This window comes from Anomaloglossus baeobatrachus, chromosome 6 (assembly GCF_048569485.1).
Source record: "Anomaloglossus baeobatrachus isolate aAnoBae1 chromosome 6, aAnoBae1.hap1, whole genome shotgun sequence".
NCBI classification, from domain to species: Eukaryota; Metazoa; Chordata; class Amphibia; order Anura; family Aromobatidae; genus Anomaloglossus; species Anomaloglossus baeobatrachus.
In genome coordinates this window covers 104,173,545-104,461,902 of record NC_134358.1, presented here as the reverse complement: position 1 = coordinate 104,461,902, position 288,358 = coordinate 104,173,545, and the positions used below count along the sequence as shown (strand labels likewise).

Sequence of the window (288,358 nt, the reverse complement as noted above, 5' to 3'; positions counted from 1 at the left end):
ATTCACAGAGTGACTTACACTATTACAGCAGAAACCAAGCTATGATTTAGCTGTTTTTTGGCTGCTAGAACCGTTCTCGAACGTTTCTAGAACTACCGAGCTTTTGCAAAAAGCTCGAGTTCTAGTTCGATCTAGAACATGCCCCAAAATCACTCGAGCCGCGAACTGGAGAACCACGAACCACGAACCGCGCTCAACTCTAGTGGCAGCAATTGGCACAGACTACATCAATGGCCCCCCCTCCCACTTCCCATAGTGTGTTTGCACAGCTGGGAGGTATGGTCCATGCAACATACAGGATGTGGGCTGGCATTTCTATTTTTAAAATCAAGAGGTGCATGAGTGACAGGATTACAAGATTCGTCTTGTTGCTCCCACACACCTGCCAGTACAGACAATACACAATTTGAAGACCCATCTTGGAGTCTTGACATTTAAAAATATTTCAAGCAGACAGCAGGACAGTGACATCAATTGACCCCCACCCCCATTTCCCCATAGTGTCTTTACACAGCAGTCCAGTAAATGCAAAAGACAATTTAAAGACTCTATTTGGAGTCTCCAGATTTTCAAAAATTAAGGTAAGAAGTGGCAACAATTGGCACAGACTACAAATACTCAAATACTGCAACATGCATGTGTGAGACCGGCCCTATAACAAGGCCTGAACCAGCATTTATACCCTCACCAGAGACAGCAAGGTGACAGACAGGCTTAGGACTGGTGCTCCCATACCCCTGGCACTACACGATTGCCTAGTCTGCAAAGTCTATGACTGTCATGGCACAGTCATTGGACATCCATGACTTGTTCATCTTGATGTACAGTATGTTTTGCAATCTCCACTTTCAGGGGCTAGCTGGATGCACTGTTCCATCAGTACACCACCAGTAGTGGTGGAGACACGTGCTGATGGAACGCTGGCTGACGAACATGTCAAAACTTCCAAGGCATGGCTGGCGAGCTCAGGCCACACTTCCATTTTTGAAGACCAAAATGTAAAAGGGTCCAAACCCCCTTATTGTGTGCCTCACTGCTGTCTTGTGTAAAACTGCTAACATGATCTACAAGCTTGTTTTGATACTTCAGCATCCATGTGTCCCTTTTCAGAAGGGAAAGCATCTTCCTCAATATACACTTGTTATTGATACAGGTAAAATATATCTTTGTACCGTGTTAGCCAGTAGAGATAAAAAGTTTGTTTAAAAGAACTGAGAGTCCTCAGTGGGTGATACCTTTTAATGGCTAACTGAAAAGATGGTAATAATAGCAAGCTTTCGAGACTACGCAGGTCTCTTCATCAGGATTAGTAGTACGCCTGATGAAGAGACCTGCGTAGTCTCGAAAGCCTGCTATTATTACCATCTTTTCAGTTAGCCATTAAAAGGTATCAACCACTGAGGACTCTCACTTGTTATTGTGGCTCTAACAGAGTGGCAACCCAGTAGTTAGCACTATTTCTAATCCTAACAATGTGGACATCATGTTGCAACAAGAAGGCGCTCATGTGTCGGACGCTTCCATGTAATCCAAGTCCATGTTGTGTTGGTGGCAGGATAAAGGCCACTTTACACACAGAGATAAATCTGCGGCAGATTTGTGATTGCAGTGAAATTGTGGACAATCAGTGCCAGGTTTGTGGCTGGGTACAAATGAAACAATATGTCCATGATTTCACTGCAACCACAGATCTGCCAAAGATTTATCTCTGTGTGTAAAGTGGCCTTAACTCTCAAGCTTGCTTCCTCCACCCCCTCCACCAATCATGGACAACAGAGATGGGATCAATAGCTTCTTCATCTCCTGAGTTTTCTGCATCCATAACCTCCTTCTCCTCCATTTGTTCCTTGGCCACTGCACCTTCACAAACAGTTTGTCTATTACTATGTCCCCACCTCGATTGATGGATTCTACCCTCCTGTGGCACTCGCCTGTGCAAAAACTGTCCAGACCTTACAGAAAATGTTATCCCTTCCTCCCTTGTTCATACTCCTCTGTTTACTTCTCTTCCTCTGGGACCACCACCCCTTTCACTGACTATTCAAAGAGAGCTCCAACATGTAGATGACTGGATGCTGTGGAGCCATCGTCAGCACCAACCATTATTGTAGCCATTTTGAAACTGTGCAGAAGGGTGCAGAGGTCCTTCATCTGTGACCACTCTGCAATCATTATTTGCCCCACAATCAGACTGTCGTGCCCCAGGCTATGTATCAAGTCAGAGTGCACCAAGGTCGTTGCTGCTAACCACGGTCACTGCAACATGTGCAGGGTGGAATTCCACCATGTCAGCATATCACATATCAACTGACGACGCAAGTTAATTAATCGTGGTGTCCAAATGGTGGAAGTTAGCACACTGCGACTGTGCCTTCTGTAGCAGCGCATCCAGGCTGGGATACTGGCCTAGAAACTGCTGTCCAACCAGGTTGAGGATGAAGCCATGCAAGGCACATGTGTGATGTCGCCTAAGCATAAGGCTGCCACCAGGTTCGCACTATTATCGCACACAACCTTTTTTGGCTCCAGGTTCAGTGGAAACAGCCATTGATCAAACTTGGCCTGGATAGCAGTCCAAAACTCTGCAGCTCTGTGACTACGTTCTCCAATGCATATTAATTTCAGCACTGCCTGTTTGCATTGAGCCATGGCTGCATGGTACAGTTCTCTATGCACTGTTGGAACACGTGCTACATTAAGAGGGAGGTTGAGGGCGCAAGGTGGAGGCCCTAAAGGAGGTGGAGCAACCAGTATATCTAGAGTGTTGTCCCGCAAGCTTTGGGGATTTTAAGACTTGGAAAGCACCCCCTTCCACACCTGCCCCTACAGCCACCAGTGTAAACCAGTGCTCAGTCAGCAAGATATAATGCCCCTGGCCATGCTTGCTCATTCAGGTGGCAGTAGTGAAATGCACCCTGGAAGACAGAGTTTATCAACGAAAAAGTAATGTTGTCTGCGACATGATGGTGTTGCGCAGGTACAGCTTTATTAGAGAAGTAATGGCAACCGAGTAACTGGTACTGGGTGACTACATCTACTATCAGATTGGTCAAAATGCACAGACATGTCCACTTCTGTAACAACTGATGGGCTCTCACTCCCCCCTGACTGTAGTGGGAAACAAGCGCGGTGTCTGCGACTGATGACCTGGGTGCAAACAGTTTTGAGGGTGACGGAACAGGAAGAAGCTTCATATGTGGTTAAGACTAAAGGGGGCTTTACACGGTAGCAATATCGCTAGCAATTTCTAGCGATATCGAGCGTGTAAGTACCCGCCCTCGTCGCGCATGCGATTGTTTGTGATCGCTGCCGTAGCGAACATTATCGCTACGGCAGCGTCACACGTACTTACCTGGTCGGCGCCGTCGCTGTGACTGCCGAACAATCCCTCCTTCAAGGCAGAGGGACGTTCGGCATCACAGCGACGTCACCGCAACGTCACTAAGCGGCCAGCCAATCAAAGCGGAGGGGCGGAGATGAGCAGAATGTAACATCCCGCCCACCTCCTTCCCTCCGCATTGGGGCCGGCGGCAGGTAAGGAGACAGTCCTTGCTCCTGCGGTGTCACACATAGCGATGTGTGCTGCCGCATGAGCGATGAACAACATGGATAAACAACCCTTACCGATTTTTGAGTTTGGGACGACCTCTCCATGGTGAACGATTATCACCATTTTTGAGGTCGTTTAAGGTCGCTGGTCAGTGTCACATGCTGCAATATCGTTAATGACGCCGGATGTGCGTCACTAACAACGTGACCCCGACGATAAAACATTAACGATATTGTAGCGTGTAAAGCCCCCTTAACTCATGTTGTTGGTCATGTCACGGTTCATGGATCTAGTAAATAAATCATTTGAATTTCTGCCTCTACTGAGATGTTTTTTTTACAAAGTTTGCAAAGAACATGAGTTGGACCATCCATTCTGATCGCAAAAGAGGCCCAGGCTAGCCAACCCTTGCTGTTCATTCGAAATATAAACCTGCCAAATCTGCTGGAGACAGCCAGAGTTGTGACTGAGGATACAGTGGTTGTCCTGGTTGCAGCCCTCCATGTCTGTGTGGGAAGCACCTCGTCTTCCTCTTCCATCTCATCTGTTGAGCTACCTAGCTGCGTGCCTCTGGGTTCCCACCAAGTGGGATCTACAATTTCATCGTCATTCTCTCTGTTCTCTCACTCCTCGCTCTGACAGTCACCTTCCTTCTGTTCTTGACCTGACATCACAGTAGAGTATGTGTTTACCTAAGGTATCTGAGTGTCATCATCATCACTTCCCCCCCTAGAAGTGTCTGTTGATGAGGGTCTGAATCCTACTTGACCCTACTTCATCGTATCTAACTGACAAAGATTTTGGGCATCAATGTAGATGCTTTCCTCCTCCTTGAGTCCGTGAATCTTTGGAGCAGACCTCTGATGCCCATGATATAGAATGTGTGAACAACTCTGCAGACTTCCAAATGTGTGGTTGCCCACAGTTAGTTGGGCAATTGTAGAGTTGTGACATGGGGAAAACAAGTGCAATTAGGGTGGCACCTCTGAAAAATGAGCCATGTGTGATGTTGAGGTGCAGGAAGAGGAGGAAAGGCCACTTGATGCAGCACTTGCCATCCACTCTAGCATATACTGTTTCTGTCCCTCATTTCCAAGTTGAAGCAATGTGTGGGTGCCAAAGAAATGGAGTGGAGTAGCCCTTTCAGTAACGGAATTATTCTCAGTTCTCTTGGTATAGGACGAGCCTGTGTTTGCTGTGTAGAGCTTTGACTATCATTACAACCCACGAACACCTCAAATACCCCACCTATTCCACCTATTCCTCCTTCCACCATGACCTCATGATTTACCACTTATGTCTGATGTGTCCTTCCCCTTGGAAACAAATGTTTCACAACCCTAGGCCCACACTTGTCAGACACCTGACACAAAAGTAAAATTCTGTATTTCTTGACTGAGATGGAAATATTTGGATGGCCCACAGAAGTACCAATACCTAGTTAGCTTGGTTCACTGGCAAATTTTTAGCAGGCACTAAAAATACCAATGCCTATTTAGATGGTTCACGTGCAAATTTTTAGCAAGCACAAAAAAGTACAAATACCTATTTGATGGTTCACTGGCAACTTTTTAGCAGGTATTAAAGAATACCAATACCTTGTTAGATGGGTCACTGGCACCTTATTAGCAGGCACTCACAAGTAGCAATCCCTATTTATATCATTAAAATATATCTTTGTACCGTGTTAGCCAAAAGAGATACTTTTTTATTTATATCATGAAATTCCCTACACTGCACGTCCCTATTCTGCACTATCACTCTCCTCTTTATCTCAACTACCTATAATTAAACCCCTAGCTAAGCTAAATGCCTAGTAACAGTAGCGGTAGCACCTTCCCTAAGTGTTAGCAATCACAAAATGGCGCCGAAGCCGCATGTCCATATTTTCTATGCAAAGAGATGTGATTTAGGCAGCCAATGATACAAGCCATTGTGTTTGAACGTTGTGGATGTTTTCTGTACTGGGATTGGCTGCAGGAACATCCACAAATAAAATTAAGAAAAAAAAGTGCATCTCTCACCACCCCTCCCCCTCATTAAACGTATCCCCCTTTTCATTATACAGCACCACAATTCTGTCCAAAAGCATAATATATTATATTATATAAAATATAGAAAAGTATTTTGAAAACCGCAAACAGTTAACGAACTTAGCCAATCATTACCGATTTTTCACAAACATGCTAGGGTACCCAAACTCAAACTGAACAGGGAAATGCTCCTACTCAATTTGAAATTGGTGAATGCAACCGAACAAGTTCACTCATCTTTAATTACCATAACAATTCTGTAAGACTCCATTTTCGTTTTTTCGATTTATTATTATAGCACCATTTATGTAATGGTGCTCTACGTGTGTAAAGGAGTATACATAATACAAAAAATACAAAACATAGACTCGTACAGGAGAAGAGATGACCCTGTCCAGAAGGGCTCAGTCTATACGAGATGGGTAAGGATACAGTAGGTGTAACAGTATATGTAACACTTCAGTAATTGTGACATATACAGATCTCAAATTATGGCAGCAAGACTTAACCAACAGCAACGGTAACATTTTCTTTTAATTTCAGTTATCACAGAAACAATTGGCAAATGGTCGAGTGGCACAGCAAAACCAGAGCCAGTGCAGTTTACATATTTGCATGAAAAATAAAAAGTTATGGTTGTTAACCAGTTTGAGGAGAAAACAGCTTTAAATGGCCATGGTGGCTCACATGTCTGCTGATCTGATCAGCTGCCAAATGCTGACAGTGTGATTTAACGTGCTCTGGCAGGGACCACGCTGTTCCCCACTGCCATCACAGGGCACCAATATGTTGGCATGACAGTGCGGGGTCAGATGATGACTCCTTTCGTTGTGTTGACTCACTTCCTGTGAATGCTGGCAGAGCGCCAGTACTCACAGGAATGCAGCATTTCTGCTCATCAGAGTAATCCGAAGTATCCCTCTGATCAGCAGACGTGATCGCAGTGTACAGTCATAAAATCCCTTAAAGGGATTAGTAAAATCAGTAAAAAAAAGTTTTAAAAAATAAAAAAAACTTAAAAGTTTAAATCACACCCCTTTTGACTTATTGAGAATAAAACATCAAAAAAACACATATTTGGGTGCGCCGCATTCAGAAATTCCCAATCTATCAAAATATAAAATCATTTATTCTGATTGGTACACGGTATTGTGAGATAAACATTCCAAACTCGAAAGTTAGGTTTTTTGGTCGCTGCAACATTGCGTTAAAATGCAATAACAGGCAATCAACATATCATATCTATGCAAAAAGGGTATAATTAAAAACAATAGCTCAAGATGCAAAAAAAATAAGCTATTACTAAGCCACAAATCCCAAAAAATACAGTAATAATTCTACAGGTTACAGAAAATGGCGACAAAAATGCAATTATTTTTTGGGACAAATTTCTGAATTTCTCTTCACCATTTAAATAAAAATAAAACTATACATGTTTGGTATCTACAAACCCGTACTGACCTGGAAAATCATAATGTCAGGTCAATTTTACAATATAGTCCACATGGTAAATAAAATAAACTCAAAGGAACTTTTATTTTGCAATTTCACCGCATTTGGATTTTTTTTTTACGTTTTCCAGTACAATATGGGGCGGAATAAATGATGTCGTTCAAAAGTATAATTTGTCCTGCAAAAAACAAGCCCTCATATGGCAATATTGATGGAGAAATAAAAACGTGATGGCTCTTGGAAGGAGTGGAGGAAAAAATGAAAACGAAAAACGGAAAATCGCTGGGGGTGAAGGGGTTAAAGGGGTTGGCCACTTACTCTTGTCGATGCAGCATTTCTGCTGATGGAAGAGCATGTGACGGGACGCTCCATCAGTTGCCTCTAAACATCTCACAGGGTACAACTGCTTTTCTATTGACATAGGCTGATGACCGTCTGGTCCCATGCTCCTCCATCCGTAGTCGTGTTAAGGACAGAAGTGGTGGATGGATGGTTTCTGAGGAAAGCTGTACTAATAAGAAAATGTGACAAACTCTTTACAGCCTAAAACAAATACTTTAATAATGGGGAAAAATAGGGTTGGTAAAATCCTTGAGGGTTTCTTGAGAGATGCTATATTGGAGTATCTCAAGAAAAATAACCTTATGACAGAGTATCAACATGGGTTTATGAGGGATCGATCCTGTCAAACTAATTTGATCAGCTTCTATGAAGAGGTAAGTTCAAGTCTGGACCAGGGAAATGCAGTGGATGTTGTGTATATGGACTTTTCAAAAGCTTTTGATACGGTGCCACACAAAAGGTTGGTACATAAAATGAGAATAATGGGGATAGGGGAAAATATGTGTAACTGGGTTAAAAACTGGCTAAGTGATAGGAAACAAAGGGTGGTTATTAATGGTACGTACTCGGACTGGGTCTCAGTTCATAGTGGGGTACCACAGGGGTCAGTATTGGGCCCACTTCTTTTCAACATATTTATAAATGACCTTGTTGGGGGCATGCGGAGTAGAATTTCAATATTTGCAGATGATACTAAACTCTGCAGGGTAATCAATACAGAGGAGGATAATTTTATATTACAGGGAGATTTATGTAAATTGGAGGATTGGGCTGAGAAGTGGCAATTGAAGTTTAATGTAGATAAATGTAAGGTCATGCACTTGGGTAGAGGAAATAACATTTATGATTATGTACTTAATCGTAGAACACTGGGTAAAACAGACACAGAAAAAGACTTGGGTGTATTGGTGGATGGTAAACTTCACTTTAGTGGACAGTGTCAGGCAGCTGCTGCCAGGGCTAATAAAATAATGGGATGTATTAAAAGAGGTATAAGTGTTCATGAAAAAAATATAGTTCTACCTCTGTACAAGTCACTAGTGCGACCACACTTAGAATACTGTGTACAATTCTGGTCACCGATATATAAGAAGGACATAGCTGAACTGGAGAGGGTGCAGAGAAGAGCCACCAAGATTATTAGAGGAATGGGTGGGCTGCAATACCAAGACAGGTTATTAAACTTGGGGTTATTTAGTTTGGAAAAACGAAGGCTTAGGGGGGATCTAATCACAATGTATAAATATATGAGGGGACAGTACAGAGACCTTTCCAAAGATCTTTTTACACCAAGGCCTGCGACTGGAACACGGGGGCATCCACTACGTCTTGAGGAAAGAAGGTTTAATCATAATCACAGACGAGGATTCTTTACTGTACGAGCAGTGAGACTATGGAACTCTCTGCCACATGATGTTGTAATGAGTGATTCACTACTAACATTTAAGCAGAGCCTGGACGCCTTTCTTGAAAAATGTAATATTACCAGTTATGTATATTAGATTTTATGACAGGGTATTGATCCAGGGAACTAGTCTGATTGCCGGATGTGGAGTCAGGAAGGAAATTTTTTCCCCATTGGAACTTGTTTGCCACATTGGGGTTTTTTTGCCTTCCTCTGGATCAACATGTTAGGCTACAGGTTGAACTAGATGGACTTAGAGTCTCCCTTCAACCTTAAAAACTATGATACTATGATACTATGATTTGTAGTTACAAAAATGTTCAGATGGCACTTAAAGCACTCTGTGAAATGACGGTAAAAATGGTTGTTGTCAATTCTAGATGTTTTTTTTATCCATACGTATCTGTTTAAGATGTGTTGTAAGCTTGAACTACTATTTTTGAAAAATATTTTTTCTGACTTGATATATTTCTACCACCTGACCATCGTGAGGATGTGAAACCTACTCTCGAAACAACTCCTTTGTTAAACCTTGACAAAATCCTTCCAGTACTTAACAGTTGATATTGTATCCACATCTACTCCTTTTCTTACTGGTTCTACAAAGTACATATGTTTTACTGGGCTTTCAAGAATGAAGAATTGTTAACAAGAGCTCTGACTTAATACGATATTCAACTCAACCATCCAAGAAGAACATATATGTATTCTAGTTGGCTACTTCTCTCCTTACAATGTCTGTTAACAAGCTGAAGTGGAATACCAACCTGGAGATCTTTATAGCATATTGGAGAATTTTGTGGATTTACTTGGTCTTACCTTAGTATACAATTTAGGAAAAGACAACTATGGCAACGAGTTCATAACAAATTATAAATAAATATATATATATATATATATATATATATATATATATATATATATATATATATATACTTAAATTATCAGCCGCTATATTTTTCATCGAATAACAAAAATTCTTTGAACATACTTCAAGGGTTTTCCTGAAAAAAATTATGACATATTGATCAAAAGATGTGGAGAAAGTGACTGTCTAAGGATTGAGCTCCTTACATATGTTTCACCTATCAATTGGAATCCACATGAATTGCTAAATAATGCAGATATGAGAATATACTGATGAGCAAAAGGGTAACACCTTTAGGTAAGGTTTTGAACTTTTGACTTTCAGGCTCCATATTTCACCATCCACTACAGCTTTGAGCGTGAGACTACCTTCATTTTAGAGACAATAATGGTGGCTATCTCATACACAAATTTGACTTACAACTATTTAGCATATGATTAGTTATGTAGATTCTTCTCATGTCAGTGCATTGTTACTTTTTTGCTCCAAAAAAAAATCTAAGTTTAAATTTGTACTATTTTGTTTCATATTTTGTAAATCCACCTTTGGCTTTCAACACTGCCTGAGGCCTTTTGGGCATGCTCTCAATCAAATTCAAGCATGTCTCAACTGAAATCTGAGACCAGGTCTTTTCTATACGTTCTCAATGTTGGTGCATACTGGTCGACTCACTTGGGTATGTATACAGCTTTTTCTTCAACTCTACCCACAAGTGTTTTATTTCACTGAGGCCTGGGTGCTGTGGGGGCCAATCCAGCACCTCTACTTTATTATCACAGAGCCATTTCTTTGCTAATCTCAATGTGTGCTTCGAGTCATCATCCTGCTGGAGTTGAAAAGTATGAAACTATGAAAAGTTGTCCTTTTCATACCCATAGTATTTGAGTGTATGAAGTAACTTGTCTTGTAGAATACCCATATATAGGTCAGAATTGAAGTATTCAATGCCTTTGCTAGTGAAATAACCTCATATAATCAGGCTTCATCTACCAAACTTGACAGTTCCTTCAATTTCTCTATCTGTTATCCCCTTTTTCCTGATTTTCCAGACCCATTTGCACCCATAAGAGACTAGTCAATTGACTTTTGTCTCATTGCTCCAAATCACCCATTTCCAATATTCTACTGTCCACTTTTTGTACGTTTTTTGCAAACTCGAGCTGACAGTTCTTATGACTAGAGATGAGCGAACTGGCCCCGGTTCGGCTCGAGGCCGGTTCGCCGAACGGGGGTCCCGTTCGAGTTCGGTTCGTCGAACGTTCGACGAACCGAACTCGAACGTATAGGCTAGAATGGGAGGCAATCACAAACACATAAAAATGCATTATAAATGTACACAAAGAGTTAATAAACATTGCCATAACACTTACCGGTCCTCGCGATCCCTTCTGCACTCTGTCTCCTGCCGCTATTCCATCCGATGATCGCTGAATCCTCCCGGTGACCTGCACTGCCAGCAGAGATGCAGGACCTATCGTGACGTCAAAATAGCCATGTGACCAGTCACGTGGCTATTATCTCATTGGCTACAGACTGGTCACATGACTATGACACGTCATGTAGGACCTGCGAGTGCATCTCTCCGGTACACGGTGCACATATGTGTATCGCCGTGTACCGGCGACATGCTCTAGCACACGGTCGACTCCCCGTTCCGTTAGGGACCGGCTGACACAGCCGGTCATTAACGGAGATCACCGTTGCCATAGCAACGCAGTTAGCGGTGACGTCACCGCTAACCGCGGCTCCGAGAGCACCGTTGCTATGGTAACGCGTCTGTCAGCGTTACCGCTAGCAGCCAGCACTGATCACTCACGGAGTGAAGGCTGCACGCTGCTTCCCGATTGTAGTGATGATTGTAGTGAGGATGGAGGTTCCCCAGCCCCAAGTGATGAGCTGGTGAATCTCATCCTCACTACAATCGTCACTACTACTACACTAGTGATGATTGTAGTGAGGATGGAGGTTCCCCAGCCCCAAGTGATGAGCTGGTGAATCTCATCCTTCCTCACTACAATCGTCACTACTACTACACTAGTGATGATTGTAGTGAGGATGGAGTTCCCCAGCCCCAAGTGATGAGCTGGTGAATCTCATCCTCACTACAATCGTCACTGCTACTACACTAGAAAGAAAGAAGACAGAAGAGCAGGATCGTGGAGGGCTGACAGGGGGTAATAAAGATGGAGTCTCTAATGTGTCTGTGTATTTATTTCTATTAAAGTATTTTTTCTCTGTGTGGTGTCTTTTTTTTAACCCTTTATTGGAGATTCTTAATGGCCGGGTCAAACGTGCCTGACATTAAGAATCTCTGGCTTAATACTGGCTGGTAAAACAAAGCCAGTATTAACTCATGATTACCCAACAAGCCACCCGGCTCCAGGGCTGTTGGAAGAGTTGGATACAGCGCCAGATGATGGCGCTTCTATGAGAGCGCCATTTTCTGGGACGGCTGCGGACTGAAATCCGCAGCAGAGGCGCCCACAAACCTCGGGCTAACCTGTGCTGCGGATTCCAATCCCCAGCTGCCTAGTTGTACCCGGCTGGACACAAAAATAGGGCGAAGCCCACGTCATTTGTTTTTTAATTATTTCATGAAATAAGTGAAATAATTAAAAAAAACGGGCTCCCTATATTTTTGGTTCCCAGCCGGGTACAAATAGGCAACTGGGGGTTGGAGGCAGCCCGTGGCTGCCAGCTGTACCTGGCTAGCATACAAAAATATGGCGAAGCCCACGTCATTTTTTTGGTGGGCACAAAAATTCTGCATACAGTCCTGGATGGAGTATGCTGAGCCTTGTAGTTCTGCAGCTACTATCTGCTCTTCTCCATACAGACAGACAGCAGCTGCAGAACTACAAGGCTCAGCATACTCCATCCAGGACTGTATGCAGAAGTTTTTTGCCCCCTGAAAAAATTATGTGGGCTTCGCCATATTTTTGTATGCTAGCCAGGTACAGCAGGCAGGTACGGCTGCCCCCAACCCCCAGTTGCCTATTTGTACCCGGCTGGGAACCAAAAATAAAGGGAAGCCCTTTTTTTATTATTTCATGAATTTCATGAAATAATTAGAAAACAAATGACGTAGGCTTCGCCCCATTTTTGTGTCCAGCCAGGTACAACTAGGCAGCTGGGGATTGGAATCCGCAGCACAGGTTGGCCTGAGCTTTCTGGGCCCCACTGCTGCGAATTGCAGTCTGCAGCCGCCTCAGAAAATGGCATTTTCATAGAAGCGCCATATTCTGGCACTGTATCCAACTCTTCCAGCACCTGCCTGCTATACCTGGCTAGCATACAAAAATATGGCGAAGCTCACGTCCTTTTTTTGTAGTTTTTTGGCAAAAAAAATAAAAAATGCTTCCCTGGATTTTCCACTGTCAGTGAAGGTAACACCAAGCAGCGGGGGTTAGCAGCCAGTAGCTGCTTGGATTACCCTTAGCTAGCAATACAAAAAATGCAGCGGGAGCCCATATTTATTTTTTTTAATTATTTATATAAATAACTAAAAATAAAATGGGCTTCCCTGTATTTTGATTGCTGGACATCACAGTGCTGTAAAAATAAATCTTTAAAAAAATGACGTAGCGCTCCGCGGTATTTTTGATTCTCAGCGCAGATAAAGCAGACAGCTATGGGTTGCCACCCCCATCTGCCTGCCGTTACCTTGGTTGGCAATCAAAATACAGGGAAGCCCATTAATTTTTTCTATTTAAAAATAGTTAAAAAAAAAAATGACGTTGGGTCCCCCCATTTTTGATAGCCAGCTAGGGTAAAGCAGACGGCTGTAGCCTGAAAACCACAGCTGGCAGCTTTACCGTGGTTGGGGATCCAATGTGGAGGTCCCCTCAGGCTCTTTTTTATAATTATTTTATAAATATTAATAATTACACAAAAAAAGTAGGGTCCCCTCCAAATTGGATCACCAGCCAAGGTAAAGCGGACAGCTGTGGTCTGGTATTCTCAGGGTGGGAAGGTCCATAGTTATTGGGCCTTCACAGCCTAAAAATAGCAGGCCGCAGGCACCCCAGACGTGGCGCATCCACTAGATGCGCCAATCCTGGCGCTTCACCCCAGCTCATCCCGTGCCCTGGTGCAGTGGCAAACGGGGTAATAAATCGGGTTGATACTAGCTGTAAAGTCACCTGAGATCAAGCCCAGCAGTTTGTGATGTCATGGCGTCTATTAGATACCCAACATCATAAACTGTCAGTACTAACAAAAACAAAAAATCGACAAAAGAAATTTATTTGAAAAAACAGTCCCCAAAACATTTCCTCTTTCACCAATTTATTGTAAGAAAAAAAAATAAAGGGGTCCCACGACGACTCTGGACCGTCTAGAATATGGGGGGGAGACACTCAGGGAACGTATCCCCCATTTTCTAGGAGTGCGGACCCTTCATGTAAGGAGTGTGGGTGCAATGAATCTGCACTCACTCTCCCCGGGTCCACAGCAGCAGAGTCCATGTCGTAATGGTTGCTACCAAAGCTGCAATGCCCTGCTCATGAGGTAAGGGCATGCCTAATCAGGAGAACTACTGTAGAGGAAGCTCTGCTCACTGGTATATAGGTGCTCAGAGGTAATAATAGATAAAATTAGTGAGTAACCTCGGCACTCTAAATCTCCCAGACTAAGTCAGTAAGTCCCAATGGATAGTAATGCAAAATCACTCTTTATTGGTCCGTATTAAGAACATTTTTTTTTTCATAAGCATATATGTTTTTGTCCAAAACAAGTTACAATTGACGTTTCGGCCTGAGCCTTCGTCAGATTGGACTTATCTGCATGTAATCATGAAAAATGACAATAATCAGTATCACATAAGAGTGAGAGAACAATAACATAAACTCGAACAATGTAGAGGTACAATTGGCATGCAGCAAAAAAATTGCAACACAGCAAGAAATGAAACACATGATACAAATGTCATAATACAGTACAAGGACAATATAGTAATGACAAATATGGGGTCAGAGTAGACTTAGACAGCTCTGGTACGAAAGAGATGTCAATCATAAAGTAACATGTGCAGTAGGTGTAGAGCTACAGTATGCATGGCAGAGCTAATGGGTAGACCGACCATAGAAAAAGAACAGAGAAAAAGTGGAGAAAAAGTGGAGAATAAGTGGAGAAAAAGTGGAGAAAAAGTGGAGAAAAAGTGGAGAAAAAGTGGAGAAAAAAATGGAGAAAAAGTGGAGAAAAAGTGGAGAAAAAGTGGAGAAAAAGTGGAGAAAAAGTGGAGAAAAAAATGGAGAAAAAGTGGAGAAAAAGTGGAGAAAAAAATGGAGAAAAAGTGGAGAATAAGTGGAGAAAAAGTGGAGAAAAAGTGGAGAAAAAGTGGAGAAAAAGTGGAGAAAAAAATGGAGAAAAAGTGGAGAAAAAGTGGAGAAAAAAATGGAGAAAAAGTGAAGAAAAAGTGGAGAAAAAAATGGAGAAAAAGTGGAGAAAAAGTGGAGAATAAGTGGAGAAAAAGTGGAGAAAAAGTGGAGAAAAAGTGGAGAAAAAGTGGAGAAAAAGTGGAGAATAAATGGAGAAAAAGTGGAGAAAAAGTGGAGAAAAAAATGGAGAAAAAGTGGAGAATAAATGGAGAAAAAGTGGAGAAAAAGTGGATTAAAAAATGGAGAAAAAGTGGAGAAAAAGTGGAGAATAAGTGGAGAATAAATGGAGAAAAAGTGGAGAAAAAGTGGAGAAAAAGTGGAGAAAAAGTGGAGAAAAAATGGAGAAAAAGTGGAGAAAAAGTGGAGAATAAGTGGAGAAAAAGTGGAGAAAAAATGGAGAAAAAGTGGAGAAAAAGTGGAGAATAAGTGGAGAAAAAGTGGAGAAAAAATGGAGAAAAAGTGGAGAAAAAGTGGAGAATAAATGGAGAAAAAGTGGAGAAAAAAATGGAGAAAAAGTGGAGAAAAAGTGGAGAATAAGTGGAGAAAAAGTGGAGAAAAAGTGGAGAAAAAGTGGAGAATAAGTGGAGAATAAATGGAGAAAAAATGGAGAAAGAGTGGAGAATAAGTGGAGAAAAAGTGGAGAAAAAGTGGAGAAAAAAATGGAGAAAAAGTGGAGAATAAATGGAGAAAAAGTGGAGAAAAAGTGGAGAATAAGTGGAGAAAAAAATGGAGAAAAAGTGGAGAAAAAGTGGAGAATAAATGGAGAAAAAGTGGAGAAAAAGTGGAGAATAAGTGGAGAAAAAGTGGTGAAAAAGTGGAGAAAAAAATGGAGAAAAAGTGGAGAAAAAGTGGAGAATAAATGGAGAAAAAGTGGAGAAAAAAATGGAGAAAAAGTGGAGAATAAGTGGAGATAAAGTGGAGAATAAATGGAGAAAAAGTGGAGAAAAAGTGGAGAAAAAGTGGAGAAAAAGTGGAGAAAAAATGGAGAAAAAGTGGAGAATAAATGGAGAAAAAGTGGAGAAAAAAATGGAGAAAAAGTGGAGAAAAAGTGGAGAATAAGAGGAGAAAAAGTGGAGAAAAAGTGGAGAAAAAAATGGAGAAAAAGTGGAGAAAAAGTGGAGAATAAATGGAGAAAAAGTGGAGAATAAGTGGAGAATAAGTGCAGAAAAAGTGGAGAATAAGTGGAGAAAAAGTGGAGAAAAAGTGGAGAAAAAAATGGAGAAAAAGTGGAGAAAAAATGGAGAAAAAGTGGAGAAAAAGTGGAGAATAAGTGGAGAATAAGTGGAGAAAAAGTGGAGAATAAGTGGAGAAAAAGTGGAGAAAAAGTGGAGAAAAAGTGGAGAAAAAAATGGAGAACAAGTGGAGAAAAAGTGGAGAAAAAATGGAGAAAAAGTGGAGAAAAAGTGGAGAATAAATGGAGAAAAAGTGGAGAAAAAGTGGAGAAAAAAATAGAGAAAAAGTGGAGAAAAAGTGGAGAATAAGTGGAGAAAAAGTGGAGAAAAAGTGGAGAAAAAGTGGAGAAAAAGTGGAGAAAAAGTGGAGAATAAAATGGAGAAAAAGTGGAGAAAAAGTGGAGAATAAATGGAGAAAAAGTGGAGAAAAAGTGGAGAAAAAGTGGAGAAAAAGTGGAGAAAAAGTGGAGAAAAAATGGAGAAAAAATGGAGAAAAAGTGGAGCACCCTTTGGTGCCTTTCATGTGGCACTAAGGGGTGCTTAGCTTTGTATTTAGCCAAAAAAATGAAAAAAAAAATGACGTAGGGTTCCCCCTAGTTTTGTAGCCAGCTAGGGTAAAGCAGACGGCTGCAGCCTGCAGACCACAGCTGGCAACCTCACCTTGGCTGGTAATCCAAAACTGAGGGCACCCCACGCTGTTATTTTAAATTAAATAAATAATTTAAAAAAAAAAAAACACGTAGGGGTCCCCCAAAATTGGATCACCAGCCAAGGTAAAGCAGACAGCTGGGGCCTGATATTCTCAGACTAGGGAGGTCCATGGTTATTGGACTCTCCCAAGCCTAAAAATAGCAGGCCGCAGCCGCCCCAGAAGTGGCGCATCCATTAGATGCGCCAATCCTGGTGCTTCGCCCCAGCTCATCCCGCGCCCTGGTGCGGTGGCAAACGGGGTAATATATGGGGTTAATACCAGATGTGTAATGTCACCTGGCATCAAGCCCTGGGGTTGGTGAGGTCAGGCGTCTATCAGATACCCGACATCACCAACCCAGTCAGTAATAAAAAAAAATAGACGACAAACACATTTTTATTTGAAAAAACACTCCCCAAAACATTCCCTCTTTAACCAATTTATTAGAATGAAAAACAAATCCAGGTCTGGTGTAATCCAAGGGGTTGCCATGACGATCCACACTGTCCCAGTCAATGAAGAGCAGGATGTTCCCCATTGGCTGGGAGAGCAGTGCAGTGACCTGAGCTAACATCAATGGATCAGCCCAGGTCACTGCAGGGGTGTGACAAGTGCTGCTGTAAGCGAGGTACATTACCTGCGCTGATCTCCAGCACACTGACAGCCCCTGTCACTGAGGTCAATGACCGGCGCCTTCACATCAAGTATCGCGAGAGGTCCGTGACGTCACCGCCAGTGTCAGTCTCGGGTCGGAAGCGATAGGTGATGTGACAAGCGGCGGCCATGGAGTACAGTGACAGCGCTGAGGTCGGGATGGCGGGACTTCATCACCGCAGGTAAGCCGAGCGGGGGGGGGGTGTGAGAGTGTGTGTGCGTGTGTGTGTGTGTGCGTGTGTGTATATGTATGTGTACATGCCGCGGGCAGGAGGGGGCGGAGCGAGCTGAGCGGGAAGTGTGGGCTTCCTGCACGTAACTAAGATAAACATCGGGTTACTAACCAAAGCGCTTTGCTTGGATACCCGATGTTTATCTTGGTTACCAGCTTGTGGCAGGCTGCCAGCGATGGCTCCTGCACACTGTAGCTGGGAGGGGGGGTGTGTGCGTGAGTGAGAGTGTGTGTGTGTGTGTGTATATGTATGTATACATGCCGCGGGCAGGAGGGGGCGGAGTGAGCTGAGCGGGAAGTGTGGGCTTCCTGCACGTAACTAAGATAAACATCGGGTTACTAACCAAAGCGCTTTGCTTGGATACCCGATGTTTATCTTGGTTACCAGCTTCTGGCAGGCTGCCAGCGATGGCTCCTGCACACTGTAGCTGTAAAAAGCCCTGCTTTTTGCTGCTAGAACCGTTCTCGAACGTATCTAGAACTATCGAGCTTTTGCAAGAAGCTCGAGTTCTAGTTCGATCTCGAACAGCCCCAAAAATCACTCGAGCCCCGAACTGGAGAACCTCGAACCGCGAACCGCGCTCAACTCTACTTATGACGCTATTGAAGTCGAGGCTTCTTCATATTTTTTTGGGCCACCATTCCAGACATGTGTAACGTGTGATACGTGAGGCTTGCATGAATGTCTTTGATCTCAATATTATGAAGCATATGAGCCACCTCCACTGCCATATTTGTCGCGTCACAACTGATAGACCTTGTGATGAGCAGACTTGTTGACTCTGATATTTTGCTTGGACGTCCACCTATTGGCTTTTAAAAAGATGGATGCAATTCATTTCATATTCTTCTAACTGTCATGGCTCTTACATGATGCAGTTTGGCAATTTTCTTGGCCAAGAGACCAATATCGATATGCTGAATGATGCTGTTTCTCTTCTTGGGAAATCTTCCTCATGTCTGCTTCTCAATTCAAACCAGTGACCTTTTGCTTGGGCATGAACCTAAAAACACACTGAAAGTGAGAAAGGGAAAGTGAGAACAGGTCATAATTTATAGTATACAGGAAGAAAAAGATTTTTCCACCACCTGGAACAAAACAGTAACCATAGTGTAACATCACAAGAATCTGCTTAACTTATCATATCCTAAATAGCTGCAAGTCAAATTTATGTATGAGATAGCCAAGTTGATTGTTTATAAAATGAAGATTGTCTCACTTTCGAAGCTGTAGTGGATGGTGTGATATGGAGCCTGAAAGTCAAAAGTTCAGAGTTGTTACCCTTTTTGTCATCAGTGAAAATATATTTCAATGGACTTGAGGTTGTACAGTCAACTCTATGCAAAACTTCCTTAAATTACTTGTTTGAAATCAGCTTCACATTCTCCTTCACTGTGGCTCTTTTAACATAGAATATAAAAAAAGGTTATAAAACTCCTAAAGCTGTTTTATTTTTGAAAATACAAATTGAAATAAAAAAAAAGACAAATATCTTCATAGATTTCAAAAAATGAATTGACAAAAACATTTATTGCTAATTTTATTCTATTAAATTTATGGGTTTCAGGATTTAACGGGACTAGTCATCCTTTAAATTTCCTATAATTTATATTTGTCTTGGCTTTTTTAGACAAACTTTGACAGTGGTCAGCAGAGATTAAACTTACAGGATATATAGTACTGGAAGGAGAATAAATTGGGTAACATATTATAGTGACAATTTTTTATTGGTATTAAATCCCTAACCAGAGAATATAGCTGACAGAAATATGAGCAATAAAGAATCACTAAATCAAGAAAAGAAAGAATAATGAAGAAAAATAGGACCACCAGCTAACTCCCTTATCTAAGGTTCTGTAAAAGGTTATAGGAAGACAAAGACAGGAGTTGTGAATTCTAAAGAAATATTTACAATTCTAAAGAATATCATGCAACTTTTTGTTTTTCATTATATTCCTACAAGATTCAATACCTATATATCATACTTTGCTGTACAACCACACGTTTATGTCTGCACAATACATTTACATGTAATGCAGGTTCTGAATGCTGATACACTGAACCAAAATTTTCATATCTTGAATTATAGAGGATACCAACAACTTACCGTATTTTTCATTTTATAAGACACCCTGGATTATTAGATGTACCGGATTATAAAATGCACCCCAAATTTGAAGGAGGAAAATAGGAAAAAAATAAATAGTTTTTACTGTTAAAATGAGGGTCTGTCTTATAATCATAGTGCCTCTTATTTTAGCTCACCAGGGGGAACGGCAGGGGTGGAGATGCTCAGGAAGGTCACAGGAGTCAGGGTAGGCAATGATGCAAGCACAGAGGTGGTCATGTCGAGGCACACGAAGGTTGGCGATGCTGCGGGCTCGGAGGAGGGGATGTCGCGGCTTAAGGGGGTCAGTAGGCGGTAGCGGAGGGTCGGCGATATTGAGGGCTCGTGGGGTGTTGCGGCGGCGAGCACGATTGATCTGGCAGACTGCAGGCTCCATTGAATCGCCGTCCGTTGACGCGATGGACTTCAAGAAAATGGCCGCGGAGGTGGCGCATGTGTCACGGGCGGAGGGGACGCGCTCGCCACGCTCGGGTCCGGGGCTTCTGCTGCTGCTGCTTGGTGGCTCGAGCGGTGGACCGGACCCGGGGACTTGAGCAGCGCTCCTCACCCGTGAGTGAAATGGGGATGGTATGTTTAGGGAGATTGTTCGTGACGCCACCCACGGGTCGTGGTGATAATGGCACCACCGCTGTTGGTAACGGGGATCCCGGGAGAGATGGTAGGGTGCAGCTGAGATGTTGTCCCCTCCGTGGGTAGGGGGGGTTGGTGATCCCAGGGCCCGATGGTGTAACGAGGAGGCCGGATGGCTGGGGTGCAGGGACTGCGTGGCGCGGTGCCGGATGGCACTGGTGTACTCACTCAGACAATCACTGACAGAGTCGTAGGTAAGCCAAAACGGCCGGATGGACGGGTCCCGCAGCCGGCTGCAGTGTTGTTGTTGTGCTCTCCCCGGACGGCTGATGGTGGCTGTCTTTCCCTGCACCTTTGAGAATGTTCTTGACTCCTGTGGTTGCCCATCGGTAGTCCGCTCCCCGGCGTATAGGTGCCGTAGGAGCCCGTTGTGCCCGCAGGCACTGGCCCTTGGATCTCTAGCCTGTGGCGGTGGCTGTATATCCTCTCTGGGTGGACGGTTGCCTTCAATCGGGACTTCGTAGTTGGAAAACCCCTGGGGTTCCTGTCACATTCGGATTTGACTATTGACGGCGGCTCCAAGCCTGGTCGGGGTCCGATGGCCCTGCCTGTGTGCTTAGCTTCACTCCGTTCCCCGACACCCGACCCCGGTCCTTACGGCTCTGCGGAGTTCCACCAACTCCTGCAGACAGCCACCATCATCTGCCAACCTTGCTGTCAGTGTCCGGGCTCCAACCCAGACACTTGCAGTTCGTGACCTCTCACTTTCACCTCCAAACTCTATCTGATTGCTTTTCCCGCCTCCAGGCCTGTGAACTCCTCGGTGGGTGGGGCCAAGCGCCTGGCTCCGCCCCACCTGGTGTGGACATCAGACCCTGGAGAGAGGCAACAAGGATTTTTGATTGGCTGTTGTAACTGCCTAGGGTGGGTGTGTGTGTTGGTATGTATGTGACTACCTGGCTAGTCCAGGGCGTCACACTTGCACAGATTGGCCTTTGTGGCCATTTTTCCAAGTCCATCACGTCAAGCGCCGATGATTCAAAGCAGCCTCCAGATCAATGGTACCTGCCGCCGTGACACCCCACGAGCCCACAGTATCACTGACCCTCTGCTACCATACACTGACCCTCCTGAGCTGCTCCACTGCAGTGACACCCGCTCCGAGTCCTCTGTATCGCTGACCCTGCACCACCACTGCCACCCTGGTAAGTCATATGCAGTTTGAAAGACACATCCCCATTTTTCTCCTAGTTTTGGGTGAAAAACAGTGCGTCTTACAAACTAGAAAATGCGACATATGTTTATATATTGTCTTTCACGTTTTGCCCCATGATATAGAAGGGTTAATAGTTTCTCTTTTTCTTTATTAAAGATTTATTGTTATTAGTAAGTATATCTGATGGTAGTTCATAGTCATTATGGAGCCTACGGAATAAGAGACAGACTCAAGGATTATTATGGTTTCTAAATGTTCTTCTTATCTCATATGCATGACTCTACATTTTTGTTTTGCTAAAACTTAAAGGTCATATGAACAATTAGTAAAGTTCAGCTCGAAGTTTTTTTCTTTTTCTTTTGCAATATCACATTGATCTGTAAATGGTATAAATAAACTGTACTTTGATGAAATAAACAGAAGAAATTGATCATGCCCACATGGATGCTGGTCTTTTCTCTCCGAGCGCTCGATCTTGATTAGGTCTGAAGAGGCCTAACTCAAGAGAACCTCACTGGTGATCCCATAAGCTGACTTGTGACAAAACAGAACAGCTACAACAGTTTGGCGCCCAACGTGGGGCTCCAGCAGGATCCAAAACAGCCAAACAGATAGTGCAAGAAAGAGAAGGCAAAGAAGCAGTGAAAAATGTCAGACCGATACTCAAAAAGGCAGACATGCCAGAGTACGGATGTTTGGATGTTGAGAAATGGCACAGATTCAGGGAAGAAAAGAGAGGTTGGATAAAAGACAAGAGGGTAGAGCAACAAGTAAATAAATGGTGTCGTGTGGCTGAAGAGGTGCAGCATTGTGGATATAAAGAGACCACAGCGGGAGATAAGGTGTATTATGAATGTTTTAATGCACCAAAAGCAGGAATTGTGACTGCTACCGCCCCCCCTTCTCATAAGCAGAAACCCAGACCAGATGAATGGACTTGTAAACATTGTAGTCAGAAAAACCCAGACTGGAGAGGTACTTGTGCTACATGTAATGTTACTCGCCCTAAGCGGATTGCACTAAATCCTGTTCGAACCAGGTCACATGTGATGACAGAGGACGCTGACACTGAGACAGAGGTAGTGAAGGAATTGAGTTTTGCGGAGGAAGCTGACGGTGAGGAAAGGAAAGAACTCCCTGGGACCAGTACAAAAAAATCAGATACATCCCGACCGAGGAAGGTCACAAGAATCAGACAGACACAGGAATATTACCCCTGGAGCCCCTCTGACCAGCTAGCTATGTTGAAACAGTTACCTGACCCTGAAAACCAACCTTTCCCATTTTACAGGCAAATACAGACAATACAGGTGACTTATAAATGCACTTGGGCAGACCTCGAGAGTTTGGTGACTGCAAAAGCAGGTGACGTGCTGGGACACATAATTAAGACGCATACTGATATGATGAAGGAGCAATCATGGGTCATGGACGTTGAGTCTGAGAGGTCTGGAATGACGTACTGTGAGGCATTGAAAGGATGGGCTACAAAGAAACAAACAGAGCAGTCTGTACTGATGACTGACGTGACACAGCAAAAAGGGGAGAGTATAGAGACGTACTTTGGGAAGTTACAGCTGAAGTGGACAGACATGGGGTACAGTGCAAGAAACGACCTTGATATCAAAATATTGGTGAATGCATTCATTGACGGTATGAATAAGTTTTTACGAGAAGCAGTACAGACAGCCAGACCTGAGTGGAGAAACATGGACCCAACAGACCTTCTGCAAGTAGCTAAGGGGGTTGAACTGACAAAATGCAAGCGACCAGTTATGTATGCTAGAGCACAAGGAAAACAGTGGAAGCAGAGAGGGGGGGCACCAGGTGACCGAGCGACCGTACAGTGCTGGAATTGTGGACAGAATGGACATTATGCCAGACAGTGCAAAAACTCCAAAAAGGAGAGTGAGCAGACTGATTTCCCTCCTCCCTTGCCTCTGACCTAGGAAACTGGCAACCCAGTGACAAATGTGTACCCTGTTTTCGTTCCCTCAGGACCTGGTCCCACCTTACTTACGACCATAACCATGCCAGGGGGGAAAGAGGCAGAATTTTTAATTGACACTGGGGCAGCCGGCACTGTGGTACATAAAGACCTGATAAAGCCAGATATGATCACTGACGAGACTGTGGAGTGTGTTGGGGTGGAGGGATTGGTGTCTGAAACTCCCTTGACAAAACAGATGAAGCTGAGATTACAAGATAGCCAGGAAATTCTCACAAAGCTTATTGTTAGTGAAAACACTCCTATGAATTTGCTGGGGGCTGATGTGTTAAGTGCTATCCAGGCTACCATACAATACACCCCAGAAGGTATTACAGTCACAAGTCCCCTCTCTGACAAACACTTGTGCAAGATTGCAGCAATGGTGTACATGTCCAAATCTGCGAGAGTGTCCGATACCAGAACTAGTGAAGACATAGCAATGCAACAAGTTCCAGACATTGTATGGGCAAAGGGAAAAACTGATGTTGGTCGGCTTCCTATTCCCCCAGTCATGATAAAATTAAAAGAGGGCTCCACTCCTCCTTGTTTAAAACAGTATCCCTTAAGTCCAGCCAAATCAATGGCCCTGACCAGAGATATAAGAGAATATGTGGAAGCAGGGGCTCTAGTACAAAGGTCCTCCCCCTGTAACACTCCCTTGTATCCAATCAAGAAAAAAGGGCCCAAAGGTTCCCCTGACACGTACAGAATGGTGCATGATTTGAGAGCTGTCAATGCTGTCACTGAGAGTGTAACACCAATTGTTCCAAACCCACATACATTACTGTCACAAATCCCAGGGACCGCCAAATGTTTTACAGTAATTGATTTGGCAAATGCCTTTTTCTCAGTGCCTCTACACCCTGACTGTCAGTATCTTTTTGCCTTCACACATGAGGGGAAACAGTACATGTGGACAGTCCTCCCGCAAGGAGGAATGAATTCACCTACCATTTATTCTACAGCTATGGCAGGAATTCTGGAGCAGTGGCAACCGCCTCATCCACAGGTTACGCTATTGCAGTACGTGGATGACCTTTTGCTCTGCTGTCCAGACCAGACGTCCTGCAAGGAAGCCACAATTTCTTTGTTGTGTTTTCTGGCAGAGAATGGTTGCAAAGTTTCACGTGAAAAATTACAGTACTGTAAGCAAAAGGTAACATTTTTGGGTCACTGTATCTCTGAAGGTACGAGACACCTGACTGAGGAGAGAAAACAAGCAGTCCAAAATCTCTCCTTACCCAGGTCCCACCGGCAACTGCGCACCTTTTTGGGCTTAGTGTCATACTGCAGGCCTTGGATAAGGTCTGCCTCGCAAATGATGCAACCCCTCTATGATTGTCTGTCATCTGACCCCTTTGACCTCACTCAGGAAGCTATTGATTCCTTTCATTCCCTTAAACTACTCATTGTATCGGCCCCGGCCCTGGGTATTCCAAATTACGATCAACCATTTTTCTTGTTTTGCACAGAACAGGGAGGGCATGCGACAGCCGTCCTCACACAGCAACATGGTGACAAACAAAGACCAATAGCTTACTACTCAGCGCGATTGGACCCAGTTGTCAGAGGGTCACCCACGTGTGTCCGTGCTGTAGCGGCTGCTGCAGTACTGCTAGGGAAAGCTTGCGAGATCACATTGACATTTCCCTTAACAATTTACTCCCCGCATGACATTCATGCTATACTTGTGCAAGTCCAACCAAAACACCTGTCTATGGCCAGACAGCTCAGACTTGAATGTGCCCTTCTGATTCCTGAGTATGTCACCCTCAAGAGGTGTAATGTTCTGAATCCAGCCACCCTTTTGCCAGTAGATTCAGAAAAGGGGGAATTGGTGACAATGGTAGCAAGTGAGGATGAATACTTTGACATGACGCACGAGCATGACTGCATAGAGCTGATGAGTCAGGAGACAGCAGGTTTTCCACATGTCTATGATACACCTATTACTAATGCAGATTTTGAGTTTTTTGTAGATGGCTCCAGATACCACCTGGATGGGAGATTCTACACTGGATATGCAGTAGTATCCTCGCATGAGGTAATCCGAGCTGAACCACTCCCGCCGCACATGTCCGCGCAGGAGGCGGAGCTAACAGCGCTCATTGAGGCGTGTAGAGCGGGGTCAGGTAGGAAAATTAATGTTTATTCAGACTCAAAGTATGGATTTGGGATCTGTCATGATTTTGGCCCTATCTGGAGAAGTAGAGCTTTTCTTACGTCAGCTGGTAAGCCTATTAAAAATGCAGAATTGGTAAAACAGTTAATGGAGGCACTAATGTTACCAGTCCAGGTTGGCATCATTAAGGTGAAAGCACACACAAAAGGTGACTCACTGGAGGTAGCGGGCAATAGAAGGGCGGATGCGGCTGCGAAAGCAGCGGCAAAGAGGCCTAGGGATCAGAGGATAGTGGCAGGGAGCCAGCAAGTCCCAGCCACAGTGAGTCTGGATGTCCTGAAATCCCTCCAGCATCAGGCTGCCCAAACAGAGAAGGAACACTGGGGGAAAATGGGAGCTGGGCTGAACTCGAATGGAGTATGGGAAAGTAAGGACAGGTTGTGTTTACCAAGGTCCCTGTTCCCTATGATGGCACAAGCAACACATGGCCCCACTCACGCCTCAAAAAGTCACATGTGTAACCAGGTGAATGCCTTCTGGATCGCTCCTGGCTTCAGTTACGTAGCCTCCAAACACGTACAATCCTGCATTATCTGCGCACAACACAACCCAGGTAAAACAGTAAAAGTCCCTAAGAAAGCAACACCCAAACCGCTCTATCCGTTTCAACGACTGCAAATAGACTACATACAACTACCCAAGGTAGGAGTGTATGAATACGTCCTGGTATGTGTAGATCTCTTCTCAGGATGGGTTGAGGCCTATCCAGTAAAATGTGCAAATGCTAAAACAACTGCAGAAAAACTGATGAAGGAACTAGTCTGTCGGTATGGCATCCCAGAAGCCATAGAAAGTGACAGGGGTACACACTTCACTGGAGAAATAATGAGGGACATTATGCAGGCCCTGGGAATAGAGCAGGCATTCCATACCCCTTATCATCCACAGAGCAGTGGAAAAGTAGAGAGATTAAACGGGACACTTAAACTAAAAATTCAAAAGGCCATGGCAGAGACAGGAAAGAATTGGGTAGAGTGCTTATCCCTGGCACTCTTTTCAGTCAGACACACTCCAAATAGGAAGACAGGCTTGTCTCCTTTTGAAGTCCTTTTTGGTAGTGCCCCAAAAACAGGTCTCTACTTTCCACAAGTGTTACAGATGCAACACGGCACTATGACAGCCTACGTCCAGGCCTTACAGGAAAGACTTAATGTGGTGCATAAACATGTCTTTTCATCCATTCCAGATCCCAATGCAAGTGCAGATGTGCATCAGCTGAATCCAGGTGATTGGGTGGTCGTGCGCAGACACGTCAGAAGGAGCCTAGATCCACGCTTTGATGGCCCATTCCAAGTCCAGCTGACCACATCCACCTCAGTGAAACTTGAGGGAAAACCCACCTGGATCCACGCCAGTCACTGTAAAAAGGTCACTTCACCGGCAGAATGACAGTCTTGCTAATTATCCTGCTAGGTGTAGCAGGGTTGCTGCAACAAACAAAGACACTGAGCGAACTTTTTAATACGGACTGGGATAATAAACTCATTCGCCACCATATTTCTCTTACTGAGGACATGGAGGGAGAAAAGCCAAAAGACTGTTGGATCTGCACACACAGTCCTATTTCTTCAAAGACTATGCCTTATTTAGCCTTACCTCTGGAACCACAGGAGGTATTGGTACCAGACTGTATACACAATGAAACCTGGACTCAATCTAGATTTTTGGGAGAAGATGTACCTCGTGATGTATCTGCTACATTGACTATAGTTGGATGGGTCACTAAACCCTGGTTCCAGCTAAATATCACTCGACCCGATGGATACTCGTGGTGGATGGAATACGATTCAGACATGGGCATAATTGCCAAAATAAAGACTAAGATTCCTCATTCGGGCCCCATTCCCCATGATGGATTATGGTTCAGTCTTCAATACAATGGTGTTGGAAATTGTGGAGAAGACAATAACTGTTTCTATATACATACACATGACTCAACCAAGGACAATGAGACAGTATATCAGAAGGGTATTGAGGGCTGTACATCATCATTTATTAGACGGACTTTTAGGAGGGAGCGGGGTAGCTGTATCTCGGGTATGACCGGAAAACAAATGAACAATACGTGGTGTGCTCATAAAGTCATGAAGGGGCTTCTGAATCTGCTTTATTGTGTACAAAGTCAAACTCACTTTTGTATTTTCCCAGAGGGAGTGTTTTTGGTTTGTGGGAATCGTGCTCACAAGTGGGTGAGCCCTGACATGAGAGGGGTTTGCACACTTGCCAGACTTACACCAGCCACTTTCATAGTTCCTCATAGTGAAGTAGATGTAGCAGCTGTCCCAATTCATACCTTGTATAAACGAGCAGCAGATAATAAACCCCGGCCAAATGGTAGGCCTCATGTAGTAGAATTGGGAAAAGCAAATAAGGTATTTAGTGCTATTTTCATACACCCTTTCTTAATGCAAATGTGGGACAAGCTAGTAGAGTCCACTGACTACCTGGATGATCAAATTTTTCGGGTTCTTGAGATTCTAAATGCTACCAATGCTATACAAAAACAATTAATTGTAGTCACTAACCAGCATACTATAGTGCTAGACTTTGTGACAGCAAAAGACGGCGGAATGTGTCAAATAATTGGTCCTGCCTGTTGCCATTACATTGACCCTGCAGGCAACCTCCAGGTTAGAGCAGATATACAGAAAACAAGTGAACTTAGGGATAAATGGTTAAAAGAGCACGATGCCAACAAGGACTCCTGGTGGGGAAATACATTTTCTTTTATGAATCCAGCCAATTGGTTTAAAGGCATAGCAGGTTGGGTTTCTGGCATTATACAAACCTGTATGCAAATATTGTTGTTCTGTCTACTGCTTTATATAGCTGTAAAAACATTGATATATGCATTACCTAAACTATTGAATAATGTATGTTCTAAGAGTCCCAGCATTGAACCCTCTGTAGTTTACTACGGACCCCAAATGGCCTCTGCTGACCGGGAGTAGGTGTCCACACTGAGGGTGGATGGGTGAAGTGGTAGGAAGACCCCTCATGGGTACTAGGCCCATGAGCCAGCAGCTCCTGTTTGGACGCCTACTGACCCTGTAGTGAAGGTTAAACCATTTACAAAAGGGGGAAATTGATATAGAAGGGTTAATAGTTTCTCTTTTTCTTTATTAAAGATTTATTGTTATTAGTAAGTATATCTGATGGTAGTTCATAGTCATTATGGAGCCTACGGAATAAGAGACAGACTCAAGGATTATTATGGTTTCTAAATGTTCTTCTTATCTCATATGCATGACTCTACATTTTTGTTTTGCTAAAACTTAAAGGTCATATGAACAATTAGTAAAGTTCAGCTCGAAGTTTTTTTCTTTTTCTTTTGCAATATCACATTGATCTGTAAATGGTATAAATAAACTGTACTTTGATGAAATAAACAGAAGAAATTGATCATGCCCACATGGATGCTGGTCTTTTCTCTCCGAGCGCTCGATCTTGATTAGGTCTGAAGAGGCCTAACTCAAGAGAACCTCACTGGTGATCCCATAAGCTGACTTGTGACAAAACAGAACAGCTACAACAGCCCGGATAGCTCAATTCCTTCACTACCTCTGTCTCAGTGTCAGCGTCCTCTGTCATCACATGTGACCTGGTTCGAACAGGATTTAGTGCAATCCGCTTAGGGCGAGTAACATTACATGTAGCACAAGTACCTCTCCAGTCTGGGTTTTTCTGACTACAATGTTTACAAGTCCATTCATCTGGTCTGGGTTTCTGCTTATGAGAAGGGGGGGCGGTAGCAGTCACAATTCCTGCTTTTGGTGCATTAAAACATTCATAATACACCTTATCTCCCGCTGTGGTCTCTTTATATCCACAATGCTGATTGAGCCTTCTTGCTACCACTTGAGAGCCCATTCTGACTTGCCAGGAGACGTGTGGCCTGTTAACAAGGTTCAGGGACACTGAGAGGGCATTTGCAGAAAGGTGGGCTGTGTGGGAATAAGTTGAAGCCATGGGCAACTTGTTCAGTGTGCAGCGTGGGGCTCCAGCAGGATCCAAAACAGCCAAACAGATAGTGCAAGAAAGAGAAGGCAAAGAAGCAGTGAAAAATGTCAGACCGATACTCAAAAAGGCAGACATGCCAGAGTACGGATGTTTGGATGTTGAGAAATGGCACAGATTCAGGGAAGAAAAGAGAGGTTGGATAAAAGACAAGAGGGTAGAGCAACAAGTAAATAAATGGTGTCGTGTGGCTGAAGAGGTGCAGCATTGTGGATATAAAGAGACCACAGCGGGAGATAAGGTGTATTATGAATGTTTTAATGCACCAAAAGCAGGAATTGTGACTGCTACCGCCCCCCCTTCTCATAAGCAGAAACCCAGACCAGATGAATGGACTTGTAAACATTGTAGTCAGAAAAACCCAGACTGGAGAGGTACTTGTGCTACATGTAATGTTACTCGCCCTAAGCGGATTGCACTAAATCCTGTTCGAACCAGGTCACATGTGATGACAGAGGACGCTGACACTGAGACAGAGGTAGTGAAGGAATTGAGTTTTGCGGAGGAAGCTGACGGTGAGGAAAGGAAAGAACTCCCTGGGACCAGTACAAAAAAATCAGATACATCCCGACCGAGGAAGGTCACAAGAATCAGACAGACACAGGAATATTACCCCTGGAGCCCCTCTGACCAGCTAGCTATGTTGAAACAGTTACCTGACCCTGAAAACCAACCTTTCCCATTTTACAGGCAAATACAGACAATACAGGTGACTTATAAATGCACTTGGGCAGACCTCGAGAGTTTGGTGACTGCAAAAGCAGGTGACGTGCTGGGACACATAATTAAGACGCATACTGATATGATGAAGGAGCAATCATGGGTCATGGACGTTGAGTCTGAGAGGTCTGGAATGACGTACTGTGAGGCATTGAAAGGATGGGCTACAAAGAAACAAACAGAGCAGTCTGTACTGATGACTGACGTGACACAGCAAAAAGGGGAGAGTATAGAGACGTACTTTGGGAAGTTACAGCTGAAGTGGACAGACATGGGGTACAGTGCAAGAAACGACCTTGATATCAAAATATTGGTGAATGCATTCATTGACGGTATGAATAAGTTTTTACGAGAAGCAGTACAGACAGCCAGACCTGAGTGGAGAAACATGGACCCAACAGACCTTCTGCAAGTAGCTAAGGGGGTTGAACTGACAAAATGCAAGCGACCAGTTATGTATGCTAGAGCACAAGGAAAACAGTGGAAGCAGAGAGGGGGGGCACCAGGTGACCGAGCGACCGTACAGTGCTGGAATTGTGGACAGAATGGACATTATGCCAGACAGTGCAAAAACTCCAAAAAGGAGAGTGAGCAGACTGATTTCCCTCCTCCCTTGCCTCTGACCTAGGAAACTGGCAACCCAGTGACAAATGTGTACCCTGTTTTCGTTCCCTCAGGACCTGGTCCCACCTTACTTACGACCATAACCATGCCAGGGGGGAAAGAGGCAGAATTTTTAATTGACACTGGGGCAGCCGGCACTGTGGTACATAAAGACCTGATAAAGCCAGATATGATCACTGACGAGACTGTGGAGTGTGTTGGGGTGGAGGGATTGGTGTCTGAAACTCCCTTGACAAAACAGATGAAGCTGAGATTACAAGATAGCCAGGAAATTCTCACAAAGCTTATTGTTAGTGAAAACACTCCTATGAATTTGCTGGGGGCTGATGTGTTAAGTGCTATCCAGGCTACCATACAATACACCCCAGAAGGTATTACAGTCACAAGTCCCCTCTCTGACAAACACTTGTGCAAGATTGCAGCAATGGTGTACATGTCCAAATCTGCGAGAGTGTCCGATACCAGAACTAGTGAAGACATAGCAATGCAACAAGTTCCAGACATTGTATGGGCAAAGGGAAAAACTGATGTTGGTCGGCTTCCTATTCCCCCAGTCATGATAAAATTAAAAGAGGGCTCCACTCCTCCTTGTTTAAAACAGTATCCCTTAAGTCCAGCCAAATCAATGGCCCTGACCAGAGATATAAGAGAATATGTGGAAGCAGGGGCTCTAGTACAAAGGTCCTCCCCCTGTAACACTCCCTTGTATCCAATCAAGAAAAAAGGGCCCAAAGGTTCCCCTGACACGTACAGAATGGTGCATGATTTGAGAGCTGTCAATGCTGTCACTGAGAGTGTAACACCAATTGTTCCAAACCCACATACATTACTGTCACAAATCCCAGGGACCTCCAAATGTTTTACAGTAATTGATTTGGCAAATGCCTTTTTCTCAGTGCCTCTACACCCTGACTGTCAGTATCTTTTTGCCTTCACACATGAGGGGAAAGAGTACATGTGGACAGTCCTCCCGCAAGGAGGAATGAATTCACCTACCATTTATTCTACAGCTATGGCAGGAATTCTGGAGCAGTGGCAACCGCCTCATCCACAGGTTACGCTATTGCAGTACGTGGATGACCTTTTGCTCTGCTGTCCAGACCAGACGTCCTGCAAGGAAGCCACAATTTCTTTGTTGTGTTTTCTGGCAGAGAATGGTTGCAAAGTTTCACGTGAAAAATTACAGTACTGTAAGCAAAAGGTAACATTTTTGGGTCACTGTATCTCTGAAGGTACGAGACACCTGACTGAGGAGAGAAAACAAGCAGTCCAAAATCTCTCCTTACCCAGGTCCCACCGGCAACTGCGCACCTTTTTGGGCTTAGTGTCATACTGCAGGCCTTGGATAAGGTCTGCCTCGCAAATGATGCAACCCCTCTATGATTGTCTGTCATCTGACCCCTTTGACCTCACTCAGGAAGCTATTGATTCCTTTCATTCCCTTAAACTACTCATTGTATCGGCCCCGGCCCTGGGTATTCCAAATTACGATCAACCATTTTTCTTGTTTTGCACAGAACAGGGAGGGCATGCGACAGCCGTCCTCACACAGCAACATGGTGACAAACAAAGACCAATAGCTTACTACTCAGCGCGATTGGACCCAGTTGTCAGAGGGTCACCCACGTGTGTCCGTGCTGTAGCGGCTGCTGCAGTACTGCTAGGGAAAGCTTGCGAGATCACATTGACATTTCCCTTAACAATTTACTCCCCGCATGACATTCATGCTATACTTGTGCAAGTCCAACCAAAACACCTGTCTATGGCCAGACAGCTCAGACTTGAATGTGCCCTTCTGATTCCTGAGTATGTCACCCTCAAGAGGTGTAATGTTCTGAATCCAGCCACCCTTTTGCCAGTAGATTCAGAAAAGGGGGAATTGGTGACAATGGTAGCAAGTGAGGATGAATACTTTGACATGACGCACGAGCATGACTGCATAGAGCTGATGAGTCAGGAGACAGCAGGTTTTCCACATGTCTATGATACACCTATTACTAATGCAGATTTTGAGTTTTTTGTAGATGGCTCCAGATACCACCTGGATGGGAGATTCTACACTGGATATGCAGTAGTATCCTCGCATGAGGTAATCCGAGCTGAACCACTCCCGCCGCACATGTCCGCGCAGGAGGCGGAGCTAACAGCGCTCATTGAGGCGTGTAGAGCGGGGTCAGGTAGGAAAATTAATGTTTATTCAGACTCAAAGTATGGATTTGGGATCTGTCATGATTTTGGCCCTATCTGGAGAAGTAGAGCTTTTCTTACGTCAGCTGGTAAGCCTATTAAAAATGCAGAATTGGTAAAACAGTTAATGGAGGCACTAATGTTACCAGTCCAGGTTGGCATCATTAAGGTGAAAGCACACACAAAAGGTGACTCACTGGAGGTAGCGGGCAATAGAAGGGCGGATGCGGCTGCGAAAGCAGCGGCAAAGAGGCCTAGGGATCAGAGGATAGTGGCAGGGAGCCAGCAAGTCCCAGCCACAGTGAGTCTGGATGTCCTGAAATCCCTCCAGCATCAGGCTGCCCAAACAGAGAAGGAACACTGGGGGAAAATGGGAGCTGGGCTGAACTCGAATGGAGTATGGGAAAGTAAGGACAGGTTGTGTTTACCAAGGTCCCTGTTCCCTATGATGGCACAAGCAACACATGGCCCCACTCACGCCTCAAAAAGTCACATGTGTAACCAGGTGAATGCCTTCTGGATCGCTCCTGGCTTCAGTTACGTAGCCTCCAAACACGTACAATCCTGCATTATCTGCGCACAACACAACCCAGGTAAAACAGTAAAAGTCCCTAAGAAAGCAACACCCAAACCGCTCTATCCGTTTCAACGACTGCAAATAGACTACATACAACTACCCAAGGTAGGAGTGTATGAATACGTCCTGGTATGTGTAGATCTCTTCTCAGGATGGGTTGAGGCCTATCCAGTAAAATGTGCAAATGCTAAAACAACTGCAGAAAAACTGATGAAGGAACTAGTCTGTCGGTATGGCATCCCAGAAGCCATAGAAAGTGACAGGGGTACACACTTCACTGGAGAAATAATGAGGGACATTATGCAGGCCCTGGGAATAGAGCAGGCATTCCATACCCCTTATCATCCACAGAGCAGTGGAAAAGTAGAGAGATTAAACGGGACACTTAAACTAAAAATTCAAAAGGCCATGGCAGAGACAGGAAAGAATTGGGTAGAGTGCTTATCCCTGGCACTCTTTTCAGTCAGACACACTCCAAATAGGAAGACAGGCTTGTCTCCTTTTGAAGTCCTTTTTGGTAGTGCCCCAAAAACAGGTCTCTACTTTCCACAAGTGTTACAGATGCAACACGGCACTATGACAGCCTACGTCCAGGCCTTACAGGAAAGACTTAATGTGGTGCATAAACATGTCTTTTCATCCATTCCAGATCCCAATGCAAGTGCAGATGTGCATCAGCTGAATCCAGGTGATTGGGTGGTCGTGCGCAGACACGTGAGAAGGAGCCTAGATCCACGCTTTGATGGCCCATTCCAAGTCCAGCTGACCACATCCACCTCAGTGAAACTTGAGGGAAAACCCACCTGGATCCACGCCAGTCACTGTAAAAAGGTCACTTCACCGGCAGAATGACAGTCTTGCTAATTATCCTGCTAGGTGTAGCAGGGTTGCTGCAACAAACAAAGACACTGAGCGAACTTTTTAATACGGACTGGGATAATAAACTCATTCGCCACCATATTTCTCTTACTGAGGACATGGAGGGAGAAAAGCCAAAAGACTGTTGGATCTGCACACACAGTCCTATTTCTTCAAAGACTATGCCTTATTTAGCCTTACCTCTGGAACCACAGGAGGTATTGGTACCAGACTGTATACACAATGAAACCTGGACTCAATCTAGATTTTTGGGAGAAGATGTACCTCGTGATGTATCTGCTACATTGACTATAGTTGGATGGGTCACTAAACCCTGGTTCCAGCTAAATATCACTCGACCCGATGGATACTCGTGGTGGATGGAATACGATTCAGACATGGGCATAATTGCCAAAATAAAGACTAAGATTCCTCATTCGGGCCCCATTCCCCATGATGGATTATGGTTCAGTCTTCAATACAATGGTGTTGGAAATTGTGGAGAAGACAATAACTGTTTCTATATACATACACATGACTCAACCAAGGACAATGAGACAGTATATCAGAAGGGTATTGAGGGCTGTACATCATCATTTATTAGACGGACTTTTAGGAGGGAGCGGGGTAGCTGTATCTCGGGTATGACCGGAAAACAAATGAACAATACGTGGTGTGCTCATAAAGTCATGAAGGGGCTTCTGAATCTGCTTTATTGTGTACAAAGTCAAACTCACTTTTGTATTTTCCCAGAGGGAGTGTTTTTGGTTTGTGGGAATCGTGCTCACAAGTGGGTGAGCCCTGACATGAGAGGGGTTTGCACACTTGCCAGACTTACACCAGCCACTTTCATAGTTCCTCATAGTGAAGTAGATGTAGCAGCTGTCCCAATTCATACCTTGTATAAACGAGCAGCAGATAATAAACCCCGGCCAAATGGTAGGCCTCATGTAGTAGAATTGGGAAAAGCAAATAAGGTATTTAGTGCTATTTTCATACACCCTTTCTTAATGCAAATGTGGGACAAGCTAGTAGAGTCCACTGACTACCTGGATGATCAAATTTTTCGGGTTCTTGAGATTCTAAATGCTACCAATGCTATACAAAAACAATTAATTGTAGTCACTAACCAGCATACTATAGTGCTAGACTTTGTGACAGCAAAAGACGGCGGAATGTGTCAAATAATTGGTCCGGTCCTTACGGCTCTGCGGAGTTCCACCAACTCCTGCAGACAGCCACCATCATCTGCCAACCTTGCTGTCAGTGTCCGGGCTCCAACCCAGACACTTGCAGTTCGTGACCTCTCACTTTCACCTCCAAACTCTATCTGATTGCTTTTCCCGCCTCCAGGCCTGTGAACTCCTCGGTGGGTGGGGCCAAGCGCCTGGCTCCGCCCCACCTGGTGTGGACATCAGACCCTGGAGAGAGGCAACAAGGATTTTTGATTGGCTGTTGTAACTGCCTAGGGTGGGTGTGTGTGTTGGTATGTATGTGACTACCTGGCTAGTCCAGGGCGTCACACTTGCACAGATTGGCCTTTGTGGCCATTTTTCCAAGTCCATCACGTCAAGCGCCGATGATTCAAAGCAGCCTCCAGATCAATGGTACCTGCCGCCGTGACACCCCACGAGCCCACAGTATCACTGACCCTCTGCTACCATACACTGACCCTCCTGAGCTGCTCCACTGCAGTGACACCCGCTCCGAGTCCTCTGTATCGCTGACCCTGCACCACCACTGCCACCCTGGTAAGTCATATGCAGTTTGAAAGACACATCCCCATTTTTCTCCTAGTTTTGGGTGAAAAACAGTGCGTCTTACAAACTAGAAAATGCGACATATGTTTATATATTGTCTTTCACGTTTTGCCCCATGTCCTATTTGCCCTATGTGCTCATGATGAGAATTACTTGCATGTTTGACGCTATGTATTTTCATTGCATCAATAATGTAGTGTTTTACAGTACAAGAAAAGTGTATGGGATTAATTAAAATCGCGTGTCCACTTTGCTTCTTTTTTACGCTGTGTACACTCAACTGTGTTGTGTGTTTTTCCAAGTCACATCATGTCAATTTTTCTTGCATGTATGCAGAGTTCTTTGCACGGAATTTCCCCATAGAGTTGCATTAGATGCAGAAATTCCACAAGTAATAAACACACGCTTTTTTGATGAGTTTATGTGGCGGAAACGCATCAAAAACGCATGATGTCAATAGCAGAACGTTTCCAAAACAAAACAGCTTTATTTAATGTATGACACACTAATTAAAGACAAAAAGTGCAGCATAAAAAACGCAATAATAAATGCAGTATCTAAAACACACACAAAAATGCAAATAAAACAAAACACCAGTAAACTAAGGTACGGACATGGTGCAGAAATTAGGCAGTATCAAAAACTCAACGGACACTACGTGGGAATGTAGCCTCACACAAGGGATGGAAGACTTCAGAATGAAGTGAACATTTATTAAAGGAACAATGAGATATGTCTGAAGGAAAATTCCATTAAAACTCTACCTACTGGTCAATAAATCCACATTGTCATCAGTAGCAAATAAAAAAGACGGAAACTGGCCAATTTTTCAGAATTCTGAAGGTACCAAAGTGGAACTTTAGTATGTAGGAAGGAAAGAAACATGTGGACTGAGATGAGCAGATGACGCAAAATTTGAAGTTGCCTGGTGCACGGAGTTTCCGAAGAAATTTGATGCACAGAGAAGTTGTCTATCTCTTCAGACCTCAGAGAATAATAAATGTGAGATGTTAAAAATGAAGGAATGCTTATACTAACGCTGATGCTCACCTCTGTTGTCTCTTGCTACTTGTAACCTGTCTGGTCCTCGGCGCATTTTCTTATCAAAACTTGATTCTAGGCCAAAATTTCCAGTTCTGATGAGGTCCAGGATGGTTGTCACTAAATGCACCTAAGATCATGACATCACAAAATGAGCCATAACCTTGTGTGTTGACAACTTCAGCCTCATCAGAGTCAGAAACCTGAGGCTAGCGTAAAGGGGCCCGAGGATTCAGTGCCTGTGACATAGATAACAAGATCTGACAAAGACCGAATGGATATTGGTGAGAAGCAGAGAGGCTAAAGAGGTGAATACGTTTTTTATTTATTTTTTTAACCTTTTGATGACCCTCTACAGTTTAGCAAAATGGCAGCTTCCAATCACTAAAGAGGCCAATTACAAAAAAAAAATTGCATTTTTGGGAATGCGGATATACTGTATGTAATATTCAAGTAGGATTCAATTCCACTCTAATATATTTGCTCATATCTTGTGTGGATATATGTAAAGAAAGAAGAGCTTGATTAAACTGCATCAATATAATAAGTGGGGGTCAAATATATCTAAAAGGTGTGGTCTGTTCAGGAAAATTTGGTGTTCGGGATTTTCAAAAATCTTGACGGTTTGTAAAGAAAACCCCCTGCAAACAAATAACTTAGAGCAATTCCTGTGAAACAACAAAATAAGAATAATTTACCTGTAGAAACCCCTTGGACTTGAGTGCTGCCTTTTATTTGCTGCTTTATTTGAGCGGTCTTTGATTTCAAGAATGCAGTAGTACCCTGTCTTCAACAACAACTATCAGAAAACTGACCAGCACCTTCAAACGGAATAAGATAATAGTGAATAGGTGCAAGCCATCATGACTAGCGATGTGTGGACTTGTGGATGTATGGGTTTGCCGGGTTCGTCTTTAGTCCAAAGTTCGGTCCAGGTAGTTAAACTTTACCCAAACTCAAACCCGGACGTAAACCCCATATGAGTCAGTAGGAACCTGAACTCAAGTGCTGTACAATGAACTTAGTAAGTTCTAGGACGCTGCAAAAGGAAGTAAATCAGGTAAAAACAGGTCAATTATACATACCGTGTTTCCCAAAAGATAAGACAACAATCAGACTGCTGTATTCCTGCAATCCTTACACTGACTGTTTTAATAAGCAGAGTGGAATTTCACCCCTTTTTGAAAACCACCCAAAGGTATATCAAACAGATTGGGGGCTGATATCAATCTGGGAAGGGGCCAATATCCATGACCCTTCCCTGCCTGATAATATCATCCCCACATGGATATTTGGCCCTTTTCAGCCTATATATAACAACCCACAGCCACCCCAGAAATGGCACATCTGTTAGATGCACCAATTTTGGCACTTTTGCTGGCTCTTCCTGATTGCCCTGGTATAGTGGCAATTTGAGTAATTCTTTTGGGGTTGATGTCAGTAACCTTAAATAACCTCACTGTTCTCATCGAGTTTTGCAAAGGGAATGACCCACAGAGCTTCATTTACTTGAACCAGGCTCCAGAGAATTTACAGATATTATAGGATCGGTATCCACTATGGATTACGTCGGAACTGCAGGGGCTTTCTGGGGGAGATAATAAAGTGGTGAACTAGGGACTGTGTCTTGTTTTTATTTACCCTCTCTCTTTTATGTCTTTCAGATTCCCATTACTGGACTACATTTGATTCTGTAGATCATGTCTCATTTTTATGATTTGGGTTTATTTAAAAAAAAAATTGGTAAATAAGGAAGTTGGGGAGTGTTTTTTTAAAATAAAATATTTTTCCTGTGTCTGTGTTTTTACAGTTACGAGGTTAGTAGTGTGTCTGATAGACTTCTATCCATTACTAACCCCTGGGATTGATGTCAGCTGTCAATTCACAGCTGACATCAACCCCAAAAGAATTACTCTGATTGCCACCGCATCATGGCAATTAGCACTAGCTAGATGAAGCACCAGAATTTGTGCATCTAACAGATGCAGCACTATTGGAACAGCTACGAGCGGATATACTTAGGCTAGGAAGGGCCAAATAACCATGGCCCTTCCCAGCTTCATAATTCCAGCCCCCCCGCTGTCTTCTTTATCTTAGCTGGTTATAAAAATATAGGGGGACCCCACACTGCTTTTTCCAATTATTTATTTATTTATTTATTTATGTAATTATTTGTTTAAGACGTTGGATCTCATCTTTTTTTGCTAAACAGCCAAGGTAAAGCAGACAGCTGGGTATGATATTATCAGACAGGAAAGGCTCATGGATATTGGCCTCTTACGAGACTGATATCAGCCTGTCTTGCCAGGATGATATCAGCCCCCCGCTGTTTGCTTTACCTTTGGCTGGTTAACAACATGAGGGGACCCCGCATAATTTTAAAAAAATGTAAACAAAGGTCTTAAGAGGGCAGGGAAATGGTAGGAAACAGTTCTCAAACAAATGTAAACAGTAAAGAGCAACTATTCATATTTTCCAAGTATTGACTACAGCTCACAGCAGAGCAGTAGCAACTCGAGCCACGGCTCTGATGACAGTTGTAATCAATACCTGGCAAATGTACATTTTAGCGCTGTTTTTTTACCATTTCACTGATTTCCCTGCTCTCCCAGGCCCTTAATTATAATAAACAAAAAACTCTTTGGGCTCCAAATGCGAAAGTTGAACAAGGACTTCCCTGAGAAGCTTGTGTTTGAGTTCATGACACGGATACTAGATGTCCAGTACGCACTCTTGGTGTCCGGTACGAAGGCCAAACTTTACCGTTCTAGTTCACTCATGACTAATAACTACTATTCCATAAAACAAAAAAAGTACAGCTGCTAACAATATAAACATTGAATATTTGAATTTGGAACTGCACTACTGCTGTACAAAATATGTGAAGCGCAGAAATTGACTAATTCAGGTAAACAGATAGTCAGTCAACTGTGGAAAGGCAGCTCTGGAGTAGCAGCGCCTGTGCCTTATCCTGGTAAATAGTGCTCATTTTATTATTTTATAACACTACCTGTTTTTGCCCCAACATTGTCCAGTGTGAGACCACCCCATTATTATGTTATTTTATTTCATGTTATGACATATGACACTACTCATTTATTTACATCCCAATACTTTTTTTTTATGTTTGGTGAATATTGGTTAAAAACATCATCAGTTATTGTACATAAACTTATGTAAGACACCAGTATCCAGAAAAGATGTGATGTCACAAAATAATTAGGAAAAATTAGGAAACAGATCAAATCCGAGAGAATTCTTGTTAGCGTAGGGAGATAGAGTTTCACTATTGAATAGTCCTTGATTTAGTATTACATTAGAGGTGATTGATTTTATAAGTTATGTTCAATATAGTGTTATTTATTCAAACCTAAGCGCAAGATGTGACTAAGCTACAGCTCAGCCATTATTCCATTATACCTAATGTTACAAAGAGGACATCGCAAATCAAAACAAACTCCTCCGTTTTTTTTTATTTGCCAATTATCTGCCCATTTTACTTCTGCCTTTAGTCATCCAGTCCACATCATGATACATCATGAGGCAGATAAAAGAACATTGTGATTGGTCTGCACATGGTGTCATCTAATTCATGCCTAATTATTTTTTAATGTGAATCGTTGAAGAAAACTATATATATATATATATATATATATATACACAATAACAGCTAGGGACAAACTGTCTTTTTCAGTATGATACACTGACATTTACTTAATATGTCAAACACCTTTTGAGTTTTGACCATGGATCAAAAAGTTTTTGACATATTAAATAAATGTCAGTGTATCATACTGAAAAAGACAGTTTGTCCCTAGCAGTTACTGTATATATAGTTTTCTTCAATCATCGGCTTTCAGTAGTTGGAGGGGTATTCTCAGACTGACTTTCATCAATCTCCATATAGTATCCTTACTTCAGGATTCCCAGATGAGGAACTATTTAAGTGACAATTCTAGTGAGTAGCCTCATTCTGCTACTATACATTAACGGTCTATCAGTGTTTGTTCTGAGGCCACACTGTTATCACTATATTTACATATAAAAATAACAAGGACTTTGAACAAGTACACAGCTCAGGAAAGTGAGAGCCATGATTAGGAGAACTGATCTGGAAACTGATGAAGATGGGAGCTGGGGGAGGCTCTGTCTGGGGCTGAGAGGGAGGGGCAGAGGTGATCAGAAAAGAATGGGCTGGGCTAGAGAGAGCAGACTAGGATGTTGGGAGTTAACTTTTCTCCTGGAATTTTACTCGCCCAGGGTATAAAACGACAGTTGTGGCCAAGCTCCATGAAAATACGCTTTACACTATGTGTTATGCTATGTGTAGTGCTATACACTAGCAGATAGAAAAAGCACGTCATATGCAACCTGGCATATTTTCATGTTCACTAACTAAACCAATCTAATAGTATAAGAATACTCTTTTAAGAAGTGTCTTGTATTAAAGGGGTCATCTGGTCTAAAGCCATAAGTCTGACATAAATAAGGAAGTGTAGACATATGAATCCTAAGATCACATGCACTGTGCGCTGTGACGCAGGTTTCAGAGTTGGGAATGGTGCTCACTTGCCTTCAAAAATGTGATATTCCTTCTCCTGCCCAGAATCCGCATAGAGGGGTGCAGCCTCTTTCAATACACTTGCATTGAGTGAGGCCGCACCCACTAGTCAGATTCTGGATGGGAGTATGCATATCACATACTAGCAGCCATATGACCACCATTCCCTGGTCTGTAACTGCCGAATCCTCACAGTGAGTAAAGTACATATTCTGACTACACAACTATGGATTAAGATTAGACAACCACTTTATGTCATATATTATATAGTCGTGGTGAAAATATCACATTTTTCATAATCTATGATTTACCCAATCATTAGCAGCATAAGTAAGGTGAGAATAAATAAGGCGAGAATTATTTAGAGGTTTTTCGGCTTCTGCAATGTAACCCCTTTTCATGACCGGGCTATTTCCATTTTTTTTTGTTTACAAATTTTCATCTCCTTCTTCCAAGAGCCATAGCTTTTTATTTTTCTATCCACATAAATATGTGGGTTTGTGTAATTTTGAATGACACTGTTCATTTTATCATGTCATACACTGGAAAGCAGGAAAAAACATTGTATTAATACTGCAAAAAAAGTGCAATTTCACAATAATTTTTGGACTTTTTATTTACCCTGTTCACTAAACTGATCTGGCAATATGATTCTCCAGGGTCGTATGATTTTGCAGATAACAAACATGTTTAGTTTTTTTATTTAAGTGCGGAAAAAAAAAAAATCTAATTTGTAAAAAAAAGAAAAAATTAGTATTTTTATCATGATTTTCTGAGAGTCATAGATAACATTTACAATTTTTGGAATCCTTTCAGTGAAGGCTACAATGTTTTGATTGCCTCTTATTGCATTTTATTTTTTTCTCATTGTGCTGTTTACCAATCAGATTCATTTATTTTATATTTTGAAAGATTGGACTTTTACAAATGTAGTAATACCGAATATGTGTATTTTTATGTTTTTTAATTACTTTATTTTTAATGGGGTACATTTTTGAGGTATTTTGATCTTTATTTTTTTCATACTTTTAAAAACATATTTTTTCACTTTTTACTGTTTTTGTCAATTCCTTTATGTATAGCAAAAATCAGTCTCCTTTGACAAGTACGGGGGTCTTCAGCAGGCCCACGACTGTCATGACAACTATTGACGTACCACGATCACATCATGGGCATGCGCCGATATTCGCTTAGAATGGCATGCCTCTGCCAGTTTGTGTTATATGCCGCTGTGAGACATTGCTGCTGTTAGAGGCAGATGATGGCTGAATAAATCAGCCATCATCTGTTGGGAAAGATGCAGGCTTTGTGAGTGAGCCAGCATCAAAGACAGGGACACGAGATGTGACATAACTGTACAGTACATCATATGTTATGGAGTGGTTAAAGTGTGTCTGTAACGAGGTGATCTGACTGATATGTTCCCCTGAAGACAATGATTGCATTATTGTATAAAGGCCCCGTTACACGCAACGACATATCTAATGATATATTGCCGGGGTCACGGATTCCGTGACGCACATCCGGTATCGTTAGCAACGTCATTGCGTGTGACAGCAAGGATAGACCGTTAACGATGGGAAATACTCACCTTATCATCCATCGTTGACACGTCATTCCTTTTCAAAAAATCGTTGATTGTAGAGGACGCAGGTTGTTCGTCGTTCCCAAGGCAGCACAGATCGCTACGTGTGACACCTTGGGAATGACGAACTGCAGCTAACCTGCAGCCGCCGGCAATGCGGAAGGAAGGGGATGGGCGGGATGTTACATTTCGCTCATCTCCGCCTCTCCGCTTCTATTGGGCGGCCGCTTAGTGACGCCGTTGTGACGCCACACGATCCGCCCCCTTAGAAAGGAGGTGGTTCACTGGACACAGCAACATCGCTAGGCAGGTAAGTCCCGTGTGACGGCTCCTAATGATATTGTGCGCCACGGGCAGCGATTTGCCTGTGACGCACAAACGACGGGGGCGGGTGCTTTCACCAGCGATATCGCTAGCGATATTGCTGCGTATAACACTCCCTTTATAGAATTCTTTGTAACTGCTATGTGGCCTGTAGTGCTTATCGCCTACCTCAAGAGGTCACTTTTCCCCCCGTTTCATATGCTGTAATTCTGCTGTGGGCTGTAGGACCTAGTGTTCAGGGAAGAGAGGGTTAATACTAAGCCAGACAGGGGGAGAGTGTGAAAGAGTAGGGGAAATGCAGTTCCTGGTTCTGGAAGAGAAGTGGTGAGGACACCGGTGAAGGAAGAACCACTTCTGGTGAAGTTGGTGTCTTATGTATTGTTGGGAGCACAAAAGCAGCTAGAACCATAAAAGAAGTTGGGTGAGACCTGTGGGGAGGAAGAAAGCAATAACCTAGCAAGTCCATTGTTGGCCTGTGGGGGATTCAGTGAAGTGAGGGTGCTGCCCAGCTGTAAATGTGACGCCATGGCTTATCAGGTCGTCACTGGCTATTGTGCAATCTGTCCTTCTGCGCAGTATCCACATCCTCCTTTGTTACAGGTCCCTGACCTTTGATGTTGCTAAGAACCAGTCAATCAAAAATCCTAGGAACACTCTGCACCAAACCCACCAGACACACCATTGGGTAGCCTGTAGGGAATAGGGCCGCCTATTTGGGGGGGTTGGTTTGGGAGGGTCAGGAGTGTCAGGAGCAGTCAGTTAAGTGGTGACTCTCATGAGAAGAGGTCACAAGTTGGTTGGAGGAGGTTAGGAGCTGGGCTTCTTGAAAATACTAGGTGGCAGACGTTGGTCTGGGACGGGTAGGAGCTGGAACCCTGGTCGCAGGAGATCGTGACAAGGGGCACGGAACTGCCGAGGAGGGCAGCCGGCGGCCTTGTGCCATCTCCGGGCAGGGGCCAGGGCACGACGGGGTACGTGGACCCTAAGCCGGGAAGTAGCTTCAAGCATCCTGATAATTCGCCCGAGGAGGATGGAGCCTTCAAGATTCGTTCTCCACCCACTCCAAAATCGGGGTACTAGCGCAACGAGGGGGATAGGACTTTCCCAATACACAGTCCAGAAAATCCCAAGTGTGAACCCTGAGAGCAAGCTTACTCCGTTAGCCATACGGGTGAGCGGGACCCGACTAGTTCTACACTACAGGGACTAGTCAGTAGAAAGGTGACAAGGTCACAGGCTAACAAGCAACACCAATGGGTACGGGATCCAGGCGTGCTCCCTCCCTGCTGCAGCGGTGCTCAGAACTTTGGTTTACAAGTTGTCGGTGTCAGCGTTATTGGACTGAGTACGCAGTGCCCCTTACCTCCCCAACGGTATCCCTTCGCCACCATCACCGAGTCCAGGGGCATTCCCCCTACCCACGGAGGGGTTAAACACCTGGCTGCCATCCCATTGCTCCCAACGGCAGCGGTGGTACTCCACCTTACCACACACCGTGGGTGGTGTCACGAACTTTACATATACCACTCCCCTGTAAATACCCCCTTTATTGTTTTGAGTGGCCGCACGACCCCCGGGTCCGGAGATCCCTCGAGCCACCGCGGATCCGGATCCGAGCAGCAGTCCCGGCTGCTGACACGGGGGCGGTACATAAACATGACAAGGGCTCTAAGAGAGGCCCTCGTAAGGGATCACTGACTGTGGTTGAGGTGCAGGGGACTCAGTGAAACATATTGATTCATGAGTCCCTGTGCAGAAGAGAAGGTCTAACTAACTTGCCAAGAATAGAGTGCTTTGTTTTTATAAATGTGTCTGTCGTCCTAATCTGTAAGTCTCATGGACCTGATGGGGAGCATAACGGGACCAGCCTTAAAGTACTTCAAGTAACACCACCAGCATCTATTAATATCACCAGTACTTCAAGTAACACCACCACCACACCCAGAACTCTCAGTTTACTGTTGCGTGGTGGGCAGAAAGCGCAAGGCACACCCGCGGCTATCGCCCCAAGCACTGCTATATGTCCATCACATGACAGCACAGATTTATATCTATCAGGAGGAAAGCAAACCATAAAAAGATGCATACCACGCGATAGTAATAGTTTTTCATAAAATACCCTTTAGTTTTCAACCTTGAAAGCATTTGCTCTATGTTTCTAAAGAAATATAATTTAATTGTGTTCCTATATATGAAATCTATAACTGAAATAATAATAAAAGGGGTTGTCTGACTTTCAGTAGTTGTTAGAGACTAAACAAATGATGACCTATCCGTAGGTAAGATTATCAATCGATGGGATCCCACACCCAGCAGTGGTCACTAAACAATTTATATCGCTGCTATGTTCCATCCCATACATTTTTATTATGTCCAGCAACTGACGGAGCAGATTTTAGCTGTTTGGTGGGAGTCCGGGCGTCAGACTCCTACCGATCTCATATTGATGACTTTTCCTATGAAGAGGTCAGAAGAACACAAAATACACTGAGATCTGTAGCATGAGATTATAAGAAATAAATAAAAGTATACATCTGACTTATGCCTCAATGCAGGCTATACATTGGTCATTAGTCACCGATTTTGAAATAGGATGTACTATTTTTACTGGATGCTGTAAGAATGTATTGACTTAGTATAATGAGAAATTGCACAACTACAGTACATCCAGTTCAAGACCAGCTAAGGATGGACACATCTGTAAATATAATAATCTCCTTTTTCAAAATGAAATGTACATCTTTGAGCTTTTGTGTTTTGGATACTCTGATCTTATATACAGATGACACTCGTACGTCAAACTAGTAAGGATTTGGAAAATCAGTCTGGATTTAAGAAATCCAAGTTCAACGGACCCAGGATTTGTCTATCACTAGTTTGGAAAATTAATTTGGTCAGACTCAGAATGATGTATCCTTGCTGCTTTTGAAAGCTCATTTAGTGAGAGTTCTTATCAGTATTGTCTTCAGACAAAATCCTACAAATATAAATAATCCCTCTCACTGAATATTTTTTTTATTATGGAAGGAAGCCCAAGTATTTTGTTTCTATCTTATTGCATTATATGTTATAACATCATGTTAATATAAACATTTATAAGAAAAAAAACAATTATCCCCTTACCTCTTGTAGTTAGCTGGAGGCACAGTTTACACATTACAGGGAGAATGGAGGTTAATGTGCATGCAGGGTTGGTGTCAGCACCTGACACACGCGGCTAATACCGGGGCCCTAGACCGCCGGGGGGGGGGCACTCGCTGTCAGCAGGGGCGGTGATGTATCCTACGGCCCCCGGACTGAGTTCTGGGGACCGCTGTGCTTGGGTGGTAGCCACACTTTTCTGCACGCAGCATGTCACTGCTAAGCGTTGTGTGCAGGAACATTGAAGTTCATCTGTGGGTGGAGCTAGCGCGCCCTGTGCTGAACTCCTCTCCACAGATGAAGAGAAGCTACCTGGAAGGAGCCCATACACTCTAGAATCTACCATGAAGAGAGGAGTCGCAGCACCAACATCCTATCGAGCAGTATGTCCCCCCAGAACTGTCTGTCACCTGACCCCAGTGCTGTATACCACTAGAACTGTCTGCCCCCTACCCCAGTGCTGTATATTCCCAGAACTGTCCCCTGACCCCAGTGCTGTATACCCTCCAAAACTGTCCCCTGACACCACCACAGTGCTGTATATCCTCCAGACATGTGTGTCCCCTGATTCCAGTACTGTGTACCCACCCAGAGCTGACTGTCCCCTGACTCCAGTGCTGTATACCCCCAAGAACTATCTGTCTCGTCACCCCAGTACTGTATACCCCACCAGAACTGTCTGCCTCCATCGCCACTGCTGTATACCCCACCAGATTTGTCTGTCCCCTGACCCCAGTGCTGTATACCCCCAGAACTGTCTGCCCCACAATAGTGCTGTATACCCCCAAAACTGTCTGCCCTACCACAGTGCTATATACTCCCAAGAACTGAACTGTCCATCCCCTGACCCCAGTACTGTATACCCCACAGAACTGTCTGTCCCCTGACCCCAGTTCTGTATACCTCCCAAGACTGTCTGTCCCCTGACCCTATTACTGTATACCCCCAGAACTGTCTGCCCCCACCATAGTGCTGTATACTCCCAGAACTGTCTTGCCTCTACCACAGTGCTGTATACCCCCAGAACTGTCTGTCTTCTGACCCATTACTGTATACCACACCAGAACTGTCTGCCTCTCACCCCATTGCTGTATACCCCCAGAACTGTCTGCCCAATGCAATGCCGTATACCCCCCAGAGCTGTGTCCCCCCCACCCTAGTGCTGTATACCCCCAGAGCTGTTTGTCCTCTCACTCCAGTGCTTTATATCCCCCTCTAAAGCTATATGTTCCCCCAACTCAGTGCTGTATACCTCCCTCTAGAGCTATATGGCCCCCTACCCCAGTGTTGTATACCCCAAGAGCTGTATGTCCTCCCACCCCAGTGTTGTATACCCTCGAGAGCTGTATGTGCCCTCACCCTAGTGCTCTATACATCCCTCTATTGCTATATGTCCCCCCACCCCAGTGCTGTATATCCCCCTCTAGAGCTATATGTCCCCCACCCCAGTGCTGTATACCCCCCGAGCTGTATGTCCTCCCATCCCAGTGCTGTATACCCCCCAGAGCTGTATGTTCCCCTCACCCCAGTGCTCTATTCCCCCTCTAGGGTTATATGTCCCCTCACCCCAATGCTGCATGCCCCCCAGAGCTATATCTCTCCCCACTCCAGTGTGGTATACCCCTCAGAGCTGTATGCCCCCCCACCCCAGAGCGGTATACCTCCCAGAGCTGTATGTCCACCCACCCCAATGCTCTATACCCCCAGAGCTGTATGTCCCCCACCCCAGTGCTCTATACCCCAGAACTATATGTCCCCCACCCCAGTGCTGTATACCACACCAGAGCTGCGTGTCCCCTCCACCCCAGTGCTCTATACCCCTCAGAGCTGAATGCCCCCCTCTAAAGCTTTATGTCCCCCTATTGCTGTATACCCCAGTGCCTCCTGTAATGTATATACAGCAGTGTCAGTGGGCACCGTGAGTGGCTCTGTTAGTCATGGCCACCAATAAGCGTGGCACAGCCACATGCCTGGGAGGAACTGGATGGGAGACAAGGAGGGGAGGTGAGTGAGGCTGTTGCCGGGTTCCCCATATTAATTATTTCTCTAATGTGTCTGTGTACATGTATGATGTGTGTATGTATGTCAGTCTATATATTTATGTCTATTTAGATGTATTTTTGTGAATTTCTCTTTAAATATGTATATGTACATATTCCTGTATGTGTAGGCATCTGTGTATGTGTGTGTCTGCGTGTAGATGGGGCCCACTGAGACTCTTTCACCCGGGGCCCACAAAAACCTAGAGCCGGCTTTGTGTGTATCCATCTACAGTGAGGAAAATAACTATTTGATACACTGACGATTTTGCTAGTTTTCCACTTTCAAAGAATGGAGAGGTCTGTAAGTTTTATCGTAGGTACACTTCAACTGTGACAGACAGAATCCCCCCCAAAAATCCAGAAAAGCCCATTGTATGATTTTTTAAATAATTAATTTGCATTTTACTGCATAAAATAAGTGTTTGATATATTAGAAAAACAGAACAATATTTGGTATTTGTTTGCAATTACAGAAATCAGATGTTTCCTATAGTTCTTGACCATGTTTGCACACACTGCAGCCGGGATTTTGTCCCACTCTTCCATACAGATCTTCTCCAGATCGTTCAGGCTTTGGGGCTGTCACTGAGCAACATTGAGGTCCCTCCAAACAAAATTCTATTGAGTTGAGGTCTGGAGACTGGCTAAGCCACTCCAGGACCTTGAAATACTTCTTACGGAACCACTCCTTAGTTGCCCTGGCTGTGTGTTTTGTGTCATTGTCATGCTGGAAGACCCAGCCATGACCCATCTTTAATACTCTTACTGAGGGAAGGAGGTGGTTTTGTTAAATTCTCGCGATACATGACTCCATTCATCCTCCCCTCATTACGGTGCAGTTGCCCTGTCCCCTTTTCAGAATAGCACCCCCAAAGTATGATTCCCCCCCCCATGCTTCACAGTTGGGTTGGTGTTCTTGAGGTTGTACTCATCCCTCTTCTTCCTCCAAACAAAGCTAGTGGAGTTGATATGAAAAAGTTCTATTTTGGTCTCATTTGACCATATATCTCCTCTGGATCATCCAGATTGTCACTGGCAAACTTCAAAAAGGCCTGGACACGTGCTGGCATGAGGAGGAGTCCCTTGTGCACCCTGTAGGATTTTTATCCATGACGGTGTTGTGTGTTACTTACTGTAATCTTTGAGATCATGGTCCCAGCTATCTTTAGGTCATTGACCAGTTCCTCCCTTGTAGTTCTGAGCTGATTCATGACCTTTCTCAGGATCATCTTTACCCCACAAGACGAGATCACGCATGGAACTCAAGACTGAATAAGATTGACAGTCAAAATGTGTTTCTTCCATTTTCTAATAATTGTGAAAATAGTTGTTGCCTTCTCAGTGATCTATTTCAAGTGTTTGTTTCTGTTAATGTGAATGATTATGGCTTACAGCCAATGAAAGCCCAAAAGTCATTATCTCAAAATAATTAACACAAAACACCTGCAAAGGCTTTCTAAATAAGGTCTGGTTCAGTAGACTACACAATCATGGGGAAGACTGCTGGCTTGACAGATGTCCAGAAGTCAGTCATTGACACACTCCACATTGAGGGTAAGCCACAAAAGAATTGCTCAAGAAGCTTGCTGTTCAGAGAATGCTTGAAATAGATTACTCTGTTTGTAATGACTCTATATAATATACAGTGGTACCTTGCTTAACGAGTAACCCACTTAACGAGAATTTTGCTTAACAAGCAAAGCTTTCTGTAAATTTGTAACCCGCTTTACGAGAAAGCTTTGCTGTACTAACGAAATTCTCACCGCACACACTTCCGGTTTCGTCCATCCACCGCACTCTGACCCGCACTTGCAGTCCACACAAACACACACATGTACGCACAAACACACACAAACACACACACACGCACGCACATACAGTATTATGCTCACCTTACCTTCCGTTCCACCGCCGGGCTCATGGTTCATTGTAGTTCCCGGGTACATCGCGACATCCTCGCGGCGAAGTACAAGACCCAGGAGGCCGGCGATGGAACGGAAGGTAAGGTGAGCATATAATATAACATAATATGTGTACCTTACGTTTCATCGCCGGCCTCCTGGGTCCTGTAGTTCACCGCTGCGTTCCACTCCACGCTGTGTATCTGCATCCATAGCGACGAGGGAGGAACTTCCTGTCACCACTAATGAAAGGCAGCGCGCTGGCCAATCAGAGGCAAGCGGCTCTGCCTTTGACGTCAGTGCTCTGACCGGGAAGTTCCTGCATCATCGTTATGGTAACGTGATACACTGCACGGCCCCGTACCAGAGTACAGCAAGTCCCAGCAGACCAGCGATGGAATGGAACGGAAGGTGAGCATATAATATGTGCGTGTGCATGCGTGCATGTGAGTTTGTGTGTGTTTTTACATGTTTGTGTGTGTTTGCACCCGTGTGGAATGACAGAATAGGGGACCAGGATGGGACTTTTAACACGTTGTGGAACAAATCGTCTGCATTGCAATGATTTCGTATGGGAAATCTTGCTTTGCTGAACGAGTAACTTGGTTAACAAGCAAAGTCCCAGAACGGATTGTTCTCGTTAAGCAAGGTTCCACTGTATGTGTTTATATTGAATAACTGAAATAAATTAACTTTTTGATGATATTCTAATTTATTGAGAAGCACTTGTATATGCACCCAACCTACCCAGTGATGTATATGTCCCCAGTTCTCCCCAGTGCTGTATTTGACCCCAGCCCTCCAGAGTGAAGTATATGCCCCCAGCCTGCCCAGTGAAGTGTATACCCTCAGCCCTCCCCAGTGATGTATGTGCCCCCAGCTTCCACATATTTGTTTGTCTTGTGTATGGGTTGTTTTTAATTCATGATAACCAATAAAATGTATGTACCTTTTATTGTGTCCACAGTGAGTGCTACGTTATATGCTGAGCACTTTTTTTTGTAGTGTTGTATACATACTGTAGCTTAGCATTTGAGCACCCTCTATTACTATTTTGTCGTTACCTAGGACTGTGCAATCTTCACCTTCTTTTTGTACATTGCTGGAATTAGGGTCTCTGTCTCTTTATTATGCTGCTCTCAGATGGGGGAGCAAAAACCTGGTGACAGATTCTCTTTAAGATAAAACTCCCTGTTCATACTGCTAATAAATGATAGGGGAGTCAGAGAGGCGGCATTCTGTGTCTACATTATTTGAAAACTGGCCACCACATTACCAGAAAAGATAACTTTTCATCAAATTTTTAATTTTGAACCTGGCATGGTATATATTAGTGCCTGTAGAGTGGAAAAAAACATTTTTTTTTTATTTTGCTTATCAGTTTCAGAGATATTAGCAATCAAAATATTTGGCACCTGAAGAGTCAACTTTCGTTAAGTTCAAGTGGGTGTTATCAGATAGATTTTACTGGAGGTGTGTACGTCTGCCTGTATGATGCTGAGGGAGACATACACGCCCCCAGTGAAAACTATCTGATAACACCCACTTAGATGTAAGAGTTAACTGATTAGGTGCCAAATACTTGAATACTCAGCAACACAAAGAAGCAAAATTGAAAAAAAATGTTTTGTTCCACAATGCATGCACAATTATATTGTGTGTTCAGTTCAACATGAGATATTTGGTGAAAAATTCTCTTTAAATCAGCATAATCTGATTATTTATAACCCAGTGAATTCTTGCTTTAAAGGGGTGATTCACCCATATTTTTTATTGTCTAGTTCGATATTATATTGAGAAACAATGTTTCTCTCAAATACCTTGTGTTGGCAATAGTGCCTGTGAGAGGCGCTATTGCAGACCACTGTTCCCCGCTCCGGTGACGTCATGTCAAGTGCCGAACACGTCACATCCCTGCGGCCGGCTGCAGTCTTCCTGACTCACTGAGCTGTGGGTGGTGTTTCACCACTCGTCACAGCCCATCTGCTCCCTCCTCCCTCCTCCCTCACAGCAGAGCGCTGCAAGCAGGAGACACGCTGTGCTGTAACAGCGGTGAAACACCGCCCACAGCCCAGTGAGTCAGGAAGATTGCAGCTGGCTGCACGGATGTGACGTGTGCGCCACTTGATGTGACGTCACCGGAGCGGGGAACAGCGGTCTGCAATAGCGCCTCTCACAGGCACTATTGCCAGCACAAGATATTTGAGAGAAACATTGTTTCTCAGTATGATATCGAACTAGACAATAAAAAGTATAGGTGAACCACTCTTTTAATTTGTTACCTGTAAATAGAGTTTTGAAAGCCTCATTCATTTTTAAAAAACTTAATTTTTTAAATTTTTGTGCAGAATTTCTCCACAAAATACATTACATCTGAACATGGCCTTACTGTCAGTGCGTGAGCATGTAGTGCACACAGTTATATTCAGTTCTGTCTTGCACAAAGTACTCATGTCATTGCCATAAAGGTGTACCTCTGCATGCCACCAATTTCATAGGAGGCATGCTGAGCGTTTTCTGTTGGAGTGTATACAAATCGGATTGGGAAAAAAAATCATGTCTCTTTATGTGCAAAGGTATTCTCCCCTAAAATCCTCTGTGTGAGAATATCTCAATATATTCGGAGTCCGGCAGAGTCCGTACAAGCGGTGTACAGGAGACACGGTGCTCTACCATGTGTATGAAGCCAGAATTTTATATCTACATATATATATATATATATATATATATATATATATATATATATATAGTGTTTTTGTGTTTAATGATATTGAAAAAAACAGTATATTTATCCCACTGGAAACATCTATTTATATTAGTCCTTTTTTTTCCCAAAATATATTACTGTATGTTACAAAGTACAGGATTTTTTATGATGTGTTTCAGGGTTTTTTTTACCATTTTTAATCATTGCATTGTGCCATACACTGAGAGGATTATAATAATAGTGAGTGCTTTATGGAGCTAAATACAGTCAGGCTTAGTAGAAGTGAATGCAGGCAGTGGATAACAGAAAACATTGTGTATTCTTGTTGTGGACATTGTGAAGGGATTTTAATCTCTGTATGTGTGCTGTTAATATATGCTGACTACTGTATTAACATTCATGATCAACTTTGATTAGCGTCTCCCAAATATAAAATCTCTTATAGCAATTGCAAGGTAAAGTGAAGGTTTAAGTGTCCTCTGAAAAGATTGTACCTTTCACCTCGGCATAATGCAGGCTAGGCTTGTAACATACATTCAGGAAAGACAATCAGGAGCGAGAATTTGCCTTTCTGATACATTTACATCCATCTGAAAATTCATATATTACAGTTTAATATGGCATTCAGGCTTCAACAAAGAAAGCAGGATTTTCCGCAGAATATAGTATGTGGTATTATGCTACTGGTGTTTGCAGTAATGAATGATTACACCTGTCTTCTAGCACCCCCATATGTGCTACCTAGATATTGCGGCACTAGAATTGTAATATATATATATATATATATATATATATATATATATATATATATATATATATATATATATATATATATATACACATAGACACACACACACACACAGTGTATATATATATATATTTTTTTTTCTATATATATATATATAATATATATGCACAGATAATTATATATAAATATATTATATATTTACATGTATGTGTGTTTATATGCATACATATAGACATATATATATATATATGTATATATATATATATACACAGTTAGGTCCAGAAATATTTGGACAGTGACACAATTTTCGCGAGTTGGGCTCTGCATGCCACCACATTGGATTTGAAATGAAACCTCTACAACAGAATTCAAGTGCAGATTGTAACGTTTAATTTGAAGGTTTGAACAAAAATATCTGATAGAAATTGTAGGAATTGTACACATTTCTTTACAAACACTCCACATTTTAGGAGGTCAAAAGTAATTGGACAAATAAACCAAACCCAAAAAAAAAAATTTTATTTTCAATATTTTGTTGCGAATCCTTTGGAAGCAATCACTGCCTTAAGTCTGGAACCCATGGACATCACCAAACGCTGGGTTTCCTCCTTCTTAATGCTTTGCCAGGCCTTTACAGCCGCAGCCTTCAGGTCTTGCTTGTTTGTGGGTCTTTCCGTCTTAAGTCTGGATTTGAGCAAGTGAAATGCATGCTCAATTGGGTTAAGATCTGGTGATTGACTTGGCCATTGCAGAATGTTCCACTTTTTTGCACTCATGAACTCCTGGGTAGCTTTGGCTGTATGCTTGAGGTCATTGTCCATCTATACTATGAAGCGCCGTCCGATCAACTTTGCGGCATTTGGCTGAATCTGGGCTGAAAGTATATCCCGGTACACTTCAGAATTCATCCGGCTACTCTTGTCTGCTGTTATGTCATCAATAAACACAAGTGACCCAGTGCCATTGAAAGCCATGCATGCCCATGCCATCACGTTGCCTCCACCATGTTTTACAGAGGATGTGGTGTGCCTTGGATCATGTGCCGTTCCCTTTCTTCTCCAAACTTTTTTCTTACCATCATTCTGGTACAGGTTGATCTTGGTCTCATCTGTCCATAGAATACTTTTCCAGAACTGAGCTGGCTTCATGAGGTGTTTTTCAGCAAATTTAACTCTGGCCTGTCTATTTTTGGAATTGATGAATGGTTTGCATCTAGATGTGAACCCTTTGTATTTACTTTCATGGAGTCTTCTCTTTACTGTTGACTTAGAGACAGATACACCTACTTCACTGAGAGTGTTCTGGACTTCAGTTGATGTTGTGAACGGGTTCTTCTTCACCAAAGAAAGTATGCGGCGATCATCCACCACTGTTGTCATCCGTGGACGCCCAGGCCTTTTTGAGTTCCCAAGCTCACCAGTCAATTTCTTTTTTCTCAGAATGTACCCGACTGTTGATTTTGCTACTCCAAGCATGTCTGCTATCTCTCTGATGGATTTTCTCTTTTTTTTCAGCCTCAGGATGTTCTGCTTCACCTCAATTGAGAGTTCCTTAGACCGCATGTTGTCTGGTCACAGCAACAGCTTCCAAATGCAAAACCACACACCTGTAATCAACCCCAGACCTTTTAACTACTTCATTGATTACAGGTTAACGAGGGAGACGCCTTCAGAGTTAATTGCAGCCCTTAGAGTCCCTTGTCCAATTACTTTTGGTCCCTCGAAAAAGAGGAGGCTATGCATTACAGAGCTATGATTCCTAAACCCTTTCTCCGATTTGGATGTGAAAACTCTCATATTGTAGCTGGGAGTGTGCACTTTCAGCCCATATTATATATATAATTGTATTTCTGAACATGTTTTTGTAAACAGCTAAAATAACAAAACTTGTGTCACTGTCCAAATATTTCTGGACCTAACTGTATATATATATATGAGAGATAGTATATATAGTCTATGTGTGCATATATACTGCTCAAAACAATAAAGGGAACAATATAATACCATTTTGTCGTTTAAGCGTTCACTTTTTTTTTCTTGAGCAGTATATATAGGTCCATCTAGTTCAACCTTCCTCCACCAATTCTACATTTTGTCCCTAAGTCATTTATAACCAACAATGTTTTGTGTACTGAGGAAATCCTCCAGCCCTTTTTCAAAAACTGTTATAGTACCTGCCATTACTTCCTCTTGTGGTAGTGTATTCCACAGTCTGACTGCTCAAACTGTAAAGAACCCTTTCCTATTTAGCTGTCGGAATCGCTTTTCTTCCACTCGCAGTGTATGCCCCCTGGTCCTTAGTATTGTCTTTGGAAGAAATAAGTCATGTACCAGTCCTTTATATTGACCACACATGTATTTATACATATAGATGAAATCTCCTCTGAGACTTCTTTTTTCTAAGCTAAACATATCTAACTTTTTCAACCTCTCATCATACGGGAGGCCTCCATTCCTTGTAGTAGTCTAGTTACCTGCCTTTGAACTGACTCTAAAGGGTGTGTGACACCTATAGGCGACCTTAAACGATCGCAAAAGAGTTAAAAATCATTGGTCTGTGATACGTCGTTCATTTACCAAAAATCGTTGTCTGGACAGTAGCGATGTTGTTCGTCGTTCCTGCGGCAGCACATATCGCTATGTGTGACACCGCAGGAACGACGAACATCTCCTTACCTGCGTCCACCGCCAATGAGGAAGGAAGGAGGTGGGCGGCATGTTCCGGCCGCTCATCTCCTCCCCTCCTCTGCTATTTGGCGGCCGGTTAGTGACGCCACTGTGACGTCGCTGTGATGGCGAACGCACCTCCCCCTTGAAGGAGGGATTTTTTTGTGTCTCCAGTGACGTCGCTGAACAGGTATGTGTGTGTGACGCTGCCATAGCGATAATGTTCGCTACGGCAGCGATCACCACATATTGCACCAGCGACAGGGGCGGGTGCTAACGCTTGCGACATCGCTAGCAATCGCTAGCGATGTCGCAGCGTGTAAAGCACCCTTAACTTCTGAATGTCTTTCTTAAAATGTGGAGCCCAAAACTGGATCCCATATTCCTGATGTGGCCTTACAAGTGATTTATAGAGGGGTAACAATACGTTGGGATCACGGGATCTAATGTCTCTTTTTATACACCCTAAAATCTTGTTTGCTTTAGCAGCTGCTGCTTGACATTGAGTGCTGCTGCTCAGCTATTTGTAATGAGAATACCCAATCCTTCTCCTGTTCTGTAGTCCCGAGCTTACTTCCATTTAATGTACATATATGCAGCTATAGGATTTTTTATATATATATATATATATATATATGTATATATATATATATATATATATGTGTATATATATATATATATATATATATATATATATATATATATATATTAAATATATATAAAAGTGTGTTTATGAATTTATATTCTTTGTCTTTTCCCCAAACACTAAGAAGCTATAAACAACAAATATCTTCTTAACAGATTAGATATTATAAATTGAAGATATTATTATACATTTTGTGAATAAAAGTCTCAGATTTGATCTAGTGCAAAAATGTTATTAAAAGGGAAAGGATCTATAAAAAGGAGATAAAGTATAACTATTCTATCACCCATAAATTGAAATATCAATTGACTTGATCTATTTATTTAGCGATCTAATATTTAGAAATTAATTGTTATTCTGTTGCATCACAATATTATAACTAATGGATTATATGTATTGGTTATATCTTCTGTGCTGCAAAGAAGATAGTGTTAAAAATGCTAGAATTATTAGTGTCTATATAATAAAACTGGTGTAATTGTACAAATAGTCCCCTTGGGCCCCCAATACCTCCCACCTATCAATTGCTATTTTTAATAATAGTGTCTTTTAGAAGGAAATAGTGGTCTTTTGGCCCTCCGGGTCTCTAGGGCCTGATTGCAGCTGCTACCTATGAATCTCTTGTACAGTTACTATGTCCTTGATTACAGCTTTGTTCTGTTCTTCTTTGATATAAAACAGTACAAGTATTTCAGTCTACATTGTCCTCTAAAAGTATAGAGGACATAACTCAGGACAACAGCCAACATACATATGTGCAACCTGTGCAGTTGCAAAGGGACCTATAAGAAAGAGTGCTCACTGCCACCTAGTTTTATATTGTCCATTCCATTGAACATAAAGGACAGAACTAATGCATTTCATGGAGCACAATTATTGCCGTATTGTGAAAGATACATTATATCGGCGGGTTATTCAAGAGCAAGGAGTCGATAATCTGTTCTTGCATCATCTCTGTTTTCTGTCTGTTCTGATTATACCTAAAACACAATATCCATAGGTTATGACATTCAAATGTTCTAAAATCAATTATTGTGAAAATATATTAGTTATATTAATGCACTACAATGAATACTTACCTGTCACATGGCATTTGGCTTAAAACTGTCCAAGTTTCATGGTGGAATCTGGCGATGTTCACACCACATTCTCTGACACTCCACACTGGTTTCTCTGGGGCTTCTGAGTTGCCCAGGTCGGCTTGGGTATTGACCAGCTGTGTGCTTTTTAGTGATCGGGCTGGCATGGGTTAATCTCTCCTACCCTGCTGATTACCTCTAGGATCACATTATGAGAAACCTATCACAGCTTCTACCCTCCTTTTTATGATGGTGGAAACTGACTTGCTGTGCCGATTATAGCTTTAAACGATACCAGTCCATGTGCTATTGTGATCCAGTTGCTTGTGAACTTCTAAGTGGTTTGGTGTGTTGTGGGAATTCTCTTGTCGCTTGTTTATTCCCACTTTACTCTTTATTTCCTCCTGATCACATATTGTCTAATTCCTCTGTGTGTGATTGCTGTGAGTTAAGTTTTGGATTTCCTGTTTGTCTGTTTGTGTGGGTTTAACCACTCTTGTCCCAGTCCTCCCCTGGAGCAGGGCAGTTCAGGAGCAGGGCTAGGTTGGCGGTCCAGACCTTTTCACCATTAGAAGTACCTCTGGCCTCTGGCATAAGGGACAGTTAGGGTCCCCTAGCCTGAGGGCCAGACTAGGAGCCCTGGTCCCCGGTTATCCCCTCATACTGCATGACAACATAATTACTTTTTACTTTAATCACCCTACAGAAATAAATGTAGAACAGAATTTGGTACTAAGTGATCTTTGTGTTTGCAAGTGAGCTCATACAACTTCATCTTTAGGGCAGCACGGTGACTCAGTGGATCGCACTGTTGCTTTCCAGCACTGGGATCCTGAGTTTACATCCCACCAAGGACAACATCTGCGAGGAGTTTGTATGTTCTCCTAGTGTTTGTGTGAGTTTTCTACAACTTCCTCCAACACTCGAAAGACATACTGATAGGGAATTTAGATTGTGAGCCCAATGGGGACAGTGATGATCCCATCTGTAAAAGCACTATAAAATCAAAGCAAAATAATAATTTTCTCCCTGCTAGTTCAAACCATGATAGAATTGCACACATAAACAATATAGAAAGGAAGCTGAAGACGATGAATAAAGAAGTGGTATGCATGTGTGGCCACTGCTCCATTCCTATGGGCAATTCCCAAGATCTGTGGGGACCCAACAGTAAGACTGGAAATTGTAATTTACCTTATGGATTGGTGATATATTTTAGTTATGGGAATAACTCTTTAATCTGTGTACAAATCCTGCAGCCTTTTGCTGTCACAAGTGTTTCATGTCTGCATGCTACCTTTGAGGGATTTGGGTTCAGGCAGTCTCAATACTTAATTGAGGTCTTCTGTGGAGCCCATTTAACTGCTATCGTGTATTGCAGTGAATTTACTTTCATTTGATGCTGATGGCGTTAAGGACCGTTTTCCTTCTGGCTGAGATTACTCATAGCCTTAATCACAGCTACAGCATCTTATTATCACTCCCATCTGCTATATTTACCCACTCCTGGCTTCATTCCATGCCGGTGATAGATTTTCTATACTGACCATTTTGAAGAAGCTTGTCTCTGGAGAAGCTGAGGTGTTTGTTTCTGTTGCACCTGACAAGTTTCCTGCTGGAGAAGCCAAGGAATGCTATTTGTTGTGTTTTTACCCACACATTTGTCTTACTTTCCTGATGTTGTTTTATTGCAGTAGGGATACTAGTGTCTCACTGGTCTTAACACTAGTCAGGGTGCATTCAGAGCCAGCGAAGGCCTAGGCACATGATGGTGCATGCTGGAAAGGACTGGTCTAGGGACATTAGGAAGGGCAGGCATCAGACTTAGATGAGTTCTAGGAGGTGACCCCGCTTCCCTCTCCCTATCGCCAGGACCTTCCGTTGTACTTCTTCCCTGGTTTTCCCTTTCTGTTGGGGCGTGACATTTGCATTTCGCCAGTGTATGTAGGTGTAATTATTTTTTGCATGATTAGAAATAAAAGTGACTCTATTTGGTCCTATTTTCAGATAGGCCCTCTAATAACGCATAGTTTAGAGCAAGTGTGACCAAAGTCTTTGTATCATTATTATAAACATATATTTTTCACTTTTTAAATAAATATAGAAATTATTCTGGTGAAATTCTTTCAACACATTTTTGGATAAATAGGACAATTCTGACCTTGAATTGTAAATCTCTGAGCCCTGAGCACATGAAGCCAGGATATGTATAATCCTAGAATCATGCACATGTGATTAAGCCTTCCTTGCTGTCTTCCCACTTTTATGTCACAATTGATTTTAAATTGTGTTTATCTACATTTTGTTAATTTAAGCCTTGAAATTATCACTTAAAGTGAACCCTTTTGTTCTACAGTAATACTTGAAGATGAGATGTTATTTTACGGTATTGTCAGATTTTTTCTAAATCAAACCCTCCCTGTCACATATAAATAGATTGCTAAAGATACATGCAATAACCTGTCAGTGTCATGCATTCTTCCCTATAATCTGAATGACACTGTACGTAATAAAATGCTCACTTCAATACATGTCTGCTGTAGTGTTCTTAACGCCGGGTCTAGTTTAAAATGCATTAGAAATATTGTCTCTGCTATGTACATACATATATATCTTCAGATGCATGTTCAACGGGCTTATTAAGAAAGAGATGCTTGGATAACTAAGTAAATGCATGATAAATATTTGATCACCATTCTGGGAATTTTCACCCGATGACAATATGTCAATATTGTTCATTCGCTGTAATACTTAGCATCATAACGGAAAAAGGATGCTTGTCTGAACCTGACTTTAGTCTGGGCCATAGATGCCTTTTTTTTTTCTTTTCGTTGCAAACCCTCCATGTCTAATTACAAGATGGAAAAATTCAAGAATGAACTGCATAATTTTCACGGGTATGAAATGACTGACCAGTTTTCCCTTATCCCAGAGGTAGGCTTGATGGTAGCGATGTCTGATCTCCCATTGTGATCCTGAGTCCTGTCCGAGCCCTGTTCTTACTCCCCCTCTCTCCCACCTTTGGGGCGAGTCGGAAAACACAGAAACAAAACCCCAAGAAAATGACACGAACAAGGGAGAACCAAAACCTGTACATACACACACACACACACACACACTCAAACACGAAGGAGAAACTGTAAGTGTGCAGAGGGAATAAAGAAAAAAGGAAGAAAGTATACGCACAATAGGGGAACTTCCACATCACTCAAAATAGCAACTACAAGTCACCAAGAACTGGATGACCTCAAAGACTGGAATCGCTGGAGTTATGCTGCAGCTATTATCGGCTCAAAGAAACAGACTCACATCCCTTAAATAGGAAGGATATGGCTGTGGGTGGTAATCAGTAACCTGAGCTCCTTGGAGCTGCACTATAGTCCACAAGAATTAACTTCCTCAGAACTAGGGAGAAATTGAAATAAATCCCCATGCTCCCCTGCAACCCCTGCAACCCCTGCAACCAAGCATTGAATGCCGCCTGAGGTGAGTGTAAATTATGGTCAACAGGAGACATCAGTGGATTTAATGTAGGGCAAATTTGGAAGCAAAATTCTTTACTCATAACACTCAAGGACTTGTAGGCTTTATAATTGGAAATTTGTATGTTTTTGCCCCTTAAATTAGCAACAATTGGCACACTAGGGGTGGGAAATTAGCGAGAAAGAAGGCAGAGTTTTAGAGCTTAGATTCTCTTGTTGATGGACAGCTGGCAGGACCTGTGGCTGATATTGTAGTACAGTAATTAGGATTAGGGATGCGCGAATGTGCTTGGCACTGCTCGTTACTCAATTGAGCATTAGCATGCTCGGACACTAGCGGAGTTCACCCCAGTATTGAGGGTGCTTGGATATTTTGTCTGTGAAACAATGACCACAAAGCAGAGGCTTGCTTCCTTTCATGTTGTGTGCATGATGTGTGCAGGCACCCCAGGGACAGCCATTCACAGTCTCCGAATTACTCTCCTGGTGGATAAAACAACGTTCTCGGATACAGTGTGACAAAAAGAACCTGCTCTCCCTCTTGTCGGAAATGCTCTGGTTATGGCTGGTTGTGTGTAGGCATAGTCCTGATCAGGCCAATCATTGACTTTCCATAATGCTCGTTTCTCTCATCTAGCTCGTCCGAGAGTCTGACAAGCTAAATTCTAGTAACGAGCATTTGAGCATTTTAGTGCTCACCCATCACCAGCACTAGTTGTGATGACTCTTTTCATTCAAACCACAGAAAATTATATAGTATGTATTTAGACTGTGACTTCCTAAAGCCAAGATGCATTTCACAAGTATTTGACACAAATACTAAAATTGCAAGACCATGGAAGTCAGGTACTGCATAGTCTACATTTAGCTAGCTTAGGTATATAAAAAAACAGGTATTGAAGAATAGCTGCAGTATGTACAGTGAAGGAAATAAGTAGTTGATCCCTTGCTGATTTTGTACGTTTGCCCACTGACAGAGACATGAACAGTCTATAATTTTAAGGGTAGGTTAAATTTAACAGTGAGAGATAGAAAATCCAAATTAAAATCCAGAAAATCACAATGTATAAATTATATAAATTTATTTGCATTTTGTAGAGAGAAATAAGTATTTGATCCCTCTACCAACCATTAAGAGTTCTGGCTCCTAAAGACCACTTGGATGCTCCTAATCAACTCATTACCTGCATTAAACACAGCTGTCTTAAATTGTCACCTGTATAAAAGACTCCTGTCTACGCAATCAATGAAATAGTCAGACTCTAATCTCTACAACATGGGCAAGACCAAAAATGTTTCTAAGGATGTCAGGGACAAGATCATAGACCTGCACAAGACTGGAATGGGCTACAAAACCATAGGTAAGACGCTGGGTGAGAAGGAGATAAGTGTTGCTGCAATAGTAAGAAAATGGAAGAAATACAAAAAAACCATCAGTAGACATCAATCTTGGGCACTTTGCAAAATCTCACCTCGTGGGGTATCCAACATCATGAAGAAAGTGAGAGATCAGCCTAAAACTACAAGTGGGGAACTTGTTAATGATCTCAAGGCAGCTGTGACCAATGTCACCAAGAAAACCATAGGTAACACATTAGGCTGTAATGGCTTTAAATCCTGTAGTGCCCGCAAAGTCCCACTGCTCAAGAAGGCACATCTGCAGGCCCGTCTGAAGTTTGCCAATGAACACCTGGATGATTCTGAGAGTGTTTCAGAGAAGGTGCTGTGGTCCATTGAGACAAAAATTGAGCTCTGTGGCCTCATCTCAATTCGCCGTGTTTAGGGGAACAGAAATGCGACGTATGACCCAAAGAACACCATCCCACTGTCAAGAATGGAGGTGGAAACATTATGTTTTGGGGGTGTTGCTCTGCTAAGGGAACTGGACTACTTCACTGCATCAATGGGACAATGGATGGAGCCATGTACCGTAAAATTATGAGTAAGAACCTCCTTCCCTCTGCCAGGACATTAAAATTGGGTCGTGGCTTCCAGCCTAACAATGACCCAAAACATACAGCCAAGGCAACAAAGGAGTGGCTTAAAAAGAAGCACATTAAGGTCATGGAGTGGTCTAGCCAGTCTCCAGACCTTAACCCATAGAAAAGTTGTGGAGGGAGCTGAAGCTCCGAGTTGTGAAGTGACAGCCTTAAAATCTTAATTATTTAGAGATGATCTGCAAAGAGGACTGGACCAAAATTCCTCCTGACATGTGTGCAAACCTCATCATCAACTACAAAAAACGCCTGACTGCTGTGCTTGCCAACAAGGGTTTTGCCACCAAGTATTAAGTCTTGTTTGTCAGAGGGATCAAATACTTATTTCTCTCTGCAAAATACAACTACATTTATATAAATTACAAAATGTGCTTTTCTGGATTTTATTTTTGATATTCTCTCAGTGAAAAAATTAACCTACCTCTAAAATTATAGACTGTTCATGTCTTTGTTAGTGGGCAAATTTACAAAATCAGCAAGGGATCAAATAATTATTTCCTTCAATGTAAGATTTAAAAGGGCATTTGAACAAGGGAATGCTGTTTGCTTCAAAAGAACAGTATACAAGCTGTAATGGAATTATTAGGCTATGTTCACCTGTTGCATTTTTGCAGCTTTCTTTTTCAACTTTTTTTTTATGAAAATTAAAATCTTCTTTTCACAGGAACAGTAAAAGCTATGAGATTTCAGAAATATTATACATACTGTTTTTTTTTCCTGATTTGGAAAACGGCTGTTTTTTAAAATCCTTTTTACAGTGGTTTTTCAGTCGTAGAAAGCAATGAGTAAGTGCAAAAATGCAGCCAAATTGCTGATCTCATTTTTTGCAGTGTTTTTGTTGAAAAAAATGCAGGTTCAGCAGGATGAGAAATCTAGGCGTAGAAGTTTTTTGGGTGTGCTGAGATTAGTTATTAATAATTTTTGCAATTTTTCCAAGTATAAAGCTCTCCTCCAGCATTTATTTTTAAGTGCTGGAGTTAGTAGCCCAATGCCCCCTGTGATATATTCACCTTTCAGCAGCTGCACCTTTTACTGATGCAGCTCTGGTCTCTTGGCGCCATCTTGTGCCGTTAACTTCTGACTGGCCGTCAATCAGAAATGACGTCATAAGCTTCCAATACATCTCTATGAGAGCTGTAACTTGAGTTGTGACCTTAGGCACGCTCCATGAAATATTTGAACTACCAGCAGATCACAAATTGCTGGAAAGAGACCAGAGTGATGGCAGTAGAAAAAGAAGCTGCTAGAAGGTAAGTATATGACAGGGGTTAGGGGATTTAGATATAAATCGTCACTCCAGTAGTGCAATACAAAAAAACAAAAAACGCAGGAGTGGTGCTTTAATCAAAAACTACTTTTTACAGGTGTAAGGATTGTAATTTTGCAAGACTAATAGGAGGTCAGGAGGTGACAGAGGAGGGGGAGGGGGAAGGTGAGCAGTTCATTGCTTTTTAGAAATTAAAAGGCTGGAGAAAGGTGTCTAGGATCTCATAAGTTAACTCCTCAGCCTGAAATGTGATTACGGTGCACACTTCTAAGGCTCTGGTACAACCTTTCCTTCCAAACAAGCTGTAAATAATGTAAGATAAAAGGTCTCACATCAGGAGATCCCTAGCAGATAGAAAAAAGGAAGTAAATTGCAAATTTGCTGATTTTCATGGTGCATAATTTACTATACCAATTTCATACCATAAGTATACACCTTTATAGAGTCTGTTATTAACATTTTGATGCCAGACACAACAAGACACCTTCAAAATGCTTGTGGTATGTCTCAGTAAGTCAAAGTGGTTTTTAGTGGCAAGTGCATGTACAGCATTTTTGCTATACATCATGACATATATACAGGGCGAGCCATGAGTATGGCTACACCCTGGGTGAGCCATAAGTATGTATACACCCTGATAAAAAATTGTAAAGTTGAATTCAAAATGGCAGATTTGCAGATGCCGCCATGGGCTCAAATGTTTTGCCCCTCCCATGCATTTTATTAGGGTATATCCATACTTATGGCCCACCCAGGGTGTATCCATACTTATGACCCACTTTGTATATCAGACATGCTTCACATAAAGCATTTTTATTGAAGGTTTTGCCATATTATTGCCATTTTATACTAGAGTTTCATTAGGCCTCTTTCACATGTCAGTGAAAAACACAAATTTTTCACTGACATGTTAAAGGTACGTATGTCCCTCTATGCGCCATGATTTTGCACATGTGTGATCTCCGTGTGCTATCCATGATAATACACAGAGCTCAGGCACTTATACTGACGTGTCCACGCCACTGCTGTCCGTGGTGCTGAAGTCTCCTATGATGCTGTCTCCGGCTGCCGCTGCCTTCCCTCTGCAGCTGCTTTCAGGTCGGCAGTGCAGTGAATATGCATGAGCATAATTAGCCGTCCTGGAAGCAGAAACAGCAGCAGCTGAAGACAGCATCACTGGAGGCGGGTGAGTTTAAAAAAACTTTTTATTTTAAATGTACGTGATTTTTCTGGTACGTGTTTCACAGGTCACACCACTGTGTGGTCTGTGGGACATCAGTGACGCCAGAAAAAAACTTTGCGGAACACACGGACACGCATGTACGCCATATGGAAGCACTGTCAATGAGAAATCACTGATGTGTGCGCAGACCCATTGATTTTAATGGGTCTGTGTATGTCAGTGATTCTGGTACATATAAAAACTGCAACATACGTACCATAATCACTGACGTGTAAAGGGGGCCTTATACAAAAGTCATTATGTTTGTTGCAAAGCCCCCTAGTCCTCTTCCTCCCTTTAATACATAGAAAAAGTTCTAAGATAAAATTCTGTTTACCAGTAACCACCTCAGGTAAGGATAAGAAGAAAAATGTCCAGCACTCCATCCTGCAGTTTTAACCCCTTAAAGACCAGGCCAATGTTTTTTTTTAAAATCTGATGGGTCTCTTTTACGTGGCAATAACTGCAATGTTTCAAAATATCCCAGTGATTTTGAGATTTTTTTTGTGACACCATATATTTTATGACATTGGGAAATTTAGGTTAATATGTTTTGCGTTTATTTATAAAAACATTAGAAAATTGACAAATATTTCAAAAAATTTGCAATGTTCAACTCTTTTTTCACATACGGTAGTCCCACCAGACAAAATTGTTAATAAATAACATTTACGCCATGTCTGCTTTACATCAGCACCATCTGTAGTTTTTTTAATAATATCGTAAGATGTTAGAAATGTAAAATTTTGTAGCAGTAATTATTCATTTTTTTCAAGGAGATTTTCAAAACGTATTTTTTTAGCGACTTATTCAATTTTAAAGTTACTTCAGGGGCCCTAAACATGGCGAAAAAAACCCCTAAAAGTGGTATTTTAAAAACGGCACCCCTCAACATATTTAAACTGTTGTCAGGTAGTTTATTAACTCTTCATCTGCTTTTCAGGAGTTAATGCAAAGTGGCTGAACAGTAAAAAAAATGTTATTTTTATAGCCTAAATGTTGCCAACTTCTGAACAGGTCAATATAGCTGACAGACTCTAAGGACATTATTTGGCCGTCTTTTGCTATTGCGTCCTTCAAGACGACACAGTCATGACCTTTGGATACCGATGGGGTCAAAGATGGAGCTTCAACACACTGTTAACCATCTAGATGCTGTAGTCACTATTGAAAGCAGCATCTAAGGGGTTAAACGGCCATAGTCAGTGCCAACACTGATCATGACTGATGAAGCAGTGTCAGCTATAGTGTACAGGAGACAGATGCTGAAATTACACTTGCCAAGGGATGCTATTCACTTATATATCAAGTTAGTTTTAAGCTGTATTGGTGGTCACAAACGGGTTAAAGCTGCTTCACTTTATAATTAAAATATCAATAGAGGATAACTATACCCATGATTTACCCAAAGTTACATAGCTACAAAGTTTCATAGGTTGAAAAAAGACCTAGGTCCATGTAGTTCGACCTTCTTCCACCAATTATACATTTTGTCATTAAGTCTCTTATAACCCACAATGTTATGTGTACTGAGGAAATCATCCAGCCCTCTTATAAAAGCTGTTATAGTATCTGCCATTACTACCTCTTGTGGTCGGCATTCCACAGTCTGACTGCTCTAACTGTAAAGAACCCTTTCCTATTTAGCTATTAGAATTGCCTTTCTTTCACTCGCAGTGAGTGCCCCCTGGTCCTTAGTACTGTCTTTGGAAGGAATAAGTCATGTGCCAGTCCTTTATATTGACCACACATGTATTTATACATATAAATGAGATCTCCTCTGAGATGTCTTTTTTCTAACTAAAAAAATCTAACTTTTTCAACCTGTCATCATATGGGAGGCCTTCCATTCCTTGTAATAGTCTGGTTGCCCACCTTTGAGCTGACTCTATCTGCTGAATATCCTTTTAAAAATGTGAGGCCCAAAACTGGATCCTATATTCTACAGTCATGGCCAAAAGTTTTGAGAATGACACCAAAATTATATTTTCACATGATCTGTTGCCCTCTGGTTTTTAATTGTGTTTGTCTGATGTTTACATCACATACAGAAATATAATTGCAATCATATTATGAGTACCAAAAGGTTCTATTGACAGTTAGAATGAGTTAATGCAGCAAGTCAATATTTGCAGTGTTGACTAGAGTTGAGCGCGGTTCGCGGTTCGAGGTTCTCCAGTTCTAAGCTCGAGTGATTTTTGGGGCTGTTCGAGATCGAACTAGAACTCGAGCTTTTTGCAAAAGCTCGATAGTTCTAGATACGTTCGAGAACGGTTCTAGCAGCAAAAAGCAGGGCTTTTTACAGCTACAGTGTGCAGGAGCCATCGCTGGCAGCCTGCCAGAAGCTGGTAAGCAAGATAAACATCGGGTATCCAAGCAAAGCGCTTTGGTTAGTAACCCGATGTTTATCTTAGTTACGTGCAGGAAGCCCACACTTCCCCGCTCAGCTCGCTCCGCCCCCTCCTGCCCGCGGCATGTACACATACATACACACTCACACACACACACACACACACACACCCCCCGCTCAGCTTACCTGCGGTGATGAAGTCCCGCCATCCAGACCTCAGCGCTGTCACTGTCCTCCATGGCCGCCGCTTGTCACATCACCTCTCGCTTCCGACCCGAGACTGACTAGCGGTGACGTCACGGACCTCTCGCGATACTTGAGGGGAAGGCGCCGGTCATTGAACTCAGTGACAGGGGCTGTCAGTGTGCTGGAGATCAGCGCAGGTAATGTACCTCGCTTACAGCAGCACTTGTCACCCCCCTGCAGTGACCTGGGCTGATCCATTGATGTTAGCTCAGGTCACTGCACTGCTCTCCCAGCCAATGGGGAACATCCTGCTCTTCATTGACTGGGACAGTGTGGATCGTCATGGCAACCCCTTGGATTACACCAGACCTGGATTTGTTTTTCATTCTAATAAATTGGTTAAAGAGGGAATGTTTTGGGGAGTGTTTTTTCAAATAAAAATGTGTTTGTCGTCTATTTTTTTTTATTACTGACTGGGTTGGTGATGTCGGGTATCTGATAGACGCCTGACCTCACCAACCCCAGGGCTTGATGCCAGGTGACATTACACATCTGGTATTAACCCCATATATTACCCCGTTTGCCACCGCACCAGGGCGCGGGATGAGCTGGGGCGAAGCACCAGGATTGGCGCATCTAATGGATGCGCCACTTCTGGGGCGGCTGCGGCCTGCTATTTTTAGGCTGGGGAGAGTCCAATAACCATGGACCTCCCTAGTCTGAGAATATCAGGCCCCAGCTGTCTGCTTTACCTTGGCTGGTGATCCAATTTTGGGGGACCCCTACGTGTTTTTTTTTAAATTATTTATTTAATTTAAAATAACAGCGTGGGGTGCCCTCAGTTTTGGATTACCAGCCAAGGTGAGGTTGCCAGCTGTGGTCTGCAGGCTGCAGCCGTCTGCTTTACCCTAGCTGGCTACAAAACTAGGGGGAACCCTACGTCATTTTTTTTTCATTTTTTTGGCTAAATACAAAGCTAAGCACCCCTTAGTGCCAGATGAAAGGCACCAAAGGGTGCTCCACTTTTTCTCCATTTTTTCTCCACTTTTTCTACATTTTTTCTCCACTTTTTCTACATTTTTTTCTCCACTTTTTCTCCACTTATTCTCCACTTTTTTTCCATAAGTGGAGAAAAAGTGGAGAATAAGTGGAGAAAAAGTGGAGAAAAAAATGGAGAAAAAGTGGAGAAAAAGTGGAGAAAAAGTGGAGAAAAAAGTGGAGAAAAAAGTGGAGAAAAAGTGGAGAAAAAGTGGAGAAAAAAGTGGAGAAAAAGTGGAGAAAAAGTGGAGAAAAAAAGGAAAAAAAGTGGAGAATTTTTTTCTCCACTTTTTCTCCACTTATTCTCCACTTTTTCTCCACTTATTCTCCACTTTTTTTTCCATAAGTGGAGAAAAAGTGGAGAAAAAGTGGAGAATAAGTGGAGAATAAGTGGAGAATAAGTGGAGAAAAAGTGGAGAAAAATATGGAGAAAAAGTGGAGAAAAAGTGGAGAAAAAGTGGAGAAGTCTAAGTCTACTCTGACCCCATATTTGTCATTACTATATTGTCCTTGTACTGTATTATGACATTTGTATCATGTGTTTCATTTCTTGCTGTGTTGCAATTTTTTTGCTGCATCCCAATTGTACCTCTACATTGTTCGAGTTTATGTTATTGTTCTCTCACTCTTATGTGAAACTGATTATTGTCATTTTTCATGATTACATGCAGATAAGTCCAATCTGACGAAGGCTCAGGCCGAAACGTCATTTGTAACTTGTTTTGGACAAAAACATATATGCTTATGAAAAATTTTTTTTTCTTAATACGGACCAATAAAGAGTGATTTTGCATTACTATCCGTTGTGACTTACTGACTTAGTCTGGGAGATTTAGAGTGCTGAGGTTACTCACTAATTTTATCTATTATTACCTCTGAGCACCTATATACCAGTGAGCAGAGCTTCCTCTACAGTAGTTCTCCTGATTAGGCATGCCCTTACCTCATGAGCAGGGCATTGCAGCTTTGGTAGCAACCATTACGACATGGACTCTGCTGCTGTGGACCCGAGAAGAGTGAGTGCAGATTCATTGCACCCACACTCCTCACATGAAGGGTCCGCACTCCTAGAAAATGGGGGATACGTTCCCTGAGTGTCTCCCCCCCATATTCTAGACGGTCCAGAGTCTTTTCTTACAATAAATTGGTGAAAGAGGAAATGTTTTGGGGACTGTTTTTTCAAATAAATTTCTTTTGTCGATTTTTTTTTTTTTTGCTAGTACTGACAGTTTATGATGTTGAGTATCTAATAGATGCCATGACATCACAAACTGCTGGGCTTGATCTCAGGTTACTTTACAGCTAGTATCAACCCGATTTATTACCCCGTTTGCCACTGCACCAGGGCACGGGATGAGCTGGGGTGAAGCGCCAGGATTGGCGCATCTAGTGGATGCGCCACGTCTGGGGTGCCTGCGGCCTGCTATTTTTAGGCTGTGAAGGCCCAATAACTATGGACCTTCCCACCCTGAGAATACCAGACCACAGCTGTCCGCTTTACCTTGGCTGGTGATCCAATTTGGGGGGGACCCTACTTTTATTGTGTAATTATTAATATTTATACAATAATTATAAAAAAGAGCCTGAGGGGACCTCCACATTGGATCCCCAACCACGGTAAAGCTGCCAGCTGTGGTTTTCAGCCGTCTGCTTTACCCTAGCTGGCTATCAAAAATGGGGGGAACCCTACGTCATTTTTTTTTCATTTTTTTGGCTAAATACAAAGCTAAGCACCCCTTAGTGCCACATGAAAGGCACCAAAGGGTGCTCCACTTTTTCTCCATTTTTTCTCCACTTTTTCTACATTTTTTCTCCACTTTTTCTACATTTTTTTTCTCCACTTTTTCTCCACTTATTCTCCACTTTTTCTCCACTTATTCTCCACTTTTTTTACTATCAAGATCCATTTTTAATATCCTACATACATTGGTGTCGTCAGCAAAGACTGACACTTTTTTAATAAGAAGAGGAAAAAGAATTGGTTCCATCACAGATCCATGCGGTACCCCAATGCTGACTATAGCCCAATTAGAGAATGTACCATTTATGACTACTTTGTTTCAATATTTTAGCTAATTCCTTACCCATCTGCTTATATTTTCCCATAGTCCTTGCTTCTGGAGCTGTTATAAGACTGTTAAATGGTACATAATCAAATGGCTTTGCAAAGTCCAAGCAAATCACATCAGCTGCATTACCATTTTCCAGATTTGTACTTACCTCCTTAAAATGCCCTCAAAAACCTTACATAACACTGATGTCAGACTTCCCAGACAGTAGTTGCCTGGATCTACCCTCTTACTTTTCTTAAATATCGGTACCACATCTTCCATTCTCCAATCCTGAGGCACCAACCCTGTTACAAGAGAGTCTAAAAAGATAAGAAAGAGCGGTCTGTCAATTACTGAGTTCAATTCCCTCCATACAGTATTTGTGGATGAATGCCATCTGGCCCAGGGGATTTTTTTAATGTTTAATATACTCAGACGCAAGTGTACTTGTACTTGTGTTAAATTAGTTATATTAGGGGGGGACTTTGATTTTTGCCTTGTTGAATGATCCCTAGAACAGTCAGTTCCTAGGTGAACAGATGAAAAATGCCTGTTTAATATCATAGTCTTTTCTTTGTCCTATATAATTATTCTGTTATAATGTTTTATGGGACCGATACCATCCTTTTTTTTCCGTTTGGCATTGATATATTTATAAAAAAATGAGGTTTATTTTAATGTCTTTGGCGATTTTTGTTTCAGTAACTAGTTTTGCTTGCTTGATTTCTTTTTTACATTTCCTAGTGAGAAATTTATACTCCAGAAATGCTATTTCTGTATTCTCAGCTTTCAAGATTTTGAATGCCCTTTGTTTTGTGTTATTACACTATGTACTGTGTTATTTGTCCATAGTGGTTTCTTTTTATTAATGGACAGTTTATTACCAGAGGGTATAAGTTTTTTACAGGACTCTAGTAGTATATCCTTAAACTTTCCCCATTTATGTTCAGTATCCCCAGTTACCATGACATTGTCCCAATCTACACAATTAAGCTCATCCCTTAATTTGTTGAAATCAGCATTCCTAAAATTCCAGGTTGTTGCATTTCTCCTTTCAAATATTGAATATTACACTGAATCTTACCATTTTGTAGTCACTGATTGCCCAACTGCTCCCAAACTTGTATATCTGAAATTATATCTGTCTATTTGACAGTACCAATACCAGCAAATTATCTCTCCTAGACGGTTCATCTACCAACTGAGAGATGTAATTGTCTTGAATTGTAGATAAGAATTTGCAGCTTTTAGCACAACCCAAAATTCTATGTACCATTTAGTGTCTGGATAGTTTAAATCCCCCATAACAACAACCTGATTATTAATATTATTTTTTACTGCCTTTTAAATTTGTTGCAGCATTTCATCCTCAACCCGTTCAGCTATATTAAGAGGCTCATAGCAAACTCCAATTAGCAGCTTCCCATTATTGCCCTCCCTGTATACATTTACCCATATTGAATCTACATTGTTGCAGATCCCACCAAAGTCATCATTGAGCATGTCTTAAATTAACTTTGATCAATATGCACATCTCATCAACTTTTTTGTCTTTCCTGTCTTTTCTGAATGTAGTATAACCCTCTACGTTTGTCACACAGTCATAGCTCTCATCCAGCCAGGTTTCCGTATTTCTCACCACATTATAATCTGTGATTTACTTAAGACTCTCCAAGTCATTAATTTTGTTTACAAGACTTCTTGCATTTGCCAGTAGACATTTAATACTATTAACCCCTTCAGCCCCCGGGTACTTTCCGTTTTTGCGTTTTAGTTTTTTGCTCCCCTTTTTCCGAGAGCCGTAACTTTTTTATTTTTCAGTCAATCTTGCCATATGAGGGCTTGATTTTTGCAAGACGAGTTGTACTTTTAAATGAAACCATAAGTTTTACCATATGGTGTACTGGAAAACAGCAAAAAAATTCCAAGTGTGGAAAAACTGCAAAAAAAAAGTGTGATGGCACAATAGTTTTTGGGATGTTTTATTCACCGTGTTCACTATATGGTAAAACTGATGTGTGGTTGTGATGCCTGAGGTTGGTGCGAGTTTGTAGACACCAAACATGTATAGGTTTACTTGTATCTAAGGGGTTAAAAAAAAATTCACAAGCTTGTCCAATAAAAGTGGCGTACGTTTTGTGCCATTTTCCGAAACCCGTAGCGTTCTCATTTTTGGGATCTATGGCTCAGTGACAGCTTATTTTTTGCGTCTCAAGCTGACGTTTCTAACGGTACCATTTTCGGGCAGATGCTACGTTTTGATCGCCTGTTATTTATTGCATTTTTCGTAAAACTTGCGGCGTCCAAAAACGTAATTTTGGCGTTTGGAATTTTTTTGCCACTACACCGTTTACTGATCAGATTAATTGATTTTATATTTTTATAGACCGGGCATTTCTGAACACGGCGATACCAAATATGTGAATATTTTTTTTTTAACCTTTTCATTTTCAGTGGGGTGAAAGGGGAGTGATTTGAACTTTTAGTTTTTTGGGGTTTTTTTTAAAACTTTTTTTTTACTTTTTTTATTTTACTAGTACCCCTAGGGGGCTATAGCGATCAGCAATCCGATCGCTCTGCACTATCTGCTGATCACAGCTATACAGCTGTAAACAGCAGATACGGTCACTTCCTACTTCACCGGCCTCCGGGCTGAGTGAAAACAAAAGTGACTCGTCATAGCTGCAGGCGTCATCACATGACCCTGTGCTACCATGGCAACCACCGAAAGTCACATGATCACTCACGTGACTTCCGATGGGGGCGGCGTAAGTAAAAATCATGACCGCGCGTATATACATCTTGCTGCCAGACTTTGGCAGCGAGATGTAAGGAGTTAATGTTATGGGTGAAATGCGATTCCACTCGTAACATGCAGGCACACATGTCAGCTGTTAAAAACAGCTGATATGTGCATGGATCGCCGCATCCTGCCCGCGGCAGGGGGTGGGGACTAACGTGACACGCTCCATGATGGAAAGATCCGTCAAAGGTCGAGAAGGGGTTAACACATTTCTTACTTTTAGCCTCCCTAATTTTCTTGCATGTCCATGCTGTGCTTAAACCTGACTTGAACCCTACTGTCTCACTCTCTCTGTCAACTCTATCTATTCCCTTTTTGCACAACTACACCAGATCCTAGTTTAAAAGCTCCTCCATCTGTCTGACCATTTTTTACTCCAGCACAGCTGCACCCTCCCCATTGAGGTGCAGCCCATCACTGCTCTAGAGCCTGTAACCGACAGAGAAGTTGGTCCAGTTCTCCATGAACCCAAACCCCTCCTAACTGCACCAATTGCTATGCCATTTATTTATCTCACTAAGCTACCGCTGTCTTTCTAGTGACGCTCGTGGCAATTGTAGTATTTCTGAAAACATCACCTTAAGCGTCCTAGACTTCAGCCTCTTTCCTAGTTGCCTGAAATCTTTTTTTATGGACCTTCCACCTCCCTCTAACTTTGTCATTAGTACCAATGTGCACCATGACCACTGGGTTTTCCACAGCTCCCCAGCAATCTGCCTATCCAATCCACAATATGCCGAACCCAAGCACCAGGCAGACAACATAGCATTCGGCATTCACGATCTTGGTGACAGATGACACTGTCTTTCCATCTAATTATAGAGTCCCCTACCACAAACATCTGTCCAGCCTTTGCTGCACTCCTATTGCCTTCCTTTCTAAAGCAGTCATTTTCCTGGATGCTAGGAGCAATGTTCTGCTGCAGTGATCCTAGTCCTGGGCCTGCATTCCTAATATCAGCGAAACATACATATTTAGTAGGTTATGCCAAATCAGGACTTTAATGATTATTAAAAATAGGGGAGCTCAAAGGCTTTTTAAAAAAAATAAAAATATTTAGTTAAATAATAAAAAAAAACAATGCATTGGATCCCCTCTATTTTTGATAACAAGGCAAGGTAAAGGTAACAGCTGAGGATTGGAGCCTGCAGCTGTCTGCTTTATCTGCTCTAGTTATCAAGAATAGGCGGGAGGCCAAATAATTTTTTTCTCTATTGTTCACAGCAGTATACAGGCATCCTTTCAACAAGCTTTATTAGTAGAGATGAGCGAGCAGTAAAATGCTTGGGTGCTCAATGTTGGTGGGGAGCATTTTGAAATGTTAGCCTATGGGATACCCGAGCTTTTTTCTGGCGGCACCCCTGGCCATCTGGAAAAAGCTCAAAAATGGCACAAATGTAGAACAACAGTGCTCAAATGACATGGGAGCAGCATGGAGAACACGCCTGTAAGCATTTCTGACTCCCATGTCACTGTTGTGAGCAATGTTGTCTAAATATTGGGGGGAGGAAGAATCCTGTGTTCCTCCTCCCTTGTGACATGTGTGATATGCACTTTCACTTAGTAGCATGTGTGCTGCAGCTTCTCTCTGCCTGTACATTCGCTGCTAAGCGAAACCAAAAGTGAACAGTAGAAAAAAAAAATAATATCATACTCACCTCTCTGCAGACTCTCGGGGCACGTCCGATCGCTCCAGGACCTGCCGGTGATCAGCTGATGCGGTCACCTGACGGCATCAGCTGATCGTATGTCCAACAGTGAAAAGCCGGCTTTTTACCGCCCGACTGGTTTAAACGATCAGATGATGCTGTCAGGTGACCATATCAGCTGATTACCAGCGGGTACTGGAGCGATCGGACGGGAGTCTGCACAGAGGAGAATAGTTTTTTTTTCTACTGATGCATCAGCTGATTGTATAAAAGCCATTTATACAATCAGCTAATGTGTCATGTGATTAAGGTCCTTGAACCTGATACATCTGATTGCTTTACCTTCCGGTAAACCGATCAGATGATATTGGGTTTGGATTGGACATTGCGGGACCCTCTACCCAGGACTACGTCGGAGGGGGGGTTCTTTTGTTCACTAAAGATAGAGTCACTAATTATGTTGATTTTTTTTACATAGTTACTTAGGTTGAAAAAAGACCTAGGTCCATCTAGTTCAACCTTCCTCCACCAGTTCTACATTTCGTCACTAAGTTATATATAACCAACAATGTTGTGTGTACTGAGGAAATCATCCAGCCCTTTTATAAAAGCTGTTATAGTATCTGCCATTACTACCTCTTGTGGTAGCGCATTCCACAGGCTGACTGCTCTAACTGTAAAGAACCCTTTCATATTTAGCTACCGGAATCGCTTTTCTTCCACTCGCAGTATATGCCCCTGGTCCTTAGTATTGTCTTTGGAAGAAATAAGTCATGTGCCAGTCCTTTATATTGACCACACAGTCCTTTATATTGACCATACAAATAAATGAGATGTCTGAGACGATTTTTTTCTAAGCTAAACATATCTAACTTTTTCAACCTGTCATCATATGGGAGACCTTCTTTTCCTTATAGTAGTCTAGTTAGCCGCCTTTGAACTGACTCTAACTTCTGAATGTCCTTTATAAAATGTGGAGCCCAAAACTGGATCCCATATTCCAGATGTGGCCTTACAAGTGATTTATAGAGGGGTAACAATACGTTGGGATTACGGAATCTAATCTCTCTTTTTATACACCCTAAAATCTTGTTTGCTTTAGCAAAATATTTTTCTCTGTGTTGTGTTTTGTTTTTAATCTTTACCAGAAATTCATGGTGGCCATGCCTAATATTGGCATGACACCATTAATTTCGGGCTTAGGGCCAGCTGATAATACACAGCTGGCCCAAACCCCATTATTACCCAGCGAGCCACCAGGCACCGGGGTCACTGAAATAATTGGATACAGTGCCTGAAGATGGTGCTTCTATGAACGTGCCATTTTCAGAGTGGCTTTGGACTGCAATTTGCAGCGGAGGGGGGGCAGAAAGGTTGGGCTAACCTGCACTGCGGATTCCAATCCCCAGCTGCCTAGTTGTACCTGGCTGGACACAAAAATTGGGCGAAGCTCACATCGTTTTTTTTTTTATTAGTTCATGAAATTCATGATATAATTAAAAAAAAAAGGGCTTCCCTATATTTTTGGTTCCAAGCTGGGTACAAATAGACAGCTGTGGGTTGGGGGCAGATGCTATTGTAACCCGCTCGGTAGGCTACTATAGCAACGTTGGCAGCGGTGACGTTACGTCTCCTAGTACCTACACTACTTAAGACACACATTAAAGTCTGTCCCTGGCTGAGCAGCACCTCCCCCTACACTAGCTGACTGTGGATCACATTTCCGAGCACAGCGCCGTCAGATGTCATATAGAGCTGATGACGCTGTGCAGCCAGCCAATCACTGTAATGCCACAGCCATGTTGGTTGTAGCATTACAGTGTGTGACAACCAATCCCTGTATTTTGGCTGACTCTGTAAATACCACCCACATGCAGAGAGGGGGAGCCAAGCATCTGCTCGAGCATCTCGCTGGTACTTGGAGCTTGCCGAGTATAACGAGCACTTAGATACTCGGGCGAGCACTGAGTAGCGGCGAGCATGCTCGCTCATGCCTATTTATTAACATATGAACAGCACCCAAACTCTAATTTCGACACTGAGTAATTTTTAAAGTCTGTGTTTGAGTTTCAGCGCTGGTAACACGGTGTCTGGTACGAACCCCGAACTTTAACTTTGGGTTCACTCATCCCTAGCAAGGACATGTTAATAATTTATTACTTTTTTTTACATTTCTTTACACAATACATAAAATGTTTGATTTCCCAAAAAGATAGTTGGCTGGGTAGACCGATACATTAAAATTGCAGCAAAAGGTATAACCATTGTGATATATCTAAAGATTTAATAACTGATTATCACAGCCAGATTTTGGTATAGATAGAACAGAGAAGGCACCGTATAAAAAGGCCAACGTTGAAAGCATTAAAAGATGATTGTAATGTAAATGAACCAAAATGATGTGAAAGAATACACCTTGATGAAAAGAATATGTAATAAAAAACATTATAAAGAGTACAAGCGACTTAAAGGGGAAATTTGCCTTTACAAAGATCACAGTAGTTAACAGGAACACTAAAATTCAGATCTTCAGAGTCTTTGCTTACACCCCAATCCATAGTCTCTATTCCCCATGAGCATCAAACCTTTTGCAAATGTAAGATGGGATTTGGCCCAGAGACTTAATTTATCTTAGAAAATATAAATGAATCAGAATCAAAGTTGCTAATTAATTGGTCTAATGTTATGCAGATCTATTCTTTTAGAGGTTCCTTGACATGATGTGATCTTGTCATTTGAAAAGAATGCATACAGATTAAAGTGTGCCTGTCACTATGAATAATCCCTGGATCAGTAAATTGCAAATGATTAGTAACTCATAAAGCTATTTCAGATAATTTGATTACTTTGTATATTAATTTTTTTGTTCAAGGTGAGAAATTAATACCTAAACCACTAACGGTAATAAACGTGTGATTTCATCATGTAAAAGAATACCCAATATGGCCAGATATAATGTGGATTGATGATTCAGAAGATTCCAACTTCACCTAAGGATTTTTCTATATTAATTTATTGTAAAAACCCTGTTAAAAATAAATAAAGCAAAATTAATACAGAGTAAAGTTCGGGCTTCGTACCTGTCACGAGTGCCTTCCGTTCTGGTCACATTTCTAACGATTCTGATCTCCTCATTAACTTGTGAGGCTCTATATATGAAATGTATTTTCTATTTGTATAGCAAGAGTTAATGTCATTTTCTCTGCTACTAGCTCCTGGTTTATTAACCCCACGTGCAGCTGGTTGGTTACCACTCCCATCCCCTTTAAATAGTTACATGATCCATTACCTGATGCCAGAAATAGAAGTTGCATTCTGTTACGTCCAGGGAGGTCGGAGGGAGGAAACCTTTAGGAACTGCTGGAACTTTGCTGAATTTTAATCTGTGTTGCCTGCAGCCTTGGTGTCTGGCTGCAGATTTTTCAGTTTGGTTATATCCTTTTGTCTACTTCCCCTCTCTGTCAATCTACCATTGTGTTTTATTATTACAGTTGTGACAGTTACAGTAGTGCTCTCGCTGGCCTTCTCACTACACAGGGTGAGTTTAGGGCAAGAGAGGTATGTGATCCATGACGGGGTGAAATAACCTGTATAAGGACTTTAAGGAATGTAGGGTACATCCTCAGGTTACCCCACTCCTGTCTCCCTAGCACTACGGCCCAACATTTTGTCATGTCCACGGTGTATCCTTGTTTGTTATGGTGCTCACTGGGGGTTCCTGTATCCCTGATGGAACCGCAATAGTACCAAACATAGACGTTTAAAAAAACTCAAGAGTCCGATTTCAGAGTTCGGGTGCTGTACATATGCTTGGGTGCATGGGTATGCTTGGTTCTTGGTCTAGTGCAAGCAACTTGCAGTATCTAAATGGAGGTAGAGCAATTCCCCCAGAGTCCCCTATTTTGGATAGCTATTTCTATCTTCATTCCACAACTGCACTTTAGTCCCAGGTCACAGATCCCAATACCTCCTGCCTAGTGTGTATTGATCACACATCACACGCACATTGTGTGTAATTGTTTTGAGTGTTCAAATATGATGTTTTAATTAATTAATTATGGAATAAAAGTTAATTTCTTCGGCGCTCCATTGGGAGACCCAGACGATTGGGTGTATAGCACTGCCTCCGGAGGCCACACAAAGCATTACACTAAAAAGTGTAAGGCCCCTCCCCTTCTGGCTATACACCCCCAGTGGGATCACTGGCTCACCAGTTTTCTGCTTTGTGCGAAGGAGGTCAGACATCCACGCATAGCTCCACTGTTTAGTCAGCAGTAGCTGCTGACTATGTCGGATGGAAGAAAAGAGGGCCCATACTAGGGCCCCCAGCATGCTCCCTTCTCACCCCACTTGCGGTTTGTAAGGTTGAGGTACCCATTGCGGGTACGGAGGCGGGAGCCCACATGCTGTTTTCCTTCCCCATCCCCCTGTGGGGCTCTGAGGAAGTGGGATCTTACCGGCCTCCAAGCCCTGAGGCCGGGCTCCGTCCACAGACCCATTGAACCTGCTGGATAAGGAGGCGGGGTACCGTTCAGGGACAAGGCCCTGCAACATTCAGGTACTCTGTGTCCCCCTATGGACTGGCCGCGCACACTCCAGACTTGCTGGGTGTGCTAGTGCGCCGGGGACAGTAGCGCTGCGCGCTGGGGTTTGAGTCACTGCAGCTTGGCTGAGTGACTTTATGTGTTGGGAACTACCGCGCCGACCGCTCTGGGAGCGGCGGCGCGGCTGGGACTTGTAGTGCGCCGGGGACTTAGCGCCGACCGTGCTTTTACGACGGCGGCGCTTATAAATCTAGTCCCCGGCTTTTGCGGCCTAGCTCCGCTTCGTTCCCGCCCCCTCCCTGTCAATCAGGGAAGGGGACAGGCGTTGTGCAATCGTCAGCGCCGAGGGCTGGAGCCTTATTTACATGCTCCAGCCCTCTCACTGAGCACAGTGGGACGCAGGTTTCCCGCTTTTTGTCTGAGCACACCCAGGGCCCGCCCCCCCTCCACAGAGACGCCGGCAGCCATTCCTGCATGCAGTCTGGCTGGGGAACGGACACAGGCTCTGGGAGACCCAGACAAGGGATTTCTGGCGACCACACACCCGCGTTAAGCGGGCGGTAAGCAGCACATTCGTGCTGGCCCCACTAGTGCCACAGTGTTATTTGGTGTACTTTTTCCTGTACCAGATATATCTATATATATTGCACTGTAAGGTCGCTTCTTGGCTGTATACCCCTATTGCTCTGAGGAGACGACAACATGTCATCTGCAAAACGCAAGGGTGCCAAGACACAGGCTGTGAACGCTGCTTGTGCCGCTTGTGGGGCTAATCTACCGGCAGGTTACAATGACCCCCATTGTGTGCAATGTTCGGTCCCTGTGCCACTTCGTCAGCCGGAGCCTATGGTGGTAGTGGCCCAGGCAGAGTCGCCGGTGAACCCTGTCCCGGTGACGGGGACAGAGTTTGCTGTTTTTGCTGACAGGATGTCTGTCACTATGACAAAAATCCTAGAGACCTTGCAGGCCAGGCCAGTTACTCAGTCCATGGACACTGCTGCGGCAATGTTCCCCGGTCCCCCTCAGTTGGAGTTAATCAGTGCTTCAAGGGGGTCCCAGGCATCTCAGCCTGACGGCTATGATTCCGATGACAGTCCCAGGCAGCCTAAGCGTGCTCGCTGGGAGAGACCCCCCACGTCATCACGCGGATCAGGGTCTCAGCGAGAAGAGTCTCTACATGATGAGACAGAGGAGGGTGATCAGGAGTCTAATCCTGAAACCGCTCTCAATCTGGATACTCCTGATGGTGACGCCATGGTAAATGACCTTATAGCGGCCATCAATAGACTGTTGGATATTTCTCCCCCAGCCCCTTCTGCAGAGGAGGCAGCTGCACAGCAGGAGAAGTTCCATTTCAGGTATCCCAAGCCTAAACTGAGTACTTTTCTGGACCACGCTGACTTCAGAGAATCAGTCCAGAAACACCATGCATACCCAGATAAGCGTTTCTCCAAACGTCTTAAGGATACACGTTATCCCTTTCCCCCTGACGTGGTCAAACGCTGGACCCAGTGTCCAAAGGTGGACCCCCCAATCTCCAGACTTGCGGCTAGATCCATAGTTGCAGTGGAAGATGGGGCTTCACTTAAAGATGCCAATGACAGACAGATGGACCTTTGGTTAAAGTCTGTCTATGAAGCTATTGGCGCGTCGTTTGCTCCAGCATTCGCGGCCGTGTGGGCACTCCAAGCTATTTCAGCTGGCCTGGCACAGGTGGACTCTATCATATGTTCAGCAGTGCCGCGAGTAGCGTCCCTAACCTCGCAAATGTCTGCGTTTGCGACTTACGCTATCAACGCTGTCCTGGACTCTACAAGCCGTACCTCAATTGCGTCTGCCAACTCTGTTGTCTTGCGCAGAGCCTTGTGGTTAAAGGAATGGAAAGCGGATTCTGCTTCCAAAAAATGTTTAACCAGCTTGCCGCTATCTGTAGATAGACTGTTTGGTGAACAATTGGCTGAAATTATTAAGCAATCCAAGGGTAAGGACTCCTCCTTACCCCAGCCCAGATCAAGCAAACCTCAACAGAGGAAGTGGCAGTCGAGGTTTCGGTCCTTTCGAGGCTCCAGCAAGACCCATTTCTCCTCGTCCAAAGGGACTCAGAAGGAGCAAAGGAGCTCAGATTCCTGGCGGGCTCAGTCACGCCCCAAGAAAGCAACCGGAGGAACCGCTTCCAAGGCGGCTGCCTCATGACTTTCGGCCTCAGCCCTCCGCATCCTCGGTCGGTGGCAGGCTCTCCCGCTTTTGCGACATTTGGCTGCCACAGGTCAAAGACCGGTGGGTAGCAGACATTTTGTCTCACGGGTACAGGATAGAATTCAGTTCTCGTCCTCCGCCTCGGTTCTTCAGAACCTCCCCACATCCCGACCGAGCAGATGCCCTTCTGCAGGCGGTGTGCTCACTAAAAGCAGAAGGAGTGGTGATCCCTGTTCCTCTGCAGGAACAAGGGCAAGGCTTTTACTCCAATCTCTTCGTGGTTCCAAAAAAGGACGGCTCGTTCCGTCCTGTTCTGGACCTAAAGCTGCTCAACAAGCATGTGAACGCCAGGCGGTTCCGGATGGAATCCCTCCGCTCTGTCATTACCTCAATGTCTCAAGGAGATTTCCTTGCATCAATAGACATCAAAGATGCTTATCTCCATGTGCCGATTGCTACAGAGCACCAACGTTTCCTACGTTTCGTGATAGGAGACGACCATCTCCAGTTCGTAGCTCTGCCATTTGGTCTGGCGACAGCCCCACGGGTTTTCACCTAGGTCATGGCGGCAGTGGTAGCAGTCTTGCATTCTCAGGGTCATTCGGTGATCCCTTACTTAGACGATCTACTTGTCAAAGCACCCTCTCAAGAGGCATGCCAACACAGCCTGAATGTTGCGCTGGAGACTCTCCAGACTTTCGGGTGGATCATCAACGTTTCAAAGTCAAACCTGGCACCGACTCAATCACTAACGTATCTTGGCATGGAGTTTCATACTCTCTCAGCGATAGTGAAGCTTCCGCTGGACAAGCAGCGGTCTCTACGGACAGGGGTGCAGTCTCTCCTTCAGGGTCAGTCGCACCCCTTAAGGCGCCTCATGCACTTCCTAGGGAAGATGGTGGCAGCAATGGAGGCAGTCCCGTTCGCGCAGTTTCATCTGCGTCCACTTCAATGGGACATTCTCCGCCAGTGGGACGGGAAGACAACTTCCCTAGACAGGAAAGTCTCCCTTTCTCAGACGGCCAAGGATTCTCTGCTATGGTGGCTCCTTCCCACCTCATTAACGCAGGGAAGATCATTCCTGCCCCCATCCTGGGCAGTGGTCACGACAGACGCGAGTCTGTCAGGGTGGGGAGCAGTTTTTCTCCACCACAGGGCTCAAGGGACGTGGACTCAGCAGGAGTCCACCCTTCAGATCAATGTTCTGGAAATCAGGGCAGTGTATCTTGCCCTATTAGCCTTCCAGCAGTGGCTGGAAGGAAAGCAGATCCGAATTCAGTCGGACAACTCCACAGCGGTGGCATACATCAACCACCAAGGAGGGACACGCAGTCGGCAAGCCTTCCAGGAAGTCAGGCGGATTCTGATGTGGGTGGAGGAAAGAGCATCCACCATATCAGCGGTTCACATCCCGGGCGTAGAAAACTGGGAAGCAGACTTCCTCAGTCGCCAGGGCATGGACGCAGGGGAATGGTCCCTTCACCCGGACGTGTTTCAGGAAATCTGCCGCCGCTGGGGGGTGCCGGACGTCGACCTAATGGCGTCTCGGCACAACAACAAGGTCCCGACCTTCATAGCGCGGTCTCGCGATCAAAGAGCTCTGGCGGCAGACGCCTTGGTGCAAGATTGGTCGCAGTTCCGGCTCCCTTATGTGTTTCCACCTCTGGCACTCTTGCCCAGAGTGTTACGCAAGATCAGATCCGATTGCGGCCGCGTCATACTCGTCGCCCCAGACTGGCCGAGGAGGTCGTGGTACCCGGATCTGTGGCATCTCACGGTCGGCCAACCGTGGGCACTACCAGACCGTCCAGCCTTACTGTCTCAAGGGCCGTTTTTCCATCGGAATTCTGCGGCCCTGAACCTGACTGTGTGGCCATTGAATCCTGGATCCTAGCGTCTTCAGGATTATCCCAAGGGGTCGTTGCCACCATGAGACAGGCTAGGAAGTCCACGTCTGCTAAGATCTACCACAGAACGTGGAAGATTTTCTTATCCTGGTGCTCTGCACAAGGAGTATCTCCCTGGCCATTCGCGTTACCTGTCTTTCTTTCCTTCCTGCAAGCTGGGTTGGAAAAGGGCTTGTCGCTCGGCTCCCTTAAAGGGCAAGTCTCGGCACTATCCGTATTTTTTCAGAAGCGTCTAGCACGACTTTCTCAGGTGCGCACGTTCCTGCAGGGGGTTTGTCATATCGTACCTCCGTACAGGCGGCCTTTAGATCCGTGGGATCTAAACAAGGTCCTTGTTACTCTCCAGAAGCCGCCCTTCGAGCCTCTGAGGGATGTGTCACTTTCTCGACTCTCACAGAAAGTGGCCTTTCTGGTAGCGGTCACGTCTCTTCGGAGAGTGTCTGAACTAGCAGCGCTGTCATCCAAAGCTCCTTTCCTGGTGTTCCACCAGGACAAGGTAGTGCTGCGCCCCATTCAGGAGTTTCTCCCTAAGGTGGTATCCTCTTTTCATCTTAATCAGGATATCTCCTTGCCTTCCTTTTATCCGCATGCAGTTCATCGGTATGAAAAGGATTTACATTTGTTGGATCTGGTGAGAGCACTCAGAATCTACATTTCCCGCACGGCGCCCCTGCGCCGCTCGGATGCACTCTTTGTCCTTGTCGCTGGTAAGCGCAAAGGGTCGCAGGCTTCCAAAGCCACCCTGGCTCGGTGGATCAAAGAACCAATTCTTGAAGCCTACCGTTCTGCTGGGCTTCCGGTTCCATCAGGGCTGAAGGCCCATTCTACCAGAGCCGTGGGTGCGTCCTGGGCATTACGACACCAGGCTACGGCTCAACAGGTGTGCCAGGCAGCTACCTGGTCGAGTCTGCACACTTTCACCAAACATTATCAGGTGCATACCTATGCTTCGGCGGACGCCAGCCTAGGTAGAAGAGTCCTGCAGGCGGCAGTTGCCTCCCCGTAGGGGAGGGCTGTCTTTGCAGCTCTAACATGAGGTATTTCTTTACCCACCCAGGGACAGCTTTTGGACGTCCCAATCGTCTGGGTCTCCCAATGGAGCGCCGAAGAAGAAGGGAATTTTGTTACTTACCGTAAATTCCTTTTCTTCTAGCTCCTATTGGGAGACCCAGCACCCGCCCTGTTGTCCTTCGGGATTTTTGGTTGTTTTTCGGGTACACATGTTGTTCATGTTGAATGGTTTTCAGTTCTCCGATGTTACTTCGGAGTGAATTTGTTTAATCCAGTTCTTGGCTTTCCTCCTTCTTGCTTTTGCACTAAAACTGGTGAGCCAGTGATCCCACTGGGGGTGTATAGCCAGAAGGGGAGGGGCCTTACACTTTTTAGTGTAATGCTTTGTGTGGCCTCCGGAGGCAGTGCTATACACCCAATCGTCTGGGTCTCCCAATAGGAGCTAGAAGAAAAGGAATTTACGGTAAGTAACAAAATTCCCTTCTTTTATGGATGTATATAGTTTGGTCTACCAGTATCTAAATGGCTCTCACAGGGGGTAAAAATAAAGTTTTCAAATTATGTGCCTAACAAAAAAAATCACATCTTCCCTCCAGCAGAAATGCTCTGCTTATGGCTGGCTGTATGTGGGAAAACTGCCCAATAATTCACATGCAATGGGGTTCAGGCTTCAAGATCAAGTTCAGGTCAAGTCCGTGTCCCAGACTGAACTTTATCCAAAGTCTGGCTGAACCCAATGAATCCAAACTTCTACTGATCTGCTCTCATCTAATAAAGAATAGTGATTAGGGAACCCTAATTGTAAAGTTTGAGGTCCATACAGGACACCTAGTCCGGTGCTGAATTCTCACGGAAGTCTGTTGTATAGTTCAGCTTTGGATGCCAAATAAAATTTGTTGAAAGGATGCAGTGCAACCAATCAAAAAGCTTTCAGCTGTGGGCACTGTTGAAGCCATCACAATACTTGGCATGGCTGTGATTGGCCGGTGCACCACATGACCCAGCCTGTATAAAGCAGGATCATGAGTGGCACTGCCATTCAGTTCTAAGCCTCGTGCAGAGTTACCTTACAAAGCTTTTGCAGAGTGCCCTAACAGAGCCTGTTACAGAGTGCCCTAACAGAGCCTGGTACAGAGTGCCCTAATAGAGCCTGGTACAGAGTGCCCTCCCTAACAGAGCCTGGTACAGAGTGCCCTAACAGAGCCTGGTACAGAGTGCTCTAATAGAGCCTGGTACAGAGTGCCCTCCCTAACAGAGCCTGGTACAGAGTGCCCTCCCTAACAGAGCCTGGTACACAGTGCCCTCCCTAACAGAGCCTGGTACACAGTGCCCTCCCTAACAGAGCCTGGTACAGAGTGCCCTCCCTAACAGAGCCTGGTACAGAGTGCCCTCCCTAACAAAGCCTGGTACAGAATGCCCTCCCTAACAGAGCCTGGTACAGAGTGCCCTCCCTAACAGAGCCTGGTACAGAGTGCCCTCCCTAACAGCCTGGTACAGAGTGCCCTCCCTAACAGAGCCTGGTACAGAGTGCCCTCCCTAACAGAGCCGGGTACAGAGTGCCCTCCCTAACAGAGCCAGGTACAGAGTGCCCTCCCTAACAGAGCCGGGTACAGAGGGCCCTCTCTAACAGAGCCTGGTACAGAGTGCCCTAACAGAGCCTGGTACAGAGTGCCCTAATAGAGCCTGGTACAGAGTGCCCTCCCTAACAGAGCTTGGTACAGAGTGCCCTCCCTAACAGAGCCTGGTACACAGTGCCCTCCCTAACAGAGCCTGGTACAGAGTGCCCTCCCTAACAGAGCCTGGTACAGAGTGCCCTCCCTAACAGAGCCTGGTACAGAGTGCCCTCCCTAACAGCCTGGTACAGAGTGCCCCCCCTAACAGAGCCTGGTACAGAGTGCCCTCCCTAACAGAGCCGGGTACAGAGTGCCCTACCTAACAGAGCCAGGTACAGAGTGCCCTCCCTAACAGAGCCGGGTACAGAGTGCCCTACCTAACAGAGCCAGGTACAGAGTGCCCTCCCTAACAGAGCCGGGTACAGAGGGCCCTCACTAACAGAGCCTGGTACAGAGTGCCCTCCCTAACAGAGCCTGGTACAGAGTGCCCTCCCTAACAGAGCCTGGTACACAGTGCCCTCCCTAACAGAGCCTGGTACAGAGTGCCCTCTCTAACAGAGCCTGGTACAGAGTGCCCTCCCTAACAGAGCCTGGTACAGGGTGCCTGCCCTAATAGAGCCTGGGACAGAGTGCCCTGAGAAGGGTAAGCGTTCAGAGTCCCGTCATGGATACTAGATACGGATGTCGAACTTTACAGTTAGCGGTCACCCATCACTACTTATGAAGGATTTCTGCCATTTTGGTGTGTCTAGGACTCTGCAAATGTAACATGGTCATTACAAATTTTTTCAACCAAATTTGCACTCCAAAAAAATCAAATAGTGTTTTTTCCTTTCTGAGCCCTGACGTCAGTGAGCTTAGTAATTAGTTTTGACTGTGTATGGGGTATGACAGTATGGAAAGCTTGCATAATAAATTAAGTGGGTTCATTGAATTATTAGTCCTTGAGAAAATGACAGGTTTGTGGCTGAATTAATATTTTAGTGCTAAAATGTAATTTATTAGTTTTTATATCCCAATTTGCACTTTTTCCTATTAAACACCTGAAGAATTCAAATATTTCTTGACAGCAGTTTTGAATCCTTTTAGGGGTGCAGTTTTTATAATAGTATGCTTTTGGGTTTTTTTTTGTTTTTTTGCAACATATAGGCCCCATAACGTCACTTCAAACTGAATAAGTCCAAAAAAAAAAAAAGATTTCTAAACTTTCTTGAAAAAGTGAAAAATTGCTGCCATATTTTAAGTCTTCTAACAAAATGGAAGTACAATTTAAAAATTATGTTATTATAAAGTAAATATGTCAGGAATGTTATATAATTATCTAGTTTGTATGGTCGGCTTATGCTGTTCAAGGGTGTAAACATTCAAAGTTTGAAAATAGCTAATTTTTTAAAATATCTGTCTAATTTGAGATTTTTTTTCATAGAAAAATGCAAAACATATTGACTTAAAGGGAACTTGTCGGGCGCAATATGAACCCAGAACCACAAACCGTTCTGGGTGCATATTGCTAATCCCTGTCTACCCGTCCCTGTATACACTAGCATAATTAAAGAGATCTTTAGAAAAAGTATTTCTAAAGATTTTTTTATCATATGCTAATGAGCATGGGGACTAGTCGCAAGGGCGTTACTTCCCTCGACTAGTCTGTCATTTTAGCTTGGTAGTATGCCCCCAGGGGCGTGCTTCCATGTTATTCAATACAGCATCACCAGTGGTGACAGTGGGGACATGTGTCCGCTGTCTCCTCTGTTCAGAAGCTTCCAGAACATCTGGTCATCCGCAGTATGAAGTTGGGTGTACGCATCCCAGCTTCAGCGAGGTCTAGTGTGCATGACCGGAAGTGTCGGGACTTCTGAACAGCGGATACAGGTACGCACGTCACCGCTGGTGATGCTGCTTTGAGTAGCATGTTATTACCTTGTTACATGTTGCTACCATGCTAAGAGGGTCGACTAGTCGGGGAAGTAACAACCTTGCAACTAGTCCCTGGCCTCATTAGCATATCATAAAAGATCTTTAGAAATACTTTTTTCTAAAGATCTCTTTATCTATGCTACTATGCTACTTCTGCCAGAAGAAGGTTCAAGTGAAAACCGAAACGTCATTATGCACCTATGTGACCAATAAAGGTCAAGTAATTTAAAAATTGTGGAGTGCTGCCTTTGTCTCTTTCATGGATTGCTATCAGGAGAAACCGCAAGGTGGTAATAATATTGCACCCTTAAAAGTTTTTTGTTTTTGTGCTGCTCCAATTTTTTGTCTTATCTATGCTACTAGATACAGGGCCGGTTAGGCAGGGATTAGCAATATACACCCAGAACTGCTCGTGGTTCTGGGTGCATATTTCACCTGACCGGTTCAATTTAAATTTAACAGTAACATAAAGCGTATTGTGTCATGAAAAAAAACCCTAAATCACTGCTATCTATAAAAGCATACAAGAGTTATAAATTCACATGTCAGATTTGGAATATGGGGCTTGGTCATAGAGGTCCAAATTGACTTTGTCCAAAACGTTAAATTGTGTTCAACCAGTGCGGTGATTGACACATGGTAGAGGCACCGATATAGTTGTTAAAAAAAAAAAATTCTAATAATTCTAATAATTTTCTTAGACTTCAAGTAAATTAACATTAACCATATGAGATGTAGCAGAATTTAGCTATGTTTTTACCTAACCGTGTATTGATTTTTCCATATTTGACTGTGAGAAAAAAGGTCCTCCATATTGTTAATGTAATAAACAGCTTTCACTAGTAAGTGCTGTACATAATACATTGAATGAACCTCTGCCTTATACAAATTATACAAATTGGATGTCAAATCCACTTAGGTTTTGTTTAATCTTGTAGAAGTACAGTTGTGTCAGTCAGTACGGTGCGTGATATGCCATTAAGAAACAGGTTTGAAAACAATATGGTAGCTGATTACCTATTCAACATGATTATATCGCTGCAGAACACAAAGAACAGTCATGCAAATCTTGATTTCTCTAACAAGCTGGAAAGCAACATGGAGGAACTGATATAATAACTCTTCACTTCCCAAATAGAATCAGTAATGAATATTGAAACAATATCATGGAGCTACTCACCTATCCTACAAAGGTTACTCAGTGGAACTGATATCAGTCTAACATTTGTATACTCCAACAATCACACACAACAGTCCAAACACAAAAGGCTTCAAAGTCAGATAAATCATTTGTCAAGTCTTCTCCTAACAATGTTGACATGCTTGAAGAGATTTTGACACTAATGACATGGCCATAATGAGGATAATGTGCTACTTTTGGTTTATTGCGTTAATAGTGAGCATATTTTTATGCATACATATTTAAAATGTGTTGCCCTGAAAATAATGAGGTAATTATTTGTGTATGAGTATACATATTTTATTTTAATAGGAAAATATGTTTTGGAAGAGCAAGAACCCTGGAGCATCTTCTGAACAACAAGGGGAAGTTTGGTATGTCAAATGCAGTCAAGTGAGACAACCCAATGGAGATTAGGACACGGTTAAGATTCTCTACCAAGTCAGGTTGAACATTCACTTTCTTAATGTTTAAGAAAGTTGCACAAATTGAAGAAAGGGATATCTTATGCTAAAACTAATTACATTGTGGATTTCTATGAATAAATAGTAAAAAAAAGTGTACATGATGAGCAAAAGGGTAACAATGTTTTGAACTTTTGACTTTCAGGCTCCATATCTCACCATCCACTACAGCTTCAAACATGAGATTACCATAATTTTATAGATAATTATCTTAGCTATCTCATATACAAATTTGACTAGCAACTAATTAGCATATGGTAAGTTATGCAAATTCTTGTCATGTCACTGCATTATTATGCTGGAAACATCTTTTTCTTTTTGTATACTACAAATTACAACTTGTTCTCACATTCCCTAAAAATGTAACATAGAGGCCAGAAATGCAACATGAAGTAAGGACAATTCAGTGATGACTACAATAGATTTTTCTTATGTGGGAACAGAGAGATAATAGAGGGGTGGGTAAGCGTAAGGCATTACAGGAGTTCAAAGCAAACAAATCAAATAGCAGTTGTCACGTTTCACAGTTTCACTCAACTGATAAGGTACCTGCAATCACTGAGGGTTATTATAAACAAATTGTCTTAACAATAACCCAATAATCCATCGGTGTTGCCCTACTTCTGGTCACTTTATGTAATTAAAGAAGAAAACTTAGATTTTCCATAAATCGATATTGGTGGTTCACTAAATGTGGCACAGTTGTGTTGCAATACACTACACTAACAGTGAACTTTAGTAGTTAGCTATTCTCTCTCTTAGTACCATACATCAAGGCAGGAAGTAACTGTCCGACTCACTTGGATGCTGCTTGGGAACAAAAGTTTATTTCTCAGTCCCTGGTCATCAATTCACAATCTTTGCCATTTGAGCGCATAAATTGACCTTCCTCTGGCTATAATATTCGGTCTTCAGATTCCTTTGGTGATGGTATTTGGTCTTTGGGTTCTTCTGGTAATGAAATTCGGTCTTCATGTTCCTCTGGCAAAGGTATACAGTCTTTCAAGTTCCTGTTGTGGCGATATTCGGTCTTTGGTTTCCTCTAGCAATGGTATCAATTTTCAGGCACATCTCGCAACGGTATTCGATCTTAAGGTTCCTCTGACAAAGGTATACAGTCATATTATCTCAAATGAAACAACAACCCTTGCATTCAGGCCAACCATTAAATATTCCATCCTTAGAACATCAGAAATTCTATTTAGCAGATCCTAAAAAGAGGGGAACCAATCTTCTTCACATGGAGAGCAATCAAGTATTTAGCTGCTGTTAACATATGGAGTAGCAATTTAGAAGAGTCTTACCTATCCCCCGGGAGAGATATTGAGAATATAAATCAAAGAATCTAGAGAAACTTCAGTGTATAGCAACTTGTGAATTAGGAATTAACTGAAAGCCAGAATCCGCAAATTCTAATACAGAACCAGAAAATGGGACTTATTGGGAATCAAGGGTTGAAAAATGAATTATATCATTGACGAGTTTGGTGACCTTAACTCAATCTTGCTAAATATCTCTAGTGAACTGATTGGGGTTTAATAAAGGTGATGAAAGCTTAATGTGACAACTATGCCACAAAAGTGAATTTGGATGGTTGGGGGACAACAACAACTTCTCATTATCCAACCACTTGTTAAAGGCCCATAGTGATTCCCAGGATGGGATCCTTCTTAGATTTGTTGCCTAGTAATATTTAAGGATGTCTGGAACCAAGAGGCATGCTTGTAATTTGCGGGTTGTAAAAATTTGTTTAGAAATCCTATGGCATTTATCATTCTATATGAATTTTATTATACTTGCTTGGAGTGATTTAAGTTCTTTTAAGGAACCTTTACAGGGGGCGTCTCAAAGAAGTTAGTCAACCAGGGGTGGAGACACATTTTCACAGCTGCTATTAGACCCAATAATGAGAATGAACGAGTCTTCCATTTGGCTAACATATTACATATAACATATAACATTTTAGCTCTCTAAAAAAAAAAAAGTGGAAAATGACCCATATACAAGGTACTATAAGAAGGGGTTAATATAACACCCAAATATTTAATTGCATCTGGCTTCCATTGGAACTTAGTATATTTTGAGATAATCCAATACATCTGATGAAATATTCAACAGGTGCGCCCCCGTTCTTGAAGCGTTAATCTTATACCCTGACAAAATCCCATATTCGCTGTCACTTCTTATAAATTGGGCAATGTAACATGAAGTTTAGCGAGGGTTAACAGGACTTCATCTACAAATAGGAAAATTGTAAACATTGTTTTCTTTATTTCTAATTTCTTCTTAATTCTTCATGCATTGGAAAGCAGCAAGCAAACACAATATTTTTCAAAGAAGAAAAATATGTGAACTCAGTTTAAATCAGAGAAATTGTGCTTTTCTCTCACTGAGAGCGACTGTACTGAGCTTTTGCATTTCTTCTTCAGTCCTGTTTGTTACAGGAGTAATAATTGTGTTTCAAAGATACATTAGAAATTATTGAAAAACATACATTTACCTGTGACTGTCTACTTCTCAAAGTGGTATGTATGCTACTAACTATTTTTTGTTTTGCACCTCTTTTTACTAGTTAAGTTTCACATCAGACCATGCCACAGCAATACAGAATCTTGTTGCAGTTGCTATCTCTTTGGGAGTGTACCAGCCTATCTTGTATTTCCTGTTATGTCCTTTTAGGAAATGATGGGAATAATTGTTTTTTAAGAGAAAAAATCAGTAAAAAGACAAAAATCCTTACTATTAACATTGTCAACCTATTTTTTCATATGTGTTATACTGGGTTCACATAGTGTATGTCCCAATGTTCAGTGGCTCCATCGGGGCTTACTTCCAAACTTGCATAAAATGTGATTTGGGTCGTATGTGTTGATGTGGCCATCAACTATAATGATGCAAATGGATGGAGCCACACTGTATTCTGCCATCTATGAAATTTGGCCGTATATGCCTATTGGAGGTGAGCAACAAAACATAAATATATATGGCCAAAAATAAAATTTTGAGCTGGCATGAGAGTGCACTTCTAGTGCATATTGTAAAGATAGAAGGTGGCAGAAAAAGCAGAGATCAGTACCACTCCAAAAGAGACATCACTTTTCGGGTGCGGGATGGGTCTCTGTTCTCCCTTCTCACCAGCATCTCTACTTACAATGCGCATTGAATTGACAGCGCTCTCTTGCTGGATCATCCCTTTTTACTAAAGCTCTTAAGGGAGTGCACTGTCACTGTGCATTGATAAGAATGTCACTCACTGGCAAACGAGCTTGCACTGATCAGATGTCAGAATTGACAACCAATGCATGCTCAACAGAGCAAGGACTAACCCAGCATCCTAAAACTATTTGGTCCTTTATCTGCTCTCCCTGGTTTTAACACAGCTATTCGACCTTCCTCTGCCATCTTGTTCTAAGTAGCTGCTCTGTGGCCGCAACCCAGGGATCTCTGTTGTAAGCCCAGATCCCAGAGTAGGGGGGTTAAAGAATAAAAATCAAGGATCCTTTGGGTTCTGCTTTGTCGAGTAGCATGTCTAAAGTCTTTCCATGGAAGCCATCTACATACAGTCATGCTTCCAGTTATATGTCTCTGCTACAAAGGTACCAATAGCATATATTTGTACTGAACAAAACACTTCATTTACAGTAAGCACACATAATTGCTGATATAGTGATTGTCTAGTGCAGAGCCCTTGGTCAGGCTGCTGAAGATGCCCAGAAAATGATGTATTTAGTTAAAGAGGTGGCAGATAGCAATTGTTCATCAATTAATGGTTCTACTTTCCAATAAACTTTAGGTTCAGAGTAATAATACTGAAATGGAAAGGCAATATAAAATAATGCACTATACCACAGTAATGTCAATTAATTCTGAGTTAAATTATGGGGTGCACGCTCATAAAAGTGGCCTCACCCCATAAAATAGCTGTTTCTTCTATGATCCTGAAAGAGGGCATTGATTAAAATACAGCAGGCCTGGTAAAGTATATAAAAGTAATGTAAAGATATTCCTTAAATATGCAACAATAATATTTCCCACCACTTAATTAAATGTAAAAACCATTTCAGTTAGAGAGAAGTGAACTATTCACCGGCACCTTCTTACAAGTAATAAAATAATAACTGGTAGCGACATGTCTTTATAAAACTGTTTTTTTTTTTTTTAGTTTACAGGCACAAAGGGACAATTACAGACTTTTAAAGTTCTCATTATGAGACAGGGACTATTCTGGAGCGCTCAGTAGATTGCAGATAAAACTAGATGCTTCAGTGGTAGCCAATTATACTGCATTAAGGTGTACATTTTTGCTAAGAAATATATGTAAAATGTTTTAAGGTTATTTAGAATTGATAGAACGGAGTTAGTCTCCCAGGATAATATGATGTATTAATAGTCTGAATGTACCTGTGTGGGTTTCGAGTTGAATACCGGTAAGGACTAATTCTTCAGATATCTCCATATCCAAGCGGTGCAAACAGCATCCAACAAAGCCAAATATTAGACGCTGATGAAACATATCTAAGGAATTTGTTTTAAATAAATTGCCATCAATGTCTAAATAGAGATACATGTGGCATGTGAATAGCGTGGAGAATACGCTTCTTTGTTTACTTGGAGCTCAGATCACACACTGTAACATCAAGCGGAGATACACTTAAGGGAATAACTAGGAAAATAAGGCATATCTGCAAAGTAGTTTATGAATAGCCCTTTAATGATGTGGTATTAGAGAAAATAATGGTTATAAGTGTAAAAGCTTTCTGTATGTGTGAGCTTGAAAGCAGGGATAAGTACAGCATTGGTTGTTTTCGAAGTCATTCAAATGAGTGAACTTTCTCATTACTGGAAGTAAAGTCTGTTTTCTCCATATTCAGGTTCTGGGTTTGTAATCGAGAGGGGTCATTGGTCTACTCCATACTATGCATTATAGGCACCAGTTTTGTCCTGTACTCGCTCATAGTGAGCCTACTGCAAAGATTTCAGCTTCAATGATATTCTTATAATAAGTATATTATCAGAACAATGGAATGGGTTAATGGGACAGGAAATAACCTAGCTTTTATTATATAAAAACATATTTATTTTATTATTTTTATATGAAATAAACTAAAATGTAAAAATTCTGAAATCTGTTCTGACAGCAAATAATATTTGCTAATTTACTTCCATATTCTTCCCAATATATAATAAATTATAATCATTTAGGGATCATTCATGGAATAGAAAAAAAATGAAAGTAACAGTATGTCAATATGATTAAATTCTTAAATATCTTTAATTATCAAATCACATTAGTTTTGTCTGGGGAAGTAATCACTATTATCAAAAATTGACTGATGTCTTGTTACATAGACAGAAACTTGTCCTAGCATGTGAATATGACAGGAACCTGTGAGCAAGTGCAGTAGGGATGTCACAGTTGTGACCTGCCAGGCCACATACTGTAAAACTATCTTAAAGCCACATCAGTATCTTGTTCAATCAGGGTATACAGCAGTATTTGCAACCTCTTCTTACTTTAGATGGCCTGCTAACTCCCTTATTAGATCAGATAGAGAGGGTGGGCAGCAGTGTGAGCAGCCTCTTCTTACCCCAGCACCTCTGGCATCTGCAGTATTATTTGAGATACACAGGGTGGACAGCAGTGTGAGCAGCCTCTCTTACCTCAGCACCTCTGGCATCTACAGTATTATATGAGATAAAGAAGGTGGGCAGCAGTGTGAGCAGCCTCTTCTTACATTGGCACTCCTGTCATGTGCAATTCTATATGAGATAGACAGATTGGATAGAAGTGTGAGAAGCCTCTTCTTACCTTGGCACTCCTGGTATCACCAGTATTACATGAGATAGATTGTGTGGACAGCAGTGTGGTCAGCCTCTCCTTACCTCAGTCCCCTTGGTAACTACAGTATTAGATCACATAAACAGAGTGGACAGCAGAGTGAGCAGCCCCTTCTTACTGCGACACTCGTTAAAGTAACAAAATGTCATTATGATTAAATTCTTAAATATCTTTAATTATCAAATCACATTAGTTTTGTCTGGGGAAGTAATCACTATTATCAAGAATTGACTGATGTCTTGTTACACAGACAGAAACTTGTCCAAGCATGTGAATATAGCAGGAACCTGTGAGCAAGTGCAGTAGGAGCTATACAGTTCTGACCTGTCGGGCGACATACTGCCAAGCTATCTTGTTCAATCAGTGTGTACAGCAGTATGTGCAACCTCTTCTTACTTTAACTGGTCTGCTAATTCCATTGTTAGATTAGATAGAGAGGATGGGCAGCAGTGTGAGCAGCCTCTTCTTACCTCAGTACCTCTGGGCATCTGAAGTTTTATATGAGATAGACTGGGGGAACAGTAGTGTAAGCAGCCTCTTCTTACCTCAGCATTCCTGTCATCTGCAGTTTTATGTGAGATAGACAGAGTGCACAGAAGTGTGAGCAGCTCCTTCTTATCTTGGCCCTCCTGGTATCTCCAGTATTAGATGAGATATATTGGGTGGACAGCAGTGTGAGCAACTTTTCCTTACCTCAGCCCCCCTGGTAACTCAAATATTAGCCGACAAGCCAAGGGAACTAACACCTTTGTGACTAGTCCCTGGCCTCATTAGCATATCATATGGGATCTTTAGAAATACTTTCTCTAAAGATCCCTTTATCTTTGCTACTATAGGCTGGGACTGTTAGGCAGGGATTAGAAATATGCAAACAGAACAGCTTGTGGTTCTGGGTGCATACAGGACCTGACAGGTTCCCTTTAAATGTAGCTTAAAAGGGTAGTTTCATCAGTAAAAGTGAAAAAGGGTTTTCCCCACTAACAAAGTGTGCTTTAATCAAAAGATCTTGGAATAATAATATTTTCCACAATTGGCTGTGTTAAAAATATGTTCCTGTGCTGAGATAATCTTATATATGTCCCTGATATGTACTGTGAAATGGCATAGCCCTCAACCGTCCTGGATTCAGGAGGACTGTCCCGATTTGAGTAGTTTGTGCTCTTTCCATATATACATGTATACCTTACAAAGGAAATTCTAATGGAATATTTCAAATTATGTTTCTCCTAAACTAAATCAATCACAACTTTGAATCATAAAACCTGCTCGATTACATCTACACAACAGATCTGTCCTGAACCGGTACACCATACCTCAGTGGGATGGCTTGTATGCTTTTTTATTTATCAAAATAGTATTTACCAAGCACCCTATATTATTTCATTGTACTATTACTATTTATTCATTTACTTACTACAGAGCATTTGATCATTTTTATATTATCTTAGGTTCTGTCTGTTAAATGGCCACAGTGTGAATGCACACCTATGCATTATCTAGACCATAAATAATTAAATACCCATAAAAGATATACATTTATTTGTATCAATTAAAAAACTTTCAAAACAAACAAAGAATCAAAACATACAAAGTGCATGTAATGTGTAGGTACACATGAGGTGGAAAGGTATAGGAAATAATATGGAGGTGTCTAAGGTAGGTATATAGGATAGATTGATGTTATATGGACCAACGGGGATATATCTGTCCCTAATCTGTGTCCTACCTACCAATGGGGCTTTAAGCACCCTAAGAATGTGGTGCCCCCATTCCTTGGTGGCTCACCCTCACTGTTCCTAACTACCTGATTATATATCCACCACCAAGATGAAAAAGTGCAAGGTGGAAATAAAATCAGCACAAGATTAACAGACACTGCACCATTTATACTCAAAAAGATGGTTAAGAGACTGTTAAGGCACTATATAGACTATACCAGCTAGTTTAGCTATATCCCAGACTGGGGACAAAACCAATATTCCGGGGTCAATGCCTTGGATACCCCCCCTATTATGTACATAGTATCAATACAAAAGGTACACATCTCTCATAAAGTGACCATTAGTTCAATATTAGTCATAGACAAAATAAATAAGTGCTGAAAATACCACTTATTACTGCAGTCATATGAAAAAGTTTGGGCACCCCTATTAATCTTAACCTTTTTTCTTTATAACAATTTGGGTTTTTGCAACAGCTATTTCAGTTTCATATATCTAATAACTGATGGACTGAGTAATATTTCTGGATTGAAATGAGGTTTATTGTACTAACAGAAAATGTGCAATCCGCATTTAAACAAAATTTGACCGGTGCAAAAGTATGGGCACCCTTATCAATTTCTTGATTTGAACACTCCTAACTACTTTTTACTGACTTACTAAAGCACTAAATTGGTTTTGTAACCTCATTGAGCTTTGAACTTCATAGACAGGTGTATCCAATCATGAGAAAAGTTATTTAAGGTGGCCACTTGCAAGTTGTTCTCCTATTTGAATCTCCTATGAAAAGTGGCATCATGGGCTCCTCAAAACAACTCTCAAATGATCTGAAAACAAAGATTATTCAACATAGTTGTTCAGGGGAAGGTACAAAAAGTTGTCTCAGAGATTCAAACTGTCAGTTTCCACTGTGAGGAACATAGTAAGGAAATGGAAGAACACAGGTACAGTTCTTGTTAGGCCCAGAAGTGGCAGGCCAAGAAAAATATCAGAAAGGCAGAGAAGAAGAATGGTGAGAACAGTCAAGGACAATCCACAGACCACCTCCCAAGACCTGCAGCTTCAGCTGCAGATGGTGTTAATGTGCATCGGTCAACAATACAGCGCACGTTGTACAAGGAGAAGCTGTATGGGAGAGTGATGCGAAAGAAGCCGTTTCTGCAAGCACGCCACAAACAGAGTCGTCTGAGGTATGCAAAAGCACATTTGGACAAGCCAGTTACATTTTGAAAGAAGGTCCTGTGGACTGATGAAACAAAGATTGAGTTGTTTGGTCATACAAAAAGGCGTTATGCATGGAGGCAAAAAAACACAGCATTCCAAGAAACGCACTTGCTACCCACAGTAAGATTTGGTGGAGGTTCCATCATGCTTTGGGGCTGTGTGGCCAATGCCGGCACTGGGAATCTTGTTAAAGTTGAGGGTCGCATGGATTCAACTCAGTATCAGCAGATTCTTGACAATAATGTGCAAGAATCAGTGACGAAGTTGAAGTTACGCAGAGGATGGATATTTCAGCAAGACAATGATCCAAAACACCGCTCCAAATCTACTCAGGCATTCATGCAGAGGAACAATTACAATGTTCTGGAATGGCCATCCCAGTCCCCAGACCTGAATATCATTGAAAATCTGTGGGATGATTTGAAGCGTGCTGTCCATGCTCGGCGACCATCAAACTTAACTGAACTGGAATTGTTTTGTAAACAGGAATGGTCAAAAATACCTTCATCCAGGATCCAGGAACTCATTAAAAGCTACAGGAAGCGACTAGAGGCTGTTATTTTTTGCAAAAGGAGGATCTACAAAATATTAATGTCACTTTTATGTTGAGGTGCCCATACTTTTGCAGCGCTCAAATTTAGTTTAAATGCGGATTGCACATTTTCTGTTAGTACAATAAACCTCATTTCAATCCAGAAATATTACTGAGTCCATCAGTTATTAGATATATGAAACTGAAATAGCTGTTGCAAAAACCCAAATTGTTATAAAGAAAAAAGGTTATCATTAATAGGGGTGCCCAAACTTTTTCATATGACTGTAGATGTTTTTTAGGAAATGATATGAAGTATATAATAAACCTTCCCCAGTACACCTACGCATTGCACTTATACCAACATATGCTCCAGCTCATTATTTTTCCGTCTTGCCTTAGTTTTTTGTGCTTTGAACAAACAGGGGCATGGCTCTCCTTTTTGACCTGTTCATTTTGTTTATATAGCTCTCTATGGGAAGATGTCTGAACCCTATGTTATTTCTGTGTACTATTACTATTTATTCATTTACTTTCCACATTTTTTGCTCACTTTGTTTCTATCTTAGGTTCTGTCTTCTTTCTTAGGAATCTTGAAGAGTTGATAAGTGTGACTAGAAGACATCCTGTATATCCCATATGGACCTATGCATTTATCTATCACTATGGTGTCTAATAATATGTTATACTCAGGTAATGTGACAATCTATGAAGAAGCAGGTGTCATCCTGAGCCCATCATCATATTCTTACATATGGCATCCCTATTAATGCTATTTTTATACATAGACTTAATAATTAATGGTGTGTGACTACAAAACCATTACTTATTCAAAGTTTCATATCTAAGACTTGTCTTCTCTGCTGCGCACATTATATACCATTGCGGAACAGACCATTTATCCTTATATTTACGTTATACAGAAATATCCCAGCATTCAAGAAAATCACATTTTTCCAATAATTTGCCATTTTGTGCAGTTACTTAAGTCGTTGCCTTAAGGTTTCTTTAGGCGAATTTCCATTGATGTGAAGAGTCTTCTAATCCGAGTTTTGTTCCACATTATTTTTATGCCTATGCATTTGACGTTTACATTTTCGCTATTATTATATTGCGTGAAGCCTCTCGCTAGCTCTTCTGTTGTAAGGTTAATTTCTCACTCTTTATTTTTAGTGGACATTGTGTTATTATCTGTGACAGTATTATTCGTTTGCTAAGGCTGGTCTCTTTAGAGGCATTAACTGTATTCCAGTTCGGAACTTGTAAGTATTTGGATGGATGTGATTGTGGAAAACCTCCTTTCCCAAAAGAGCTTAACATTTATTTATGATGACAATTCTGCAGACTAACAGAAAGAGCCAGAAAATATCATTGTACATAGTGTAATGCATTGTATTTTCGGGTAATATAGCAGCAATCCCTGTGCTGCCGGCTGAAATACAATACTAGATTGCACACATTGCCATAGTGGTCTGGTGTTTGACCAGACCACTATGGCAATGCTCTTTATTCTAAACATTGTATAAGATGGTGATCTGAACTGCTTGTAGCTGAACATCTTAAGCAGGCTTTACACGATACGATATATCTAACGAGATGTCAGCGGGGTCACGTCGTAAGTGACGCATATCCGGCCTCGTTAGTGATATCGTAGCGTGTAACAGCTACGTGCAACGGTGAATGAGCTGAAATACTCAACTTCTCGGTCATCGCTGACATGTCGCTCATTTTCTAAAAATCGAACGTCTGGTTGTTCATTGTTCCCGACGCAGCACACATCGCTCCGTGTGACACCCCAGGAATGATGAACACAGCTTACCTGCATCCCGCCGGCAATGCGGAAGGAAAGAGGTGGGCGGGATGTTTACGTCCCGCTCATCTCCGCCCCTCCGCTTCTATTGGGCGGCCGCTGTGTGACGTCGCTGTGACGCCGAACATCCCTCCCCCTTCAGGAAGAGGATGTTCGCCACCCACAGCGAGGTCATTTGGAAGGTAAGTACGTGTGACGGGGGGGGGTTACAGCATTGTGCAACACGGGCAACAAATTGCACGTGCCGCACAAACGATGGGGGCGGGTGTGATTGCAAATGCGATCGCACGAGAAATTATTATTATTATTATTATTTATTATTATAGCGCCATTTATTCCATGGCGCTTTACAAGTGAAAGAGGGTATACGTACAACAATCATTAACAGTACAAGACAGACTGGTATAGGAGGAGAGAGGACCCTGCCCGCGAGGGCTCACAGTCTACAGGGAATGGGTGATGGTACAATAGGTGAGGACAGAGCTGGTTGCGCAGTGGTCTACTGGGCTGAGGGCTATTGTAGGTTGTAGGCTTGTTGGAAGAGGTGGGTCTTGAGGTTTCTCTTGAAGCTTTCCACAGTAGGGGAGAGTCTGATGTGCTGAGGTAGAGCGTTCCAGAGTATGGGGGATGCACGGGAGAAATCTTGTACACGATTGTGGGAAGAGGAGATAAGAGAGGAGCAGAGAAGGAGATCTTGTGAGGATCTAAGGTTGCGTGCAGGTAGGTACTGGGAGACTAGGTCACAGATGTAGGGAGGAGACAGGTTGTGCATGGCTTTGTATGTCATGGTTAATGTTTTGAACTGGAGTCGTTGGGCGATGGGAAGCCAGTGAAGGGATTGGCAGAGTGGCGAGGCTGGGGAGTAGCGAGGGGAGAGGTGGATTAAGCGGGCTGCAGAGTTTAGGATAGATTGGAGGGGTGCAAGAGTGTTGGAAGGGAGGCCAGAGAGCAGGAGGTTGCAGTAGTCGAGGCGGGAGATGATGAGGGCATGCACTAATGTTTTTGCAGATTCTTGGTTAAGAAAAGCACGAATCCGGGAGATATTTTTGAGTTGTAATCGGCATGAGGTGAAGAGGGCTTGGATGTGTGGCTTGAAGGATAGAGCAGAGTCGAGGGTCACTCCAAGGCAACGAGCTTGTGAGACTGGGGTGAGTGAGCAACCATCAAGTTTGATGGAAAGGCTTGTTGGAGGAGATGAGTGAGGAAGAGGAAAGACAATGAACTCTGTTTTGTCCATGTTAAGTTTTAGGAATCGTGCAGAGAAGAAGGATGAAATAGCAGACAAACATTGTGGTATTTTGGTTAGTAGAGAGGTAATGTCAGGTCCAGAGAGGTAGATCTGTGTGTCATCGGCATAGAGATGATACTGGAAGCCGTGGGACTCTATGAGCTGTCCCAAGCCGAAGGTGTAGATGGAGAACAGCAGGGGTCCAAGAACTGAGCCTTGAGGGACACCGACAGATAGGGGGCGAGATGAGGAAGTGGTGTGAGAATGGGAGACGCTGAAAGTTCGGTCGGTTAAGTATGAGGAGATCCAAGATAGGGCCAAGTCTGTGATGCCCAGAGATGAGAGAATCTGTAGTAGGAGGGAATGGTCTACTGTGTCGAAGGCAGAAGACAGGTCCAGGAGGAGGAGGATAGAGTAGTGTCGCTTGGCTTTGGCAGTTAGTAGATCATTGGTGACTTTGGTTAGGGCAGTTTCGGTAGAATGATGCGGTCGGAAGCCAGATTGAAGCCGGTCAAAGAGGGAGCAGGAGGAGAGGTATGAGGACAATTCAAGATGGACATGCTGTTCCAGTAGTTTTGAGGCGTAGGGGAGAAGGGATATGGGGCGATAGTTTGACACAGAGGATGGGTCAAGGGAGGGCTTTTTGAGGATGGGTGTAATAGAGGCATGTTTAAAGCATGAAGGGAATACACCACTTGCTAGTGATAGGTTGAAGAGATGGGTTAGGGCTGGGATGAGGACTGCGGTGATGTTGGGGATGAGGTGCGATGGGAGCGGGTCCAGTGCACAGGTGGTTAGATGTGATCTTGAGAGTAGAGTGGAGAGATTGTTTTCTGTCATGGTGGAGAAGCTGGATTTGGATTGTAACATGTAAAGCAGGATTTAGCTAGCTTAGACAGCTGACTGAAGCACTATCTTGCTATAAAGCCACCAGAGCAATGGTACTGGCTGAAAGTTTTCCAAAGTCAAAAAAGTTATTCCTTTACCCAGTGCAAAAATTCAGTACAGCTCTATATCAAAATACCCTGGTCAAGGTAAAAATTACTTGACAGTGCCTCTTTACATTTAAAACTGCATACAGGGCTGTAACAATGTCAATCAATTTCACCTGAATGTGTGTACTCGGACATTCAACTGAATTGTATTGTGGAGCAGAGATCCGCCGACTCCTGCACCAAACTACACACTGCCAGCCAATGAGAGGCTGGCAGCTGATGAAGGTGTTCCCGTCAAGGGCAGTGCATGGCAGTGACGTTACGCACTGCCCATGGCAGATATATGCATGTTAACTACCTCTTCAGAGTTGAAAAATGGAGGACAGAATGGGGTCCAGGATAGAGGATATTGGTTTAGGATGGAGCTCAGGATGAGTGACTTTATTAAAGGATGGGACTCAGGATGGGAAATATTGTCAAATAAAGAAGCCTGGATTGAGGACATTATTAAAGTCCAGGATGGGTGACATTATTAAATAAAGGGGCCAGGATTTAGGACATCACTATAGGAATAGCCCAGGAATGGGGACATTATTACAGGAAGAGGCCCAGGAAGGGAGACATTATACCCGGACCTAATATATGGGAAATGATTACAGGATGGGGCCAGGATGGAGTTAATTACTATAGAATTGGGGTTGATATAGGAGACATTATTTTAGGAAGGGACCAATATGAAGGATATTATTAAAAAATGGGGAACATTATTAAAGGAAGGGGCCTAGGATGGGGATATTATGTTAGAGAAAGGCCAATATGGGGGCAATTTTACAGAAGGGGGAGCAGCAAGGATGGCATTATTACAGAAAGGGAACATTATTACAGGAAACAGACTGGATATGGGGCATTACTTCAGAAAAGGTCAGGATAGAAGCATTATTACAGAACGGGACCCAGTATGAAGAACATTATTACAAGAATGGGCCAGGATGGAGTACATTATTTCGGAATGGGAGACTTTATGACAAGAAAAGGGCCAGGACGGGGGACATTAATAGAGGAAGAGATCAATATGGGGGAAATTTTCAGAGTAAGGGTCCAGGATGGGTGACATAATTTCAGGAATAGGCCGGGATGGTAGCATTATTACAGGAAGGGGCCAGGATGGGGGAAATTAGTAGAAGAACGGGCCCAGAATGGGGACATATATACTAAGAAGGGGCCCAGAATGGGGGACATTTTTACAGAAAGGAGCCAGGATGGAGGGTATTATTACAGGATGGGGGACATTATTACATGGGCACGAACATGTCTGTCTTTTTAGGATCTAGAATCCTGCAAAAACCCATATATTAGCCCAATATACAAGTCCAGGGCCAAATTGTGCACTGGGGCCTATCAGACACTAGTTACATCACTGACTACACATTCAGTACAGTACTCAATGACATTGGTGATTTGGCATTTAGAAGTTTGCTTGATGATCTGTTAGAAAATATAGATTCCTACATTTATCATCATCTCGACACACATACATAAATGCAAAATATAATTTATGTGACGGCAAGTGATAATAACAGTATCAGAATATAAAATAATAATACAAAGTATCATAATAGCATCAGAGGCAATCTCCATCTCTAAAGTCACCAGATACGTCTTGCTCTCTTGTAGAGTGTAAGCTCTTATGATCAGCGGGGTCCTCTCTTTTTTTGTTTTCTGTAAAGTGTAAGGTCTTATGGTCAATGGATTTCTCTCTCTACTTTTAATTAAAAAAAAGGTATGCGTCTACTACTACTTGTATGAAAATAATGGGAATGTATGATGAGTCTTACTTGAAAAGCTCTCTTAATTAATATTTATGAGTGTAAATCCAAAGCATTTTATGCAGAAGTCAATAGAATTAAAGAGGTTGTCTCCGTTCATAGTAAAAAAGTGTCTCTGCCACTGCCCCCAGTGTGTATTATTATTTGCAGTTCTGACATTGCGCAGATAGTGCTGCAGACAATAACTGAGCTCCGTGGTTCGGCCGATGTAGCTGCACGAGCTGCTTGGAGTTGCTGTGCTCAGTGATTGGCGTCTATGCTGTCAACATGATGTCAGCATTACAGACTACACAAAACACTGGAGTAGGGGACAAAACTCAGCACTGGACCTGGGCAGGGGAACTAAAGCACAGTTAGTTTGTTTTGTACTATGAACAGCACTTATAAGAAAAGCTTTTCTGAAAGGGAACAACCAATTGGAAGTTTTGTCAATATTGGTACAGATGTAGCAGCCGCCAAATTGACGATTGGGGTGGACTATGGCAATAACATAACAAGCCAAAACTACTTGTGCAAAGCGCCGGTCATTCAAAGTGAATAACAATGGTTAGGCTATACAAATAGCTACATCTATAAGTCCTACAAGATATTTACATCCACATGTATACGGCCTAAATAGGTTATCCGTATGGAATCATAGAATGAAAGAGTTGGAAAGGACCTCAAGGGCCATCGGGTCCAACCTCAAACGTGTGCAGGTTTTCCTAAATCCTCCCATCTATATGTTTATCCAGCTTCCGCTTGAAGATTCCCATTGATGGAGAGCTCACTATCTCCAGTGGCAGCCTGTTCCACTCTCTGATGGCCCTCATTTGGTTGTGAATCTGGCATCTGGAATATGGGATCCAGTTTTGGCCTCCACATTTTAAATGGGACATTAAGAAATTAGAGTCAATTCAAAAGCAGCAACCATATTATATATGATGAGAGGTTGGAAAAGTTAGATTTGTTCAGCTTAGAAAAAAGACGTCTCAGAGGCGATCTCATTTTTATGTCTAAATACACGTGTGGTCAATATAAAGGACTGGCACATGACTTATTTCTTCCAAAGACAATACTAAGGATCAGGGGGCACTCACTGCGAGTGGAAGAAAAGCGATTCTGACAGCTAAATAGGAAAGGGTTCTTTACAGTTAGAGCAGTCAGACTGTGGAATACCCTACCACAAGAGGTAGTAATGGCAGATACTATAACAGCTTTTAAAAAAGGGCTGGATGATTTCCTCACTACACACAACATTGTCAGTTCTAAGTGATTTAGTGACAAAATATATAATAGGTGGAGGAAGGTTGAACTTGATTAACCTAGCTTTATTTAACCTATATAACTATATAAAACCAACATCAGAGATGTTTGAATCTAGATGCAAATCTCCAGTTAGAACTAACAGAAGTCGATAAGTTCTTTAATAGATTTCTTTAAGTTACATAGTTTGCATGAAGCCAAAATAAACCTATAGGCTTTAGGTGTAAGCTAAAACCAATCCAAAATAGTAAAACAATACACAAACCAATAAGGATCAGTAAATGGATTATGTATGAATATTCAAGTAATCAACAAACAATACAACTCTATCTAATAAACAAATAGCTAACACACATAGGTCAACTAAATAAAGCTATGATACAAGTGCATCTCAATAAATTAGAAAATCATCAAAAAGTTAATTTATTTCAGTAATTTAATACAAAAAGGAAACACAATATATAGAGTCATTACACACAGAGTGATCTATTTCTAGTGTTTATTTCTGTTAATGTTTGTTATTATGGCTTACAGCCAATGAAAGATGAAAATATATTGAGATGCACTTGTGTATCATTTGCAATATGCATTTGTAGAAATATAATCAGGAATAGATATATATATATAGTGTATATATCCCAGTGACCAATAATGGGTTAAATGGAAGAACTGCAGTATAGTTATTGGGAGGGACAAAAAAAAAAAAAAGAGGTGGTTGCGAAATAAAAGTGTACAAGAAGAAATCCTTCTGCCGTCCTGTTCCTTATTATCAACTTTGTCATTCCCATCAGACGTGTAAAAATCTCAGCATTTCATATAAGCACGCTCACATTAGAAAAAAATACATTAAAATGCCCTGTAGATATTTCCCCCGGGAGCAGCGGACTTGATATTTCTCCATCCAATATTACAATCAGCTGAATTTGAAATGCATTATACGCCGGTATTATCTCAGCCCTAATTCTGATACGAGACACACTATGCCTGAATGGGCACCCTTAAACTAAAGGCACTGGATTGTTTTATTAAATACACATGTAGCATATAATACCTTAAACAATAGCGGGCCTAGAGGAGATTTGCATCGCTTCTGATCTGCCGGGTACATGATTAACCTGGATGTCGCTGTCTAGAAGAGGACAATAGTGCAGCAAACAATTCCGCCTGCCTTTCTACAGCCGTCATTTGAGCAGGGACAAGGAATATTTTACTGGGCTCAGATTATGAAGGCTGCTGCATTCCTCCAGCTTTAAATTGTAGTAGAAAATGAAAAAACCTAATAGCATTTTGATATATTCCAGTTAGGTTTCCCATTAGGAAAAAAAGGTGATATGTTCCAACCATTTGTCAAGAATAAAAAAAAAAAATGGAGGAAATGTTGACAATTTCATTACATTGTGGTTACGGCGCTGATCTGAAGTTACCGATTATGAGACAGAAAAATATATATTCCTAGTAATTATTAGTTGGGAGCATTTCAGCCTTACCCCCTTTAACTTTTGAAATGACTGTAAAGCTGTTATGAATCAATGAGCTGCAAATTTTTAGATTAAGAAATGAGTATGTATAGACATGTCTTTTATAGTGACAGGCCCACACACCGCCGAGATAAAGGAAAACTCCTACAGACGAGCATTTGCTGCCACTGACGTGTGAATAGATTTTAGCACTGAGAAGACACTTGGTATTCAGACGTGGTTTAAGAACTGTATGGAAAGTTGTCTTCCATTGTAAAGAGGAATTGTGTTTTTTATGTGATTATTATGAATAGAACTATTGCCTAAACTTCTAATATATTGTATCAAAACTCAGTCTCTTAAAGGAGCATTCCCATATTACATATTTACAACATATCATGGCAATATGACATACTGGGAATTATCTTATGGGTCAAGGTTTGAGACCTTTGAGACCATTACTTTTGGAAGAACCAATTACTGCAGACCAGGTGGCCCAGAGTAGCCCAATCCACACTTAATGCCAAAGTAAAAAATGTAGTCTCACGGGGCACATATAATGTCAATTTTTCCTTATTCTAAAAAATGTAGTCCAATCATAGCCTGGGGTATATTTTTTTTTATAAGATATGCTCTTTTTGGGGTGTAAATTACGATTTATTTGACTGCAGTGTTCAGCCACCTTCTCACTGCTAAGCTCTAACCACCAGTGATGAGTGAGCAGTACCATGTTAAGGTGCTCGGTATTCATAACGAGCTGTTGGACACTCAGACGGGCGCGACTTGTGTAACAAGTATAGTAGAAATCAGTTGGGAACGCAAGCATTTCCCCATTGACTTCTATTATTGTCACACTAGGTATGGGGAAGTACCAAGCAAATGGCGAAAGGGAAGGGAAAGGGACCCCTGTGTCTATGGAAACGGAAGATGCTGACCCCTAACCAAACCTACTGCTGGTCCTTCACTCTAGATAGGTTCTACACCTATGTGCCGAGCCGGATACCTGGCCTTAGGTATCCCTAGTGCTGGGCTCTAAATAGGGAATGGAAGGGATGAGCTCTTCTTCAACCACTCTGAACACTATAGATGACACAAGGAGGACAACTGGGGAAAATGCATGAATTACTTATCTACAGATGACACAGGTAGAAGTTCAGCAAAGTCTTCAGCAACGATACCACAGAGGAGTACAAGCCACCTACTTGCAACCAAGGCCTGAATGAACTGAAAATATTCCAGCACCAGTCCAAGAAAGGAAGGGGTATTTAAAGGGAACCTATCACTAGATTTGGCGACTATAAGCTGCAGCCACCACCACCGAGATCTTATATAAAGCATTCCTTAATACTGTATATAGGTGTCCAGGCTGTGCTGTATAACATGAAAAAAAACCCACTTTTATAATACTCACCTACTGGGGCGGTACCGTCCGATGGGTGTCACTGCTCTCCAGTCCAACGCCTTCCCTCTCTTGTCCGGCGCATCCTCTCTGCTGCGATGGCCACCCTACTACTTCCCAGCCTTGTGTGGATGATGCATTAATGTCATCCACACAAGCCAACATTGCGGTACTGTGCAGGCACACTTTGATCTGCCCTGTTGAGGGCAGCTCAAGGTACTGTAATATGCAGGCACGAGGAAAGGTTAAAGACCACCCACGCATGCACACTACAATACTTTGATCTACCCTAAGTAGGGCAGACCAAAGTGCGCCTGCGCAAGACCTTAATGCAAGCTAGTGTACATGATGTAGGATGCATCATGCACGCGGGCCTCAGAAAAAGAAGGATGGCAATTGCAGCAGAGAGAAGGCGCCAGACTGGAGAGCAACAACACCCATTGGACTAGACCGCCCCTTTGGTGAGTATAATAAAAGTGTTTTTTATGTTCTACACAGAGGCCTGGGCACTTATATACAATATTCTGGAATGTTGTATATAAGAGCTCAGTGGTGGTGGACGCAGCTTATAGTCGCCAAATCTGGTGACAGGTTCCCTTTAAGTACCAAGAGAATCCTGATGATCAGCAGCTGCGTGGAAATCGATCTCCTGCTGGGTCCAAAAGGGGGAGAGATTAATTCAGCAGGAAAGCTACCTAAACCAATGAATACTGACAACAGGAACAATGGAAAGTCAGGGAGCATTGTACGCAGCCAGACGCTGTGACCTTCTATGACCAGAAACAACATAACTATCTGTCAGCCATGACACACCCGTGCCAATTATACTTAGGAAAGAGTCACGCCTGTCTTTGCTTCCAACTACTTGTTTCGAGTACCAAGCACCGGAGCATGGTAGTGGATGCTCATCACTGCTGACCACTTTTCAAAAAATTAGCAGACCTGGCCACATTTAGAATAAAAAGGGATAACCCACAACATTTTCTAGCAACAATTAAGGGTGTAAAAATTTTGCATCCTTTGTCAGAATTCTGGCCCAAATTGTGGCCTATATCTGAACTACAGAAGCTAGGATTTTTATGTATCAGACATTTAGTATATATTTATTTGTTTAGGAGCAAACAAATTTGTATTCACCAGCTTTGCAAATTTTCCACAAAAGTTCAACTTTTTTGATTTGTGTTGACAGTAAATATACAGTGAATCGCAATACTGCAAAGCCTTTAATTTGCCCAGAAAAGACTTTTTATAACAATAGAAGGTCTCCTAAGATTGTACCGATTCCTTTTTCAGCATTGTAAAGCACACACACAACCTTAATAATGTCCAAGTGATTTCAACTCATCTGGTTAGGGGATAACCGATGGTAACCTGTGGTAATCAACAGTCTACTTAAAACTTCAATATCAGTCTTAATAAACTCTTTCTCTCTTCTGGGGGCAGATGTATGCCTTGCTAGTGTTTATATGCAGAAAGTGCAAACAGAAAAAGGCATGGCTTATTCACATAGGGTTCTTAAAGAAAACCAGGTTTGTGTTTCACAAATAATAATAAATAATTAAAAAAAACTAGCATGTGGTTCTCCCAATTATGAAACCCAGTCAAGATAAAGCGGACAGCTTTAGGCTGGTATTCTCAGACTGGGGAGGTCCATGGTTATTGGGCCCTCCCCAGCACAAAATTAGCAGTCAGCTGTCACCACAGAAATGGCACATCTATTAGATGCGCAAATCCTGGCGCTTTACCCTGCTCCTCTCAATTGCCAAGGTGCAGTGGCAATATGGGTAATATAAGGGGTTAATAATAGGTGTGATTTGTCAAAAAAATCACATCTGTCATCAGACTCGAGCCAAGTAATGGGGAGGGGTCTATGAGACCCCCTAAGTGTTTAAGTAAAAGGAAATAAATACAAAACAGAGAAAAATCCTGTATAAAAAAACACACCCACTTTCTCCAATTTATTAATCCCCAAAACACCCCTGCAGTTCTGACATAATCCACAGACAAGACGTCCCACGATCCTAGCTCTGCTACATCCGCAGGTTGAAGTGCGTGATCACATTAAAAATGCAACCGATCACTGCGGCATCAGGGATACACTGATGGAGCTGCAGCTGTGAGCAGCGACGTCAGTGAGTTCACCTGAGGTTACAACTGGGGTTTTCATGGTACCCTAGCTGTGATCTCAGGTGAACTGCCCTGAGGTGAAGTCACTAAACTCAGTGACCTCACCTCAGGTGAAGTCAATGAACTCAATGCCTGATTGCTGGATTAGGTGATTTGTGCACATTGAATGTTAGTTTGGAGACATTTCTGCAGCAAATCTGCATCTCTTGGCAGAAAACACACTGAAAACAGATAAAAAAAGCATGTGGTTTCAGTTCCTTTGTTCTGCCAGAAGATGCAGATTTGGTACAGAAATGTCTTCAACCAAATACTAAATGTGCGCACAGCACCTAATCCGGTATTCCGGAATTGAGTTCAATTACTTCACCTGAGGTCAGGTGCCCCTATCCTCCCAACGCATCCCCATCCTTTCACTACCGAGCCCCGGGATATCTTCCCCCTACCCACGGAGGGGTTAAGATCACAAGCTGCCATCCCATCGCTCCCGGGTGCTTCTCCCCCAAACACAGCAGCGGTGGTATCCCACATTACCACGACCCGTGGGTGGCGTCATGAACTTTATTTTTTGCCCCTCGTAAATACCCCCTATTTTTCATTTGAGTGGCCGCGCAACCCCGCCTCGGGTCCGGGGACCCCTCGAGCCACTGTGGATCCGGATCCGAGCAGCCTGTTGGCCGTCGCGGGGCGGCACACTAATAATGTGCCATACCAGAAGTCTGTCAGAAGCATCACAACACTCTTTGAACAAACATAAAGGTTGCGTGCAATAGCCTAAGGGGTACTTTGCACGTTGCGACATCGCTACTGCGATATCGTCGGAGTCAAATCGAAAGTGACGCACATCCGGCGCCGGTAACGACGTCGCAACGTGTAAAGCCTAGGAGAGAAGATGAACAAGCGTGAAACAGTCAAAAATCGCTGATCTGTGTCACGTCGTTTATTTTCATAATGTCGGTGCGTCCGCAGGTATGATGTTGTTTGTCGTTCCTGCAGCTCCACACATCGCTGTGTGTGAAGCCGCAGGACCGACAAACATCTCCTTACCTGCGCCCGCCGTCCACCGGCAATGCGGAAGGGAGAAGGTGGGCGGGATGTTTACTCAGCCTCTCCCCTTCTATTGGCCGGCCGCTTAGTGACGTCGCGGTGACGACGCTGTGACGCCAAACGCACCGCCTCCTTGAAGGAGGGATTCTTCGGCAGTCACAGCGACATCGACGACCAGGTGTGAAGCTGCCGTAGTGTTAATATTTGCTACAGCAGCTCTCACTACATATCGCATGTGCGACGGGGGCTATCGCGCTCGGCATTGCTAGCATTTGCTAGCGATGTCGCAATGTGCAAAGTACCCCTAAGGGTTAACGCTATAGACAAAGGTTTCCTTACCTAAAAGGAGAAGTGATATAAAGGACATTTGTGCAGGAAAAAAAATAAATAGATTCTACTAATGGAAACGAGAGCCCCCTATGGAATGAACATTAAAAATGAACTCCTTTATGTATATTAATGCTGGTACCCGTAAATTCCTATGTGTTATCTTCTATATGTATCCTTTTTAGTTTGTTTGACTCACCTTATTTTCACTTGCATCACATCGGGTTTCTTGTGTTTTAACCAAGATCCATTTTGCAATGAACAGAGATAAACTAAGGACATAGAGTCCGAAACGCGTCTTGGTTATATCCATTATGTAGTATTTTATTATGGAGTGAATTCACGGATGAAGTTTTAAAATTAATATAAATAATATTTTTATGAAGATTTGGACGAGTTTGCTGGATATCCTTCCTTTTTTACCCATGTGAGTGTTGCTAACTGCAACTTATCCGTGTACCGTCTGGTCTGTGTGACTTCCTCAGGATTGCGTGAGCTGAATATTTCGTTTTTTTGTTGAGAACTACACATAGTATACAGGACAGAAGAAGTTGTTCTGTGCAGTGTATATATACAGAATAATCCAGAAACTGAGAATTACACCCAGTATACAGGGCAGAAGTGGTACAATAAAAGTGGTAATATAAATATATACACACACTGCTATACACTAAATACTATGAATATACATTTAGCTCCACATTGTATTGGCAGCTCAATAGTATATAGTTATACACAGCTTCTCTGGACTCCACACTATATAGCATACACCATAGTTATACATAGCTCCACACTGTACACTTCATACAAAGTGCCACACTATATAGTATATGAAACCCAAGGCAAAACAAAACAAAATGAGCAAAATGAGCATATATATGTGCCGCCCCTGCTGTGGTCCGAACCGCTCGGATCCGGGGGTGATTATTCGTGGCTCGTGGGTCTCCGGACCCGGGGGCTAGGAGCCACACTCGAATGAAGAAAGGGGCTATTTACAGGGGAGATATAGTTTGTGATGCCACCCATGGTGTACGGTAATTGGGAGTACGGCCACTGCCGTTGGGAGTACCCGGAGAGATGGAGTGGGGCAGCTAGATGTCATCACCCTCCACGGGTAGGGGAAGGCCTCGGGGCTCTGGATAGGGGGGACGCAGGGTCACTCAGGTACTCACTCAGTCAATAAGCAGACGCTGACCTTGTGGATGGGATTGATAGTACAGTGTCAGTCTTTGCCGATGACACCAAACTATGTAGGATATTAAAAACTGACCTGGATAGTACAATATTACAAAAAGATCTGGATAAGATGTCAGAATGGGCAGATACTTGGCAAATGAGATTTAATGTTGATAAATGTAAAGTAATGCACCTAGGACGGAGTAATCCTATAGCTGCGTATACATTAAATGGAAGTAAACTCGGGACTACAGAACAGGAGAAGGACTTGGGTATTCTCATTACAAATAAGCTGAGCAGCAGCACTCAATGTCAAGCAGCAGCTGCTAAAGCAAACAAGATTTTAGGGTGTATAAAAAGAGAGATTAGATCCCGTGATCCCAACATATTGTTACCCCTCTATAAATCACTTGTAAGGCCACATCTGGAATACGGGATCCAGTTTTGGGCTCCACATTTTAAAAAGGACATTCAGAAGTTAGAGTCAGTTCAAAGGCGGGGAACTAGACTACTACAAGGAATGGAAGGCCTCCCATATGATGACAGGTTGAAAAAGTTAGATATGTTTAGCTTAGAAAAAAGACGTCTCAGAGGAGATCTCATTTATATGTATAAATACATGTGTGGTCAATATAAAGGACTGGCACATGACTTATTTCTTCCAAAGACAGTACTAAGGACCAGGGGGCACTCACTGCGAGTGGAAAAAAAGCGATTCCAACAGCTAAATAGGAAAGGGTTCTTTACAGTTAGAGCAGTCAGACTGTGGAATGCCCTACCACAAGAGGTAGTAATGGCAGATACTATAACAGCTTTTAAAAAAGGGCTGGATGATTTCCTCAGTACACACAACATTGTTGGTTATAAATGACTTAGTGACTAAATGTAGAACTGGTGGAGGAAGGTTGAACTAGATGGACCTAGGTCTTTTTTCAACCTAAGTAACTATGTAACTATGTAACTATGTAACAACCGGGTAAACCAAATCTCGGGGTATCGCTGCCGCTTGATGGGAGCTCGTCCGGGTCCTGTCCCCAATAGTGTTGCCTGGTGATCCGTGACCTGCCTCCTGGCACTAAATTTAACTTCAACGTGGTGGCCCAGTAGTCTGAAACTTGCCGGGCCCCGCTCCCCACTGTGGTTAAGTGTGGGAGCCTGCTCTTAGGGCTCATGCTTGGGATTTTCGTCCCGAGCTACAGGACATCCAGAGATTTATTTTTGGAACTAGGAAGAAAAAGAATAACATTTTATTTACAGGTTCACATCCCACATTAGGGAGGCACATTGCTTAAACGTTACTTTAAACTCTTAGGGGTACTTTGCACACGACGATAACACAGGTGCGATGTCGGTGGGGTCAAATCGAAAGTAACGCACATCCGGCGTCGCTGTCGATATTGTAGTGTGTAAATCCTTTATGATATGATTAACGAGCGCAAAAGCGTCGTAATCGTATCATTGGTGTAGTATCCGACATTTCTATAATGTAGCTGCAGCGACGTTATGATGTTGTTCCTCGTTCCCCTGTGGCAGCACACATCGCTGTGTGAGAAGCCGCAGGAGCGACGAACATCTCCTACCTGTGTCACAGCGGCTCACGCCGGCTATGTGGAAGGACGGAGGTGGGCGGGATGTTTACGTCCCGCTCATCTCCGCCCCTCCGCTTCTATCGGCTGCCTGCCGTGTGACGTCGCTGTGACACCGCACAACCCACCCCCTTAGTAAGGAAGCGGTTCGCTGGCCAGAGCGACGTCGCAGGGCAGGTGAGTGCATGTGAAGCTGCTGTAGCGATAATTTTCGCTACGGCAGCAATCACAAGATATCGCTGCTGCGACGGGGGCAGGGACTATCGCGCTCGGCATCGCAAGCATCGGCTTGGGATGTCGTAGTGTTCAAAGTACCCATTAGTGTTCATCCTTCAACTATCAAATTCGGGACTGGAGGAAAACAGGTTTAACACCGCGCTTGAAGACCACGGACATCAGTGTTGAACACACAATTCTTTTATTTCATTTCATTCCTACGCGTTTCGGAGACCACAACTGCCTCCTTCTTCAGGGAAAAGCTAGATGTCATCACCCTCCACGGGTAGGGGAAAGCCCCGGGGCTCTGGATAGTGGGGATGCAGGGTCACTCAGGTACTCACTCAGTCAAAAAGCAGACGCTGACAACCAGGTAAACCAAATCTCGGGTATCGCTGCTGCTTGAGGGGAGCTCGTCCGGGTCCCATCCCCAATAGTGTTGCCTGGTGATCCATGACCTGCATCCTGGTACTAAGTTTAACATCAACGTGGTGGCCCAGTAGTCTGAAACTTGTCGGGCCCCGCTCCCCACTGTGGCTAAGTGTGGGAGCCTGCTCTCAGGGCTCACACTTGGGATTTTCTTGGACCATTTGATTGGAAGGCCCTATCCCCCTCGTTGCGCTAGTGCCCCGATTCAGGAGTGGGTGGGAACAGATCATAAAGGCTCCGTTCTCCTCAGGTAAATTATCGGGTTGCCTGAAGCTTCTCTCTGACCTAGGGTCCATGTACCCCATCGTGCCTTCGGTCCCGGACTGGTGACAGTGCCAGGCTGCTGACCATCCTCCTCGACAGGTTCAGGCACCTAGCCGAAATCCCCTGCGACCAAGGGTCCGACTCTCCAAGGTCAAGACCACCATCTGCAACCTAAACTGCTTCACTTGCCACCACTCCCAACCTCCTATGAGCTCCTCGCAGCTTGAGGGTTTCTCACTAACTGGCTATAGACTACACTACTCACATCCCCTCCCTGACCCCCCAGGTGGGAGACTCTATTCCACTCAAGCCGTCCACTAGTGTGCCTGGTGGGTCTGGGGCAGGGTGTATTTAGGATTTGATTTTCTGTTGGAGGCAACACCATTAGATAGGGACCAAGAACCATGAGGGAATTGGAATACTGCATGGGAGGGCAGTTTGTGCAGTACCCTCTGATGACCTGATAGTCCAGGGGTGTCACATTCCCCCTTGGTTAAACGTAGCTCATCCCTGAGCTACAGGACATCCACAGGCGCTCGGCATCTCTAGCCAATTCTAGCGATGTCGCAATGTGTAAAGTACCCCTTAGAGTTCATCCTTTAACTATGGAACGCTACCGGTTATGCTAGTAGTGGAGGCTCAACCTGCTCTGTTGCAGCCTGTTCCTGCGACAGTCCAGTCCCAACGTCCCGAATCCCTTCAACCCGCCACCCAAACAACCTGACCCGCTGCATTCCTCCTTGTGGTTCCGTGACCAGGTTAAACTCCCGGGTGTTGAAAAGACGACTCTGGTAGGCACAGGAGGTGCAACTATTTACACTTGAGCACAAGTGTTTGTGCAGTACCCTGTGACGACCTGATAGTCCAGGGACATCACATATATATATATATATTATACATATATATATGAATATTATAAATAAATAATGTAGGGTACTTAGTTAACATCATATAGTATTTAGTGTGACGCCCTGGACTAGCCAGGTAGTCACAGTTAGAGCCCCGCACAACACCTGTCCCCTAATAAGGTGTCACCAGCCAACCATTAAAACCCTAGTCACCCCCTTCAGGGCTTGATGGGCACACCAGGGGGTGGAGCCAGGCGGTTGGCCTCACCCACCGATGATTTTAGAGAGCCTGAGGCGGGAAAACGTTAGTCAGTTGCTAGTGAGCTGAGTAGAGGAGTGGAGAGTGGAAGCAGGCCTGTGCCCAGGTCTGCAGCAGTCTGACAGGTGCCAGGGTTGGAGCCCGGGCACCTTTGGCTAGGAAGCATACGGAGGCCTCTGCCTGCAGGAGCCAGGAAGACGGCTCGGTGGAACCGTGGTGGACGAGACAGGGTAGTGGCCCGCCGATACTGACCCGGAGAACCGACTCGGAAACCGGAGCACTGAGGGGGGGTACTCAGACCCTGAAACGAGGTCCAGAAGCTACTGGACTGAGATAATTAACTGATTGCAGCCAGGACTATAGGTCCTTTCCCACCCAAAGTCCTGACTGAAGACAACAGCCCAATGAGGGGGATAGAAAGCCACTGCCACGGCAGAGAGATCCCGCGGGCCAGCGTCTGCGGGCAAAAGGGCTCCTCCGACATACACAAGCCGGGGAGCGGACTTCTGTATTGCAAGTTCAGGTAGTCCATCAACACTCAAAAAGGTGCAGGAGAAAGGCAGAGACCACCAACTGGGTGGGGGACCAGACCGCAGCCGGCTGCGGGCACTGACCACCATCATCTTGGTTTACCAGAGACTTGTGTGTGTTACTAATCGTGAGTACACCAGTGCCCTCAGGCCGCGCACCTCCCTGCACCGCCAAACACCACCCAAACGGGTTCCGGGGCCACCATCCCTACCCACGGAGGGGTTAAAATCTTGCTGCGCAACATCTCTCCCGGGTGCCCCATAACCGCAGCGGTGGTGTCCACCTTCACCACAACCCATGGGTGGCATCACGAACTTAACCACGGCTCCGGCCTTAAACCTATGTCCCCCAAAACGCCAGCCCCTTTCAGATCGAAGTTACCACAGGGCCCCGGGTCCGGAGACGCTCGAGCCACCCACCAGCGAGCCTGGATCCGAGCGGCTCAGTTGCAGCCGAGCCCGGGGCGGTATAATAGTAAAACACAACTCCCCACCATATATATATATATATATATATATATATATATATATATATATATATATATAGTTATTGTAAGAGGGCGATCGGCTACATCATGGCGACTGGTAGGAATAACAAAAGTGATGTAAACCTGTATGTCCATTCTGGAACTTGCCATGAGTCTTGTTAAGGCATTCATAGGGCCAGATTTACAGCTAGCTGGAGAGATGGGTGGGTCTGGCTATCCACCTACCTCTGCCAATGGCTGTGTCCCTGGTGTCAAAATGGTGTCTGTTTGTTTGTGCCATGGTCAGTCTGTGAAAAGGAACCTCATGCAGAGGTGTGCATGCGGACCAGGTTCAATGTATAGAGGTAACAAAACCTCTTCTGAGAAGTCCCTGTGCTGGGACTTATACACTGGACTGTCACTGAAGTGCCGCTGTTTGGAATGGGTTTCTGTTTTCCTGCATTTAAAGGCCGTTGATTTTCTGTATTGATGGCATGCTTTATGGAGAGTGAATAAAACAGCTAGGATGTATTTATACAAAGTGTTCCTGTATCTACCTCGGTGAAGCAAGCCAAATGAGTAGCCCCATCATATTCAGTGAGTGAACTGTCACATTATATAGTTATATACACTCCAGCACACTAAACTATATCAACAACACTGTAGTTTACACACATCTACTAGACTCCACACCCATATAATATATAGTATAAATGTAGCGCCCCTGAGAACCTCAGGGCACTACAGGGAACTGCATCCTCTTGGAGATGCAGGAACTACCCCCTGGGACCTGGGGAACCAGTGCCAATTCCACCAACACACATCTAAAATCCTAGTTCTCCTCTCCACACTGGGCATAAAGAGTTAACCATGAAAGGGGATGGTCGCAATGGGAACGAGTCCCTGGTGGGAGGGGTCAGTCAGTCAGAGGCAGTCAGTGGTAGTCAGAGGAGTGGGGAGCACACAGGAGAGGTGTGAAGACGTACATGAGCTGGGTCAGTGTAACGGTGACCCCAGGGCACAGGAGAGAGAGTGCCAGGACAGGTACCGAGATATCGCTGGGACCAGAGCACGCACGGGGCACAGGGCCCTAGGTCAAATGTCAAGTTTCAAACGGTTTGTTAAATACCTGCACGGTGAGGACACCTTCACGGACTTAATCAAACCAAATAATCCGGGGACATCAGCAGTAAACTAGGATCAGGGTTTGGACACTTACCTCCCCGCAGGGTCCGCACTGCCCGCCATATGGAGAAGGAGGCTGTACCCCAAAAGGGACAGTCGGGGTTCCCAAACGCTCCACGCTACGGGGACTCAATCTACAGTGAGTGTCGGGGACAGAGCAACCTGGGTCACTACATTGGCACTGATACTCCTGGGACCAGAACCAGCAGGCCGAGGGTCCATGTGAGTAGAGACTGTTAAAGTTATCTTGGTGTGGTCTCCATCATTATACACCATACATCTCCCAGGCACAGCCCTACCTGCGGAGGGCCTACCATCATAGCTGCCACTACCACCATCCCAGGGAGTACCCACTTTGAGCAGCGGTGGTTCTCCATTCTTAACCGCAACCCGCAGGTGGCATCACGAACATTAAATCTATTATCCCCTGTAAATACTCCCCTATTATTAAGCATCCCCAGGGCACGGGACCGGGCAACGGCCACCAAAATGACATTCCTGTTTGCAACCGCCCGGGACCGAGTACCCCCTTCCCTGGGCACCACATATACAGTATATACAAAAACTACTCTGTAGTTGTACACCACTCCAAGGGAGCAGATTATAAACATACACATTTGATGCTGTGTATACTATAGTGCTGTGCATATAACTGTATAATGTGGATTACAGTGGAGCAATATATAACTATCTAATATATAAAGCTGAATATGTGTGTGTGTGTGTGTGTGTGTCTGTCTGTGTCTGTCTGTGTGTGTATGTGTGTGCGTGTGTATGTCCGAGGTTGGCATCTGCACCGTCGCAGCTACAGCCATAAAATTTTGCACACTCACACGTCTGGACCCCGAGAGCGTCATAGGCTATGTTGTGAGGTGAAATTTTAACCCCGCGCATTCTAATTTACCAATCAATTTTGCCCCTATCTACATAATGGGGAAAAAGTGAAACGAAAAGTGTATCTGCATCGTCGCATTTACAATCACGAAATTTTGCACAGACACATCATGTGACCCAGGGAATGTCGTAGACTATGTTTTGACAGGAAAATTTAACCCCACACTTTACAGTTACTCTCCAAAAAACATGCCTCCATTAAAGTAAATGGAGCCTGGAACTACAGGTTATTAGTAGGAGCTGTGATTGGTTGCTACAGGAACAAAAGACATTCATAGTATAAGAAGCTTATATGTGAGGTAATAAGATGTTGGTGGGGAGACGGATAGAGAGAGACAGACAGAGACAGAGAGAGACATACAGAGAGAGACAGACAGGAAAGAGACAGGGAGATAGAGACAGACAGGGAAAGAAACAGACAGAGTCAGGCAGATGGGGAAAGAGACAGACGGGGAAAGAGACAGACGGAGAAAGAGACAGACGGAGAAAGAGACAGGCGGGGAAAGAGACAGAAGGGGAAAGAGACAGACGGGGAAAGAGACAGACGGGGAAAGAGACAGACAGAGACAGACGGGGAAAGAGACAGAGACAGACGGGGAAAGAGACAGACAGAGACAGACGGGGAAAGAGACAGACAGAGACAGATGGGGAAAGAGACAGACAGAGACAGACGGGGAAAGAGACACACAGAGACAGACGGGGAAAGAGACAGACGGAGAAAGAGGCAGACCTGAAAAGAGGCAGACCTGGAAAGAGACAGAGAAACAACAAAGAGCCAGCACCAATGTGCACTAAGGCATCAAATATTCCAAACTGCATTATAAAAATTTTTTTTTTTTTTTTTTTTTTTTTTTGAGATTTTTGGCAAAAAATTGCAATTTCTTGAGCTGCTTCGCCACGTCACGGCAAATCTCATTTGAAGCAGTCCTACACTAAAATATTTTTATAAAATGTGCCATGCGGCCTCACATATAAATAGCAGAACTGCTCTCAGCAGCACTCACCTGGTCTATTGCAGTCCCGTACCCATGACTGAGTCATGGCTGTGGGCGGGACAGGTCCAAGCAAATGCTGCATGAAGTATATATATAGCCTGTGGACAAAGCCTGATGACCCAATGTGAACAGTCACCAAACGCCAAAATCTATACAGATGGAATACATCCCAAATTGGGGTGCATAGCAAGGTGGAGGTCAACCACCGACCAATTCAACAAAGAAACAACAAAGAGCCAGCACCAATGTGCACTAAGGCATCAAATATTCCAAACTGCATTATAAAAATTTTTTTTTTTTTTTTTTTTTGAGATTTTTGGCAAAAAATTGCAATTTCTTGAGCTGCTTCGCCACGTCACGGCAAATCTCATTTGAAGCAGTCCTACACTAAAATATTTTTATAAAATGTGCCATGCGGCCTCACATATAAATAGCAGAACTGCTCTCAGCAGCACTCACCTGGTCTATTGCAGTCCTGTACCCATGACTGAGTCATGGCTGTGGGCGGGACAGGTCCAAGCAAATGCTGCATGAAGTATATATATAGCCTGTGGACAAAGCCTGATGACCCAATGTGAACAGTCACCAAACGCCAAAATCTATACAGATGGAATACATCCCAAATTGGGGTGCATAGCAAGGTGGAGGTCAACCACCGACCAATTCAACAAAGAAACAACAAAGAGCCAGCACCAATGTGCACTAAGGCATCAAATATTCCAAACTGCATTATAAAAATTTTTTTTTTTTTTGAGATTTTTGGCAAAAAATTGCAATTTCTTGAGCTGCTTCGCCACGTCACGGCAAATCTCATTTGAAGCAGTCCTACACTAAAATATTTTTATAAAATGTGCCATGCGGCCTCACATATAAATAGCAGAACTGCTCTCAGCAGCACTCACCTGGTCTATTGCAGTCCCGTACCCATGACTGAGTCATGGCTGTGGGCGGGACAGGTCCAAGCAAATGCTGCATGAAGTATATATATAGCCTGTGGACAAAGCCTGATGACCCAATGTGAACAGTCACCAAACGCCAAAATCTATACAGATGGAATACATCCCAAATTGGGGTGCATAGCAAGGTGGAGGTCAACCACCGACCAATTCAACAAAGAAACAACAAAGAGCCAGCACCAATGTGCACTAAGGCATCAAATATTCCAAACTGCATTATAAAAATTTTTTTTTTTTTTTTTTTTTTGAGATTTTTGGCAAAAAATTGCAATTTCTTGAGCTGCTTCGCCACGTCACGGCAAATCTCATTTGAAGCAGTCCTACACTAAAATATTTTTATAAAATGTGCCATGCGGCCTCACATATAAATAGCAGAACTGCTCTCAGCAGCACTCACCTGGTCTATTGCAGTCCCGTACCCATGACTGAGTCATGGCTGTGGGCGGGACAGGTCCAAGCAAATGCTGCATGAAGTATATATATAGCCTGTGGACAAAGCCTGATGACCCAATGTGAACAGTCACCAAACGCCAAAATCTATACAGATGGAATACATCCCAAATTGGGGTGCATAGCAAGGTGGAGGTCAACCACCGACCAATTCAACAAAGAAACAACAAAGAGCCAGCACCAATGTGCACTAAGGCATCAAATATTCCAAACTGCATTATAAAAATTTTTTTTTTTTTTTTTTTTTTTTTTTTTTTGAGATTTTTGGCAAAAAATTGCAATTTCGTGAGCTGCTTCGCCACGTCACGGCAAATCTCATTTGAAGCAGTCCTACACTAAAATATTTTTATAAAATGTGCCATGCGGCCTCACATATAAATAGCAGAACTGCTCTCAGCAGCACTCACCTGGTCTATTGCAGTCCCGTACCCATGACTGAGTCATGGCTGTGGGCGGGACAGGTCCAAGCAAATGCTGCATGAAGTATATATATAGCCTGTGGACAAAGCCTGATGACCCAATGTGAACAGTCACCAAACGCCAAAATCTATACAGATGGAATACATCCCAAATTGGGGTGCATAGCAAGGTGGAGGTCAACCACCGACCAATTCAACAAAGAAACAACAAAGAGCCAGCACCAATGTGCACTAAGGCATCAAATATTCCAAACTGGCTTTGTCCACAGGCTATATATATACTTCATGCAGCATTTGCTTGGACCTGTCCCGCCCACAGCCATGACTCAGTCATGGGTACGGGACTGCAATAGACCAGGTGAGTGCTGCTGAGAGCAGTTCTGCTATTTATATGTGAGGCCGCATGGCACATTTTATAAAAATATTTTAGTGTAGGACTGCTTCAAATGAGATTTGCCGTGACGTGGCGAAGCAGCTCAAGAAATTGCAATTTTTTGCCAAAAATCTCAAAAAAAATTTTTATAATGCAGTTTGGAATATTTGATGCCTTAGTGCACATTGGTGCTGGCTCTTTGTTGTTTCTTTGTTGAATTGGTCGGTGGTTGACCTCCACCTTGCTATGCACCCCAATTTGGGATGTATTCCATCTGTATAGATTTTGGCGTTTGGTGACTGTTCACATTGGGTCATCAGGCTTTGTCCACAGGCTATATATATACTTCATGCAGCATTTGCTTGGACCTGTCCCGCCCACAGCCATGACTCAGTCATGGGTACGGGACTGCAATAGACCAGGTGAGTGCTGCTGAGAGCAGTTCTGCTATTTATATGTGAGGCCGCATGGCACATTTTATAAAAATATTTTAGTGTAGGACTGCTTCAAATGAGATTTGCCGTGACGTGGCGAAGCAGCTCAAGAAATTGCAATTTTTTGCCAAAAATCTCAAAAAAAATTTTTATAATGCAGTTTGGAATATTTGATGCCTTAGTGCACATTGGTGCTGGCTCTTTGTTGTTTCTTTGTTGAATTGGTCGGTGGTTGACCTCCACCTTGCTATGCACCCCAATTTGGGATGTATTCCATCTGTATAGATTTTGGCGTTTGGTGACTGTTCACATTGGGTCATCAGGCTTTGTCCACAGGCTATATATATACTTCATGCAGCATTTGCTTGGACCTGTCCCGCCCACAGCCATGACTCAGTCATGGGTACGGGACTGCAATAGACCAGGTGAGTGCTGCTGAGAGCAGTTCTGCTATTTATATGTGAGGCCGCATGGCACATTTTATAAAAATATTTTAGTGTAGGACTGCTTCAAATGAGATTTGCCGTGACGTGGCGAAGCAGCTCAAGAAATTGCAATTTTTTGCCAAAAATCTCAAAAAAAAATTTTTATAATGCAGTTTGGAATATTTGATGCCTTAGTGCACATTGGTGCTGGCTCTTTGTTGTTTCTTTGTTGAATTGGTCGGTGGTTGACCTCCACCTTGCTATGCACCCCAATTTGGGATGTATTCCATCTGTATAGATTTTGGCGTTTGGTGACTGTTCACATTGGGTCATCAGGCTTTGTCCACAGGCTATATATATACTTCATGCAGCATTTGCTTGGACCTGTCCCGCCCACAGCCATGACTCAGTCATGGGTACGGGACTGCAATAGACCAGGTGAGTGCTGCTGAGAGCAGTTCTGCTATTTATATGTGAGGCCGCATGGCACATTTTATAAAAATATTTTAGTGTAGGACTGCTTCAAATGAGATTTGCCGTGACGTGGCGAAGCAGCTCAAGAAATTGCAATTTTTTGCCAAAAATCTCAAAAAAAATTTTTATAATGCAGTTTGGAATATTTGATGCCTTAGTGCACATTGGTGCTGGCTCTTTGTTGTTTCTTTGTTGAATTGGTCGGTGGTTGACCTCCACCTTGCTATGCACCCCAATTTGGGATGTATTCCATCTGTATAGATTTTTGCGTTTGGTGACTGTTCACATTGGGTCATCAGGCTTTGTCCACAGGCTATATATATACTTCATGCAGCATTTGCTTGGACCTGTCCCGCCCACAGCCATGACTCAGTCATGGGTACGGGACTGCAATAGACCAGGTGAGTGCTGCTGAGAGCAGTTCTGCTATTTATATGTGAGGCCGCATGGCACATTTTATAAAAATATTTTAGTGTAGGACTGCTTCAAATGAGATTTGCCGTGACGTGGCGAAGCAGCTCAAGAAATTGCAATTTTTTGCCAAAAATCTCAAAAAAAATTTTTATAATGCAGTTTGGAATATTTGATGCCTTAGTGCACATTGGTGCTGGCTCTTTGTTGTTTCTTTGTTGAATTGGTCGGTGGTTGACCTCCACCTTGCTATGCACCCCAATTTGGGATGTATTCCATCTGTATAGATTTTGGCGTTTGGTGACTGTTCACATTGGGTCATCAGGCTTTGTCCACAGGCTATATATATACTTCATGCAGCATTTGCTTGGACCTGTCCCGCCCACAGCCATGACTCAGTCATGGGTACGGGACTGCAATAGACCAGGTGAGTGCTGCTGAGAGCAGTTCTGCTATTTATATGTGAGGCCGCATGGCACATTTTATAAAAATATTTTAGTGTAGGACTGCTTCAAATGAGATTTGCCGTGACGTGGCGAAGCAGCTCAAGAAATTGCAATTTTTTGCCAAAAATCTCAAAAAAAATTTTTATAATGCAGTTTGGAATATTTGATGCCTTAGTGCACATTGGTGCTGGCTCTTTGTTGTTTCTTTGTTGAATTGGTCGGTGGTTGACCTCCACCTTGCTATGCACCCCAATTTGGGATGTATTCCATCTGTATAGATTTTGGCGTTTGGTGACTGTTCACATTGGGTCATCAGGCTTTGTCCACAGGCTATATATATACTTCATGCAGCATTTGCTTGGACCTGTCCCGCCCACAGCCATGACTCAGTCATGGGTACGGGACTGCAATAGACCAGGTGAGTGCTGCTGAGAGCAGTTCTGCTATTTATATGTGAGGCCGCATGGCACATTTTATAAAAATATTTTAGTGTAGGACTGCTTCAAATGAGATTTGCCGTGACGTGGCGAAGCAGCTCAAGAAATTGCAATTTTTTGCCAAAAATCTCAAAAAAAATTTTTATAATGCAGTTTGGAATATTTGATGCCTTAGTGCACATTGGTGCTGGCTCTTTGTTGTTTCTTTGTTGAATTGGTCGGTGGTTGACCTCCACCTTGCTATGCACCCCAATTTGGGATGTATTCCATCTGTATAGATTTTGGCGTTTGGTGACTGTTCACATTGGGTCATCAGGCTTTGTCCACAGGCTATATATATACTTCATGCAGCATTTGCTTGGACCTGTCCCGCCCACAGCCATGACTCAGTCATGGGTACGGGACTGCAATAGACCAGGTGAGTGCTGCTGAGAGCAGTTCTGCTATTTATATGTGAGGCCGCATGGCACATTTTATAAAAATATTTTAGTGTAGGACTGCTTCAAATGAGATTTGCCGTGACGTGGCGAAGCAGCTCAAGAAATTGCAATTTTTTGCCAAAAATCTCAAAAAAAAATTTTTATAATGCAGTTTGGAATATTTGATGCCTTAGTGCACATTGGTGCTGGCTCTTTGTTGTTTCTTTGTTGAATTGGTCGGTGGTTGACCTCCACCTTGCTATGCACCCCAATTTGGGATGTATTCCATCTGTATAGATTTTGGCGTTTGGTGACTGTTCACATTGGGTCATCAGGCTTTGTCCACAGGCTATATATATACTTCATGCAGCATTTGCTTGGACCTGTCCCGCCCACAGCCATGACTCAGTCATGGGTACGGGACTGCAATAGACCAGGTGAGTGCTGCTGAGAGCAGTTCTGCTATTTATATGTGAGGCCGCATGGCACATTTTATAAAAATATTTTAGTGTAGGACTGCTTCAAATGAGATTTGCCGTGACGTGGCGAAGCAGCTCAAGAAATTGCAATTTTTTGCCAAAAATCTCAAAAAAAATTTTTATAATGCAGTTTGGAATATTTGATGCCTTAGTGCACATTGGTGCTGGCTCTTTGTTGTTTCTTTGTTGAATTGGTCGGTGGTTGACCTCCACCTTGCTATGCACCCCAATTTGGGATGTATTCCATCTGTATAGATTTTTGCGTTTGGTGACTGTTCACATTGGGTCATCAGGCTTTGTCCACAGGCTATATATATACTTCATGCAGCATTTGCTTGGACCTGTCCCGCCCACAGCCATGACTCAGTCATGGGTACGGGACTGCAATAGACCAGGTGAGTGCTGCTGAGAGCAGTTCTGCTATTTATATGTGAGGCCGCATGGCACATTTTATAAAAATATTTTAGTGTAGGACTGCTTCAAATGAGATTTGCCGTGACGTGGCGAAGCAGCTCAAGAAATTGCAATTTTTTGCCAAAAATCTCAAAAAAAATTTTTATAATGCAGTTTGGAATATTTGATGCCTTAGTGCACATTGGTGCTGGCTCTTTGTTGTTTCTTTGTTGAATTGGTCGGTGGTTGACCTCCACCTTGCTATGCACCCCAATTTGGGATGTATTCCATCTGTATAGATTTTGGCGTTTGGTGACTGTTCACATTGGGTCATCAGGCTTTGTCCACAGGCTATATATATACTTCATGCAGCATTTGCTTGGACCTGTCCCGCCCACAGCCATGACTCAGTCATGGGTACGGGACTGCAATAGACCAGGTGAGTGCTGCTGAGAGCAGTTCTGCTATTTATATGTGAGGCCGCATGGCACATTTTATAAAAATATTTTAGTGTAGGACTGCTTCAAATGAGATTTGCCGTGACGTGGCGAAGCAGCTCAAGAAATTGCAATTTTTTGCCAAAAATCTCAAAAAAAATTTTTATAATGCAGTTTGGAATATTTGATGCCTTAGTGCACATTGGTGCTGGCTCTTTGTTGTTTCTTTGTTGAATTGGTCGGTGGTTGACCTCCACCTTGCTATGCACCCCAATTTGGGATGTATTCCATCTGTATAGATTTTGGCGTTTGGTGACTGTTCACATTGGGTCATCAGGCTTTGTCCACAGGCTATATATATACTTCATGCAGCATTTGCTTGGACCTGTCCCGCCCACAGCCATGACTCAGTCATGGGTACGGGACTGCAATAGACCAGGTGAGTGCTGCTGAGAGCAGTTCTGCTATTTATATGTGAGGCCGCATGGCACATTTTATAAAAATATTTTAGTGTAGGACTGCTTCAAATGAGATTTGCCGTGACGTGGCGAAGCAGCTCAAGAAATTGCAATTTTTTGCCAAAAATCTCAAAAAAAATTTTTATAATGCAGTTTGGAATATTTGATGCCTTAGTGCACATTGGTGCTGGCTCTTTGTTGTTTCTCTGGAAAGAGACAGACCTGGAAAGAGACACCTGAAAAGAGACAGATGGGGAAAGAGACAGACGAGGAAAGAGGCAGACCTGGAAAGAGGCAGACCTGGAAAGAGACAGATGGGGAAAGACACAGACAGAGACAGACTTGGAAAGAGACAGACTTGGAAAGAGACAGACCTGGAAAGACACAGACCTGGAAAGAGGCAGACCTGGAAAGAGACAGACGGGGAAAGAGACAGACAGAGACAGACGGGGAAAGAGGCAGAAGGGAAAGAGACAGACAGAGATAGACGGGGAAAGAGACAGACAGAGACAGACGGGGAAAGAGACACACAGAGACAGACGGGGAAAGAGACAGACGGAGAAAGAGAGACAGACAGACATGCAGACAGGGACAGAGACAGGCAGACAGGGAAGAAGGAGACAGCCAGAGAGACAGACAAAGATAGATGGAGAAAGACACAGACCTTGATAGAGAAAGATTGGGAAAGAGACAGAGAAATAGAGACAGAGAAGGAAAGAGACAGACAGAGACAGGCAGACAGGGAAAGAGACAGACAGGAAAAGACACAGACAAAGAGACAGGGAGACAGATGGGGAAAGAGACAGACCTGGGAAAGAGACAGACCTAGAAAGAGACAGATGGGGAAAGAAACAGAGAGATAGAGGCAGACAAAGAAAGAGACAGACAGAGACAGGCAGATCGGGAAAGAGACAGACGGGGAAAGAGACAGATGGAGAAAGAGACAGACGGAGAAAGAGACAGATGGGAAAGAGACAGACGGGGAAAGAGACAGATGGAGAAAGAGACAGACCTGGAAAGAGACAGACGGGGAAAGAGACAGACGGGGAAAGAGACAGACAGAGACAGACGGGGAAAGAGACAGACGGGGAAAGAGACAGACGGGGAAAGAGACAGACGGGGAAAGAGACAGACGGGGAAAGAGGCAGACCTGGAAAGAGGCAGACCTAGAAAGAGACAGACTTGGAAAGAGACACCTGAAAAGAGACAAATGGGGAAAGAGACAGACGAGGAAAGAGGCAGACCTGGAAAGAGGCAGACCTGGAAAGAGACAGACTTGGAAAGAGACAGACCTGGAAAGAGACAGACCTGGAAAGAGACAGACGGGGAAAGAGATAGACGGGGAAAGAGACAGACAGAGACAGACAGGGAAAGAGACAGACAGGGAAAGAGACAGACTTGGAAAGAGACAGACCTGGAAAGAGAGCGACCTGGAAAGAGACAGACCTGGAAAGAGACAGACGGAGCACATTACTTGGCCAATTTAGTTAAATCTGTGTGGAATATCTGGATTGTTGAAATGTATGTTGTGAAATGCTTCTATTAGCTTAGTTTCTGCCTTTTAATAATTACATTTCTATTTGTTTTGTGGTTTTTGTGTGCAGAATAAATTTTTGTTAATGCATTCTATTTTGTTAACAGCAGTTATTAACCCGGGCGAAGCCGGGTAGTACAGCTAGTATACTATAATGTGGAGTTATTTGACTATATACTGCATAGTGTAGCACTTTGTATAAAGAATGTACTGTGGAGCTTTGTATAACTATAGTATGTACTCTATAATGTAACTTTTTTACTATATACTATAGAGCTTTGTATATACTATACTGTATAGTCAAACACTGCTCCAATGAAGTTCAAATTATCTGCTCCACTGGAGTTCTCAGTGGAGTTAAAAGTATAGACTATATACATTGCACTAAACTATATGGAATATGGTTATATATAGCTCCACATTATGTACACAACTTTCCTGGATGAAGCTGCATAAAATTATGTACTGTGCAGTCCAGGAAAGCTGTGAACTAATATAGTGTATGTGTGAAGCCCCGCTAGTATGTGTCGGTGCAGTACCTTCAGGGACTCCACGTGGATGGAACAGTCTGGTCACAGGTAGGGAACCTTCTTTTAGGATTGTCGTGACGCCACTCTCAGTATTGCGGTCAGCGGGGACCGCCACTGCAGATTAAGGGATGCCTGGGGCTGATGGTGGGTGCAGTCAGTATATTAGCCCCCTGAGAGTGAGGCAAGCCCCAGGCCCCGGTGTATGTGTGTGGGACCACAGGTCGCAGAATGACTCAAACACAGTCCAAGAAGTCTTTCAACGTGTTTACTCACTGTTTGGAGGTCACGGTGAGATGCCCGGGCGACACTGTGATAACCAGGTTGAACCAGGAATTCCAGGAGGCCGTTCTGAGGGTAGCTGTCCACTCGCCTTCCTTGCACTCTTTCTGTTTTAGGAGGATCCTTTGCTTGAAGCGTGGTAGGACCCCTCCAGGGAAGCTGTTACCACCCTGCTCCCCTCTCTCTGGCTCATCTGCCGGCAGCGTGGCCTTGGTGGGATGGCTTCTGGCCCTGTCCCCTTATGGGCCTGGTGATTGCTGCTTGGCTCAAGCTCTGTGTAGTCGTGGTGAGGGCATGAAGTACCCCCCCCCACCTGTAGGTTAAGCAGCTCTGGATGATCTGCTGCCTGTACTGGGGACCTAGTTCCCCTTGTGTGCTCGGATACCGGGATCTCCGTACTCAGCCACCCCTCTTTCTCTGGATGCTCTTCAGGCCGACCCACAGTACTCCGTTCTCCTCCGCTTTCAGCTACAGCACTCCTCAGGACCTGTCTGCACGGGAGCTTCTCTGCTCCCCCTCCATACACTTCAACTTCTTCCTCTCGACTCCCTCACTTCCTCTCTCGCTCTGCCCTGCTTCCTAGCAACCAGCCCCTGAACACACCCCTAGCTGGGAATTGAAAGTTAACCCCTTCTGGCTACCCAAGGGTCCCCTCTGGTGATGTGGGAGGCCTGGTCACTATATGTTTGTGTGTGCACCTCATCCTGGCCTTTGGAGATTACCTGGAAGCATTGTCCCCGCATGGGTGCAATACTCTGTGGTGCCTGACCAGGTCAGGGGCGCCACATTCCCCCTTAGTTATCATCAGCACGTCCTCGGGCTGCAAAGACAAGAGAAAAAGGTAAATACAAACTTTTCCCACGCAGGGGCAATTATTTACATTTAAACATGCCAGGTACCATTCCACCACCAACCACCCACATGTCCGAACCCACCCAAAAACCTCCAGGAGGTAGGTCACCGGTCCTTTTGGTGACCAGGTCTGGGCCATCACATTCCCCAGACCTTTCCTCCAATCTTCCTCTCCTGAGGGGAGTGGTGTAAGGTAGGCCCCATAAACAGGCGTACCCGCTTCCGAGTGTTGGAGGGCAGGCCCCATAAACAGGCGTGCCCCCTTGTTGGTGCAGAGCCATGCCCCTCAACAGGCAGACTCTGGGGTTGGTACCAAGAAGGCAACTTTTTACAATGCAAAGTTTGTGGTTAAAACCAGTTCATAACCAATGGTCTAACATTTTAAGAAGGTCTCACAATAGTCCTTGTGGGCACATTTCGCTTAAACGTTGCTTAACTATAAACAGGTTAAACATTACATTTCATACAGTCACTTTGAACTAAACTGTACTTTGTCTATAGCGTAATGGGAGCTGACCAAAGTTGCTGCGGGTTGATCTACGCAGTACTATACTGTCATCTGTCTGAGGTTGTGTCCTCCCACCCGATGTATGTGTCTCAATGTGAATTCTGGGTGTACTGGGTACTGATACCAATGCGTGGTTTTCTGCTTCAGCTACATTTGGCACTTCTAGGTTCTGAACAGGTGCTTCTAGGTCTCCTACTTCTCTAGATTGAGTGAATGTAATGACTGGAATAACAACTGCTCCATTGTATTGAGGCCAACTTGCTGGAAAATCTCCAAGCGCAGTATGGATCATCCTTTCTTTTGGTTCCTGAACTGGCAAAGGGTTGGGAATTTCTTCAGGGATTCTTAGTTGTTCAGGACATTTCTTTAGGCGATCTCTAGAAACGACAGCTGTTGTTTTTCCTCCATCTTTGCTGATAAGGCATGTCTTTTCATTGCTAAGCGTTGATGGTAACACAGTATAGGGTTCTTCTTCCCAGTGATTGTCAAGTTTATGACGTCTTCTCTTTCTTTTGAGAACTATATCTCCTGGCATCAAAGGAACAGCAGGTGCTTTTCGATTGTAGGCCTTTTCTTGTTTCTCACGCTGCTGAGTCAGGCTTCGCTCCACACACTCTTGTACTTTCTTGTATTGGGCTTGGCGGTTGGAATCCCAATCAGCACCTTGTAGATGGTCTTCAGGGGTCTCAACTCCCATTTCCAGATCTACTGGCAATCTCCCTGGTCTGGCCCTCATCAGGTATGCCGGTGTGCAGTTCGTGGAACTCACAGGGATGTTGTTATACATGTCCACTAGATCGGGCAGTTTTTCCGGCCACTGACTTCGTTCTTCTAGTGGGAGCGTCTTCAGAAGGTCGAGAATGATGTGGTTCATCTTCTCACACATGCCATTGGTCTGAGGATGGTAAGGCGTAGTACGGATCTTCTGGCAGCCGTATAGGTTACAAAACTCCTTAAACACTTCAGCTTCAAAGGCTGGTCCTTGGTCAGTGAGCACTTGGTCTGGATAGCCATGTGGTCGACAGAAGTGTGTCTGGAAAGCTTTGGCTGCAGTTTGACCTGTCAAGTCCTTGACTGGTACTACCACCAGGAATCTGGAGTAGTGGTCAACCATAGTGAGAGCGTAGTTGTAGCCTTGTCTGCTGGGTGCCAACTTTACATGGTCCAGGGCCACGATCTCCAGGGGCCGTTTAGTTTGGATTGGCTGGAGTGGTGCTCTCTGGCTGTGCTGGTCTTTTCTTCTAAGATTGCAGGGCCCGCAGTTTCGACACCACTTCTCTAGGGCAGATCTCATGCCCACCCAGTAGAATCTTACTTTAAGTAGGGCCTCCAGTTTCTTCCAACCAAAGTGGCCTGCACCATTGTGATAGGCTTCTAGCACCATCCTCGTATCCTTCTGTGGTACAATCACTTGCCACACCTTCTCATGCGTCCTCGGGTCAATGATGCTCCTGTAAAGTTTGTCTTGATAGATGAATAATCGACCCCTCTCCTTCCATAGGTACTGTGCCTCAGGTGGGGCTCCTTTGTCAAGGCTGGCGCCCGGCTGGCTGATCAGTTTCTTTACCAAGCCTACCGCTGGATCATTTTCCTGGGTCTCCTTCCAGTTGTAGTGAGGTAGTGGGTTCAGGGTCACCTCTTGGCGGTTGGCACGCGACTGCCGACACTGTTTTGCTCCATGGCGATGGAACGCTGGCAGCTCAATCTCTTCAAGATCATCTTCATCTTCACCCTCGTCTGCTAGGTGAGGCATCCTGGACAGAGCATCTGCGTTGCCGTTCTTGCGGCCAGCTCGATACTTGACAGTAAAGTCATAATTCGCCAGTCGGGCTACCCAACGCTGCTCCATGGCACCCAATTTAGCAGTATCCAAGTGGGTCAGGGGGTTGTTGTCCGTGAAGACAGTGAATTTGGTGGCTGCCAGGTAGTGCTTGAACCGCTCTGTGATAGCCCATACCATGGCCAGGAACTCTAGCTTGAATGAGCTATAATTCTCTGGGTTTCTTTCAGTAGGCCTGAGCTTCCTGCTGGCGTAAGCAATCACACGCTCTTTGCCTCCCTGCACCTGTGAAAGCACTGCTCCCAGTCCCACATTACTGGCATCTGTGTACAGTACGAATGGCAGACCGTAGTCAGGGTAGGCTAGGATCTCTTCACCCGTCAAGGCCCCTTTCATTTGTCTGAAGGAGTGTTCTTCTGCTTCTCCCCAGTGAAATGGCGGGCCGGAGATCTTTCCTCTCTTCTTTGGGTGGCCTACCAGGAGCTCTTGCAAAGGCGCTGCCATTTTCGTGTAGCCCTTGATGAACCTTCTGTAGTAGCCTACCAAGCCAAGGAACTGACGTACCTCCCGGACGGTAGTAGGTGTGGGCCATTCCCGGATGACTGTGACCTTCTCTGGGTCCGGTGCTACTCCTTCTGCACTGACCACGTGACCTAGGTACTGGACCTTTGGCTTCAGTAAATGGCACTTGGATGGTTTCAGCTTCATTCCATATCGGGATAGCGCTTCAAAGACTTCAGCCAGGTGTTTCAGGTGGTCCTCGTAGGTCTTGGAGTACACGATGACATCATCCAAGTAGAGCAGGACGGTTTCAAAGTTGAGGTGCCCTAGGCAGCATTCCATAAGCCTCTGGAAGGTCCCGGGGGCATTGCAGAGTCCAAATGGCATGCTGTTGAACTCACAGAGGCCCATTGGGGTGGTGAAGGCCGTCTTCTCCCGATCTTCTTCTGCTACAGATACTTGCCAGTAGCCACTAGTAAGATCTAGGGTAGAAAAGTAGTTAGAGGCTTTCAAGGCAGCGAGGGATTCCTCTATCCTTGGCAAAGGGTAGGCATCCTTGTGTGTTATCTGATTTATCCGTCTGTAATCCACACACATCCTCATCGTGCCATCCTTCTTTCTTACCAGGACCAGGGGAGCCGCCCAGGGGCTACAACTGTCCCTTATGACGCCTGCCTCCTTCATGTCCTTCAGCATGTCCTTTGTGCGCTGGTAATGGGCTGGTGGAATAGGCCTATGTCTTTCCTTAATGGGAGGATGACTGCCTGTGGGTATGTGATGTTGCACCCCTTTGATCCTACCAAAGTCTAGTGGGTTCTTACTAAAGACCTGCTCGTATTCCTGCACGACCCTGTAAACCCCATGTTTCTGGTAGACGGGTGTAGAGTCAGTCCCCACGTGTAGTTTCTGGCACCAATCCTCTAACTGCTTTTGGGAGGTCTCGCCCTCTTTTGAGTCAGCTTGTGTCAGGGGACCTACAGGTGTTATGGCGTCATCTGAGCATGTAAACAGTTTGGCTATGGTAGCGTACCTTGGTAGTCTGGCTTCCTCCTCCCCACAGTTCAACACTCGTACAGGCACTCGTCCCTTGTGTACATCAACTACCCCCCTGGCTGTCAGAATCGTGGGCCAGTGGTCTGAATGAGTGGGCTCTAGTACAGCCTGGTAATCCTGTCCTCTGAGACCTACCGCTGCTCTACACCACATCATCATTTCACTCCGTGGGGGTATCACAATGGGGTTTGCATCCATCACCCGTACACTACCAATCTCACCGCCAGTCTGTTTTACCTGTTGCTTCCTCAGAATGATTCGGATCTCCTTTTGCAAGGCTCTTTTCGACCCGCCCTCAGCACCTTCAACAATCTGGTGAAGCAACAACAACACTTCCCCTAGGCAATTTTCTATGACATTAGTGCCTAAAATCATTTGCGGGTTCCTTTCTCTAATATCAGTGTCCACAACAATCAGTCCTTGTCCCTTCATTTCCTGCCTTCCCACCTTTATGGTTACCTCTTTGACCCCGATCTGGTCTATAGGTTGTCCGTTGGCAGCATAGATGGTGAGGGAGGAGTCCGGTGGTCGGAGATCGTCGTCCGACCAAAACCTCCGATAAAGGACATACGGGATCGTGGTGACCTGAGAGCCGGTGTCCAATAATGCCGGGGTAGGGATCCCGTCGAGGACGATGGACAGGACAGGACGTCCACCCACGTACTGATCACAGCAGCGAACTGGGCCTGATCTTCTTAATCCTGAGGACTGGCCCCCGGCCCCAGGTTTGGCTCGTTTAAAGGACAGGCCCTTGCATAGTGTCCTGCCTCCTGGCAACGACGACAGATGGGTTGTCCAGATGAGTCATAGCGATCACTGCTCCTGCCTCGGGTTGGGGGACCTCTTCTCCTCCGCATCCAAGGGACGTCCTCTGGGTTGTCAGCTAGCAGGATCCGATGAGGGACTTTGGTCTCTGAGGGCAACTGTATTGCTTTCAGGATTTGTGCGACGTCCTTAGTGAGCTGTTGCACCTGGGAGGATAGCGTACTTATGGTCTCTGCTGGCGTGTTGAGTCCTTTTGCAGTTACCAGGGCCTGCGAGGAGGATTCCGCTCCTGCAGCCGTGGAACTGGCAGGCCATGCTGGTGCGACGGGGTCTGTGTCCACAGGAGGTTGGAGTGCTTTCACTGCCCTGTCTTTCAGAATGGCAAAGTCCACGTCAGGGTGTTCCAGGGACCACAGCTTCATCTGCTTCCCATCCTCAGGAGAGCGCAGGCCCCGCAAGAATTGTTCCTTCATCATCCGGTTTCCTTCCTGATCACTGACAGGGTCCACCAGCTTGAGAGCCCGTAGTGCAGCCTGCAGCCTGAGGGCATAGTCTCTTATACTATCTTGGGGCTTCTGCCGGCAGTTATAGAAGTCCGTCCTCAGCTCTCCCTCGGTGCGGTGTTCAAAAGCAGCTGCTAGTTTGGCAAAGATGGTCTCAACAGAGCTCCGGTCATCATTGGTCCAGGACTCAGCTTCCAATTCTGCTGCCTCAGTCAATTGTCCCAGCACCACAGCGGCCCTCTGCTTACCAGTCATCGCGTGCATGTCTAGCAGGGTGCTGATCTTCTTCTTAAACCCAGTCAGCGTGTCTATTTTACCGGCGTATTGGGGCAGCCATTGCGCTCCTGGGACATACAGCAAGGAAACTGGCATTATGGGGGAGATTTCAGCCGGCGCGGCTGCGACCGCGGCACCGGCACCAGGCGCTGCTGCGTCCAGCGCGACGGGGGCTGGCATCGCTTGGGCTGCGTCGCCCTGACCAGGGGCATTACCTCCTGCAGCGTCCATTTTTCTTCAAAAATCTCCGCGCCCCCTTTCCACTTCCTGGGTCAGAACGCTCTCCGAATTGTGGGGGTTCTGGGGCGGCCACACCTCTTCGTGGGCGGTGCTCTTCTCCCTCGCGCGGGCTGCAGCGCGCGCTTTTGAAGATGGCAATATGGCGGCGGTTCAATTTTTGCGGTCGGACCTCTGAGGCACACGGTCACCTGTCTGAACAGGTCTAGTCCTAATCCTGTTCGTGACGCCAGAAGTTGTGAAGCCCCGCTAGTATGTGTCGGTGCAGTACCTTCAGGGACTCCACGTGGATGGAACAGTCTGGTCACAGGTAGGGAACCTTCTTTTAGGATTGTCGTGACGCCACTCTCAGTATTGCGGTCAGCGGGGACCGCCACTGCAGATTAAGGGATGCCTGGGGCTGATGGTGGGTGCAGTCAGTATATTAGCCCCCTGAGAGTGAGGCAAGCCCCAGGCCCCGGTGTATGTGTGTGGGACCACAGGTCGCAGAATGACTCAAACACAGTCCAAGAAGTCTTTCAACGTGTTTACTCACTGTTTGGAGGTCACGGTGAGATGCCCGGGCGACACTGTGATAACCAGGTTGAACCAGGAATTCCAGGAGGCCGTTCTGAGGGTAGCTGTCCACTCGCCTTCCTTGCACTCTTTCTGTTTTAGGAGGATCCTTTGCTTGAAGCGTGGTAGGACCCCTCCAGGGAAGCTGTTACCACCCTGCTCCCCTCTCTCTGGCTCATCTGCCGGCAGCGTGGCCTTGGTGGGATGGCTTCTGGCCCTGTCCCCTTATGGGCCTGGTGATTGCTGCTTGGCTCAAGCTCTGTGTAGTCGTGGTGAGGGCATGAAGTACCCCCCCCACCTGTAGGTTAAGCAGCTCTGGATGATCTGCTGCCTGTACTGGGGACCTAGTTCCCCTTGTGTGCTCGGATACCGGGATCTCCGTACTCAGCCACCCCTCTTTCTCTGGATGCTCTTCAGGCCGACCCACAGTACTCCGTTCTCCTCCGCTTTCAGCTACAGCACTCCTCAGGACCTGTCTGCACGGGAGCTTCTCTGCTCCCCCTCCATACACTTCAACTTCTTCCTCTCGACTCCCTCACTTCCTCTCTCGCTCTGCCCTGCTTCCTAGCAACCAGCCCCTGAACACACCCCTAGCTGGGAATTGAAAGTTAACCCCTTCTGGCTACCCAAGGGTCCCCTCTGGTGATGTGGGAGGCCTGGTCACTATATGTTTGTGTGTGCACCTCATCCTGGCCTTTGGAGATTACCTGGAAGCATTGTCCCCGCATGGGTGCAATACTCTGTGGTGCCTGACCAGGTCAGGGGCGCCACATATGGACTCGACACACTATATAAATATACACACAACACCATATTAATTATACATAGCTCAATTGCTTTATAATTGTGTACTCTTGCCTTATTTTTATCATAAGGATAGCAGGAGGGAGTTGAGGGACTGGAACAATCACTGAGGCTTTACAATGCAGAGACCTAGTAGACTGAAGAGCAGCAGCTCAGGAGGAATAGTGATGTCTCTGAGGTGTGGAGAACGCAGGGCTGTGAAGAGTGGTAAGTGAGCGAAAGGCGCTGGGCCAGCAGCAAGTAACATACACAGGGGGAAAAAAATAATGAATGGAGCTTTTTTGTTTTACCTGCCAGACACTACGGACTGCAGGAAAAAGCACCTTTTTTTGTGGACTATTGACACACACAGAAGGGTCTGACCTGCTTGTCTTGAGTACCGAGCATGGTAGTGCTTGCTACACACACACACACACACACACACACACACACAAATTGATTTTTCTCCCCTCACCCTCCATGACAGTGTAATGCCTCGGCAGCGGTCGAACCGCTCGGATCCGGATGTCACTGCTTGTGGCTCGAGGGTATCCGGACCTGGGGGCTAAGGGTCACACCCGAATGAAGAAAGGGGGTATTTACAAGGGAGATATAGCTTGTGACGCCACCCGTGGTGTACGGTAATTGGGAGTACCGACGCTGCCGTTGGGAGGACCCGGGGTGATGAAGTGGGGCAGCAAGATGACGTTACCCTCCACGGGTAGGGAAAGCCCCGGGACTCTGGACGGTGGTATGGTGTGCAGGGGGAGTGCAGGCTCGCTGATTGCAGTGGTTAGTCAGGTACTCACTCAGCAATAAAGCAGGGTAAACCAAGTCTCTGACGGCCACTGTCTCCTGAGGGGAGCTCATCCGGGTCCCGTCCCCTGCAGCACTGCCTTGTAGTCAGTGACCTGCCTCCTGGCACAGTCATTTAGAGTGTCCTTTATGGCCCGTCAGCTTGGAGCTTTCCGGGCCCTGCTCCCCACTGTTGCTAATTAGAAGAGCTTGCTCTCAGGGGCTCACGCTTGGTATTTTAGTAGGCCACTAGCTTGGAAAGCCCTATCACCCTCGGTGCGCTAGAGCCCCCGATCTGTGAGCTTTGTGGGAACAGTCCGTAGAGGTCCTGTCCTCCGCAGGTTAATTGCCGGATTGCCTGAAGCTGCTCCCTGACCTAGGGTCCGTGCACCCCGTCGAGCCTTCGGTCCCAGACCAGTGATTAGGCCCAGGCTGCTGAACGTCCTCCAACAGAGGTTCAGGCACCTAGCCTCAATCCCCTGCGACTGGGGTTCCGACTCCTCTAAGTCCAGACCACCGTCTGCAACCTAGTCTGCTTCTCCCCTGGGAGCTACAACTCCTAGCTTCCTCAGAGCTCCTGACAGCTCGAGAGCTACCACTGCACTCTGTGGAACTACCACTCCCAGCACCTCACTCACTGGGAGCTACTTCTGTTCTGCCTTTCAGCTCTGCTCTGCACTTCCTCCCTCGCTGACTTCCCCTCTCTTACCACTCTGTCTGACCCCTAGGTGGACTGCCCTATTTCAGCTTAAGCAGCCCACTGGTGTGCCTGACAGTTGTGGTGTGAGGTGTAACTAGGATTTGTGAATGCTGGTGGAGGCAGTACTGCAGGTGAGGTTCCAAGAACCATGGGGCGTTCAGCCCTGCACGGGGAGAGAAAGATTGTGCAGAACCCTGTGATGACTTGACTTGTCCAGGGCGTCACAACAGCACAAAGAAGGTTGCCTCCTCACCCTAAGATGGACAGGAAACACAAAGAGGTTACATTGCCCTTCCCCACCCCTATCCTCACTGTTTTTCCTATCCCTAGGATCATGAAGAGGTCTCTTAGTGAGGCTGTGGCCAGCGAGCAGTCCTCTTTCCTGGAAGATGGGCAGCTAGGTCTATTGTGCGTGCACCTTCTTCCCTTAGGCTGCTTATACTCCATGGTAAACAGGACTCCAGCATCTGTGAGTAATGTTAAGAGGTGGCTGGCCGGGGTCCTCCCGCAGCTCCCAGGCCTTTTTCCTCCTTCCCCTTACTCTGGCATGCATTACGCTTGCACTAGAAGTGACTCCAGATGCCAGGCGCCTCACAATGTCACTTCCGGGTTGGGTTTCACCTAAGAATGCATAGGGATTCCCGGATTACTGGATATATGTTGGCGTCTTGGCTGCTAGAAGTTTTACTAATGGCCTCCTCCACATGAAATCAACGTCTTAGAACGGGTGAAGTTGCATCCTGAAGTTCTCTGGCAGAAGACATCTGAAAGTAGGACAATTTCTTGTCAGAATGGATGATGTATCTTCATTTGGCTCCATAGATGTTGAGCCCAGTGCTAACCCAGGCACAAAAAGTGTTCTTGCAGTGGGCTCTCCTTTTGATGTTTAGGATAAGGTGATTTCCACCTTCTCCCCCTTTCTTTTAGGGGGACAAGGATTTTACACCAAAAGTGAGATCTAGGACTACTACCCATTTATGTGCTATCTGCAATTAATAGCTGTGTTCCTCACATAAGAAACCCCTTTGTCAGGAGTGTAGATAAAAAATTATGCAGGAAGCGAAACTATCTCTAAAGGTACTGTCACACATAACGAGATCGCTAGCGAGATCGCAGCTGAGTCACCGTTTTGGTGACGTAGTAGCGATCCCGTTAGCGATCTCGTTATGTGTGACACTTACCAGCGATCAGGCCCCTGCTGTGAGATCTCTAGTCGTTGCAGAATGGTCCAGGTCATTTTCTTCAAAGGCGACGTCCTGCTGGGCAGGACACATCGCTGTGTTTGACACTGTGTGACAGGGTCACAGTGACTGCTGAGATCGTTATACAGGTCGCTACTGCGACCTGTATTGTTCCTGCATCGCTGGTAAGATCTGGCTGTGTGACATCTCACCTGCGACCTCCCAGCAACTTACCTGCGATCCCTATCAGGTCGCATCGGTTTCGGGATCGCTGGTAAGTCGTTGTGTGTGACTGGGCCTTAAAGCTGGGTTCACACTAAGCGACAGCGACAACGACGTCGCTGTTACGTCACCATTTTCTGTGACGTAAGAGCGACCTTGTAAGTCGCTGTTATGATCGCTGCTTAGCTGTCAAACACAGCGACGCAGCAGCGATCATAATGTCGCTACATGTGCAGAGAGCAGGGAGCCGCGCTTAGTGCTGGCTCCTTGCTCTCCTAGGTACAGTACACATCGGGTTAATTAACCCGATGTGTACTGCAGCGACATGTCACAGTGCAGAGAGCAGGGAGCCGCGCACACAGCTTAGCGCTGGCTCCTTGCTCTCCTTGCTACAGTATACATCGGGTTAATTACCCGATGTGTACTGCAGCCACATGTGCACAGAGCAGGAGCCGGCGCTGGCAGCAAGGGCGGAGGCTGGTAACGAAGGTAAATATCGGGTAACCAGGGAAAGGTCTTCCCTTGGTTACCCGATGTTTACGCTGGTTACAGCTTACCGCAGCTGCCAGACGCCGGCTCCTGCTCCATGCTCGCTTCATTTCGTCGCTCTCTCGCTGTCACACACAGCGATGTGTGTGTCACAGCGGGAGAGTGACGACCAAAAAATGAAGCTGAACATTCAGCAACGACCGGCGACCTCACAGCAGGGGCCAGGTCATTGCTGGATGTCACACACAGCGACAGCGACGGGACTTCGCTGCAACGTGACAGAAAATGGTGACGTAGCAGCGACGTCGTTGTCGTTGTTGCTGTGTGTGACACCAGCTTAATGAATGAACTAAAAGGGATGAGACAGTAGGAAATCCAGACTTCCCTGGCCTTTTTCTCTCAGTCGACTTCTTTAGTGCCATCTGTGGCAAAAAAAGAGGAAAATCTCCCTTATATTATCAGACTCGGACGACATCCAGGCATCCTTCTCTGAGGATTAGATGGAGGAATAAAGTTCAGGTCTTATCCAGGGTTATGACCAAACCCTGAAAAAGCACTACTTTTCCACAGAGGATATAGAGGAACTCTTATCCGCAGTAAGAAGTATGTTGAAAGTTGAGGAGGAGTCATCCCAAACAGTCCAGGACAATATGTTTGGAGGCTTAAAAAAAAAAAAAAAAGTTGGTACTTCCAGTCTATGATAATATTCCTGATTTTAGAGGAGTTGGAACAACCAGAGAAATGATTAAACATCCTCGGTGGTTTAAAAGAAAAATTTCCCTTAGGCCCCTTCACACGTCCGTGTTGCTGGTACGTGTGGTGTTCATTTTCACACATATCGGACACATGGACACACGTAGACACATTAGATTCAATGAGATTGATCACACGTCTGTGTTTTCACAAGGACTGTGTGTCTGTGTGCTCCACATGGAAACATATCCATTTTAACTGGCAACACGGGTCAAATGCGGACAGCACATGGATGACATCCATGACACGTACTGGGAAAAAAATGGATATCACTGAAATAAATGGTTTTTGATGTGTAAAGATAGATAGATAGACAAATAAATGCTAGAATAGATACATACATAGAAAATAGATAGCTTGTACAGCTATTTAGCAGAGTTAATAAATAACTTTAGAAAAAGATGTGGGGTTCCCCCTAATTTTCATAACCAGCACAGGTTCAGCATTGAACAAATAATTAAAAAAGACTATGTAGGATCTGTCGCAGGCGGAGGAGGGGACGCTGCGCTCACCCACTGCTCGGGTCCGGCTGCTGCTCGCTCGGTCGGTGGCTCGAGCGGTGGCCCGGATCCCGGGGACTCGAGCGGCGCTCCTCGCCCGTGAGGGAAAGGGGTGGTTTGGTGGAGGGGTATTGTCCGTGACGCCACCCACGGCTTGTGGTGAGGTTGGGACACCACCGCTGCTCTGTACGGGGATCCCGGGAGCGTTGACAGGGAGCAGCTGAGATGTTTTCTCCTCTCCGTGGGTAGGGGTTTTTTGGTGGTCCCGGGGCCCGGTGGTGGAGGACAGGAGGTGAGATGTGGGGCCTGGCCGGGTGCAGGGTCGCGGGGCAGCGCAGTGCCAGACGGCACGGTGGTGCTTACTCAGCCAGTAATGCACACGGAGTCTCCGGTAAAACAAACGGCTGGATGGACGAGTCCCACAGACGGCTGCGGCGGTCACTGCCGGTAGGTTGGCGGTAACTGTCTCTCCCTGCACTGGTGTTCTGTTCTCGGCCCCAATGGCTTCCCACTGATAGCCCGCTCCCCAGCGGTATGTTGGCTAAGGGAGCCCTTCCTTTGCCCGCAGGCTTTGGCCCTGGGAGCTCTCGCTCTGGCGGTAGCTTTATCTCCCTCACGGTTTGGACGGTTGCCTTCAGTCGGGTCTTTACTGCTGGGAAACCCCGGAGGTTCCCGTCGCTGACAGATTTGACCGGTTTTACGGTGACTCCTAGCCTGGTCGGGGTCCGTAGGCCCTGCCGGATGGTGCTGGCTTCTCTTTGCTCCCCGGTTCGGTACCGGCGGGCCACCGCCCGTCCCCGGTCCTCACGGTTGTGCGTCAATCGGCCTCTCCTGCAGACGGTCACCACCGTCTGACAACCTTGCTGTCAGGTGCCCGGGCCACGTACCCGGACACGGTCAGTCGGTTCCTCCACTCCTACTCCTCACTCTACAACTCCTCAAACTGTTCTCCCTTCCTTTTCCTGCCTCCAGGACTGTGAACTCCTCGGTGGGTGGAGCCAACCGCCTGGCTCCGCCCCACCTGGTGTGGACATCAGTCCCTGGAGGAAGGCAACAAGGATTTGTGTTTGACTTCGGTGTTCCTAACCGGGGTGTAGGGTGTGTTCTTGCAGTACCTGTGACGTCCTGGCTTGTCCAGGGCGCCACATTCCCCCTTGGTTAAATGCAGACCGTCCGCGGGCTGCTCGTCCATCACCGGTTTTATTTTCACAACTAGAAAAATAGAAAACGGTAAAACACATATAAAACATAAGCATTCTTTATAAACTTCCCATAACGGGAGGCACTTTCTTTTAACGTTACTAAACGGTTGTCTTTTATGACGGTACGGCTTCCGCTCCCCCCCCGCCCAAACAACCTGGCCCTGATGCTGCCCCTAAGAAGTGGGCAGCACCCTTTGCCCCAGTCCAGAACCAAATTGCCCGAGCGGGTACGGTCTCTTTCAGGGGAACCCACGTCCATGGGGGACCCCTGACCCCCGGAGGATTGCCACCGGTTACGGTAGTGGCGGGCCTGGGCCATCCATTTCCTCCAGGCCCATCCTTCCAAATCAGCCTCTCCGGAGGCGGTTACGGTATCAAGCCAACAATTTATTTACACTCCACTAAGTTTGTGGTTGCCCTGCAAGTTCTCGGGCTTGTCCGTAAGAAGTTCCGTACGCAACGGTTGCAGAAAGTCCCCACGGGGACTAGTTGCCGGCAACGGCCGGTTCAATCACGGTGTCAATCTGATAAACTTCTTCGGTTGATTCAATCTTATCATTCAACAACATTTAACAACATACTGGAACATCACCCCCCTAGATGTTAGTCTCCCTGTACCTAAGTGGGAGTCGACCTAGGTTGGGACGTGTGAACCTACGGGGGCCAAGGTTGGTGGTGGTAGGCAGTGGAGTAGAGGGCACAGCTAGTCCCTCCCCCCGGCTATCATGTGGGGCAGGCAGAGGCATAGGGGAGCTGGGTGCAGGCACATCCCTGGGTGCTGGGGTATCAACGGTCACTTCCACCTCTTTTTCCTCCACGGGTTGTGGGAACAGTATTACAGGAAGGATCACTGCGCCGTTCTGTGTTGGCCAATCGGCCGGGAAATCGCCCATCATGGTGTGGATTACCCCTTTCTCCTTCCCGTCAGCTGGTTCGGTGGCCGGGGCTTCAGTTGCCGTCCTCAATGGTGGGGGACACCTCTTCAGGTGATCTCGGGGAAGTCTTCCCCTGGGCACAGCTGATCTGGTAGGCCTTTCCATTCTCCCAATTGGTGGGTTGTATTACATACGGGGCCTCCTCCCACTGGTCGTCTAGCTTGTGGGTCCTTCGCTTTCGCTTCAAGACGACATCTCCAGGCATGAAGGGACCTGCAGCCGCCTTTTTGTTGAAGCACTGCTCTTGTTGTTTCCGACTCTGGCACAAGTTCTTTTCTACATAGTCCTGGACCTGTCGGTACTGTGCTCTTCATTGAATGTCCATCCCGCGGTCGAAGGGAGCGCTTCTGGGGCCTCCAACCCCATCTCTAGGTCCACTGGCAGTCGACCGGGCCAAGCTCTCATCAGGTACGCCGGTGTGCACTTTGTAGAGCTAGAAGGAATATTGTTGTACATATCGACCAGGTCAGGTAGTTTCTCTGGCCATAGGTTCCGCTCCTCCAGCGGCAACGTCTTGAGTAGGTTCAGGACCAAGTGGTTCATCTTCTCGCACATGCCATTGGTTTGGGCGTGGTAAGGCATGGTCTGGATTTTCTTGCAACCGTACAGCTGGCAGAATTCTTGGAACACCTCCGCTTCAAAGGCCGGGCCCTGTTCGGTAAGTACCTTCTCCGGGTATCCATGTGGCCGACAGAAATAGGCCTGGAATGCTCTAGCGGCGGTACGGCCGGTCAGGTCCTTGACTGGGTCAACCACCATAAATCTTGAATAGTGGTCCACAATGGTCAGGGCATAAGTATACCCACTTCGGCTAGGGGTGAGTTTCACATGGTCGAGGGCCACCAGCGGTTGATGTGTAACAATTGGGCGTAGCGAGGCCTTCTGGCTAGCCTCATCCCTTCTTCTCAGTGTGCAGGGACCGCATTCTCGGCACCAGGCCTCCACAGATTCCCTCATCCCGCTCCAATAGAACCGCTCTTTTAACAGCATTTCCAGCTTTTTCCACCCGAAGTGTCCGGCACCGTCATGGTATGCCTGGAGGACAGTGGTCACGTTAGCTTGAGGAATCACCAGCTGGCGAACCTTCTCATGGGTCTTCGGATTGATTAACTCCCGATACAGCTTCCCTTGATGCAGGTATAACCGAGTTCGTTCCCGCCACAAGGGTTGGGCCTCGGTCGGGGCAGCAGGGTCCATTCCAGCCGAGCCCTGTTCCACCAGGGTTTTGACCAAGTGGACAGCGGGTGCTTGGTCCTGGGCTTCTTGCCACCCTTGACTGGGCAGCGGATCCAGGCTCACCTGCTGTTGATGGACCCGCAACTTCTCGACTGGCGGCCGGTGAAACGCAGGCAACTCGATCTCTTCGAGGTCATCATCGTCCAGCCCCTCTTCTGACAGGTGGGGCATCCGGGAGATGGCATCGGCGTTGGCATTTGTACGGCCGGCCCGGTATTTGATAGTGAAGTCGTAATTGGCCAGCCTGGCCACCCACCGCTGCTCCAATGCACCCAGCTTGGCTGTATCCAGATGGGTTAGTGGGTTATTGTCCGTGTAAGCAGTGAACTTGGCCGATGCCAGGTAATGGCGGAACCGCTCGGTGATAGCCCACACCAGTGCTAGAAGCTCGAGCTTGAAAGAGCTGTAATTCTCAGGGTTCCTTTCGGTGGGTTGGAGTTTTCGGCTGGCATAAGCGATCACCCTTTCTCTTCCGTCTTGATCCTGGGCCAAGACCGCTCCCAAGCCCACATTGCTGGCATCAGTGTAAAGGATGAAGGGGAGGCCGTAGTCAGGGTACGCTAGGATCTCTTCCCCGGTCAATGCCGCCTTCAGCTGGCGGAAGGACTCATCGTGCTTTTCCTCCCACACTAGTGGAGTCCCGGTAGGCCTACCACCCTTGGTCTGCCCCACGAGGAGGTCTTGCATGGGGGCAGCCATCTTTGTGTACCCTTTTATGAAGCGGCGGTAGTAGCCCACTAGGCCCAGGAACTGTCTCACCTCCCTCACCGTAGTCGGCCTCGGCCAGTCCTGGATGGCAGTGATCTTTTCCGGGTCTGGGGCGACGCCTTCCGCGCCCACCACGTGTCCGAGGTATTGTACCTTGGGCTTCAACAGGTGACACTTGGAGGGTTTCAGTTTCATCCCGTACTTGGCAAGGGACGCGAACACCTCAGCTAGGTGCTCCAGGTGAGCTTCATATGTCTGTGAGTACACGATTACATCGTCCAGGTACAGCAAGACAGTCTCAAAATTCAGGTGTCCCAGACAGCATTCCATTAGCCGTTGGAAGGTTCCAATAGCATGCCCAAACGGCATGCTATTGAACTCACAGAGTCCCATGGGGGTAGCGAAGGCGGTCTTTTCACGGTCTTCAGGGGCTACGGTCACCTGCCAGTATCCGCTGGTGAGGTCGAGGGTAGAGAAGTAGTTGGCGGTCTTCAGCTCGGCTAGAGATTCTTCAATACGGGGTAGAGGATAGGCATCTTTATGGGTTATCTGGTTGATCTTCCGGTAATCCACACACATCCTCATTGTGCCATCCTTTTTCTTGACCAGCACCAACGGAGCGGCCCAGGGACTGCAGCTATCCCGAATAACCCCTGCCTCTTTCATGTTTTTCAACATATCTTTGGCGCATTGGTAATGTGCGGGTGGAATAGACCTATACCTTTCTTTAATAGGGGGGCGCCTGCCGGTGGGTATGTAGTGTTGGACCCCTTTAATTTGCCCGAAGTCCAGCGGGTGTTTGCTGAAAACCTGCTCGTATTCCTGCACTACCCGGTATACCCCGTCCCTGTGATGTGTTGGGGAATCGTCAGTGCCTACATGCAGCTCTCGACACCACTCACCCAACTGGGCAGGGGGCATGTGGCGAGTGGCGGAGAGTGAGGAGGTTGGGGAGACTAGCTCTTGGATGGCGTGGGGGTCCAGGGTTAGTAGTTTGGCAAAGGTGGCGTACCGTGGGAGCCTAACCTCTTCCTCTCCACAATTTAGCACTCTCACGGGCACCCTTCCCTTCTTAACATCCACTACCCCCCTGGCGGACATTACGGTGGACCAGTGTTCTGAGCGCATGGGCTCTACCATGGCCGGGTAATCACGCCCCTGGGGACCTACCGCTGCCCTACACCAGATCATCATTTCGCTCCGGGGAGGCACAGTTAAAGGGGCCACATCCATCACAATCACTCCTCCATTCTCTCCTCCCGCCGAGTTGACTTGCTGCCGGTACATCAAGGCCCGAATCTCCCGCTGCACCGCCCTTTGTTGACCTCCCGCTGCTGTGGCGGCCAGCTGTTGCAGTAGGGTCAGCACCTCACTCATGCAATGCTCCATTACATTCATTCCTAGCACCACTTTTGGGTCATGATTGCTGAGGTTATTCCTTATCACGACCATCCCTTGGTGTTGTAGCTCGGTTCGCCCCACGGTCATAGCCACATGTTTGTACCCCACTTGGGTCAAAGGGAGGCCATCAGTGGCAATGAATGTCATGCTGCTATCTGGAGGGGCAAGTTCATCCTCCCCCCAATAACGTTGATACAGTGTATACGGTATCGTGGTTACCTGAGATCCAGTGTCCAGGAGCGCCATCAGCGGGACGCCATTCACAGCCAGAGGGATGATGGGGCGGGCCCCGATGAACCGGTCCCGCCAGTCGGGGGGGCCAATGGGTTCTACTCCTGAGGATTGGCCCTTGGCCCCAGGGGTTGTTCGTTTAACGGACACCGTCGGGAGTAGTGACCGGGCTTGCTGCACTTGTAGCAGATCAGAGGTCCATACCGCGGGTCAGTAGCACTTCTCCGCTGCATCCAGGGAACATATTCGGGATGATCGGCGAGCTGTAACCCCCCCAGGGGCCTGGATCTCATTGGAGGCTGTAGTGCGGCGAGGATCTTGGCGAGCTCTCCATTCATACGACGGACCTGGGCAGCCAGCTCCTCCATCATTCCACCAGAATTCACAGGCGCTGCTGGCGTTGGGGGAGAAGGAGCTACCACGATGGGAGCCATCTCAGCTGGCCACGGGGCCGGTTACGGGACTTCGGATGCCAGGGGCTGCAGAGCCTTAATGGCTCGTTCTTTCCACACGGCAAAGTCCACATCAGGTTGCTCTAAGGCCCACAGACGCAGCTGTTTACGGTCCTCCGGGGATCTCATCCCCTGCACGAATTGCTCCACCAGCATTTTGTTACTATCAGCATCATTAATGGGGTCCACCCGCTTCAACGTCCGGAGAGAAGTTTGCAGACGCAGGGCATAGTCTCTGATGCTGTCAGTAGAGTTGAGCGCGGTTCGTGGTTCGAGGTTCTCCAGTTCTAGGCTCGAGTGATTTTGGGGCCTGTTCTAGATCGAACTAGAATTCCAGCTTTTTGCAAAAGCTCGATAGTTCTAGAAACGTTCGAGAACGGTTCTAGCAGCAAAAAAACAGCTAATTCCTAGCTTGGCTTCCGCTGTAATAGTGTAAGTCACTCTGTGAATCACACTATTATGACATTTCAGTGTATAGTGTGCGTGAACAGCGCCTTCAGATCACTGCTGTTTCTATAATGGCGATCGCCATTTTTTTTTTTTTTACTTGTCTTCCTTCCCTAAGCGCGCGCGTGTAGTGGGGCGGGCCAGCATGTCAGCCAATCCCAGACACACACACAGCTAAGTGGACTTTTAGCCAGAGAAGCAACGGCATGTGTGATAGGATGTCCATGTCACATGTCCCTGCATTATAAAATCGGACATTTTCCTCCAGGACGCCATTATCTCTTCTGCGTCTTTGGTGTCAGACATCACTGTCGCAGCTCCGTCCTCCTGAGTCCTATCGCCGATACAGCTGTATGCGCTCCATACACAGCGTTAGACAGCATAGGGATAGCACTTTCTATCAGTCCTTTTAAGGGCTGAAACCGGCAGGGTCAGAGCCATAGGTGACAGGTCCTGAAAACAGAGACAGCGTCTGTGTAGCCAAGGTCAGGGATTTCCTCCCTGCATTTCCCTATTAGGAGGGAATAGAAAGGCAGACTTCCATTCCTCTACCCAGAGCCCCACAATCCTGGCACTGTACCCTCCTGTCCTCTGCACACTCCAACTCATTATAACTAAGCCATTATACTAGCAAACACTCAGTGTACCTAGTGGCATCCTAAACGTGGCTATTGGACTTTGCTATAGTCCCACTAGTGCAAAGACATTTGCAGAGCACGTCTGCCTGCATTGCACACTCCAACTCATTATAACTAAGCCATTATACTAGCAAACACACAGTGTACCTAGTGGCATCCTAAACGTGGCTATTGTACTTTTGTCTATTCACAGTATTGTAAAGATATTTGCAGCACGTCTGCCTGCATTGCACACTCAATCTTTTTTTAACTAAGCCATTATACTAGCAAACAGTCAGTGTACCTAGTGGTATCCTAAACGTGGCTATTGTACTTTTGTCTATTCACAGTATTGTAAAGATATTTGCAGCACGTCTGCCTGCATTGCACACTCAAACTTTTTTTAACTAAGCCATTATACTAGCAAACAGTCAGTGTACCTAGTGGCATCCTAAACGTGGCTATTGTACTTTTGTCTATTCACACTATTGTAAAGATATTTGCAGCATGTCTGCCTGCATTGCACACTCAATCTTCTTTTAACTAAGCCATTATACTAGCAAACAGTCAGTGTACCTAGTGGCATCCTAAACGTGGCTATTGTACTTTTGTCTATTCACACTATTGTAAAGATATTTGCAGCACGTCTGCCTGCATTGCACACTCAATCTTTTTTTAACTAAGCCATTATACTAGCAAACAGTCAGTGTACCTAGTGGTATCCTAAACGTGGCTATTGTACTTTTGTCTATTCACACTATTGTAAAGATATTTGCAGCACGTCTGCCTGCATTGCACACTCAAACTCTTTTTAACTAAGCCATTATACTAGCAAACAGTCAGTGTACCTAGTGGCATACAAGAAGTGGCTGTTGTACTCCATTAGTGCCCCACTGGTGCAAATCTATGTGCAGCACCTCTGCATGACACCCTCCTGCTCTTTTTTAATAAGCTATAATGATAGCAAAAAATACTGCCATTTAGTGGCATCATAGAACTGGCTGTTGTATTCCATTAGTGCCCCACTGGTGCCAAGCTATTTCTAGCACCTCTACATGACACCCTCATGCACATTTTGCTACGCTAATGTTATAGCAAACTCATGGAATTCATTGCTGCATTTGATAATTCGGAGGGATAGAAAGTCATGCTTCCTTTAGCTTTTCCTTCTGTTCATAGACAGCATCTCCAAGAGCAATTTCCCCTCCACGTCTAAGTGTGGAGAGGCAGCTAGTGCGCATGCGTGTGCCGATTTACCCCAGCTGCAGCGTAATTACAGTGTTTCGCCTAGTGAGTATGCTCAGCCTGAATGTGTTATTCCTGACGCTAAGTCTTCATTTCGGGATACAGCGCATGCTCCCACACTAAGTGTGAAAACCCTCTTTGCACAGGTGCTTGCATTACGTGCCGGGTCTAAGTCCTGTTTTGTGCCTAGACACCATGCTAAAGCTGATAGTCTTTTTTCAGATACTGTATTTCATGCTACTGAGAATGCTCAGGCACTTACTGCATCAGAGACTAGGTCCGGTAATGAACTCTTTGGCCCTGCCCCTGATGTGGGGGGGCACATATAGACCACAGGGCATCAGGTGTCCTCCCAAATGGCTTGCAGAGGGCCACCCCTATGACTTGTCACCGCATTATTGATGGTCAGACGATGACTGGTGAGGTGTTTGGGTCATGGCAGCCATGAGGTCATCATTGAAGTTGCGGTTCCAAATAGGACGCTAGTTATGCCACTCATGACGTGTCACTCTGCTTTTGTCTCCAGGAGGTGCATTGTGGTTCACCCTGGTTTGGGGTGGACCCAGGTTATAAAAGGGGCTGAAGCCAACAAGGAGGTGCGCAGTCTTCTATTATGCTCCGAAAGAGCACACCTCCATGTGTTGAACCCATTGCGGATTTAGGCCAGAGGTAGGCAAGGATAGGGTGTCGATGCAGGTCACCACCACAGTTGGTAACGCAGAACGGTTAAGACCAGCTCCTGTCCTACCAGTCCTGCTTGTGCAGCCCAGTGGCATTAACAGGCCTGCTGCTGCTGATGCGCCTGCTGTCCACAGGTGTGCCCCTACGCACACGGTCAGCGTACTCAATGGCCCCTGTGTTGTTAACAGGGAGTTCCTGGGCTGGGTGGGCATGTGGACCCTGTGACGCTAACAGGGCTCACAGTCTCCAGATCCGAATGGCGTCTAACTCGGTTCAGGCTACTATTAGTTTCATAGCCACACAGCTCTGTATCCTCCACCAAACCTTCCAGTTGCCAACCTCTCCTTTTCCAACTGGGAGCACGGTGGACACTGACTGCTGATGGGGATATATACCTGTTACACCTCGTGGCTCTCCTGTGGCAAGGAATGAGACAGTCTCCTTGCCTGCCACGAGTGCTCCTGCTCAGCAGCGCCGAAGGTCTGCCAGACTGCGCAGAGTGCAGGAGAAACCTCCTCAGAGAGGCAGCACAAGGGTGACACCTAGTGGTACTCCTGTTGCAAGAAATGAGGCGGTCTCCCATTCCTTTCCTGCCGCAGCTCCTCCTGCTCAGCAGCCTCGAAGGTCTGTGAGGTTGCGCAATGTGCAGAGGTTTTCTGCTCAGGGAAGCAGTGAGACTCCCGTTATCTCTACACATTGTGAGACCGAGGATCCCGCCTCTATTTCCCAGAGGCAGGAGGGTGAGCATGTGCTATGCTTGGTGGATCCTGATTCGCCCACTGACGTCACACGGCTTGATGACAAGGCTGGTGACGTGGTGAATCCTGACTGGCCAGGCTGGGATGTCGTGGATCCTGATTGGGTCAAGTCCGTCATCTCCGCCTCGCGCCCGCCCTTGGCTGGAACTACACCTCCTTAAAAGCTCCTCCTGCCATCATGGCGGCGCGCGACCGTCCTTCTATGTTTGGATGTCTGGCAGCGTGCTGCCACGCCACTGCTCAGGCATTATCTTCCTCTGTGGGCTTGGCCCTTGCTGCTTAGGCAGCACCTGGTTTGCAGGCCATGTCCTTGCCTTGCTGCTCCGGCAGTAGCTCCTTCTACAGGCCGTGTTCCTGTCCCAGGTGAGCTCCTCGAGTCTCCACTGGACTCACCTGGTTATTGAAAGCACACGTGCGTGGGCACCTCTGTGCTACCCTCGTGCCATATTCTCGTGACTCCCACTGGCACACGTGCGTGGGCACCTCTGTGCTTCCCCGTGCAACAGGTACACCGAGCCGTGTGATCCCTGCCATACAACCCACACGGGTTAGGGCAGACCGGTGTACATAGATCGTCTGTGACATTCCAGACGATCGCTAGCAGCAACCCGCTCACTCTTCACCCACCATAGCAGCGGTCCCTTACACCGCACAGTGGACCTTGACCGGCGGAAGCTGTCCATTCCCCATCTTGGCACGCTTCCCCGGGTCCCCCTCGTAACATTACGGTTGCGCCAAAGGTCTGGCTATGGCTGAAGAGCAGCAGCAGTTGCTGCGTTATGTGCAGCAGTTGGAATCACGTTTGGCAGCAGTGGAGCAGTCTTCCTCCGACAAGACTGCTCTGACGACAGTCGCCACCCAGGCGGCTACCCAGGCTGTGCTATTGGGCGGAAGGTCTCCTCGCCTTGCGCTTCCAGAGCGCTTTAGCGGGGACAGCTCCGAGTGCCGTGGGTTTATAAACCAAGTTACCACCTACTTAGAGCTGTCCGCGAATCTTTACGCTACCGAGAAGGCGAAGGTAGCCTTCGTCCAGTCCCTGCTCACAGGGAGAGCGCTGAAGTGGTCTACGCCGTTGTGGGAGCGCGGAGATCGGGTGGTGACTAACTTAGCATCTTATCTTGGGGCCATGAGAATGGTGTTCCTCGGGCCTCAAGTCACCCACGACTCCGCGCTGCGCCTCCTACGACTTCGGCAAGGGTCCGCTTCAGTCGGGGACTTTGCCGTACACTTTAGGACACTTGCCGCAGAGCTGGACTGGCCCGATAAGGTCCTTGTCCCTGTGTTCTGGGAGGGCCTGGCAGGGTTCGTCAAAGACGCACTGGCCATGTGTGAGGTGCCTGCTACTTTAGAGTCCTTGATTGTGGTTGCCTCTCGCATAGACATCCGCCAGGCGGAGCGGAGGCTCGAGGTCTCTTCAGCACCCACGTCCTCACGGCCTAAAAAGCGTCTGGCTCCCGTCTTCCACCAGACAGGTCTCCCAGCCAGCTCTGTAGGTGACTCCGTGGAGTCAATGGAGGTGTCCAAAGCGGTCTCCTCTACCCCAGGTTCTCGGTCTGGTGTCATCTGCTTTTCCTGTGGGCAGAGGGGACACATAGCTACCCGATGTCCCAAACCGTCGGGAAAAGACAGCGTCTAGTTTCCATCAGAGGGGGGTTCCTAGACGCTGCTTCTCCCTCTAGGTTGACTATCAGCGCCCAGTTGCAGTTTGGCACTACTCTCTTCTCTGCTCTGGCCTGCCTGGACTCAGGCGCTGATGGCAATTTCATTTCGACCTCCCTGGCAACCCGATACTCAGTTCCCCTGGTTCTCTTGCCCAAGCCACTCAGGGTTCGGGTAGTCAACAGGTCCCTACTAGTCGATCCCATCACCCAGATCACCATCCCTCTCAGGATGGAAGTATCACCGGGACACCATGAGCAGGTGTCCTTCCTGGTGCTTCCAGGGGGGACGGATGAGATCCTACTGGGCCTCCCCTGGTTGAGACAGCATGCTCCTATACTCAACTGGGCAACAGGGGAGATCTCATCATGGGCAGGATCCTGTAGGGAGCACCTTGTGACTACCGAACCACCCGCTACCATTAGGTCGGTTGGGTCCTCAGGGAATACAGGGGAGCCAGGTTTACCGACACCTTATGAGGCCTACAGGGACGTCTTCTCCAAGAGGGCCGCAGATACCCTTCCTCCCCACCGGCCATACGATTGCCGAATAGACCTGAAGCCAGACTCCGAGCCCCCTAGGGGCAGAGTGTATCCCCTCTCTGCTCCAGAGACGGAGGCTATGTCCAAATATATTCAGGACAGCCTGGCAAAAGGGTTCATTCGCAAGTCTATTTCACCGGCCGGTGCGGGGTTCTTCTTCGTGCAAAAGAAGGAAGGGGATCTACGCCCCTGAATCGATTACAGGGGATTAAATGCAATCACGATCAAAAACAAATACCCTTTGCCCCTCATTACGGAGTTATTTGATCGATTCCGCGGGGCAAAGATCTTCACGAAGCTGGATCTACGCGGGGCGTATAATCTAGTGCAAGTCCGAGAGGGCGATGAGTGGAAGACCGCCTTCAACACCAGGGACGGTCACTACGAGTATCTCGTAATGCCCTTCGGACTCTGCAATGCCCCCGCCGTATTTCAAGACTTTGTGAATGATGTTTTCCGGGATTTGTATCTTTCCGTGGTTGCATACCTGGATGATATCCTCATCTTCTCCCCCGATCTTGCCACCCATCGGAGGGATGTCATCCGAGTACTTAAGAGGCTCCGCACTCATTCGTTATATGCTAAGCTAGAAAAGTGCGTTTTTGAACGTGAATCCTTGCCGTTCCTGGGGTATATCGTGTCCAGTCAGGGGTTAGCAATGGATCCGGGGAAGTTGGAGACAGTGATGAATAGAGATGAGCGAACCGGTCCCGGTTCGGCTCGAGGCGGTTCGCCGAACGGGGGGTCTGGCTCGAGTTCGGCTCGTCGAACGTTCGACGAACCGAACTCGAGCCCATAGGAAACAATGGCAGGCAATCACAAACACAGTAAAACACCTAGAAAACACCCTGAAAGGTGTCCAAAAGGTGACAAACAACTCACAACATAACACAAACACATGGGAAAGTGACAAGGACATATACTCATGTGAAAACAAAACAGCTGGACAAGGAAAAAGAGGGAGACACACAGATATATGAGTATATGCAAAGAAACATCGATTCCATTATTGTGCAACTTGAGCCCTGCTCATTTTAGGCTTCCAATCTGGATAAATTGCCTGAGCTCGCCACGTACGCCTTGAGGATCTTGTCGTGTCCTGCAGCCAGCGTTCTCTCGGAACCTGTCTTCAGTGCTGCTGGGGGTCTGCTGGCAGATAAGCACACGTGTCTGTCCACTGACAATGTGGACCTGGCTCTCAGAGGACTTTTCTTCCCCTGGGTCAGCCAGGGGAGGCGAAAGGCACGCGTATTTTTGAGAGTGCTTCATGCAAAGCATCTTTTTCTTTGTCAAAAGGGGGGCTCAACCGATGCCAGTCAAGTGGGGTGTGTGTGGCCCAGTTAGTGGCAACGAGGGAGACTGTGGTTGGAGTCCCCTCGCTGTGTCTCTAAAAGAACCAAGATGAACAAGTCATGGCTCTCAGAGGACTTTTCTTCCCCTGGGTCAGCCAGGGGACGGGAAAGGCACGCGTATTTTTGAGAGTGCTTCATGCAAAGCATCTTTTTCTTTTTCAAAAGGGGGCTCAACCGATGCCAGTCAAGTGGGGTGTGTGTGGCCCAGTTAGTGGCAACGAGGGAGACTGTGGTTGGAGTCCCCTCGCTGTGTCTCTAAAAGAACCAAGATGAACAAGTCATGGCTCTCAGAGGACTTTTCTTCCCCTGGGTCAGCCAGGGGACGGGAAAGGCACGCGTATTTTTGAGAGTGCTTCATGCAAAGCATCTTTTTCTTTTTCAAAAGGGGGCTCAACCGATGCCAGTCAAGTGGGGTGTGTGTGGCCCAGTTAGTGGCAACGAGGGAGACTGTGGTTGGAGTCCCCTCGCTGTGTCTCTAAAAGAACCAAGATGAACAAGTCATGGCTCTCAGAGGACTTTTCTTCCCCTGGGTCAGCCAGGGGACGGGAAAGGCACGCGTATTTTTGAGAGTGCTTCATGCAAAGCATCTTTTTCTTTGTCAAAAGGGGGGGTCAACCGATGCCAGTCAAGTGGGGTGTGTGTGGCCCAGTTAGTGGCAACGAGGGAGACTGTGGTTGGAGTCCCCTCGCTGTGTCTCTAAAAGAACCAAGATGAACAAGTCATGGCTCTCAGAGGACTTTTCTTCCCCTGGGTCAGCCAGGGGACGGGAAAGGCACGCGTATTTTTGAGAGTGCTTCATGCAAAGCATCTTTTTCTTTGTCAAAAGGGGGGGTCAACCGATGCCAGTCAAGTGGGGTGTGTGTGGCCCAGTTAGTGGCAACGAGGGAGACTGTGGTTGGAGTCCCCTCGCTGTGTCTCTAAAAGAACCAAGATGAACAAGTCATGGCTCTCAGAGGACTTTTCTTCCCCTGGGTCAGCCAGGGGACAGGAAAGGCACGCGTATTTTTGAGAGTGCTTCATGCAAAGCATCTTTTTCTTTTTCAAAAGGGGGCTCAACCGATGCCAGTCAAGTGGGGTGTGTGTGGCCCAGTTAGTGGCAACGAGGGAGACTGTGGTTGGAGTCCCCTCGCTGTGTCTCTAAAAGAACCAAGATGAACAAGTCATGGCTCTCAGAGGACTTTTCTTCCCCTGGGTCAGCCAGGGGACGGGAAAGGCACGCGTATTTTTGAGAGTGCTTCATGCAAAGCATCTTTTTCTTTTTCAAAAGGGGGCTCAACCGATGCCAGTCAAGTGGGGTGTGTGTGGCCCAGTTAGTGGCAACGAGGGAGACTGTGGTTGGAGTCCCCTCGCTGTGTCTCTAAAAGAACCAAGATGAACAAGTCATGGCTCTCAGAGGACTTTTCTTCCCCTGGGTCAGCCAGGGGACGGGAAAGGCACGCGTATTTTTGAGAGTGCTTCATGCAAAGCATCTTTTTCTTTTTCAAAAGGGGGCTCAACCGATGCCAGTCAAGTGGGGTGTGTGTGGCCCAGTTAGTGGCAACGAGGGAGACTGTGGTTGGAGTCCCCTCGCTGTGTCTCTAAAAGAACCAAGATGAACAAGTCATGGCTCTCAGAGGACTTTTCTTCCCCTGGGTCAGCCAGGGGACGGGAAAGGCACGCGTATTTTTGAGAGTGCTTCATGCAAAGCATCTTTTTCTTTTTCAAAAGGGGGCTCAACCGATGCCAGTCAAGTGGGGTGTGTGTGGCCCAGTTAGTGGCAACGAGGGAGACTGTGGTTGGAGTCCCCTCGCTGTGTCTCTAAAAGAACCAAGATGAACAAGTCATGGCTCTCAGAGGACTTTTCTTCCCCTGGGTCAGCCAGGGGACGGGAAAGGCACGCGTATTTTTGAGAGTGCTTCATGCAAAGCATCTTTTTCTTTTTCAAAAGGGGGCTCAACCGATGCCAGTCAAGTGGGGTGTGTGTGGCCCAGTTAGTGGCAACGAGGGAGACTGTGGTTGGAGTCCCCTCGCTGTGTTTTACATGCTTTTAGAAGGGCATGAAATGGCTTGGAGGTTGACTTTCATCATATGCAAACTGTTGGCTACCAAAATGCTGCCTTTCCAACAACTGTGGTTATAGGCAATGAGGAACATACTGATGAAGATGAGACGCAGATACCCGATTGGGATGACAACTTAAATATTCGGTCAGGGCAAGAAGAAACTCGGTCTGAGGGGTAGGGGAGTGCAAACACAACAATTGATGATTAAGTTCTAGATCACACCTACTGTCAACCCACAGTCAGACACTCGAGGAGGTCAACAGAGGCGGTGGAGGAGGATGCAACCGACGTCGAAGTAACCTGGCGCCTTCCTGGACACAGTCGGAGCACTGGTAGCACGTCTACAACTGCATCCTCAGCCACCACTCTGCCTCTGAGCATTATTCGGGGTGGATCAACAGGTCGCATGGCCTCTAAGCCTTGCCTAGCCAGGTCCTTTTTTGACATAGAAAAAGATCGCCCAAATTATGTGATCTGTAAAATTTGTCATGGTTCTCTTAGTAGAGGTCAAAACCTCAGCAGTTTGACAACTTCTTCCATGAATCGTCACATGAATAAATATCATATGGCCCGATGGGAAGCTCACCGTGCTGCAATGCGGCCTAGCGGAGCGAACCATCCACCGCCTGCCCCTTCCAGTGCATCCGCGCGCTCGTCATCTTCTAGGACTGTGGGGACAGCTGTCACACCTGTTTTTCCACCCACAACTTCCACCACTGTAACCGCAACAGGCAGTTTGCTTGGTAGGTCGTCAGTTGGTTTGGAAGGGGAAACAAGTGAGTGTGTACAGCTCTCTCAGACATCGATAGCACCAACTTTGGATGAAGGCAACATCATGTCTCCGCCTGCACTTTCCTCACAAAGCTGCATTTTTCCAGGGACACCCGACTCAACACCGTCTACACACAGCAGCCAGATCTCTGTCCCTCAGATGTGGTCAAATAAAAGGCCACTTCCTGCGACCCATGACAAAGCGAAGAGGTTGACTCTATCCCTCTGTAAGCTGTTGACTACAGAAATGCTGCCTTTCCGCCTAGTGGACACACAGGATTTTAGAGACCTTATGTCTGTCGCTGTGCCCCAGTACCAGATGCCTAGTCGCCACTACTTCTCTAAGAAAGGTGTGCCCGCGCTACACCAGCATGTCGCACACAACATCACCGCTTCCTTGAGAAACTCTGTGTGTGAACGGGTGCATTTCACCACCGATACTTGGACCAGTAAGCATGGACAGGGACGTTACATGTCGCTGACTGGCCACTGGGTAACTATGGTGATAGATGGTGAAGGGTCTGCTGCACAAGTCTTGCCGTCCCCACGACTTGTGTGTCAATCCTCTGTCTGTCCAAGTTCCGCCACTGCTTCTGCATCCTCCACCTCATCTGGGTCCTCCACCTCCGCCCCAAGCCTGCCTGGTCAGGCCACCAGCGTTCTCACTGCGCAGAAGGAATCACGCACCCCTCATTACTATGCTGGTAGCAGAGCGCAACGGCATCAGGCGGTCTTTAGCTTGACATGTCTTTGAAATAGGAGTCACACAGCGACTGAGTTGTGGGCAGCTCTGGAGACTGATTTTGATAAATGGTTGTCTCCACTCAACCTGCAGCCTGGTAAGGCCGTGTGCGACAATGCTGCAAACCTGGGTGCGGCCCTTCGCCTGGGCAAGGTGACACACGTGCCTTGTATGGCTCACGTGTTTAACCTTGTTGTCCAGCAATTTTTAACACACTATCCCGGCCTAGATGGCCTTCTGACCAGGGCACGGAAACTGTCTGCAGTGCTCACTTCCGCCGTTCAACCGCCGCACCTGAGCGACTTGCATCGCTCCAGAAGTCTTTCGGCCTGCCGGTTCATCGCCTGAAATGCGATGTGGCGACACGCTGGAATTCAACTCTCCACATGTTACAGCGACTGTGGCAGCACCGGCGAGCCCTGGTGCAATACGTCATGATGTATAGCCTGGGCCAACGAGATGCAGAAGTGGGGCAGATCACCCTGATGGAGTGATCTCAGATCAAGGACCTATGCACCCTTCTGCACAGTTTCGACATGGCGACGAATATGTTTAGCGCTGACAATGCCATTATCAGCATGACGATTACAGTCATTTACATGCTGGAGCACACGCTAAACACTATTCGTAGTCAGGGGGTGGGACAACAGGAAGGGGAGGAACTACAGGAGGATTCATATGCGCAAGACACAACAACATCACCAAGGTCCAGACGTTCATCATCACCAACGCGGCAGGCATGGGACCATGGGGGACAGGGATCAACAAGGGCGCATGGTAGCAGGTGAGATGTTGAGGAAGGTGCAGGAGGACATGAAGATATGGAGGACGAACTGTCCATGGACATGGAAGACTCAGCAGATGAGGGGGACCTTGGTCAAATTTCAGTTGAAAGAGGTTGGGGGGAGATGACAGAGGAAGAAAGAACGGTTAGCACCTCTATGCCACAAACACAGCGTGGACTTGGTGCGCATGGCTGCGCAAGACACATGAGTGCCTTCTTGTTGCACTACCTCCAACATGACCCTCGTATTGTCAAAATTAGAAGTGATGATGACTACTGGCTTGCCACACTATTAGATCCCCGGGACAAGTCCAAATTTTGAGACATAATTCCACCCATAGAAAGGGACGCACGTATGCAGGAGTATCAGCAGAAGCTGTTACTCGATCTTAGCTCGGCTTTTCCACCAAACAACCGTGCAGGTGAAGGGAGTGATTCTCCCAGTTGTAACTTGACAAACATGGGACGGCCTCGTCATCTTCAACAGTCTACCCGTACCAGTAGGACCGTATCTGGTGCTGGTAACAGCAATTTTATGGAATCTTTTCATAATTTTTTTAGACCCTCCTTTGCAAGGCCACCAGAGACAACAAGTCTGACACATAGTCAACGGATGGAGAGGATGATACAGGAGTATCTCCAAATGAACATCGATGCAATGACTTTGCAAATGGAGCCTTGCTCCTTTTGTGCTTCAAATCTAGAAAAATGTCAAGAGCTCTCCAGTTACGCCTCGAAGATTTTGTCGTGTCCAGCTGCCAGCGTTGTCTCTGAACGTGTCTTCAGTGCTGCTGGGTGTGTGCTGACAGATAAGCGCACGCGTCTGTCCAGTGACAATGTGGACAGACTGACGTTCATCAAAATGAACAAGTCATGGATCCAGAAGGAATTTACTACCCCTGTGTCATCCTGGGGAGAGTAAATGCTTGTGGATTTGGAATGTGCTTGATGCAAATCAAAACATCCTGTTTGCAACTAGGGCACAAGTGCTGCCACTGATAAGGTGTCTGTGTGGGGCCCAATTTTTGGAAAAAAAGGGAGACTCCGCTTGGAGTAACCCTTGCTTGCTGTGTTTTTTAAAAATGATACAAGATGAACAGATCTGAAGGCAAGATGAAGCCAACATCATGTCTCCGCCTGCACTTTTCTCACAAACCTGCATTTTTCCAGGGACACCCTACTCAACACCGTCTACAGACAGCAGCCAGATCTCTGTCCCTCAGATGTGGTCAAATAAAAGGCCACTTACTGCGACCCATGACAAAGCTAAGTGGTTGACTCTATCCCTCTGTAAGCTGTTGGCTACCGAAATGCTGCCTTTACGCGTAGTGGACACACAGGATTTTACAGACCTTATGTCTGTCGCTGTGCCCCAGTACCAGATGCCCAATCACCACTGCTTCTCCAAGAAAAGCATGCCCGCGCTACACCGGCATGTCGCACACAACATCACCACTTCCTTGAGAAAATCTGTGTGCGACAGGGTGCATTTCAACACAGATACTTGGACCAGTAAGCATAGACAGGGTCATTACATGTCACTGACTGGGCACTGGCAAACTATGGTGAGAGATGGAGAAGGGTCTGCTGTACAAGTCTTGCCGTCCCCACGAGTTGTTTCAATCCTTGTTCTGTATGTAGAAGTTAATACACTGCTTCTGCCTCTTCAACCTCGTGTGGGTCCTCTACCTTTGCGCAAACCCTGTGTGGTCAGGCCACCCTTCCTTGCAACTGCGCACAAGGACTACCACACACCTCCTTACTATGCTGGCAGCAGAGCTCAATGCCATCAGGCGGTCAAAGTTTTACTTTGAAATGTATGGGAAATGTGAGTCACACCGCTATTACAGAGAATAGTAGTCAGGCAGGGTCAAAACATTAATTGAGGAACAGGAACAGAATGGGACGGCCAGGACTTAATCAGAAAACAAGCAGAGGTGAAATGCGTATCGGCCAACAAGGTACATAAACAGCAAGCAGGAAAAGTAGTCAGGTAACAAGCACACAAAATCATAAAACTGAACTGGGGGTAAAATTAACCAGAGGTTCATAGCTATGTCTGGCAGTGGTCTGCAGACAGGATGGGCATAAAAAAGGGTGTGGTGTCTTCCCATTGGTTGTAGCTGAATGATGGTATTTCATCTGTGAGATACCCACCAGCTACATTCAGCCAGAGATTCTGCATCTGTCAAGGTAATGCAGCCCAGTGGGTGAGCATAACCTGCGTCCACCTGCGCCGCTGGCATCGACTACTCTCCCATCATCAGCACTATTCATGAAAGGAACACGTTGTCACCTGGCGACCGGAGTACAAATTGACGGAGCGGACTCCGTTGGTGACTTAACAGCCGTGTGCGGCAATGATGCAAACCTGGCTGCGGGCCATCCTCAGGGCAATGTGACACACGTGCCTTTTATGGCTCACGTGTTGATCCGAATTCTCCAGCAATTTTTAAAACACCATCACGGCCTACATGGCCTTGTGCAGCGGGCACGCTCGCTATGTGCTCACTTCCATCGTGCGCACACAGCAGCTCAACAACTTTCATCACTCCGGAAGTCTTAGGGTCTGGCAGTTAAACGCCGGAAATGCGATGTTCCGACACGCAGGAATTGGAATCTGCACATGTTGCAGCGTGTGTGGCAGCACCGCAGAGCCCTGCTGAAATACGGTAAGACATATAGCCTGGGATAAGTTGATCCAGAGGTGGTGCAGATCACGCTGCTGGAGTGGTGTCAGATCAAGGACCTATGCACCCTGCTACACAGTTTTGAAATGTCGACGAAGATGTTTAGCACTGGCAATGTCATTCTCAGCGTGACAATTCTGGTCATCTACATGATGGAGCACACTGTAATTATTATTCGGAGTCAGGTGTTGGGACAAGAGGAAGGGGAGGAAGTACAGGAGGAGTCATATGCGGAAGGGATAACAAGATCTACGAGGTCCAGATGGTCAGCGGCACCTATGCGGCAGTCATGGTGAGGGAGAGGGATTAACAAGGGCGCATAGTATCAGCAAAAAGTGTTGATGAAAGTGCAGGAGCCCATGAAGAAATGGAGGACGAACTGGCGATGGGCATGGAAGACTCAGCAGATGAGTGAGAGCTTGCTCACATTTCGGTTGTGCGAGGTTGTGGGTAGAGGGCAGAGGAAGGATGCACGATTCTCACCTCTCTGCCACCAACACACCAAGGACTTGGTCCTCCTGGATGCACAAGACACATGAGCGCCTTCTTGCTGCACTACCTACATGACCCTCGGATTGTATGAATTTGAAGTAATCCTGAATACTGGGTTGCCACACTGTTAGATCCCCGGTACAAGACAAAATTTGGCGAACTAATTCCTGCCATAGAAATAGACGCACGTATACAGGAGTATCTGCAGAATGTGGTACGCAATCTTAGATCTACTTTTCCACTAAACACCAGTGCTGCACAGAGTGAATCTCAACACTTTGTCATGGATAGGAGGAAATGGTCTTTTACTTGTCCACATCGGAGGGACCGAGGGATGGCTGCTGTGCTGAGATGGCGTTGAGTACGGTGTCCCTGCACAGTTGCACTTTTGGTCATATCCCAAAATGAGTTGAAAAAGGACAGATGCTGTTGGAAAGGGGAACAGGTGTGTTGGAAAGGGGAAAAAAATTTTGGTCCGTGGATTTGGTGGTTAAACAACTGTAACATTTGCTGAAGAAACAACATCTGTTACAGTGGGACTGGCAGATTTGGATAAAGTGGTATATAATCTGTGACCGCTATATAACAAAAATTAATAAGAAAAGAAAGAGAAAGGTATATATCACCTTCAGCAGTCAGTGTCCACCGTGCTCCCAGTTGGAAAAGGAGAGGTTGGCAACTTGAAGGTTTGGTGGAGGATACAGAGCTGTGTGGCTATGAAACTAATAGTAGCCTGAACCGAGTTAGACGCCATTCGGATCTGGAGACTGTGAGCCCTGTTAGCGTCACAGGGTCCACATGCCCACCCAGCCCAGGAACTCCCTGTTAACAACACAGGGGCCATTGAGTACGCTGACCGTGTGCGTAGGGGCCACACCTGTGGACAGCAGGCGCATCAGCAGCAGCAGGCCTGTTAATGCCACTGGGCTGCACAAGCAGGACTGTTAGGACAGGAGCTGGTCTTAACCGTTCTGCGTTACCAACTGTGGTGGTGGCCTGCATCCACCACCCTATCCCTGCCTACCTCTGGCCTAAAGCCGCAATGGGTTCAACACATGGAGGTGTGCTCTTTCGGAGCATAATAGAAGACTGCGCACCTCCTTGTTGGCTCCAGCCCCTTTTATAACCTGGGTCCGCCCCAAACCAGGGTGAACCACAATGCACCTCCTGGAGACAAAAGCAGAGTGACACGTCATGAGTGGCATAACTAGCGTCCTATTTGGAAACGCAACTTCAATGATGACCTCATGGCTGCCATGACCCAAACACCTCACCAGTCATCGTCTGACCATCAATAATGCGGTGACAAGTCATAGGTGTGGGCCTCTGCAAGCCATTTGGGAGGACACCTGATGCCCTGTGGTCTATATGGGACCCCCACATCAGGGCCAGGGCCAAAGAGTTCATTACCGGACCTAGTCTCTGATGCAGGAAGTGCCTGAGCATGCTCAGTAGCATGAAATACAGTCTCTGAAAAAAGACTATCAGCTTTAGCATGGTGTCTAGGCACAAAACAGGACTTAGACCCGGCACAGAATGCAAGCACCTGTGCAAAGAGGCTTTTCACACTTAGTGTGGGAGCATGCGCTGTATCCCGAAATGAAGACTTAGCGTCAGGAATGGCACAGTCAGGCTGAGCATACTCACTAGGCGAAACACTGTAATTATGCTGCAGCTGGGGTACATCGGCACACGCATGCGCACTAGCTGCCTCTCCACACTTAGACGTGGAGGGGAAATTTGTCTTGGAGATGCTGTCTATGAACAGAAGGAAAAGCTAAAGGAAGCCTGACTTTCTATCCCTCCGAATTATGAAATGCAGCAATGAATTCCATGAGTTTGCTATAACATTAGCGTAGCTAAATGTGCATGAGGGTGTGATGTAGAGGTGCTAGAAATAGCTTGTCACCAGTGGGGCACTAATGGAATACAACAGCCAGTTCTATGATGCCACAAAATGGCAGTATTTTGTGCTATCATTATAGCTTATTAAAAACAGAGCACGAGGTTGTCATGCAGAGGTGCTGCACATAGATTTGCAGTAGTGTGAATAGACAAAAGTACAATAGCCACGTTTAGGATACAACTAGGTACAGTGAGTGTTTGCTAGTATAATGGCTGAGTTTAAAAAAGTTTGAGTGTGCAATGCAGGCAGATGTCCTGCAAATATCGTTCCAATACTGTGAATTGACAAAAGTACAATAGCCACGTTTAGGATACAACTAGGTACAGTGAGTGTTTGCTAGTATAATGGCTGAGTTTAAAAAAGTTTGAGTGTGCAATGCAGGCAGACGTGCTGCAAATAACGTTCCAATACTGTGAATAGACAAAAGTACAATAGCCACGTTTAGGATACAACTAGGTACACTGAGTGTTTGCTACTATAAATGGCTGAGTTTAAAAAAGTTTGAGTGTGCAATGCAGGCAGACGTGCTGCAAATAACGTTCCAATACTGTGAATTGACAAAAGTACAATAGCCACGTTTAGGATACAACTAGGTACAGTGAGTGTTTGCTAGTATAATGGCTGAGTTTAAAAAAGTTTGAGTGTGCAATGCAGGCAGACGTGCTGCAAATAACGTTCCAATACTGTGAATTGACAAAAGTACAATAGCCACGTTTAGGATACAACTAGGTACAGTGAGTGTTTGCTAGTATAATGGCTGAGTTTAAAAAAGTTTGAGTGTGCAATGCAGGCAGACGTGCTGCAAATAACGTTCCAATACTGTGAATTGACAAAAGTACAATAGCCACGTTTAGGATACAACTAGGTACAGTGAGTGTTTGCTAGTATAATGGCTGAGTTTAAAAAAGTTTGAGTGTGCAATGCAGGCAGACGTGCTGCAAATAACGTTCCAATACTGTGAATTGACAAAAGTACAATAGCCACGTTTAGGATACAACTAGGTACAGTGAGTGTTTGCTAGTATAATGGCTGAGTTTAAAAAAGTTTGAGTGTGCAATGCAGGCAGACGTGCTGCAAATAACGTTCCAATACTGTGAATTGACAAAAGTACAATAGCCACGTTTAGGATACAACTAGGTACAGTGAGTGTTTGCTAGTATAATGGCTGAGTTTAAAAAAGTTTGAGTGTGCAATGCAGGCAGACGTGCTGCAAATAACGTTCCAATACTGTGAATTGACAAAAGTACAATAGCCACGTTTAGGATACAACTAGGTACAGTGAGTGTTTGCTAGTATAATGGCTGAGTTTAAAAAAGTTTGAGTGTGCAATGCAGGCAGACGTGCTGCAAATAACGTTCCAATACTGTGAATTGACAAAAGTACAATAGCCACGTTTAGGATACAACTAGGTACAGTGAGTGTTTGCTAGTATAATGGCTGAGTTTAAAAAAGTTAGAGTGTGCAATGCAGGCAGACGTGCTGCAAATAACGTTCCAATACTGTGAATAGACAAAAGTACAATAGCCACGTTTAGGATACAACTAGGTACACTGAGTGTTTGCTACTATAAATGGCTGAGTTTAAAAAAGTTTGAGTGTGCAATGCAGGCAGACGTGCTGCAAATAACGTTCCAATACTGTGAATTGACAAAAGTACAATAGCCACGTTTAGGATACAACTAGGTACACTGAGTGTTTGCTACTATAAATGGCTGAGTTTAAAAAAGTTTGAGTGTGCAATGCAGGCAGACGTGCTGCAAATAACGTTCCAATACTGTGAATTGACAAAAGTACAATAGCCACGTTTAGGATACAACTAGGTACAGTGAGTGTTTGCTAGTATAATGGCTGAGTTTAAAAAAGTTAGAGTGTGCAATGCAGGCAGACGTGCTGCAAATATCGTTCCAATACTGTGAATAGACAAAAGTAAAATAGCCACGTTTAGGATACAACTAGGTACACTGAGTGTTTGCTAGTATAATGGCTGAGTTTAAAAAAGTTAGAGTGTGCAATGCAGGCAGACGTGCTGCAAATAACGTTCCAATACTGTGAATAGACAAAAGTACAATAGCCACGTTTAGGATACAACTAGGTACACTGAGTGTTTGCTACTATAAATGGCTGAGTTTAAAAAAGTTTGAGTGTGCAATGCAGGCAGACGTGCTGCAAATAACGTTCCAATACTGTGAATTGACAAAAGTACAATAGCCACGTTTAGGATACAACTAGGTACACTGAGTGTTTGCTACTATAAATGGCTGAGTTTAAAAAAGTTTGAGTGTGCAATGCAGGCAGACGTGCTGCAAATAACGTTCCAATACTGTGAATTGACAAAAGTACAATAGCCACGTTTAGGATACAACTAGGTACACTGAGTGTTTGCTACTATAAATGGCTGAGTTTAAAAAAGTTAGAGTGTGCAATGCAGGCAGACGTGCTGCAAATATCGTTCCAATACTGTGAATAGACAAAAGTACAATAGCCACGTTTAGGATACAACTAGGTACACTGAGTGTTTGCTACTATAAATGGCTGAGTTTAAAAAAGTTTGAGTGTGCAATGCAGGCAGACGTGCTGCAAATAACGTTCCAATACTGTGAATTGACAAAAGTACAATAGCCACGTTTAGGATACAACTAGGTACAGTGAGTGTTTGCTAGTATAATGGCTGAGTTTAAAAAAGTTTGAGTGTGCAATGCAGGCAGACGTGCTGCAAATAACGTTCCAATACTGTGAATTGACAAAAGTACAATAGCCACGTTTAGGATACAACTAGGTACAGTGAGTGTTTGCTAGTATAATGGCTGAGTTTAAAAAAGTTAGAGTGTGCAATGCAGGCAGACGTGCTGCAAATATCGTTCCAATACTGTGAATAGACAAAAGTAAAATAGCCACGTTTAGGATACAACTAAATACACTGAGTGTTTGCTAGTATAATGGCTGAGTTTAAAAAAGTTAGAGTGTGCAATGCAGGCAGACGTGCTGCAAATAACGTTCCAATACTGTGAATAGACAAAAGTACAATAGCCACGTTTAGGATACAACTAGGTACACTGAGTGTTTGCTACTATAAATGGCTGAGTTTAAAAAAGTTTGAGTGTGCAATGCAGGCAGACGTGCTGCAAATAACGTTCCAATACTGTGAATTGACAAAAGTACAATAGCCACGTTTAGGATACAACTAGGTACACTGAGTGTTTGCTACTATAAATGGCTGAGTTTAAAAAAGTTTGAGTGTGCAATGCAGGCAGACGTGCTGCAAATAACGTTCCAATACTGTGAATTGACAAAAGTACAATAGCCACGTTTAGGATACAACTAGGTACACTGAGTGTTTGCTACTATAAATGGCTGAGTTTAAAAAAGTTAGAGTGTGCAATGCAGGCAGACGTGCTGCAAATATCGTTCCAATACTGTGAATAGACAAAAGTACAATAGCCACGTTTAGGATACAACTAGGTACACTGAGTGTTTGCTACTATAAATGGCTGAGTTTAAAAAAGTTTGAGTGTGCAATGCAGGCAGACGTGCTGCAAATAACGTTCCAATACTGTGAATTGACAAAAGTACAATAGCCACGTTTAGGATACAACTAGGTACACTGAGTGTTTGCTACTATAAATGGCTGAGTTTAAAAAAGTTAGAGTGTGCAATGCAGGCAGACGTGCTGCAAATATCGTTCCAATACTGTGAATAGACAAAAGTACAATAGCCACGTTTAGGATACAACTAGGTACACTGAGTGTTTGCTAGTATAATGGCTTAGTAACAATGAGTTGTAGTGTGCAATGCAGGCAGACGTGCTCTGCTAATATCTTTGCACTAGTGGGACTATAGCAAAGTCCAATAGCCACGTATAGGATGCCACTAGGTACACTGAGTGTTTGCTAGTATAATGGCTTAGTTAAAATGAGTTTGAGTGTGCAATGCAGGCAGACGCGCTATGCAAATGTCTTTGCACTAGTGGGACTATAGCAAAGTCCAATAGCCACGTATAGGATGCCACTAGGTACACTGAGTGTTTGCTAGTATAATGGCTTGGTTTTAATGAGTTGGAGTGTGCAATGCAGGCAGACGCGCTCTGCAAATGTCTTTGCACTAGTGGGACTATAGCAAAGTCCAATAGCCACGTATAGGATGCCACTAGGTACACTGAGTGTTTGCTAGTATAATGGCTTGGTTAGAATGAGTTGTAGTGTGCAATGCAGGCAGATGTGCTCTGCTAATGTCTTTGCACTAGTGGGACTATAGCAAAGTCCAATAGCCACGTATAGGATGCCACTAGGTACACTGAGTGTTTGCTAGTATAATGGCTTAGTTAAAATGAGTTTGAGTGTGCAATGCAGGCAGACGCGCTATGCAAATGTCTTTGCACTAGTGGGACTATAGCAAAGTCCAATAGCCACGTATAGGATGCCACTAGGTACACTGAGTGTTTGCTAGTATAATGGCTTGGTTAGAATGAGTTGTAGTGTGCAATGCAGGCAGATGTGCTCTGCTAATGTCTTTGCACTAGTGGGACTATAGCAAAGTCCAATAGCCACGTATAGGATGCCACTAGGTACACTGAGTGTTTGCTAGTATAATGGCTTAGTTAAAATGAGTTTGAGTGTGCAATGCCGGCAGACGCGCTATGCAAATGTCTTTGCACTAGTGGGACTATAGCAAAGTCCAATAGCCACGTATAGGATGCCACTAGGTACACTGAGTGTTTGCTAGTATAATGGCTTGGTTTTAATGAGTTGGAGTGTGCAATGCAGGCAGACGCGCTCTGCAAATGTCTTTGCACTAGTGGGACTATAGCAAAGTCCAATAGCCACGTATAGGATGCCACTAGGTACACTGAGTGTTTGCTAGTATAATGGCTTGGTTAGAATGAGTTGTAGTGTGCAATGCAGGCAGACGCGCTCTGCAAATGTCTTTGCACTAGTGGGACTATAGCAAAGTCCAATAGCCACGTATAGGATGCCACTAGGTACACTGAGTGTTTGCTAGTATAATGGCTTAGTTATCAGTTGGAGTGTGCAGAGGACAAGAGGGTACAGTGGCAGGATTGTGGTGCTCTGGGTAGAGGAATGGAAGCCTGCCTTTCTATTCCCTCCTAATGGTGAAATGCAGGTAGGAAATCCCTGACCTGGGCTACACAGACGCTGTTGCTGTTTGCAGGACCTGTCACCTATGGCTCTCTGACCCTGCCGGTTGGAGCCCTTAAAAGGACTGCTATAAAGTGCTCTCCCTAAGCTGTCTAACGCTGTGTATGCAGCGCATACAGCTGTATCGGCTATAGGACTCAGGAAGACGGAGCTGCGACAGTGATGTCTGACACCAAAGACGCAGAAGGCAGATAATGGCGTCCGTGAAGAAAATGTCCGGTTTTATAATGCAGGGACATGTGACATGCAGATCCTATCACACATGCCGTTGCTTCTCTGGCTCAAAGTCCACTTAGCTGTGTGTGTGTCTGGGATTGGCTGACATGCTGGCCCGCCCCACAAGACGCGCGCACTTAGGGAAGGAAGACAAGAAAAAAAAAAAAAAAAAATGGCGATCGCCATTATAGAAACAGCAGTGATCTGAAGGCGCTGTTCACGCACACTATACACTGAAATGTGATAATAGTTTGATTCACAGAGTGACTTACACTATTACAGCAGAAACCAAGCTATGATTTAGCTGTTTTTTGGCTGCTAGAACCGTTCTCGAACGTTTCTAGAACTACCGAGCTTTTGCAAAAAGCTCGAGTTCTAGTTCGATCTAGAACATGCCCCAAAATCACTCGAGCCGCGAACTGGAGAACCACGAACCACGAACCGCGCTCAACTCTAGTGATGAAATGGCCTGAGCCCCGCTCGCTGAAAGCGATCCAGCGATTCTTGGGGTTTATCAATTATTATCGCCAGTTCATTCCCAACTTCTCGACGGTGGCAGCACCCATCATTGCCCTTACCCGCAAGAGCGCTAATCCCAAAGCATGGACATGGGAAACGGTAGAGGCATTTCACACTCTCAAAACTTACTTCTCCAGAGCTCCCATCCTTCATCGTCCAGACATCTCCAAACCCTTTCTACTAGAGGTAGACGCCTCTTCGGTCGGTGCTGGTGCAGTCCTGTATCAGAAAGACGAACGAGGAAGGAAGCATCCATGTTTCTTTTTCTCCAAAACCTTTTCTCCGGCCGAGAGGAACTACTCCATAGGGGATAGGGAGTTACTGGCGATGAAACTAGCATTCCAGGAATGGCGGCATCTCCTGGAGGGTGCGAAGCATCCATTTGAAGTATTTTCCGACCATAAAAATCTCACATACCTCCAGACAGCACAACGCCTGAACCCAAGGCAGGCCCGTTGGTCCTTGTTCTTCTCCCGGTTCCGCTTTATTATCCGCCACCTGGCCGGTGAGAAGAACGTACGGGCCGATGCCTTGTCACGTTGTATGGTTGTGTTGGAGGAGGACGAGGAGGAGCCTCGTCTTATACTACCCCCGGACAGCTTGAGGATGGTCACTCCCACTTCTTTGGACCAGGTGCCACCTGGCAAGACCCTCGTTCCCCCTGAACTACGGAATGAGGTGCTATCGTGGGCCCATGCCTCCAAGGTCGGGGGTCACTTTGGGGTCAAAAGGACCAGAGACCTTTTGACTAGGCACTATTGGTGGCCGAGACTACCCCAGGACATACAGGAGTATGTGGGAGCCTGTATGTCGTGTGCACGGAATAAGCCGTCCCGGCAGAGACCGGCAGGTCTTCTTCACCCACTGCCAGTGCCGGATCGTCCCTGGGAAGTGGTGGGAATGGACTTCCTGGGAGATCTGCCCAAGTCAGCAGGTCACAAGGTCGTATGGGTCATCACAGATCACTTCTCTAAAATGGTCCACTTGGTGCCTCTCCCACAACTCCCGACGTCACGTGCTCTCGCCACCTTATTCATTAGGCATGTATTTAGGCTGCATGGCATGCCTGACAAGGTGGTGAGCGACCGGGGTCCCCAGTTCGCGTCTCGCTTCTGGAGAGAGCTCTGTAAGCTCCTGCAGATAGAGCTGAACATCTCCTCCGCTTACCATCCCGAAACCAATGGACTGGTAGAGAGGACCAATCAGACCTTGGTAACTTACCTCCGCCATTTTATCTCCGCGCACCACGACAACTGGGCTAACCTCCTTCCTTGGGCCGAATTTGCCATTAATAATTCGGTCCATGAATCCTCTGGTCAGACTCCGTTCCTGCTCAATAACGGACAACATCCCAGAATCCCGGTTCCTATGCCCATAACGTCACCCAATCCTAGAGTGGAGGATTGGGCGACCGAGGCCCGGGAGATCTGGGATAACACCCAAGAGGCCCTTAAGAGGGCTAAAGACCGGATGGTGACAATGGCTGATGAGCGCCGCCGCACTGCACCATCCTTCGCCCCTGGTGACCTAGTGTGGCTGTCCTCTAAGAATGTTAACCTACGGGTACAGGCAGCCAAGTTCGCCCCTAGGTACCTGGGTCCGTTTAAAGTGCTAGAGCAGGTGAACCCGGTGGCATACCGACTCCAGCTCCCTCCACGCTGGGCTATAGCCAACACCTTTCACGTGTGTCCCTCCTGAAACCCGTACGACTTAATAAGTTCTCGGGGTCCCTGACGCCTCAAACTGACTCCCCGCCCGACGACTCTGAGGTGGCGAAGCTTGTGGAGACAAAAGTTATACGGGGCAGGAGGTACTACCTTGTGGAGTGGGTCGGCCGTGGTCCGCAGCATAGATCCTGGGAATTGGAGGATCATATCCACGCCCCGGGTTTGATAGCGGCCTTCGAGCATGGGCAGGGGGGGGACCTAGACGAGGGGGTAATGTTACACCTCGTGGCTCTCCTGTGGCAAGGAATGAGACAGTCTCCTTGCCTGCCACGAGTGCTCCTGCTCAGCAGCGCCGAAGGTCTGCCAGACTGCGCAGAGTGCAGGAGAAACCTCCTCAGAGAGGCAGCACAAGGGTGACACCTAGTGGTACTCCTGTTGCAAGAAATGAGGTGGTCTCCCATTCCTTTCCTGCCGCAGCTCCTCCTGCTCAGCAGCCTTGAAGGTCTGTGAGGTTGCGCAATGTGCAGAGGTTTTCTGCTCAGGGAAGCAGTGAGACTCCCGTTATCTCTACACATTGTGAGACCGAGGATCCCGCCTCTATTTCCCAGAGGCAGGAGGGTGAGCATGTGCTATGCTTGGTGGATCCTGATTCGCCCACTGACGTCACACGGCTTGATGACAAGGCTGGTGACGTGGTGAATCCTGACTGGCCAGGCTGGGATGTCGTGGATCCTGATTGGGTCAAGTCCGTCATCTCCGCCTCGCGCCCGCCCTTGGCTGGAGCTACACCTCCTTAAAAGCTCCTCCTGCCATCATGGCGGCGCGCGACCGTCCTTCTATGTTTGGATGTCTGGCAGCGTGCTGCCACGCCACTGCTCAGGCATTATCTTCCTCTGTGGGCTTGGCCCTTGCTGCTTAGGCAGCACCTGGTTTGCAGGCCGTGTCCCTGCCTTGCTGCTCCGGCAGTAGCTCCTTCTACAGGCCGTGTTCCTGTCCCAGGTGAGCTCCTCGAGTCTCCACTGGACTCACCTGGTTATTGAAAGCACACGTGCGTGGGCACCTCTGTGCTACCCTCGTGCCATATTCTCGTGACTTCCACTGGCACACGTGCGTGGGCACCTCTGTGCTTCCCCGTGCAACAGGAACACCGAGCCGTGTGATCCCTGCCATACAACCCACACGGGTTAGGGCAGACCGGTGTACATAGATCGGCTGTGACATTCCAGACGATCGCTAGCAGCAACCCGCTCACTCTTCACCCACCATAGCAGCGGTCCCTTACACCGCACAGTGGACCTTGACCGGCGGAAGCTGTCCATTCCCCATCTTGGCACGCTTCCCCGGGTCCCCCTCGTAACATATACCTTTCTCTTTCTTTTCTTATTAATTTTCGTTATATAGCGGTAACATAGTATATACCACTTTATCCAAATCTGCCAGTCCCACTGTAACTGATGGTGTTTCTTCAGCAAATGTTACTGTTGCTTAACCACCAAATCCACGGACCAAAACTTTTTTCCCCTTTCCAACACACCTGTTCCCCTTTCCACCAGCATCTGTCTTTTTTCAACTCATTTTGGTATATGACCAAAAGTGCAACTGTGCAGGGACACCGTACTCAACGCCATCTCAGCACAGCAGCCAGCCCTCGGTCCCTCAGATGTGGACAAGTAAAAGACCATTTCCTCCTATCCATGACAAAGCGTTGAGATTCACTCTGTGCAGCACTGGTGTTTAGTGGAAAAGCAGATCTAAGATTGCGTACCACCTTCTGCAGATACTCCTGTACACGTGCGTCCATTTCTATGGCAAGAATTATTTTGCCAAATTTTGTCTTGTACCGGGGATGTAACAGTGTGGCAACCCAGTATTCTGGATTACTTTGAATTCGTACAATCCGAGGGTCATGTTGTAGGTAGTGCAGCAAGAAGCCGCTCATGTGTCTTGTGCATCCAGGAGGACCAAGTCCTTGGTGTGTTGGTGGCAGAGAGGTGAGAATCGTGCCTCCTTCCTCTGCCCTCTCCCCACAACCTCGCACAACCGAAATGTGAGCAAGCTCTCACTCATCTGCTGAGTCTTCCATGCCCATCGCCAGTTCGTCCTCCATTTCTTCATGGCCTCCTGCACCTTCCTCAACACTTTTTGCTGATACTATGCGCCCTTGTTAATCCCTCTCCCTCACCATGACTGCCGCATAGGTGCCGCTGACCATCTGGACCTCGTAGATCTTGTTATCCCTTCCGCATATGACTCCTCCTGTACTTCCTCCCCTTCCTCTTGTCCCAACACCTGACTCCGAATAATAATTACAGTGTGCTCCATCATGTAGATGACCAGAATTGTCACGCTGAGAATGACATTGCCAGTGCTAAACATCTTCGTCGACATTTCAAAACTGTGTAGCAGGGTGCATAGGTCCTTGATCTGACACCACTCCAGCAGCGTGATCTGCACCACCTCTGGATCAAGTTATCCCAGGCTATATGTCATAACGTATTGCAGCAGGGTTCGGCGGTGCTGCCACAAACGCTGCAACATGTGCAGATTCAAATTCCTGCATGTGGGCACATCGCATTTCAGGCGTTTAACCACCAGACCTAAAGACTTCTGTAGCGACGAAAGTTGTTGAGCTGCTGTGTGCGCACGATGGAAGTGAGCACATAGCGAGCGTGCACGCTGCACAAGGCCATGTAGGCCGTGATGGTGTTTTAAAAATTGCTGGAGAATTAGGTTCAACACGTGAGCCATACAAGGCACGTGTGTCACATTGCCCTGACGATGTCCCGCAGCCAGGTTTGCATCATTGCCGCAGATGGCTATTAAGTCACCAACGGAGTCCGCTCCGTCAATTTGTACTCCGGTCGCCAGGTGACAACGTGTTCCTTTCATGAATAGTGCTGATGATGGGAGAAGAGTCGATGCCAGCGGCGCAGGTGGATGCAGGTTATCCTCACCCACTGGGCTGCATTACCTTGACAGATGCAGAATCTCTGGCTGAATGTAGCTGGTGGGTATCTCACAGATGAAATACCATCATTCAGCTACAACCAATGGGAAGACACCACACCCTTTTTTATGCACATCCTGTCTGCAGACCACTGCCAGACATAGCTATGAACCTCTGGTTAATTTTACCCCCAGTTCAGTTTTATGATTTTGTGTGCTTGTTACCTGACTACTTTTCCTGCTTGCTGTTTATGTACCTTGTTGGCCGATTTGCATTTCACCTCTGCTTGTTTTCTGATTAAGTCCTGGCCGTCCCATTCTGTTCCTGTTCCTCAATTAATGTTTTGACCCTGCCTGACTACTATTCTCTGGAACTGCAGCCTTCCACAGGTATTAATCACCTTGGGCCCTGTGCAATTCCTAATCCCTGTATAGGGGTTAAAGGGTTTCAGGGTTCTAGGCGTCCTGCTTGGTGAGTGGCTTCCCTCTAGCCTATCATTAACAGCCCATCTGAGTGTGTGGATCAAGGAAGGCGTTACACCGTGCTCTCTGCAGAAGGCAATGTGGGCCAGGATAGTGCTTTAAAAATTGCTGGACAACCAGGTTCAACACGTGAACCACACAAGGCATGTGTGTCACATTGTCACAGCGAAGGGCCGCACCCATGTTTGCATCATTGTCGCACCCGGCCTTCCCTGGCTGCTGGTTGAGTGGAGACAACCATTGATGAAACTCGGTATCCAGAGCTAACCGTCCACAACTTCTCAGCGGTGTGACTCACATTTCCCATACATTTCAAAGTAAAACTTTGACCGCCTGATGGCATTGAGCTCTGCTGCCAGCATAGTAAGGAGGTGTGTGGTAGTCCTTGTGCGCAGTTACAAGGAAGGGTGGCCTGACCACACAGGGTTTGCGCCAAGGTGGAGGACCCACACGAGGTTGAAGAGGCAGAAGCAGTGTATTAACTTCTACATACAGAAGAAGGATTGAAACAACTCGTGGGGACGGCAAGACTTGTACAGCAGACCCTTCTCCATCTCTCACCCTAGTTTGCCAGTGCCCAGTCAGTGACATGTAATGACCCTGTCTATGCTTACTGGTCCAAGTATCTGTGTTGAAATGCACCCTGTCGCACACAGAGTTTCTCAAGGAAGTGGTGATGTTGTGTGCGACATGCTGGTGTAGCGCGGGCATGCTTTTCTTGGAGAAGCAGTGGTGATTGGGCATCTGGTACTGGGGCACAGCGACAGACATAAGGTCTCTAAAATCCTGTGTGTCCACTAGGCGGAAAGGCAGCATTTCGGTAGCCAACAGCTTACAGAGGGATAGAGTCAACCTCTTAGCTTTGTCATGGGTCGCAGGAAGTGGCCTTTTATTTGACCACATCTGAGGGACAGAGATCTGGCTGCTGTGTGTAGACGGTGTTGAGTAGGGTGTCCCTGGAAAAATGCAGGTTTGTGAGGAAAGTGCAGGCGGAGACATGATGTTGCCTTCATCCAACGTTGGTGCTATCGATGTTTGAGAGAGCTGTACACAATCACTTGTTTCCCCTTCCAAACCAACTGACGACCTACCAAGCAAACTGCCTGTTGCGGTTACAGTGGTGGAAGTTGTGGATGGAAAAACAGGTGTGACAGCTGTCCCCACAGTCCTAGAAGATGACGAGCGCGCGGATGCACTGGAAGGGGCAGGCGGTGGATGGTTCGCTCCGCTAGGCCGCATTGCAGCACGGTGAGCTTCCCACCAGGCCATATGATATTTATTCATGTGACGATTCATGGAAGAAGTTGTCAAACTGCTGAGGTTTTGACCTCTACTAAGAGAACCATGACAAATTTTACAGATCACATAATTTGGGCGATCTTTTTCTATGTCAAAAAAGGACCAGGCTAGGCAAGGCTTAGAGGCCATGCGACCTGTTGATCCACCCCGAATAATGCTCAGAGGCAGAGTGGTGGCTGAGGATGCAGTTGTAGACGTGCTACCAGTGCTCCGACTGTGTCCAGGAAGGCGCAAGGTAACTTCGTCGTCGGTTGCATCCTCCTCCACCGCCTCTGTTGACCTCCTCGAGTGTCTGACTGTGGGTTGACAGTAGGTGGGATCTAGAGCTTCATCATCAATTGTTGTGTTTGCACTCCCCTCCCCCTCAGACCGAGCCTCTTCTTGCCCTGACCGAATATTTAAGTTGTCATCCCAATCGGGTATCTGCGTCTCATCTTCATCAGTATGTTCCTCATTGTCTATAACCACAGGTGTTGGAAAGGCAGCATTTTGGTAGCCAACAGTTTGCAGATGCTGAAAGTCAACCTCCAAGCCATGTCATGCCCTTCTAAAAGCATGTAAAACACAGCGAGGGGACTCCAACCACAGTCTCCCTCGTTTCCACTAACTGGGCCACACACACCCCACTTGCCTGGCATCGGTGGAGCCCCCTTTTGAAAAAGAAAAAGATGCTTTGCATGAAGCACTCTCAAAAATACGCGTGCCTTTCCCGTCCCCTGGCTGACCCAGGGGAAGAAAAGTCCTCTGAGAGCCATGACTTGTTCATCTTGGTTCTTTTAGAAACACAGCGAGGGGACTCCAACCACAGTCTCCCTCGTTTCCACTAACTGGGCCACACACACCCCACTTGCCTGGCATCGGTGGAGCCCCCTTTTGAAAAAGAAAAAGATGCTTTGCATGAAGCACTCTCAAAAATACGCGTGCCTTTCCCGTCCCCTGGCTGACCCAGGGGAAGAAAAGTCCTCTGAGAGCCATGACTTGTTCATCTTGGTTCTTTTAGAAACACAGCGAGGGGACTCCAACCACAGTCTCCCTCGTTTCCACTAACTGGGCCACACACACCCCACTTGACTGGCATCGGTTGAGCCCCCTTTTGAAAAAGAAAAAGATGCTTTGCACGAAGCACTCTCAAAAATACGCGTGCCTTTCCCGTCCCCTGGCTGACCCAGGGGAAGAAATGTCCGCTGAGAGCCATGACTTGTTCATCTTGGTTCTTTTAGAGACACAGCGAGGGGACTCCAACCACAGTCTCCCTCGTTTCCACTAAATGGGCCACACACACCCCACTTGACTGGCATCAGTTGACCCAATTTTCAAGATGAAAAAGATGCTTTGCATGAAGCACTCTCAAAAATACGCGTGCCTTTCCCGTCCCCTGGCTGACCCAGGGGAAGAAAAGTCCTCTGAGAGCCATGACTTGTTCATCTTGGTTCTTTTAGAAACACAGCGAGGGGACTCCAACCACAGTCTCCCTCGTTTCCACTAAATGGGCCACACACACCCCACTTGACTGGCATCAGTTGACCCAATTTTCAAGATGAAAAAGATGCTTTGCATGAAGCACTCTCAAAAATACGCGTGCCTTTCCCGTCCCCTGGCTGACCCAGGGGAAGAAAAGTCCTCCGAGAGCCATGTCCACATTGTCAGTGGATAGACACGTGTGCTTATCTGCCAGCAGACCCCCAGCAGCACTGAAGACAGGTTCCGAGAGAACGCTGGCTGCAGGACACGACAAGATCCCCAAGGCGTACGTGGCGAGCTCAGGCAATTTATCCAGATTGGAAGTCTAAAATGAGCAGGGCTCAAGTTGCACATTAATGGAATCGATGTTTCCTTGCATATACTCATATATCTGTGTGTCCTCCTCTTTTTCCTTGTCCAGCTGTTTTGTTTTCGCATGAGTATATGTCCTTGTCACTTTCCCATGTGTTGTGAGTTGTTTGTCACCTTTTGGACACCTTTGAGGGTGTTTTCTAGGTGTTTTTCTGTGTTTGTGATTGCCTGCCATAGTTTCCTATGCAGTTCGAGTTCGGTTCGTCGAACGTTCGACGAGCCGAACTCGAACGGGACCTCCGTTCGGCGAACCGACCTCGAGCCGAACCGGGACCGGTTCGCTCATCTCTAGCTGTCAGTAGGCTGCTGTCGGCATTGGTAAAACTGCATTCGCAGCTCAGCCCCGGTGTGGATTTCAAAGGCAACCTGTAGCTTCTTGAAGATAGTGGCCACAGAGGACCGGTCCCCCTCTGCCCAGGTCTCCGTCTCCTGCTCAGCTGCGCCGGTTAGCTGCCCCAGCACCACCGCTGCACGCTGCTTCTCAGTCAGGGGGTACTGTTCTAAAAGCGGGCTAAGCTTTTTCCGGAAGACCTGCAAGGTATCAGGTTTCCCGTCGTACTGCGGCAGCCAGGTAGCTCCGAGCACATAGGGCAAGGAGAACGGTATCACCTGAGCAAGGGCGGGCGCCGCGGCTCCCCCCGCTCTTGCGGCCAGAGCACGGCCGGGCCCATTCCCATCTGCCTACACGTCTGCGGCTACGTCCACCGCTCCCCCAGCGGCTTCGTCGGGCGCCGACATCTTGTTTCCGTCCCCCCTTGGTGTCTTTCCGACACCTCCTCTTCAGGGGCGGAGCTTCGGCTTTCGCGCCTCCACTGCTCAGGAAGACGCTCGAGCGGGGACTTTTCGCGCCCAATAAGGCGGCTTCCGAAAATTTTCGGCCGGGCACCTCCGGCGGGACACAAGGCGCACCTCTACCAGACAGCAGAGCGGTAAGATCCTGTTCATGACGCCAAGTTGTCGCGGGCGGAGGAGGGGACGCTGCGCTCACCCACTGCTCGGGTCCGGCTGCTGCTGCTGCTCGCTCGGTCGGTGGCTCGAGCGGTGGGTCGGATCCCGGGGACTCGAGCGGCGCTCCTCGCCCGTGAGGGAAAGGGGTGGTTTGGTGTAGGGGTATTGTCAGTGACGCCACCCACGGCTTGTGGTGAGGTTGGGACACCACCGCTGCTCTGTATGCGGATCCCGGGAGCGTTGACAGGAAGCAGCTGAGATGTTTTCTCCCCTCCGTGGGTAGGGGGGTTTTGGTGGTCCCGGGGCCCGGTGGTGGAGGACGGGAGGTGAGATGTGGGGCCTGGCCGGGGGCAGGGTCGCGGGGCAGCGCAGTGCCAGATGACACGGTGGTGCTTACTCAGCCAGTAATGCACACGGAGTCTCCGGTAAAACAAACGGCTGGATGGACGAGTCCCACAGACGGCTGCGGCGGTCACTCCCGGTAGGTTGGCGGTTACTGTCTCTCCCTGCACCGGTGTTCTGTTCTCGGCCCCAAAGGCTTCCCACTGATAGCCAACATACCACTGGGGAGTGGGCTAAGGGAGCAGTTCCTTTGCCCGCAGGCTTTGGCCCTGGGAGCTCTCGCTCTGGCGGTAGCTTTATCTCCCTCACGGTTTGGACGGTTGCCTTCAGTCGGGTCTTTACTGCTGGGAAACCCCGGAGGTTCCCATCGCTGATGGATTTGACTGGTTTTACGGTGACTCCTAGCCTGGTCGGGGTCCGTAGGCCCTGCCGGATGGTGCTGGCTTCTCTTCGCTCCCTGGTTCGGTACCGGCGGGCCACCGCCCGTCCTCGGTCCTCACGGTTGTGCGTCAATCGGCCTCTCCTGCAGACGGCCAACCTTGCTGTCAGGTGCCCGGGCCACGTACCTGGACACGGTCAGTCGGTTCCTCCACTCCTACTCCTCACTCTAAAACTCCTCAAACTGTTCTCCCTTCCTTTTCCCGTCTCCAGGACTGTGAACTCCTCGGTTGGTGGAGCCAACTGCCTGGCCCTGCCCCACCTGGTGTGGACATCAGTCCCTGGAGGAAGGCAACAAGGATTTGTGTTTGACTTTGGTGTTCCTAACCGGGATGTAGGGTGTGTTGTTGCAGTACCTGTGACGTCCTGGCTTTTCCAGGGCGCCACAGATCCCCCCCATTAATTTTCAAAATCATCCTAGAAACAGCAAACAACTGGGGGCTGATACTTTTAGGGTAGGAAGGGTGGTTATTTGGACTTGCAGTTGCCCAGAGATAGCACATCTATTAGATACACCAAATCTGGTGCTCTGCTTGACTCCTCCTGTTGCCCTGGTGTGCTGGCTAATGGTGCAATATATGGGGTTAAAGCATGCTTTACACGTTGCAATTTCGCATACGATATCGTATGTGATTTGCAACGCCCCCATCGTATGTGCAGCACGTTCAATTTGTTGAACGTGCCGCACAAACGATTAACCCCCGTCACACGTACTTACCTTCCATACAACCTCGATGTGGGCGGCGAACGTCCACTTCCTGGAGTGGGAGGGACGTTCAGCGTCACATCGACGTCACGCGGCAGCCGGCCAATAGAAGCGGAGGGGCGGAGATGAGAGGGACGTAAAAATCCCGCCCACCTCCTTCCTTCCGCATTGCTGGCCGGGAGCCGCAGGACGCAGGTAAGATCTGCTCATCGTTCCCGGGGTGTCACACACTGCGATGTGTGCTAACCCAGGTACGATGAACAACCTGACGTTCAATTCGTCAGGAATGAACGACGTGCATGCGATGAACGGTTTTTCGTTCAATCGCAATTGCACGTCGCTGTCACACACTACAACATACCTTACGATGCCGGATGTGCGTCACTTACGTGACCCCGCCAGCACATCGTAAGATATCTTGTAGCGTGTAAAGCGGGCTTTATGCCAACTGTCATGGAGAGTTCCTACATGATGGTAGCACAAAAGCTGCATAAACAGCTCAAACTGTTTTACAGTGGAACTACACTGTTGTGGCACAGCTATTAACTGGGTGCAGACTTATTTGGCAAGTTGTATTTTAGCGAATTTTTATTATTGATCAACAACTATGTTCTCAATCAACCCAAAAGACTCAGAGATATCAAAGCTTAATATTTTTGAAAGTTGGAGGGGTTTTTTTTAGAATTGTCTCTCTTAGGAGGATATCTGTTTGTGCAGGTAACTAATACTGTGCAGAATTATTAGACAACCTAATAAAAACCAAATATATTCCCATCTCACTTGTTTATTTTCATCAGGTAAACCAATATAACTGCACAAAATTTAGAAATAAACATTTCTGATATGCAAAAACAAAACCCCAAAAATGTAGTGACCAATATAGCCACCTTTCTTTATGACACTCAACAGCCAACCATCCATAGATTCTCAGTTGCTTGATCTGTTTATGATCAACATTGCGTGCAGCAGCCACCACAGCCTCCCAGACACTGTTCCAGGAGGTGTACTGTTTTCCTTTCCTGTAGATCTTACATTTTATGAGGGGCCATAGGTTCTCTATGGGGTTCAGATCAGGTGAACAAGGTGGCCATGTCATTATTTTTTCATCTTTTAGACCATTACTGGCTAGGCACGCTGTGGAGTATTTGGATGCATGTGATGGAGCATTGTCCAGCATGAAAATCATGTTTTTCTTGAATGATACCGACTTCGTCCTGTACCACTGCTTGAAGAAGTTGTCTTATAGAAACTGGCAGTAGGTCTGGGAGTTGAGCTTCTCTCCATCCTCAACCCGAAAAGAATCCCACAAGCTCATCTTTGATGATACCAGCCCATACCAGTACCCCACCTCCACCTTGCTGGCGTCTGAGTCGGAGTGGAGCTCTCTGCCCTTTACTGATCCAGCCTCTGGCCCATCCATCTGGCCCATCAAGAGTCACTCTCATTTCATCAGTCCATAAAACCTTTGAAAAATCATTCTTAAGATATTTCTTGGCCCAGTCTTGGCGTTTTATCTTATGTTTCTTGTTCAAAGGTGATCATTTTTCAGCCTTACTTACCTTGGCCATGTCCCTGAGCATGCTTTTGATACTCCAGTAACGTTGTAGCTCTGAAATTTGGCCAAACTGGTGGCAAATGGCATCTTGGCACCTTCCCGCTTGATTTTCCTCAACTCATGCGCAGTTATTTTCCTCCTTTTTTGCCCAACATGCTTCTTGCAAACCTGTTGGCTATTTGCCATGAAATGCTTGATTGCTCGGTGATCATGCTTCAAACGTTTGGTAATTTCAAGACTGCTGAATCCCTCTGCAAGACATCTCGCAATTTTGGACTTTTCAGAGCCAGTCAAATCTCTCTTCTGACCCATTTTGCCAAAGGAAAGGAAGCTGCCTAATAATTAAGCACACCTTATATAGGGTATTGATGTCATTACACCACACCCCTCCTCATTACAGAGATGCACATCACCTGATTTACTTAATTGGTAGTTGGATACCAACCCTATACAGCCTGGAGTAGGACAACATGTAAAAAAATTATTATATGATCAAAATACTCATTTTCCTAATAATTCTGCACACAGTGTAGATTATTATTATTATTTATTATTATAGCGCCATTTATTCCATGGCGCTTTACAAGTGAAAGAGGGTATACATACAACAGTCAATAACAATACAAAACAGACTGGTATAGGAGGAGAGAGGACCCTGCCCGTGAGGGCTCACAGTCTACAGGGAATGGGTGAGGCTACAATAGGTGAGGACAGAGCTAGTTGCACAATGGTGTACTGGACTGAGGGTTATTGTAGGTTGTAGGCTTGTTGGAAGAGATGGGTCTTCAGGTTCCTCTTGAAGCTTTCCACAGTAGGGGAGAGTCTGATTTGCTGAGTAGGGTGTTCCAGAGTATGGGGGAGGCATGGGAGAAATCTTGTACGCGATTGTGGGAAGAGGAGATAAGAAATGAGTAGAGGAGATCTTGTGAGGATCTGACGTTGCGTGCCTCTTGTCATGCAACCATTGGGTAAGATGTAATCCAGAATGCTAAATTTGATGGTAGGTACACAATAGAAAGTAACTTGCAATGACAGCAGTTTTTTTCTGGCATACTGTATACATGTGTTAAATTGTAGCAGTTTTTTTGGATTTTTTTAGTATTTTTTTATTTACCTTTCCTCCACACCTTGAACAATGATGTAATGTAACCCTAGACTGCTATGTTGCAAAGTAGTTGCATAAAGATTCATTCCTGGAAAGGAATATGCAGAAACAGCATGCAGTATGGCCATATGAAAAGATTAAAATAAAAAATATAAGCCCTTTAAAACAAAGAGTGTGGTGCATGAAAAGCTAAGTATTCACGTCCCAGAAGGAAGCGCCTGTAATTGGTTGTGTATTTCTAATATTGGACTATTACAACAACGATTTGTGGATTCTGGAGATTTTTTTCTTTAACAAATAAATAAAATAAATTATTTTGGATTATTCATCTACCATCCAGGAAGCACACTTTCTGTGATACGCAAGCCTTAAGGCCCTGTCACACACAGATATAGATCTGTGGCAGATCTGTGGTTGCAGTGAAATTGTGGACAATCAGTGCCAGGTTTGTGGCTGTGTACAAATAGAACAATATGTCCATGATTTCACTGCAACCACAGATCTGCCAAGGATTTTGGTTTAACTTGATTGATCTTCACCTCACTTTATAACTTGAATCTTCAGATTATTATTAACAAACTGAGATTTACACTCACAATTCAATCTGCTTCATTATTACAGTAGGACCCCACAATCCGATTATGCCTTTTTCTTTGCCTATTGTGCTGTGCGCTCTGACCTCCTATCACTATGGAATAAAAACCTAAAATGCATATTTTGCGATGCACCCAAAAGAAAATAAGTGCATAAATTGCTTTCCTCATGTGCAGGGAATTACAGATTAGGTATCCATGGTTCTGACCACTAACAACTAACTAACATTCTCTATGAGTGGTTGTAACCATGGATACCTAAGCAGCAATGCCCTGCACATGCATGAAGTAAGTGATCTAATCGGGAGAACTATACTATATTTCTAATTTAAGGTACTTGTTATTATTATTATTATTATTATTATTATTATTATTATTATTATTATTATTATTATTACATCTACTACATATTGTGATAGGATTTTGGAGATGGGGCTGCCCCTTTAAATAAAACATGCTAGTGCTCGAACAAACTGCTTTGCAGCAGCCCCCTGAGGCATTGATGGGTTACGATGTTTGAAAGGGGCATTGTTCCTTATCTCTTTATAACCGTACCACATATCTGAATGGTTAGATCTGTAAGGGCTTTATTCCTCTAACATTTCTTTCTTGATCAAGCCTTAAGCCCCCGTCACACATAGCGATGTCGTTAGCAAGATCGCTGAAATGTCACAGGTTTTGTGACCCGACAGCGACTTTGCTAGTGATCTCGCTATGTGTGACACATAGCAGCGACTGCCCCCGCTGTGATATCGCCGATCGTACCTGAACGTCCTGGTTCATTTTTTGATCCATGGTGTCCCACTGGGCAGGATGCATCACCGTGTTTTTGCTTTGTCTTTTCAACGCCCGTCAGAATAGCTGCTGTGTGACAGGGTCCCAACGACTGCCGAGGATCGCCGTATCGTTGCTGCGTTGTTACTTAGATCTGCCTGTTTGACAGCTCACTAGCGACCATGTAGCAATGTACCAACGATCCTGACCAGGTCATATCGTTGTCAGGATCGCTGGAATGTCGCTACGTGTAATGGGACCCTTAGGCTATGTGCCCACGGGGACAGTGTCCTGCGGATATATCCACACGACATTCCACAGGTGCTCCCAGGAAACAGCACCACAACTTCTGTCTGTTTCCATGCTGCGGAATGTCGTGCGGATATGCTGCGGGCATTCTGCATTGAGGATACAGTGCCATGGCTTCGGCACTGCATACTCAATGCAGAACAAGTGCTGCCATGATCGGGGAAGTTTATACTTACCTCCATCATGCAGCACCTCGCTTTCCGGCGGCTGGGTCACTGTCAGGCAGCGTCTGGTTTCACTGTGCTGGAGGTGGGTGGGCCTGAACTAGCTCCGGCTGTCACATGACCGGAGCTCGTGCAAGCTCCGCCCACCTCTTCCTTCCTGTACCTGGCTGGATCCACCGAGCTGCTGCCGCTGCCGCTACACCGGACGGAGAAGTGACTCGGGTCTCTATCAAGGCAGGTAAGTATATGGGACCCTGCGGAGAAATCCGCTACAATAATCGACATGCTGCAGATTTTTCCGCACGGAAATCCGCACGATTTCCGCTGCGGAGAAATCCGCAGCGTGTGCACAGCATTTCCCAAATGCCATAGAAATGGCTGGGGAGTAGCTGTGCTGCAGATTTTCGGAAAATCCGCGGCTTTTCCGCGAGAAATCCGCGGCAAAATCCGCGCATTTTCCGCAGCGTGGGCACATAGCCTTACAGTTCTTTTTGTCACAAGACGTTTAAACCAATCTATATACGGTATTTACTCCACACAAGTCTACAGTCCTATATAATACAGGACAATGCCTTCAGGCCATACTACCGGTCAAGTCTTCTACTATATTCTATTTTAGTCTAAGGCTGGCTTTGCACGTTGCGACATCGCAAGCCGATGCTGCGATGTCGCACGCGATAGTCCCCGTCCCCGTCGCAGGTACAATATCTTGTGAAAGCTGGCGTAGCAAAAAATATCGCTACGCCGGCTTCACATGCACTCACCTGCCCTGCGACCGTCGCTCTGGCCGGCGACCCGCCTCCTTATTAAGGGGGCGGGTCGTGCGGCGTCACTGCGACGTCACACGGCAGGCGGCCAATAGGAGCGGAGGGGCGGAGATGAGCAGGATGTAAACATCCCGCCCACCTCCTTCCTTCCGCATAACCTACGGAAGCCGCGGTGACGCCGGTAGGAGATGTTCCTCGCTCCTGCGGCTTCACACACAGCGATGTGTGCTGCCGCAGGAGCGAGGAACAACATCGGACCGTCGCGTCAGCGTAATTATGGATTACGCCGACGCTGCACCGATGATACGATTACGTCGCTTTTGCGCTCATTAATCGTATCATCTAGGCTTTACACATTGCGATGTCGCATGCGATGCCGGATGTGCGTCACTTTCAATTTGACCCCACCGACATCGCACCTGCGATGTCGCAACGTGCAAACCTATATTAGACCCAAGTGCAATGTCCCATGTATTTTACTTCACCCCTCACACTTATTTCCTACCAAGCGCCCAAGTTTAACATTTTTCAGAAAATTAGCAGCAGAAAGGTGAAACTTTTACTGCTTCTGCTGATCGGCATGTGAATCCGCAACCTATAATTGAGGGCTAAATATACTCCTTCCACATGCAGTGGTAACAAACTTTCATAATGTGAATATGCCCCTAGATGAGGTTTACATATTCAGCTTTTACTTTTTTATTTATTTATTTATTTATTTATTTATTTCTTTTATTTGCGAAGAAGTGAGTCATAAGGGGAGAAAATATATCTCCTTAAAGGAAATCTGTCACGTTTTTGCCATCTAATATTAACCTCTTCACCCCTGGGCAATTTTCCATTTTTCGTTTTTTGATCCCCTTATTCAGAGAGCTGTAACTTTTTTATTTTTTGATCAATCTTGCCATATGAGGGCTTGTTTCTTTTCGCGATGAGTTGTACTTTTCAATTAAACCATGAGTTTTACCATATAGTGTACTGGAAAACGGGAAAAAAATTCCAAGTGCAGACAAATTCCAAAAAAAAGTATTTTTGGGGAATTTTATTCACCATGTTCACTATACAGTAAAAGGGATATGTTGGTGTGATGCCTTAGGTAAATACGTGTTTGTAGATACCAAACCTGTATAGGTTTTCTTTTCTGTAAAAATGTTAAAAACTTGAGACATTTGTCCAAAAAAGTGGCGCACTCTTTGCGTCATATTCTGCAGCCCATAGCGTTCTCATTTTTAGGGCTTTGGGGCTCAGTTATGGCTTATTTTTTGCGTCTCGAAATGTCATTTTTAATGTTACAATTTTTGAGCAGATGCTACATTTTGATCGCCGGTTATCACATTTTGCGCAAAATTTGCAATGATCAAAAACATAATTTTGTTGTTTTAATTTTTTTTGCTGCTACGCCGTTTACCAGTCAGATTGATTGAGTTTATATTTTGATAGATCAGGCATTTATGAGCAAGGCAATTTCAAATATGTGTATGTTTTTTCATTTTTTTAACCATTTAATTTTCAATGGGGCAAATGGGGGGGATTTGAACTGTTAGGCTACGTGCGCACTTTGCGTTCTATTCCACAGCGTATAAGTCACTGCCTGTGCGTCTTAGAACACAGCAAAAAAAGCTGCGTTCTGAGACGCATTCAGCAGAACGCAAAGTGCGGACATTCCTGGAGAGAATTCCTGCGTTCTGGATGCTTTCTCTGCCATAGACAGAGTGGAAAAAACATACAGAACGCACATTTTTCACAGTGCGGTCCCACTCGGCTCTGCAGCATCCCCATAGACTTGCAGCAGAGCCGAGTGGGGCCGCACTGTCACTGTCATGGCTGGCTGCGGGACAGAGCCACGCGATCAAAATGAACTCGGATGAACTTCACCCGACTTCATTGTGATCGCACGGCTCTGTGCGTTTGCCGCTGCTTGATTTGCGGTCACACGTGAAGAACTCACCTGTGATCGCAAATCCCCTGAGTGACTGCAGTGAGCCACGCGATCAGCTGTGCTTTCACTCAGGTTACTCGCGGACACAGCTGCAGTCCTCCACCTGAGAGCGGTGGCTGCGAGTAACCACAGTGACTCACTTCAGTTGCTGCATGGAGCTCACAGGAGCGGCGGTGTTCTACTGTCGCTCCTGTCAGCGTCTGATGTAGCAGAGCTGGAAGCGTCGTGGGACCTTGCGTGGATTACGTCGGACCTGGAGGTGTTTTTAAGGGGTTAATAAAGTGGTGAAAGAGGGTGTTTTTTTGTCTTTATTCCAAATAAAGAATTTTTTGGATGTATGTGTTTATTTACTTTAACTTACAGGTTAATCATGGAAGGTATCTCGGGGAGACACTTGCCATGATTAACCTAGGAATTAGTGGCAGCTATGGGCTGCTGCCATTAACTCCTTATTACACGTTTGCCACCGCACCAGGGCAATTCGGGATGAGCCGGTAAAGTCCCGGGACTGTCGCATCTAATGGATGCGGCAATTCCGGGCGGCTGCTGGCTGATATTGTTAGCCTGGGGCTCTCCCCATAATGTGGAGCTCCCCATCCTGAAAATACCAGCCTTCAGCTGTATGGCTTTACCCTGGCTGGTATCCAAATGGGGGGGACCGCTCGTCGTTTTATTTTCATTTTTTTTTTTTTATTGCTCGATATAGACACGCCCACTGGCGGCTGTGATTGGTTGCAGTGAGATAGCTGTCACTCAGCATGGGGGCGTGTCTGACTGCAACCAATCATAGGCACCGGTGGGCGGGGGAAGCAGGGAATACGTGATGGATTAATGAGTGGCCGGCATTAACAAAAGAGAAGAAGCCGCCACAGTGTGAACGCCGTGCAGCGCCGTGGCGGTGATCGGGGATCGGTGAGTATGAGAAAGGGGGTGGGAGGGAGAGACCGACATGGACAGAGAGAGACATAGAGAGAGAGAGACTGACAGACCGACCGACAGAGAGAGAGACTGAAAGACCTGCCTTTGTTATGTTAAAAAAAACATGTGGATCGCAATAATAATGCAATGCAAACACACTGCTTAACATTTTGGCAGCTTTTTTCTACAACTCATTGATTTCAATGGGTGTAGAACGCAGCCAAAAATGGCAAAAACAATTGACATGCTGCTTCTTTGAATGTAGAGTTTTTGCCCAAAATTATGCAAATTAAACGCTGCGTTTGGAAACACAAAGTGCGGACAAGAAATCCACAATTTCCATAGACTTTGCTGGAAAATCAAAACGTATGCATTTTGGCATGAAAACGCTACAGTTCAAAATGGACCTAAAAAGCAGCTGAAACGCAGGTGGAAACAGAAAGTGCGAACATAGCCTTAGGCTATGTGCGCACTTTCCGTTTTCACCTGCGTTTCAGGTACGTTTTGGATCAGTTTTGAACTGCAACGTTTTTGTGCCCAAATGCATGCGTTTTGATTTTCCATTAAAGACAATGAGAATTCATGATTTCTTGTCCGCACTTAGCGTTTCTAAACGCATCTCCAAATTTGCATAAGTTTGGTCAAAAACCATGCGTTCAGAAAAGGACCCTGTCAATTGTTTTTGCCTTTTTAGTTACGTTTTCAACACATTGAAGTCAATGAGAAACGTCGGAATTGAACTCAACTCAAAAATTAATCCATCTCATATGCGTTTGAATTGCATTTGTAATGCGTTTTGATGTTTCCGAACGCAACTACGTAAATTTTCAAATGACCTCACAAAAGAGTTAAATTAACGTCACATCCGCTTAACAATAAATAGACCCATGTGGGAACAATAAGGCTGCACTGATCTTAATCATTGTGGTCTCAAGCAAAGCTGTCAAAAATATCCAACATGTCTTGGTATAAGAGATTGAAATTGGATGTCTCCAAACCTATTAGTATGGTAAGTTTTTTGTCTCTCATTTAATTTTTTTTTTTTTTATTTTAAATATGTGAAACATTTTTGTAATTTTTTTTTTTTTTTTTGTTAAAAAAATTACTTAAACAATTATCTTATGTTTAAAACTTAAAATTTAATAATCAGGTTGAATCAATGCCCTGCTTATGGGATCCCACGTCGCCCGAGTACATGATAAAAAACAAACGAGAAGAATGCTGGATAATAATATGTAAAGAATTATATCCGCAATGGCATGAGGCCGATCAAATCCTCCAGACTAAGATTGGTATGTTATTTTTGTAACTTTTCTTTTTTTTCTATTTAATATATTTTTTTTTAAAACAAATCTTTTAAAAAATAATTTCTTTTTTAAATCTTACAAACTACAGAAAATGATGTACGGAAGCGATGGCGATCTGTCCGCGACAGATTTAATAAAATCAGATTTGACCCTGGCAAAAGTGGATCATCTCCAGTGAAACCTAATTTTATTTATTACAATGAGTTGAAATTCTTGAGTACCGGCCGTGTTTTAAGAACGTAAGTGTTTTTTTATTTTCTTCTTTTTTTTTTTTTTTTATATTGGAAAAATTTTAAAAAATATCATGATATTAAATAAAACTAAAAATAAATTTTTAATTTGTTTTAAAAAAAGGACCGACGGAAATATTGCGCCAAGAAAGAGCGTTGATGTATCAAAAGATAATACTAATCCTGAAAAAAATGCACAAATCCAACCAGCCATTGAGGCAGAAAATAATCAGGAGGCAACAAATCTGGAGTCTAATGTTGAACCAAGCCCATTAGAACCATCTGTTTCAAATCCAAATCAAGATCAACAACCTGTGAGATTTCAAAAATCAAAAGGAAAAAAAAAAATATAACATGCACCAAAGAAATCAACCAAGATCATTTAACAAATCAAACTATAGAAATTTTAAAAACAACAACCCAAGATGACGAGTTTGACAATTTTGCAATTAGTGTTGCTTGCCGTTTAAGAAAATTAACAGAAAAAAAAAAACCATCGGCATGTATGACTGCCATCTGTGGATTATTGGCCTGTTTTGAGGATGATGGTAAATTTCCATCAGGTGGGGAAATAGTTCATCTTTGTGAAAATTCTTTTGAGCAAAAAAATAATCCAATAATTTCAAGTCAGTCTCAACCTCATTTTCAAACAAACAAACAAAGAGTTGGTTTTCATCCAGATTGTCAAGAATCATATTCTGCCCAAAGTAACCAACCTTATAACCCTATGAAACTAAGCAAAGATTTTGCTCATTCCATTCCAGAAAATTATCAAGCTACAAATAGTTATCGAAATAGACCAAACGAACAAATGTCTGGCTTTTTCACAAATGAATTATTTTCTCAGCCATGATTTTTTTTCTCCTTATGTTTGTTAATTCATTAAGAAATTATTGTTTCTGACAAATTATATTGACAAATTTATTTGCATGGAAATAATGTATTTTATTTATCCAAAAAAAAACCTTATTTGGGTTTTGAAAGGCGTTTTGAAATTAGACATTTTCCTTTAAAAAAAATTTACATATCCGTAACAAATTTGATTTAATACAGAATTTGTAACGAATGTCTTGCAACATAATTTGATTTTGACGAAAAAAAAAAATAAAATCAAAATTGACACAATTAGTGCAGTTTAATTATTTTTGGTTAATTATGATTTGGAGGCTCAACTCCGACAGAACGGTATTGCCAAGGTAAGGCACCAACATCACTCATGAAATAATCTGTGAATTGGTCTCTCACAGATATACCTAAATTATTTAAGCGGCCAGATATTGAAGGACATGGATGGAAGTTTAATGGAATTTCATCCTCGTTAATTTCAAATCTGTATTTACGCAAAAAATTATGTAGCACACAACAAGTTTTAATAACAAAATCAACTGTTGAAACATTTAATTGTATGGGTGTATGTAGAATTCGCTATTGGCTACTCATTATGCCAAGTGTGCATTCAACATATCTCCTTGCCCGGCTTAATCTGTAATTGAAGATGCGACGGGGAACATCTAATCCTCTTCTGGGAAATGGTCGCAGTAGATTTTGTAAAAGGGGAAATGCTTCATCAGCAACAAAAACATAAGGAAAAGGTATATCTGACCCAGGTATTGGCTCAGGTGCAGGTATGAATTCAGAGTTGTAAATGAATTGAAGTCCTGTTTGTGAATTTTGTAGTACACGTGAATCACCAGTACTTCCATGGGCACCAACATCAATTGCGATAAAATTATATTTTGCGTCGGCCACTGCCATTAAAACAATGGAAAAATATTTTTTATAGTTAAAAAAATTAGAACCAGAACGGGGTGGCTGTTGGATTCTGATGTGCTTGCCATCAATTGCTCCAATACAATGTGGAAAATTTGCTATTTGGAAAAAATCATCAGCTATCTTCTTTAAGCTTTCTTCAGTAGGGGTAGGCATGACAATTGGTTGAAGGGTTTCCCATATTGCTTGACAAGTTTTTTATTATTTCGGAAATTGTGGTTTTGCCTAGTCGGAATTGTAAATGGAGTGATGAAAAATTTTCACCCGTGGCAAGGAATCTGTAATGTAAGATAAATATTTTAATTTTTTTTATAATTTTTTAAAGGCTTATTTTTTTTTAAAAAATTTTTAAAGAAAAAATACCTCAATGTAACAAGAAGTCTCTGTTCTGCAGATATTGCTTGAAGCATATATGTGTCTGCGTGGGAAATTTTCGGTCTTAATAAGGTTAGCAATTCATCAAAGCCTTGTTGTGGCAGGCGGCAAAATGCGATGAATTTATCATCAAATCTAAGGATGAAATAATTAATTTTTGATATTTTCCAAAACATTTAAAAAAAAAAAAAGAAAATAGAGATCGCAAGTTTAAAGGCACTCTAAATTTGGCATAATAAAATTAAAAACATATAATTCAATAAATATATACTTTCGTAGATCCGCATATAAGAGAGCAAAATGGCCTTTGACATCGCGATCCTGTAACAGGGGATGTACCCACATTCCTCTTGTCGTCTGCTGTTGAGGGTTCTAAAATAATTTAGAAAAATTTCCTATGATTTTAAATTTACAAAGAAAAAAAGAAAAAAAAAAAAAAAACAAACCTGTAGTCTTCTTCTACGATTTAATAACATCAATATTAGCAACAAGCGATGCCTTTGCGACCTCCTCAAACGTAAATGCGTCGACGAATTAGGCATCTTCAAATGGAATCACATAAACCAAGAAAAGCCGATTTCAGGATCCAAGTCGGAAATGACATCAGTAGATCTCTATAGATCCTTTTTTTTATACTAAATAGAACTAAAACAACAATCAACTTTATTTACAATGGTGAATATGTGACAAACGCAGCATGAATGAAATTTCGGAAACGCAGGAAAGTACATATAAACGCAAGTGAAACGTAAGTTACAAGCTTCGGAAACGTAAGGCAAACTGATGCGTTTGGGATGCATGTTGTGGCAAAAATCCAAAAAGGCAAAAGCCATTTTGGGCAAAAATATGCGTTTTGAAACGCAAGTAGGACGACGCAAAGTGCGCACATAGCCTTAGGGGTTTTTAATTTTTTTAATTGTTTAGAACTTTTTTTTAACTTTTTTTTAATTTTATAATGTTCCCCCAGGGGACTATAAGGATCAGCAGTATGCTCGCTGATTCATTTCTGTTGATCAGTGCTGCACAACTCTGATCAGCAGAAATGCACCGTTCCTGTTAGAGCTGCTGCTGTGTCGTCTGTAACAGGAACTACATCATGACAGCAATAGGAGTCATCACATGATCCAACACTACCATGGCAATCATCGGCCCCCCATGATCGCATTACGGAACCTCTGATGGCGGCGATGAAAGGCGATTTCCCTGCCGCGGCCAGTTAAATTGCACTGTAAAAATGTGACAGTGCGATCTAAAGCCCGCTTTACACGCTTCAATATATCTCACAATCCGTCGTTGGGGTCAAGTTGTAAGTGACGCACATCCGGCATCGTTTGTGAGGTATCTGCGTGTGACATCTACGTGCGGTCAGGATTGAACGCAAAACCGTTGATCGCAAACACATCGTATCTTTGTCTAGAATTGAGCGTTTTGTTGCACGAACCTAGTCAATTGTAACGTGTGACATCCCTCATACGATTTTGGTGTCTGATGCTATGTGTGCAGGTGTGCGCTCTGCACTGCAGCTTAAAAAAGGTCCGCTTCAGAGCGCAGCTGAAAAGCTGCGTTCTGAAGCGCCTCACAATGTCTGTCATTCACTAATCTCTGTCAGTCGGTCACTATCTCTGTCCCTCACTCTCTGTCCATGTCAGTCTATCCCCCTCTCTCATATACTCACCGATCCCCGGCGCTGCACGGCATTCACACTGCTCCGGCGGCTTTTACTGTTTTGAAAAAGCCGGCCGCCCATTAAACAATCTCGTATTCCCTGCTATCCCTGCCCACCGGCGCCTATGATTGGTTACAGTGAGACACGCCCCCACGCTGAGTGACAGGTGTTACACTGCACCCAATCACAGCAGCCGGTGGGCGTGTCTATACTGTGTAGTGAAATAAATAATTAAATAATTTAAAAAAACGGCGTGCGGTCCCCCCCAATTTTAAAACCAGCCAGATAAAGCCATACGGCTGAAGGCTGGTATTCTCAGGATGGGGAGCTCCACGTTATGGGGAGCCCTCCAGCCTAACAATATCAGCCAGCAGCCGCCCAGAATTGCCGCATACATTAGATGCGACAGTTCTGGGACAGTACCCGGCTCTTCCCGATTTGCCCTGGTGCGTTGGCAAATCGGGGTAATAAGGAGTTATTGGCAGCCCATAGCTGCCAATAAGTCCTAGATTAATCATGTCAGGCGTCTATGAGACACCTTCCATGATTAATCTGTAAATTACAGTAAATAAACACACACACCCGAAAAAATCCTTTATTAGAAATAAAAAACACAAACATAAACCCTGGTTAACCACTTTAATCAGCCCAAAAAAGCCCTCCATGTCCGGCGTAATCCAGGATCCTCCAGCGTCGCTTCCAGCGCAGCTGCATGGAGGTGACCGGAGCTGCAGAATACACCGCCGCTCCTGTCACCTCCACGCAGCTAATGAAGGCAATAGCGCGATCAGCTGAGCTGTCACTGAGGTTACCCGCTGTCACTGGATCCAGCGGTGGCCGCGGGTAACCTCAGTGACTGCTCAGCTGATCGCGCTACTCACCTCAGTTGCTGCGTGGAGGTGAGAGGAGCGGCGGTGAGTAGCGCGATCAGCTGAGCAGTCACTGAGGTTACCCGCGGCCACCGCTGCATCCACCGCTGGATCCAGTGACAGCGGGTAACCTCAGTGACAGCTCAGCCGATCGCGCGGCTGTCTTCATTAGCTGCATGGAGGTGACAGGAGCGGATGTGTCTTCTGCTGCTCCGGTCACCTCCATGCAGCTGCACTGGAAGCGACGCTGGAGCATCCTGGATTACGCTGGACATGGAGGGCTTTTTTGGGCTGATTAAAGTGGTTAACCAGGGTATATGTTTGTGTTTTTTATTTCTAATAAAGGATTTTTTCGGGTGTGTGTGTTTATTTACTGTAATTTACAGATTAATCATGGAAGGTGTCTCATAGATGCCTGACATGATTAATCTAGGACTTATTGGCAGCTATGGGCTGCCAATAACTCCTTATTACCCCGATTTGCCAACGCACCAGGGCAAATCGGGAAGAGACGGGTACAGTCCCAGAACTGTCGCATCTAATGTATGCGGCAATTCTGGGCGGCTGTTGGCTGATATTGTTAGGCTGGGGGGCTCCCCATAACGTGGAGCTCCCCATCCTGAGAATACCAGCCTTCAGCCGTATCGCTTTATCTGGCTGGTTTTAAAATTGGGGGGGACCGCACGCCGGTTTTTTAAATTATTTAATTATTTATTTCACTACACAGTATAGACACGCCCACCGGCTGCTGTGATTGGGTGCAGTGTGACACCTGTCACTCAGCGTGGGGGCGTGTCTCACTGTAACCAATCATAGGCGCCGGTGGGCGGGGAAAGCAGGGAATACGAGATTGTTTAATGGGCGGCCGGCTTTTTCAAAACAGTAAAAGCCGCCGGAGCAGTGTGAATGCCGTGCAGCGCCGGGGATCGGTGAGTATATGAGAGAGGGCTGCTAAACTCAGGAGTTTAGCGGTCACCGGTGAGTCTTCACTGGTGACCGCTAATCAGGACGCGACATAGACAAAGCCGCAGCATGACAATGAAGTCGGGTGAGGTTCACCCGAGTTCATTCTGACAGTGCGGCTCTTTCTGTGTCTGCTGTCATCTGCCATTCAGCTCTGCTACATGGCTGTCTGTGTCTGCTGTTAGCGGCCATGTAGCAGAGCTGAATGGCAGATGACATAGTAAAAACGCATCAATACACATTACACACGCTTGTCAAGTCAATAAATAAAAAAAAAAAAAAGGTGCCCAATGCATACGTCACAGAACACATGATCTAAAGGATCGCACATAAAATTGATCAATTTAACATAGACTGCTAACGCACGTGTGACAGCAAATGAATGACCTACGTGCAATCTCATAAGATCCCGTATGCAACCTGGGTGTGTCACATCGCAAATGCGATTGTACAACTAATTGCAACGTGTAAAGCAGGCTTAAGGGGTTAACAGGTGCAGTTGGATCACAGATCAATCCGCGCCTGTTAGCCACACATGTCCGCTGTTCAAATCAGCAGACATATGCAGGGATCGCCACCGGCTCACTGCAGCAGCCGGTGGTGATCACCCCTTCATGATTTAAGATGTACCTGTATGTCATCTGTAGTGAAGGGGTTAAAGGAAATCTGTCACGTTTTTGCCATACAATATTAGAGCAGCATGATGTAGAGACAGATACTCTAAAGGCCCCGTTACACAACGACGTATCTAACGATATATCGCCGGGGTCATGGATTCCGTGATGCACATCCGGCATCGTTAGCGACATTGTTGCATGTGACACCAACGAGCGACTGTTAACAATGGAAAATACTCACCAAATCGTTGACACGTCGTTTATTTTCAAAAAATCGTTGATTGTTGAGGACGCAGGTTGTTCGTTGTTCCCGTGCAGCAAACATCCCTGCATGTGACACCTCGGGAGCGACGAACTACAGGTTACCCGCGGCCGCCGGCAATGAGGAAGGAAGGAGGTGGGTAGGATGTTACGGCCGCTCATCTCCGCCCCTCCGCTTCTATTGGGAGGCCGCTTAGTGATGCCGCTGTGACGCCGCACGAACCGCCCCCTTAGAAAGGAGGTGGTTTGCCGGCCACAGCGATGTCGACAGACAGGTAAGTCCGTGTGATGGCTCCAAACGATATTGTACGCCACGGGCAGCAAATCGCCCATGACGCACAAACGACGGGGGAGGGTGCCATCTCTAGCAATGTCGCTCCGTGTAAAGCCCCCTTTACTCCAGTGATGTGTCACTTACTGAGCTGCTTGCTGTACTTTTGATAAAATCACAATTTTGTCATCAGAAGAATATAACTATAAAACTTATAAACCTGCTCTGCCATGTTGTCCTCTATATTTATGAGCTGTGTATAATCCTGGTCCCACTACTGATTTTTTCAGCTTTCTGCCTATGCACAGTGTACACAGAAAACTGCCAATCTGTAATGTTAGTGGAGTTATGTAGAGCTCAACATTAGAGGACAATTAGATCTGCAGCTGGTAAAATATTTTTTTTTTCTTCTTAAAACAACAGCATAGAGCCCTGTAAGGCTGGCTTCATACTTGCGAGTGACTTGGCGAGTCTGACATCGGCATCACCTGGTATGGCCACACACTCTGACAGGAGCGGGTCGGCTGCATGTATTTCTATGCAGCTGAGATGCTCCTGTCCAGGCAGTGTGCAGCCATACCAGGTGATGCCGATGTCAGACTCACCGAATCACTCGCACGTGTGACTCCAGCGTAAGTGACATATCAGTGGAATCAGGGTCTTTGCCTCTACGTTATACTAATTTCAGATGGGACTGCAAAAACCTGGTGACAGATTCACTTTAAGTAATAATATACATTAATTTTAATTTAGATTTTTGCACTGTAAATATTTTCTAAAGTAGTTTTTATTTCTATAGGTATGATTATACCTTGGAAATATTAGCACAGGTGCAAAAAATGGTGATTATTTAATTCAAAGCATCGCCACCATTCATTAATGTGTAATTTCTTTTTTTTTTTTCATTTTAGCAACAATAAAAAATGTCTAAGGCTAGCACCACACATCCGTGCCTCCGGCACATGTTTGTCATTTTTTACACGTACCGGCGGCACGGAGACACTTTAACCAATGCTACCCTATTGTAGCAGGCACACACACGTAAAACCACACGGAACGTGTGTCCGTGTGCGTTTGTACGTGTGTGCGTTTTTGAAAGCGCTGACATGTCAGTGTTTTCTCCCGCAGCACGGGTGTCACACGGCCTGCACCCGCACCACACGGGTGTAGTGTGGATGCGGTCCCGTGTGACACGCGCCGGAGAAAACACACATGTCAGTGAAAAAAACAAAAACATTAACTCACCTTCTCCAGCCCTCCTGTCTCCGCCGCTGCTGCCTCTTGCTGCCGACCGCCGCTCATTATTCTCATTGAATATTCACTTCACTGCCTGGCAGCAGCGGGGAGACGGGAGGGCTGGAGACCGAGGATCAGCACCACGGACAGCAGCGCGGACATCAGGAAGGACCAGGTGAGTATAATAATTACCGATTCTACGTGTGCTATCGCGGATAGCACACGTAGAACACACGTGTCACGCACGTACCAGAGACACGTACTTACCTGCACGCAACACGCAGGGAAAATACGTGTCTCTCGGCACGTGCGTGAATTTCACGTGAGTGTGGCAGAAGCCTAAGACATATGAAATAAAAAGTAAATAAATAAACATCTCAATCAGAACCGATAATGTGTTAAATAAAGCAGCATTGAAATAGTTTGGTGGCCATATCTGTAAACGTTATCTCTCCTTGAATCCCCGACAGCGGCAATTCTAGTCTGATTTGTTCCTATAGAGAATACTGTGTATTTCCATATTCCAAATCTGGCTTTGTCCCTAAATACACAGCAACAGTGGCTGGATTTAAAAAAACGCTGAGGTTATTGTTATTTTGTTTTTTATCAATAGGAAACCGTTCATTTATCTGACATAAACAAATCTTTTAAGGAAAACGTATTTTAAGTGCTTCGTTGGCGCATGAATAAAATTACTTTTCTTAACGTTCCGGTTCTCTAAGGAAAATTCCCAATCCATTTTTTTTTTTGCCGGCATTAAGAAATCCTTTCTGTTGACCAATAATATAAAAAACTTCCTCGGAGAAGATAATGTGCATGATTGCAATGCCACCTTGTCAAATTTGTGGCTTTTTATGCAGTCCTGTCTTCAGCCATGCATTATGCATGAAAGAGTATCTCATTACATTTCATTTTCTTTACAGCAGCCTTTCCTCTCTTTGACATGCTCAGATTCCCATTAGCTTTTACCACCACTCATCTTTCAGAACAGCTGCATCTGTAGGCTTTTGCAGCATTTTAGACAAAAATAGGTGTGGTTAACTTTGTCTCCTTGCTCCTATTATAAATTATTCACAAGGTTTTTGTACAAAATGCAAGATAACCTGCTTAAACTCAAACGCCAATAAAGCCTTTTTTTCTTCCCTTTTTTCCATTCTTGGCTTCTTTTTCTTCCCTAGCACATTTTCTAGAATACATTGACGGCTATTATCCTTGCAGGACAGTTAAGTAAAATAATGTGCTTTAAGGAGCATTCAACATCTTGTTTAAATCTTTTTGTAAATTTACATATGATTTATTTATATTTTTTAGCAGATTTTTGCCTCCTATTTTCCTCTTTGCTTTGTATGTAGAATAATAAATAGAATACGTGGTGAAAAAATTTGAGGGTTTGTATTTTGCACTGCTCATATTATGGGATCATCAGTGATCACCCATAGAATGAAAACTCCTAACAGGTGGAGTTAAAAATGTCTTAATACATTGTCATTATCTTTCCTCTTCCTCTCTAAACCCCCCCATTTGACCTATCCGTCAAAGTGGAAATGTTGCTCACTCTCCCCAGTCTCGCAAGCTCGCTGCCTCGGAGTAACCATGGACTCTGCTCTCTCCTTCAAGTCACACATCCAAGCCCTCTTCACCTATTGTAATATCTCCAGGATTCATGCAATCCTTAACCAAGAATCAGCAAAACATTCATGCAAGCCCTCATGTCTCCTGTCTCGACTTCTTCAACCTTCTGCTCTGTGGCCTCCCTTCAAACACACTTGTACCCCTCCAATCTATCCTAAACTCTGCGGCCCGATTAATCCATCTCTCCCCTCGCTAATCCCTGGCCTCGTCACTCTGTCAATCCCTTCACTGGCTTCCCATTGCCCAAAGACTCCAATTCAAAACATTAACTATGACATACAAAGCCATACACAACCTGTATCCTCCATACATCTGTGACCTAGTCTTCCGGTACCTACCCGCACGCAACCTCAGATCCTCACAAGATCTCTTTCTCTACTCCTCTCTTATCTCCTCTTCCCACAATCGCATACAAGATTTTTCCCGCACCTCCCCCATACTCTGGAATGATCTACCCCAGCATATCAGACTCTGAGCTACCATGGAAAGCTTCAAAAGGAACCTGAAGACCCACCTCTTCCGATAAGCTTACAACCTACAATAATCCTTAGACCAATTCACCACTGCACAACCAACTCTGTCCTCACCTACTGTCCCCTCACCCATCCCCTGTAGACTGAGCCCCTGCGAGCAGGGTCCTCTCTTCTCCTGTACATGTCTGTGCCTTGTATTGTTCCTGATTATTGTACTTGTTTTTATGTATATCCTGTTCACTTGGAAAATGCCATGGAATAAATGGCGCTATAATAATAATATATAATAATGATAATTGTCAGATATCAAAAGGAGGGATCTATTACACAGATTTTAGAACTGGGGGCATTTCCCAAACTATTAATCTTGTGGAGTGTTTCCAGATTAAAGCATTTAATGTCACACAGGGTCATAATGATCGAATGCTGATTGATGTACAACTGGTCTGACCCAACAAAAAATTGATGAAAAGGTTTCTGCTCAGTATAGAAAGATGTTGGAAAACATTGCAACTCATTGTGCATTGGGTCTATGAAACCGCAGCTTACCATGACCGAAAAAAAATCGAAAATAGGTGAATTTTAGAAATGAACCCTTAACCAGTGGTCAGATAATTCACATTTACTTTTACATCGTGCAGATGGCTTGCTGCATGTGTGACTCACCAAGGTGTACAGTCCCTGATAGAAGTTATTTCGCTTATCCATGTTATGTCAATAAAAGCTTATAAACAGACTTTAAATTCATCCATTGGTTTCAAAAATTACTCTTTTGAAAGCTGAAACCCTCCCAAATTTGGTTTAGGTTATGAAGATAAAGTTGCTGCAAAGCTGAAATATTGATCATTTAATGAACACAGAAAGGTCAGATTTTGGCAAGACAAAAGTTTTCTTGCCTTGTCCTATAATGCACCCAATCCTAGTTTACATCCTCACCTGTGCTCACTAAATGATCGGTTAATTAGTGGGTGTGTATAAAAAGAAACCCAGCACCGCAGACCTTCAGTTCAACTGCAACTTGACCTCTGACAACATGCCAAAAATACACCCTGCGACCAAAGCATTGATTATCAAGAGGCTGAAGACCAGATCCACCTTTAATGTGTCTCAGCGTCAAGTGCAAAGAATTAAAAAAAGATTATAAGAGATTGGAGATATTTTTGACAAGCCCAGGTCCGGCAGACCCCGCAAGACAACTGCTCAGGAGGAACAGGAGAAAATCCAAAGCCAGTGCCTCTTTCACTGCAGCAAAGCTCTACTGCAGCAAAGCTCCTAGTCACCTCAAGTCCATGTGTCAACTAGAACAGTTTGTAGGATTCTGTCTCAAAAAGGCCGTCATGGTCGAATCAGTGCCCAGAAGCCAGCACTAAACAAAAGGCAATTAAAAAACCGTGTGGCATTTGCCAAGTCCCACAGCCTGCTAAACAGATGGACGCTGGAAAAGTGGCAGAAGGTGGATTTCTCTGATGAATCTTCAGGTGAATTACACCACAGCCACCGCAAATACTGCAGGAGACCTACTGGAGCCCGTATGGATTCAGAAACAGTTAAGTTTGGTGGTGGAAAAATCATGGTCTGGGGTTACATTCAGTATGGGGGTGTGCAAAACATTTGCAAGGTGAAAGGCAATATTAATAGCCTAAAATATCAAGAAGTATTAGCTACCTCTTACATTCCCAATTATAAAAGGGGTCAAATTCTGCAGCAAGATGGTGCTGCATCTCATACATCCATCTCTACAACAAAGTTCCTCCTGGTAAAGAAGATCAAGGTGCTCAAGGACTGGCCAGCCCAGTCACCAGACATGAACCTTATTGAGCATGTTTGGGGTAGGATGAAAGAGGAAGCTTGGAAGACAAAACCAAAGAATCTAGATAAACTCTGGAAGGCATGGAAGACTTCATTCTTTGCTATTTATAATGACTTAAAGGGGTGGTTCCCCCATTTTTTTTTTTCCCCAATGATTATCACTTACCATTGTATGCATCTTCTCCATTGTCTTCTGTTTCCAGTTCTGGCACTGAGCGGCGCTATCCTGCACGCTCAGTGCCTGTCACATGACCCCCTGGAGCTGTGGCCGCCAGCATCCTCTGACGTCCCGGCATTTCCGGGCTCTCAAACTAGACGGGTACGTCACAGGATGCCGGCGCCACTCACACTGATTGACTGGGCTGTGGGCGGTGACTACCGCACGTCACAGCACAGCATTGAGGGGAGGAGCCGGAGGACGCCAGTGTGGAGTGGTGAAGGCAGAGCGCGCTCTTACCCTCCGTCAGCTGTGGGAAGTACGGGCTCCAGTGTGGAGTACAGGGGGGGTTTCCTCCACTGAAATCCCCCCTGTCACGCAAGTATGTGATCACACTGTCCACCCGCCCGCTGTGCTCAGCTGTCAGGAGAGCGGGCGGTGTCGGCAGTGTGATCATATACTCCCACCAGCAGCACAGGTGACCGGACGCTGCATGGGACCAATCTGCTCCACTCTGTCACCTGCACAACAAGTCCCACAGTGGAGACAGTTAGTGACATGTAGCATCCGGTCACCTGCACAACAAGTCCCAGAGTGGATACAGTGACATGCAGCACACTATGTGTCAGAGCAGAGCATGTCACCAACTTGCTCTGCTCTGTCACCTGCGGTGCTGCATGTCACGTTTTTGCCGCGATTTGGTGTGTTTTTTGCTGCGTTTTTGCTCACTGCGTTTTTAATCAGTGCACAATGCCATTAAAGATTGTTGATGAAAAAAAAAAAAAGGTCTGATGTCATTTCCTTATTCAAAATGTTCATTGTATGCAGGAGAGCAGACAGCAGCTGCAGAACTAGTGTATGCAGGAGAGCAGACAGCAGCTGCAGAACTACAAGGCTCAGCATCCTCCATTCACTAGTGTATGCAGGAGAGCAGACAGCAGCTGCAGAACTACAAGGCTCAGCATCCTCCATTCACTAGTGTATGCAGGAGAGCAGACAGAAGCTGCAGAACTACAAGGCTCAGCATCCTCCATCCAGGACTGTATGCAGTTTTTTACCCAAAAAGAAAAAAAAAATGACATGGGCTTTGCCATATTTTTGTATGCTAGCCGGGTACAGCAGGCAGGTACGGGCTTCCCCCATCCCCCAGCTGCCTATTTGTACCCGGCTGGGAACCAAAAATATAGAGAAGCCCTTTTTTTTTTAATTATTTCATGAATTTCATGAAATAATTAAAAAAAAAATGACGTGAGCTTCGCCTAATTTTGGTGCCCAGCCGGGTACAACTAGGTAGCTGGGGATTGGAATCCACAGTGCAGGGTGCCCAAGCTTTCTGGGCACCCCCACTGCGAATTGCAGTCCGCAGCCACCCCAGAAAATGGCGCTTTCATAGAAGCGCCATCTTCTGGCGCTGTAGCCAACTCTTCCAGCTGCCCTGATGCCGGGTGGATAGCTGGGTAATAATGGAGTTAGGGCTAGCTGTATATTATCAGCTAGCCCTAAGCCCGAAATTCATGGTGTCACGCCAATATTAGACATGGCCACCATGAATTTCTAGTAACGATAAAAAAAAAAAACACAACACACAGAAAAATATTTTTATTAGAAATAAAACACAACACAATTAGTGACTCCATCTTTATTGAAATAAACCCCCCTCCGCAGTAATCCTGGGTAAGGGTCCCGCGCCGTCCAATCCGGATCCAATATCATCTGATCGGTTTGCTGGAAGGCAAAGCGATCAGATGATGTGTCAGGTTAAAGGATGTGAATCACATGACACATCAGCTGATTGTATAAAAGCCGATTATACAATCAGCTGATGCATCAGTAGAAAAAAAAATAAGTAAATAAAAATACTCACTTATGTGCTGATTACCGGCAGCTCCTGCAGCGATCGGATGAGAGTCTGATCCTGTCCCATCGCTGCAGGAGCGGCCGGTAATCAGCTGATGAAGTCTCCAGACGGCAGGATCAGCTGATAGCCGGCCGGGCGCAAAAAAGCCGGCGACACCGCGAGAATCGATCAGCTGATGCGTCAGGTGACTGCATCAGGTGATCCATCACCAGGTCCTGCAAGCTTCGTACGTGCCCCGGGGAGACTGCACACAGTCAGAGCGGCGGGACCGAGACAGGGGCTGGAAGCAGGCATGGCACCGGGACCCTGCAGACAGGTGAGTATGACATACACATACATACACACACACACACACACACAGTGTATACACACACACACACTGTATATACACACACACTGTATATACGCACACACACTGTATATACGCGCACACATACACATACATTGTATATACGCGCACACACACTTTCTTCCCCTGGCTGTGTAGAGCTGCTGCTGTCTGTGTGATTGCTCTCAGTGCATCAACTGGGAAGAGGCAGGGAGGAGGGTTTGGTCGGAGAGCAGAGTGGGTGTATTAGACACAGTGGGTGTGTTAGATAAGCTAGACACCGCCCTAGAGCCACAAAGAATTCTGGGACTTGTAGGAACTGAACATAGGAAGTCAGAGGAGAGATTAACCCCATCAGAGCTGGAGCCAGCAATGACCGTGTGCTGCTAGTGCACAATAAAAGGTAATTTTGCTGAAAAAACATAATAGATGTGTTGAGGTGCACATATTAGCAAGATTTATCAGAAAAAAAAAAATCAGTTTTGGTAACTGGACAACTTCTTTAATCAATAAATTGTATGAATCATTGTTGATCCGCATTGATGCAGTCCTTCTAGCTCATGGAAGTCACACAAAATATTAAATATGACTCTAATAGGACCACAACTTCATTCACCAATGTTACGCAACACATCTTTGTATTAGAAGTTAATTATTTGTTTGAATTTCGCATTACTTTCTGTGGGCGACAAAACTTTTGTCTTGCCAAAATTTGACCTTTCTGTGTCCATTAAATGATCAATATTTCAGCTTTGCAGCAACTTTATTTTTATAACCTAAATCAAATTTGGGAGGGTTTCAGCTTTCAAAAGAGTAATTTATGAAACCAATGGATGAATTTAAAGTCAGGTTATAAGCTTTTATTTACATAACATAGATAAGCGACAGAACTTCTGTCAGGGACTGTATTATTAAGGGCAAGAAGCAGTGTGATTATCTGTGGACACTAACTTTTTGATCTGCGGAGAATCGAGTTTGTTTAAAATTTCCTGAAATTCTTGGTTTCATGAGTATTTAAACATTTTGAGATTCGATTCCTGGTTTACAAAAGAAAAATCCCATCACCATTTCCCACTCTGCTGAAGCATCAGTGAGAAAGCAAATCTTATTTTGCAGGCTTTCCCATAATGTCCTACAGTAATGACATCTTATGGATTAACATACCTTGTGAGCTGGTGGTCAGTACCTTGGCCATCAGAAATCAGTGGTTCCCAACACAGTTTATAAGGCCCCTCTTCCCACGTCAGTGATTCCGCTACTTATGCCATTCATTTCATACGTACCGGAGACACAGACATAGAGTACGCAGCCGCATTAAATTTAATGGGTCTGTACAAACATCAGTGGACCGCGTGTCTGTGACGCCCTGGCAAAACCAGGTAGTCACAGTTAGGCCCCTGCATAACACCTTCCCTCACTAGAAAACACACAGCCGACCAGAAACCCTAGTCACCCTCCCTTAGGGACAGATAGACACACCATTGGGTGTGACCAGGCAGTTGGGACACGCCCACCCAGGGGTCTAGACAGCCTGGGGCGGGAAAACAAGAGTGAAGTTAAGTCAGTGCAGTCTGAAGTTCAGTTTGGAGAGGAGTGTGGGCTGGAGCTAAGTGTAGCTCCAGCAGGAAAGTTCAAGTTGAACGGTACCAGGGTAGGAGCCCTGGTGCTTTTGGCTAGGAGGCAGACGGTGGTCTCCATCAGCAGGAGACGGGAAGATGGCTCTGCGGAACCGAGGTGGACCGGGACAGGGTTGTAGCCCGCCGGCACCGACATGGGGAACCGACCCGGAAGCCATAGCACAAAGGGGGGTACTCGGACCCTGAAGCCAGAAACCGTAAATAAGCAGACTGGTTAATTTACCGATTGAGGCCAGGACTAGAGGTTCTGTCCCACCCAAAGTCCCTCATAGAAGACAACAGCCCACCGATAGGGATAAGAGGTCACCGCCAGGGCCCATAGATCCCACGGGCCAGCGTCTGCGGGCACGGATCCTTAGGCCACATCCAGCCGGGAGCGTACTCCTGAGTTTCACGCTAGGAAGTCCACCTTACACAAACAGTGCAGGAGGAAGGATAGAGACCACCAGCCGAGTGGGGGACCCGAATGCAACCGGCCGCGACAAAGGCCGCCATCACCTTGGTTTACCAGAGACTCATGTGGTTTAATAACAGTGAGTACACCAACACTCCCTGAGGTCGCTATACCATGCACTGTGACACCGGGTCCCGGGGCCAACATCCCTACCCACGGAGGGGTTAACAACTGACTGGCTCAACATCTCCCCCGGGTGCCCCACAGCAGCAGCGGTGGTGTCCAGCCTCACCACACACTGTGGGTGGCGTCACGAACTTAATACGGCCTAGCCCATACATCTACGTCCCCCTTTTTATTCGGAGTGTCCGGAAGACCCCCGGGTCCGGAGACCCTCGAACCACCACCCCTGAAGGCCCGGATCCGAGCAGTGGCAGCTGCTGGCACGGGGCGGCACATGTCCGTATGGAGTACACATACATGTCCGTGTGTTCTGCATGGAGACAAGTACATTTTTTTCCGGCAGCACTGATGCCACACGGACCAAACACTGATGTGATCCATGTGACATCAGTGTGACACATACTGAAAAAAAACACTTCTTTTAAATAAAATTATTTTCTATACTCACCTGTCTCCAGCCCTGCTGTCTTCAGCGTTGCTGTAATTTGTTTTAGGGCCCACTCATTATGCTCATGAATATTCACTACACCGCAAACCCGGAAGCAGCAGCGTTAGAGACAACAGCGCCGGGGACAGGTGAGTAAAAAGTTCCTGATAAATCAAGGCATGTGTGTTTTTCAGGGCGTGTGAAAGAGGCCTAAGGCAGAGTTATTTTCTATCTACAGAGTCACTGGGTAAGTCTTTCTCTACTCTAGAATGTAAGCTCTTATATGCTCAGTTTGACCAAGCTCCAGTAGAAGGTGTTTAAGACACAAATCTAATCCATAGAGGTCTCATTCCACAAATTAAAAGACATAGAGGACCTGCTAATAATGTTTTGGTGACAGATGGCACAGGACATCTTTTGGAGATCTTGAGGGGTCCAAGCATCTACAGGTCAATGCTCTTTTGACTATACAACAGTGATCTACACAAGATTAAACAAGTAGTTTCAATGTTATGGCTGATTGTTGAATGTTGCATACATATGCTGCATATAGAACGCTAATGACTATAAAAGGCTACCTATCCACCTTATGACATTTATAATACTGGTGTGTTCTGGCTGCAACCTGTGCAGAAAGCTAATGGTAGGTGTTTAAATCATTATTCCCATCATATAAAGTAATAGCATACCAAGAGGATTTGTATTCACTTGATAATCAGCTGATGGCCAGGGTTTCTTAAGGCCCAGTCACACTAAACAACTTACCAGCGATCCCAACAACGATACAACCTGATAGGGATCGCTGGTAAGTTGCTAGGAGGTCGCTGGTGAGATGTCACACTAAGCGACGCTCCAGCAATCCCACCAGCAACCTGACCTGGCAGGGATCGCTGGAGCGTCGCTACACGTGGAAGCATTCTGCGCTTGGTAACTAAGGTAAATATCGGGTAACCAACCCGATATTTACCTTGGTTACCAACGCACACCGCTTAGCGCTGGCTCCCTGCACACCTAGCCACAGTACACATCCGGTTAATTACCCGATGTGTACTCTGCTACATGTGCAGGCAGCAGGGAGCCGGCTTCTGGTAACCATGGTAAACATCGGGTAACCAAGAAGCCCTTCTCTTGGTTACCCGATATTTACCTTCGTTACCAGCGTCCGCCGTTCTCACAATGCAGGGGTACGGCTCCCTGTTCCCAGCACACATAGCCACAGTACACATCGGGTTAATTACCCGATGTGTACTCCGGCTATGTGTGCAGAGAGCAGGGAGCCGGCACTGACAGCTGAGAGCGGCGGACGCTGGTAACGAAGGTAAATATCGGGTAACCAAGGTAAGGGCTTCTTGGTTACCCGCTGTTTACCGTGGCTACCAGCGTCTGCAGAAGCCGGCTCCTGCTGCCGGCTCATTAAGTTGTTGCTCTGTTGCTGTCACACACAGCGATGTGTGCTTCGCAGCGGGAGAGCAACAACTAAAAAATGGTCCATGACATTCAGCAACAACCAACGACCTCACAGCAGGGGCCAGGTTGTTGTTGGATGTCACACTAAGCAACATCGCTAGCAAGTTGTGCCTCAGGAGCGATGTTGCTAGCGATGTTGCTTAGTGTGACGGTACCTTTAGAAGGGCATATTGTAATAACACTCACTACAGCACCTTTATTCACAGTATCAGCAAGGCTCCTGACTTTGGATTGTAGCATTAGACCATTACTTTAAGACAGAGGTCCCCAACCTTCCTGACCTTGAGATCCACAGTCAGCTATGAGAGAGGGTCGTGAACCTGTCGCGGGCAGAGGAGGGGATGCCGCGCTCTCCCACTGCTCGGGTCCTGCTGCCGCTGCTGCGGCCTGCTGCTGCTCGGTGGCTCGAGCGATGGGCCGGATCCCGGGGACTCGAGCGGCGCTCCTCGCCCGTGAGTGAAAAGGGATTGGTTTTTGGGATTGTTTATTGTCCGTGACGCCACCCACGGTTGTGGTGATTGTGTGGACACCACCGCTGCTCTGTATGGGGATCCCGGGAGCGGTGACAGGGAGCAACAAAGTTGTTGGTTCTCCCCTCCGTGGGTAGGGGGTGGTTGTCCCGGGGCCCAGTGATGGGGTGGATGATGAGGGATGGCGGGGCCGATGCAGGGCTTGGTGGGGTGCAGGGACGCGGGGCCAGTGCTGTGCCTCACGGCACTGTGGTACTCACTCAGCCTGAGACGATGACACAGTTCTCGGTAAAACACATGGCTGGAAAGATGGTTCCCACGGACGGCTGCACTTGCTTTTCCCCAGTAGTTGACGGTGACGGTCCCTTTTCCTGCACCTAAGATGATGTTGGTAGCGATGGGTTCCCACCGGTAACCCGCTCCCCGGCCTGGATATGGACCGGAGGAGCCCCTCTTTGCCCGCAGGCGCTGGCCCTGAGAAACTGGTGCCTTGGCGGTGGCGGTGTCTCTCTCTAACGGTTGGACTGTTGCCTTCAATCGGGACTTGGTTGTTGGGAGACCCAGAGGTCCCCTTCACTGACGGATTTGGCAAATTCACGGCGACTCCTAGCCTTGCCGGGATCCGAAAGGCCCCTGCCAATGGTGCTGGCTTCTCTTCGTATACCGCTCCGGTACCGCCGGGCCACCACCCGTCCGCGGTCCTTTCGGCAACCTCCAAGCAGCCTCTCCTGCAGACGGTCACCGCCGTCTGCTGACCTTGCTGTCTCAGTCCGGGGCACACACCCGGACCAACTTCAGGCTTTCAACTGTCACCTTTTCTGTCACTACTCTCACTGTCCTCCTTCTCCTTCCTCTCACTTTGAACTCTCAACTTAATCCGCCTGGTTTTCCCGCCTCCAGGGCTGTGAACTCCTCGGTGGGCGGAGCCAACCGCCTGGCCCACCCCCTGGTGTGGACATCAGCCCCTGGAGGAAGGCAACAAGGATTTTTGTGTAGCTTTGGTGTACCTATCTGGGGTGTAGGGTGTGGTGGTGTCATGACCTGTGACCCCTGGCTTGCCCAGGGCGTCACAAACCACTTTACCACCTTACTGGTATAGTGTCAGACAAAGATTTTCCACAGAAATCATTATAATAAGCTCCAGAGGTTCGACCTTACCCCCATCCAGATCTGCTATTCTGTGTGGGGCTACTCACAAAAGTCACCATCTGCAAACCTGCCCTTCATATCTTTTTGCTCAACTTGCTAGACTTGGTGCTAATGCGCCAAGCTGGAAGGTTCTCTGACAAACCTTTAAAAGAGTAGGCTTAGTATTATTGTACTCTCACACTGGTGTATAAAACTAGTCATTCATTCATTCATTCATATTCTATAGTCAGAATGTGGAACAGGCTACCACAGGAGGTAGTGAGCTCTCCATCAATGGAAATCTTCAAGCAGAAGCAGGATAAACATATAGATGGTTTAGGAAGCAATTTTTTTTCTTGCCTATCATCCGTATGTCATCCATACGCAAAGGTTTTTTTTCTTAGCAGCTATTATTCCGCAATGATTTACAGGATCATTTCCAGTGTTTTATGCTACAGAATGGCGATTTATCCATAAAAAACATATGTCATACGGATGGTCCTTGTGCTGTCTATTTTTGTTGCGCACACCCATTGGCTTGCATTGGCGAATATTGCCTGATAGATGAGTGCAATAGTAGCATACTGCAATTTTCTTTCCTCAGTCCAATTTGAGTTGGGGAAAAACTCACAAATCTGCTCATCCTCATTGATTAACATTGGTTAGAGTGCAATGCAATTTTTTTTTCTCACATTGCACCCATCCGATTCATACACCAGTGTGTGAGTACCCTTATACACACTTATACACATGAACAGACTGGGTAGAGTTACTAAGGAGACACAGAATACCTTCTGGACATCTGACAGTTATTTTTGATGAAAACCAAAGCATTTAATGAACTCTTCCAAAACAATACATTTCTGGAGTTGATAGATTCCGGTTCTTCAAGTCCAGGTCTGAGTGTGAGATTAATCTCCTCGAAAACACTGACTGTAATGTTAAAACAATTGGAAAGGCTAGAATAAACTACACATAGAGGCAAAAAGTAGTAATTGGGCTGTATAGATTTGGGTTCCAGGTGAAGAGCAGGGGTCCTGTAGTATGATTCCAGGAGTACCTTGACTTTTACAGGTGTCAAAAAAATGACAATAGTAGTACAAGTAAGAAATGAAACCAGAGATTGGAAACAGAATTAGTCAGAAAATATTATCTTTTTAAAGCACCTTTCCAGAGTTTTATTAAAAAAAAATTCTTCACTTGTCTTATTCTTTTACCTTCATCCATTTTCCTTGGCTCGGCAGTCCCGTGGCACCATCTTGTGGCCATAACTTCTGACCGTCCGGAAGTCAGAGGTTACATCCCAAGTGCTCAGTGCAACTCTATTATAGCCAGAATATGGCCAGAACGAGGCTGTCATAGACTTGCATTGAGTTGTGTCCTCTGGGGCACCCCATAAAACACTGGAGCTGCTGACAGGCCACAAACTGCCTGAGACCAATGAGTGTGACACTAGAAACAGATGAAGATGGTGGCAGGTGAATATAAGACTTGGGGGCGCAGGACTTAGATTTAAAGCATCACTGCAGTTCTGAAATTTAAAAAAAAATGCAGAAGTGGTGCTCTAATTATTGATTTCAGTTAATAAGAAGCTCATCTGTGTTGCAAAGTTTGACTAATTACATATACAGAGCTATCTACACTCACGAGTAGAGATGAGCGAACCTCTGAAGGCTCGAGTTCAGTTCAAATCGTCGAATGGACGCCCCGTTCGACGAACCTTTCGACGAACCTTTCGAACCCCATTGAAAACAATGGCAGGCAAACACAAACACAAAAAAACACATAGAAAACACCTTCAAAGGTGTTCAAAAGGTGACAAACAACTCCCAAGACACCACAAACACAAGGGAAAGTGACAAGGGCATATACTCATGCGAAAACAAAACAGCTGGACGAGTAAAAAGAGGAGGAAACACAGATATAGGCATGTCATGCCCTTCTAAAATCATGTAAAACACAGCAAGGGGACTCCAAGCAGAGTCTCCCTTTTTTCCAAAAATTAGGCCACACACACCACTTCAGTGGCATCACTTGTGCCCCAGTTGCAAACTTGACATGTTGATTTGTATCACAATCCAAATCCACAAGCCTTTACTCTCCCCAGGATGACACAGGGGTAGAAAAGTCCTTGCTGATCCATGACTTGTTCATTTTGATGAACGTTAGTCTGTCCACATTGTCACTGGACAGACAGGTACGCTTATCTGTCAGCACACACCCAGCAGCACTGAAGACACGTTCAGAGACAACGCTGACTGCGGGACACGACAAGGTCTCCAAGGCGTAAGTGGCAAGCTCAGGCCATTTTTCAAGATTGGAAGCCCAAAATGAGCAAGGCTCCAGTTGCACAGTTATGGCATCGATGTTCATTTGGAGATACTCCTGTATCATCCTCTCCAGCATAGTGTTTAGAGTGTGCTCCAGCATGTAAATGACTGGAATTGTCATGCTGAGAATGTCAAAAAGAAACTGGAGAAAAAACAGGTTTTTCGCCATGCTTGAAGACCACAGACATTGGTGTCAAACAGATGATTCTTTTTATTTCATTCCTACGCGTTTCAGAGACCCCAAATTGGGGTCTCCGAAACGCTTTGGAATGAAATAAAAAAAAATCATCTGTTTGACACCAATGTCTGTGGTCTTCAAGCGCGGCGAAAAACCTGTATTTTCTCCAGTTTCCTTTTGATGTTCCACTTGTGCAACAGGGCTGCTGCTGGACCGCTCAGGCGCTCACTCTTTGCTGTTAAAGGAGTTGTGACTGGCACAACCCGATCAGGTGAGTGCACCACTTCTATATGTTTTTGCCCAATATATCGGGTAAGACCCTATTGCGCCTTTTCTTTCCTATTTAATTTCATGCTGATAATGGCATTGTCAGCGCTAAACATATTAGTCGCCATGTCGAACTGTGCAGAAGGGTGCATAGGTCCTTGATCTGAGACCACTCCAGCAGCGTGATCTGCCCCACCTCTGCATCTCGTTGGCCCAGGCTATACATCATAACGTATTGCACCAGGGCTCGGCGGTGCTGCCACAGTCGCTGTAACATGTGGAGAGTAGAATTTCAGCGTGTCGGCACATCGCATTTCAGGCGATGAACCGGCAGGCCAAAAGACCTCTGGAGCGATGCAAGTCAGTCAGCTGCGGCGGTTGAACGGCGGAAGTGAGCAGAGAGTGATCGTGCCCTGTGCAGAAGCCCATCTAGGCCGCGATAGTGGGTTAAAAATTGCTGGACAACAAGGTTCAACATGTGAGCCATACAAGGCACGTGTGTCACCTTGCCCCGGCGAAGTGCCGCACCTAGGTTTGCAGCATTGTCGCACACGGCCTTCCCTGGCTGCAGGTTGAGTGGAGACAACCATTTACTAAACTCGCTCTCCAGTGCTAACCACAACTCCTCAGCTGTGGGACTCTTATTTCCCAGACATTTCAACGTAAAGACCGCCTGATGCCATTGAGCTCTGCTGCCAGCATAGTAAGGAGGTGTGCGGGATTCCTTTTGTGCAGTTGCAACGTGGGTGGCCTGACCACACAGGCTTTGGGCAGAGGTGGAGGATCCAGACGAGGTTGAGAAGGCAGAAGCAGTGGAGGAACTTCGACATACAGAGGATTGACGCACAAGTCGTGGGGACGGCAAGACTTGTACAGCAGACCCTTTTCCATCTCTCACCATAGTTACCCAGTGCCCAGTCAGCAACATGTAACGCCCCTGTCCATGCTTACTGGTCCAAGTATCGGTGGTGAAATGCGCGCTGTCACACACAGAGTTTCTCAAGGAAGTGGTGATGTTGTGTGCGACATGCTGGTGTAGCGCAGGCACACCTTTCTTGAAGAAGTAGTGGCGACTGGGCATCTGGTACTGGGGAACTGCGACGGAAATAAGGTCTCAAAAATCCTCTGTGTCCACCAGGCGGAAAGGCAGCATTTCGGTAGCCAAGAGCTTACAGAGGGTGAAAGTCAACCTCTTAGCTTTGTCATGGGTCGGAGGAAATGGCCTTTTTTTGTCCACATCTGAGGGACCGAGATCTGGCTGCTGTGTGGAGATGGTGTTGAGTAGGGTGTCCCTGGAAAACTGCTAGTCTGTGAGGAAAGTGCAGGCGGAGACATGATGTTGCCTTCATCCAAAGTTGGTGCTCTCGATGTCTGAGAGAGCTCTACACCAGCACTTGTTCCCCCTTCCAAAACAACTGATGACCTGCCAAGCAAACTGCTTGTTTCAGTTAAAGAGGTGGAAGGTCTGCGTAGAAAAACATGTGTGACAGCTGTCCCCACAGTCATAGAGGATGAAGAGCACGCGGATGCACTTGAAGGGGCAGACGGTGGTTGGCCCGCTCCGCTAGGCCGCATTGTAGCACAGTGAGCTTCCCACTGGGACTTATGCTTGTTATTCATGTGACGATTCATGGAAGAAGTTGTCAAACTAGTGAGGTTTTGGCCTCTACTTATAGATTTGCGACAAATCTTACAGATCACATGATTTGAGAGATCCTTTGCTATGTTAAAAAAGTACCAGGCTAGGCACAAGGTAACCTTGTCGTCAGTCGCATCCTCCTCCACCACCTCTGCTGACCTCCTCGAGTACCTAACTGTGGGTTGACAGTAAGTGGGATCTAGAACTTCATCATGAACCGTTGTGTTTGCACTCCCCTTGCCCTCAGACCTAACCTCTTCCTGCCCTGACTGAATAGTTAAGTTGTCATTCCAATCAGGTATCTGCGTCTCATTGTCATCACTATGTTCCTCATTGTCTCCACCAACAGGTGTTACAGTTCAGGAATGAGGATCTACATTATGCTCAGAAACTTGGTCATCAGGGCCTGAATCTGACTCACAAAGCTTCTGGTCTGTACTCACTGTAGCTTGGGGCAGACCTCTGATTCCCAGGCTATAGTGTGACTGAACAGCTCTGCAGACTCACCCATCTCTTTTACAACATACTCTGCAGGGCGGGTGGAGACTTGAGAGCTGGGAGAAAGCAAGTGCGATTGGGGTGACAACTCAGAGGACTGTTGTTTTTTGGATGTTGAAGTTGAGGTGGAGGAGAGGCCACTTGTTGGAGCACTTGAGATCCATTCAAGCATGTTCTTTTTTTGTGCATAATCTACCTTTGTTACAGTTGTTGGGTTCCGTAAAAAAGGGAGCACATCAGATTGTCAACGAAAAGTAGTAGACATCTTACTTTTGCTGGAAGATGGCCTTTCTTCAGCAGATGTTACTGAAGCTTTCCCACCTACACCACGGACACAAACTTTATTTCCTTTTGCAACATGCCTGTTCCCCTTTCCACCAGCATCTGTCCTTTTGCCACTCATTTTGTTTGTGACAAGATTGGACACTTAAAATGTCATAGCAAAAATGGAGAGGTGGTGTAGATTGCAGAGGTGGTCTAGCATTATTGACAGCTGAAAAACCAACACTGACTATCCCAGACAATTTTAGTATGCCCCTAACAGTGGCAGGACTGTTTTCAATTAGAATTGCGTAGCAAAAATGGACAGGTGTGTAGAATGCAGAGGTTCTGTACCTTGCTTGGCAGCAAAGGAACACTAAGGTATTATCCCAGACAATTTTAGTATGCCCCTAACAGTGGTAGGACTGTTTGCAATTAGAATTGCATAGCAAAAAATGGACAGGTGTGTAGAAAACACAGGTGCTGTACCTTGCTTGACAGCAAAGGAACACTAAGGTAGTATCCCAGACAATTTTAGTATGCCACTAAGTGTCAGCACTCAGCACTGTGTGCAATTAAAATTGCGTTGCAAAAATGGGCAGGTGGATAGAATGCACACGTGCTGTGGGTAACTGGACAGCAAAGGAACACTAACTTAGTATTCCAGACACTTTTAGTATGCCACTACAAGTGTCAGCACTGTGTGTAATTAAAATTGCGTGGCAAAAATGGGCAGGTGGGTAGAATGCACTGTTGCTGTAGGTAGCTGGGTAACAAAGAAAGCCTCACTTTCTATCCCTGCCAATGAATAAATGCACCAAGGAATTACCTGAGCTGATGTAGCCAGACTCTGTTATATAAAGCCCTTCACAATGTTGGCACGGATCTGCCTAGCAACTATGGCTATGAACGCCTGTAATGCAGCCCTGAAAAGTGGTCCCTAATCCCTAAAGCGCTGTGAATATTGCACTGTATGTCTATAGCGCACACATTAGCAGCAGAGGGAGCGGTGACTCTCACCCACCCGCAGCAGACAGATAATGGTGGCGACAGGGAAAATGGCCGGGTCTTATAAGGCAAGGACATGCGACATGCACAGCTTATGACACATGCCCTTGCTTGTCTGGCAAAAAGCCACTTTGCTGTGTATGTGTCTGTGATTTGCTGACAGCCTGGCCCGCCCCACTGTATGCGCGGTTAGGAAAAAAATTAAAAAAATGGCGATCGGCATTGTCTCAGTACTCAGCAGCAGCACTGATATAAACCCTGTCCCCCCCGCACACTATACGCTGAATTTTGATAATAGCATGATTCACAGTGACTCACACTATTACATTGAAAAGCCAGCTAGTAACTAGTTAGGCTTTTTGTTGATCGAACCGTTCTCGAACGTAACTCAAACTCCCGAACATTTACCAAAACGTTCGAGTTCGTCGAACGACTCGAACACCCCCCAAAATCACTCGAACATGAAATTGGCGAACCTCGAACCTCGAACATCGCTCATCTCTACTCAAGAGCAAAAGGGCTCCATATCTCACCATCCACTGGAGCTATGAGTGTGAGACTACCTTCATTTTATAGACAATCAAATTGGATATTTCATACATAAATTTGGCTGGCAGCTAGTTAGTATATGATTAGTTATACAGATTATTGTTATGTCACTGCATTGTTACTGATTTGCTCCTAAAATTCTAAATTTTAATTTTTAATAATTTTATAAATCCACCTTTGTCTTTCAACACTACCTGAATGCTTCTGGGCATGCTCTCTGTCAGATTCAATCATGTCTCGTCCAAAATCTGATCCCAGGTCTCTTTAATACGGTCCCAATATTGGTGCATAATGTTCAACTCAATTGTCTACTGACCTTCATCTCATCGCTCCAAATAACCTGTTTCCAATCTTATACTTTCACTTTTTGTACTTTTTTGCAAACTCGAGCCCACGCTTCGTATGATGATATTGAAGTCGAGGGTTCTTCACCTTTTTACTGCAACCATTGAAGACTTGTGTAACATGTGTTGTAAGGTGCTTGTATTGCCATCTATGATCTCACTATTACAAAGCATATGAGCTACTTCCACTGCCATCTTTGTTGCATGAGAACTGATCGACCTTGTGTTGAGATGACTTATTGACTCTGATATTTTGCCTGTGCGTCAACCTCTTGGCTATTGAAATGGATAGACAGACTTCATTTTGTATTCTTCCCACTGTCATGGCACTCACATGATGCAGTTTGGCAATTTTCTTGGCTGAGAGACCGCTTGCGATGAGCTGGATGATGCTGTTTCACTTTTCTTGATTGGGAAATCTTATTCATGGCTACTCCTCGATTTGAACCAGTGACTTTTCACTTGGGAATCAACCTTAAAACACACTGAGTTATTAGGGAATGTGAGAACAGTTTGTGATTTGTAGTATACAGGAAGAAAATTATTTTTCCTTCACCAGGAGTAAAACAGTAACAATTCAGTGACATGACAAGAATTTGTATAACCAATTTGATGCTAAATAATTGCAAGTCAAATTCATATATGTGATAGCCAAGATTATTGTCTATAAAATGAAGGCAGTGTCATGCTCAAAGCTGTAGTGGATGGTGAGATATGGAGCCTGAAAGTCAAAAGTTCAAAACATTGTTACCATTTTGTTTGTTAATGTATCTACTGTATCTTTCTCTATCTATCATTCTATCTTTATTCACTTAAGTATGCATACACCTATTTTTACAGAAAGGTCATGTTTTAAATGTTATCAAGAAATTGTGACATTGCTTTGTTTTAAGCCTGAGTGCGGATTTTTATTCCCATGAGCCTTCCCTATGGGATGTATAGACATTTGCAAGCGCAACAAAAAGGTAAAACGTGCACATTGCCCTTCCTCCTCACAGTTATAGGAGAATAGACCAAGTAAATAATAAGAACCAGCTCTAAAAGGGATGACTGCATTTTCTTGTGATAAGACCTTCTTTCCTTTTTCATACTATATGTAATACTCCTTAAAGTGTGTTCAACGTTTTCTAATAAATTTAGAAAATAAATGCTGAAAATCTTATTCCTCTGATATTTCTTTTGAAAATGTATAATTAAATATACAACTGGGCGTTTCTATATCCTTGTCAAAAGCACTTATCCCTGCAAAGCCTGACATTGTCCTATCAGTGATAACGAAGTCAAAGTATATAGGGACATACAGTAAACTCAAATGCAAACACATTGGGACTTATTAATCAAAGCTATTACTCTAGAAAGACTCGAAAATTCTCAATTATTTTTTTTTTTTTGCATAATATGAAGTTGCGCTAAAATGTTGCAACAGTTGGCATTTTCACACCATTTTAAAGCATATCCACCAAAATGTGTAGAGTTGGGGAGAAACCAGTGCAGGATAATACGTGATGATTATGCCCTCACATCAAAGTCTGCAAAAGTACTGGCATTTATTACACCAAAAATGCTACCCTGGATGCATTTAGTGTCTGGAGCTCGGCGCATGGAGGCACAAACCACTGAGAGGATGAAACAAAATTATGATGTGGAGTGTAGAGATGAGTGAACTTGAGGTTTGATTTTCTAACCGAACACCAACTTAAAAAAACAAGGTTCGGGGTTTGGATGCTTTATGTGCAAACTTCACACACACGAGCATCGATGTGCTCAGGAATGCTCAGGTATGCTTGGTGCTCAGCCCTGTGCGAGCCGCTTGTAGTGTTTGAATGACGCACACTGGGGGTAACATCAGCACGATTACATGTAGTGTGAAACCCCCAAAATAGTTTGAAAAAGCCTGCCCACCATCCCCAGGAAGTGATCTTCTTATGGCTGGCTTTTTGTGGATGGAGACTCAAACTGTCTGCTCTGGGGTTCGGGTCAAGCTCGAGCCACTGCAGGCTAGGCTCCTTGGCTGCTGGTGCACCGAACCTCCACGGAACCGCTCAACTTTAGTGGCATGTGCCTGATAATGAATTTGGTACATCATACTCCATTGAGCCCTTCATTAAGACTGGCATGCATAATTCCAGCTGTAATTAATTTTCCTCTCAAATTCAGTATGCACCAAAATTGATATTTTATGTGGAATACAATTATGTATTGAAAGAAGCTTGTCAAGAATGCTAACCCATCCACTTTAACCAAGGAAATCTGACGCTTATATTTAGAGGACATACAGTGAGGGAAGTAAGTATTTGATCCCTTTTTGATTTTGTAAGTTGCTCACTGACAAAGACATGAACAGTCTATAATTATAAGGGTAGGTTCATTTTAACAGTTAGAGATAGAATAACAAAAATAAAATCCAGAAAATAATACTGTATAGTTTATATGAATTTATTTGCTTTTTACAGAGAGAAATAATTATTTGATCCCTCTGGCAAACAAAACGTAATACTTGGTGGCAAAACCCTTATTGGCAAGCACAGCAGTCAAACTTTTTTGTAGTTGATGATGAGGTTTGCGCACATGTCAGGAGGAGTTTTGGTCCACTCCTTAATGCAGATCCCCTCTAAATCATTAAGATCTTGAGGTTGTCGCTTGGCAAATCGGAGCTTCAGCTCCCTCCATAAGTTTTCTATAGGGTTAAGGTCTAGAGACTGGCTAGTCCACTCCATGTCCTTAATGTACTTCTATTGAAAATCTATTGAAAATTAAGATGTTGCAATAAAAAATACTTAACTAATATAAATAATTCTAGGTTTAGAGTCAATTGGGAGATAATAATCAGTTATTGACTTCTATCTCTATATATAAGCAAATATAAGGAGGGTTGTCAATCCTTATGTGACCCAGCCCACTGGACTCATAAGGCAAGAGAGATCAAGGATTTCCATCACTAATTACACGATACACAGAATATTTTCTCACACCAGTATATGTCAATCTGATCAGACCCTTCTGCTTTAGAACATGACGGTAGATTGGAAAACATTTCATGGTTACAGGTTTGATTTAAAGAATGCATCTTACATTGTTTGCAGACTTTAGATGATGCCAAGTTCTATATCTTACTGGAAAGCTCTGCTTAGTATCTAATGTCATGAGTTAGTCAACTGTAAAGTACCATTGATGATTACTTCCATACCTTTATATTACAAATCTGTGTCTATGTTGTCTTGAAACCCACTGACAAATCCTTTTGTAAATTATCTTCCAAGTGCACGGCTCTACCTGCACTTAAAGCTCTCCAGATTCTCCGCCCTCCTTCTCTTCTCCATGCCGGCCTCCTGCTAGTGATTGACAGGTCATTCTTCTTTGTGACTTGCTTCCCCTGGCAGACACCTCTTACAGTCAACATCATTTCGGAGGTCCAAATACCTGCTGATAGTTTCCCTTTAATCTATCATCCCTGTATGTACCAGGTCTTGAAAATCCTCTTTGTATTAAAATATCCCAATTTATAACTGACCATATTAGAAGTGCAAAAGAAAGTACAAAGTAACATAAAGAACAACTCTTGTCTGTAAAGCGGGCTTTAGTCGTAAGTGACGCACATCTGGCATCGTTAGTGATATTGTAGTGTTTGAAACCTACGTGCGATTGCGATTGAACGAATAAACGTTGATCGCATACACGTCATTCATAACCTAAAAATTGAACGTCAGGTTGTTCAATGTTCCCGAGGCAGCACACATCGCAGTGTGTGACACCTCGGGAACGATGAACTGCAGCTTACCTGCGTCCCGCGGCTCCCGCCGGCTATGCGGAAGGAAGGAGGTGGGCGGGATGTTCACGTCCCGCTCAGCTCCGCCCCTCCGCTTCTATTGGCCAGTTGCCATGTGACGTCGCTGTGAGGCCGAACGTCCCTCCCACTCCAGGAAGTGTATGTTCGCTGCCCACATCGAGGTCGTATGGTAGGTAAGTACGTGTGACGGCAATTAATCGTTTGTGCGACACGGTCAACAAATTGAACGTGGCGCACATACGATGGGGACGTGTCACATCGCATACGATATTTTATGCTTAATTGTAAGGTGTAAAGCAGGCTTTAGATAGACCAAGAGACGAGGCTCAGTCCACACCACTGGCTGCAGCATAAGAAAGCATCTCTTGATACAAATACGCAGGTATTTTATACACATTCATTTATTTTTGGTGAGGATGTTTTGGGATTCTAGAGCCCTTATTATATTGAAAACTATATTCAACCATAATTTGCAATACAACTGTATACCGAAAAAATGCCTGCATGCAATTCTGCCTGTCTGACTATATCTTTGGCAGGAATGTTTGAAGCAACAAACAAAAAGGCATAATGATCGCAGTTGCAAGGTTCACGCCCAGGCCCAGAGTAGTACTTTACCTCACATTGGCGCTAATCTTGGCTATGCAGGCTGTAATGGTAAAAAAGCATATATTACCCTGTAGGTAGGTGTGGGATATCCTGGATAGAGATTAACGAACCTCTGGAGGCTCAGGTCGCTGGCAGAATTCGAGCCTAGCTCCAGTGGCTCGATCTTGACCTGAACTCCGGATCAAGTCACTTATTGGCAGTTTGAGTCTCCACCCACATACAACCAGCCATAAGTAGATTACTTCCGGGGGAGGTTGGTGTTTTTTTTCAAACTTTTTTTTGACACTACATGTGATCATACTGTTGTTTCCCCCCAGTGTGCACCGTTCAAACACTGCAAGAGGCTCGAACAGGGCTGAGCACCAAACGTACTTGAGCACAGTTTTGCTCGCGCGAGTGTTGTTCACATGTAGAGCATCCAAATCCCAAACCTTGATTTTTAAATTCGGTGTTCGGTTCAAAAACCGAACCTCAGGTTCTCTCATCTCTAGTCCTGGATGGCCTCTTTAATTTGCTATAAAACTCAGCATGTCAGTGACACCCAACTGACTTGAGCAGCCAAAGATGCTGCTGGGCTCTGGGTCTCTGGACCAGGAGAGGAACAGATACTTGGAAGAAAAAGATTGTGCCATTGTGGCAAGGTTTAGCAGAATACAGGTGACATATATTTCAAATCAATTACATCACATGTGTTAAATGGGAGGTGATATAATTCATCAATATCCCCTAAATATATATGGTGGAGTTTCATAAATTATTATACTGAAGTCTCTTAGTTTGCCAGGTTTGTACCAACATTGAAAGTTAACACCTATCCAAAGGATAGCATGGATACCTAGCGTATCGAGAGAGGTCTTACCAATTCCAAGAACTGAATGGAGCAGCATTCAAGAACGTTCAACATGGCACCTTAGTTTTCTCCGGCAGTGCCATGGTCAATGAATGAGGGGTGGTGGACATGTGTGGCCATTGCCTCATTCAGATGGGAATCCAAATTCACAAGTTTTTGAGCAAGCAACAATATATTGCCAACCAAACACAATAGCTATTTGTCAGAACGGAAGCTAACTATATCTGCCATGAGAAAATATATTCAATGAGAAAGGTGTTAAAGGGAATGTAGCTAGCTGAGTTGAAATATCAGACACAGTCCATTGATAAAACTACAGATACCTTTTCTAATCCTGAAATAACACTTTTACCAAAAATATTTCCTGTAAAAGTAATGGAACAGAATAATGTAAAGAATAACAAACTCCCTAAGGTCTGGGATACCGGGTGACTTACGCTTCAGCATCTTTAAAATTGGCAAAGGCGGATCTTTATTTGGCATCCTGATTGTATAATATCCAGAGTCTTAAGAAGTTCTTCAAGGCAACTTGCATGCACTGCATTTACAAGCCAATTAGCGAAAATAATGTACATGTTATTATGCATGCTCTATGGACTTCTCTCTATTCATTTTGGTGTGATAGGTTCACTTTAATGTGACCTATTGAAATATGAAGCATTTAATGGCTGCCACTGAGTTCTGTTATATATCTTCCTGTTAAAGCAATATATTTATTACAGCCTTTTCCATTCATAGTTCACTGAAACTTTGCCCTCACTTGAATTCTCCACCTTTTTATTCAGTACTTCTTTTACCTTCATAATGTGTTAAATGTTTTTATGAATATTTTATTAATGCAAAATGATCTATCTGCGTTCATGGTTTTATCTAATGGTTTATATAAAAATACTTTTAGCACTACATCATGCAGAGGCAGAATTTGCATTAGCTTTCCTGTAAATACTTCCCAAAGAGACTAAACAAATGGGAAAAGCAGTGTCCTAAATGGTTGTGCTAAATAACTAATGTCACTTTTATTATGTTAAATTATTGGCGGGTCCAGTCTATCTTCAGGGTAGGTCGATTATAACACATTATATTAACTCAAGCAATTAGTGGATTCATTCCGATACCGAAATGTTGTTCAATATTAAGACATACAATTATTACCAGTTATGAAGTGACTACGTTTATTTGCTTATGTGCAATTATCTATAAGTGTCTAATTGCCCAAATTAATAAAAAATCCAATTTTAAGAGCATAAAAATTTACAGTCGTAAAACTCTAAATTTATCAAAGTGGCTCATACTGTTATTTTTTTTACATTACTTCTTAGTTGGTATAATCCAAATGTTCACAAAATTTTGCCATATAGAGCTGCATTTCAAATCAGGCCCAATCTTACACTTAGTCATGTCCCTGTTGTAGAAGGGGTGCTGTGCCCCACCGTGTACATGTACTATGTTTTATAGAATGTTGAATGTCATAAATATGTTAAATATTGGTAATGCAGCTGATGTGATTTATTTGGACTTTGCAAAGGCATTTGATACTGTACCACATAATAGCCTTATACTAAAGCTCCAGAAGCAAGGACTAGGGGAAACTATATGCAACTGGGTAAGGAATTGGCTAAAAGATAGGAAACTAAGAGTAGTCATAAATGGTACATTCTCTAAATGGGCTGCAGTCAGCAGTGGGGTGCCACAGGGATCTGTGCTGGGACCGGTTCTTTTTAATCTCTTTATTAATGACCTTATGGATGGAATTGATAGTACATAGTGATGAGCGAGCATGCTTGTTACTACTCGGTACTCGCACAAGTATCACTGTACTCGGGCTACTCGGCGGGGACCGAGTAATCTCGCGATACTCGTGCTGTACTCGTGGTCTTCATCCCTGCATGTTGGCGCTCTTTTGAGAGCCAGCCCTCATGCAGGGATTGGCTGGCAGACCACTGCAATGCCACAGCCCTGTTAGTTGTGGAATTGCAGTGATTGGCCGGCCCGCACAGCGTGACCGAGCCTTTATACCGGCGGGCGCGCTGTGCTCTGCTCACAGCCATCCAGACAGTCAGTGCAGGGAGAGTGTTGCTGCTTCAGGGAAAGGTTTGCGGCCCTTTATAGCTAGTTCCGGAGCAGGGCTGCAAACAGTGTGACCAGAAGTCCTTCTCAGGACTATTCTAGTTGTATACAGGCAGGCAGGGTATAGCCAGGTCAGAGTACAGTAGCAGAGTCCTTCTCAGGACTATTGTTGCTATATACAGGCAGGGTATAACAAGGTCGGAATACAGGCTAGTGACCAGAAGAGTCCTTGTCAGGACTATTGTAGCAGTATACAGGCAGGCAGGCAGGCAGGGTATATAGCCATTCCTAGTGGTGACCGTATACCAGCCTTCATCATATCTGGGGCTGGTGTACACAGTCTAAAACAGTCCAGATATTGTCAGACTTCTCAGTAATTGTCGCTCCTAAAAACCTGTTAGGTTCTTAGTGCGTCCGTGCTTGCATTTAAAAACCGCACGTGTGTGCCTGTCGGTGGCAGCGTACAGGTGCACTTGTGTGCGTTTTTCACAAACTATTATATAACGCACAAGTGTAGTGTATAATACACGTCAGTCAGCAGTGGCTGATAGTGTCAGACTTCTCAGTAATTTTTGCTCCTAAAAACCTGTTAGGTTCTTAGTGCGTCCGTGCTTGCATTTAAAAACCGCACGTGTGTGCCTGTCGGTGGCAGCGTACAGGTGCACTTGTGTGCGTTTTTCACAAACTATTATATAACGCACAAGTGTAGTGTATAATACACGTCAGTCAGCAGTGACTGATAGTGTCAGACTTCTCAGTAATTTTTGCTCCTAAAAACCTGTTAGGTTCTTAGTGCGTCCGTGCTTGCATTTAAAAACCGCACGTGTGTGCCTGTCGGTGGCAGCGTACAGGTGCACTTGTGTGCGTTTTTCACAAACTATTATATAACGCACAAGTGTAGTGTATAATACACGTCAGTCAGCAGTGGCTGATAGTGTCAGACTTCTCAGTAATTTTTGCTCCTAAAAACCTGTTAGGTTCTTAGTGTGTCCGTGCTTGCATTTAAAAACCGCACGTATGTGCCTGTCGGTGGCAGCGTACAGGTGCACTTGTGTGCGTTTTTCACAAACTATTATATAACGCACAAGTGTAGTGTATAATACACGTCAGTCAGCAGTGGCTGATAGTGTCAGACTTCTCATTAATTTTTGCTCGTAAAAACCTGTTAGGTTTTTATTGCGTCCGTGCCTGCAGTTAAAAACCGCACGTGTGTGCCTGTCGGTGGCAGCGTACAGGTGCACGATTTGCACAAACTTGGATATAACGCACAAGTCTAGTGAATACACGTCAGCACAGCATTGCAAAATGCGCAAGGGCGTTGGCAAAGAACAAGGAAGTGGACGTGATGGTGGTGCAGGCAGAGGCCGAGGTCGTGGGCAAGCTCTAATTTCGCCACAACAAAGGGCCACATCTAGTCGCTCGCACGTCCTGTCCCAAATTCTTGGGGACCGCAGCAGTACACCGCTCTTGAACCAAGACCAGTGTCAACAGGTTGTTAGTTGGATAGCGGATAATGCTTCCAGTCAGATTGGCACCACCACAAACACTCTGTCTTCCACACGGTCAAGTGTCAGTAGCCGTGATACTGCACCGCACATTTCAGAACCTGATCCTCCTTCTTACCACAAGGCTGAGTACACATCCTCGGACATTAATGATCCCACACTTGGACACTCGGAAGAGCTGTTCACGTTTCAATTCGCACATTCTGTCCTCTCGCCAGCTCATGTTGAAGTGGGTCATGAGGAGATCGTATGTACAGATGCCCAAATATTTGAGCAGCCACGTTCTCACGAAGTTGGCAACGTGTCTCAACAAGGGGTGGACGATGATGAGACACAATTGTCAGGAAGTCAGGAGGAGGAGCAGGGTGCGGAAGAGGAAGACGACGTGGTGGATGATTCAGTAACTGACCCAACCTGGCAGGAGGATATGCAGAGCGAGGACAGAAGTGCACAGGGGGAGGGAGGCATAGCATCCCAACAGGCAGTAAGAAGCAGGGTGGTGGCTCCAGGCAGAAGTCAGGCAACCGTTCCCCGGAACAACAACACGACACAAGGTGCCTGTACAAATGTTAGGTCTTCCCGAGTCTGGCAGTTTTTTAAGTTGGCTCCAGATGATTCTAAAAAGGCCATTTGCAACACCTGCCGTGCCAGCATCAGCAGGGGTACCAAAACTAGCAGCCTGACCACCACCAGCATGATCAGGCACATGTCAGCCAAGCACCCGACTTTGTGGTAAGTACAACAGAGTCGAGGAGCAGTGCTTGCTGATGTCACTGCTACGTCTTCGCTGGTTGTGCATGCGAGCCAATCCCCTGTCCATTCTGCCTGCGAACAAGTCTCCTCCGGTCCTGCACCTGCAGTTGCCTACGCAGAAATAACACCATCATCAAGCACGTCCTTGTCCCAGCGCAGCGTTCAGTTATCCATTCAGCAAACCTTTGAACGCAGGCGCAAATACACTGCCAACGCCCCACATGCCACAGTTCTAAATGCTAACATTTCGCGACTGCTTGCGCTGGAAATGTTGCCTATTAGGCTGGTGGAGACAGAAGCATTCCGCGACCTGATGGTGGCAGCTGTCCCACGTTACTCGGTCCCAAGCCGCCACTATTTCTCCCGGTGTGCCGTCCCCGCGTTGCATAACCACGTGTCACAAAACATCACACGTGCCCTGAACAACGCTGTTTCACCCAAAGTCCACCTAACCACAGACACGTGGACAAGTGCTTGTGGGCAAGGCCGCTACATCTCGTTGACGGCACACTGGGTTAATATTGTGGAAGCTGGGACCCAGTCTGAGCGAGGGACGGAACACGTCCTTCCCACACCAAGGTTTGCAGGCCCTACCTCAGTCAGGGTTTCACCCACACTCTACAGCTCCGGACTGTCATGCTCTTCAGCCTCCCCCTCCTCCTGCGCATCCTCATCCACTTTACCCTCCACACCAGTCCCAAGCTGGAAGCACTGCAGCACTGCCTCGGCGAAGCGGCAACAGGCTGTGCTGAAGCTAATCTGCATAGGTGACAAACCCCACAATGCAGAAGAGGTGTGGACAGCTCTGAAACAGCAGGCAGATCACTGGCTCACACCTCTGAACCTAAAGCCAGGAAAGGTCGTGTTTGACAATGGCCGGAACCTGGTGGCGGCTTTGAGGCGAGGCCAGCTGACACATGTTCCATGCGTGGCCCATGTGCTCAACCTCGTGGTTCAGCGGTTTCTAAAGTCATACCCAGAGCTGTCTGATCTGCTGGTAAAAGTTCGCCGCCTGTCTGCACATTTTCGAAAGTCACCTACTGCTTCAGCCGGCCTTGCCGGCTTTAAGCGCCGTTTGCATCTTCCGGCTCACAGACTGGTGTGTGATGTCCCCACGCGTTGGAATTCAACTCTGCACATGTTGGTCAGGATATGTGAGCAGAAGAGGGCAGTTGTTGAGTACCTGCATCACCTAAGCCGTCGGGAAATGGGTCAAACTCCACACATAACACCTGAGGAGTGGAGATGGATGTCCGACCTATGTACCATCCTCCAAAACTTTGAGGACTCCACCAAGATGGTGAGTGGTGATGACGCCATTATTAGCGTCACCATACCGCTACTCTGCCTTCTAAAACGGTCTCTGCTCAAAAACAAACATGATGCATTGCAGGCGGAGCGCGATGAGTTGCAGCAAGAAACAGTAGTGGGTGTGGGTGATAACACACAGCCCAGCCTCGTCTCATCACAACGTGCAGTGGAGGACTATGACGAGGAGGAGGATGAAGACATGGAGCAACTCTCCGGCCAAATTGAGGATATGACATGCACACCAGTCATATCCTCGGTTCAGCGTGGCTGGCCAGAGGACAGGGTAGATGAGGAGGAGGAGGAGGAGGAGGAGGAGGAGGAGAGCATGTTCAGTCATCGTGTTGGTCAGGCTACTGAAGTCCTGGCTGTTAAGAGTCTGGCGCACATGGCTGACTTTATGGTAAGCTGCCTGTCTCGTGACCCTCGCGTTAAGAACATCTTGGCCGACAATCATTACTGGTTGGTAACACTGTTAGACCCACGCTACAAGGAGAACTTTATGTCTCTTATTCTCGAGGCGGAGAGATCAACCAAAATGCAGCAGTTCCGGAAGGCCATAGTCACGGAAGTAGGCAAAGCATTCCCCTCACAAAAAGCTAGCGGCATAGGTCAGGAATCAGTGGACAACCAAGGCGTACAGCCGAGAGAGGCACAAGTCCAATCCGCCAGAGGTAGGGGAACAGTCTTTAAGATGTGGGACAGTTTTCTCAGCCCCTCACGTACCACAGCCCCTGAGATGCGGGGTAGTGCCACAAGAAATCCTAAGTTTGCCCAGATGCTCAAGGAGTACCTTGCAGATCGAACAACTGTACTCCGACATTCCTCTGTGCCTTACAATTATTGGGTATCCAAGGTGGACACGTGGCATGAATTGGCTCTCTACGCCTTGGAAGTCCTGGCCTGCCCTGCCGCTAGCGTTTTGTCAGAGCGTGTTTTTAGTGCCGCAGGTGGAATCATTACAGATAAACGCACCCGCCTGTCAACTGAAAATGCTGACAGGCTGACTCTGATCAAGATGAACAAGGGTTGGATTGGGCCAGACTTCACCACACCACCAGCAAATGAGAGCGGAATTTAAAGTTTGTAACGGGAATTTGCCATGTACCTCCACTCACCCATGGGTACACACTTCTGGACTTTGGATAATCGCTGGACTGCTCCTCCTTCTCCTCATGCGCCACCATGATGACCGTTACAATAGTTAGGCCTTTGTTTCAGGTATACCCCCAGTGGTAAATTTTTTCGCCCATTCTTTGCAGAATGGACATTACAACGACAGGAGACCCACTCCTTTGCAATGGGAACAATGTTTTGAGGCCCTCATGCACGTCTCTATCCAGGGACAACGTGGAGCCTCCCAATTTTTGGCTGCCCTGCCTAAGGGCTATACTATAATACACCCACTTCCTGACAATGGACACTTAATGTTTTGAGGCCCTCATGCACGTCTCTATCCAGGGACAACGTGGAGCCTCCCAATTTTTGGCTGCCCTGCCTAAGGGCTATACTATAATACACCCACTTCCTGACAATGGACACTTAATGTTTTGAGGCCCTCATGCACGTCTCTATCCAGGGACAACGTGGAGCCTCCCAATTTTTGGCTGCCCTGCCTAAGGGCTATACTATAATACACCCACTTCCTGACAATGGACACTTAATGTTTTGAGGCCCTCATGCACGTCTCTATCCAGGGACAACGTGGAGCCTCCCAATTTTTGGCTGCCCTGCCTAAGGGCTATACTATAATACACCCACTTCCTGACAATGGACACTTAATGTTTTGAGGCCCTCATGCATGTCTCTATCCAGGGACAACGTGGAGCCTCCCAATTTTTGGCTGCCCTGCCTAAGGGCTATACTATAATACACCCACTTCCTGACAATGGACACTTAATGTTTTGAGGCCCTCATGCACGTCTCTATCCAGGGACAACGTGGAGCCTCCCAATTTTTGGCTGCCCTGCCTAAGGGCTATACTACAATAGACCCACTTCCTTACAATGGGCACTTCAGGTTTACAGGCCCTCATGCACGTCTGTATGCAGGGGCATTGGTGAACCTCCCAATTTTGGACTGCCCTGGCAAAGGAAAATACTACAAAGACTCACTTCCTCAAAATGGGCACATTAGACTCAGAGGCCTTTATGTACGTCTCTTCTCAGGGACATCGGAGTGCCACACAATGTTTTACGTAAACTCTTTCATGTATTAATCTCAAAAAGTAACATACATTAGCTCTATCTCACTATTGGGTATGTGCCCTTAACATTTCCACCATGAAAATTCATTTTGGTGTCATTTTGGAAGGTTTTCTGGTGAGTCCGTAAAAATGGCGTAAAACGCGGACAAAATTGTTCACAGCTGTGACTTTTGAGGGATAAATGCTTCAAGGGGTCTTCCCCATGCTGTTGCCATGTCATTTGAGCACTCTTCTGAGACTTTTGTGCCATTTTTAGGGTTTCTACATGCTGCCGGGGGTCATTTCACAAAAATACTCGGGTCTCCCATAGGATAACATTGGGCTCGGTGCTCGGGCCGAGTACACGAGTATCTTGGGATGCTCGGCCCGAGCCTCGAGCACCCGAGCTTTTTAGTACTCGCTCATCACTAATAGTAAAGTGTCAGTCTTTGCTGATGACACCAAACTATGTAGAATATTAAAAACTGACCTTGATAGTACAATATTACAAAAACATCTGGATCAGATGTCAGAATGGGCAGATACTTGACAAATGAGATTTAATGTTGATAAATGTAAAGTAAAGCACCTAGGACGGAGTAATCCTATAACTGCGTATACATTAAATGGAAGTAAACTCGGGACTACAGAACAGGAGAAGGACTTGGGGATTCTGATTACAAATAAGCTGAGCAGCAGCACTCAATGTCAGGCAGCAGCTGCTAAAGCAAACAAGATTTTAGAGTGTATAAAAAGAGAGATTAGATCCCGGAATCCAAACGTATTGTTATCCCTCTATAAATCACTTGTAAGGTCAAATCAGGAATATGGGATCCAGTTTTGGGCTCCACATTTTAAAAAGGACATTCAGAAGTTAGAATCAGTTCAAAGGTGGCTAACTAGACTACTACAAGGAATGGAAGGCCTCCCATATGATGAACGGTTGAAAAGATTAGATATGTTTAGCTTAGTAAAAAGATGTCTCAGAGGAGATCTCATTTATATGTATAAATACATGTGGGGTCAATATAAAGGACTGGCACATGACTTATTCCTTCCAAAGACAATACTAAGGACCAGTGAGCATACACTGCGAATGGAAGAAAAGCGATTCTGGCAGCTAAATAGGAAAGGGTTCTTTACAGTTAGAGCAGTCAGACTGTGGAATGCCCTACCACAAGAGGTAGCAATGGCAGATACTATAAAAGCTTTTAAAAAAGGGCTGGATGATTTCCTCAGTACACTTAACATTATTGGTTATAAGTGACTTAGGGACAAAATGTAGAATTTGTTGGAGAAAGGTTGAACTAGATGGACCTAGGTCTTTTATCAACTATGTAACTTTGTAACTATAAGATGTATATGTTCGTATCAATGGCTGCCATCCTGCAGCAAGTAAATTTCAGATTAGATAAGATATGATTAAGGTAGTCGAAGGGAGGAGCAGCAGAGAGAATAGGAGGAGGTAAGGTTCTAGTTGGGACCTGGAAAGAATAGGGTCAAGTGTGAGAAGATGTGCTCTTGGTGCTAGGGCCAATCAGGGTACCCTAGGTAATCTTGAGAAGTATGAAGCCTACAGCTCACCCGAACTGTCTTAGACAGTCATCCGGCTAGAGAGCCATTGGGGCCCAGAATCGGACATAGCTTGAGGCAAGATCCAAGATGGGGGGGAACAGGTCAAAGAGCAGTACCCCACATGGAGAGGAAGGGAGAAAAGGAAGGCAATGTCTATCATAATGGTGTGAAGAATAAAAGTAAACAATTCTTATTGGCTAAGTGAACTCTTGTATTTCGTGGGTTACTGACTGTCCATGACGTCAACTGATGAACACCAGCCTGAAGAAACCAGTAAGTGTCATGCACCACACCCGAAGCTACATCCGCACATAGAATCTCCTTGACAAAGAAGCGCAGTGCCCATGTCGCCCTGGGCCAGCACCTTCCTTCACTTTGTTGGACAAACTGGAAAAATGTCTAAAACATAATAGATGTGATGCAAGGCATGTAAGATAATCTTTTTATTACAAATTATGTCAGACTTTAGTTGTATGTAGATTAGTAAATCTCCTAGAATTATCCTGTAAAACATGTCACGCAAAGATTTAGATATTGTAACATTCGCTGCCGAAGATGGTAAAGTGGCAAGCTGAAGTGGATCCACTGGACCACTGGAGAGACCCGGGCTTACCCTTTAGTGGGAGAGGCTTGACTAAGTGCCCTACACGAGGCAGATGCCAAGTGCCACTCCAAGGGCAGTGACTGGGACTCTGGCAGCTAACCTCCAGGGCAAAGATGGACCAATAAAATAAAAATTTGGTGGGAAGCCAGGCAGCATGCTGCAGACCAGCAGGGGCGATGAGTGCGTTGGTGTACTTGCAGGGCGGGAGAGCGAGCAATTCAAGGACGCTGGTGCTACAGTACCCCCCATTACACCCCCTCTTCCGTAGGCCTGAAGAAGGTCTTCTCTCCTAACTGTCAATGGTAGCTGGCAGACAGACAGAAAGCAGGACAGGCTGGCTAGAAGGAATCACAGAATACCGATCCGAAGGGCATCAACCAGGCAGTTTTCATGGCATCGCAGGCCCCAGCGCAGCACCTCATTGGACTTTCAGTCCAGAACAGATTCAAGAGCACGGATCCAGATAATTTAGTGATAGAGAATGTATAACTGTTGGAGTTAGAATGAACTTGATGGACCTGTCTTTTTAACCCTACTGTATGTAACTATGATATAAATGTGGTTCGGTAGAACCGTGGGACTTCTGGTAAAAAAACCTCTGCCATAATATGTAGTCTAAAATTCTGTTTACATTACATTGGAATAGTGAAGGTTTTTTTTTTATATAAAGTACATATACAGTGCTGAAAGCTTTCATTCCTATTTACCAGCTTCAATAATCGTCAGCCTTGTGGCATATAGTATTGTGAATATATTATTGGCTAATGTGATGGATGTCTGCATTCTTCTGATGGAATCAATTTCAACTACTTTTAAGAAATAATAATAATAAAAAAAACTTATTAGCTCTGCTAATGAATATAATGCATAACAATGGCCATTTCCATAAATGTGTAATATTATTAAATCACATGTCCCAGTTGATTTCTAAATGTAATTTAAGACTTTTTCTTGTCACAAGGGATTGCACTTATTGCTTGAATTTAACTGACAAAATGAGAAGAAAATTATAATTTATTAAGTATAGATCAAAATAAATTTCAGTAAAAGCTGTTCCGTAAAGTACAGAATAACTGACAAATTGCATAAAACGTTCTTGCATCTTAAGTCGTAAATGGAATACATACAAGAAAACATTCTAACAATCTAAAAGCCATTTCGAGAAGAAAAAAAAAATCTATCAAGCCCCAAAACATTTTAAATTTGACATTGCTAAATAGCAATAATGTCTTAAATGGCAAGCTATTAGCTATATAATGATGCACTCGGTGAGTGTTTTTTATTTTTTACTTTTTGACAGAAATTACTTTGTTTTATTTGATTTTTTCTTTATGTTATTCGGAATACGAGACGCATTATGAATGGTAAAATGCCATTACATGGTGAGACTCGCAAACACCTGAGCATGTATTTCACTAAATGTGCTTAATCTCTGAGGATTTAATCTCATTTTTGATCAACACTCCACGTGTTGTAGCTAGTGAGCAGCATGTTAATGTGACCTCATTAAACTATTACTTGGCTTGTGGAGGAAATTGGCTACTGAATATAAACATTAATAATGCATATTTTTTTTTTCTCGTTTCCACTTTACCATTGCTTTGCCTACCATCTGGGGAAATTAAAAAGGGTTACTGATGTCAATCAGCTAGTCCAATGGTAAAAAAGAATCTACAATTAATAATGGTACATTAGAACAACCCTGAAAAAACCTATTAATAAGGCATCATTATTCCTCCTGCTTGAGTTGACAAATAAGAATTCTTTTCCCCGGGGATACTGTTTTTTCTATTTCAAAGATTCATAATAATTGCTTTTTTTTATAAAGCGCCCTCAGAAATATTATGATTGCAAATTTCTTTCAATTTCAGACTCTAAACAAGTAAGAATTAGAATTTTTTACTTTACTTCACCCATTTTCTGTTCAGCATTTTTTTGCATGTTAGGTTTGACTACTGTGACTCTTACAATGTGACATAAAATCTTGTTAACTCTGGGGTCAGACAAGAAATTATCCACATTAAACTGCATGTACACGGGGCCAACAGGGAAAACTGAGATGAGAACCAAACCACTATCAACTCATACACACAAAAAGACCTGTAATGCTTTCTATGAACAATGTAACATGTAATTTTATGGAGGGATTTGCATCTGCATTTTAACTATTAAAGGATGTTATTATAAACACACTGTAGAAGTTAAAATTATGAAATACTTTTTAATAATTATTTGCATGTCACATTTGTATGGTATACGGGTATGACAAGCATGGCGGGAGCGTTCAGACGTTCGAGCATCTGATGTACAACAAAATGCAACAAATAAAGGGGACACCGGGCACATAACATCAGGGGTCCTGGAACTAGAGAGAGGGGATGGTGGGATACCTTCTATCCTCACCTGTAGCTGTCCCTACTCTCTTCGCTAGTCCCTATACAGTCTCCGCAACTGTGGATTAGCAGCAGTCTGAGAAGACCCTGTAAATGCCCTGACTAGTGAGAGGCGGATGAGATACACTAGACCCCAGCACTGCACTAACAAGACACAAGGTAAGGTAAGACAATAAGGGGGGAAAGCAACAAAGGAATAAAGTCTGAGAGCATGACACCTTCACAGCAGAACCTTCCTCCAAGGCGGCCAGAGAACAAATAAGTTTGTATCTTCAGCAGGGAATAATGGGAAGACACCTCTATTTAAACCTGAAGGGGCGTGGTTACAAAGTAGTTGTTGCTGAAACAGCTACTTACTGCTGGAAAACAAAACTGACATTAACTCCTGATGTACTGAAAGAAATGAAACCACATGGAAATGAAGGATCCCAACTCAGAGTTCATCACTAGTCTCCAGAAATAGAGGGACGAATATGACAGTGAATTTCTAATCCTACATTTAGAGCATATGCACTAAATTGAATGAAGATGCCCAAATCGATGCATGAAGCCTTTACATTACTCGTTTTAACTCATACGGAGCCATGTGGAGGCATTTTTCTGTATCCATTACTTCTAGGGGAGAACAGGAAGGTACCAATTCCTTAAAGCACTTTCACAAAAATTCTGACATACATTACTTTGAAAAGTTGCCAAAATGTTGTGCAACTCTGAATTGTTCAAAAATGTTTTTGTGAGCATTATGATGAGGAATATGCTGAGAAATATTGAGGATTATGACAGTCAAAGGTCAGTCAGCTGTCACTGTTCATTCACCAACCCCCCACCATGCAGCAAAATATTCCCCAGATCACTCACCAACTGGTGAAATCACAAATACAATCAAGACAGTTCCTGAGTAGAGAAAGGCCGCCACTAACAAGCAGGAAGGATGGTCAGGCAACTTCAGGATTTACAAGTTTACGACCGAGCCTCAAAGAACCAGATCCAGCCTTTGGTAGACTTCAAGGTGCCAATGTAAGGGTTACAATATTGGGGAGCTTGTCACTTCTACAAATAAGGCAGGATCATTTCCAGATTCCTGACAGCAAGACGCACGACACAAACATTTCCCCCAAATTGTGAGACGTGCATAGCAGTCGATAATATCTGGCTGTAGGAAGACCATAGGCACCCCGAGTTTCCTATCTATGGATAGATAAAATCCTGATGGGAGATAAAAAAGTCATATCTGCAATGTGAAATGCTCAGGGCGTAGATATGGGGAAAATTGAAAATCCATATCTCCCTTGAAGCTAAAAGGCCCAACCCATATCCAGCCCAGTCTTAGGTCACCAGGTGAGAGGGGACATGGAATGTGCCTAGATTTATAAGTGCGAAACTGATTTTAGTTCAGACATCTTGTGAGTGTTCTTGTCTGAGGGGTCACGTGCGACACACACGTGGAAGTAGTCCCAGGAACTCGTGGCGATACAGTTCCTACCCTGTGCAAGTGAACACCAGGCATATTCTTAAGGGATAAGCTAACTGATCCATCTTTATATCTGTTTGTAACCATATCTTATCTGCAACTGTACTTCTGACATATAATCTCTAAATCCCATCTTGTATATGACGTATTATCTAGTGTGCCCTTACGGCAATTAAACATATAATTTAATCTTAGGCTGTTGTTTTTATCTCGATCCACAAATCCTATGTCCATGAGTTTGGCTTAGTTTTACACTCTACCTGGGCTGGTTTATGGCCCAATATAGTCCTGTTAATGGACCAGGTCTATATCTAACTGGTGGCAATATACCGCACTGTACCAGAATGGCAGAATTCTGTTCCACTAATGCAAAGTTCCTGTCTGCCTGCCAGGGTTACATGGAAAGTTGAGTGTCGCGCTGGAGGTTGCGTGACCTGCTCCGTTCCCCTTCCCTTGCCTCCCTGTGCCCACAGGGACAGGAGGTGTCAGTGCTTCCTTGCGCCTTACATACTCCTTGGGGGCGTGGAACGTCGCGTGTTGGTGGAAGTGACTCGTTCGTATCGCGTGGTTCCGACGTATTAGAGATGTCAGGGTGGGGCTGCAAGTTACAATTTAGTTGTGACGCCCCTGGACTATCAGGTCGTCACAGGGTACTGCACAAGCTACCCTTCGTGCAGTATTCCGCCTCCATCTTGGTTCTGGGTCCCTAAATAAATGGTGTTGCCTCCAACAGCAAATGAAATCCTAGATTCACCCTGCACCACACCCATCAGACATACAGTACCTTCAAGTAGTATTCAACCCCCTGCAGATTTAGCAGGTTTGATAAGATGCAAATAAGTTAGAGCCTGCAAACTTCAAACAAGAGCAGGATTTATTAACAGATGCATAAATCTTACAAACCAACAAGTTATGTTGCTCAGTTAAATTTTAATACATTTTCAACATAAAAGTGTGGGTCAATTATTATTCAACCCCTAGGTTTAATATTTAGTGGAATAACCCTTGTTTGCAATTACAGCTAATAATCGTCTTTTATAAGACCTGATCAGGCCGGCACAGGTCTCTGGAGTTATCTTGGCCCACTCCTCCATGCAGATCTTCTCCAAGTTATCTAGGTTCTTTGGGTGTCTCATGTGGACTTTCATCTTGAGCTCCTTCCACAAGTTTTCAATTGGGTTAAGGTCAGGAGACTGACTAGGCCACTGCAACACCTTGATTTTTTCCCTCTTGAACCAGGCCTTGGTTTACTTGGCTGTGTGCTTTGGGTCGTTGTTTTGTTGGAAGATGAAATGACGACCCATCTTAAGATCCTTGATGGAGGAGCGGAGGTTCTTGGCCAAAATCTCCAGGTAGGCCGTGCTATCCATCTTCCCATGGATGCGGACCAGATGGCCAGGCCCCTTGGCTGAGAATCAGCCCCATGGCATGATGCTGCCACCACCATGCTTGACTGTAGGGATGGTATTCTTGGGGTCGTATGCAGTGCCATCCAGTCTCCAAACGTCACGTGTGTGGTTGGCACCAAAGATCTCGATCTTGGTCTCATCAGACCAGAGAACCTTGAACCAGTCTGTCTCAGAGTCCTCCAAGTGATCATGAGCAAACTGTAGACGAGCCTTGACATGACACTTTGAAAGTAAAGGTACCTTACGGGCTCGTCTGGAATGGAGACCATTGCGGTGGAGTACGTTACTTATGGTATTGACTGAAACCAATATCCCCACTGCCATGAGATCTTCCCGGAGCTCCTTCCTTGTTGTCCTTGGGTTAGCCTTGACTCTTCGGACAAGCCTGGCCTCGGCACGGGTGGAAACTTTCAAAGGCTGTCCAGGCCGTGGAAGGCTAACAGTAGTTCCATAAGCCTTCCACTTCCGGATGATGCTCCCAAAAGTGGAGACAGGTAGGCCCAACTCCTTGGAAAGGGTTTTGTACCCCTTGCCAGCCTTGTGACCCTCCACGATCTTGTCTCTGATGGCCTTGGAATGCTCCTTTGTCTTTCCCATGTTGACCAAGTATGAGTGCTGTTTACAAGTTTGGGGAGGGTCTTAATAAGTCAGAAAAGGCTGGAAAAAGAGATAATTAATCCAAACATGTGAAGCTCATTGTTCTTTGTGCCTGAAATACTTCTTAATACTTTAGGGGAACCACACAGAATTCTTGTGGTTTGAGGGGTTGAATAATAAATGACCCTCTGAATAAACTTTTCACAATTTAAAAAAAAAATAAAAAAAGAAATAACATTCTTTTTTGCTGCAGTGCATTTCACACTTCCAGGCTGATCTACAGTCCAAATGTCACAATGCCAAGTTAATTCCGAATGTGTAAACCTACTAAATCTGCAGGGGGTTGAATACTACTTGTAGGCACTGTACCAGTAGACAGCTTGAGTGGAATAGAGTCGCCCACCTGGGGGGTCAGGGAGGGGAGGTGAAGAGTGTAGTAAGTAAGTGTAGTGTGGAGTTGGAGAGAGGTTGGGAAGTAGCCCTCGAGCTGTGAGGAGCTAAGAGGAAGTCAGGAGTAGGGACTCCTGAAGGAACTGTCTAGGCTGCAGACGGTGGTCTGGGCCTAGAGGAGTCGTACCCTCGGCCACAGGGGATTGTGGCAAGGTGCTCGGACCTGTCGAGGAGGACAGCTGGCAGTCTAGCACTATCATCGATCCCGGACCGAAGGCACAACGGGGTGCATGGACCCTAGCTCGAGGAGTAGCTTCAGGCAACCCGACAATTCACCTGAGGAGAACGGAGCCTTTATGATCTGTTCCCACCTGCTCCAGAATCGGAGCATTAGCGCAATGAGGGGGATAGGACTTTCCAATCCAAAACGGTCCAGAAAATCCCAAGCGTGAGCCCTGAGAGCAAGCTCCCATACTTAGCCATAGTAGGGAGTGGGGCACGGCTAGTTCCATGCTACCGGCCATCAAGTTGAAGTCAAACTAAGTGCCAGGAGGCAGGTCACGGATCACCAGGCAGCACCATTGGGGACGAGACCCGGATGAGCTTCCCTCAGCGGCAGCGGTACCCAGAGACTTGGTTTACCCGGTTGGCAGTGTCTGCTTATGAACTGAGTGAGCTACGAGAGTGACCCCTGCACCCACGGCACCCCCTCACTGAGTCCCGGGGCATCCCCCTACCAGTGGAGGGTTACAACACCTTGCTGCCCCACTTCATCACCCCGGGTACTCCCAACGGCAGCGGCGGTACTCCCTAAAATACCGTGCACCACGGGTGGCATCACAAACTATACATCAACTCCCTTGTAAATACCCCCTTTCATTTGAGTGTACGGAGACCCTCGAGCCACAGTGAACCCGGATCGGAACAGCTAAGCTGCTTCCATGGGGGTGGCACATTGTCACAGATTGACAGGTCAATGACTGAGCGAAGGGATCCTGAGTGACCCCCCGGCCTGGTTCATGACAGCTTTGATTTTTTAGATTTTCACATCAGTTTCTCCCAGCTCTTGCAAAATTGGTGATGCTGGGGTGGGACAGGGAGAAAGGGTGCATAACCGCACAGTATCATCTAAATAATTACAAACTGTGGTGTTCCTTAGTCCGGAGATTTTACTCCAGTATCTGACTGGAGTTAAATTTGGTTTAAGGTGCACAGTTGGATGTCACTTGCCAGACGCTCATGATTTATTAAGGGTTGTGTGCCTATTAATAAATCAAGATCCTCTGACTGCTATATTTTCCCTCATCAAGACTTGATGAATCAGGGCCATGGAGTATGGAAAGCCTCGTGCACAAAGTTCTCTTTAATCACACCATGTCTGGGTAAAACTAGTGAAAACAAAGCCGTAAAGTTGGAGAAAGAATTGGGTGAAATCAAAATGAAACTTTATTAACAAACTGCAGCTTCAAAATAAAAATGTTTGGCCCTTTGCAGACATTGTAGTGATTTGCAGGTTGTATTGCAGCTAAGGGAAAAGCAACTGTATTTAATTAATCTGCTATAGTGAGTGTGAAAGAGCTGAAGAGGGATTTGTAACTAAGTGTGATTTGTCTTAAGTGTGTGACTTTGGATTCAGAAAGTTTAGAAGGGAGTAATTTGTACTGAATAGCTGTTTGTATTTACTTCTTTATTTACTTAATATTTCTGTCTAGTGATGACTGGTAGAGATGAGCGGATTCATGGAAGTTTGGATTCTTTGGGTTCAGCCGAACTTTTCTAAAGTTCTGTTTTGAACCAGGACTTGACCTGAACTTCATTTGAAGTCACTAATTGGAAGTTCGGATCTCCACCCTCGTGCAGCTAGCCATAAATGGAGAGGAGAGGGTGGAAGGGGTTTTTCCATTTTATTTTTGTCTGTGCACACTGCATCTGATCATGCTGATATTACCTCCAATATGAGCTGTTCAATCACTGCAAGTGGCTCGCACAGGGCTGAGCATCAAACATACCAGAGGACAGCTCTGCTTGCTTGAGTGGTTTGCACACATAAATCACCCAAACTCCGAACCCAAACTCTGTTTCTTTTTGGAAAGGACTGTAATCTGTACAACCGCCATACACACAACATCGAGTTTGCTCATCTCTAATGAGCAGACCAGTGGATGTTCATGTTAACCAGGTTCAGCTGAACTTTAACTAAATGTTCAGTTGGGGACCCAGATTTGACTTGAACTTGACCACGGACCCCAAACCCCATATAAATCAATCGAGAATCAAACTTGTGTGCTGTAAAGTGGCTGTAAAATGGTGATACTAAGGGCTAGGGGGCTGCAAAGGGAAGCAGGACGGGGGAAAATTGCCCTGCAAACAAATGTAAAGAGAAAATAATTAAAAAAATATGGGCTCATGCCTATTTTTGATAATTATAGCTGTTCCTTGATTCAAGCCAGTGACCTTTCATTTAGGAATCAACTTAATAAAATACTAAGCTATTAGAGAATGTGAGAACAGGTTGTAATTTGTAGTATACATGAAGAAAAAATTGTAATCACTAGGAGCAAAACAGTAACAATGCAGTAACATAACAAAAATGTGCATGACTAATCATATTCTAAATAGTGCCAACTGAAATTCATGTATGAGATTGCCAAGATGGCTGTCTATAAAATGAAGGTAGCCTCATGCCCAAAGATGTAGTGGATAGTGAGATATGCAGACTGAAAATCAAAAGTTTAAAACATTGTTCCCCTTTTGCTCATTACTGTAGGTCATTGCTGTTCAGTGGTAGCCTGGAAATTCTCACGAGTGGTGATGTCAGCAACACAGTGACATCACCGCTCAGGAGCATTTGTCCTGTCAATTTAATCTGATCATCGTCTATGAGGAGGTAAGTTCCAGACTGGAGCAGGAAAATGCAGTGGATGTTGTCTATATCAACTTTTCAAAGACGTTTGATATGGTGCCACAGAAAAGGTTAGTACATAATTTGAGACTAATGGGAAGAGGGGAAAATATGTGTACCTCGGTTAACAACTGGTGATAGGAAACAAAGGGTGATTGCCAATGGAACACACACAAATTGGGTCACAGTTAAGAGTAGGGTACAACAGGGTCAGTATTGGACCCTGTTACGGGGGGACCAGCAGATTAGGACCAGGGGTATATATCCCAATCGCCAGTCGGGACCCACCATGCTCCAGATGGTAATGGAGCTGCTGGCACCCTGTGGGTTAGGCGGAGACTATAGAGCTGGATGGCTCTGAGATAACTTAAGGAACTGGTCACGTGTGTAGGGACACGTCAGACCGGACGACAACCCAGTTAGCGTTTCGGTGGAGCGGACGCTACTCCGACCACGTGTGTAACAACACGTCAGGCCGGATGGTAACCAGTTAGCGTTGACCGAGAAGACCGCTGCGACAGCGCCCTGTCGGCCACGTGTGTAAGACACGTCAGGCCGAGCGGTCCTCCGATTAGCGTTTCTGGCCACGTGTGTAAAGGACACGTCAGACCAGGTAGTCACACCAGTAGCATTTGACTGGGAAGCCGAGGAGGATAATAGGGTTCACACACCCAATCCAGGAACACCCTGTTAACTTCACAGGGGTTCTGGGGTGCGCTGTCCGTGCACGTAGAGGGCACAACCGGACAGGTGGCGCAGCAGGTACACTGTCCGTGTGCGTAGAGGGCACTCTCGGACAGGTGACGCAACAGGTATTCTGTCCGTGGGCGTAGGAGGCCCAACTGAACAGGTGACGCAGCAGCCGCAGCCCAGTTAACGCCACTGGACTGCTCTAGCACAACAGGAACGGTAGCAAGGAAGCACGGCACCTGACCCTCATGTGCTGAGCCACGAATCTTGGCGTGACAGGCACCGTTCGCCTAGCCCTACCTACCGCTTCCAACAAGGCTTATGCCACCAAGAACTCTAAATGAAGACTGCGCACCTCCATGTTGTCTCCAGCCCCTTTTATAACCTGGGTCTGCCCCAAATCCAGGGTGGAACCACCAAGGTCCAATAGGAGAGTGCCATGTCATCAGTGACGTCACATGCAACCTATCCGGAACCGCCACGTCATTGATGACCTCATGGCAGCCACGCCCCAAACACTTCACCAGTAATCGTCTGACGACCAATGGTGAGGTGCCAGATCATAGGGGCAGGCCTCTGCGAGCCAGTTCGGAGTTGCCACGTCATCAGGGCACCTGACACCCTCTGCCCTATCTGGACCTGCCACCTCACGGACATGCTCAGTGAGGTCCTTACCGGACCTAGCCTCTGATGCACTAAGTGCCTGACCATGCTCAGTAGTCTGAGCAACAGGCTCAGAAAGCAGACTATCAGTTTGAGCATGCTCAGTAGGCACATCCCAGAACTTAGACACAGCACAAAGTCCAAGTACCTGTGCAAAGAGGCTGTTAGGGTTAATTGTGGGAGCATGCTCAGTAGCCTGAACTGAGGACTTAGTCTCAGACATAACACAATCAGGCTGAGCATGCTCACTAGGCAAAACACCAGGCTTAGACTCTGGCTGGGATAAATCGGCGCACGCATGTGCACTAGCCGCCTCTCCACACTTAGATGTGGTGGAAGGAGCAGCCAACTGGACGACCCAAGGCACAGCCAAGAATGGCAGCCGGTGCCTGGGCGCAACAGGAACCGCAGCAGGCTGCTTGCGGCTATGGCGGCGCCGGTTTGTAACAGACCTTCTTCTTTTAACATATGATCTTTTAGAGGCCATACAGAGTAAAATTTCAATATGTACAGATGCTATTAAACTCTGCGGAGTAATCAACACATACAAGGATAAGTTAACCCCTTCACGACCGCGGGCAGTAAAATTACGTCCTATTTTAACGTGACTTAACGACCAGGGACGTAATTTTACTGCCTAAACTTCATTTGATTGCCGTGGCCATAGCAACGGCTTTCAAATGATGTCCCCTGCTGTTTCTTACAGCAGGGGACCTTTGCTTGACCCCAGGGGGGGCGGCATCGCCACCCCCTATCGACGATCGATGTGATTGGCTGTTCAAATCTGAACCGCCAACCACATCGATCGCACTAATTTCGGCAAAAATAATGCCCGAATTAGTGCGATCCTGTGAGATCCAGCTATGAGATGCCGCAGCTGCTGCAGCATATCATAGGTGGACCTCAAACATGTCTCCCCCAGCCCCTGCAGCACTGATTGGAGCGATCGTGCTATGACGCGCAATCGCTCCAATCAGTGTGCAGTGGGGCGGTGTGATTTGCCGGTGGCCGCCCTCCCCAGGCCTGTGCTGGCCTGCGAGCCCTCCCCCAACATGTCTGCAGCGTGCAGTGGCTGGTACTTGTGGTACCACGCCACCGCCGCTGCTGCCGCCGCCGCCGCCCTAGCTGTCACCGCTGCTGCACGTGAGTACTGTGCTCACTTTGCAGCCAGCCCGTGCGCGCTCCCATGGTGCCCCTGCGCGCTCCCGTGGTGCCCCTGCGCGCTGCCATGGTAGCCCCTGCCGTGCCCCCCCCGCGATCTGCTCCCCCCAACCCCCCCCCCCCGACATCCCGATCTGCTCCCCCCGCGATCTGACTGCCTCCCCCATTATCTCTGTTCTGCAGCTCCCTCTCCGGTCTCCCCCTCTGCTCTACCCCCTCCCCCTCTGCTTCCCCCCCCCCTCTCTGCTCTCACCCCCCCCCCTCTCCCCCTCTGCTCTCCCCTGACGTCCTCTTACCTGTCTTCACCGGCCTGATCACATCTGCGTCCATCGCTGGGTCCTTCCTGGGCATTCTGCTGATCTGCCTGCTGCTCCTGTAAAGCTGTCCATCTCTCTGCCATCTATTCCTCTGCAGCTCTTCTGGTCAGTGATCCTCCTGCTAGTCCTCTGGGTACTGTGAGTATAACTTTTTTTTTTTTTCCGTATCCCCTGTCCATTTTTACACCTCATCTGTCCGTGCGTCCCGCCAAGCGCTGATCAGGGATGCAGATAACGGATCGGCATCCCTGCTCAATTTTTGGCGTGACTTTTTTTTTTCCGTATCCCCGACGCTTTTTGTATCGCATCCGTCCGTGCGTCCCGCCAAGCGCTGATCAGGGATGCAGATAACGGATCGGCATCCCTGCTCAATTTTTGGCGTGACTTTTTTTTCCGTATCCCCGACGCTTTTTGTATCGCATCCGTCTGTGCGTCCCGCCAAGCGCTGATCAGGGATGCACATAACGGATCGGCATCCATGGTCAATTTTTGGCGTGACTTTTTTCCATATTTGCGACGCTTTTTGTATCGCATCCGTCCGTGCGTCCCACCAAGCGCTGATCAGGGATGCACATAACGTATCTGCATCCATGGTCAATTTTTGGCGTGACTTTTTTTTTTTTACGTATCCCCGACGCTTTTTTTTATCGCATCCGACCGTGCGTCCTGCAGCGGCCGATCAGTGCACTGCGTCTGTGCGTTTGAAAAGTCAAATGGCGCTCCTTCTCTTCTGAGCCCCGCCATGCGCTCAAACAATTTATTTCCACCACATATGAGGTATCTGCGTACTCAGGAGAAAATGCACAATACATTTTATGGTGCATTTTTTCCTGTTACCCTTGTGAAAAAAAAGCTACCTAGTTGAAGCAACCGTTTTGTGGTAAAAAAAAAAAATTTTCTTTTCACGGCTCAACGCTATAAATTTCTGTGAAGCCCCCAGGTGTTCAAAGTGCACATCAAACATCTAGAAAAATTATTTGAGGGCTCTAGTTTCCAAAATGGTGTCACTTGTGGGGGAGCTCCACTGTTTAGGCACCATAGGGGGTCTCCAAACGTGACATGGCGTCCGCTAATGATTCCAACCAATTTTGCTGTCAAATGGCGCTCCTTCTCTTCTGAGCCCCGCCATGCGCCCAAACAATTACTTTCCACCACATATGAGGTATCTGCGTACTCAGGAGAAAATGCACAATACATTTTATGGTGCATTTTTTCCTGATAGCCTTGTGAAAAAAAAAGCTACCTAGTTGAAGCAACCGTTTTGTGGTAAAAAAAAAATTTTTTTTCTTTTCACGGCTCAACGCTATAAACTTCTGTGAAGCCCCCAGGTGTTCAAAGTGCTCACCAAACATCTAGAAAAATTATTTGAGGGCTCTAGTTTCCAAAATGGGGTGACTTGTGGGGGAGCTCCATTGTTTAGGCACCTCAGGGGGTCTTCATACCCCACATGGCGTCCGCTAATGAGTGCAGCTAATTTTGCATTCAAAAATTCAAATGGCGCTCCTTGCCTTCCGAGCACTGCCGTGTGTCCAAAGATTTGATTTCCACCACATATGAGGTATCTGCGTATTCAGGAGAAAATGCACAATACATTTTATGGTGCATTTTTTCCTGTTACCCTTGTGACAAAAAAAGCTACCTAGTTGAAGCAACCGTTTTGTGGTAAAAATTTTGTTTTTTCTTTTCACGGCTCAACGCTATAAACTTATGTGAAGCCCCCAGGGGTTCAAAGTGCTCACCAAACATCTAGAAAAATTATTTGAGGGCTCTAGTTTCCAAAATGGGGTCACTTGTGGGGGAGCTCCATTGGTTAGGCACCTCAGGGGGTCTTCAAACCCGACATGGCGTCCGCTAATGAGTGCAGCTAATTTTGCGTTCAAAAATTCAAATGGCGCTCCTTCCCTTCCGAGCTCTGCCGTGCGCCCAAACAATTGATTTTTACCACATATGGGGTATCAGCGTACTCAGGAGAACATGCACAATAAATTGTATTGTGTACTTTCTCTTTTCTCCCTTGTAAAAATGAAAATTTTATGGCTAAAGTAACATTTTTGTGTTAAAAAGTAAAATTTTCATTTTTTCCTTCCACATTGCTTTGGTTCCTGTGAAGCACCTAAAGGGTTAATAAACTTCTTGGATGTGGTTTTGAGCAGTGTGAGGGGTGTAGTTTTTAGAATGGGGTCACTTTTGGGTATTTTCTGTCACCTAGGCCTCTCAAAGTCACCTCAAATGTAATGTGGTCCCTAAAAAAAATTATTTTGTAAATTTTGTTGGAAAAATGAGAATTTGCTGATGACCTTTGACCCCTTCTAACTTCCTAACGGAAAAAAAATTTGTTTCGAAAATTGCGCTGATGTAAAGTACACAAGTGGGAAATGTTATTTAGTAACTATTTTGTGTGACATATCTCTCAGATTTATGGGCATAAATTTTCAAAGTTTGAAAATTGCAAAATTTTCAAAATTTTCGCCAAATTTCCTAAATTTTCACAAATAAACGCAAAAAATATCGGCCTAAATTTACCACTGACATGAAGCACAATATGTCACGAAAAAACAATCTCAGAATCGCCAGGATCCGTTGAAGCGTTCCAGAGTTATAATCTGTCAAAGTGACACTGGTCAGAATTGCAAAAAATGGCCCGGTCATTAGGGTGTTTTAGTGGCCGGGGGTGAAGGGGTTAATATTACGAAAAGATTTATATCAGCTGGAGGATTTGGCTGAGAAATAGCAATTGAAGAGCAATGTAGATAAATGTAAGGTCATGCACTTGGACAGAGGAAATAAAATATACAGCACAGCTATTTAATAAATGGTAAAATACTGGGTAATATGGTCACTGAAAAAGGTTTGAGTGTATGGGTGTATGAGTTGATGACAAACTTGCCTTTAGTGACCAGTGACATGCAGCTATTGCTGTGATTAATAAAATAATAAGATTCATTAAAATTAATAATTTTTCCTGTATACAAGTCACACTTAGAATACTGTGTACAATTTTGGGCTCTAGTGTATAAGAAGGACATATCTGGTCTAGAACAAGTGCAGAGAAGAGCAACCAAGGTTAATTATGGAATTTGTTACCATGTTAGCTACCTCATCTGAGAGCAGCATAATGTAGAAAAAGAGACCCTGAATCCAACAATGTATCATTTAGTTTACTGGATGAAACAGTTCTGACACATACATAGTTTTTAGATGTAGTTTGAAGTAGAGCTGAAAAAGCTTACCCCGCTCACACCAGGCTCCTTAATTACATTGTCTATTAACAGTGAGCTGCTTATCAAAGGAGTAGGTGTGGTTGGTCTAGCAAGCTTGTGACATGTAGTTAGGCCGTTAAGTTTCTAGTGATAAAGTCTTCATAACTTTCTGCCACTTGATGTTGTAATGGTTGATTCACTACTAAAATTCAAGAGGGGCCTGGGTGTCTTTCTTGAATAATTTAGATTTACCGGTTATTTGCACTACATTCTGTGGTTGAGCGTTGATCCTTGAACTAGTCTGATTGCTGTATGTGGTGTCAGGAAGGAGTTTTTACACCTAATATGGAGCTTAGTGTCTGACCCATGGAGTTTTTGCTTTCCTCTTGATTAACGTGTTAGGCTATAGGCTGAGCTCCATGGCTTTAAATCCTCCTTCAACATTGAAAACTACAAGACTATGAAAATATTTAGTGGGAAAAATAGAGCAGTCGGCGTAAAAACGTTTTTTTTAATTAAAATAAAATATTTTCTTTTTTATCAGGTAGAATTATTGAAAAATGATTTCTAGGGCTTCATGTGATTCATGACTTATGATTAAGATATGATCACTGGCCTAAGTTACAAACACAACAATAACGTAGGAGAAGGTCACAAGTGCTCCAATAATAATCCTTGTATACAGTATATACATAGGTTAAGAGCAAGTATGGAACTTATCTTGCAAGTCAGTTCTGGGAGAGCTTATCTCAGTCTCTCTTCTTGTCAGAACCATTACTAATTATATTGCCAATCTTCACTGATTCATATGGTAATTAGTGAATTAATCCTTCATTCTAGAGAAATGAAGATATACAACCCCCAATAATGAATTTCCACCTTACCAGAATCAATCAGCAAAATTTTTATTCTATTCACAAGGAATAAAAACATAAATCAGCATTTAAGATATCATCTGCAGCCCAACTTGAGTTTCACCATTTTGACTTCTTCCAGGGCATATCTGCACAATAACCACCTCAAGCAAAGTTTTGTTTCAGAAAGATAAAATCCTATATTTAAATATATATTTTTTTAATAAATTACTGGCTACTCTTCATTCATTGATTGTGAATGTCTGCTCAATATCTGTCACTCGGAGTTTTTCACAAACTTCGCCGATTGCATTGGTGTCATTAGACTATGTTTAGATTGCAGATTTTTACATCTTGCCCAATGCTTTCTCTGGTGTTTGGGATCAACACAGGCAGACTTAGGTGTTGACCTGCTGTGTGCTCATTCATAGGCAGGCAAACAAGAGTTATTCTCTGCTAGTCTGTTTGTTCCTTTAATCACATATTGTGGAAAGAATTATCACATCTGCTCCCCTCTTATTTATACTGTTGGAATCCTTCTACCCATGCCAGCTATAGTTTATTCTATGTTAGTCAGTGAGGTGTGGACTGTGGTGTTGCAGACTCTCTAGTGTGAAAGTTGTGCTTTGTTGTGCTTTTTGCTTGGTGCGGTTGTGGAGTCTACCCTTCTTGTACTTCCTCCTCCTCTGGTTTTAATCCTGAATCTCTTATTTTTTTTCCCTTTGTCTATCTTTATCTGTGGTCTTAACGCACTCCTGCCCTATCCCTCCCTGGGGGGAGGAGGAATTGGATCAGGACTGGTCAGGAGCAGTAGAAGTATCTCTGATGTTAGGCGTAGAGTAGGGTCCCCTAGCTTGAGGGACAGCTTAGAAGCCCCAGTTCCCCGCTATCACAAAGTCAATTCATCCATTCTGAATCTCTCTTAGGTCCCCTTCACACGTACGTGAAAAACCACTCACGTTTTTCACGGACGTGTCAGAGGTCCGTTTTGCCTTCCGTGACCCGTGTTTATGGGCTACGTCTGTTCTCCGTGTGTTATCCGTGATAACTGTGTGTGCTGTGTGTGCTGGTTTCCCTTCGCTCCCCGGTCAGTACCGGCGGGCCGTCGCCCGACCCTGGTCCTACGGTTCCGCGTTGCTTCACCACTCCTGCAGACGGCCACCACCGTCTGCCAACCTTGCTGTCAGTGCCTGGGCCACAAACCCAGACACCCAAGTGCTTGCTCCTCTCACTTCAAACTCCAACACTCAACTGTCACTTTTCCTGCCTCCAGGCCTGTGAACTCCTCGGTGGGTGGGGCCAACCGCTTGGCTCCACCCCACCTGGTGTGGACATCAGACAATGGAGGGAGGCAACAAGGATTTTTGTTTGGCTGGTGTCACTGTCTAATGGGGGTGGGGGTTTTGTGTGTTATCTATGATAACAGGGCGCCACACGTGTCACACTGAACACATCCGTGTGGTCCGTTTGTGTTACGTGTGACACATTTGCGTTCCGTGTGACACCCGTGATGCTGGAGAGAAAACAGCCATGTCAGCGTGTGGAACACACAGACACACGTAATTACGGGCCGGACACACATTCCGTGCCAAAATACTTAAGTGTGTCCAAAACCATAGCAATACCTTGGTCTACGTGTGTACGTGTCTCCGGTATGTGAGGAAACTGTCAAACACGTACTGGAGGCATGTGCGTGTGAAGGGGGCCTTAAAGAAACATCCAGAGTTTTTTCTGAAAAATCTTCCAACCAAAATGCTGGACGTACCCTGATGTATGCAAAATGATGCCTATGTGACTTTTTGACACATTTGGCAACTACACTAACTACTGTACATTTTTTTAATACACCATTTAACTTTAAAAGGAGAAAAAAAAGGTAAACTGAGCCTTTAGATATCATTACCTATCCCTAGTTATATAATTCAGCAGGATACTAAAACTGGTTTTAGTATTTGTAGATTTGGGGATGCTGTGCCGTTGAGACTACCAACACAACAAGCTAACTATGTAAATAAAAAATAATGAGCAATATAGCAATAAAACAAGCGGAGCATGCAACAATTGAATACATGAATGCATAAGTATTGTACACAGCGATTAACATTTCTGCCAGTGGGACAAGATATTACTCTCAATACATCCATTTAGTTTCAGCAATTATAGGCAGTCTGGGTCAGGCAAGTGGAAACTGAAATTTGATACATTTTCAGTGTGTTTGTTAGAATATGAAAGAATGCTAAGTGTATTGCAGTAAACCTTTTCACTATTCAAATATATATACATATATATATACATACTGTATACATATGCAGTGCTTTTGTCCTCCAAACATGGTGCTTATTATGGCATCCAAATAGTTCAATTTTGGTTTCATCTGGCTTGACTATATTCTCCAAATATTCCGTAGGCTTGTCTAAATGTTGTTGAGCAAAGTTTAAATGTACTTAAACATGACATTTGTTAAGCAATGGAGTCTTGTGTCATAAGCATACATACAGGCCATGGAGGTTGAGTGCATTGCTTATTGTTTTCTTTGAAACAATTGTACTTGCTGATTCCAGATTCTTAGACAAGTGTTCTGATAATTTTTTTCACTCTTCTGTCTGAAATCATGTGGGGAGCACCTGGTTGTGACAGTTTATGAGGAATTTATATTCTTTCCACTTCTGGATTATGGCCCCAACAGTGCTCACAGACCTTTTTGTAGTTTAGAAATTCTTCTGTAACCAAAGGTATCAGTATGATTTGCAACAAAAAGGTTGCAAATGTTCATCCTTTAGATGTGACAATCATGGAACTTTACCAGGCTTATTCTAATTGCACTGGTGCAATGGCAGTCGAGATAATAAGGGGTTAATGACAGCTCACAGCTGCCACTAAGCCATAGATTAGTAACGGGAGACGTCTATGAGACCCCTCCATTACGAATCTGTAGGTGAAAATAAATAAACAAACACACAAACAAAAAAAAACTTTATTTGAACTAAAATACAAAAATCCAACCCATTGACTCTTTTGTTAACCCTCAAAACACCCAGGTCCGATGTAATCCACATGAGGACCAATGACAATTCCAGCTGTTCTACATCTGAATTTACAGCACAAGGGCATAGAATGTGACTGCATACTGCTTTGAGCTTCAGGCAGAGAATGAGCAGCATCAATGAGTGGTGACATCACTCAGGTTATTTACGGTCACAGCTGGAGGTTTCCACAGTCCTCAGGTGACGTCACTTAGTTCAATGAGGTCACCTGAGGTCAGGTTTCCTGCAATCCCAGGTGGAGGACTGTGGGAGCCCTGTGCCAAATTATTCATTTATTTATTCATTCACTCACCAATCTAGATGCAGACAGCATGTGTGGTTGAAAGCAGTCAGACACGCTACCACACAGGGTAGGGGCGCTGTCTGACAGTGAGGGGGGTGAAGCAGTGCATATACATGAAGATAATGAGCGACCCTGAAAGTAGAGTGAGCAGCCCTGGAAGCAATGTACAGCCACACGGAGACCGGTAAGTATGAAGTGTGTCGCCCAGGTCTATGGGGTACTCGGTCCTGGGTCTGGTTACATTGGGACATTTCACTGGGTTGCCGTTGCCTGGTTCCGTGACCCTGGGGTTGCTTTAAAAGGGGGTTATTTACAAGGGATTGATCAGAGAGCTTTTGTCGTGACGCCACTTGCGGGTTGAGGCTATGATAGTGGAGCTGCCGCTGCACAGTTTCTCACTGGGGCTGGTGTTAGTGGCAGCCTGGATTTGGGCTCTCTGCAAGTAAGGCCAGGCCCCAGGGGATAGATGATGTTGTTGGGCACGGAAAGAATGTAGTTGTAGAGATTAGCAACCCGATGAAGGCTGGTCTTCACCACTGGTTTCCTTAGTTCCAGTGCCGGTGTGATTAACTGGTTGCTTCTTTCCCCTACATCTGTCTCTAGTTGGTGGGTCCCCGTGGCTTGGATTATCTGGGGGCCCCTTCTGGTTGTTTTTCAGTCTCAGTCCATATAACAGGTAGCTTGAACCCTGCAGGGTCGGTTCCTCTGGTCCTGTTCCCAGATTCTCCCATTACTACTGTGTCCCGAACTTTACAGTCAGTGAGGTCCTGGATGATCCCCTCACTGTGTAGATTTTATCACGTCTGCCTGAAGCGTTTGCCTGACCTAGAGCTCTGTACCCCATCTGTGCTATGGTTCCGGGAGTACTCCACCATACTACACCGGCAACCACACGCCTTGGCCCTGAGGTCACCATTACACTCGCCTGTCAGTGCAGTTACATCCGTCTCCTCTCACTTCCACTTACTGACTGTCTGACCCCTCCCCGAACAGGTTTGAGTCCTGTTCGTGATGCCAGGAAAAGCTGTGTCGCCCAGGGCTATGGGGTACTTGTTCCTGGGCCTGGTTACGTCGGGACAGTTCACTGGGTGGCCGTTGCCCGGTTCTGTGACCCTGGGGTCGCTTTTAAAAGGTTTTTTTTACAGGGGATTGATAAGGGAGTTTTTGTCGTGACACCACTTGTGGGTTGCGGCTATGGTAGTGGAGCTGCCGCTGCACAGTTTCTCACTGGGACTGGTGTTAGTGGCAGCCTGGATGTTGGGCCCTCCACAAGTAGGGCCAGGCCCCAGGGGATAGATGATGTTGTTGAGCGTGAAATGAATGTGGGCCACACAAGGGATTGCAGTGCAACTGATCTCTTTACTCACGTTGTTGTAGAGATTAGCAACCAATGAAGGCTGGTCCTCACCACTGGTCCCCTTAGTTGCAGTGCAGGTGTGATGTCCTGGTGGCTTCTTTCCCCTGCACCTGTCTCTGCCTGGTGGGTCCCCATGGCTTGGAGCATCTGGGGGTCCCCTCCTGGTTGTCTCTCAGTCTGTATAACAGGTAGCTTGAACCCTGTGGATTGCTTCCTCTGGTCCTGTTCCCCGGTTGTCCTGTTGCTACGGTGTCCCGAACTTTATGGTCAGTGAGGTCCTGGATGGTCCCCTCACTGTGCAGATTTTATCAGGTCTGCCTAGAGCGTTTGCCTGACCTAGGACTCTGTATCCCGTTGGTGCTATGGTTCCAGGAGTACTCCACCATACTTGACCGGTAACCACACGCCTGGGCCCTCAGGTCACTGTTACACTCTGTCAGTGCGGTTACGTCCGTCTCCTCTCACTTCCACTTACTGACTGTCTGACCCCTCCCCGCTGGTTGTCGTCTAGGGAACTAGATAGGCTCCACCCCTAGGTGGCCATCCACTGGGTCCAACCCTAGCCTGTCACCAGTCTTTGGGAATGGGGAAAAGCAGGGATTAAATTTAATATTTAGCTGTTACCGGCAGTGGTCTTCTGGATCCCTGGGGGTAGGTCCTGCATCCTGGTTGGGATGCAGTTCCCTGTAGCTCCTGATGGCTTCAGGGGCACTACAGAAGCGCTTTACTTCATTCTTATTGTCTTTGTTTTTTTCCTCGTTTTTTTTATTTTTATTATATTGTTGGCTGGATCCAGATCGTTATTGGGAGTTCCCTGAGAACTCCAGGCCCAGAGTCAGTGCTTGAGTTCTTTTGAAATAGCGCAGATCCAGACTTTTAACATACAGGTCCACCCATCAGCAGTACTGATGTAAGTATATGGATTAATGAAAAACACATTTAGCACACGGATGGTATCCATGTGCTATCCATTTGCAGCCCGTGTTTAACATTGCAGAGGATAAGAGAAGATCTGCAATTAATTCGTGTATTTGTCCATACATGAAAAACACTGATAACACACTGACTAAACAAATGGATTCAAAATACTGATGGCACTGATACAATTTTTTGCATACACGAAAAACACTGATGTTTGACAGAGGCCTATGAGTTCAAAATTACAAAGAAAAAGTGTGATATTCACTGTGGCCACAAAAAGCAGAGACATTTTACTGAAAGCGATCAGTTAAGTCCAACCTGTGATAGACCACCAGTTTGAATGATTGTGGGAAAGGCTTTTACATGCATAAAATAACACAAAGAGCAGGAACTCACCCTTCTTAAGTCTAGTACCGGTGCTTCGCCACTGCTTAGGTCTCTGTGTTTTGCCTGCAGCAATGACACCATGTTGACCATGGGCATCACCGCTGAAGCCAATCACTGAGGTATGTGACTTGCGCAGATTACATCAGCGGAGCTGATTGATTGGGTGCAGGGTGATAAGAGCTTTTGACATGATGTCACCACTGTACACAAAACACTCAGACCAAAACAGAGGCAAAGAGCAGACATTGGACCCAGAGAAAATGCGGACTTGCTCTTTTTGCTATGATATGTATATTAAATCTTTTGGGATCCACTTTTCTTGAAGTGAAAAAATCCTTAAAGTGTCTGTTACTTCTGTACAGCAACATGCATGGCATGCTGCCATTTAACACTGAGTGCAAGACTGTCTATCAGGACTGGTGGTATAGCTTTCAAATCTTAGACTGACAGCATCCTAACGTCCTGAATTTATCACTAAAGTGCATCCCATGTATAGTCATTAGAGTTTGGAGAGGTAGTTCAACCCAAAAATATATAAAACATATTTTTAAATAGTTTTAAAGAGTAGGTTACAAGATCTAATATATAAAGCTGGGTGTATGTGTGTGCGTGTGTGTGTGTGTGTGTGTGTCTGCTAAAGGAATCCACACCGTCGCATTTACAATCACGAACTTTTGCCCAGACACCCCATGTGACTCAGAAAATGTCATAGACTATGTTTTGATGGGAAAATTTAACCCTGCGCTTTACAGTTACTCTCCAAAAAATCTGCTTCCATTAAAGTCAATGGAGCTGTGAGATACAGGTTATTAATAGGAGCTGTGATTGGTTGCTATAGGCAACAAAATAAATTGTTAGTATAAGAAGCTTATGTGTGAGGTAATAAAATGTCGGTGGGGAGATAGAGAGAGACAGAAAGAGACAGACAGACATAGGCACAGACAGAGTAAGAGACAGACAGGAAAAGAGACAAAGAGAGAGAGAGACAGACAGGGGCCGAGACAAAGAGAGAGAGACAGAAAGTCAAAGAGACTGACAGAGGCAGACAGACAGGTAAAGAAACAGGCACAGAGAGACAGAGAAAGAGACAGACAAACAGGGAAAGAGACAAACAGAGACAGACATGGACAGAGACAGACAGACAGGGAAAGAGACAGACAGGGAAAGAGACAGAGACAAGGAAAGACAGGGAAAAAGACAGAGACAAAGAAAGAAACAGGGAAAGAGACAGAGACAAGGAAAGACAGGGAAAGAGAAAGGGAAAGAGACAGAGACAGGGAAAAAGACAGAGACAGGGAAAGAGACAGATGGGAAAAGAGACAGATCTGGAATGAGACAGACAGGGAAAGAGACAGACAGACAGATACAGAGATAGAGAGAGACAGAGCCAAACACAGAGATAGAGACACAGACAGACACATTGATAGAGAGAGACAGACACAGCGATAGAAAGAGACAGGCAGACAAAGAGATAGAGACAGACAGAGATAGAGACAAACAAGAAAGACTGATACAGAGACAGACAGAGAGATAGACACAGACAGACAGAGATATAGACACAGAAAGAAAGACAGACATGGATAGAGACAGAGACACATATGGATAGAGACAGATACATAGACATACAGACAGACAGAGACAGACAGGGAAAAAGACAGAGAGACAGACACACAGGGAAAGAGACAGACAGAGAGACAGACACACATACAGACACATAAAGACAGACAGAAAGAGACAGACAGACAGACACAGACAGAGACAGACAGATAGACAGAGGCAGACAAATAGAGACAGACAGAGACTTGGAGAGATAGAGAGACAGTTACTATCCCGGGCAATACTGGATACTACAGCTAGTTGACTAATTAGTTCAATTCTTTGACAATTACCTTGATCACGAGATAGACACTCAGATCCTGGGTCATGGCAGCTTTGTTTTCAGTTTTTGCATGACCCGGGATAGCATTTCCTCCATCAACACATGACCAGTGCTACGTGTGGGGGATCCACGGCAAATTGACTGCAAGTAGAATATCCTGGAATTCCCAGGTCCCGGCAAATTAAAATAGTTTGCAATTTGATTTTTGGTTATCACAAACAGAAAAATTGCCAGTGCCATTTTGCGCATTACTTCAATCAGAAAGTGAGCTCATGACATCAGATCTAGCTGCAAAAACCTTCCCCATAATGCCTTGCAGCTATCTTATCATATGATCTAGCACACCCATTCAATGGGGACTACTACACAGGCTTTAAAAGAAAAAGGCAGTAAAAGCAGCAGCCATTTTAGGATTTTACAGCCTAGGGATAAGAGGTTAGAGTGCACAGTCATCATTACAGATAAAGATATAAAGACCTAAATCAAAGTGGGAAGTATACTGCATTCCTGAAAAACATTGAGAATAGGAGTGATAGTCTCAACCTGTGAATAATATCACAAAGAGTCAATAATAAGGGAAGTGCTGGATCTTCAGAATCAGTGTGACTATAAATTGATTCTACAGTAAAGCATCTTAATAACACCCTTTTTTATTATTGATGCACTGCAAGCAAGGAGGGCAGTGTAATACCCTTCTGTCCTAGTTTTGAAGAAAAATACTGAAATCAAAAGCTTTACTGTCTGATAAAAGTGTCTTGACTTGTTCAAGCTTTTACTAACTTGGACAAGCCATAATCAACTTTTTTTTTTTTGCAAAGGATATTTTATATTTTTTTCATTTATATATAATTTTTTAAAAGCAGAATATAAATCTTTAAATTTCAGAAATTTAAACCCAACTCTGTCCCTCAAAAAATATGCATGTTGAAAAAAAATGTAGGTTTCTTTGCCCACTTCCTTGTTCTAATAATCCGATTATTATATAATTATCTATCTAGCTTTCCTTGTGCAGTCTTTTTTATGAATGGCTGTATAAACACCAACAAAGAAGTTATTTGTTCCCAAAAAGGGACACATTTTGGACTGTTATCTCTTCTCTCCTTCCGTCTTTGGTCTACTCTTCAGGTCTTCCTTTGGTCAAAAAAAAAAATTGTTACCAATAACATTATTTTAGGGGTCAATAGCTCTTTAACCCCTTTACAGATTAAAAATGTGGCAAGAAAGGGTCCTTATTCTGATCTACCATTTTAAAAGAAAAAAAGAAAGAAAAAAGTGAATAGCACTCCCAGCGTCAGAAAATTTCCAAAGTTTTTAGCTACCGAGGATAACTGAGACCCTGGAGATCATGATTTGAGCTGAGGTTTCTGGTCCCTGGTCACATGATCACCAGTATACAATGTATAAAGGTCATTATGTTACAGTAAATGTCAGTGCTGGTAAAAAATTATTTATCTCCCACCTAGCATGTACAAACATGTCAGATGGGAGATAAATGTCCTCCTACGGTCCCCCAGTCCACTAGTGTGGCCAAAGTTCCCCCCGGTCCACCTCTTCCTCCCTATCATTTAAAATAGCAGGTGCACGAGTGGTGCGCCTGCTGCATTAATCCTCCTCCTCTGATTTCTGTGTCATCTGACGTCAGATGAGAAAGAAAAGTCCTCCTCAGGTCCAGCCAGGTCACCGCCTGTCACCCCCGGTCTCCCCTGGTCCCTTTGGTACCTCCTGCAACCCCTCTTTCTCCTTGTCTTCAGAAAAATTCTAGACTTAAGGCGCAGAGAGCCGGCTTGCTCTTAGCCGATTCCCTGCGAGCAGTGAGACTGAGTTTACTGCAGTTCACACTGCTCTCAGTTGGACCCAGTGAGTGTAGCTGCAGTATTCTCACTGAGACCACTGCAGCCACACTCCTCACATGGAGTGCCTGCTCGTCCAGAAAAAGAGGGATACATTCCCCAAGCATGCCCCCCATATCCTAGAGAACAGAGTCGTCATGGGACCTCCAAAATGGATTATGGCGGACCGGATTTTTTTTTCTGTTCAATAATTTGGTGAAAGAGGGAATGTGTTGGGGAATGTTTTTTCAAATAAAATTTTTGCTTTTAATTTTTCTATTACTGATTGGGTTAGTAATGTCAGGTATCAGATAGATGCCATGACATTACTAACTCTTGGGCTTGATGCCAGCAGACACTACACAGCTGGTACGACCCACATATACAGTCAGGGCCAGAAATATTTGGACAGTGACACAAGTTTTGTTATTTTAGCTGTTTACAAAAACATGTTCAGAAATACAATTATATATATAATATGGGCTGAAAGTGCACACTCCCAGCTGCAATATGAGAGTTTTCACATCCAAATCGGAGAAAGGGTTTAGGAATCATAGCTCTGTAATGCATAGCCTCCTCTTTTTAAAGGGACCAAAAGTAATTGGACAAGGGACTCTAAGGGCTGCAATTAACTCTGAAGGCGTCTCCCTTGTTAACCTGTAATCAATGAAGTAGTTAAAAGGTCTGGGGTTGATTACAGGTGTGTGGTTTTGCATTTGGAAGCTGTTGCTGTGACCAGACAACATGCGGTCTAAGGAACTCTCAATTGAGGTGAAGCAGAACATCCTGAGGCTGAAAAAAAAGAAAAAATCCATCAGAGCGATAGCAGACATGCTTGGAGTAGCAAAATCAACAGTCGGGTACATTCTGAGAAAAAAAGGAATTGACTGGTGAGCTTGGGAACTCAAAAAGGCCTGGGTGTCCACGGATGACAACAGTGGTGGATGATCACCGCATACTTTCTTTGGTGAAGAAGAACCCGTTCACAACATCAACTGAAGTCCAGAACACTCTCAGTGAAGTAGGTGTATCTGTCTCTAAGTCAACAGTAAAGAGAAGACTCCATGAAAGTAAATACAAAGGGTTCACATCTAGATGCAAACCATTCATCAATTCCAAAAATAGACAGGCCAGAGTTAAATTTGCTGAAAAACACCTCATGAAGCCAGCTCAGTTCTGGAAAAGTATTCTATGGACAGATGAGACAAAGATCAACCTGTACCAGAATGATGGGAAGAAAAAAGTTTGGAGAAGAAAGGGAACGGCACATGATCCAAGGCACACCACATACTCTGTAAAACATGGGGGAGGCAACGTGATGGCATGGGCATGCATGGCTTTCAATGGCACTGGGTCACTTGTTTTTATTGATGACATAACAGCAGACAAGAGTAGCCGGATGAATTCTGAAGTGTACCGGGATATACTTTCAGCCCAGATTCAGCCAAATGCCGCAAAGTTGATCGGACGGCGCTTCATAGTACAGATGGACAATGACCACAAGCATACAGCCAAAGCTACCCAGGAGTTCATGAGTGCAAAAACGTGGAACTTTCTGCAATGGCCAAGTCAATCACCAGATCTTAACCCAATTGAGCATGTATTTCACTTGCTCAAATCCAGACTTAAGACGGAAAGACCCACAAACAAGCAAGACCTGAAGGCTGCGGCTGTAAAGGCGTGGCAAAGCATTAAGAAGGAGGAAACCCAGCGTTTGGTGATGTCCATGGGTTCCAGACTTAAGGCAGTGATTGCCTCCAAAGGATTCGCAACAAAATATTGAAAATAAAAATATTTTGTTTGGGTTTGGTTTATTTGTCCAATTACTTTTGACCTCCTAAAATGTGGAGTGTTGGTAAAGAAATGTGTACAATTCCTACAATTTCTATCAGATATTTTTGTTCAAACCTTCAAATTAAACGTTACAATCTGCACTTCAATTCTGTTGTAGAGGTTTCATTTCAAATCCAATGTGGTGGCATGCAGAGCCCAACTCGCGAAAATTGTGTCACTGTCCAAATATTTCTGGACCTAACTGTATTACCCCATTTGCTGTCGCACCAGGGCAACAGGATGAGCCAGGCTGAAGCACCAGGATTGGCATATCTAATGGATATGTCACTTCTGGGGCAGCAGAAGCCTTCTATTTTTAGGCTAGAAAGGGCCAAATAACCATGGCCCTTCCCACCCTGAGAAAACCAGATGACAGCTGTCCGCTTTACCCTGGCTGCTAATCCAATTTGGGGGACCCCAAGTTTTTTTAAATTATTTATTTAAACAAAACAGCATGGGGGTGACCTTTATTTTGGATTGCAAGAAAAGGTAAAGCTATTAGTTGGGATTTGCAGGCTGCAGCGTTCTACTTTACCCTACCTGGCTATCAAAAATGGAGGTGACCCACATGTTTTTTCTTAATAATTTATTTTTTTGGCTTAATACAAGGCTGAACATCCCTTAGTGTCACATGGCTAAAGGGTGCCAGCTCAGAATACATAGGGGGTGGGACATTATATATGTGTTTTACTTCTGTCTGTCTATCTATCCTAGCTTTAAGGCTGTGTGCCCACTATCAGTGTTTGTAGCGTTTGGAGTGTTTTCGCTGCGTTCAAAACTCTGCGGTGCGCAGTATATGCACAATGGAAGGATTTTTAGAAATCTCATGCCTACTGTGCCTGTTTTTTCCATAGCATAAACGGACCTGTAGCATGCCTTCCCGAGCTGCAGGATGTCACTTTATGCTGTGTAGACGATAGTGTTCTCCATGGGGAGAATAGAGCTAAAGTATGCAGCGGCCTGAACCCAGATCATGGACACGAGCAGCTGCGTTCTCCCATGGACTACTTGCATCTCCACAGGAAGTCTGACACTGCATCTTAGATGCAGTGTCGCCGGATCATGGACACATAGCCCAAAAGTGAGAAATTTCGCACTACAGCAGCATTTTTTGTGAAGTACCTGTGGATTCAAAAGGCTCACTATACCCCTGAATAAATTCCTTGAGGGGTCTAGTTTCCAAAATGGGGTCACTTGTGGGGGGTTTCTGCTCTATAGTTACCTTTAGGGGCCCTGCAAATGCAACATGGTGTCCACAATTTATTTAAACTTTTCCAAAATTTAAATGGTGCTCCTTCTGTTCCGAGCCTTCCTGTTTATCCAAACAGGGGTTTTTGGCTACATGTGGGGTATCCCTGTGGTCATAAGAAATTATGTAACAAACTGTGGGGTCCACTTTTTGGTGTTGCCTCATGAAAAAGAGACATTTGGTGCTAAAGCAACATTTTTTTGAAAAATATGAAATTTTTCAATGGGACAACCTAAGATTATCAAATTCTGTGAAGTACCTGTAGGTTCAAAATGCTCACTATACCCCTGGATAAAATCCTTGAGGGGTCTAGTTTCCAGATTGGAGTCACTTGTGGGGGAGCGCCACTGTTTAGGCACCTCAAGGGATTTCAAAACGTAACATGGTGTTCGCTTATGATTCCAGCCAATTTTGCAGTCAAATGGTGCTCTTTCCCTTCCAAGCCCTGCTGTGTGCCCAAACAGTTGATTTCCACAACATATGAGGTATGGGTATACTTAGGAGAAATTGCACAATAAAAGTGTAAAGGGGTTGTCAAAAAGTTAGATTCGTAGAGCAATCTTAAAGAAAACAGACTAAGAAATGTTTTTTATTACATCTATATTTGTTAAAATAATTCACTAGAGGTTATTTTTTGTATTGTATATCTGTATAGCTGCCTTTCTTGTACAGGATAATCTTTGGGTAGGATTAACCAGGGACATACAGGCATTATCAGGGTTAGACCAAGTTGAGTGAGAGCACCATTGTCACAGTCAGACAAAGCCAGTCCTAGAGCCATTGTAGGTTCTTCTCAGCTGATTAGCTACACACATACAGTATAATTTCCCCCTGGTTTCCTAAGGGGTGCTTCACACATAGCGAGATCGCTACCGAAATCGCTGCTATGGCACGGTTTTGGTGACGCAACAGTGACCTCATTAGCGATCTCGCTGTGTGTGACACTGAGCAGCGATCTGTCCCCTGCTGCGAGATCGCTGCTCGTTACACACAGCCCTGGTTCGTTTTCTTCAAAGGCGCTCTCCCGCTGTGACGCACAGATCGCTGTGTGTGACAGCGAGAGAGCGACGAAATGAAGCGAGCAGAGAGCAGGAGCCGGCATCTGGCAGCTGCGGTAAGCTGTAACCAGGGTAAACATCGGGTAACCAAGGTGGTTACCCGATATTTACCTTAGTTACCAGCCTCCGCAGCTCTCACGCTGCCTGTGCTGCCGGCTCCGGCTCTCTGCACATGTAGCTGCAGTACACATCGGGTTAATTAACCCGATGTGTACTGTAGCTAGGAGAGCAAGGAGCCAGCGCTAAGCAGTGTGCGCGGCTGCCTGCTCTCGCGGTTATGATCGCGGCTTCGGCTGCTGTGTTTGACAGCTAAGCAGCGATCATAACAGCGACTTACAAGGTCGCTGTTACGTCACAGAAAATGGTGACGTAACAGCAACCTCGTTGTCGCTGTCGCTTAGTGTGAACCAGCCCTTACTGTTTTTACCCTCTTTAATTTTTATTTACTATTCCCTTTTATTTACAACCTCGTCACATTACTCATGTTTGCCATCATTGACATAAAAAAGCTTATACTCACCTCATGTGTCGGCGCCATTCCAACAGTAACGGCACGCATGTTTCCAGGGCTCACATGAGGTTGTTACATCACACAAGCCCTGTAACCACTGGCCAGCTGGCCGGTCACTTCCTGTTAATTACTTAAACGTCCGAAGGTGGGGACACTATACATGGCAGTGATTGAGTGCAGAGCTCGCGTGATCCCTGGTAATGCTTATGGAGGCATTGTTGTTGGATTGGTGCCGGCACAAGAGGTGAGTATAAGCTTTTTTATTTTAATGTTTTAAAAAATGGGAAAAGAGAAGGGGTTGTGGACAACTCCTTAAAAACTAATAAACCATTATACTCACATGTGCTAATCCTGCCTCTCACCAGTCCGGCCATTGTAACTTTCCACCCAGTCCACCATTCTATGCTTGAATCTTATTCCGCCCTAAGAAACGTCTTTCTTCATATCTTCTCTCCTTCTGTCTTTGGTCTACTCTTCAGGTCTTCCTTTGTTCAAAAAATTTGATACGGATAACATTATTTTAGGATCGATTCGCTCATCTCAAATCACTACGTATTATATTACCACGCTATAAATACCAGATAATAGCATTAGTATAACAGTATGTCAATATGACGAGAGAAAGGATTCACACCATTTCTAGGTAACCAAATGGTAAATATTGTCCTAAAAGAGAAGACGTAGCTATGGAGAAGTATATTTAGCAATGTATATGCATTTAGAATATATACAGTATGTAGCATTGGTCACATTCTCTGTAGTGCCTATAAAGCCTTCACATTAGGCTGATTCCATTATGATTTCTATTTTGAATGTTACACCAAATAGTATATATACGCAGACATTAATGGGATTGTGCTCTCATCCAATGACTAACAAGTAATTATATTTTTTAAATTACCTGGAAGAACTTTTTGGTCCAAACTATTATTATTATTATTTTTTTTTGCTATTTAGATCATCACTCATAAAGATTGAGCTATATTTTGACAGATACTGACAAAAGAGTGCCGGGGAATTGTGACACAATTGTCACCTTCAATGTGCTGAAGTTGAAAAACTCAGTTTGAGTGCTAGGTACTAATTAGAACGGCTATATTAGGAAAGCAAATACACTGAAGTCTAATATTAAACAAAGAGCAATTCTCATCTCAAAGGTTTTCCATTGTGTGCGGCTTATTTCATAAAGCCGTTTTGCATTCTAATGAAGTACAAACAATTACTAGTAGAGTAACTAATTTCATGCTATTACCGAAATCATATAAAACAATTCTCACTGTTTTATGAATTTTTAATGGCAATTTTGTACATGTTAATTGAGGAATTCATTGACTTTATATAATGAAATTTATATTTTATCTTTGCTCACAGGAAGTTCCATAATAAGAAAATGAGAAGAAATATGGTGAGTATTTAAAGGCAAAACAAGCAGTAAATACAGGCAATAGATAATCCAGCAAAAATTGCCTACATAGAGCTGATAATACATTGCTACATTGTTCTTCAGACACTTATAATGGGCATATAATATACAGAGAATTTCAAATTCTACAGGCGCATTTATTATTCATTATGGACCCCTGCCCTTCCACACTCTCCAGACTGATTTCAATAGAAATTCAATGTTTCTTTTATTCATAGTATTTTGTAAATACTGGACTAATATAATCAGTCTTTTTTTAATTAGTTTTTATTAAAAATAATCAAATTAAATCCTCATTAGGAAGCGCGGCACATAAAATGTAATGACTTCTGTTCTACCACATTTGGATGTAGAGTATTCTTAACACAGATTGATCCAAAACAGGAATTTGGGGAATTAAAACACTTTTACATGTGGATTTTTCACCTTAGATTTAATAGCATGTTATGGATTATTTTTTCAACTAGCAACATTTCTATTAAGTTTTTTTGAAGACAGGAAAATCTGAGTTTTTCAAAAAGAATCCACTTCAGTAAACCCCCACTTTTTTCATTTTGAGGCTGTTTTTTTTTCTTTTCCTAATATTTTGTGAAGATTTTTCTAATTTTTTTTACCACATTGGTTTTCTGCCTTTTGACTTAAGCAAGAAACATTCTATGATGACTTTTTCAAAACCTTTTTGACAAAAAATGTGCAAAAAAGAAAAAAAATAAGCATATTTGAAGATGTTTTGATGTGTATTTTGGAACCGATCTGCTTTAATTTCCCCCTAAAAAAAACCCTTAGTATGAATGTTCCCTCATGTTCCAATTTATAGCTGGAGAATTGTAACAAAATCTGCTAAAAAATTGATATGCAAGACCAGAGTCACACTTGCAAGTGACTCGCGCGCGTCTTAATTACATCACTCGGCACGGCCGCACACTCTCCGGACAGGAGCGTGTCAGCTGCATGTATTTCTATGCAGCTGAGACCCTCCTGTCCGGAGAGTGTGCGGCCGTGCTGAGTGATGTAATGCAAGAGTCACTCGAGTCACTCGCAAGTCTAACCCCAGCCTAAGACAGAGTTAACATACTGCTTTTTGGGGGGTGAAATTTGATCCTTTTCTAAAATCCTCTTCAAACACTGCCTCCAATGCTAATTGAATATTTTTTCTAGTTTTGTAAATGGAAAACTAACTCTGTGGTCACACAACAAGATTTTTGAAAGTTATTTTGCGATTAAGAATAGAAAACTTCACCCAGGGAAAAAAAAGCATCGACATGTCACTTCTTTAACCAAATTTGACATTGTCAATTCAAAGGTTTGAAAACTATTTTTTTATGCAAAATCTTTAAAAAACACATCAAAAACCTTCTTATGGAGATTTTACATCAACAGTTTAAAATATAAATCTCTTCTCCTCTCTCATTCGCTCCTCATGCAACTGACTCCAAGACTTTTCCCGAGCATCCCCAGTCTTCTGGAACTCACTGCCTCAACATGTCAGACTATCTGCTACCCTTGCAAGCTTCAAACAGAACCTGAAAACTCATCTGTTCAGAAATGCCTATAATCTACAATGACCTCACTGCTTCACCACCGTGCGGAGCTGCCGCCTGACCACCATGCGGAGCTGCCTCCTCACCACGGTGCGGAGCTGCCGCCCAACCTACACCCCACCTACTGTCTCCTCCCCAAAATCCTGTCTCCTCCCCAAAATCCTATAGAATGTAAGCCCGCAAGGGCAGGGCCTTCTTCCCTCTCTACTAGTCTGTCTACTGTAACTTGTATATGTATTCTGTATGTAAGCCCTCCTCATGTACAGCACCATGGAATCAATGGTGCTCTATAAATAAATAATAATAATAATAATAATAAATATAATAATAACAAATGAGAAAATGCTGTTACTTATGTTAATAATGGCAATGTATCTGTAATAATCGGATGCTATACAGATGTTCTGTATGGGATATGGTTTTTTTTTTGCACCCATACACTTTGGGCGGCTCTCATTCAATATATGGAAGAGTCTCAAATCTCTTGGACTCACAAATAATCTTTCTGCAGAAATTCAGAGTATGAATGTTTTTTGTGTTACTTCAAAGAATACTCATGATTGCAATTTCCATCATAACCATTATTACAATTTTATGCAGAGTACATTGGATACATAGGCCCTGATTTATCACAGATTTTGCAGTTGTGTAATTCATGGGTAATGCCCCAAGATTTAAATTTGCTATGTCTTATGTGTATAATGTTAACTAATATAAATGCATGTGTTAGTATTTACCGTAAGTGGTTTTTAGAGAAGAAGTTCTGTATGTTGAAGAGTTAGGCCTGTAGACTGTAAACTAGGTTGCCATATTCTGCCACCTAGCGTCGGGTTAGATTAGCGGTAAAGCGAGTTTTAAAAGATGTTAGATAAGATAGGGTTAAGGTAGCAAAAGGGAGGATTGACATGTGCTGGTGCAAATGTCTAGACAAGAGAGCTCCAGAGGATGGTCAGTCAAGAAGTGGGTTCAAAGAAAGAGGATATGGCCTCAGAAATAGGGCAGTCAGGGAGCCCCCAGGCAACCTCTGGATTTCCGGAGTCTATGGCTCATCCCAGCGGGCTTAGAGGGTCATTCATCTAGAGAAGATGCTGTAGCCCAGAAATAGATGAAGGTGTGCGATATTAGGGGGATGGAAACACAGACCCCGGAGTTTTATGGACAAGGTCCGAAATAGCAGGGGACAGAACAAGTAGTACCCCACAAAGAGTGAAAGGAGGGTCATGTCGCTCATAACGGTGTGAAGAATAAAAGTAACAAAACTGGTTAGCCAAAGTACCAAGTAAGTGTTATGCACCCCCCCACCCCCGAATCCATGTCCACACATGGAAGCTCCTTGATGGATTGTGATGTCAGCATGACCCGGGGCTGGCCAATTCATTTAGTAGAAGTAAGGTATAAAAAGCTTATAAAAGTAGCAAACTTTTGGTGTAATGCACAGCTGCTCTAAAATGTTGTGATTTTGGCAGTCTCACACTGCTACTATCTGTGTGACCTTGCAACAGCAGTGACATCAGTAACATTACTAACATAATTCATTATTGCTCGTCACAGTCGCCGAGTCTAGAGGAGCACAGCCTGACCAGGAGAGTCTGCTGATAAAACTTATGAAGCTTCATTCTCACAAAGTTCACAAGCCTGCATAAATTTTGAACTACCGATTTGAGCGATGTCGTGTGACTGCCATGGACTATGTCGGACTTGCATGGGCTTATTGTCTTCTAATAAATTGGTGAACGTGAGATGGTTTCTTGTCTATCTTTCTCTCTTTATATCTTTCAGGCTTCACTTTCTGAACTATGTTGGATTCGGTGGACTAAGTCAGATCTCTATGGGTTTTTTTTTTTAATAAATGCATCAGTACAACCTTTCACTACTTTTCTCAAAGTCCAAATAATAGAAAGAAATCCGGCACACTGTAAGGCCCCCTTCACATGCACGTGAAAAACACGTGCGTGTCTTACGTTCCGTTTTTCGGGTCCGTGTTCCGTATTTCATGTCCGTTTCTCCGGTACGTGTGACATCCGTGTGATTGCGTATGCTAGCCATGTGTGCGAGAGATACATAAGTGTAATGTCCGTGTGTTGCCCGTGTGAAATGTTCCTTGCGTGATGCACAATGACGTTGCTACATGCCAGCTTACAGCAGACAGCGATGCGCGATGAGAATGAACTCGGGTTAACTTTACCCGACTTCATTGTCATACCGCGGCTCTGTCTGTGTGTCGCGTACTGATTAGCGGTCACCCGTGAAAGACTCACCGGTGACCGCTAATCCCCTGAGTGACTGAAGTGAGCAGCGCGATTAGCGCTGCCGTCACTCAGGTTACCCGCGGCCAGCTGTAGTCCTCCACCCGAGACCGCAACTCACCTGTGACTTCATCGCGTTCACTCGGGCGACTGTCACAGTTGGAGGATCCGTTGGCTGCGAGTAACCTGAGTGACATCATCGCTGATCACGCTACTCACCTCAGTTGCTGCATGGAGCTGAAAGGAGCGGCAGTGTTCTACTGCAGCTCTTGTCAACTTCCGATGTAGCAGAGCTGAGAGCGTCGCGGGACCTCCGCGTCACTCAGCGTAGGGTCGTGTCTCACTGCAACCAATCATAGGTGCCGGTGGGCGGGGAAAGCAGGGAATACGAGATTGAATAATGAGCGGCCGGCTTTTTCAAAATAGTAAAAGCCGCCAGAGTTTTTTAAACAACTGTGCAGCGCCACGCCGGTGATCGGGGATCGGTGAGTCTTAGAGAGGGGGAGAGACTGACTAACGGACTGAGAGAGGGACAGACAAGAGAGAGAGACCGACCGACGGACTGAGGGAGATTGACTGACATACACAGGAAAAAAGATTGACCGACATCGCTTCAAAAAAGCACAAAACATACACGGACCATACGGAGATGCATCCGTGTCACGTACGTGTGCTCACGGACCCATTGAGTTTAATAGGTGCGTGTGTGCATGTTTCGTGAGGAAAACGGACATGCATCTGTGTTTTACGGATAAACAAACGTATCACGGACACGGACACATGCACTGTATGGAATAACGCACGTGTAACTCCATACATTGATTAACATTGGAGTACGTGTGTCCGTGTCTCCGGTACGTGCAGGAACGGAACTAACACGTACCGGAGACACGTGGGTGTGAAGGGGGCCTAAAATGGTATTGTGCTCGAGGAAAGGGCTATGTCCCCAATAATATAGAGAATAACCTCAGCACCAAATAAAACTAACTGGATTCATAAATGCTGCAAAAAGTGAAAATGTTTTATTCCAATTCGGTACCACAAAATTAACCAAACCTGCCGCATGTTACATACATGTGGCGGATCCCCTGCAGCATATGTTGCCATACCCCACCTAGTGGACATATCTACAGCTTGACCCACGATACACAAATATCTTTGACAAAGACCTAGACGAGGTGGATATTTTTGTGGTGCTGAATAGGAATAAAACATTTTCACTTTTTGCAGCATTTATGAATCCAATTGGTCTTATTTGGTCCTGAGATTATTCTCTATATTCTCAAAGTCTATTTGGGATAAGCCACACATTCCTTGGTGCACCACTGTATCTGCAAGTTTCCATTGGGAGAATACATATTCCAGGATGACCATCTTCTCCTCTTTGACCCTCAGTGGTCGGCGAACCACCTCCTTATTAGGGGGGCGGGTCGTGCGGCGTCATAGCGACGTCACACGGCAGGTGGGCAATAGAAGCGGAGGGGCAGAGATGAGCGGGACGTAAACGTCCCGCCCACCTCCGTCCTTCCGCATAGCCGGCGTGAGCCGCAGGACGCAGGTAAGGTGATGTTGCTCCTGCGGCTTCACACACAGCGATGTGTGCTGCCGCAGGAACGAGGAACAGCATCGTAACATTGGTCCTTCCTAAATTATGGAAATGACCAACGCTACACCGATGAAACGATTTGGACGTTTTTGCGCTCGTAAATCGTATCAAAAAAGATTTACAGACTACGATATCGACTGCGACGCCGGATGTGCGTCACTTTCAATTTGACCCCACCGACATCGCAGCTGCGATATCGTAGTGTGCAAAGTTCCCCTAAGATTACTATGCCTTTAAACAATATGGGACAACCCATATGATGATGTCATGTTTTGTAAGCTTCTGATAGGTTTATTGGCAACATCTAAGTTAATTAAAGACACACCTGTGGATGTATTTTAATGCTCACTGAAACACACTGCTTGTGTAGCATCATGGGAACCCCTGGCTGTCAGAGCAAGCCACCGGTGCCCCGCTATCGTGTCAAAGGGGTGTCAGATGAGTGTATAGAGTAACATGTTCCCATGCTAATGCCCTGTTAACATATTAATAGTCATGGAGGGAGGCTTTGCTGTGAGAGGCAGGTCCTTGTTGTGTGTTACAACCCGCTCCATACACCCACTGTACATGTAAGGCGGATGTCGGTAAGGGGTTGCACATTCTTTTCTAATTATATTTACATAAACTACAATATTTTAAGAAAAACTTTCTTACCTTATGTTACATGAATAATTAGCATATACCCTTCCTTCATTATTTGGGTGAATTACCAGGAATGAGGGGTGAAGTCTATGTACTCCTGTTAGTCTTTGAAATGAGGAAAAAACAGCAACCACAAATTCGTTTTCGCTACCTTAGCTAGCATTAGATCAATCAGACCTAATTGCTTATTGGATTTGTAATTTTATGTTTATGTTTTGTGAATAATTTCCATTGTCTCAGGCACGTACTGTATTTTAGAAATTCATAGCCTATAGCATATTGAGCGCATAATTATCTCACCGTTTGCTAGATTTGAAAAAGTATGAAAAAAACCTCAATAATTTTTGGTTTCATGTTTCAGCAAAACTTTTCTCTACCCTTTCTCTGTACTAAATTTAAAATATTGGAACATGTTATCCCTTAACTCATTACAAATAATGGTGGAATTATGAGTATCATTATAGCTGTCCATGAGTTTTTGTACATGAATAGTGAATAACATTATTCTCCCCATATTTGCTCCTGTTCACATCTGTGTCTATCTCAGATTCTGTCATTTTGGCTGGGATCACTAGTGCTGCATAGGTTTCCTGCCTAAGCATCAAATGCCTCAGAAGAACACTAAGGACCCCTTAATATGTTGGCACCTGTCAATTGTTATGAGTGTTTGTCATGACATGTCATGATGGATTTGAAACAGAATTCTGGCATTTGATTTAATACTAAGCCACAATGCATTGCGAATGGAGCCTTACTTGCTGGATCCAAAAAGCTGAGAAAAGAGTAATTGTTTAGTAGGGTAGCAGAATTATTGATGTTGGCTGAACTTTAAGGTGTATTTATTATTATTATTATTATTATTATTATTATTGCACCATTTATTCCATGGCACTTTACATATGAAAAGAGGTATACATAATAGCGACAAGTAAAATAATCAAACAGTACAAGGCACAGACAGGTACAGGAGGAGAGGGGACCCTGCCTACCCTGTCTACAGGAGATATCTGAAGATACAGTAGGTGAGTGTAGAGGTGGCCGTGCGGCGCTAAGGAGAACTGAGGGTTACTACAGGTTGTAGGCTTGGTGGAAGAAGTTGGTCTTCAGGTTCAATTTGAAGCTTTTCAAGGTAGGCGAGAGTCTGATATCTTGTGGCAGAGAGTTCCAAAGTATGGGGGATGCACGGGAGAAATCTTGGATGCGTTTGTGGGAAGAGGAGATAAGAGGGGAGTAGAGAAGGAGATCTTGTGTGGATCAGAGGTTGTGTGCAGGTAAGTATCAGGAGACTAGGCCACAGAAGTATAGAGGAGACAGGTTGTGGATGGCTTTGTATGTCATGGTTAGGGTTTTGAACTTGAGTCATTGGGCAACGGGAAGCCAGTCCCTGATCAGCGCTCGGCGGGACGCACGGACGGACGCGATACAAAAAGCATCGCGAATACGGAAAAAAGTCACGCCAAAAATTGAGCAGGGATCCCGATCCATTATCTGCATCCCTGATCAGCGCTCGGCGGGACGCACGGACGGACGCGATACAAAAAGCATCACGAATACGGAAAAAAGTCACGCCAAAAATTGAGCAGGGATGCCGATCCGTTATCTGCATCCCTGATCAGCGCTCGGCGGGACGCACGGACGGATGTGATACAAAAAGCGTCGCAAATACGGAAAAAAGTCACGCCAAAAATTAAGCAGGGATGCCGATCCGTTATCTGCATCCCTGATCAGCGCTCGGCGGGACGCACGGACGGACGCGATACAAAAAGCGTCGCGAATATGGAAAAAAGTCACGCCAAAAATTGAGCAGGGATGCCGATCCGTTATCTGCATCCCTGATCAGCGCTCGGCGTGACGCACGGACGGACGCGATACAAAAAGCGTCGCGAATACGGAAAAAAGTCACGCCAAATATTGAGCAGGGATGCCGATCCGTTATCTGCATCCCTGATCAGCGCTCGGCGGGACGCACGGACGGACGCGATACAAAAAGCGTCACGAATACGGAAAAAAGTCATGCCAAAAATTAAGCAGGGATGCCGATCCGTTATGTGCATCCCTGATCAGCGCTCGGCGGGACGCACGGACGGATGCGATACAAAAAGCATCGCGAATACGGAAAAAAGTCACGCCAAAAACTGACCACGGATACAGATCCGTTATCTGCATCCCTGATCAGCGCTTGGCGGGACGCACGGACGGATGAAGTGTAAAAATGGACAGGATACAAGAAAAAAAAAAAAGTTATACTCACAGTACCAAGAGGATCACTGACCAGAAGAGCTGCAGAGGAACAAGAAGGCAGTGAGATAGACAGCTTTACACCAGCAGCAGGCAGGACGTTGGACAGATCAGCAGAAGGACCCAGCGATGGAGGCAGATGTGATCAGGCCAGTGAAGACCTCGGACGACCCGTGAAGGCAGGTAAGAGGACGTCGGGGGGGGCAGAGGGGGATAGGGAGAAAGGGGGGCAGAGGGGGGGGCAGAGGGAGAGCAGAGGGGCGGAGAAGCAAAGGCTGAAGGAAGGAACCTTGGAAGCAGAATAGAGATGACAGAGGAGGCAGGCAGATCGCGTGGGGAGCAGATCGGGATGCCGGGGGGCAGATCGGGGCATAGGGGGGCAGATCGGGGGGGGGGCACGGGAGCGCGCAGGGGCCTTCATGGGAGCGCGCAGGGGCCTTCATGGGAGCGCGCAGGGAGCGGAATACTTACCATTGGAGCAGGAGCGGCGGTGACATCAGAGGCGTTGGCGGCAGCAGCAGCGGTGGCGTGGTACCAAAAGTACCAGCCACTCCACGCTGCAGACATGTTGGGGGAGGGTCCCCAGACCAGGACAGGCCTGGGGAGGGCGGCCACCCGCAGATCAGACCGCCCCACTGCACACTTATTGGAGCGATTGCGCGTCATAGCATGATCGCTCCAATCAGTGCTGCAGGGCCTGGGGGCGACATGTTAGAGATCCGTCTATGATCTGCTGTAGCTGCTACAATAGATCATAGCAGGATCTCACAGTATCGCACTAATTCGGGCATTATTTTTGCCGAAATTAGTGCGAACGATGTGGTTGGCGGTTCAGATTTGAACAGCCAATCACATCGATCGCCTATGGGGGGTGGCGATGCCACCCCCCCTGGGGTCAAGCAAAGGTCCCCTGCTGTAAGAAACAGCAGGGGACATCATTTGAAAGCCGTTGCTATGGCCACGGCAATCAAATGAAGTTTAAGCCGTAAAATTACGTCCCTGGTCGTTAAGTCACGTTAAAATAGGACGTAATTTTACTGCCCGCGGTCGTCAAGGGGTTAATGTAAACAGCGGTCACATGTGGGTTCTCCAGCCCCTGGCTTCCTGCAGCGGCTGGGGAGACTGTGTGTCCGCTGTGTAGGAGGCCGGAGCAGGGTGCCGCTGCACTCATGTATGGCCGGGGGGGAAGTGCAGATCACTGGAGTATCCAGGCCAGAGCATGGCATACCTTCACAGCACAGCCGCAGTCTCTGTGCTGAGGGCTCAAAGTACTTTCACTTTGCTCCTGCTGCCTTTACACTAGAAACAGTCTCCCGTATCTGACAAGGACCTACAGTGATGTAATGCAGAGGGGTGGCCAGAGCAGCACAGAACAGCACAGTACCCGCCTCTCCATTACATCACTGCAGGTCCTTGGGATATGTGAGACTTTGTTTGTAATGCCAGGACCAAACTGAAGCATTGATGAGCAGCACAACAGTAAAAATAAGGCAATAAATAATATAGTATAAAGGCATTACTGTACACCTGGATGGGGTTGGATCATATACATATAGATATACATATATATACATATACATATATATACATATATACATATCTTTACACACACATACACAAACGCACACACACTATATAACTATATACACACAGACACACACACGCACTATATACACACACACACACACACACACACTATAAGTATATACACACACACACACAATCCAGATTGGAGGATCACACACATAATGATGGGGAACATACATATTCCACGATGGGGGCCATATATACCTGGAAGGTACCCAGAATGGAGGATATGAGGACAGAATTTGGGGATATTATTACCTCAGTAACACTGTCAGCAGTAAAATAACAGTGTGTCATGACCACATTCTTTTACTTTAATTTTATTTTTTTCTATTTTTTCCTCTTCTAAAACAAGGGTGCGTCTTATAGTCTGAAAAATACGGTACTTCATAGTGGTTTATCGAATACAAAAAAAATCTGGCCTTGGCCAAAGATTCACTGCATCCCAGTCCATTGCTCACACATGCGAGTACTTACAACCCTTGCCTGGAATTTTTTTGAGGGACTAAAAGTGCTTCCAATAGTCCATAAATTTGAATTGCCTTTTAAACTGTCTATCTTTAGTAAATAAAATATATATATATATATATATATATATACAGTCACGGCCAAAAGTTTTGAGAATGACACCAAAATTATATTTTCACATGATCTGTTGCCCTCTGGTTTTTAATTGTGTTTGTCTGATGTTTACATCACATACAGAAATATAATTGCAATCATATTATGAGTACCAAAAGGTTCTATTGACAGTTAGAATGAGTTAATGCAGCAAGTCAATATTTGCAGTGTTGACCCTTCTTCTTCAGGACCTCTGCGATTCTCCCTGGCATGCTCTCAATCAACTTCTGGATCAAATCCTGACTGATAGCTGTCCATTCTTGCATAAGCAATGCTTGTATTTTGCCAGAATTTGTTGGTTTTTGTTTGTCCACCCGTCTCTTGATGATTGCCCACAAGTTCTCAATGGGATTAAGATCTGGGGAGTTTCCAGGCCATGGACCCAAAATCTCTATGTTTTGTTCCATGAGCCATTTAGTGATCACCTTTGCTTTATGGCAAGGTGCTCCATCATGCTGGAAAAGGCATTTTTTGCCTTTGTTGCTCTTGGAGGACATTCTGGTACCATTCTTTATTCATGGCTGTGTTTTTGGGCAAGACTGTGAGTGAGCCGATTCCCTTGGCTGAGAAGCAACCCCACACATGAATCATTTCAGGATGCTTAACAGTTGGCATGAGACAAGACTGGTGGTAGCGCTCACCTCTTCTTCTTCTAATAAGCTGTTTTCCAGATGTCCCAAACAATCGAATAGGGGATTCATCTGAGAAAATGACTTTACCCCAGTCCTCAGCAGTCCACTCCCTATACCTTTTGCAGAATATCAGTCGGTCCATGATGTTTTTTCTGGAGAGTAGTGGCTTCTTTGCTGCCCTCCTTGAAACCAGGCCTTGCTCAAGCAGTCTCCGCCTCACAGTGCGTGCAGAAGCACTCACACCAGCCTGCTGCCACTGCTGAGCTAGCTCGGCACTGCTGGTAGTCCGATCCCGCAGCTGAAACAGTTTTAAGATACGGTCCTGGCGTTTGCTGGTCCTTCTTGGGCGCCTTGGAGCCTGTTTGGCAACAATGGAAGCTCTTTCCTTGATGTTCTTGATGATGCGATAGATTGTTGACTGAGGTGCAATCTTTGTAGCTGCGATACTCTTCCCTGTTAGGCCATTTTTGTGCAGAGCAATAATGGCTGTATGTGTTTCTTTAGAGATAACCATGGTTAACTGAAGAGAAACAATGATACCAAGCACTAGCCTCCTTTTAAAGTGTCCAGTGGTGTCATTCTTACTTAATCATGACTGATTGATTGCCAGCCCTGTCCTCATCAACACCCACACCTGTGTTAATGGAACAATCACTAAAACAATGTTAGCTGCTCTTTTTAAGGCAGGAATGCAATGATGTTGAAATGTGTTTTGGGGGTTAAAGTTCATTTTCTTAGCCAATATTGACTTTGCAAGTAATTGCTGTTAAGTTGATCACTGTTTATGATAGCAAAAACTGTGGAAAGAAAGCGCACATAGGGTTTTAACCGATAGATATAGGTGCAGGGAATAGGACAGGTACTCACCTGCTTCAGTTGTGACAGGCACAACTCCTTGTCAGCATGGAATAAAAGAATACAAAAGTGGTCAGCTGCAGCCCCGATATTGCAACAGGATGGGGGATGATCAAAAGAAATCGGGTTAAATGCTGCGCTAAAAACCACAATCCAAAGATATATCGTGAATTCCTTTTCTTTATTTTCACAGGACCTGTGAAAATAAAGAAAAGGAATTCACGATATATCTTTGGATTGTGGTTTTTAGCGCAGCATTTAACCCGATTTCTTTTGATCATCCCCCATCCGATCACTGTTTATGACATTCCGGAGTATATGCAAATTGCCATTAGAAAAACTTAAGCAGTAGACTTTGTAAAAATTAATATTTGTAGCATTCTCAAAACTTTTTGCCATGACTGTATATATATATATATATATATATATATATATATATATATATATATATATATATATATATATATATATATATATATATATATATATATATTGTTATGATTAACTTCCTTGCTGTCAATGGACTTTGTTCACTTTATACATTTTTTTCCAATTAAAAGGGTCCAAGTTATTATTACTGTTTATGGCACTACTAGAACTTTAGAGATTATGTGTAATCTGTGAAGAAATCTGATAGCAAGTATATAATTTCTCCACAGAGTTACCACAGGGAAAGTTAAGCAATATATACTATTCAATAAAATTAAAAGTCTATGCTATTCTAATGTCTATACTCATAGTAAGTACACCAGCCCCATTAGATTTTAAGAATAATTTACCCACTTAAATCATATATCCAGAAACTTGTGATAGATCCTCCTTAACTTTTATTTTCTATGTGCATGATTGAAAAATCTGTATTTTTCTATTTGTTGTTAACTTTAGTCACTTCTAGGTATAATTGTACTATTTGATATTTCAGTATCAAAACTGTTTAGCAGATTTTTATGAAGAAAATGGCAACAAATAACAATTTCTTCTACAAAACCTCCTCTTTTATTAAATGAAATATGTAAAATGATCAGTTTTCAATAACATGAAATAGTCTCCTGTCTTCTTTTGTTCCGCTTCTGTCCTTTCAGTTCCAATCCTCATTTTATTGCAACGATGACATCTTTCAAAATGTCTGAGAAAATGATAAGTTGAATCTCTTTCTTGATTGTTCTAAATTGTTCCTGTGCTATATTTCAATTTCCTAATTGTCCTACCATTATACCACACTCCACGGTTGCATACTAAGTGATAAATAATGCATGTCTTATCATAAGTAATAAAGTGTATTATCTGAAAATGTTCTTACTTCACGCTCAGCTGTTACATACCAGATGTGTCTTAAAAAAAGTGTGCATTATCCTCCTTTCTCGCAGCATTACATATATGGAGTACATTACTATTATCTAATGTTTTGACAGTTGAGCTTTATGATTCCATAACTCAAAACACTTTGGTGTCTAAAATGAATGTTCTTTTTAAATTGTGATTTAAAAAAAACAACACAAAGCGACAACTCTACTCTGTCAGTACCCATCTGGTCCACTCTAACAAGATAAAAAATATATATATGCAGTGAGGAAAGTATTTGATACACTTCCTATTTTGCAAGTTTTCCCATGGAGAGGTCTGTAATTTTTATCGAAGGTACACCTCAACTGTGACGGACTCCCCCAAAAAATCCAAGACAATCACATTGTATGATTTTTAAATAAAAATGTTGTTTTTTATTGTATAAAATAAGTATTTGATACAATAGAAAAACAAAACGAAATATTTGGTACAGAAACCTCTGTTTGCAATTACAGAAGTCAGATGTTTTCTATGGTTCTTGACTGCAGCAGAGATTTTGGCCCACTGCTCCATACAGATCTTCTCCAAATCTCTCACCTTTCAGGGCTGTTGTTGGGCAAAATTGAGCTTTAGCAATTTTCAAAGATTTTTTATTGGGTTGAGGTCTGCAGTCTGGCTAGGCCACTTCAGGACCTTGAAATGTTTCTTATGGAGCCACGCCTTAGTTGCCCTGGCTGTGTGTTTTGTGTCATTGTCATGCTGGAAGACCCAGCTATGCCCTATCATCAATGCTCTTACTGAGGGAAGGAGGATGTTGGCCAAAACATCGAGATACATGACCCCATCCTCCCTCCCTTCAATACAGTGCAATTGTCCTGTGCCCTTTGCAAAAAAGCACCTCCAAAGTATGATGTTTCCACCCTCATGCTTCATGGTTGAGATGATGTTCTTAAGGTTGTAATCAACCTTCTTCTTTCTTTCAACATGGCGAGTGAAGTTGTTACCAAAAAGCTCTATTTTGGTCTCATCTGGCCCTATTCTTCCTCTGGATCATCCAGATAGTTATTGGCCAACTTCATATGGTCCTGGACATGTGCTCACGTGAGCAGAGGGATCTTACGTGCCCTGTAGGATTTTAATCCATGATGGTATAGTGTGTAACTAACTGTAATCTGACACTGTGGTCTCAGCTCTCTTCAGGTCATTGACCAGGTCCTCCCATGTAGTTTTGGGCTGATTCCTGACCTTTCTCAGAATCATCCTTACCCCACAAGGTGAGATTGACAGTCATCATGTGATTCTTCCATTTTCTAATAATTGCACCAACAATTGTTGCCTTCTCACCAAACTGCTTGCCTATTGTCCTGTAGTTCATCCCAGCTTGTGCAGGTCTACAATTTTGTCCCTGGTGTCCTTAAACAGGTCTTTGGTCTTGGCCATGTTGGAGAGGTTTGAGTGAGATTGAGTATGTGGACAGGTGCCTTTTATACAGGTAACAAGTTCAAACAGATGCAGTTAATACAGGTAACGAGTGCAGAGTAGAAGGGCTTGTTAAAGAAAAAAATAACAGATCTGTGAGAGCCAGAATTCTTGCTGGTTGGTAGGTGATCAAATATTTGTTTCATTCAATAAAATGCAAACTAATGATTGAAAAATCATTCAATGTTATTTTCTGTAGATGGAAAAACTTGCAAAATTGGCAGTGTATCAAATACTTATTTTTCTCACTGTATACATGGCATTCCAAATTATTATGCAATTGCTATTGTTCTCTGATTGTCCTAAATGGTCGATGTAAATGAGTCAGCTTATTATTCACATCCTCAAATCTTAGAGTGTAAATCAAATTTTTTTATACAAACATCCCAAAGATAACAGGATTTTTTCCGAAACTAAAAAAAATCTAAATGCTCTGTTAACATTTTTTATGCACAGCAGTTTACAAACATTTTATAGGTTAGAAACAGTGGCGTACCTATCGCGGTCGCAGAGGTCGCGACTGCGACCGGGCCCGGCAGCTTAGGGGCCCGCGGCCGCCCGGCAGATCATCAGCCAGCTGCTTTCTGTGAGAGGAGCTGCGCTGATCTAGGGCAGACCACGCGGCCGGTATATGACCCGGTGCCGGGCCGCCGCTGACATCGGGCCCCCCTCCCCCGTTTCAGCGGCGGCTGCACCGGGCCCCCCTCCCCCGTCATCGCGCACAGGAACAATTTATTGTGGTGCGGCCAGTGCAGCTCCATGCTCCATCATCCCCCCCCCCCGTGCAGTGATGTCACTCCTGTGCGTCGGCTGTGCTCAGAGCACAGGGCGCAGGATGGGAGGACGCCGACGGCAGCAGCAGGGGAATGGAGGAGAGCTGAGGACGCAAGAGAGCTGAGGACGGAGCAGCGCTGGAACAAGGAGAGGTAAGAAGAACTTTTTTTAATTTATTTTTTATTAAATCAGCGTGTATACGGTGGCCATGGGGGACTGCATTATACATGGAGCATGGGGCAGCTTGCATTATACATGGTGCATGGGGGCAGCTTGCATTATACATGGAGCAGATTGCATTATACAGGGAGCATGGGGGCAGCTTGCATTATACAGGGAGCATGGGGGCAGCTTGCATTATTCAGGGAACATGGGGGCAGCTTGTATTATACAGGGAGCATGGGGGTAGCTTGTATTATACAGGGAGCATGGGGGCAGCTTGCATTATTCAGGGAGCATGGGGGCAGCTTGCATTATTCAGGGAACATGGGGGAAGCTTGTATTATACAGGGAGCATGGGGGTAGCTTGTATTATACAGGGAGAATGGGGGCAGCTTGCATTATACAGGGAGCATGGGGGCAGCTTGCATTATACAGGGAGGATGGGGGCAGCTTGCATTATACAGGGACGTGGGGGCATCTTGCATTATACAGGGAGCATGGGGTAGCTTGCATTATACAGGGAGCATGGGGGCAGCTTGCATTGAGCATGGGGCAGCTGGCATTATACAAGAAGCATTTGGGGGCAGCTTGCATTATACAGGGAGCATGGGGGCAGCTTGCATTATACAGGGAGCATGGGGGCAGCTTGCATTATACAAGGAGCATGGGGCAGCTTGCATTATACAGGGAGCACGGGATAGCTTTCATTATACAGGGAGCATGGGGGCAGCTTGCATTGAGCATGGGGCAGCTGGCATTATACATGGAGCATGGGGCAGCTTGCATTATACATGGACCATATGGGGGCAGCTTGCATTATACATGGAGCATGGGGGGCTGGCTGCATTATACATGGAACATGGGCTGGCTGCATTATACATGGGGCATGGACTGGCTGCATTATACATGGAGCATGGGGGGGCTCCCTGCATTATACATGGAGCATGGAGGGGCTCCCTGCATTATACATGAAGCATGGGGGGCTGCCTTCATTATACTTGGAGCATGGGGGAGGCTGCCTGCATTATACATGGAGCATGAGGGGCTGGCTGCATTATACATAGAGCATGGACTTGCTGCATTATACATGGAGCGTCTGCATTATACATGGAGCATGGGGGGCTGGCTGCATTCATATGGAGGTCTATGGGGCTGCATTATACAACATGATTGACACCTTATACATGGACTATATGGGTGCATTATACACATTATACATGGAGGAGTATGGGGCTGCATAACACAATATGAAGGTATTATGGGGCTGCATTATAATACATATAGGACTATGGGGGCTACATTATAATATATGGAGGACTATGAAGGCTACCTCATACATGGACTATGGGGGTGCGTTATAAAACATGGAGGACTATGTGGTGCAGTATAATATATGAAGTACTATGGGGTGCATTCTAATATATGGAGAACTATGGAGTGAATTATAACATATGGAGAACTATGGGGTGAATTATAATACATGGAGAACTTTGGTAAATTCATTATAATTGGAGGGCTATGAGGGCTACTTATACATGGAGGACTGTGGGGTGAATTATAATACATGGAGGACTGTGGGGTGAATTATAATACATGGAGAACTATGGGAAATGCATTATAATACATGGAGGACTATGGAGCTGCATTCTAATATATGAAGGGTTATGTGGGACCCTTTATACTATATAGAAGGCTATCTAGGGGCCATTATTGTATTTGGAGAACTATATACAAGGGGGGACAAAGATACAAGAATGGGATGGGAACGTTTTGTGCTGAGGGAAAAGGCTCTTTCCCTCAGCAACCTGCTTTACTATGTTCTGCTGTACATCTCTCAGCACCCAGCTTTCCCATGTTCTGATATGGGAAAGCTGGGTGCTGAGGGAATGATGTATAGCATAGCATGGGAAAGCTGAGTGCTGAGGACAAGATGGATTTCAGATCATGGGAAATCTGGGTGCTGAGGGTAAGAGCCAAGTGTCAGCGTCATTATCCCGTACCCTTAGTGTCGGTGTAGGTGGAGGGGGAACCCCGGTCCAAATTTTGCACCAGGGCCCCTCAAACTCTAGTTATGCCACTGGTTAGAAAGAACTAAAAATGGTCAATTGTTGCAATTTCAGCATTAAGAAGTTAAATTTATTTACTGAAATAAAAAGCTTTTCCAATCAAAAATACCTTAACAGTTCAAGTTACATGTTAACTTAGTACCCCTTCTGTGATATTACCTTGACAATTCTTGCATCTACTGTACTTACGAGTTTTTGGATAGCTTCTGTTTGAATTTCTTTGCAGGATGTCAGAATAGACTCCCAGAGCTTTTATTGATGCCAACTGCCTCCCACACTCATAGATCTTTTGATTGAGGATACTCCAAAGGTTCTCAATAGGGTTCAGTTCAAGTGAGGCTGGTGGCCACACCATACGTTTCTCTCCTTTTATACCCATAGCAGCCAGAGGTTTTCTTTGCATCAAGAAATGGTGCATTCCTATGCATGAAGATGATTTTGCTACAGATAGCACAGTTATTCTTTTGTACCATGGAAGAAAGTGGTTAGTTGGAAACTCCATATTCTTTGCCAAGGTCTTTTTCACACCTTCAAAGACCATAAAGGTGCCTACAAGCTTTTTCCTCATGGTTCTGGCCCAAGATGTGACTCTGCCACTTCCATGATGACATTGCAGCCTTATTCCGACATGGTGGCCATCCAAAAACTATCCACTGCTCCATCCATCTGGACCAACCAGGATTGCATGGGACTCATCAGTAAATAGGACTTTTCAGGCCATGTGCACATGCTGCGTTTTTTTTGCCGCATGTTTGCGGCTTTTTTGCCATGTTTTTGGGTGCAGTTTGTTGTCCTTAACTGCATGCATTCCTTCCCCAGCAAAGTCTATGAGAATTCAGAAAGGCTGCGCGCACGTTGCTTATTTTTTTCCTGCAGTTTTGGGTGCAGAAAAAAGAAGCAGCATGTCAATTATTCCTGTGTTTTTCCCTGCATTTTTCACCCATTGACGTCAATGAAGTCATGAAAAAACGTATGGAAAAATGCAGGTAGCTAATTCTTTGTGTTTCGTTGTGTTTTACCCATGTTTTCCTACTTTTTGTCTCTGTGTTTCCGAGGACTGGCATATCAATCCTCTGCTGGCTCAGGGTCTGTGCGGGATTGATCCACGGTATCTGGCCAGATGTTGGTCCTTATATAAAGTACATGGGGACCAGAATCTGAAGCAAAGGGGTAGGTGCAAGCGTCTCATACTCACGGATCACCGGTGTCACACTGCTTTGGTGGCAGCACTTTGTTCTTCTGGAGCCGGCTGCTCATTAGGCACATACATATTCACTGCTTCTCCCGACCACCGGTGATTGTGATTGGTTTTAGACCAATCACAGCTGCCAATGGGCGAGTCAATATCGTACAATAAAATAAATAAATAATAATAAAAACAACGCCTTGGGGTTCCCCCAATTTTGATACCCAGCCAAGATAAAGCCCCACAGCTGGGGGTTGGTATTCTTAGACTAGGGCGGCCTATGGTTATTAGGACACCCCGCAGCCTAAAAATATCAGCCTGCAGCAGCCCGGAATTGCCGCATCCATTAGATGTGACAGTCCTGTCACTTTAACAGCTCTTCTTGATTGCCCTGATGCGGTGGCAATTGAAGCAACAAGGAGTTAATAGCAGCCCATAGCTGTCACTGAGTCCTAGATTACTGATGGCAGGCGTCTATGAGACACCCACATCATTAATTTGTAAGTGGAAGTAAATAAACACAAACAACCAAAAAATCCTTTATTTGAAATAAAAGAAAAAAGCTACCCTCTTTCACCACTTTATTAACCGACAAAGCACCCCTGCAGGTCATAAGTAATCCACACGTAGTCCAACACTGCTGCATGTGATGCTCCCAGCGCGCGGCCATAGAACATGACTGCCCGCTGTGGTAAGTCCTCTACCTGCGGCTCACTTCAGTCATGGCCTGATTTTTGGTCACAGGTGGAGGACTCCAATTGTGACCTCAAATCACCAGAGTGACTGAAGTGAGCCGCGTGATCATCATGACATCTCTCAGGTTAGTCGCAGCCACAGGGTGTCAGAATGAACTCTGGTGAATCCGTGATGTCACTGCGGCAACACCCACAGTAGTATGGGGCACCCAGCTAT

General features: G+C 45.0%; 1 long non-coding RNA gene across 1 annotated transcript; it reads left to right on the top strand.

Moving 5' to 3' along the window:
• Window positions 1–140,807: 140,807 nt before the first annotated feature.
• LOC142244103 (uncharacterized) lies at window positions 140,808–270,336 on the top strand. The gene is made up of 3 exons (XR_012724440.1): window positions 140,808–140,883; window positions 268,476–268,509; window positions 269,965–270,336. It is a non-coding gene; the product is annotated as an uncharacterized LOC142244103 (long non-coding RNA).
• The last annotated feature ends 18,022 nt before the right edge of the window (window positions 270,337–288,358 follow it).